The 287939-nt window shown below is 41.1% G+C and overlaps 2 protein-coding genes, 1 long non-coding RNA gene and 1 pseudogene across 6 annotated transcripts; 2 read left to right on the plus strand and 2 right to left on the minus strand.

Moving 5' to 3' along the window:
- Positions 1-82325: 82325 nt before the first annotated feature.
- Positions 82326-110896, plus strand: API5 (apoptosis inhibitor 5). Of its 3 annotated transcripts, none has more exons than XM_047694012.1 (14): positions 82326-82536; positions 90553-90714; positions 91770-91863; positions 92353-92418; positions 93136-93287; positions 94864-95070; positions 95789-95893; positions 96778-96867; positions 98080-98261; positions 99679-99772; positions 100544-100600; positions 103610-103686; positions 104242-104378; positions 109040-110896. In XM_047694012.1, the coding sequence occupies exons 1-14, from the start codon at positions 82468-82470 to the stop codon at positions 109120-109122; spliced, it is 1575 nt and encodes a 524-aa protein (XP_047549968.1). In that variant the 5' UTR covers positions 82326-82467; the 3' UTR covers positions 109123-110896. The 3 variants fall into 3 exon arrangements, with proteins under 3 accessions (XP_047549968.1, XP_047549969.1, XP_047549970.1); XM_047694013.1 differs by having other exon boundaries at positions 109045-110896; XM_047694014.1 differs by lacking the exon at positions 109040-110896 and adding an exon at positions 106453-107409.
- Positions 110897-120436: 9540 nt separating this feature from the next.
- On the plus strand, positions 120437-243205 carry TTC17 (tetratricopeptide repeat domain 17). Of its 2 annotated transcripts, XM_047694010.1 has the most exons (25): positions 120437-120624; positions 140561-140650; positions 145435-145604; positions 146251-146362; positions 146621-146752; positions 152075-152184; positions 152774-152918; positions 153627-153766; positions 155438-155598; positions 156879-156991; positions 159241-159387; positions 161300-161415; positions 161572-161737; positions 162871-162948; positions 163085-163309; positions 173814-174000; positions 197449-197619; positions 208315-208574; positions 210280-210433; positions 215288-215408; positions 217820-217979; positions 219100-219183; positions 238626-238745; positions 240328-240471; positions 242023-243205. In XM_047694010.1, exons 1-25 carry the CDS (start codon positions 120466-120468, stop codon positions 242152-242154), a joined length of 3597 nt encoding a protein of 1198 aa, XP_047549966.1. In that variant the 5' UTR covers positions 120437-120465; the 3' UTR covers positions 242155-243205. The 2 variants fall into 2 exon arrangements, with proteins under 2 accessions (XP_047549966.1, XP_047549967.1); XM_047694011.1 differs by lacking the exon at positions 197449-197619.
- LOC125080152 (uncharacterized) lies at positions 123131-144746 on the minus strand. Its single transcript, XR_007121223.1, has 4 exons — positions 144678-144746; positions 142947-143014; positions 131965-132065; positions 123131-124426 (listed from the first exon to the last, which is right to left on the minus strand). It is a non-coding gene; the product is annotated as an uncharacterized LOC125080152 (long non-coding RNA).
- Positions 129571-130338, minus strand: LOC125080151 (60S ribosomal protein L17-like; annotated as a pseudogene).
- Positions 243206-287939: the final 44734 nt, after the last annotated feature.

Consider the following 287939-nt stretch of genomic DNA (forward strand, 5'->3'; position numbering starts at 1 on the left):
ATCACCCGTGACCATGAGGATACAAACAGAAGGAAAATGAACCAATTCTTTTAGGACGATGGGAAAATCTTGGGTCTTTAATACTATGAATGAGCCACTGAATATTCCTTCACAATTTTTATTAAATAATGTACATTATGATTTAAGTTCCTGTTATTTGTGTATTTCTTACAGCGAATTGCATTGCTATTCGATACACTGCTGTCATGCAAGTTTTCTATCTGTAGAGAAGGCAGACAAATCATTAGAAAAGGGCTGTGCAGTTAAATAATTGCTATAATGTAGGCAGAGATAATTATTTCTGTTTTACCTAGCTGACAGATTGCTGTAAGGACAAAGAAGAAAACAGGTATGAAAATCCCAAGGAAAAAAGCATGAAGCCCAATGTAAGAGATAAACTGGTATTAAAATATGAATTGCATCCAATTGTCTACAAATGCCAAAATCCTGTGAAAGAGGTATAATAATAATAATGATCACAGCTAGCTCTTTTATTTAGAGGATATTTGTATGTATTTGCTACAACAAAAATAATGAGTTGGAGTTAAATAATCAGAATTTTTGAAAATGCTTCATAGAAATTATTTTCCCTCTGTGATGGAGGATATTAACATTGGTTTTTCTAATAGCCTTTTTTAAAAGTAAGTGCATTTAATGGATGCCTCATTCTTACTCTATTTGACATACAGGGTTTGGGATAAGCGTGTGTGTATGTGTGTGTGTGTGTGTGTGTGCACCTCTGTGTATATTAAGAACATTTAACGTGGTGGGGGGCGCAGGGCGTAGTGCCTGGGTGCCTTGGTCGGTTAAACGTCCAACTCTTGAATTCAGCTCAGGTCATGATCTCAGGGTCCTGGGATCCAGCCCTGCGTCAGGCTATGCACTCAGTAGGGGGTCTGTTGGAGATTGATTCCCAGCTCTGCCGATTCACAGCTTGCCCTTTCTCTCTCTCTCTCTCTTTCTCTCACCCTCTGCTCCTCCCCCGCTTATACATGCTCTCTCTCTCTTTCTCTCTCTCACTCTCTTAAATAAATAAGTAAATCTTTTTTAAAAAATCAACACTTAACATGGGACCTATCCTCTTAACAATTTTAAGTACGTACTACGTTATTGCTGACTATAGATACAATGTTGTACAGCAAATCTCCAGAGCTTAATTGTCTTCCTTAACTGAAACTTTATGCCTCCCCATTGCCTTCACGCTCAGGTAACTGCCATTCTCGTCTTTGACTTTATAAGTTTACAATTTTAGATACTTCACTTAAGTGGAATCATATAGTGCCAGTCTTTCTGTATCTGGCTTATTTCACTTACGTAGTCCGTTGTATGCATACGCCACACCATCCATTTGTCTGTTAGTGAACATTTAGGTTGTTTCTACATCTTAGCTATTGTAGCTATTTGTGCCGTAATGAACATGGGAGGGCTATTATCCTTTGAGATCCTGATTTCAATTCTTTTGGATATATACCAGAAGTAGGCTTGTGGATCAAATGGTATTTCTATTTTTAATCTTTTGAGGAACCTCATACCATTGCCACAGTGGCTGCACTGTTTTGCATTCCCCCCCCCCCCACATTGTACAAGACTTCTAACACTTGATCCTCACAACTAATTCTTGCAGGCCCTGATCTAAGGTCTCCACATATTCATTTAATCTTCCAAACAACCCCATGAGACTAACATTATGATTATGTCCATTTTATAGTGGAGGACAGTGACACACAGGCAGCAAAAGTTGCACAGAGAGTCAATTGCTGGTATTTGAACCCAGGCAGTCACGCAGAAGTGATGGACTCAGCCACCACTCTCCACTCCCAATTTGCAAAGCTGTTCTTTAAAAACAAAACAAAACAAAAAAAAACCTATTTCTTCTTCTTCTTCTTTTTATAAAACAACAAGAATTAACTTCTAACTCTAAGAATAGCTAACTCCTTCCAGAGATAGTTAATATCAGAGAATTGTAGTCCCCATTATGTACTGATAAAATGGCTTTGGATAAAACGGTTAAGTGTGAATTATCCTGCGCGTTATAAAGCAGCAAAGAATCCACTGGCACACATTTCATAAAGGAGTAATTAACTCGAAGAGAACTAATCAAATGCGTATAAACCATGTGCCCTGTTCTCCCAAGCTATCTGTGCAAAGTTCCTAACCTGTTCTGAAGGTCACTGGCATGTAGGGCTGTCACAGAGCCACACAGCCCTGGGGGCTGCCATTCACAGTGTAGCTTCTGTGATGGCACAGCCTGGAGCTATGGAGTGTAGCAGCCCTGCTGACATCCCCCTTGCTCAATCTTGTTTTAGTCCTCAGACTTTACTGGTACTTTGAAAATAACTGAAGTGCTCAGCCAAGTACTTTGGAAGCAAAATAAATCTACACATATTTATGCATAATGTACACCCATATGCGTGCGCGCGCGCACACACACACGCGCGCGCGCGCGCGCGACCACAATGGCACACCATGTTTAGGCCTTTCCCCACTTATAAATGGAAACTCAGTCTATCTACATAAGAAATGGACCAAAGGCCATCTTCAGTGACATTACCATTCGGATTCAGCCCTCCAGAAAGGAGGCATTAAAATACTTAGATTAGAATCTCAATGTTATTCTGGTTTCTTAGCCAGTTAGGACAAGTTCAGAATGTTCCTCAAGAACATAGAGTCACACAAAGCAGTAAGAGCTTCGAATCAGGCTTGCAGCCAATAAACACGATAGCTCAATTGCCAAGTACACTTGCCACTTTACTAAATGTTGATTCCGTCACAGGTACTGTGCTGGGTGCTGCACATATATTATTTCACTTAATATTCCCTGGGCAAGTGACATATGCACACGATACTGTTGCTAGGGAGTTGCAGCAAATGCTGTTGGCTGTCTACCCCTTCTTTTCTAACAGAGAGCCAGTTCTGGTCAGGTATCCTCTCCTCTCTCATATTATTCAGGGTGACCCAAATCTCAAGCTCCCAAAGAAATCTGTTTTAGTTTGAGTTAATCATTATAATTTCATTCCCCTTGCATGACTGGTTTAAAAATGGACATGTAAGTATGCCAACCTTTTCTGTCCAATGATAAGTGGGGAGATATTTGCTATGGAGCTTTCCAGAAAGGTTGTTCACTCCTACAGAAGAGACACAGAAATAAACTAGTCTCCCTTATTCCTCTGGAGATGCCCATGCCTAGCTATGGGACCCAGAACTGCTGCTGCCATCTTTGTACCTAAATGAAGTTAAGCCAACTGCCTGGGAAGGGCAGAACCAAGAGAATCACAAAGAAATGGAGCCAGAGCCCTGACATAGTAGGCCTACAGCCTATCTTGCCTCAATATTTCTCAATATATAAGACAATAAATAGGCTTACCCTAAAATCCATGTCCAATGCTGAAGCCTTTACCATGACACACTATTTCCTGCGAGTCTGGGGCATAGCCATCACGTTTCCTCCTATCTCTCCCAACCAACCACACACATAACACACGCTTTTGTCCAAGCCTATGAGACCCAGGCTTTGATTTGTCTTCTTCTTCCCAAGCAAGCACTCATATTCCCAACTACTTGAGCTCATTCAGAAATTAGCCTGTTTTGTAGAGCCAGAAACTGATTTAGCTTCAAAGTACAAGCCCCACCTCGACTCTCTCAGTCACTAGAATGGCTACCTCTTAGAACTACCACCAATACCACCACCAAGGACTGATCATCACCATCTCAGATGGACTTACATTTTTTAGCCTATGCGTGCATGGATCATTCAGCCTGTACCTGCCACCATTGTCTGAATGTCCTGCTAGTTCCTATATTGTCCCTTACTCAGATAATCTAGATCTTTTTCCCAAATAAAATATTTAGCTCCACTACTACATACTTTCTTTAAAGATTGATTGATTGATTGATTGATTGATTGATTTGACAGAGAGAAAAAGAGTACATGTGCACAAGCGGGGGAGCGGAAGAGGGAGAAACAGGCTCCCCACTGAGCAGGGAACCCAACGTGGGACTTGATCCCAGGACCCTAGGATCATGACCTGAGCTGAAAGCAGCTGCTTAACTAACTGAGCCACCCAGGTGCCCTGCACACTTTCTTTAGAAAACCCAAATATCAAGTCTTAGAGCTGCTGTCACTTGAAACAATATCAGGAAGAAGTAATAGAGGAAAAGAACTTGGGCTTCTAACCTTGTCATCAAGAATTACATATGTTAAAAATAGAGCCACTCTATGACCCAGCAATTGCACTACTAGGTATTTACCCCAAAGATACAGATGTAGTGAAAAGAAGGGTCATATGCACCCCAATATTCATAGCAGCAATGCCCACAATAGCCGAACTGTGGAAGGAGCTGAGATGCCCTTCAACAGATGAATGGATAAAGAAGATGTGGTCCATAAATAAAATGGAATAGTACTCAGCCAGTCAGAAAGGATGAATACCCACCATTTGCACTGACATGGATGGAACTGGAGGGGATTATGCTGAGTCAAATAAGTCAAGCAGAGAAAGACAACTATCATCATATGGTTTCACTCATAATTGGAACATAAGGAATAGCCTGGAAGACCATATGGGAAGGGAGGGAAAACTGAAGGGGAAGAAATCAGAGAGGGAGATAAACCATGAAAGACTCTGGACTCCAGGAAAAAAAAAATTGAGGGTTTCAGAGGGGAGGCAGGTGTGGGGATCGGGTAGCTGGGCGATGGGTATTAAGGAGGGCACGTGTCGTGATGAGCACTGGGTATTATATGCAACTAATGAATCACTGAACACTACATCAGCAATGAATGATGTGCTATATGGTTGCTAACCGAACATGATAAAACAAATAAATTAAATAATAAAATCAATAAAATAATTGACTAAATACAAGAAAAAAAAAGAATTATCAATGTCCCTCTTTAGCATTAAGACAGCACCCACTGCTGTTCAAATAAGGAAAGGAAACTAGCATTAATTGAACATCTGTGCCAGGCTCTGTGTTAAACTTTTTATGTAATCTCACATTATACAATTATCCTATAACACAGTTATTGCTAGTCCTTCAGTTGACAGATGAGGAAACAGAAGTAATGCTAAGTAACAGCCTTTAGGCAATACAACTAGTAAATGTAGCGTGAGAATTGGAACCCATGTCCAGCTGAGGTTAATGTCTGCAGAGAAGGCGGCGATCCAGGAGTACTCTGAACTGCTCCAGCGTCCTCCTCTGATTAAATAAGTACACTTGCTGAGTCTTAGCTCTAGACTTTGATGTTATATTTTAGCCAGCCACAGTGCCTGTGTTCTTTCTGCCAGACACACTGCCCAGTGTGTTGGTAAGGGGGGGAAGCATAATAAGAAATTAGATATAACTATTATAAAAGGTTTAATAATAGTCATGACTGCAGAGAAAGAAGTAATCTGCGTCATTTTCTACCTTAAAAGAAAGTGTGGGTCAGGAAATAGCTAAGGTTAAACTAAGTCTGGGGCTCATCATAATTCAGCACCATAGGCAGCAAAAGAGGGGCAATAAAACTGAAATATGAGACAGACAAGAGATAAAGGGAGAAGAAAGAAAATGCTTAACTTCCAGTTTCCTCCAAAGGAATTTCAAACTGTTGAGGGTTTTATTCACCCTTTCATTCAGGGCCATTTATCTCCCTTATGCCATCTGAGCTCCTTCCTGCAGAAAAGCCATTCTCTCTCATACCTGAGAGTGCAAATTACTTCCTCCAAGGGGCCCAAACCAGTTTGTTCAACTGGTTCAGCTGTGGCTTTGCTGACACAGGTATCAAGGACCCTTCTAGGAAGCATGTCGGAGAGCATGAAATGGGGGCTGACCACTTTCTCTTCTGGTAAGAGGTCAAGCAACACCTAAGACCAGGCAGGGTGTGGCACCAGATTTATCTGTATCAGTTATGCAAGCACAAATTGTTTCCATGTCACTAATTCCACAGGGAGCACTTTAAACCTAAGGAAGTGGAGACTCTGGTAAGAAGCTGGTTGTGACTCTACATTCTTCCCTAAACTATAGAAACATCCCTGGAGTAGTCATTGGGCTTGAGGAAGGGTTGTTGGGAACAAAACGGAGTGAAATAGGAGTATGTTATAAAGACAGGCAGTGATGAGGTTGCCCAGGAATACACACTAAAGACAAAGACGAAATTTCTGGAATAGAATAGTACATTATATGAATTCACCAAACACATTCAACCTATTGTTAAGCGAAGCTGAACTTAAAGAGTTCCCTAGTGTTCATATGATAATGGATCCCCAACTCCACCATGACCAGCCCCATTCTATGACCTTTATTGGACCATCCTGCCCTGTGTTTATACTATTCTCTGATAATTATACTATTATTAAACTATAATTATACTACTATCATATGATACCATTATATATATACTATTATGATATATATGTCATATTATACTATTCCTTGATCTGCATGATGTAAGGGTACCACAACTTTCACACCCCTAACAAGCATATGCACAAACATCAGAATCAAAGTTTCCCTCAAAATGAGCCTAATTTCATGTTTGGATTTTAGTACGAAAAGAGAACTACTTTTATACTCTTCTGCTTGAGAAAGTTGTCCTCCTCAGTGAGGTAGAAAGAACAGAATATCTACCAATGTCGTCAGACCAGCCAAACCAACCAAATCAACCACTGTGTTAGTTATCCACAGAGTAACAGATGTAACAAGCTGACATACATCCTCATTCCCAGAATTAAATCCCAAATTGATTTATAAGAGTCAGAAGAACTTATATTCAACAGTCTGAAACAAAAGAGCTGCTTTCTATAGCAGGATGCTAACTGGTATTACAGAAAGGGGTTCAAAAGTCAACTAGGTTTGGGAAAATGTCGAGTTAAAGAAATAAAAAACAATTTTTTACCAAAGCACTTCCCAGAGACTTTAACCTGTTCAGCTACATTGTAGTTTTCCCAGATGGGTGGTATATTATGCAGAATTATAAAAATAAAAAGTCCCCATTTGGGGGGCACCTGGGTGACTCAGTCATTAAGCATCTGCCTTAGGTTCAGGTCATGATCCCAGAGTCCTGGGATCAAGCCCCATGTTGGGCTCTCTGCTCAGGAGGAAGCCTGTGTCTCCTTCTCCCACTCCCCCTGCTTGTATTCCCTCTCTTGTCATCTCTTTCTCTGTCAAAAAAATAAGTAAAATCTTTGAAAAAAAAAAAAAAAGTCCCCATTTGGAAATTCTTTTAAAATGGAACAAATTTCTAGACTATGTCCTACACTGGGAAATGACTGTACATGATCCAGAGAAAATATTATTGTCCTGAAGTTTGCACTTAACCATAGATAAAATAACCAGATTACAAAGGTATCTTCAGGGCGCCTGGGTGGCTCAGTGGGTTAAGCTGCTGCCTTCGGCTCGGGTCATGATCTCGGGGTCCTGGGATCGAGTCCCACATCGGGCTCTCTGCTCAGCAGGGAGCCTGCTTTGCTTCCCTTCCTCTCTCTCTGCCTGCCTCTCTGCCTACTTGTGATCTCTCTCTGTCAAATAAATAAATAAAATCTTAAAAAAAAAAAAAAAAGGTATATTCATTGAGAAAACAAACAAACCAAGACAGGGGAGCAAAGAGGCTTTCATACCTATGATTTCTGTGACTCTCATAATGTTTGTTGTTGTGTCAAGTGGAGATATGATCATATTTAAACAGAAGACTGTGACTATAATGTGAAATTAAAGGAGATTGATAAAAAGAGACAATGACAGCCCTTACTACAAATGAGGAACAGTAATTTCCTTTTGTAAAACTCACTAGAATAAAGGCCTCTTTAAGGAGATACTACTGCATGTAGTCCCATAATCAGACAAAAGAGATGATTTATCATAAAGTTACTTTTATACAAATTATCCTTCTGAAAAAAAATCATATCCTAATTCCTACTTTTCATCCCTAAAATTTCAAAATTCTCCTTCTAAATTGGTGTTATAAAATTATGTCTGGTTCAACACATGTACATAACCAACACCGTGCCAATTTAGTACCATCACTAGCAGAAAATAACCAAGTATTCAAGACAGTCACACTCAAATTAGTTGTCTTTTAGAAAAAAAGCAGCCAATCATATGGCACAAATATGTATACATACCATTCCTCCAAATATTTATCTGTTGCAAAACTTTCCCCAAAAACCAATTTGGATCAAATCATGCAACAGATATAAATCACTAGGAATCCAAAAGAAACATTACGTTTTCTTCAATGAGAATCCCTCTGTAGAAGTATATCAGTTCTAATTTAGCTTCTCTGTAACACACCCCCTCTCTGCTATACCCAACTCCCTCCAGAAAAGATAGTGATTCTGCCACTACATGCTAGAGAAGTTGTGAACACCTGAGCACTTCATTTATAAAATGACACAATAAAGCATCTAATGTCTTCAGACTTAGAATGGGCTTTCAGAACAGCCCACAATCTCATTCCTGTTATGCCCAGGATGAAACAGTTAGGTGAGAGAAAATGAATCAATGTAGCCTCAGGTCTCTTCACTTATGAACTCCAAAGTAGGAAAAACACACATATCTCTTCACATGTCACTCTTTAAACATAACTAGTGGCAAAAACCAAACAAACAAACAAACATAACCAGCGGCTAACATTAAGTTCTTCATCTTGTGTTTTGCTTCTGTTTTGAAAAGCATTTCTGCCTTACTGGAGATTAAATCTTCTTTGTAGTCTGAAAGCAGCAAAAAGGTAGAGTTTTACTCACTACCATTTCTGCTAACTTAGATCTCTAAATCTGTCTGTAATTATAACCACCCTTAGAGGCCACCCTGACTTCTCAACAGTTATCACACATTGTAATTACTATTTAGCAGTGCCTTACACAATGCCCAGCACATGGTAGGTACTCAACATATGAGTATGTTGAAGGACAATATGAATATGAAGGACAATACCATACATGGGGATAGTTTTACCAAAACTAACTAGAATGACACCAACATCTCATCCACTCTTTCATTTATTCATTTAAGAAATATTTGTTCATCATGGCACTGGGTTAGGCACTAAAAAGAGAGCACTAAATAAAATTACTCTCTACCACCCTGGAATCTTCAAAGGATTAAAACAAAGCAAGGGTTTCTGGACTGCAGAGATTAGAGAGAAGTACACAGAAGCCATATTATTAGAGAGGTTACAAGGTCATGCTGTAACCTTCTCTCTCTTGCCTGAGAATAAAAAAGAAACCCACTGAGCAGCCTTAAATAGGTGAGAGAATTAGATAGGATTTGTAGTTTTAAAAATTCCATCTGACACATGGTGAAATGGATTGGTAGAAGGCAAGAGAGGAGGCAAAATTCCAATCATTACTAGATTTTTCTCTCTTTTGTTTTGGAGAAAGCTTTTATTCTATTTTTTATTTAAATTCAATTAGCCAACATATAGTACATCATTAGTTTCAGATGTAATGTTCAATAATTCATCAGTTGCGTATAACACCCGGTGTCCATCACATCACATACCCTCCTTAACATTACTATAATTTTCTACAGATGATGAGCTCAAAAAGTTCTATGTCATAACTGAACAGGCTCTTAGCAGGCCCACTGGATGATTTCATGAGCAGCAACATAATCCTCTTGCCCAAAAAACCTCCTAATCTGTAGCTCCTGTGATCATATTAAACATAAAAAGGACTTTCATTCTACAATTTAAGGAAAACTTTCAAACTCAAAACATTCCTGGGAGGGCTGGTTTGATAAAGGAGAGGGAAGGGAAGTGAGGAAGGTAACAGTGCTCCACAGGAGAGGGGGAGGAGAAGGTGAATAAACAAGAGGAAATAAACACACTTCTACGACTTCCCTTTTTTTTTAAAGATTTTATTTATTTATTCGACAGAGAGAGATCACAAGTAGGCAGAGAGGCAGGCAGAGAGAGAGAGGAGGAAGCAGGCTCCCCACCAAGGAGAGAGCGCGATGCGGGGCTCAATCCCAGGACCCCGGGATCATGACCTGAGCCGAAGGCAGAGGCTTTAACCCTCTGAGCCACCCAGGCGCCCCACAACTTCCCATTTTTAACTAAGACCCACCCTGGTGCTTTTAACCATTTACATGTCTCTGTCTTAGAACAGAATTGCACCAACAGTGGTCTCAGAACCAAAATCAAGCACCTTGACATACCAAATCCCTCATCCCTTCGAAGGCTCAGAATATGTCTTCTCTGATCCCATTTCCATTTGCTCCCTTTTATGAGTTAAGAAACTTTAACTGCTTCTGAAATTACATTGTTCTAAACACAATAAAATACATCTCTACATGAAGGGAAGATTAATAAGCTAACTTTCATGTAAGTTAATTTCTTATTTTTCCTTTGGCTTTTCAATGTTTCTACTGCATTCATAAAAATAATGTAGAGAGCCCTCCAAAGGATAATTAAATAAATTAGTTTTTACTCGGTGACTAGGCAGCCTACAAAATAATTTCTCTTTAGTAGCTTGTGAATTATACCGATCTGTTCACAACATATATGGAGTATTACGGATAGTCTCTCTTGCAAGTCTTAAACTACAAAAACATCCTCTCAATACAGGATGATCTATTTGATACAGGCTCAATTAAACCTGGAATTTGTTTTAAATGAGCTACAAGCACTTCAGGCAATTGATCATTCCGTTTTGTTACAGTTCAGCAAGTGGCTTCTGCTCTCGGCAGCAGAACAAGACTGTTTCAGTACCATGGATAGAGCCTAGAGCCTAGCTCCCACCTTTGGCTGTAAATCTGTACTTAAAACTTCCTTAGACCTCCACAATTCCTAGCAATAAATACAGAAACTCAATGCTAAGTGTGAGAATAATAATGTTTAAGTGTAAGAAGTGAAGAATCAGGAAAGTCGTTGATTTGCCTTTTTAAATAATAAATGTAACTTTTCTAGAAAAGAGACCAAAAGCTGAGCCTAGCATGTTACAGTCCTGGATAGACTGTACTTTCTTGAAAAGATGTCCAATTGAAGTATCTTCATAGAGGCTAAGAATCTATTAAATTTCACTCTTCCATCTACTGTCATACAATCATTAACATTCATGCATATTTCTTGAGATTTCAACTCTTCTCAACAGGTATTTATTAAGTGACTACTAGAGCTTATGAGAAAGGATCTCTTTTAGATCAGCCAAACTAAAGCAGAATGTGGAATGTTTTTTTATCTTACTGTAAGTCCCACTGGGTTCTAAGTCTTAGGGTCTTTGTCAAGTCTGAACTCTAAGGTAGTTATGAGGTCATAATCATAAATCTTAGTTCAGACAATATGAAAATATCCCTTCAAAAAAAAACAGAAAAAAAATCCTAAAGATCATTTTATCAAAATGACCACAGGCAATATTAACTAGAATAAGCCAATAACAAAAAGTTTTTTTCATGTCCATTCACTCTGAAACCAGGAAAGAACTATAGGTCTAAAATCTTTTATCAGAAATCCTTGGGGCCATGTTAAATTTCAGAATTCAGGAACTTCCACATTTTAGAAAGTTAGTCAATTGTATATTGTGTAATTCCTATACAAGGGTCTGAAACAGCACAAGCACTCAAACACTTATATTTATGCAGCAAAATCCTACAAATATTCACATGGAATCAGATAAAGACCATAAAAAACCTCACATGATCGGGTAAAACTTATCTGCCAAGGAAAATCAGAACAGACAGTTGAAGTTTTGCTACCAAGAGGGTTTCAAGGAAACAATATTAACAACTTTTGCATTTTAAAATTTTGAATATGAGACTCTGGACCTGGATTTGTTGAGCATTAGGTATTACTGATACATTAAAATGTAATATTTACTCAGCATAATCTCTTCCAGTCCCGTCCATGTTGCTACAAAAGTTGGGTATTAATCTTTTCTGATGGAGGCATAATACTCCATAGTGTATATGGACCACATCTTCCTTATCCATTCGTGCGTTGAAGGGCATCTTGGTTCTTTCCATAGTTTGGCAACCGTGGGGGGGGGGGGTGGGAGGTTGGGGGAGCCAGGTGGTGGGTATTAGAGAGGGCACAGATTGCATGGAGCACTGGGTGTGGTACAAAAAACAATGAATACTGTTATGCTGAAAATAAATTTAAAATTTTTTAAAAATGTAATATTTACAATGAACCTCTGAGGAACATTCTATTTATTTCTATTTTATAGGTGAGAAAACATAGGCTCAAAGAAATTAAACAACATGACTAAACTCACACATCACTAAGAGGAGTAACCAAGAATCAAAAGAAGTCTTTACAGGGCTTATACTGAATTTAATTATGACTAAAAGGAAAAGTAAACCAATATTTACCAAGAAAACTAAACGTGATGATGTATTTATCTAGCATCATCTGAAAGTGTAATTCCTGGAAGGAAGGAAGGAAAGAAGGAAGGGTCAGTCCCTGTCAGCATGGGTAAGGTTTAGGGAACTACAAGGAAAGGGGGAGGTGACCTATGACCTCCCCGGCCAAAGAGTATGCAAAAAATTTACAAATACGCATATAATATGAGAGCACAGTCATAAAGCTAGACATGACCTTAAGGATCCCTAGCTATTCCTTCAAAGAAGCCAATTTATCATGTACAGACACCAGTTCATTTGCATCACTGGCCTTTCCAGTTACATTTGCTATCATGAGGATGTTACTATCCCCAAAACTAACTACATATTTGGCCAAGAAAAGTCCCATACTGTTAACCTGTTAGAGACAGATGGACCTGAGCTGAGATGTGTCAGTACATTAAATAATAATGAAGTTGACCCTGTGTGTGGTCAGTCAACATAGGGTAATGGTGTCATACAAAACTGGTTGAGATTCCCAAGGGAGACTGAGCCTTGATTCTGCCACTTATCAGATCAGCATGACCAATTTACTTATCTATCTTCAAAATTCTGCATATTGATTATGTGTTACTTTCATAATAATAAAATAATATGTTTACTGGGAAAAAAAGATGCCTTTATCATCTATGGTAAATTATGCCTCACACACATATATACAGCACCCAAAGGTCAGGCAAAACAATCAAACCAATATATAGAAGAAAACTGTTACAGAAGAGCTTGAATTAACACTACCCTTTACAAAGTTATCATTACTGTGCATTTCATCTTCCTCATATCTGCTCATCAGCCTATCTGTCTAGCTGCATTGCTAAGATTTTAAAATCTAACCTTATACCTAGTGCATAGTATATGCTCAAAAAATGATAGCTATCATTTTTATAATGCATATAATGCCTACATATTTTCTTTAAACTCAACCCAAATAAGTTCACAAAGATCATTAAGACTAGTATTTTCTTTTTGTCCTATTTATGGGTTTATTTTTCTGAACACATTAAACCCCTAACTCTCTCCTCCTGTAGGGAACACAGTCTGTTAATTTTGGATCCAATTGAATTGAAACAGCCTGTATCCAGGATATTTACGCAGGAGGAACCCAGACACCGAGGAAAGCCCAATCTGGTGCTTGGGAATAATTTGGCAGGCAATACAGAAAGGGAGGAAAAGAATCACTTGGCAGGCGATACTACACAGGGAAGAAGAGAACTACGGACAAAAGGAGCAGAGTATCCAGCTGTAGGGGGAAGCCACTGAAGGAATGGAGGCAAGAATTAGATGAGGATGATAGTGGTAGTGATGATAAGAAAACTGAATCACAAAGCAGTTAAAAGAAATACTCAAACTTATACAGCACATAAGGGGTAGAATTTAAATTCAAATCTTAGAAATCTGGCTCCAAAGCTCTTGCTCTTAGGCCCCAAACAATGCTCTAAATAGAATTCCTGGCTCACACAAACTGAAAGAGCAGCCCACTCTCACTGTTTTGGGAGCAGGTCCAAATGTTTCCATCACAAACCTGCCCCTTGTCTCCCACTCGGTACTTAGCCTTCACACTTGACCATAATTTCTCACTCCAAACCTTTTTTTCTGATCCTACACAAAGTAACTAACCCTGATTGAAATGATTCAGTAAAGCATTTCCTAGAGGTAGGATGGCCTGGCAAGTCCGTCTTTATCACCATATTCCTAAACTTTAGTCAAACATTAAAAGGGGACTATAAACCAGGCCTGGTTTTATTTCAGTGATAATCACTTGTTGTGAAGTGATTAGGTGGAAAATAACCTTGGCTGGTTCCCAGTATAATTACAGCCCACAGTTCTGATGAAACAGAATCTGAGAAACTAAAGAAGTTTTCCTTAACCAGAGATGAGGAATATGTATGTGCATGTGATCACATAAATGCCCAAGATCTGATGGGTATGTCTGTTTGTGCATGTAAAAAGATAGAGGAGGAAAAGGATCTTTGAAGATATGCCATTGAAAAGTAGAACTGGGTCACTGCTTGCCTCCAGATTTCCACTGTGTAAATTTAAAAAGGCACCACTTTGGGGTGATTGCAGCCACAAGAGAACATGGCTTAACTAACAGATTGCTTCTGGATAACTTAGAAAGGGATACCTCTTTTTTCAAATGGGTACTGCTCCGTGACAAGGTACACAGCTTGGCAAGGAAACCACAGGTGAAATTTAGCTCCTATTTGCATCCTTGATGAAGTGCCTTGTATTTGACACAATCTACACGGCATACATGGTGATCCCAACTGGGGACATCTAATCCTGGAGACATGAGGAAGAAAGACCACTAAGCGAATGACATGACACCCTAGGGAACCAATGGAGACTTTCAGACGATGAGGGTTGACAAACAGACCATAAGAAATATAAGCACCACATAGAACAAAGAATTTTGCCAGCCCTAAATACCTTACCTTGGTGCCAGAGACATAATCACCTAGAGTTCATGAAGAAAAGGCTAGAGATTCAGAAGTCAATATATCACATGAGAAATATTAGAAGCCACTACCGGTTCTCTCTGACTTCTTCCACTAACCTAGAGAGACCTCCTCAGTTATACTTCTAACATTTTATCATGAAGGTTAATTCATAAGGACCTAGGATCATTATTAGACCAAAGAACCAAATAATGTGCAGACCCAACACAAATTCGAAGGTCCAAAGAGTCATTGCTGATGGAAGCCAAGTTAACAGTTAGAAGAATAATTTTGCAAAAAATAATAAAAAAATTAAAATGAATCCTTGTGATGTTTGTTTTTCTCTCTCAATGATGTTCAAATGCCTTCTGGATACTATCATGTCCTGGAAGTCTTCTACTTCTTTACAATATATCAATTCATTGGCTATCACCTGCCAGATAGCAGAGCCTTCACATTTGGGTTTTCTGTTTTTGTTCTCATTTGTTTTTTGTTTTCTGTTTTTCTAGAAAGGGAGGGAGGTGAGGAGCAGAGGGAGAGAGAGAGAGAAAGAGAGAGAGAGAGAGAACCTTAAGCAGGGTCCATGCCCAGCACAAAGCCCAACTCAAGGAGCTATCTGAAGACCCTGAAATCATGACCTGAGTTGAAATCAAGAGTTAGACACTGAACTGACTGAACCACCCAGGCACCCAGACACTTTACCTCTGTATGGAATTACTCAAAACCCGTCTCCCAGGTTGGTCTTTCCCACTGGTGTGCTGGCAGTGATTTACAGTCTGATCTGTAGGACTCCAAGAAGGTCTTTGCACCAAAACCATTTCCTTGTCATCTAAAATGTCATTAGTAACTTTTTATTTCCTTGAGTTGAACATTTCCCTCTCCCAGGTACTCTAACAAAGATAATAGAATACACTTCCCCAGCTACATATCCAGCTCTCCTTTACCTCCCGATCATTGTTCGAACATCAGTGCTATCTTCCCCGATGACCCTACTTAAAATTCAGTTCCCTGGTAGTGGTATTAAGGAGGGCACGTATTGCATGGAGCACTGAGTGTGATGCATAAACAATGAATCTTGGAACGCTGAAAAAAATAAAGTTAAAAAAAAATTCAACTCCACTACCACCCACCCCTTTCTTGCTTTATTTTTTTCTGTAGCATGTACCACCATCTGACATGGGTACCTTATTTTTTTATTTATTTTCTAACTCCTCCCTCCCCTTCCCACTTGAATATAAATTCTATGGAAGAAGAATTTTTTATATATTTTGTTTATGCCTGTATATCCAAAGCTAGAACAGTACTTACAAGACAGTAAATGTTCAATGAGTCTTTGCTGAATGAATAAACTAATCATCTATCAGTGAATAAATAAGCAAATGATGTATTCGGTATAAATTGGTCTGAGAACTTTTTTTAATAGGAAAGACCAGGCAGGATAGGAGTCGGCAAACTTGGGAGAAGTAATCTGAGAAAGAATTTGAAAAATAGAAAAGAAAACTAAAAGCCCTACTCTCATCTTTTGTGAGGTTTTTCCCCCCAAGATTTTATAGGACCACCCAAAAAAAAAACAAAAACAAAAAAACACAACACTTTCTCTACGTCAGGAGAAAGACAGGACTATCTTCAAAAGACATGACCCATTACAACTGAATTGTCTCCCATCAAGTATGGGCCCTAATGGATGTTATTTTAACACTGTTTCCTTCAGTGATACAAGTATTAATCATTTTATCTCCCTACTACTTCCTCTATAATTGTATGTGTGACTGTGAATGTGTCCCTTGCTCATTTAACGTTGCATTTTCATTTCTTCCCTCTACCTTCCTGTCTTCCCTTCAACCTCTCCAGCCAAAGCCACCTATCCAGACCTAAAGTTAAGGAGTTTCTACAGAGAGCACAAACAGAAGTGCCCATAAATAAAAGAAATCTGTGTATTCTATTCATAGACTTTTGAGAGGAGGGTCTGTTAGAAGTATAAGAACTCTTTAATTCAAGACATTATTCTCAGCAAAACTGTCACTATTTTTACATGTGTGGGTCCCAAATTACATTTAAAAGCACTGAATACTAAGTATGGTTTTATGTAAGTTAACATTATTTAGGTCAATTTTCAAGATTTGAAATACTAATTAATATATTCCCCTTATGTGTGTCTTCTAAAGCTTTCCATGTTATTTATTGTGATTTTATTACCCCTTAGAGTCATAGGTTTCCCACAGGTGTTCCAGGGCCAAGCTCAGTCCTCTTCTCTTTATTTGTACTTGAGAGCATCCCACAGCATTAGAAAACATCTATATGCTAACAAAGGCTGGAATGGTGGCTATATGGGGCGAAGAGGGAAGGGAAAATGGGGAGTTATTAATCAACAGGGATAAAGTTTCAGTTGAGTAAGATGAGTAAGATCTAGAAATCTGCTGTATAACATTGCACCTATAGTCAATAAGAATGTACACTTAATGTTTTTTAAGAGGATAGGTCCCATTTTATCACTGTAAGTTTTTTTTTTAAGATTTTATTTATTTATTTGACAGACCACTAAGTAGGCAGAGAGGCAGGCAGAGAGAGGAAGCGAGGCAGGCTCTGTGCTGAGAAGAGAGCCTGATGTGGGGGCTCCATCCCAGGACCCTGGGATTGTGACCTGAGCAGAAGGCAGAGGCTTTAACCCACTGAGCCACCCAGGCGTCCTGTAAGTTTCTTTAAAGAGATGATATCCATAGCTGATTAATTCCGTAACATTTATCTCTAAATCTAATCTCTCCTCCTGAGTGCCTGGCTCATATCTACTTGCTCCCTTGGACATCTACCCTCAGATATATAATAAACAACTTAAATGTAACAGATCCAAAATGGAGCTCTTGATTTCTGTCCAGCATTAAGCAGTTAAGTGGGTATGTTAAATGCAGTATTTTTTCTGAACTTTTCATAAACTAGAGTGTGTTGTTAATTTCTGAGCGTTTCCCAGACTTGGGAATGTATTTAGGAAATGGTGTTCCACAACACTCCCAAGAGATGCTGTTCGGGAACCAAACAGCTTTGAAGGAAAACCTATGGTTTTCCACTAGAACCAAACCACTGAAGCCAAATACACAGCCCTGGAGTGGAAGTAATCCACGAAGAAGGAGGCTGAACTACCTACACGGGGCTGATGATGTGATTTACAGGAACAGCTGTGATGAAATCTAACTTCAGTTTACAACAATAATTAACAATAATAATAATAATGAGAGGTGTTAGGAAGAGGAAATTGGAATCTGACGCAATGCCGTCATTTGTGAACATCACCAAGGATTTAGAAGACCATCAAGATCTAATTCTGGGTCAAGAGAGAAGAGGCTAGCAGCCTTGCCACCACTCTATAGAGTTTTTTACAAAAACACTGATAATGATAAACCTTATAGTAATGTGCATTGCTACACCTTGAATTTCAGGTTTAAGATATATCAGTGTCTTTCCCCTAGGTTTGTGAAAGGTCTACAATTCCAATCTCATGTGAGTTTTTAAAAAACTACTTCTATCTTATAGTTATGCCACGAAGTCATAAAGATGGGGAGAGAATCAATTCCCCCACCTTTTTCAAAAAAAAGTAAGACCATTCCCACAAAGTGATGGTAGCAATGCCTCAGTAGTCAGAGGTCATTATCATACGAAGGATCCCACTGTAGTATAAAAAGAACGGGTTCTAGAATCAGGCTGACCTTGGTCCCATACCAGCTTAGCAACAAACTGATTCTGTGGTCTTCTAAGTAAGTTACTTAATTGCTCTGAGCCTTAGTTTCCTCACATATGAAATAAGGATGACAAAACCTACATGCAAGAGGTGAGAAGTATTTACGTATGTATTTAAAGTGCCCATGCAGTATGTCTCATAGTAGGCTCTTATTGGTAGAAGATTAACTTTTAAATTTCACAGTGTACTTTTGAAGCTTTACCGTCTTGATATTTACTACGTTTTGGGGACTGCAAGAGGCTGCCTTCAAACAGCAGAAGAAAAGATTTATAATCTGAATAGATTATCGTTCCATAAAGCACAATGAAGCATGTAGGAGACTCTATCCAAAACCATAAATAAGCCACGTGCTTGGACTATGCAGTCAATTCCCAGTTTTTCACGTAAGGAAGGAAACAGATGGGGACAGTCCAAAAGAGTGAGTAATCTAAAAAAAACTCTGAGGTTTGTCTGGACATTTGCATTGAATTCAGTTGTATGTGATAACCAGGGAAAGGGATTTTTAAAATGTATCTTCCATATAAAAATTGTGGACTCTGGACAATCAGCCTGACCATGGCCCTTTCATACACCACCTCCCACACGAAGCAGACCTAGCAGACCTGCAATGAAGCTGATCCAAAAAGAGCACTGTAAGCCAAACTTCACTCATTCAAACTCTCCCAACAACAGAGATAGCTTCATGACTTGGGTAATATCGACATGCATGAACGGTACAAATGGAATGAATATGAAAATATCAACAGAGCAACTGAGTGGATCACCTCAGATAAATCAAAACATGAGTAATTAAAACATAGAGAGTGAAGATTTGAGGATGTTGTCCTTTGGTGGTAATTCATAGTATTGGTTTTGCAATGACAAAAGGTCTAGCAACAGAAATGACGATAGTATGTATGGTCTAAGAACCAAGGAGAATATCCCTGAGAATACAGTCCCACAAAATACTTGTGTTGTGGAATGCATTGATAATCGGAGATAAAGAGGGCATTTGAGTCAATCCCATGGAGATCTCTAAATCTTAGGCTTATATTCTGAAATTCCTAAAAAATTCAGCCTAAACTGAGAGTTGCTGGAGGGGTGTGGGTGGGGATATAGATGGGGTAACTGGGTGATGGGTATTAAGGAGGGCACTTGATGTAATGAACACTGGGTATTATATGTAATTGATGAATCACTAAACTCTACCTCTGAAACTAATAATACATTATATGTTAATTAACTGATTTAAAAAAAATTTTTTAATGCAGTCTAATGTTTTCCTCAGGCTTGCAGAAACTAAGACTCCATTGACCAAAAAATCTATCCCAAATAAAACACAAAACTTCGTCACACTACAGAATATTGTTTCTAAAATATGGTCTCAATTATTCCCTTCTCCATATTCACATTTCTTGCAATGTGACTTTGTAGATCCTCCCATCAAAGGGTGTAATTTATTTCCTCACCCTCCAATCAGGAATGCCCTTGTGACTTGCTTTGAGCAAAAGAAAGTGGCAGAAGAGACTACATATAAGTTCCAGAACTTAAACCATAAGAAGCCTTGCAGCTTCCACACAGTCTCAAAATCTTGCCCACTGGCCATGTGAACAAGCCTGGGCTAGCCTGCTGTACGATGACAATCCACATGGAGTGGAGATAACCTAACCCCACTGAGGCCAAGCTAATTAATCAGCCACAGAACAGTCTAGAAGTTAGTTAAGATAAATGAGTGAGCCCAGCAGGGAAGAGACCCAGGCCACATTTCCAACCAAAAAGAATGATGAGGCAAATAAATGGTTGTTGTTTTAAGCCACTATGTCTTGGGGTGATTTGTTACACAGCAAAAACTAACCAATACCAATCCCAGGAATAGCTGTTTGAAAAACAAGCTTCAACATGTAACTTGGATGACCCTGGGTCTGGAAGAGGGTTTCTGGGCAAAGGACTGACCCTTGATATAGGGAGTTCTGAAGGTGGGATAAGTAACACCAAAGCCTGGCATCACCTTTGAGCCTCCGTGTAGCACTTCACCTCATAACATAATCATCACAGGGGGTCAGATTTTTACAGTTTTCCTACAATCATTAAATGGCTACAGTGAACAACTATTATGCTTTTACCAAGAGATAAATTCCAAATTCTGTGATCTCCAGCAAAGTGGCTTCTCCCAATTCAAAATACTTCATAGGATTGTAGAAATTGCCAGAGAAAGACCTGACTGGTCCACAGCAAACAACACACTCAATGGTGAAAAACTGACAGCTTTCTCCCTAAGACCTGGAACAAGACAAGAATGTCTACTCTCTCCACTTTTATTCAAAATAGTACTAGAAGTCCTAGCCAGAATGGTTGGACAAAAGGAAGTAAAAGGCATCCAAATTGGTAAGGAAGAAGTAAAGATGCAGGTGATGTGATACCAAATATAGAAGCCTAAAAACTCTACCAAAAAAAACTACTAGAGCTGGTAAATGAATTCAGTAAGGTCACAGGATACAAAATCAATGTACAAGAGCATTTCTATATACTAATAATAAAGCAACAGAGAGACAAATTAAGAAAGCAATCCCATTGACAACTGCACCAAAAATAAGAAAATACCTAGGAATAAACTTAACCAAGGAGGTGAAAGACCAGTACTCTGAACTTACTGATGAAAGAAATTAAAGATGACACAAACAAATGGAAAGACATTCCATGCTCATGGATTAGAAGAACAACTATGTTAAAATGTCCATTCTACCCAAAGCAATCTACAGAGTCAATACAATCCCTATCAAAATACCAACAATATTTTTCACAGAGCTAGAAAAAACAAACCTAAACTTTGTAGGGAATCACAAAAGACCCTGAATAGTCCAAACAATTTAGAAAAATAAAAGCAAAACTGGGGTATGACAATTTCAGATTTCAAATTACATTACAAGGCTGATCAAAACAGAATGATACTGGCACAAAATAGATACACAGATCAATAGAAGAGAAGAGAAAACCCAGAAATGAACCCACAACTTAATGATCAATTCATCTTCGACAAAGCAGGAAAGAACATCTGATGGGAAAAAGACATCCTCTTCAACAAAAGGTGTTGAGAGAACTGGACAGCAACATGCAAAAGAATGAAATTGTGCCACTTCTTTACACCATACACAAAAATAAATTCAAAATGGATTAAAGATCTAAATGTGAGACCTGAAACCACAGAAATCCTAGAAGAGAACACAGGCAGTAACTTCTTTGACATGAGCTATAGTAACTTCTTTCTAGATGTCTCTTGAGGCAAGGGAAACAAAAACAAAAATAAACTATTGGGGCTACATCAAAGCAGAAAGCTTCTGCACAGTGAAGGAAACACTCAACAACAAAAGTTTAAAAAGCAATCTATGGAATGGGAGAAGATATTTACAAATGACATATCTGATAAAGGATTAGTATCCAAAATATACAAAGAACTTACACAACTCAACACACACAAAAAAATAATAATAATCTAACTTAAAAATGGGCAGAAGACATGAACAGACATGAACAGACATACAGATGACCAACAGACACATGAAAAGATAATCAACATCACTCATCATCAGGGAAATACAAATCAAAACTACAATGAGGTATCACCTCAAACCTGTCAGAATGGCTAAAATCAACAGCACAAGAAACAACAAGTATTGGAGAGGATGTAGAGAAAAAGGAACAGTTGTGCACTGTTGGTGGGAATGCAAAATGGTGCAGCCACTCTGGAAAACAGTATGGAGGTTCCTCAAAAAGTAAAATAGAACTACGTTATGAGTCAGTAATTGCACTACTGGGTATTTACCCAAAAAATACAAAAACACAGGGGTGCCTGGGTGGCTCAGCAGTTAAGCGTCTGCCTTCAGCTCAGGTCATGATCCCAGGGTCCTGGGATTGAGCCCCGCATCAGGCTCCCTGCTCGGCAGAGAGTCTGCTTCTCCCTCTCCCTCTGCCTGCTGCTCTTCCTACTTCTGTGCTCTCTCTGTCTCTGTCAAATAAATAAATAAAATCTTTAAAAAATAATAAAAATTAAAATTAAAAAATACAAAAACACTAATTCAAAAGGGTATATGCACACCTATGTTTTATTGCAATGTATTTATTATATCTAAATTATGGAAACAGACCAAGTGTTCATAGATAGATGAATGAATAAAGAAGTGGTATGTGTGTGTGTGTATATATATATACACACACAATGGATTATGTATATATTGTACGTATATGTATATATGTGTGTATATATGTATAATATACACACATAATGGAATATTATTCAGCCATAAAAAGAATGAAATCTTGCCATTTGCAACAACATGAGCTAGAGAGTATTATTTTAAGTGAAGTCAGTCAGGGAAAGACAAACACCGTATGATTTTGCTCATATGTAGAATTTAAGAAATGAAACAAATGATCAAAGAGAAAAAAACATGAGGCACAAAGCAAGAAACAGATTCTTAAATACAGAGAATAAACTCATGGTCAACAGAGGGGAGGTGGGTGGGGAGAATGGGGAAATGGGTGAAGGGGACTAAGAACAAACTTACCATGATGAGCACAGGGTAATACCTACAATTGCTGAATTGTATGTTAACTACACTGGAATTAAAATTAAAATTTAATAAAATTTAAAAAAAAAAACAACCCTGAGGGGCTTTGCGTCTGTCTCACATCAGTCTCTCTCACACTAGGAGTAATTTCCTCACTCTTTAGATTCAAGGGCAACAGCTGCAGGAACTATGAGAAGACCCAGGATTACCTTTAGGAATTAATCTGAAATGACCAAATTGCTTTCATCTTTACTTAAATCCTCATCTGTAGATTCCCTCAAGGAGATGAAACTGAGTTTGACAGTAGTGGCATTCTACAAAACCCTCTGTTAGAGCAATTTATGTGTCTTATAAGTTCCAATTAAAAAAGAACCATCAGAGGCCAGCATAAGCCTTCACCACATGGAAGTACAGGACATGGTTTCTGTTTCTTTAAAGAGCAAATTACTCTGTATCCATAGAGAATGTGGGATTTAATATGCAGTATCAGAGGACCAGGGCAACAATGAGCTGATGCCTGCAATGGGGTACCAGTTAGCAGAGTCCTGGGACAAAAGAGGATTTACTCTGGTTTAGAAGTGATCCTCAGTGGGGAGAAGGGGAGACATAAGTTTGGGGGAAAGTACTGACTATAGCAACTACCCAAGAAGATCAGCTTAGGGAAGAGAAAGAGAACATAGGAACATGTAGGATGAAGGCTCAATTCTGGGAACAAAATTCAGTTCAGCCAGAAGCTCTGGATTGGTCATTTCTGGTCTCCAGATTAATAAGCAGATAAAGAAAACAAAAATGGACAGCTGAAGGAACAAGTAAAACCCTTACTCTTTCAGTCCTTAAAAAAAAGGGCCCCATACCCCTTTCCCCTCACCTATGACAGCAGTTAGAGCTTTGATCCCCTCTCTCTGGTCCTTACACTCCAGAGGCAATAAACACCAAAGCCACCATTTCCAAGGGCACCTGCGACCTCCAGCCCACTGTGGTCCTGGCCCCACCTGGAGAGAAAGAGCATAAGGCTAATGGTTCTTGGATAAAAGCAGTTTGATGGGAAGAGGGAAACAGCAAAGGAGCTGTGTCATCAGTATCAGGCTCCCAGAGACACAGGGACCAAGAGTAATTAACCTTTGGGGAGGCTGCCCCACAGCACCTCCCTCGTCCGCACCAGGTCTCACCTGCTCTCTCAGAGTTAATCAGAGCAGCTCTATGCTCAGGAAAGACAGAATGACAACAGTCCTCTCCTCTCGATAGCAGTTCTCTCTACCTTGTGCTCTTCTGTCCATTTTCTCTCCTCTGCTGCTCCTTCTGAGGCACTAGAGTTTCATTTTTAGGGCCTGAAGGGAGAAACTGGCATTTTATGGGAATACCAACAAAGAACCCCAGGGCAATACAACACATACCATGACCAGTTAACTCAGCTGATTAGTTTAGCTCCATGGTTAGACCCCAGGAATAATGAGGCCAAGAGATAGAGGGTGGTCCTCCAGAAAGGCTCTCACACACAATCACCCCAGCACTCACCTCAGTGGACTCAGCGCTCCCCCAGCCTAATGGTGAGGAAATGAATCAAGCAACATGTCCCAGGGACAGCAAGCCAGGTGTGTTATCTACTTAAAGAACAGTTTGCTATTACACACTACCATATTCTCTCCTCACTCAAAAATCATACCCTTCTCCACCCCCGAGAAACTCAAAAGACTTTACCCAATTGGAGTCCTGGTTTCCTTCTACCTATTATTTTCTGGAAAATGCCCCCAGAAACCTTGAGAATTTGTCACCACAAAACAGCAAACTTTCAGAACAGCAAAACTGGTCTCGCCTGAAATTTTTTCTGAATCCCACATGAGAGGCCCGTGGAAACAGGCCTCCTCAGGGATATTCTCTCAGAAATGAAGTTGAAGAAGCTGCCTCAGCCAGCTGCCTTCCATTGTAAGCCACATGGGTAGGATAATAGCACTAAGTGCCCAGGTGTGGGTGTGGATATGTACTTGGAGCTCTTTTTTAAAATCCACAGTTCTAGATCCACTGGCTACTTAACTTTTCCCCCTGTGATTTTATATTGTCAAAGTCAGCCCCAATTTTCTGTCCTTTGCGTATTACCAGACCTCCCTGATGCTCCATCCATCCATCTAACATCCATCTAACATCTAGCTCCCATCATGCAGCACCTACTGTATATCTGGTAGTGCATGAAGGCTTTATTTGTAGTATCTCGCTTAATCCACAAATCATTATAATCCACATAACAATACACTTTTCACAAAAGAGCTCAGAAAGGGTAAGTGGCTCGCCTAAGGTTTTAAGAAAAAGAAATAACAGAGATTAGGACTCAAAACCTCGTCAACTGGGACGCCTGGGTGGCTCAGTTGGTTAAGCAGCTGCCTTCGGCTCAGGTCATGATCCCAGCGTCCTGGGATCGAGTCCCGCATCGGGCTCCATGTTCGTCAGGGAGCCTGCTTCTCCCTCTGCCTCTGCCTGCCATTCTGTCTGCCTGTGCTCGCTCTCTCTCCCTCTCTCTCTCTGACAAATAAATAAATAAATAATCTTAAAAAAATAAAAAATAAATTAAAAAAAAAAAAAACCTCGTCAACTGGATCCAGAGCCAAGTTCTCAATGACTGTGTTCTATCATCCTTTAAGTCATTCACCTGCTAATTGAATCTACCACATCCCTAAAGGCTTCCAGAGCCCACGGCCTGCTTCCGTCCAGACTGGCTCCTGTCATCCCAGGAAATCATGATGGCAGCACTTGAAAGGTATGACTTCTTGCCCGAAGTCCAATGTTGAAAGCTACTCTGGCCCTGATGTCTGGGAATAGAATTCAAAGGTGTCCAATCTTCCTAACGTCCAAGACTCTCCTATGAGACCACTACCAATGGGTGCTCCCGTTGGAATCTGGATTGTTTAGTGGTCAGGTGTGCCTATCCGGGGCCAGTCTCCTCTGGGTTAGCATAGCAATGCCACCACATATTCATGCAGCTTGGGGCAGGCTCCTTTTATCTCACCGCTCTCAGACTCCTCCCATGGAAAGGGAACAAACACGTTGCTTCATCTTCTGAAAGGACCACTTGGGTGGTTAAAGGAAATGACAGAGATGAAGTGCTTAGTTGAGACAGCACCGAACTTTGGTAGATGGAGCTCAGGTATTCTTGCATTGGAGATATGGGGCAATATTTTTACATAGAGCAAATCAGACGTACAGGGGAAAAAAAATTTGTTTGCTTTCCCTTATTGGATATTAAGTAGCCTCATCTCAGGTAACCCCAGGCCATTAATGATTGAGGAGGTAACACTGCAGGAGTGTCTGTCATCTCTGCTTTCTCCTCTTTTAAGCTCTAGAAGGGCTTCCATTTCTTGGGCAGAAATTACCTCTATATCATACCTTCCTTTATCCTTACTTTGAGGACATTGCTCTTCTAAGTACTTCTCTTCGCTCATGTGACATCAACTCATATGGCTTAGCCTAAATGGCAAGCAAGATAGGATGTAGGGAAAAAAGACTTACTGATAAGGCTATCAAGATCAAAGGGCACTTCATAAGCAACCTCCTTCATTTAAGAAATTTCATATAGAACAGAAATAAAATCCATTTCATATTTGTCAGATTTGGAAAATTTCAAAGTCTCGGTTAACACCACCATGGTGGAAGATGTAGGAAAATGGAAACCCCTTACATGGCTGAAAAAAGTATACATTGGTATAATCACCTTGAAGAGTAACCCCCTCCCCCTGCCCCATGATTTCAACCTATCTCTTCCCACAACTGTTTGAGAATCACTTATCTTCAACATTTAGAAGGTACCTGGAGCTCTTGTATAATCCTGTGTGTACTGGATTACCATCTGATGATCCCAACTTTAATCCAAAATTGGATTACAAATGTAGTCTAAAATTACATTTAACTTTTAAACCTTAGTTCCTTAGCAGTTTGATGTTTAATTTCTAAACCTAAGAATGATTAACATTTTAGAAATAACTTCTAATACATATTAACAAAGATTCTAATAGACAAACTAATTTTTCAATACGATGCCTACATTTTCTCATAAAATTGTATACCATTGTCTGTAAAGAGACTCTAGACATTTGATCAAGTTCCCAAATAACCCTCTGTTTTGGTTCTTTGTTGAAAATTAGTGTTATACACAGAGGAGTAACTTTGATACAGTCATGACTTGCTGTATTTTGTAAAACAGAGTTGATAAAAGTGGATGCTGGCAGAAGAAATAGTCTTTCACCATCCTCTCCCAGACTCAGGGGATCTGAGCAGCAAAGTTATCATTTAATATAAAATGACAAAATGATGGGCACCTGAGTGGCTCAGTCGGTTAAGGGGCTGCCTTCCACTCAGGTCATGATCCCAGGATCCTGGGACGGAACCCTCCATCAGGCTCCCTGCTCAGCAGGAAGCCTGCTTCTCCTTTTCCTACTCCCCCTGCTTGGGCTCCCACTCTTGCTGTGTCTCTCTCTGTCAAATGAAAAAATAAAATCTTAAGAAAATAAAATTTTAAAAAAAGACAAAATGAGCAATATTAAATATACTTTTTCTCCCAGACAGTATAGCATAATGTTTAAGAGTCCAAGCTCTGGAGTGAGGAAGCCTAAGTACAAATGCTAACTACATCTATTACTTGCTGTGTGACCCTAGGTAAATTACTTAATGTCCCTGTGCTTCAGTATCTCAAAATAAAGATATTAATGGTACCTGCCTCACAGGATCTTTAAGGATTAATCAGGATAACCATGAAAAGCACTTAGGGCAGTGGCCTATTCTCAATAAAGGGTAGCTATTTTTACTATCATACCTTCCTCCTAGTATTTTTCTGAGGAGATGAGCTACTTATGAAGCAGGCTGGCCTCAAATCACACCCCACAAAAGTAAAAGAAATATTTGCTTAAGAAAAGTTTCAGGAAATATAAGCTGCATTTAAGTGGACACATTGAGTCATTTGAATAATTTCATTGATATATACAATGGACTTTAACATACTGGCTATTGACGTCTAGAAAAGGCAAAATTCTAGGCAAGTGGTTCCAAGACACTACATGTGGCCAGAGTAGGAACGCCTGGGTGGCTCAGTCAATTAAGCGTCTGCCTTCAGCTCAAGTCATGATCCCAGGGTCCTGGAATTGGGCCCAGATCGGGCTCCTTGCTCAGTGGGGAGCCTACTTCTCCCTCTACCTGCTTCTCCCTGCTTGTGCTTGCTCTTTCTCTCTCTCTCTCTAACAAATAAATAAATAAAATCTTTTTAAAAAATAACAAATGTGGTCAAAGTAGAAAGAATACTGGACTAAGAGTTCAAAGACCAATATTCTTATTCTAGTTCCATTACCTTCTTCATACCCTTGAATAAACTTCTTTACCACCTATAATCTCAGCTGTCTCATCTAGGACATGAAAATAATAATAATCCAAGTACTATATACTGCGTATCTACATACATGTATGTATAACTTTGTTGTGCAGATAAAAGGAGTATTGTGTAAAAAGCTTAGTATATTGTAAAATGTTATGCAAATTTGAGTTACTCATTATTATTACTATTAGAATCTTTCTTTGCCTGTATAGTCCCCTTTAAAAGTCTAAAGCAAAGGCTTATTATGTGTGCATGGTTTACTTGAAAAGATTACCCCTGGGAACACGAAGAGATAATGGATAGGGGAAGTGAAGTTAAATAAAAAGGAAGACCAACATAAGGTTGTGTTACTGAGTTGGCCACCACTATGGGCAACTGGTTACTGGAACCACCAGCACCTTCCTGGACACCTACCAAAGTAGATCTCAGAAACATCCACCAGAAAAATAGAGAGGGAGCATTTTATTTATTCATTTCTGTCTCCCACTCTTCATGGGAACTGCCAGAGGGCACTGACTACTCCACATTTGCCGGCTGCATCTTTTTTGATTGGTGGCCACTGTCATGATGTCAGAGAGGACCACGGCAAGAAGTGAAAGGTGAGAGCGCTTGAGTTGCCCCTACCTAAACTGGTCTGAGCCTGCACAGAACTTGCTGACATGCAGTGGCTGGAAGAAAAGACCTGGGATGATTTTAAGTGTTTAGTACACAGGGGATGTCCTGTAGCGCCCCACTGAAAGATAGTGGCCGTTATTATCCCTCTCTTGGGATAACAAAGAAAGGCAAGTGTAGTCATTACAATGGAGGACAGAGTTCTAGATTACATTTCTTTCCTGTCTTTTTTTTTTCTTTAAAGATTTTACTTATTTATTTGACAGAAAGAGAGAGAGATCACAAGTAGGCAGAGAGGCAGGCAGAGAGAGGAGGAAGCAGGCTCACCGCTGAGCAGAGAGCCTGATGCGGGGCTCGATCCCAGGACCCTGAGATCACGACCAGAGCCAAAGGCAGAGGCTTAACCCACTGAGCCACCCAGGCGCCCCTCTTTCCTGTCTTGAGGTCAGAGAGATGGCTGCCTGAACCCATTTCACCAAATCTCTGCTGACTTCCCTCACTTCTTTCTCTTCCCATTACTCCCCCCTAAACCTTGATGTAAAATCCACAGTTCAAACATTTTTCAAGAGAGCTCAAAGCTGGCTGGCTGGTGTGTGTGTGTGTGTGTGTGTGTGTGTGTGTGTGTGTGTGTAATTAAATGAAAAATGTAACTGGAAGGCTCAGTGGTGGCATGGGTACAATTTCTTGTCTTCCCAACTGTGGCAGGGAGATAATTCAGCCATTTTGAACTGCCATTCTGATGTAGTCAGTCCTGAATGGTAATCAGGTAAGTGATACACAAATTAGAATTTGGATGGCTTTATTAGCCATATTTAAAAAAAAATTCTAAGGGACAGTATCATACAGAGGAACAGAGTGTCAAATGCCTTTGATGTCAGGTACACAAAGACTCCTTTTCTTGCTCCGACACAAGCAGCCAAGTGATCTTAATCTTGTTAAGCCTGTATTTTCTCATCTGTAAAAAGGGAGTATTGACATTTATGCCCAGAGTCCTAGTGAAGATTAGAAAAGAAAGATGATGTGTGTTCTTACCTAGAACCATGCCTAGAAAACAGGAAACATTCAATATGTGGCTGTTATTATCAATTCCATTACTATTATTCATCTTTAAATTTCTGATACTTCTTATGGAAATGTCCCAGCTCCAACTTTGAGAGCAGTGGCATGCTAGAGGGAAAACTCCTATCTACCAAAGAGACCCTCCAGCCCAGCGCTGTGTCTGCCAGGCACGGGAACTCAATCCATTCAAGAAATGTTTACTGAGCACCTACTCTGTGCCAGGCACTGTGCTAAGTGCTGTGGACAATATAGATATGGCTAAGGCTCACATTTGGTGAGCAGACACCCCTACTATTATTAACTTAATTTTTTTTCTTTCAATTTACCCTCTTTTGCTTTCTGTTTTAGCTACATGCTAAGAAATGCTAATCATGAAATTACAAGTTTGATATGATAGCTATATACTTTTCTAACACATTTAACATGCTGTTAATAAATAGTGTGCAGCTTTGTGCTGTGTTAAAAAGAAAGACAGTTTCCAAAAAACACATATTTGGAAACATGAACCTCGTACACTGCCAAGCACACAGATTTGCCAACTGGAAATCAGGTGAATAAATAAATGAATAAATCAATCCATCAAGTCTGAGCTTAACTCTACTAAGAACCCAGCTCTGAGATGAAGGGTCTCAGATTGGCTGCTGAAATTCCTTCCTGAGCTAATTAATTATTGTTCATTAAATGAATCAATCAATCAGTCCCATACCGGCATCTAGATCAAGCTGAAAGAAAAGGATGGAACCAGCTTCTGAAATTCCTGAGGTGGTCACGTGGACAAACTGCTTTAAAAGAAAGAGAACCTGTAATCCCCAGGCTGCAGTTTCCTCTTTGGCTGCATCTAGAGTTGGCAGGAACGTCCTTCCCCTCATGGCCCTTTAGATTCCAGGGAACAGGATAGAGTCTGGCAACTGCCTTTCACTTGATCTTTGCATCCCTTCAAGGAAGGAAAGTTTTTTTGTTTTTTTTTAAGATTGATTTATTTATTTTATTTGACAGAGAGAGACCACAAGTAGGCAGAGAGGCAGGCGGGGTGGGGGAGCGGGGAGCAAGCTCCCTGCTGAGCAAAGAGCCCGACTAATTCCAGTTTCTAATGGAACTGGAATCCATTTCTGCTTTGGTCATTTTAATTAGTACCCCTTATGAAATTCTCTCAAATCCAACCACTGCCTGAGCTGTGGGCTAAGCATTCACATAGGAGGAGGGGATGCACACTTATTTTCTCCTGCACAGCACAGTCCATGTCATGTAAACTGTCAGTCTCAGCGTTAAACTTAAATGGCTTTTTTTCCCCTTTTGTTCACAGTGTGTGTTTATTAGTTAGGGCAAGATCTAAAAGCTACATGCTCTGACATGGTGGAAATATCAGGACTGCTAGAATCAGAAAAAAACAAACAAACAAACAAAATTTAATCCACATTTGCCACTCACTCCTTGTGGGATCTTGTGTAAACAATGAACCTGAGTGAGCTTTGATTTCACTTCCATAAAAGGAGCACAGCAGGATATGATCACCCAACCCATTTCAATGGGATGCTCACAGTTGTGCATGAAATTAGGAGAAAATGTATGTGTTTCCTGTTGGGGGATGGTGGGGACTTGGAGGGAGGTAAGAAAGGGAACACATTGGATGGTGTGTGTTGGGTGTGGTGCAGTGGGTGGTTTGCTGGGACCAGATCTGATACTGGAGGTTTTCTAAAAAGCCTCTCTCATGCATTCCCACGACCTATCCCAATGCACAAACAAGGGGTATGGTCTGAGAGCCCAGGAGCCATGCTGGACTGCATATTTGCCAGCTAACTGCCTCACTCTCACTCAACAAAGAGTTTCTCATTATATGCACCTGAGTCCTACCATTAAAGCTAGCCTCTAAAGAGAAGAAACTTTGTTCCATCCTCTAGCAGCCCCTTGCCTGGTGACCACCCAACAGGAATGACGGATGACCATTTCCACCAGAATTTCTTCTATAGGCATCCACATATTCTCTGCAGGTAGATGGCTCCCACAAAGTTTTAGTAGAGCCGAGTGTATTAAGAAGAAACCTCACCTGGGTTATGAGAATGGTTAGAAAACATTTTTGCAATGTGATAATGCCAAATGCCTCACAAGGTCTTATTAAAATTTAAATTAGCTATTTGGACAAAGTGTACAAGATCTGTTTGATGGTTCTATCTTTCTTTTTATCTGCCCATTATCTACCCTGAGTTTTTCCATGGCCAAAGAAACTCTAAAATTCAACAGATCTACCCCCTACAACAGTAAGTGATGTCATCTATAAATAAACCAATACCTGGAGAAAAAAACAATGAGGACAATGAGGTAATCTCAGGAATGAAATTCTAGCATAGTTTGTTTACAAAGTTAAAAGTAAAGTATGTCCAAGAAATTTTTTTCATTTTTCAAATCACTAGAATATATTAACACCACTTGAAACTGTGTTGGTGTTAGCACTGAGAGCATCTTTAAGGAGGAAAAACTGGAGCTATGTTTAAATATTCATTGAAATCTTCCCAACCTACTCTTGACTTTCTTCATTATGAAGGGGTGGGAGAAGTGTAGGAGTATGGGGGATGGCTCAAATGAGCAAAAATGCACAGTGGACTCTGAATATTCCTGGATTTAATAGGGCAATACAGAAGATCCTGAGTGTGAAATAACTCTTATGGCCCTTCAGGTAGAATTTGAATCATGGGTCACAAAGCTGGTATCTAGACCAAGTCACTCAGTGGAGCAGCTTAATTGCTCATCTAGCCTCTGCATCTAAAGGTCACCATTTCTTTCCTGTATTCAGTGACTCTGATGGAGTTAAAAAAAGAAAAAGTATTGTTTGGTGGCAAGAAAGCCAACTACTAGTGTTGATGTTGGAAATACAGAGGCCAAAGAAAGCAATGAATGAACCAAAATAGAACCTGTGAACAACTTTATAAATAGAGAAAGCTGGTATCAGTTGTAAATCAGAAAGTCAGGTGTGCTAGGAATGTGATTTTAGAACGTAATTTCTATTTCAGTGCCCCATTCCAGTTAGTGGTAAAATTTTAAGCTCATATTTTTTATATATTGGGTTAAATAAAAATATATTAAAATTCATTTCACCTGTTTCTTTTTATATTCTTTAAAGTGACTATTGGAAAACTAAAAATTATACATGTGGTTTAGATTATATTTCTTTGGATAGTGCTGGTCTATATTTTTTGGAGTTCTTTGTTGTTGGCATACTCAAATGAATTATTCAGTGAGTTTTAAAATGTAAGATGTTTTAGTAAGTTTCAAAGTTAAGGGGAAAAAAAAAGAAGAAGAACTTTAACCCCAACTAGTTTGGGATCTGCTCCTCCACACTAATCTTCTTTTCTAGAGATTACATCTAGGTTCTAGAAAGTTTTCATAGTGCCAAGGTTTTGGAACAAGAGGACATCCAGTCTTTGGTTATCATGCATCATATAGGCATGCACTATAACTGTCTCTTATTCCATGAGATCCTCAGCCCTTAAACCAGTGTGTCATTGCTGGGTTATAACCATCTGACACCCTTTCAGGTCCATCTCTTTGTGTTACATCTATGCCACGGCCCACAGGAAATATCCTCATGGGATGTGAGTAAAGTGTGTGACTAGTTAAAGCCCAGTTATCTTCTAGACAAGTAATATACCTATTTGCTCCCATGAGATGCTGAGGTCTTGACCTCTCTTTGGGCTCTACTCAGAAAAGACAATGGCCAATTGTACATTTGGCTTAGTTCTTCATAACTCTCTCTAGTTATACCTTTTGCAGTTCTTCCAGTAAGCTATATTTCTCTGCCACTTGATGATGATTTGGTCACAGGACTTTTCTTAAATAATTAAATGAGATAAAAGGGACATTGTGCCAAGTCCAAGGGTAGACTTTCAGAGGCTTTGCATGTTTCCAGTTGCTCCCTTACACCTCTACTATAGTCCTAGGAATATACCCAGGATAGACCACTAGCCTGAGGAGGAAGAGAAACATGTGGAGCAGAGCCAAGCTTCTCCAATTATCTGAGCCCAGGTTAGATCATCTGATCCCAGCCAACACCCAAACATGTGAGTAAACAAGCCCCCCTGAGATCAGCAGAACGATTTCAGCCACTTCCCAGACAACACACAGATGCAAGAGCTAGGTACATCCTCATTATTTGTGGTACTTTGTCACAACATTAGTTAACAAATATAATACCAGATTTCCTCTCTCCAGACAGACCTCTAAACTACCTATAAGTTTTAGGGGTTTTCTGGGGGGTTTTTTTGCCCCACGACTCAGAAAACGGTGGACAAGGTGCAGAGACCCCCAAAATGCCATTTTCTAAATTTTCTTCTTCTCTCCAACCCTCTTCCTCTCCACTTACAGAGGTCTTGTCTAGGCTGTGGCTTTAAGTTTTGCCTTCACTCATTATTTAGTCCCCTCAAGACCTAGATTCTTTGTTTTAACTGCATTTTGTTGGGTCAGTCCTTCACTAAAGCAGTAAGCATAAAATACCTTATCTGAATGCGTGGGGCGGGTTGGGGGGGGCAGGCACCTAGGGATATAAGAAATGAGGGATGAGGGGCGCCTGGGTGGCTCAGTGGGTTAAGCCGCTGCCTTCGGCTCAGGTCATGATCTCAGGGTCCTGGGATCGAGCCCCGCATCGGGCTCTCTGCTCAGCAGGGAGCCTGCTTCCCCCTCTCTCTCTATCTGTCTGCCTCTCTGCCTGCTTGTTCTCTCTCTCTGTCAAATAAAAAAAAAAAATCTTTAAAAAAAAAGAAATGAGGGATGAAAGGGGAACTCTCCCTTAATATGTCAAAATAGTGCCAAATCACATTCGCTATGGTAGAATTTGCCAGTTTGGGACTTTTACAGTGGCTCAGAGCTCTCAAAGTGTCTGTGCATACTGAACTTCTGAGAAGACTGCCCCCTCTTTCACACCAGGCAAATCTGGAGGGTCTCTCGTTTTAAAAGTACCTCCCCTGCCAGGCAGAAAAGGGATAGCAGACAGAGCTTAACTTGAGCGATATTGGAAGTCTCCTTAGTCCAGAAATGTCTTCCTACTTGCTATATTTAAAACCTAAAATTTCTTGAGTATACCTTCATTCTTTTATGTCCCTATTATATTTTTCTCCAAGAGTCTCAGGATCATGATAATGTCTCAAGCCTTTAGCGGAGATTAATTCCCACCACAGTACTGGACAGAGCACTGTCTAAGGCCAAAAGACCCAGTTGTGGGTCTGTGACTGACCAGCTGGGCAATATACTTGGAGTCAGTTCATTTTGGGGTCTCAGATTCCCCGTCTATAAAATGAAGGGTATGGACTGCTGATCGTTATAACTCTAAACACCACCGAGTCTCAAAACACTGTGACTTAAAAAACAACTAAAGAGCAATGCCTTTGAGAGAAATAAATAGGGTAGACTGAAAAGAGGATGGGGATGGAGTGAGTATGGGGCAAGAGAAGGCAGGATTGAGGAAGGCTTTGTGAAAAGGGGGCCAGATGGCTCCACCGTCATGCTTTGTCTATTTCATGATTTTGTCCCTAGCTGCTTCCCCTCTCCTCTATCTGTCCCACCTCTAGCTGCAAAAACAGGTGCGCCCGCAGAGAGTCAGATGGATAGGTTTACACATGCCCCCTATTCTAATGGCAGCTCCAACTCCCCTGCACCCGCCTTTTCACTGCACCCTGGCCACTCTCATATCCTTTGTGGCCTGTATATCATCTTTATAGGCTCAGGCACTAAAAACCAAGAAGTTATTAAAGCCCAGGTCTGGCAATTCCACTGAACTTGACAGATCATTAAAAAGATTCATTCTAAATACATTCAGATCAGCCCTGGCATCTTCCTGAGGCCTGAAAGATAGGCTATAGTCACACAGGTCAGAGGAAAGCTAGCTTTGTCATATCTTCCCACTTCGCCTCTAAGATTGTCAGGGACTCCCGTTGGGTTTCTGTGGCATACAATGCCCAGAGCAAGAACTGGAACTGTAAATCCTGGTAGCCAGCCCTCTCATCATGGGGCATCTCTTTTGCAAAAGAGTGCTTTGAGGTATGTGTATTTGCATATGGCTTGTTTATTTCTTGCAAACGGACATTAATTTGTTGTCAACTCTTTGGCACTTCTCAAATTGATGTTCCAGTACTATTTTTCCTTTGAGGGTGTGTCTTGATTTTATCTCTTATATAAATGCCTTTACATCAAATCTAACAAGCAAAAGTCAAGATGATGAGCAAAGCTAATAGGTTTTAAAAAAACACCTATTTCAGTGATGTTCTGCCTGATATATGTATAAGGGCACTCAATATTTTTTGAATGAATGAATGAACAAATGGGCAAACATTCACTCTAAGTGAGATCTCACCTAGACATTCATATCAATTACTACTGCATTATAGGCAACCACAAACATATCAGTGTCATGAAATTAAGCATTTATTATTAACATGTGTCTCACTCCAGGGACCTGGCCGGAAGAGCAGCAGCTGCCTGGGGCATATTCTTCCTGTGGCTGACTTTGAAAGCTCCCAGTGGGATGAGTAGAAAGAGCAGTGCCTCACCTTAGCTCAGAAATGACACCTTGTTACTTGTACTCACATCTGATTGGTCAAAGTAAATCACACAGTCAAGCTCAACCTTAATGTGTGGGTAGGTCTTCTCCTCGCCCGGAGGCAGAAAGAGAGTGGGAATGAATACTTACCCACCCCACCCACCAAATCATCTAAGCTATCAGAGACTCCAAATATAAAATAGGAGCAACTGTGGCTACCCTAGTTGATGGTTGGGACAGGTCAGCCCATATCTTCTCTCTACCTGGGGTCTCTCTCCTGCCTTCCATGGTGGTTCCTGGGGCAATTCATCAGGACTTAGGACTCTAAAGGACACAGTTTTAAAATAAAAGCAAGTACTTTATATTTACCCAGGAAACGATACCAAAGTACCAGGTTCATAAGTGGAAAGAGAATTCTAGACTGAGACAAGAGGATAAACAAAAGACAGCTACTGAGGGGTGTGTGTGTATGTTTTAACATTTGTCCCTAGTACCAATTACCAATCTTAGCCCATGGCCGGTGTTTACTAATGAATGTTTGACAAAAATGAATAAAAATCATAGTGAAGACACAGAGTCAACCTAGCTAACAGAAAAGTGTGTAAAATTTTCAGCTGGGTTTCAACTTAAATTCAGCATCAAACACCCTTCGTACTTCACCCCACAGGCTGTCAGTGGAGTCTGGGTAAGCAGGAGTCTCAAGATACAGGTGGATTAAATCTTACACAGGAACCATGACCTGGAAGGCAAGAACCTCACACCTAGTCCACCAGGAAGAGCAGAGCTGGTTTCCGGGGTTCTGAAATGCACTGAAAATTTGCTAAAGGGATGTTGAGGCACAAGTAAAAAGCATAAACATACCTGTTGTCGATTTCATGAAGCAATGAATCCAGATCCAAAATCTTAATCCCTACCATTCTGCCATTCCAGATAATGCCTTTTGACCTCAGAGCCCCTGGGCTGGCTGACCCACTTTCTAAACTATTTAGCAACTGCTCAGGAAAGCGTTCTTGCAAGCAGACCAAAGAGCCATAAACACCATGATCAGCCCATTCTTCCCAGGTATAATAATTACTAGCAGTGAGGCTGACTATATTTACCATGACCGAGATATTTCCAGGTAGGAGAAGCCATTGCTATACCACTTCCCTCCCAGTTGCACCGGTGCAGCTTTTAAAATCTGGATTGTTTCCCTGCATCCAAATGGGGCCACTTACAGTTTATCATCCGCTGATAGGAAAAGTTATCTGCACAGCTGTGGATCCACATTAGTTATGCTCTGAGCAGGACAACACTGTAAATTATTTGCAATATGCTGGAACTCAACACAGACTGAGTTTATAAATATGATATTAAACTCTTAAGAGGGAGTTGCAGACCTTTTATAAAGCCATTAATTTTTCAAGTGGTTTAGAAGTCCAAATTAGCAGCCAGGGGTGAATACCAGCTTCCAAAAACAGATGGCACTGGCTTTTCTAAAAGCAACAACAAGATCCCGAGATCAAACAGGAAGATCAGGACTGGGATGCCTTTTGGAAATCTATTTCAAAGTCCTGAATAATGAGTAAAATTCAAATCCTTTTCCTGGAGGCTTCCCTGACTGCCCCCAGTCCAGTCTCAAGTTTCTTCTGAATGTCTATCATGCTTTGCCGCATGCTGACTTATTTTAAAACGAATCACACACAACATTGCATTATAGATAGTATTTCATTTCTCTTATTTGTATCTTATTATATTCCCTGACTGAACACCAAAATGCCAAATGGGGGCACCTGGGTGGCTCAGTGGGTTAGAGCCTCTGCCTTCGGCTCAGGTCATGATCCCAAGGCCCTGGGATGGAGCCCCATATAGGGCTCTCTCTTCCCCTTCTCTCTCTGCCTGCCTCTCGCCTACGTGTGATCTCTGTCTGTCAAATAAAATAAATAACTAAATAAAATACCAAATGACTATAATACTTCTGCTTACTATAAAATCTTCTAGAAATATATTACACAGAAAGTAAAGCCCCCATCATTTGACCTCACAAAGGTAACCGCTGTTCACCACTTGGTACAGAGTTCTTCTGATATTATTTTTGATCCACGTACTGACATACATGTATTTTTAAACAGAAATAGTAACATTTACACTATATTACAATTTTTTTAAATTTCTTCTGTGTTTTAAATATTTTATTTATTTGTCAGAGAGAGAGCGCACGCACGAGAAGGGAGAACAACAAGCAGAGGAAGAAGCAGGCTCCCTGCTGCGTAGGGGACCCAACGTGGGATTTGATCCCAGGACGCTGGAATCACGACCTGAGGCAGAGGCAGGCACTTAACCGACTGAGCCAGCGAGGTGTGCCCACAACTTTCTTTTTTCAATTTCCCCACCATACGTTGGAAACTCCTTGAAGGCAGGGACCAGTTAGTTATTTATGCCATACTTATTAAATATCTACTATATTTAGGGGCTACTACAGATATAAAAAGGAGTAAAGCAAAAATCCTCAAATTGAAGGTGATTACCTAACTGGCAAAAAAAGGAAAAGAAAAGGCATGAAAAGTAATTACTATAAAACAATGTAACATGGGCTGTAATGCAGGTTCTTATAAGTGCCATGAAGAAGGCTTTCGGTCAGCCTGCAGAAGAAAGGACACACACCTGTCTAATTCAACCAGCTCCACAGAGACCTGTTTGGATCTGGACTCACCTGTGGACTCTCCTCTCCACACACGCAAACTGGAAAGATCAGCTCTAAATAACTTCTCGGAAGCAGTGGGTGTGCAGTGCATTAAAAACCCTTCTCTTGCCCTCTTAGCGGACCACGTTAACGCGGAAGTGTAAGATGTTGCTACGCACCTGAATCTAACTTTGTGGGATTCCAGGATTCTGGAAGTGAATGTGTTTCTACAAGAGGAAAATCACTGAAACCACATTTGGCATTTTCCTGCCTCCAGTCCCACCGTCCAATCCTTCCTGGACATGCGATCTGGTCAAGTTACTTCAACTCTCCAAGCTTCAGGTTCCTCCCTATAAAGTACGAATAATGCCACTTCAAACACTAAGAGAATAATAGCTGCTCTCCTTAAACTTGATGGTTAAATGAGGGAATATCTATGACAGTTCCCAGCTTTTATAGGGGCTGCTCAGTAACTGCTAAAGTAATGGGCATATAAAATAGGCAGGACCCAGGGAATGCAATCAGCAACTTTATTTTTAATTTTTCATTCCAATACCCCTTTAGAAAGCTCCGGATAAAATTTCAAGTAGATCCCAAGACATTTCTGCTCGCTCCAGGGAGTCCTAGGGCTACATTAAGCTGTAAACACGGTCTCGACTCAGTAATTCTAAAGTGGAATATTCCAAACTCCAAAACCAACGTAACAATAAATCTCCCTTCCTCCGCGGGAGCTGGCTGTAAACTACCCACTCTCCATGAAAAGAGGGTTGTGGTCTTTCTTATCACCTTCTCCACCTGCAACTTCCATCCTATTTCCTCTTCGTGACCATCGAGGTTTCTGACGTCTCCCACAGTGGTGCTGAGGGGGTTGGGAGCTGGAGGGGAGAAGCAGGGAAGCTGGAGATGTTAGGGGATTAGGAATGTTTTCGTGTGACTGGCATGTTCTAGATGGCTCTGTGCTCTCAGACCCTGACACGTGTTTAAACCTGGCTTTCTCTCATAGGTGCTTTTGCTCATTCTTCAGAGAACCCTGCAATATCACCTCAATCTAAGCCAGAGTTCTCAATCTTAGCACTACTGACATTTGGGTCTGAGTAATTCTTTGCTGTGGAAAGCTTTTCCCTGCATCAAAGGATGTTTCGCTGCTTCCCTGCCCTCTACGATCTCGAAGCCAGTAGCTTCTCCCCCTAGCTGTAACTAAGGATGTCTCTAGACATTGCTAAATGTCTGCTGGAGAGCCAAATCGCCCCTGGTTGAGAATCACCGACCTGGGCAAATGTATTCTATTCCAGCAGTCTGAAATACTCCCTGTGCTATCCCACGAATCCAGCAACCACTGCCAGCTTCCTTTCCACCAAGGTAGAGTTGCCCTTGAGGGAGCCTGCTTTCGCTAGATCTAAGCTGACTCTTATACTGCCTCTCTTGCATACAAGATCCACATTCAGTCCATGGGTTAGATGCTCCCACATGGTTTTACCTTGAAAGCTTTGGGATTAGATGCCAGTCACAAAACACAGCAAGTTTCCAAAATACATTATCAAAGCACTTACCACTTAACCTCTTGTTCTCTGGATTTCTTGGGTAAGACTGAAGCAGACTAATCCACTGTGCCCTCCAACTGCAGAGAACACATATCAAGGTCTCCAAATAGTCCAGCTGAAGTCTCTTGCACCAGATCAGAGGGAAGAAGCAGACACTCCCCTGTAGCCTCTATTTTGGAGAACATGCTCCAAGAATGCAATCCTTGGAAACTAGTTCCCATCTTTATTCAATATCCTTTTACGCCCTCAATCTGGTGATCTCTAAATAATCTTCTAGGACCTCTACCTTGAACTTTTACTGTTTGGTCTATAATACAACCTATTTTGGTGACAGAAGGTTATCTTATCTCATTACTTCAATCAAAACTTCCAGTTTAACATCCTTGTATATTGGTATCATGCCTTTTATCTTTCCTTTCTAATCAATCCCAGAGGCTACATGATGATAGTAAGAAAATATCTAGAACTGTATCAGTTATCTCCTGCTGAGACAACAAACTACCCAAAACCCAGTGGCTAAAAACAATAAGCATTTATTATTGCTCAAGGGTCTACTGGTCAGCTGTGGAGCTCTTTTGGCCCCAGCTGGACACACTAATGGCATCCATGGATAGCTATGGGCTGGGTATCCAGTTGTGCGGATCTTGGCTTGGATTTCTCACACATTTCGGAGTCAACCAGCTATCAGAACTTGTCAAGGATGACTTTGGTTGTAGAGACAGAGGTCCAGGAGAACACACAGCTCTCTTGAAGCCCAGGCTTGGACTGACAAACTGTCACTTCTACCATATTCTATTGACTAAAGCAAAGCACAAGCCCAGTCCAAATTCAAGGGATGGGAAAACAGACTCCATCTCTTGACGAAAGGAGCTTTAATGTCTCATCCCACAGAGTGTGGATATAGGGAGATGTGAAGAATTGGAGCCATTTGGCCCTCAATCTACCACACTGGGTATGGTGGAGATCTTAGCTATCCATCAAAATCCACTCTCCATTCTTCCATAGTAATGGAACAGCAGCCAGCCATACAGATTCTATTTCACGGTCTCCTTTGCAGCTAGATGTACCATGGGTGACAAAGTTCTTACCGTAGACTGAGTTTTCACCAATGCCGTGCAAGCAGAAGTGATGTGTGCTACTTAAGACATCTGGGAATGTCTGCTGGGAGGCTCTATCCTACCTTCTCACCCGCTGGAATCCCAATGTAGCAACAACCTAGCATCATTTATGCAGCTGAAAACAATGTCTCAGGGGAGAAAGCAGTAATGACTGCCAAGGAACTTGGGCTCCCAAATGATTGAGAGAAGCAGAACTTTCTCCCTGACCTGAATTGTTCACATCAGGATTGTTGTATGAAGGAGAAACAGACTTTTCTGGTTCTTGTAATTGCTCTCCTGCTGGATCTCTTTGTCACAGCAGCCTACCCTCTCCTAATCAACATGCTGGGACAACTGAAAGTACAGTCACCATTCATTTAGAAAACTGGGTCAACAGACACTTCACTCTGGTATTTTGTAGAAAGAACCCAAAGTCAGTCCTATGACCTTCCATGACCCAAGGAGTAAGGAAAAAAAATAAAACTGATCTTAGTATTTTTTAGGTGGATTTGGGTTAGGAGGGCAACAAGGGGGAAATACCTCTAACAAAACTTTATAAATACATCCATTCATATAGAATCTTTCTATATCTTTCTCATATAATGAATCCATAACATGGATCTTTAACCTTTGCCTGAAGTATTTTTTATTATGATTGCCAGGGCTTCATAGCTCTGGAGCACTGAAATTCTGACATCATAAATCACCAGTCCGGGGTCTGCCATTCACTATACCTTTCTCCCCGCTGGAATCTCAGAAACTGACTTGAAGAGCAATCAAATAGAGCTTCCCAATTAAGAGGTACATCATTATTGAGCTTGAAGGGAGCCTGGCAACTAAAGAGTAGGATCATATTGTTTCTTTATTTTTTAAATCTTCAAATAACTCCTAATGTAAAATCTTGAACAAGGGCTACCAGGCCCTGAGCGAGCTGGCTGTTTGCTATCACACAGCATCATCTCATCCATCCGCTCCCTTTCCTGCCTTTGTTCCTGCCTCACTGGCATTTTCCCTGTTCGTTGTACTAAATTTCCTTCTAGATTTTTCTGTGCCTGAATGGTCTTCTCTAATTCTCTGCCTAAGTCCTGTTCATACTTCAGATCAAAGCTGCAATGTCCATTCCTCAGGGAAATTTTTCTTGAACCCTGAAACTAGGATAGAGACCTCATTTTCCACTTTCATGGGACCCTTCATAGCACTACCACAATTATAACTGAACAAGTATTTTGTTAATGTTGAATACTAAATAAACAGTCCCTAGAGGGCAGGAAATGCATCTACTTTCTCTACTGCTACATCCCAGCACCTTACACAGTATAGCAGACCCTCAGTAAATATTGAATAGATGAAGACATAAATAAATGAATGATGGGGCAGTGGTGGGAAGAGAAGGAAAGAAGGAAAACAGACATGGAAAAAGGACAGGGCGGGCAGAGAGGATCAGCTTTCGCAAGTGATTCGCATGCCAATAAGATTTGGGGTGGGGGGAGCACACCCTCCGCTCCCAGTTCCCAGAAGAGTCACATAACACGTCCTCTCCATGTCCAACTAGTAATTTCAGATGTCAGGCAACTCAATTCATTCTCTGTGGAGAGACACAGCCCTGATGAATTGGAATATACCTCACCGCACATTCCCTGGTAATAGCAAACACAGTGAATTGAATCAGCAGCCTGGGCTTAGGGACAAATTGCATTTGGAAATTGTATTTATGTATCAAAAAACTAATTACTGCCAAGTTCCACCTCAATAGTACTTGATGATTTCATTATTGGATCTAATTGTACTTCTATTCGGGATAACAGTTTACTGTCTTTTAATTGATAATGGAAATTGAAGATCCAAAAATGTGAATGGCTGCAAGGCCCCTTTCTTTAGCTGGTTCCTGGCCCATGGAAAACAAAATAGCCTTTCCCACTTTCAGGCCTAAACTATAAATATTTATTTTCTGTTTATCCATGTCTGGTGGTCTTCTGGGGTCTGAGGGCCATGAAAGATCAGACCTCACAGTTTGTACCCACATTTAGGAATACACATAAACGACATAAGCTTTCAAATCTGAGGTCCTCATTTCCACAAAACCACAAACGCCGTATTCCTACAAAGAGCCACCATTCTTCCTCTGATACAAGAAGAGAGGCGATGGTGGATACAGCTCCTCATAACCATTTCGAGAGCAGGTTGGTGGCCTGCCCCCAGCCTCAGGGCTGCTCTGTCTCCAGCCGGGATGGAAGACAACGCTGTCTACTAGTTTCATGGGGTCCCCATCAGGACATCAGGGGCAGGACAACGTACCCGCTCACCAAACCTGGCAGCAAGAACATCTCCTGTGTCCCATTTGGTCCCACCACACTTTAATTAAGGAAAGCACTACATTTTTCCCTGCTTACATTACCTCTGATTTGCCATGTTATTGAGTAGCAAAGAAGCCAATCAGTTAGTAGCTGAAGCAGAAGAAAGAACGTGAACTTCCAAAATTTAACGGGACTATCCATCCTCATCTCAACCTACACCCAGAAAGAAGGAATTTCTCTGCCTCATCATGGGTTTTGATTAAAAAGAAAAGAAGACCCAAGGCAACATCATGTAAGACCCTGAAGGATATTTTCAAGGTGGCGGCCTTCCTGTCACTTCCAACCGAGAAGCAAATGCTTGCTGGGGTGTGTGTGTGTCTCTATTATAACCAAGGCCCTAGTTTCCTGGCTTCTCACATCCTTTTACCTCTTAGGAGGGCCTCTATTTGGTTTGTGTCTCTTTAGCCTGAGGGGTATGCAGCCAGTCAGCTGGAGAATGGGAGTGTAACCACAGTGTGCAGAGACCCGAGGCCCACAGGCAGCTGGAGGACAAGGGCACGCTCCCCGTTAGGAAGTGACATTTTGCAGGCCCCCACTCTTTAGATAGGTGCTTAATAATATGCTGTACTTCCTGGTTCCACCACACACTTCTCTCAGCAGAGCAACTAGCACGCTCTGACTCTCTCTGTGTCTCTGTGTCTATCTCGGTCTTGGTTGTTTTCTGTTCTAAATGTCTTTCTTATTCTCATTCTCCCTCCCTCCGTCTCTCCCTCTCTCTGCTCTTTCTCTTTCTCTCTCTTCGTCTGTGAGTTGCCCATCTCTCTTCCTCTCTCCATCCCTCTTTGTGTCTCTATTTTCCTCTCCCACACTTCTCTTAAGCACTGGAAATCAAAGCCCTCAACCTGCTGCCTCTTCCTGCTGAGCTGCTTCCCTGGCCCCTGACATCTCCACAATTTAATGCATGCTGGCCCCTCCTCCTCCTTTTCCCTAGAAATCTCCCAAAACCAGCCCCCCTCTTCCTTGTGCCCCCACCACCCTTGCTCCATGGCTTTCTAGCTTTATATAATGACTGCCCCTACGACCTTGATCCGCCCCTCCTGATGGCTCAGGCTTCCTCCATTCCTGCCCCTCCAGAACCACTCCGCCATTCCCTTCTTCACCCACTTCACAGAGTAACCCACCTGGGCACCCAAGGCTTAGCCTTTCTCAAAAAGCCTGAGCAAGACACAGTGTTAAATCATTCCGGTGCCAAGCAAATATGTGCCCATCTGACCTCCACCTTTACGAAGATTGCTCCATTGCTCCTGGCCAATTCAAATAAGGAAATGCCAAAAGCCATACCCAGGGAGAAAAGGAGATTATGCTACACAATCCCAGTAGTTTCTACTGGAAAATATGTCCCCTGCACTTCTGTGAAAGGATGTACTCATTCATCCTACAGACTTTTACCGAAAGCTTATTACATGCTTCTATACTGTACCATTGACATAAAAATGGAAAGCCATGGTCCCTGACCTCAACAGGCCATGATCCATTACACCCACTCTTTGTTTAATGACTCCAATTCACTCCTGAAAATTCTGCACTACATGAAGAATCATTAAATAAAACAATATTTTTATTCATTTTAATGGGAAAAAAACTGAATTGACTTCATTCTGACCAATGATACCCAAACAAACACAGATTGAATAATATATTAAAATCGTAAATTGGTCCATCTTTGCCAATAAATGTGACGCTGGAAGATGCCTCCTTAAATCATCTGTTAGTGTGTTTTGAGGTTTAAAATAAGAGTCATGGGGCATCTGGGTGGCTCAGTCGGTTATGTGGCTGCCTTCGGCTCAGGTCATAATCCCAGGGTCCTGGGATCGAACCCTGCATCGGGCTCCCTGCTCAGCAAAGAGCCTGCTTCTCCCTCTCCCTCTGCCTGCTGCTCTGCCTACATGTGATCTCTCTCTGTGTCAAATAAATAAATAAAATCTTAAATAAATAAATATAAATAAATAAAATAAGAGTCATTATACCAAAAACAAGAATCAGTGTTCAAAAAAGTAGAATAACTTTTCAAGAGCTGTTGTGGCAAGTAGTCTGTAGCTGAACAGCTTCCCTGTGATGCGGAACTGAAGGTTAGTAGCTCAGAGGCAAGATCAAGGGTAGCTGAACGGAAAGGAGGGGACAACTCAGCCTACAATTTACCTCAAAAACAGGCTCATGTGCTTCACAATGGCAACTAACGCAAATTGCTCCACAAGACAGAAACACCATTAGCTCCCGAAAGCTGAACACCAAACCACAGAGAGAGCGAGACCTTCTGCCCGTGAGAGACCTCTCTGTCTGCCACACTCAACTATTACATTTAACCTACCCATCATAGTGAGCTGTAGCCCGACTCCTACACAATTATCTATCAAGTGCAAACTGTCAGCCATGAGCAAGTGTGAACAACACTGGAAAGCTGTTTCTACTAAAATAAATGGCATCGCATCCTTGCATAAGATAAAATAAGGTGCCTGATTGTTCTCAAGAGTTAGGTATTTACCCCAGGAATGAGGACCACTGGTAGCTCATGAGGTGCTTTGGGGCAATTTTGAGAAAAGTGTCCAGTTTGGGAAAATCATTTTGATGCAGCACAAAGGCCCACTTCAGGGCTTAGCAAGTAGAGCCTACTGTGGATTTCAGCCATCACTTACCTCTTAGCCTAGGTGCTTTTGTGCAGTGTACAACATGCATCCATACGCATGCAGCAGCCCCAACAGAAAACTACATAATGGAAGAATAGCAAGCTCAGCCTACAGGCTATTTATTTCAAGGAATATTCAAGTCACTTTTTTTTTTTTTTTTTTTTTTTTTAGAGAGGGATGGGGAGAGGGGCAGAGTGAGAGGGAGAGAGAGAGAATTCCAAGGAGGTTCCACGCCCAGCACATGGGGCTTGATCTCCCAGCCCCTAGATCATGACCTGACCTGAAATCAAGAGTCAGATGCTTAACCAACTGAGCCACCCAGGCGCGCCATGTCACTTTTATCTAAATCCCAGGACACGGAAGATTGTGGAGCCAAGAAATCAGGATTGTATGCATGGCTAAACTATAATAGAATGTATAATCCTGAGAAAGTCACTTCTCTTCTTTGTCTGATCTCAATTTTCTCATCTGCAAATAAAGGAATTTGAATTCACTGATCTCTAAAGCTATTTCCAGCTCTGGTCTTTGGGTTTCTGAAATGGACTCATACAAAAAGCATGCAGGGTAGCATTATTTGCAATGACAACAACAATTTTTAAAAACCATTAAAAAAATGACCACCAACCAAATGTTCACTGATAAGAAATGGAAATAATGGGGGCGCCTGGTTGCCTCAGTAGGTTAAACATCTGCCTTCAGCTCAGGTCATGATCCCAGGGTCCTGGGATAGAGCCCTGCATCAGGCTCCCTGCTGAGCAGAGAGCCTGCTTCTCCCTCTCCTCCCTGCTTGTGCTCTCTCTCACTATCTTTGTAGCTATCTCTCTCTCTCAAATAAATAAGTAAAATCTTTAAAGAATAAACAATAAAAAAAGAGGGGTGCCTGGGTAGCTCAGTTGATTAAGTGTCAGCCTTCTTCTCGGGTTATGATCCCAGGGTTCGGCTCAGCAGGAAGTCTGCTTCTCCCCTTCCCTCTGTCTCTCTCCCTGGCTTGTGGCTCACTCTCTCCCCGCCTCTTTCTAAAATAAATAAATAAAATCTTAAAAAAGAGAGAGAGAGAGAAAGAAAGATATGGAAATAATGGTGCATCCATGCATAGCAACAATTTGCAATAACTTTTTAATAAACAAAGCAAATCCATTGTGAATGATATAGAACAATGCCCAAGATACAGCTGTGGAAATACAGCACAAGCATGACTCACGCACACATAAATATCTCCTTGTGTTTATTTAAAATGTTCTTGGATGGGTAATACAAGAAATCGTTTATAGTTGTTAGTCCTAAAGGGTGTGATAGAAGGTTAAGGGGGAGGGAAGGAGTCTCCTGTTTCATATCTCATCTAACTGTTTGAATTTTATCAGAAGCACTGATTACTTTTAGGATAAAAAGGAGAGCAAAAACTCTGAATTCAGATCAAAACATAGAGGAAATATGTTAAAACTGAAAATTCCATGCCCTTCTCTGGATTTTTGGTTATTCCAATAACTTTATAATAACTACTCACAGCAGTGCTGCACGCCATCCCACTGGGGTCGCTCTTCCACTTTGGATTTTCCTGAAGTGCTCTCTCCTCCAGGTTCTGGCCTTGCCTGTCTTCTGGTGGAAGGGGCATCCCACTTTACCCTCTCTGTGAAATCACTTGAAGGGTTTTCCAAAGTAATGGCTCTCTCCTTCGATTTTAATTAACTAAGAAGCTCTGTTGTAATTTCACTATCGTAATGCCTAAACAGAAAAGCCAAATTTCTCTGATTTTAGAGACCAATAAAAGCCTCTCTGAGGAGACTTACCATAAGCAAAGAAAATTCATCTGGAAAGGTGAGGCCCATCCGTCAGAAGGAAACGCCAAACCCCACAGCCGGTACAGGTCAGCTGACGACCCCCGCTGTAATAAATTCTGTTTCTGTTTAAAGGTGAACTAAAATCCATCAGCTGGGTTCTCAGGACCTCAGTTCACAGCAGTGACCCGTGCAGATGCCCTCCCAAGGTAAATCTGGTTTTTCATCATCCCCCTCACCCCGACCCAACCCATGCCAGTGTCCCCATCTCTGAAGCGGGGGTGCCTATTCTTGCCTCTGCTGCCTCTAGGATGAGAAGAAATCGATCAAAGATGACCGAGACACTATGTGTCTGCACAGTACAACAAAGTGATCCCAGCTATTACAAACTGAAAACCCACAGGGGCCTCCACATCATTCCTTTTATAAGTGAACACAAATCGCAACAGCTGATGCGCTCCCCTAAATTTTAGATCAGATCACTGCCAAATCCAAATGCCAAAGGAATTTTTAAAATAAGACCATTTTTAGCGTTATCATACATTTGGGTCTCTTCGCTTCACAGTAGTTCGGTTTTTCCTTCCAAGACCTCGGTCTTCCCTGAGGATATTAATTCAGGTCAACTTCACAATTGATTGGTCTTTAAAATGTGTACATCACACATACACACAATCAGAAGGCCCTTTCCAAATACTGAAAAGAACTGGATGTGGCTTATCATGTAGGAAAGAAAAGAGGAGTTTTTAGAAATTAACCAAACTAGAGATCTACTTCTGAAAAAGTTGATGAAATAGACCAGAAAGCAAAGGACCGCCCTCACGTGCAAGTATGTGTAGCCTAGCTCCAACTGCATCCCAGCAATATTTATCAGCCACCTTCTGGAAGGTGCAGAAAGAGCACGGGCATTGGCCAAAGAATGAACTGGGTTCTACTCCTTGTTAGTTCGTCAGCTTTGGGCAAATTGCTTCATCTCTCATCCTTAGTTTCATCTTCTATTAAATGGGGATTTTAATATCTCCTTTAGAGTGCTGTTTGGAGAATTAATAATAAAATATATGTAAAGTGCTTAGCACAGTCCCTGGCATAAGGGAGACAGTCAGGACATGTTAACTATTCTCATTCTCTGTCCCCTGCAATGGTGAGAGAAGAATGGAGACAGTCCTGGCCCTCAGGGGGGCTCACAACCTATAAAAGAAACTTCCTCCCCAATCCTTTCTCACTGAGGAAAATACTAAGTCACACCTAAATTGGGCACATTAGCATCTCATCTGCTTCTAGATCATCAACACAGCCGAATATCACTCTCTCTCTCTCTCTCTCTCTCTCTCTCACACACACACACACACACACACACACACGGGGGAGGATCAGAAGACAAAAAAAGCTTTTCTGAGGAAAACTGAGGCCAGCCCCGAAAGGCAAAACTGTGTTACACCAATTATTCCTGATCCAGGCTGAGGTGTCTGGGCGCAAGGGATAATTAGAGGCTGCCCCAGTCTTTGCACTGACATGACTGGTGCTATTTAATGTAATTACATTACAGTAAAATGATGAGTTTTCCCATAATTGGTAGTTACAGCATAATTGTGACTACACAGAGTATTAACACTCTAATTGCCAGAGACTTCCAAAAATGTGAGCTAAGTAAATGTTTCCCTTCTCTCCAGGCAGCGAACGGAGAGAACTGGTACTCTGTAGGATAGCTTATCACATCTGCCCTGTGGTTTCTTCCTACACCAGTCCCCTCAGACCCTTCAAGGGATCCCACCTCTTCTCCAGCAAGGAGGCAATGTCATATACCTTCCACCTTCCTTCTCTATTAAAATCTGCTCTGCCAGCTGGCAAACATCTCACAGATTCATTTCATTAACAAGTATGACAGCGAGCACTAAACTCTTCCATCGTGAGACAGGCCTGGTTCAAATTCTGGCTCGCCCACCTATTTCCCTGTGACTCTGGCAATTACATACCCTAGCTAAGTCTTAGTTTCCTCACGTATAAAATGGAGACTGTATCACCACTTCACAGTACTCCTGTATCAAGTGAATAAGCTAGAGCATACAACAGACACTTAAGAAATATTTGTTGAATTTGAGGGTAATTTACTAAATCAAAATTAATAGTATATTGTTCCAGGATTATTTCTACTTTTTACGGTAAAATAGATACTTTAAATTAAATCGATCAGTCATTTATTCAACAGGTAGGTAAAGTATTTGAGGAAGAAGAACAGTTTTTTCCAAAACTTCTTAAATCCCATAATAGTGTCTGGCCACGTAAGAAATGGAATAGCATGATAATACATTATATGTTAATAAGAAATGGAATAGCATGATGCTTTAATGCACATACCACAAACCCAGATGGCCTGGGTTCAAATCCCAACTCTGCCAATTTCTAGCTGTGTGACCACAGGCAAGTGACTTAACTTACCTGTGCTACTATATTATCTCCACCTACAAAGGAGGAATATTAATTGTACTAAACTCCTGGGGTTGTTTTGAGGATCAGATGTGTTAAAACATGTAAAAAATAACAGTAGCTGGCACCTTGTAAGCACGCAATAGGTACTGAAGTTATTATGATTATTATTCTATTGACTGCTGATCTAATCGTGCATCCTTTAATGAAGGGATAAAATAATCACAGGAATCAGAAGAATATCCCCTTGCATCAGGAAAGCTACAAATGTAAACCTGGGGAAGGTATGGAAAGTTCAGAGTTTCACAGTAACAGTAACTCATATTCACTTTATGAAACACACTGTACTCCCGGAGTTGTTATGAGAAGAAGAAAAAAGGAGCTTTCTAAAATCCCACCAGTGTTGTAAAGGTGTTAGTATCACTTTGAGACCTCTGAGTCCTCTAGGACAGACTGATGGGAGACTCACAACCATAACTGGGTGCAATGGGCACAAATGAACAAACTCAACAGTAAAGAATATATTGTTATTTTTAAGTGCAAGGATTGGATTCATTAGGCTGAGCAGGGCACACATTTACACTTCTCCTTTTCAAATTTGACCAGTCCAATGAGATGCTTTTTATTGGAATTTTTTTGTGTGTGTGCCATATATTTTTGTCAATTTCTACTGTCTTGTATTCGGTAAGGTGGTGGGAAATACTGGAAGAACAGAAATTTGCCTTATGTCATCTCAGAGTCGACACTAAGGGGAGGATCCATGTGAAATGGGGTTCATTCAACAAGAAGAGACAGGCTTAGCCCTGATGGTAAGATTACTGTCATGTTGTCTACCCGGCCCCTGCTTCCTGGTGGAAATGCCATTCCCTGCCTACCCTCCCCACATGAAACTCCAACCATGAGGTTTATATGGGAGTAGCCACATTCGTACAGATCCCAACACCATGAGCACTAATATTGGTCCTAGGTGAGGCCCTGACCCAAGCACAGCCAATAATAGTACCTCATTCACTTGGCTACAACTGATTGGCTCAGGGAAGGCCACCTGAGTCTCCTATCACCACCCGCCTCAACCAAACAGATGCTTTCCAAAAATTGAGAGGACAGAGATTGTGTGATTACATCTTCTCCAGTGGTAAGAGCTATAAGACACAACACAGAGCTATTAATAACAATGGTTTCCCTCCATGTAGGGGGGTAAAAAAGAGGACAAAGAAGCAGTCTCCAGGAAAGAATGCAGGAGTCGCCAAAACAAACAATGAAAGGGCTAGTGATGTTCTAGTCCTTTCCCTGTCCCAAATATCCATGACAACCCCCCTTAGATTCCGCGGGCTACTGATCTCTCCTTTCTAACAAGTTGTACTTCTGTCTCTTGCACCCAAAAGAGTTCTGACAGACATACCCCTAAGTCCTGGGAAAAAGCATATTGGTATATTGAAAAATCATAAGTCAGTGAGCTTTTTGACACCTTCACCAAAAACCTTCTCGGGGCACCTGGGTGGCTCAGTGGCTTAAGCCTCTGCCTTCGGCTCGGGTCATGGTCTCAGGGTCCTGGGATTGAGCCCCGCATCGGGCTCTCTGCTTAGCAGGGAGCCTGCTTCCCCCTCTCTCTCTGCCTGCCTCTCTGCCTACTTGTGATCTCTCTGTCAAATAAATAAAATCTTTAAAGAAAAACAAACAAACAAACAAAAAACCCTTCTCAATTCCTTTCACAAAGGGAAAGATGAGACAGGCTGTGTGATTTAGTGAATAAAACAAGACAGGAAGAGTCACAGGCTTAGAGACCTTTCTCTACCATTCTCTAGTCACTTGGGCTGGCCCTTTAGCCTTTTTTAAGTCGGAGTTGCCTGCTTATAAAACAAGAGGGTTGGATTACAAGACTTCAAAGCCCCATCCAAACCCCCAAATCTGAGTTTTCTGTTTTGTTTCTCTAAGTTAATTACATCTAAGCTGTCAGGATTTACTGGTGTTTGTCTAGCAGAAGATGTTTTTCAAAACTTCTCCTTCCCAGGGCACCTGGGTGGCTCAGTGGGTTAAGCCTCTGCCTTCCGCTCAGGTCATGATCTCAAGGTCCCGGGATTGAGCCCCGCATCGGGCTCTCTGCTCAGCAGGGAGCCCGCTTTCCCCTCTCTCTCTGCCTGCCTCTCTGCCTACTTGTGATCTCTCTCTCTCTCTCTCTCTCTCTCTATCTGTCAAATAAATAAATAAAGAAATAAATAAAATCTTTAAAAAAAAAAAACCACACTTTTCCTTCCCATTTTCCTTTTGTTAGTCTAGAAGCTGATGTTATCATTTGGGCCACTACATGTCTCCCTCTCATCCTATCTTCTGTGAAATCCAGCACTTTTTGGAACCAGGCTGGAAGGCTACAGCTTGGATAGTAGGGAAAGAGGACTGGCAATAGCTGCTCATTGGCATGATAAGACTAATGAAAGAAACAGTGGCATGATAAGATTAAAGAAAGAAGCAGTGATCATTTCTCTGGAGAGCAATTTGACCTTGGGGAGGCTGGTACCAAAGGTGACTGAAGACACCTGTCCATTTGAGAAAGGGTTGCAGGAATTAGCCTAGGGTTGCACTCACTGAGAGAGCCTTAAGTAAAGGCACTGGGAATCTGTTCAGTCCAATCTGCGGGGAGCAGATGTCACCAGGAACTGAGCCAAGGTCAGAGAAGAAGTCCGAAAACCCTACCTAGTGGCAGATCTGTGGAGCCAGCAGCCATGTCTGTTAAAAGGACAGGACGCTTCCTTCCTCCCTTCGCTGCCTGCTCTGCCATATCGGAGAAGAGTTGGAAGTTAGACGAACAGATGAAAAGCACCTGGCATGCAGCTAGCAGCCCTGCCTAGCGCACCTGAGATGGCGTGTTTAGTCACTGTAGCCCACTTTCTCGAGCCTCCTAATGACAGAAGGAAGTTCCTAATGAAGTTACTGCTCTGCTGACTGAATTAATGATTTCCAGTTCCAGTGCTTGTAAACACACTGCGCTGAAAGTGCTCACATGTGAACTGAGGCAGCACTTCGGAGACCCTGACTCCCCAGTAAACTCACCACAGGTAGCAAAATGTTGGGAGAAAACAGGGCTAACCATGGGGAACCCGCTGTGGTTGCCAGAACACTCTAAACCTGGAAAGTATTTCTAACTGGGAAAAGAGGGGGAGGGAGGAAAGAGATGTGAACTCCAACTAAAGACAGGAAGGAAGACACTAGGGGACAAATAAAGCCATCCACATCCCCAGTAGGCAGCCCCTTCCATCTCCTACATCCAACAAGGCTGTACCCACCTCGAGTCCAGCCCTGACAAAGCAAAAGCTGGCACCTTGCACCCCCTCTCCACCCGCTCGCCTGCCCTCGGTAGTATGTGTGACATTCCTCAGCCACCCCTGGCTGCCCTAAAAGAAAAACAAATAGTTAACTTGCAGAGATCACAATCCTGCAAGACAGGAGTCTCCCTTGGTTTACAAATGTCCTCGAGATTTAACAACAGTCCAATTTCCAGAGGCAAATAACTCAGTTCCCCAAGCCCTAATGTCGCCCTCCCCACCATAAAACTGAAGGAGGTTGAGGCAGAAGGAAATGTAAATAAAGTTTAATTTCTTCTAAACCTAAATCTCACTAACAAGGACGCTTGATAGGAGAAATGTGAAACTTTATCTCTAAACCTCCAAGATAGTGTCAGCGATCATTCCCAAGCATATGACCCACTGATATACATCTAAAGGGTCTCACGAGAAGATTTTTACTACTGGTAATAAATAACCTTTCTCCCAACAATAGCTAGCCCCTCTAGGTCCTGGAGACCTTGCTTCCAAAATTCCTTAGAGACTACCATCATCCCCTTTGTCCTCACCCACCGCCGAGTCCACCCCTACTCTGCCTTTAAAAACTCTGACTGTAGTCTGGTTCGGGGGTCCAAGTCCCTACTCCGCTGTGTGGGATATACTTGGGCCCAAGCTTAAGCTTGTCAAATAAACCCTCGTGTGATTGCATCAGTGTCGGCTCCTTGGTGGTCTCTAGGACATGAAAACTCGGGCATAACAACCATCATCCCTTCGACCACCTTCAGCTCCACTCCTTATCACAAATCCCAAATGTTCAAGTTATACTGAGTATGTCTGCCCAGTGGAGAGCCTCAAACTATGATAAAATATGTTGGAGAGAGGGGAAAAAAATTTTTTTTCCTGAATGTGTTTTTTTAAAGTCATCAGAGGGCATGCATCTTTAGAGGTGACAAGCTCACCTATGGCCTCACAAGGTCCACAGCGAGGATGACACACACTAACCAGTCTCAGAGATGACAGGCTGCATCCCACTTCCTGTGGCTGCGGTTGCTGCCATCTGCATCTGAGTTAGTCAGGGACTGAGCACGCTGCGGGTCCCTGAGCAGCCGCTGCCAAATCACAGAGCAAGGAGCACTTGGGGGTGGGGGGAGGAGGCAGGAGGAAGCTAACTAAGAGCTCGCAAGCATGTCTTCTGAAAAGCATGTTAACCAAACAAGCTGCCATCCCTTAATCCCTCCCACTCCTGCTTGAATGTACACTAATTGAAAATTAAGTTTTCAATTTGAAACCATTTTCTAATTCTGTCTCATTCAGGAGCAGTTAGAGTCCCGGTGTTTTGCTGAATTCCCAACGCGCTCTTCATGAGCTCCCTCAGGAAGCCGACAAAGGAGCCTTGTCAACATGCTACTGACAGCAGCGGGGCCGAAGGGTTTGTGTAGTAGCAGAGAGTCATTTTGGAAGCCAAAGAAAGCCAGGCCAGGGCCAGGCTAAAGATCTGGCAAAGCAGAAGACACTTTCTCCCGCCTTTCTCTTCTCCTTCCTACTGTTAAATTGTACTTGCAACCTGGCCAAGGGGATCCTCCCACTCATCACTGTCCTGTCCCCGGTGTGTTAGGAAAGCCTCCCCATAAGACCATAAGCTCTAAGAGGGCAAGTTCTCTGATCTCCAAGGGTAATTGACCTTGAGCTCCACAGAATGAAGCTACTTGTATAAAATAAGAGCAAAATGTCATAGTAAATAGCCAAAAAACAGCTCTGTCAGGGGCTCTCTGTTAAAAATTAAAAGTTGTGGGACGCCTGGTGGCTCAGTCAGTTAAGCAATTTCCTTCGGCTCAGGTCATGATCCTGGAGTCCCAGGATGGAGTCCCACATCGGGTTCCCCACTCAGTGGGGAGTCTGCTTCTCCCTCTGATCCTCCTCCCTCTCATGCTCTCTCTCTCCCTCTCATTCTCTGTCTCAAATAAATAAATAAAATCTTAAAAAAAAAATTGAAAGTTGTGGGGCACCTGGGTGGCTCAGTCATTAAGCATCTGCTTTCGGCTCAGGTCATGATCCCAGGGTCCTGGGATCAAGCCCCATGTCAGGCTCTCTGCTCAGTGGGAAGCCTGCTTCTCCCTCTCCCACTCTCCCTGCTTGTGTTCCCTCTCTCGCTGTTTCTCTCTCTGTCAAATAAATATATAAGTCTTTTCTAAAAAATTTTTTTAAGTTGAAAGTTGTAAAAATTGATTTATTTTTGCCTATGTTTAACAAAATTCAGGTCATTATTATTCCATAACAAAGAATAAATCATGTATTGATTCCATTTGCATAATTTTTCCACAAATTGTATGACTGCACAATAGTATATTCTTGATTTCATATTTAACTTGCACAGCAAGAGCAAAGAGAGACATTTTTGGAAGATATAAAGTGTTCCTCAGTTTTCCCAAGGGACTCTCTTAAGCATTTGATATTCTAAGCATTGTCTCTTGAAGAAGCTCAGGCATCCTTATCATCGTCGACTGCTTCAATTTTTAAGCATTCTTCCCAATCTTTTTTGCCAAACAGAATACATGTGATTCAGACAGCCTTCCAACACCAATTCCATTGACTTTGTGAAATCCTACACCCTTTGCAGTATTCCCAGTTTCACTTTGCAATTGATTTACATTGAATTGCAGTTATCAGATGTTTACCCTTCATAAATCATCAAGAGCCTGACAGCCGCCCACAAATATAAGGGGACAGAGGCTAGAGTTGATCAGGGAAGGATGTCTGACTGGGAACTGTTGTAAGTGGTGAGTTCTTTAGTGGATTTTTCCATGTGGAAAGCTTTCTCTATGTAATTTCATGGGACCCCCACGATTTCTTAAGAAACTCAGAAATCTGCCATAGATTTCTACAAAGTAATGATTTCAAAATAATCTAATTCTAACGAATGGCTGGGCTACCAGGAAGAAAGAAGGAGGCTTTGTTTCAGAGCTTAATCAATGAAATCTTCCCAAGGCATCGTTATAGGTAAATATGATAAATGACATGACTGGTATAGTCCCTTTTCAAAGTCTATGGCCAAGTTAAGAATTACATATGCCTTAACCCACAGAATGGGAGAATATATTTGCAAATGACACTACAGATAAAGGGCTGATATCCAAGATCTATAAAGAACTTCTCAAACTCAACACCCAAAAAACAAATAATCCAGTCAAAAAGAAGGCGTGAACAGACACTTCTCCAAAGAAGACATACAAATGGTGAACAGACACATGAAAAAAAAATGTTCAACATCATTAGCCACCAGAGAAATTCAAATCAAAACCACACTGAGATACCAGCTTAAACAAGTTAGAATGGCAAAAATTGACAAGGCAAGAAACATCAAATGTTGGAGTAGCTGTGGAGAAAGGGGAACCCTCCTCTTACACTGTTAGTGGGAATGCAAGCTGGTAGAGCCACTTTGGAAAACAGTGTGGAACTTCCTTAAAAAGTTAAAAATAGAGCTACCCTATGATCCAGCAATTGCACTACTGGGTATTTACCCCAAAGACACAGATACAGTGAAAAGAAGGGCTGCATACACCCCAATATTCATAGCAGCAATGTCCACAATAGCCAAACTGTGGAAAGAGCTGAGATGCCCTTCAACAGATGAATGGATAAAGTTGTGGTTCATATATACAATGGAATATTACTCAGCCATCAGAAAGGATGAATACCCACCATTCACATCAACATGGATGGAACTGGAGGAGATTATGCTAAGTGAAATAAGTCCGGCAGAGAGAGTCAATTACCACATGGTTTCACTTATTTGTGGAACATAGGGAATAGCATGGAGGACATTAGGAGAAGGAAGGGAAAAATGAAGAGGGAGGCGGGAATCAGAGGGGGTAATGAACCAACAGAGACTATGGACTCCAGGAAACAAACTAAGGGTTTGGGGGGAGGGGTAATTTACCCAGTGATGGGTATTAAGTAGGCACATAATGCATAGAGCACTGAGTGTTACACACAAACAATGAGTCATGGAACACTAACTACATCAGAAACTAATGATGTACTGTATAGTGACTAACATAACATTTTAAAAAAAAAAGAAGAAGATTACATATGCCTTTATTTAAATGTGGGTCTGAAATGCAAATTTTGTGATTAATTGGAACTGGAGAGATATAAATGGAATGCTGGAGAAGATGAAATCTTGGGGACAAAAGGAAATGGGTGAATAATATTCATGAATATGCAAGCCTGTGGCTTGAAGAATGGGGTTGGAACAGGGATGCTGGGGCAGAAGCCCAAAGCAGCATCAGATGGCAGATAGAAGTAAAAACTTAGGAAAAAACTTTAAGCCCAGACTGGAGAAAAAAGGAAAAGAACAATTCAAGGAGTTAAGATATCAATTCACCTTTTTAGGCAGGGAATAGGACCCCAGCTATTAAAAGTGCCACTCACAGGGAGAAAATCGGTGGTTTGTGGTTTGAGTGCTTTAGAGAATGGACTTTCTTTTTTTTTTAAGATTTTATTTACTTACTAGACAGACAGAGATCACAAGCAGGCAGAGAAGCAGGCAGAGAAAGAGAGAGAGGAGGAAGCAGGCTCCCCACGAAGCAGAGAGCCCGACGCGGGGCTCAATCCCAGAACCCTGAGACCATGACCTGAGCTGAAGGCAGAGGCCCCAACCACCGAGCCACCCAGGCGCCCCTAGAGAATGGGCTTTCAACAAGGAACTTGAGAGTTACACTGCCTCCCCACCAGATCATCCTGGTTGAGAGACTGACCTAACCAGTGCATGACCACAAGTAAGTGATGTAATCTCTGACCATCTGCACTTTGTTAGGAAAATGAGGATGTCACTCTCCCTTTCAAAGAGTTTTCAAGGGATAAAACTAATTTCCATGTTATTATATAGACTACATATGGTCTATCACACCTGCCACACCTTAATCTTTCACCAAGTATAGCTATTATGATGACAGTAATAGGGGCGGGGCTACGGTGTCTGCAACTGGGAACCGACAGGTAGAACTGTGCTAGGCTGACACAAAAACAGTTACTAATCCCTGATCCTGTTATAAAGCAGACTTGGCTCTCTATTCAAAGGACTGAGTAACAAGTGCTAAGAAATGGGCTCACTTCTCAGAAATGGACACTGTGAAGCAAGGAAGAGAATGTGGCAGTCTGGAGTGGAGGCAGGTTGAAGATTTCAGGGTCTGCACACACTCTGAGAGGTGGCCAGCAGCAGCGAAGGAGCTGGTTCCCCTGAGCAGCTCAACCCAGGAACCAGTCAGTGTGTATGGGGAAAACGTGACCATTCTTGACATTACAAGATTAATTGCAGGAAAAATAAGACCTAATGGCAGTACTAAGTCCCTGAAAAAATGCAGGAAGACTGGGAGGTAAATTCCTGGCTCCTTGAAAATAACATCAATCCAAAACATTCATCCTGGGCACTCATGTCAAATAGAGTCCCTGAAAAGCAGAACATGGGGCGGGGCTTCAGATCCATATGCTGGTTTAAGGCCATGCCCTTAGGAAGGACCGATAAGGTAGTAAACATTAGCAAAGAGCCGAGATCAAGTCTGAGATGAAGCGTAGCCTTGGTCAGTGAACCAGGCAGGAGAGATCAACGTCCCAGCCATCTCCAACAAGGTGGTCCTGTAGCTGAGGATCAGTCTCCATAGAAGGTCACTGGGGTAAGCTGTTAACAGTGGATGGGAATGGGGGCACCAGCTGGTAAAGAGGGACCTGGGAGGGACACCAGCATTTCTACTACAACATCATTCTAGGTGGGTGCTGAGGATGTATTAATGACACATATAATGACATATTCCCATGAGATTCTCCTGCTTGACAGAGAAGAAAAGTGAGGTTCGGTCTAAGTGATTTGTTCTAAGTCACCCAGCTTATGTGACAGAGCCAGGATTAGAACCCTGGCACTTTTGTTCTGGAACCCACATGCCTTAGGAGATGCTCTTACAGGTTAAATTGTGTTCCACTCTCCCAAAAAAAGATGTTTAAGTCCTGACCCCAGTGCCTTAGAATGTAACCTTATATGGAGAGAGGATCATTGCAGATGTACTTAGTTAAGATGAAATCATACTAGAGTAGGGTGGGCCCTTTATCCAATATCCTTTATTTATGACCCGTGCTTTTGTAAGAAGAGAAAACACAGACACATGTGGGCAGAATGCTTGGTGAAGACAGAAGCAGACATTGGAAATGTGCAGCTACAAACTGAGGAACGTCAAGGATTACCAGCAAACCACCAGAAGCAAGAAAAAGTGAAGAAGGATTCTTCCCTACAGGTCTCAGAGGGAGCAAAGCCCTGCTGATGCCGCAATTTTCTACTTCTAGCCTCCAGAACTGGGAGAAAACAAGTTTCTGTTGTTTTAAACCATCTAGTTTGTGGCACCTATGGCCACCACAGGAAATTAATAGAGATACCAAGAGAAGAGACTAAACACTGGGGAAGAAATGGTCCTGAATTATTAATAATTATTAATTTAAGCTTAAAAGTGATTTACTCAAAAGTATATTATAATTATAGGCAAATGTTTTAAAATGGCATACATACCAGAAATTCATACAACCCTCGGGGAGAACTTAAGCTGTAGTGGTTAAGCTCTCGGGCTTGGAGTCCTACTGGCTTGAGTTATAATTCTAGATCAGTCACACATTTAGCAGCGGCATGGCTTTGGACCAGTGTATTGACCTTTCCACTCTTTCCTTTGCTCATTTGTGAAATGGTGACAATAGTACCCTCTCCTTAGAATTGTAAGGAGGATTATATAAAATAATGCGTGTAACATAGCATAAGACCTGGTACATAGGACTGAGTGTCAGCTCTTATTTCTTTTTTTTTTTTTTAATTTGACAGCCAGATCACAAGAAGGCAGAGAGGCAGGTCGGGGGTGGGGCGGGAAGCAGGCTCCCTCTTGAACAGAGAGCCAGATGTGGGGCTGGATCCCAGGACCCTGAGACCATGACCTGAGCTGAAGGCAGAGGCTTAACCCACTGAGCCACCCAGGTGCCCCCAGCTCTTATTTCTATTAGAGTAGTCCCCTCTTATCCACCGAAGATACATCCCAAGACCCTCAGTGAACGCCTGAAACCGCAGATAGTCACAAACCCTATGTATACTGTGGTTTTTCCTACAATATACCTATGATATACATATATACATACATACATACCTGGGATAACGTTTTATAAATTAGGCACAGTAATAGATTAACAACAATGACTAATTTTTAAAAAGGACAATTATAACAATATACAGTTGGCCCTTGAACAAAGTGTGTGGGGGGGGGGGTTAGGGGCACCGACCCGCTGTGCAGTTGAAAATGCACATATAACTTCACTAGTAATAGCCTACTGCTGACCTTACCTTACCGATAGCACAGTCGTTCAGCACATCTGCTGTATGTTATCTGTATGATACACCGTAGTCTTACAGTAAAGTAAGCTAGAGAAGAGAAAATGGTAAGAAAATCATAAGGAAGAGAAAAAAACATTTGCAGGACCGGACTTACCAAAAAAAAAAAAAAAAAAAATCCGCACGCAAGTGGACCCGTGCAGTTGAAACTCGTGTTGTTCAGGGGCCAACTATACTGTAATAAAATTTATGGGAATACAGTCTCCGAATATCTTACTGTACTGTATTCACCCTTCCCGTGATGATAGGAGATGACAAGATGCCTACGTGATGAGAGGGAATGAGGGGAGGGGCGCAGCGTTGTGACGTCATGACGCAGCGTGGCGCTGCCGATAGCTCTCTGCGGATTGGGCAGAAGGAAGACCAGGTGCTCCAGACTGCGGTTTGACCTCCCGGCGGGAACGTGGGCAAAAGCGAAACCACAGATCAGACTCGGCTGCTTATCCTGCGCTCATCACACCTCAGTTCTACTCTTGGATTCGCCCAGCCCTCCAAGGCTCCTCTCCTCAGCTATAAATGGTGTTAAGCTGAGCTATTGTTTCGAGAAGTACAGCCATCAAATAGGACTCTCTCTATATATAGTCGTCCTTTGGGAGTAAAAACACCCCTTGTAGATATGACACCTGATGACAATGCTAGCTAATTATTTATTCTCGGCTGAGTTAAAGAACTAATTACGGCCTGGCAGGAGGAATCCTTTTCTTCGGAGATCCTATAAGCCTGAACTTCCCAAACTTGAATGAGTACAGGAGTCACCTCGGTTGCTTGTTAAAATGCAGATTCTGCTTGGACAGGTTTGGGATGAGGCCTGACATTCTGCATTTCTAAGAAACTCCCAGGTGCTGCCCGCGCTGTGAATCCAATATTCACTGAGACATTTAGATGCCTTGCGAGTAAGGTGGGGTTTACTTCTTAACCATTAGGACGGGGAGTCCGCTGGAAGATAATTTACCCTCTTTCTGGTAACAAAATAGAAGGTCTCTTGTTACAAATATAAATTTTGTATCTGTGGTTGCTGTGTTGGGCATAAAAATCTCCAGAAAAGCTCTAGGGAAGTCCCTCTGGGATGGAGATGAAGGCCTGTTTGTGCCCTGAGGGGTGCTTCATGTTTCCCTAAGGAGGCCTCTCAGTCTGAATTTGTTTCAACCCTTCCCAGTGGCCCCTTCCACAGCGCAGCCTGAACGAGGGCCAAAGAGAAAAAGCTGGTTAAAGAACAATGGTGGAGGCTTATTGCCACCTACTGGATTAGGGAAGAAAAGAATACAGCAAAATCCTTCCTTGATTACAGCTCTTTAATCTGCAAAGGGCCAAAAAGAGGGGTGGATTGTGGAACTGCAAAAGACCTTGGAGACTGTAGGTTCAACACTCTGATCACCGAGTCCAGCCCCAGAACATAAACCATGTAGCCCGGAGGCCCTGTCTTTCCTCCATCTCTCTGTCAGCTCCCAGAAGAAAAACAACCATAATTCAATGAGGGACATTCTTTGTAGTATCTCATTTAATCCTCACAGCAGCACTCAAGTTAAAGAGTATTATCATCCTCATCTGCAGAGGGGGAAACTGAGGCTTGGAGACATTGAGGAATTTGTTTAAAGTCTCCAGGTAAAACTAGGAGCCTGGTGTCAATCTGGGTCTATCTACCTCCAAAGCATGAACCTTAGCAGGTGTGTTAAGAGCAGGCGCAGAGCCAAGCAGCCGTCAGCCGTACTGCTCTTGTAAGAAAGATGAAGTCATTGAAGGAGGCAGTCAGGCTGCCTCTTCTATTTGTGTGCCTCTTCCCCTGCCATCCACAAGGCTTGTCCTCAATGTTAGCTCTTGGGAAGACTGAAAGGTTTAGGCTTCTTTGTGCTGATGAGCTGTTCTTGCCTGGTTCTGGAGCCTAGAGGTCTAAAATCAAGGCATCCGCAAGGCCATGATCCCTCTGAAACCTGTAGGGCAGCATTCTTCTCCCAGCAATCATTGCCATTTCTCTGCTCGCAGATCTGTCACCCAGATGTCTGCCTCCACCTTCACATATATCCCTGCGCATCTATGTGTCTCTTCTCCTCTCCTTACATAAAAGGACAGCAGTCACACTGCATGAAGGGCCCACCCTACTCCACTATAACCTCATCTTGACCAATACATCTGTAACAACCCTATTTCCAAAAAGATCACATTCTGGAGTTCTGGGAAGGACATAAATGGGAGGACACTCTTCAACTCCGTATTTCCACCCTGGTGGTTTTTGAGGGTGACCACTGAAGCCCAACTGCTTGGGTTCAAATCCTAGCTCCAGTCCTAACTACCTGTATAATTGGGGACATGCTACCTAACCTTGTTAAACCTCAGTTTCCTCACCTATAAAATGGGTCTGATAATTATAATCTCCATCTCACAGGGTTACTATGAAGATTAAGAGTCAACACACATATGGTAACTCTCAGAACCTGACAGTATTATATAATTTCTAGAGCCCAGTTGCCCAGGATTTAAACCTTGGCTTTGCTGCTTACTAGCTGTATAATCTTGGGCAAGTTATTCAACCCATCTATTCACAGTATCCTCGTTTGTAAATTGAGTGATGATGATGGTGGTGGTGATGATGATTGCACCTGCCCATGGAGAGTGAGGAGGTTATGAACATTTAAAGAGTTAGAATGTTTGGTACATAATAAATGCTCACTAAATGTGACCTAAGATCATCTCCCTCAGAGTTCTATTGAAGGATTAAATGATGTAATTCATTCATTTGGTATATGCTCAATGAATCATGATAATGACAATTATGAAAAATTTACACTAGGTCCACAGGAAAGAGGGAAGAGACTTCATAGGAAAATAGAAAGAGCCAATATTCTTCTCAGATCTCTGATTTTAACTCAAAAGTAGAGATTATGAATATAAGTGAGTTTACACCTAGTGGCCTAATTGAGCCTCCAGACTGTTAACTTCCTAGGGTGACATCTTTGTTCCCTTCCCTCTGACACAAACCCAAGAGCCCTGCCATCTTCCTGACTTCTGGTCTACCTCCTGGGCACTCTCTCTGTCTCTCTCTTCCTCTTGCTTGTGGAATGAGTGATAAAGTCTTTCCAGCTCCTACCTTTCTTGGGGTCCTTGCCATCAAGCCCAGTTTCCTTCCTACTTTAAGAGTTGATCCTAACCACTGAAGGGAAAATAAAATACAACAAACTGGGGTGGTGACAAGTGTTCCTTAACTTGCTACATTACTCCAGACATAGTCCGTGGTCTTTTGTTTCAAACTGACTTCCTCTCTGAGATGATGTCTACAAATCTGATTGTCTCCTCTTCTCCTTTCTCCACCACATCTCTGGCTAGCACAGACCCCGAGGCTTCCTACATGCATAACCCTACTGGTGCATTCATTCATTCGAAACATATTTATCCAGCCCTTTCCAAGGGCACATGCTATACAGGCTCTGAGGAGGCAGCTGTGAACACTGAACCATCTAGAGATCTCTCTCATAAAGTAGTCAATAACTACATTAGCTACTTCAATTTAAAGTAATTAAAATCAGGTAAAATTTAAAATTTAGTTCCTCAGTCTCGTAAGCCACATTTCAAGTACTCAAAAGCCACAAGTGACTCTTGGCTACCATACTGGACAGTACAGTTACAGAACATTTCCATCATTGCAAAAAGTTCTATTGGCAGATGCTGGACTAGAAAAGGAGAGAGACATGGAGATTGCTTCTCTCAGCATCTCCAGAAAAGGTGGCATCAACTTTAAATGGCCCCTGACCCACTTAAGAAAAGTTGTGCCCAGTGCTCCCCCTGGGCCTCCTTCAGCCATGGAGACTCTGAGAGAGAGGAGAAAGAGACACCTTTTCTTGAATGCCCTTTCCCTGCCTGGCCTGTGAGCTCACAGTAACACAACAGTACTGGGACCATAATTTCTGCATGTTGACAACCAAGGCAGCAAAAAAGGCAAAGAAGTCACACAGATCCAGAAAACAGTGAAGCCAAGATTTGAACCTAAATTTGACTCAAAGCCTGGACTGCCTCCCAGTAGAGTAAGCCCACTGAGAAGAGGTAGAAGGTACATACAGAAAGAATCTTGGGGTGACTCCGGAATCCAAGTCCTCTAATATTCTCATTTTTTGTGATCCCTCAGAGGGTAGACCTTCTTGGGATTCACAGCCTAGGAAACCTGAATTCTAATCTGGGTCCCTTCACTGATTAGCTGTATCTCGGCAATTAAATAGCCTTTCTATACCCCAATCTTCTCACTTTTCTTTTAATGTTTTTTTTAATGAGGTATAATTGATATATAACATTATATTAGTTACAGGTGTACAATGTAATAAATCAATACTTAATAGTCAATGGTATTATAACAGCATTGTATGGTGACAGATGGTAACTGCATAGCATAACATATAGACTTGTCAACTCACTGTGTTATACACCTGAAACTAACATAAACTTATGTATCAACTATACTTCAATAAAAGTGTATATATATATGTGGGACACCTGGGTGGCTCAGTCTGTTAAGTGTCCAATTCTTGATTTTGGCTCAGGTCATGATCTCAGGGTCCTGGGATCAAGCCCAGCAATTCCCCACTCAGCAGAGAGTCTGCTTGGGGATTCTTTCTCTCCCTTCCTCTCCCTCTGCCCCTCCTTCTCCACCAGGGCTTGCACATTCTCTCTCTCTAAAATAAATAAATAAATAATGAAATTTAAAAATAAGGGGTGCCTGGGTGACTCAGTGGGTTGGGTCTCTGCCTTCGGCTTGGGTCATGATGCCAGGGTCCTGGGATCAGGCCCTGCATCAGGCTCTCTGCTCAGCGGGGAGCCTGCTTCCCCCTCTCTCTTTGCCTACTTGTGATCTCTCTCTCTCTGCAAATAAAGAAATAAAATCTTTTTTTAAAAAGTAAAATATAAAAAAGGCATATCTATTTGTATATATTGAGAAATGATCACCATAATAAGTCTACTTAACATCTGTCACATACATGGTTACAAATTTTTTTCTTGTGATGAGAACATTTAAGATACACTCTCTTAGCAACTTCCAATATGCAATACTGTATTATTAACTGTAGTCACCATGTTGTATGTACATTACATCCCCGGGACTTATTTATTTCACAGCTGGAATTTCATACCTTCTGACCCTCTTTCTCTATTTCTCCCACTTTCTACCCCCTGCCTCTGACAGTCACCAATCTGTTACCCGTATCTGTGAGCTTTACTTTTTAGATTTCACATATAAGTGAAATCATATGATTTTGTCTTTCATTGTCTTGGATTTTAAATGAGGGAGAATGGTAGTGCTCTTCTCACAAGGTCCTATGGAATTCTTTTAATCTGGGTTGTAATTGACAAGATATTTAAAGCATATGATAAGATCATTTGTACACATACATATTGTGAAAGGATTGTCCCCAACAAGTTCATTAACACATCCATCACCTCACATAATTTTGTGTCTGTGGGTGTGAGGAGAGAGAGAGACAGAGACAGAAAATTTTGAGTTTTAAATGAAGCGGACTTTACAAACCACTTAGCACACTGTGGCACACAGTAAACACTCGGTTGTCATGATTATATAATGACCGGGGAGCTAGTAGGAGATGGAGGTCAGAGTTCTAAGTCAGACAACCTGATTTCAGTCGCTGGCTCACCCACCGGCAAGCACCAGCTTGTTACCAGTAAAGTCGCTTATCCTTGTTTGTCAATTAGGAATAACAATACCTACTTGAAAGGGTTATGGTAAGTACTAAACGAGATAATTTATGTAAAGAACTTAGCAGAGTAACTTACTGGGCACACAGTAACTTCCCAATAACTATTTGCTATTAATACTGTTAATAAGGACAGGAAAGAAGGGAGGGAGGGGACCAAGCCCCTCTGGCAACGGAAACCTCCGGAATGGAGGGTGAGCGCCATCTAGTGGCTTCCCACTGAAAACCGGCACAGCAAACTGCACAGCCAAAAGCGCCAGACTTCACTGGTAATTTCAATATTCCCAGGTATAAGACTTCTAGCGTCTCCCCACCACCTCCTCCTCAAAGTTGTGGCCGGGTCCTAGGGGCTGATACAGGAGTAGAGGGGGGAGAAGGGAGGAGCAAAACAAAAAGGTGGTTTCCTAAAGCCTTCTCAGCAGCCCTAATGAAATGCTCAAGGACCATATACTGTCGCTGTCAGGAAGCATCTGAAAACCTTTGAAGCAGCAAGGGATGAAGTTAACAGAGTTCAAGAGAACTTGTGCTGCATCTCAGCTGCCTTTTCCCCACTATGTCATGGCCTTGCTCCCTTTTCCCGATATACAACTTTCTCATTCCTCCAGAGCAGCCTGGTACCTGATAGAGAGCACCCCACAGACCTGAGTTCAAGCCCCAAGTCTGCCCTCGACTATCTCTGAACTTGAGGAAAGTCATTCAGTCTCACTCACTATCAAGTTCCTCATCTGGAAAATGGGTCAGTGCTGCCCACTGGGACAGGTGCCAGCTGATATGAAACAGAGCTGGGTTTGTGTACTGAGCACTAACTTGGCTTTTCTGAACTCCCAATTTTCTCTTCTGAACTTTATCTGCCACTAGATGCACAAAACAATTCCAACCTTGATGAGCTGTTAAAAAAATTACATGAACTATGAGCTTGAAAACCTCCAGACATAAGAGGCATGAAGCGTATCATAGCTGCCTTCGTGAGTTATTCCGCATGTTTTTTGTAAGGTTTGAATAAAGTGATGGACACGATGGTCCATAGCACTCTGCCTAGCACACAGTAGAAGGTATATGTTGTGGACATTGATGTGTCAGAGACCCAGATCACCCCAAAATCTTCAGCACAGAGGGGCGACAGCTGAAAGCTCACAGTTGAGTCTGTCCTGAAACCTGTTCTCAACCAAAGACGACAGCATGGCCCCAGGTCACAGTCCTTACTGGAGGTGGCCTACATCCCGTGACTGGTCAGTTGGTGGGACAACCAAGACTTTTGTTGCATCGGAATCACATTCCAACTCTTCCCTCCGCCTGCTCCGGCTTCCTTCCCTTCCACACAGCTGTCGACCCAAAGAGAACTTTCCAGTGACTTGTTTCATGGAAATCTTCTCAGTATGCTTCTTGGGAAATTGTCCTGCAACACCTAAATGATAATTATTTCTTGTGCCTGCACACCCCTGCCTTTCTTCCAGACCTGTAAACTTAGGATAGGGAACAAGGATGGGGACAAAGATACTTGTCTCTTACCACTTCTCTGGGCAAGAATAAAGATAACTGGGACAATAGAAGAATATGTAACACCTCAAACTTACTTACCTCCCCCTTAAGTTGAGATTGTTACTGAACTACCTAGTCCCCAATTTTTTTAAGGCAAATAAATGAGTTAGGGAGGTGAGAGCACTTGAGGAAATAAAATAAATATTCTATAAAAATCTACAGAATTCAGAAACTGCTGCACTGACTGACAGTGGGTTAATAATTATAAAAGCAGGGGCCCCTGGGTGGCTCAGTGGGTTAAGCCTCTGCCTTCAGCTTGGGTCGTGATGGTCCTGGGATGGAGCCCCCACTCGGGCTCTCTGCTCGGCAGGGAGCCTGCTTCCCCCTCTCTCTCTCTGCCTACTTCTCTGCCTACTTGTGATCACTGTCAAAGAAATAAATAAAATCTTTTTTAAAAAATTATAAAAGCAGCTACCATTTCCTGAATATTTAGTATATGCCAGGCACTGTGACAAATATTTTACATGGATGATATCATTTAATCATCACAAAAATCATAAAGGTAAATGCTATTATTATCACCATTTTGTAACTGAGTTAACTTGGGCTTAGAGTATTAAATGATTTGCCCAAGGTCATGTAGTCATTAAGTGAATGGGAGGCAGGATTTGCTTCTAGGCAGCCTGAATCCAGAATCAGCACTCTTATCCCCAGATATACTGCCAAACTAGAACAGAAATAATAACAGGGCAGCTTCTCGATTTCCTTGATGATTAACCCTTCCCTATGCAATAATTCTGATTTTTGAATATCATTACTTAGAGTTCTAGAAATTCTGGTAGAAATGCCAGGAAATCTGAGGGCTTCTGATCAATCTGCGGATTGTGGGTCAGAAGCCACCATTTTAAGGGGACAGCTGAGTCTTTCTAATGACATAACGAGACCATCAGGCTAGGACACTTCCATTACACTAACTTCAACTGCCTCTTATGCAGCTTGAAGTCATTTTGCTCAGACCTCATGGAGCCTGGGGGCCCCAGGGCAGGAAGAGAGTCTCCTCCACTCATTTGGAACTTAGGACCTGGCACCTTCCCCAACCATTTCCTCTAAGCCCCCTTAGAACCTTTCAACAGGAAAGCTAAAAACACACGCTGCTGAATTTCTAATTTTCCTAGGGCCAGGCCTGAGAAATGAGGGCATTCCACCCCAGGGAGTCATCAGGAATGAAGTCATAGCAGTGGAATGTTCCCAGGAAGGAGGACACCTGGGAGAAGAAGAAGATGGCAGGTTATTTCCGGTATTTACCACAGCAAAACAAACTGTCCCAAACTTAGCGGCCTAAAACAGGACCAGTAAACTCTGGTCCATGGGCCAAATTCAGCTTGCCATGTGGTTTTGGGAATAAAGTTTTCTTGGAAGATGGCCATATCTATTTCTTTATATATCTCCGTTGGCTGCTTTCAGGCTGTAATGGCAGAGTTGAGTCACCACAAGAGAAACTGTATGAAAGCCTCAAATATTTACTATCTGGCTCTTTTTCCGGGAAAGTCTTGCTGACCACTGACCTATGCTAAGAATTTTCTCCATCTCACAATGCTATGGTTTCTGTCATTCTGCTGCCGTTCTCCTGGGATAACTCATCTCGAGGATGAACTGGGGGGTGGATTCAGCTGGGATGGTCTTGATAACTGAGCTGCTCTCTCCCTGTGGTCTTTCATCCTCAAAAAGGCTGGACGACATCTCCCTCCATGCTGGTAACATCAGCCCCAGTGCACAAGTGTTTATCAAGCCTCTGTTTGCATCGTCTTCACTGAAGTTCCCTCAGACAGAACAAGACACATGAGCGAGCCCAAGGTTGAATGTGCAAGGTCATTACCTATGGTATGAATACTGGGAAGGATGTTCCCCTGGGAGCCCCCAAGGTAATCATCTATCACATTGGCATTCAATATTTGTTGTTGAATGAATATGTGCAACAGGGCTTGTGGGAGAATAGAGTTTATTCATCTACTCATTGCACAAAGATTTAATGGAACCCAACCGTTGGTCACGCCTGATCTGAGTGATTGCATTTGCCTGATAATTCGTCTCAAAGTCAGCTGCTGATAATATTTTGCACAAAAGCCAAACTTGTGTCAATTCTCTTGTTGTGAAAATATATTGAACGTTGATGTTTTACATGACATGGAGGCATTTTACTGTACCCTATGAATATTTAGCTCAAGGTGGATGAAATGTTCCCCCAAAAAGGAACTCAGAATCATTATACCTTCATTGTGTCCAGTTTACGAAATGAAACCACACTGAAGGTGGGAGTTTCTTTGCTTGCTTCCATGTGGCGTAGTCTGGGTGGAGTTGATCTCAGAACACAAGCTCTCCATAGGTATTTAGTTTCCCTTCTGGTAGTGCTGTCTCCCGGGGGAAGGGTCCCTAAATGGACGGCCAGAGTTCTAGATTCTGATCCTGCTCTGCCAGCCCTTCACTTTGTCTCAAGGTAATGAAGTCCAGATTGCCTTTTTACCAGACATGAACATGGTTCACCATGTCCGATTTCCCTCTACTTTGGGGCACAAGCAAGGCTTGTACTTGTCTGCACCTCATCGTTAGATAGAGACATACACCTTGCTCTCGCCAATGAAATACCAGAGGAAGTGAGTGTCATTTCAGAGTGGAGGTATTAAATTGGCAGGGCTCAATTCCACTACACTCTTACCCTGCTGCAAGGACTTATGGCAGCACACGTAGATAAGGAGTGCAACACTGAGCATTATCTGCAGGGGTCTGCCCTAAAAAGTCACCAAAACCCCCATCTTAGATGATATAGCCAATGACATTCTAATAGTGTTGCATGCTGAAACATGGTACCTACACACGGCATAATGTATAGAGATGGGAAATCACTACATTGTATACCTGAAACTAATGTAACATTGTGAGTCAGCTACACCCAAAAGAAAAAAAAAAAAATCACCCAAACCCACAAAAGACAACAGGATGGGGAAAAAAATCAATCTTTCTTGTTTTAAGCCACTGAGATCTCAGAGATCTTTGTTACAACAGCTTAGCAAAACCGAGACTAACAAAACTAGGTTTCTTAGTAACAGCACCATCTCTGTTCAGGAAAAATATTGTTCTGGGTGCACAGAAGGAGCATTTATGCCATGCTCAAGCCACAGAAAGAAGCTAAACTCTATGCATGAGATGGGAAAAGAAAGTCTTGCTCTAGAGAGGGAGACACGGGAAAGGAGGAGGAAACTCACAAGACGATGGACCTCTGCGGGCTAATGGCACTCCCCTTTGTGATCTCCAAGTCTTCAGTAAAGTGGACTTTAAACATTGATGAATGAAGGTGCTTGTGTGGCTCAGTTAGTTAAGCATCTTCGTTTGGCTCAGGTCATGACCCCAGGGTCCTGAGATCAAGTCCCACATCAGTCTCCCTGCTCAGCGGGGAGTCTGCTTCTTCTTCTGACCCTCCTCTCTCTGGAGCTCTCTCTCTCTTTCAAATAAATAAAATCTTTAAAAAACATTTATGAATGCTTCAGAAGAATGAAATTGTTTTTATCATTTATTAATATGCTTTTGCTTATTGTTCATTTGTTTGCTTATAAGGCTTTTTTTGTTGTTTTTTTTTTTTAAGATTTTATTTATTTGTCAGAGAGAAAGAGAGAGTACAGGCAAGCAGAGAGGCAGGCAGGCAGAGAGAGGGGTGGGGGGAAGCAGGCTCCCCATGGAGAAAGGAGCCCGATGCGGGACTCGATCCCAGGACCCTGGGATCATGACCTGAGCTGAAGGCAGCCGCTTAACCGACTGAGCCACCCAGGCATCCCGATTTGTTTGTTTTGATGAAAGCCAGTGAAGGGCTGAGTTTCAAGACACAGGTTGAGAGAGGGAGGAACACAGATAGCTTGTGCCACCAATGACCCAGGAACTAGAGTCAGAGAGAGCCATCAAGGAAAAATGCAAGTCCCTGGGAATTCAAAGAACCCTCTGGCACCACAGCAATGATAGCTAACACTTACGAAGTCCTTATCACATGCCAGGCAGTGATGTGAGCATTTTACATTGAGTTCATTAAATCTTTATAATCTTACCTTTAAGTTCTGTACTACCATTATCCTCATTTTACAGATGAAGAAAATGAGGCACTGAAAAGTCAAGTAAGTTAGCCATACTAATACCTCCCCCTCTGGACCGCTCTCCAAGCAACTGGCTCCTTCTCATCCTCTAGGCTTATGGCAACTGCTTTGTCCTCACAGAGACTATCCCCTAGCCCCACGTCCACCTATGTCATTCTGTGTCACAGCACCTGTCACGATCTATGGCAATTTTTTTTTGTATTTTTAATTTATGAATTGTTTCCCTCCCTTCACCTCTTTTCACCCTGTAGGCCTGTTTTGATTAATGAATGGGGAGCGTGGAGGGAATAGAGATGCACAGTCTCTGCTCCTTCTCTATGAAAAGAAAGCAAACGGAGGGAAGAGGTTTTCTAGTCAGCTTCAGTCAGTTTCTGCAATGGCAAAAAGTGGAGAAGACACAAAACTGCAGAATCTAAGAGCTCAGCCTCTGAAGTCAGATGGACCTGAGTTCAAATCCCATCTCTGTCACCAATCAAACTGAGCCAGCTTGGAAATTCATGTCACTCCTGACTTCTTTGATATGGCACAGAATTAAGCCTATACTTCCCAAACCAGAAGGGAAAAAGGAAGGGGCACATGCACAGAGAAAATACTCTATACATGGAGTGTCACTTTTGTGATGGCGATGACCATGAATACAGGCAGCAAACGCTGCATCGTCTCAGCTACTCTCCCTCCCTCTCTCACATGCTGTCCACCCTCTGAGACCCTGCAGGGCTGGCAGGCAATCCAAGCGAGGAAGGTGGGACCAGCCCCAGGCTCCACTATGCCTTCATCACTGTTAACTCACAAACTGGTAAGTGTCTTGATGATCAAGAGTAAAAATGCCGTATGATCCAGTAATTCCACTATTGGGTATTTACCCAAAGAAAATGAAAACATTAATTCAAAAGGTATCTGTACCATTATGTTTATTACAGCATTATTTGCAAGGGTCAAGATATAGAAGCAGCCCAAGTGTGTGTGTGTGTGTGTATATATATATATATATATATGAATGAATACTCAGCTGTAAAAAATATATACACACATATGTGTATATACGTATACGTATATGTATATATATATGAGCTCTTGCCATTTGTGACAACATGGATGGACCTGGAGGGTATTGTACTTAGTGAAGCAAGTCAGACTGAGAAAGGCAAATGTTATGTGATTTCACTAATATGTGAAATCTAAAAAAACAAAACAAAGGAATAAACAGCAGAATCAAACCTATAGCTTCAAAGAACAAACTGATGGTTGCTGAAGGGAAATGGTGGGGTGATGAGCGAAGTGGGTGAAAGGGAGTCAGAGACACAGGCCTCTAGTTATGGAATGAAGAAGGTGTGGGAATAAAGGGCACAACATAGCGACTATGGTCCATGATACTGTGATAGCATTATAGGGTGACAGATGGTAACTCTGCATGTGGTGAGTGCGTACTGTAGAGAGTTGTTGAATTACTAGATTGTACACCTGCAAGTAATGTAACATTATGTGCCAACCATACTCAAATGAAAAAAACAGTTTTTAAAAAAAACAAAAAAGAGACAATAGTGATGAAACATTTTACCCAGTATAAAGTACATACAAAGCCTTTTATGGAAGGTGCCATGCTTCAGACAAAATGAACTTTTTTTTTTTAACATTTTATTTATTTATTCAACAGAGAGAGAGAGATCACAAGTAGGCGGGGCGGGGGTATGCAGGCTCCCTGCTGAGCAGAGAGCTCAATGTGGGGCTTAATCCCAGGACCCTAAGATCATAACCTGAGCTGAAGGCAGAGGCTCAACCCACTGAGCCACCCAGGCGCCCCCCCTTCTTTTTTTTTTTTTTTGAAGATTTTATCAAAATGAAATTTCTTTAGCTTAAGGAGGAATTCTCAATTGTTTCTTCGAATTTTACAAATGCCTTGTTTAAGAAACTTAGAACCAATTTCCAGAGCTTTTAGCACTTTGCAAAACAAAGTATTCAAATTTAAAGCTTTTTCAAAGGTATGAAATAAGTAATGCCAGCTGTTAATAACTGAGGCATGGGCCCAAATTCCTTAAAATAAAACAAGCAGCTCAACCTCAAAGTACTTTATATCCTTTCAATCTTTGCAACACATTAATGTAGGAATTATTCCTTCTGAAGATAGAAAAAGGAGGCTGAGTGAGTCAAATGAACTGAGTAACTGGCAAAGAAGAGTTAATAATACAAATTGCTTCTGTTAACCTCTCCTGGTCTTACTTAAGCCTCAGTCATTTTATCTGTAAATTGGGGATGCCTGGGGGCATGTCAAAACATGGTACCAGTTATTATTGTTATTAATTATGTTTAGGCCATCACTATGGGCCAGGCTCTGGGAAGCGTGCTCACATCTTAACCTTGCAGCAACCCTCTGACGTGGAATAATTTTGATTCCCCTTTCAAGATGGAAACACTAAGGTTTGGAACAGTTTAGTAACTTGCTGAAAATCACAACGGTGAAAATGTGATTGGCCTCCTCTTTCGGGTTTCCAGTCCACTGCTGTTAAGCACATGCAGTGTCTCCCTCTCAACTTCCCCTCTGTAGCAGGGAACGTCCTGCGTAACATAATATGTGGGCCTACTGTGCTCCAGTGGGTGGCAGACAGTGGGAGGCTATGAGCTAGCTGACCCTTGGTAGGTTGCTCATTTGGAACTTTTTTCCAGGTAAACAATTCAACTTTTCCTCCTGCTCTTGGTTAGTGCTAAGAACCGGGTCTGAGTTCCTGGGCTTTGTGATGCAATGGGTCCCCAACCAATATTTGCAGAATCAAATGGTTAAGCCCTGTGATGGTTAATTTCATGTGACCACTTGACTAGGCCAAGGGATGCCCAGATATTTGGTCAAACTTTATTCTCGGTGTATATGCTAGGGTGTTTTTGAATGAGAGTAACATTTTAACAGCAGAATAAGGCAAATTGCCCTCCACCACATGGGTGGGCCTCGTCTAATCAGTTAAAGGCCTGAACAGAACAACAACAACAACATTAAAAATCCTACCTCCAGTAGGAAACATTCTCTAGCAGACTGCCTTCAGACTGGAACTATACTGCCAGCCTTCCTGAGTCTCTGCCTGGCTGGCAAAACCTCAGAGGTAGATTTCCCAGCCTTCGTAACTGCATGAGCTGACTCCTCATAGCAAATGTCCTTCTATGTGTATGTATTGTGTATGTATTCTATTGTTCCTGTTTGTCTGGAGAACTCTGAGGAATGCAAGCTCACTGCTGTTTTAGGAAAAGGAAGTCAGCTTGGGTTGTCATCTTCCCCATGTTGGGATGGAGAGGAAAGGAACTGCTGATCCTTGATTTGGAGGAAGAAAAGACACTTGTATTGACCCTGCCCTAAAAAGCCTCTTACCCATGGAGCCTGCAGCAGAGCCTCAGTCAGGGCTGTCTGACTCCCAAGCATATGTTCTTTTTTTTTTTTTTTAAGATTTTATCTATTTATTTGACAGAGAGAAATCACAAGCAGGCAGAGAGGCAGGCAGAGAGAGAGGAGGAAGCAGGCTCCCCGCTGAGCAGAAAGCCCGATGCGGGGCTCGAACCCAGGACCTGGGATCATGACCTGAGCCGAAGGCAGCGGCTTAACCCACTGAGTCACCCAGGCGCCCCCCAAGCATATGTTCTTAACCCCTTACACTGATTGGGTAGAATGATGGTCCCTAAAATGACACATCCACTTCCTAACTCTCAGAACCTGTGCATGTCCCTCTGGTGAGCAACTTGTTGTGACCAAAGATCATTTGTTCTTGAAATATAAATGAATAAGATCTTGCAATGGTACAAGGGAAGGGTGCTTAAATTGACTGGGCACTCATGTGAGCCCAGAACAGTCAGTCTACTATTTCATTTACTCTTCTCCACAACCTTATAGAGTAGGATTCACTGATAAACATGTAAATCTCCCCTGGCTGGGCCCAAACTAGATTTGGAGTATTTGCCTTGATAAAGAACTGCAGGACCCTAGACATGACATAACCCATAGAAGAAATAAACACATTTAACCAGGAGGCAGTGAGGTATACTAGTTAGGGGTCCAGCCATCAGAGCCAGAGTGCCCAGGTGTGAACCCCAAAACCTCAACTCACCAGCTGTGTTATCCTGGGCAGGTATTTAACCTCTCTGTGCCTTGGTTTCTTCATATCTCTCTCTTTCTCTCTCTTTTAAGATTTTATTTCTTTATTTGAGAGAGAGAGAGAGAAAAGCAGACTTCCCACTGAGCAGGGAGCCCAACACGGGGCTCAATCCCAGGACTCTGGAATCATAGTCTGAGCTGAAGATGGATGCTTCACCGACCGAGCCACCCAGGCATCCGATAGCTCCGTCGCTTAAGTGAGCATATGCTGGAAGCTGCCTTACACAAGGTCATTGTAAGTGAAAGCACGCACAGCATTTAGGATGAAGCCTAGCAGGTTGTGGGCCCTCTGTAAGGTCGAGTTAGTTATTGCTGTAGCTCACGTGCTAGAAAGCAACAGTAAACGTTCAATGGATATTTTCTATTGTTATCATTAGTTCAATGAAGACCCAGCTAGGCCTTAATCTTTCTCTGATATTTCCAAGGAACCATGATCTTTTCTTCTGCTAGAATTAAAAAGACCTCCTTGGAAGACAGAAATTGGATTAAAATAAAAGCTCTCAGAATGTAGGCTCTCAGAAAGTACGAGGCACCTAAAGTAATGGCAGGGGAGGGGGGCGGTCCTTTAAGCCTTTCAACATACATTTAGTAGAGAATTAAACCCATTCTCAAAATTACAAAATAAGTAGATTCAAAGGTAGTCACAGCAGTGGAAATGTCACAATTTGTTAGGGCAAATGGCACTGATTGGTAGGTAGGTGAGGGAAGGGGAGGTAAGGAGACAGAGAAAACGGTTTGCCTAAAAATAAAAGAAAATCATAAACATAAAAGCAGAGTAAAAAATTCCTACTGCCAAGAAATCTATAGGAGCACGTGCCGTACTGTAATAAACTGGTCAGGAAAGTTTGAATTCATTTGTTTATTCCTTAGCTCGTTCCTTCATGTATTGAATGTTTATTGCTCAATAATAAATAGTTCCAGATTTTATTAGCTCATGATGGTGCATACAAACAACTGCAAACCAGGTTCGAAAGAACTGAGTGTTGTAGAGGAACAATAAAAGGAAAGAAACGTTCACCACAAATTTCTGGGGTAAGTGGTAAATCTGACAGCTGTCCGGAGCTCTTTGTGTCCCTGCGAAGCTCATTTCAGACGGGGTCATCAGTCACATACCATAGCGTCAACCTATGAGAACTTTCGCTTGGCTGTTCGTACTGGATATTGATGTTATTGCTTTGTTGTAAACCAAATACATTGTATTTGAGTATTTTGTTTATCGTTTCTCTCCTTCTACCAGAATGTAAGCTTCATGCCTGCTTGGCCTCGTTGCCTCCTAAAACAGTACCTAGCTCACCGGAGGTGTTCAAAAAATACTTGTGGAACGGTAAGCCAAAAAACAAAAAAACAAAACAAGGCAAAAAAAAAAAAAAAAACAAAACAAACCCACAACCTCTACTCAACCAGGCAATTTGGTAGAATGGAATCCAAATGGCCTTGAAGCATTCTCATTGGTAGAGGATGCAGTAGCAACTCTCCCAAAAGGAGATCAACACCCTTCTCATCTCTCCCTTCTCTGGCCCAACCTCCCCCATCTGTAACATGGGCCCCTGGAAGTTGTGTTTCCTTTGTATGATGTCGCATTCTTGGTCTTAACGGACTGGACCAAAGCAGATATATGACCTCAGCTGAGCCAATTCCATTCTCTTTGCTGGGACTTAATTTTGCCTTTGTAAGAAGAGAGGGAATTCTACAAAATGACCTCTGAACCCATTCATAGAGCCAATGGCAAAAAGAGAGAACATATGTAAAAATATATAAAACTACAAAACCTGGGGCACCTGGGTGGCTCAGTGGGTTAAAGCCTCTGCCTTCGGCTCAGGTCATGATCCCAGGGGACTGGGATTGAGCCCCGCATTGGACTCTCTGCTCAGCAAGGAACCTGCTTTCTGCTGTCGCTCTCTCTCTCTCTCTCTCTTCCTCTCTGCCTACTTGTGATCTCTCTCTCTCTCTCTGTCAAATAAATAAATAAATAAATAAAATCTTTTTTAAAAAAGCTACAAAACCTCTTTTGGAAAAGCTGGACAAGATAGAAAAGCACAAAGAAAGAAATAAAAATCATCCCTTTATCAGTTTGTAATAATGAAAAATGGGAAACAACCTACATGCCCCAAAAGAAATAGATAAACTATGGTCCATCAGTGCTACGTACCACTGTCATGGAAAGATCTACAAAACATATGCTGAGTAACCAAAACAAGGCAAAGAACAAAACATGTGATATGCCACTATTTACATATATTTATTTAAAATGATATATTGTATATAAAGATCTATAAGAATATAAACCATCCTGGTCGCCATAGTCATCTCTGGGGAAGAGAGATATGAGCAAGAATTTTTGGATTTTATGTGAAATATTTTTGTAGTATTTGAATGTATTATGACAGTACCCTATTCTTATATGACCTTATTTAATTAAAGGGAAAATCTCCAGGGCACCCAGGTGGCTCAGTCTGTTAAGTGTGTGCCTTTGGCTCAGGTCATGAGCCCAGAGTCCTGAGACTGAGTCCCATGTCAGCCTCCCTGCTCAGCAGGTAGTCTACCTTTCTGTCCTTCCCCTGACTGTGCACTCATGCACTCTCTCTCTCTCCCTCTAATAAATAAATAAAATTCTTAAAAGAGGAAAAGATACTCAGTAAGTAGAGTCAACTGAGTCTGGACACAAGGACACCTTTCAAGAAGCTGTGACCATCACTCAAACGTGAGGCAGTGGGGCCTGAACTGGGGCAGAAAGAAAGGTGAGAAAGAGATAAACATGTGATCAATTTCAGGTGTAGAGTCGAGACTTGTGATTGACTGACTGTAGTGGGATGGAAGGGTCCTGGTTCGGGGATGAGAGACAATATCCTTTCATAGTAAAGAGCATGGGCTTTGGAATTCACCTGCCAAGACTCAAAGCCCAACTGAGCCATTTACCAGCTAAGGGACATTGGGCAACTTAGTTCATATCTCAGTGTTTCAGTTTGCCTGTTTATAAATGGAGGGGATATTATTTCCTAGCTCATAGAGCTTTTGTGAATCAGTTCATGTAAGAGCTTAGAACATCATCATTGCTCAGTCTATGTTGGTTAGTATTAGAATGACTTCGGTTACTACCACCACTGCCAGCATTATCATCAACATTATCATCATCCGGGCCAGTCCTAGGCCTTAGCTTAGGTGACTAGCTGGAAATAGAGAGAAATAGAAAATGATTTAAAGCATTCTCCAAGAGTGAGAGTCGCAGAAGAATAAGGAAACAAGAAGAGTTCACAGGCCTGATGACGATGGCTTACTAATTAATAGATGGCACCAGAAAGTGAAGGACATGGTGCTGAGTTAAACTCCCTGGAACATTAGATAAGATTAGGTTGGAAGGAGCTTGTCTGATTAACTTACATTTTACAACGGAGGAACACGATTGAATCTTTTTCCTTTTTAAATTTCTGTTTAAAATTTTTGATATGTAAATTATATGGAGACATACAAACACATAGGATGTATATATTAGCATACTCCTGTCATAATGAATTAAAACATGAACACACACAGACTCACTTCTGCCCCTGATCCCTTTCTCTACGTTTACACACACACACCTGACACTACATTGAATACCTAACTTGGGGGACATCATCAAGATACATTTTTATTATTGTCTTCCATGATCTCTTTAAAATTTATTCAGATGGAGTAATCTTATTCTGGCTCTAGGCAGAAATTCTGGCAGATCCACGACTTTTCTGCTCACTTTTAGTTAAAAGACAATCCTCAGTTCAGTTCAGAAATTGAAATGTCCATTCCAACACGTGAACCCAAATTGCAAATTTGATTTGCAATTAGATCGCCTCTGCTCCAGCTGGGGCCTCCTTCCCATCTTGCCCTTCTGCTTCTCATCCCTGACTAAATTTGGAAGGCAGTTTCTGAGCCCTCCCAGGCATAAGGGGAGCAAGAAGAGGGAAGAAATTAGTACATAAGAAGGGTCTTGAACTGTGCAGTCCTCCAGACATTGTCTGGTCTGGTAGAGACCAAGTCTTTCACGTGAGTCACACTGTGGGACGCCCTGAGATTCCAGTTTGCTGTTCTCAATGATCACGTAGTTCCTGCTGCTATTGACTCTTGTCATGGGGCTTTCTCTCTCTCAGGCAGAAAATCCCTGGAGTAAGGCTCTGAATGGATCTATCATCTTTCTCTCTGTTGCATGGTCCACCTCTGGCACAAGGAAATCACTCCAACACCTTTGCTCCAGCGAAATCTGGGAATGCAGGTAGGTCCCAACAGGGCCACCTCTGCTCTCCTGCCCCAGGAAACTCAAACTTCTTCAGCATTCATTAGACACCAGTCTTTTGTAGTCTCCCAATAGGCACCATATTTTGGACTCTGCAGAATGGACAGAAGCTTGAGGGCAGGAGATGGTGACTGCCCTATGCTACTCACATCTCTATGCACATTTCTCTCAGAAACAAAACAAAACCTCACCAATTCCTTTCCTTATGCTCCCTAATCCTTTTTAATATTCTTAATCTGACCAAGGAGTACAAAAGCCAGGGAACTGTTTTGTGACTATTGCCTGTACATATTCGGCATAAACTGATCTGACTTTGAAATTTATTATCTATAATAGCTTAACGTTTCAACCCTGAAACTCTTCCACCCCTCATTCTGTTTATCTCCGGTTAAGATCACTTTTCTAGACAATGGGAGGGGTTTTTTTCTTGTTATTGTTTGTTGTTTGTTGTTGTTGTTTTTAAGATTTTACTTATTTGACTGCGAGAGACAGCGAGAGAAGGAACACAAGTAGGGGGAGTGGGAGATGGGAGTAGCTGGCTTTCTACAGAGCAGAGAGAGCCCAAGGCGTGGGGCTCGATTCCACGACACCTGGGATGGACCTGAGCCGAAGGCGGACGCTTAACGACTGAGCCCCCCCAGGCGTCCCAATGGGAGATCTTTGAAGAGCAGAAACGCAGTCATTTTTGCAGTTTCCTCCACCCCCACCGAGAACTCCTTCCCAGACACAATCCTTCAAAGGAGCCTGAGAGAATTTAATCATCTTTGTAGCTTTTTGCACAGCCAAGCGTTAGAGGGCGCTAGAACCCCGGGGGGGGGTGCATGGGCTGTCAATGAAGGCCGCTCCCAACGCGCACGTCTTTACGTAAACGTTGGGGGCGGAGCCGCCCGGAGCGCGGTGACTGGCGGCGGCACTGGCGGCTGCTAGAGGCGTAATAGTGCGGATCGCGGGCTTGGAGAACTTTAGAGGCGGCGGTGGCGCCGGCGACGAAGACGACAGCAGGAGCGGGCCCTGGGCTTGTCGCTCACCATGCCGACCGTGGAGGAGCTTTATCGCAACTATGGCATCTTAGCCGATGCTACGGAGCAAGTGGGCCAGGTAAGTCCCCGAGCGGCCTGCAGGGCCCGGCGCTCCGCGGCCTCTCGAAAGCGCTCCCCGGGCCGTGCGGGGGCTGCTGCTTCGTCCTCCAGCGGGCTCCCAGCGTCCCCGGCTGTTTCGTCGGGGTGGGCTCCTCTCGGAGTGTAGACTCTGGCTTCACCAGGGAGAGCGCGGGTCCCGGTCCCAGGCTCCTCCGCCTCCCTTTTCTCACCGTGCGGTTTCCTAACTCAGCCTCGTCTGCCAACCCCCCCGCCTCCCCGCTAATTCTCATCCCGAGTCTTGCCCTGCAGATGGCTCTTAAGTCTTTCTCCTTTCCGCTGGACCTCAGCCCATCGGAAGATGAAACAGAGTTTTCAAGAGGTTAAAAATGTCTTTGTCGAGGCGAAAAATCTGCTATTAATTTAGGAAGAGTGTTTAGCTCGCAAAAGTTTGTGAAAAACAGAAGAGGGGCCCTTTTCCCAGATGTTAACTAGGGCCTACGATTTCATTTATTCAGTACGGTTTGGGACGCCTACTACACACAACGGGCGCTGTGCCGGGCCCTGAAGGTACAGGATAGAAAGTTACCCGTGCTCTCCCCGAATGTACTTTCGTGAGGGAAACTAGCGAGAAGTAAGAAAGCTGGGTACCCGCCTTGGAAAGCGTTGTGGAGAAAATATAACGGGACCGTGCCGTGGCAGGGGGGAGGGGGAGAGTGCAGCTTTAAATAGAGTTGTCTGGCAAGAGCTCTCCGCAGTGTTTGCCCCAAGACACACAGTTTCAGCAGTGTTGAGTTGCCATACCGGCTTCTTTGTGAGTTTTCAAGCCCTGGAGTACATTGAACTGGAGTATATTGGACTTAAGGAGTTGGGATGTGTGTGTATATGTTTCCTTGGGAGAAGAACCAGGCTCTCCCAGGTAATCTTGATCATTGTTGTTAGAAATTCTATGCCATATCGTTTCAGTGCTTAGAACTTTGTGTGATTCTTCTGCTTGTCTCTTGCATGGAGTAGGAAGTAGAAGATCTGTAGTTTGCTACTAACATTAGCAAGGCTGTGTGGCACTGTCCCCCTCAGCCCCTTTTTCTGGGGCTGTGTAATTCAGGTAAATTCTTGGAAAAACTGTGATCGGTCATATTTTGATTTTGTTACTGTTCCTAGAAAGATTTAGAAGTAAAGATATCCTTTTTTTTTTTTTAAGATTTTTTTTTAAAAGATTTTATTTGTTTATTTGACAGAGAGAGATCACAAGTAGACAGAGGCAGGCAGAGAAAGAGAGAGAGAGAAAGAGAGGGAAGCAGGCTCCCTGCTGAGCAGAGAGCCCGATGCGGGACTCCATCCCAGGACCCTGAGATCATGACCTGAGCTGAAGGCAGCGGCTTAACCCACTGAGCCACCCAGGCGCCCCTTAAGATTTTATTTATTTATTTGAAAGAGAGATCACAAGTAGGCAGAGAGGCAGGCAGAGAAGAGGGGGAAGCAGGATCCCTGCTGAGCAGAGAGCCCGATGCGGGGCTCGATCCCAGGACCCTGAGATCATGACCAGAGCCGAAAGCAGAGGCTTGACCCATTGAGCCACCCAGGTGGCCCAGAAGTGAAGATATTCTTATTCATTGTGACAGATTTGAGGAATATTGTAGCAGATTGTTCTACCTAAAATTGACTTTGTTGCAGAGCAGCAGAGGAGATGGGGTAGAAACCAGGAGAGTGATACTCAGTTTGTAGATGGTGCCCTCCCAAAGAGGTAGATCAGAAATTTTTTAGGAAAACTTAGAAACTGTGTGCCTAGTCATGTCCCATACCCCCACCCTCATTCTTTACTGGATAGCAAAAAGGTTGACAGCCACCTGCTTAGAGTCTGTTAGGGCAAATAGAATCCAGACTGGAATTTACATATATGTTGTGAAGAATTAAGAATTGCTCACATTTTCCTCTTAATGTCATCTTTAATCTTAAGTACCGGGTAAGGTTGAGAGTTCTCCCTCAAGAGGTCAAAAATGTCTTTGTCAAGGCAAAAAATCTGCTTTTAATTTGGAAAGAGCTCTTAGGAGACAGAAGTTTGTGAAAACAGAAGAGGAGCTTTTTCATTCAGGCTTCAGTGAGGGTTATGCAGTACATTTTTTGATTGCCTACCATGTGCCACACACTGTGCCAGTTGCTAAAATTTTAGCACAATTTCTTGACATGATGTGAGATCGATACCTTCATGACACTCTAATGACAGCTGGCAGGCAGCTCTCTGATGCAAAAAGACCTGTGCATAATGAAGTGCAGTGATTGTCTCAGGCTCAGTGAATTCTGGGAGGTCTGAAGCAGGACGAATCCACAATGGCTACTCATTCTGCTCTATTGTGTAATAACTTTTCCCCTTTTAGAGAAAGGTCCTGAAACTGCTTACCAAAAAAGATAGTAGGTTTCAAGATACTACATATGAATTTTAACTAAAAGCAGAAGCCAACTTACTGGAAGGAACACCACTGATGATTTTTAAAAAATTTTTATTTACTTATTTGACAGAGATCACAAGTAGGCAGAGAGGCAGGCAGAGAGAGAGGGAAGCAGGCTCCCTGCTGAGCAGAGAGCCCAATGCGGGGCTCGATCCCAGGACCCTGGGATCATGACCTGAGCTGACCTGAGGTGACGGCAGAGGCTCAACCCACTGAACCACCCAGGTGCCCAGCACTGACAATTTTTTTTTTAAGGAGAGAAAGTGTTTACATTCTTCATGTAGCAAAGCCTGATTTTCAGTTAACTTACAAGGTTTACATTCAAGGGTTTAGTTTCCTGGCAGGTACCTTTCTGGACATTTCTGAGACCATATTTGAGTTTTTAGTCTAGAACTTCCTTCTAACATTTATTTTTATTTTTATCTTTTGTCAAAGATCAGAGTACCACAGTTGTTCATGCTGCTGCTGTTGAGGGGAGCGCCCTCTTCACTACTGTCAGTACTTCTTTCAGAGTAATGCTCTCTGAATATATTAGGAAAAACACAAGTTCCCTGGGGTTTTTGGCTAATTTTCCTCAGAATTATTCCTCAGAAGATCCTCAGATCATGAGCACCTGGGTGGCTCAGTCAGTTCAGCATCTACCTTTGGCTCAGGTCATGATCCCAGGGTCATAGGATTGAGTCCTGCATCTGCTCCCTGCTCAGTGCGGAGCCTCCTTCTCCCTCTGCCTCTGCTCCTCCCCCTGCTTGTGATCTCTATCAAATAAATAAATAAAATCTTAAAAAAAAAAAAACTCAGACCAGATCTTTCTCTTGATGAACCTTCTTGGCACTGCGTATTCATTTATAGTATTCCACATTTATATTTTATTTCATGTGAGGACTTCTCTTATTCCCTTACCAAATTATAAAGTCTTGAGGTTAAGACTCTTCTTTGTTTCTCTCCTTGCACTGTGCCTTGCCCTTCAGTAGACATTTTTTCTTTACAGTTGAAGAAATACATTCAAAGAGCAGGTATAATTATATTAATAATAAGGTTATACAATTAATATGTTATATAATGATATATCCATGTAATTACTGTGTGTACATGTATATATATATGAATGAAGATGAGAACTTTATACTCTCACATCATATATTTAAACCATGAGTGTGTTTTCTAATAAGCAAACCTGTAGTAATAAATTCTAAGTAAAGCATTATTTAATGCCTCAAGACCCTCCAGTCTGTCACTATACTTCCTTAATAAAGTGTTAATTCAGTATTTCCTATAAACTAGATTATTGAGTGAAGAGGAAAGTAGTAATATAGCTTAGCCTATCCGTTTCCTTTTTATGTCATACTTGAGAAATATGTTTGTTGGAACTATATCGTTTCTTCTCTAAAATAAATGTTTTGGGGCGCTTGGGTGGTGCAGTTAAGCGGCTAACTCTTGGTTTTGGCTCTCGTTGTGATCTCGGAGTCATGAGATTGAGCCCTGTGTAGGACTCCATGCTCAGGCAGTCTGCTTGAGAGCCTTTCTCCCACTCTCTGCCCTTCCCGCTGCTGCTTTCTCTCTCTAAAATTAATAAATCTTAATAAATAAATAAAATTTAAAAATTGTTTATTTCCTAGAAGCTGCATCCTGATCTCAAACATGGCTTTACCTGGCATGTCACTGATCACTTAAATATATTGGTTGTGTTTTGACAATCACTATCACAAATTTCTTATTGTAGAAGAAAAGTGCTGAATGTGGATTTTATTGTAGCTTGACTTTTTACTTGAAAATATTTTAGTGATTTCTTTAGACTTTGCTTTTTTAATTACCTATTAAAAGCATACACAAATACATAGTTTCAGAAATGCATTAAAATATTTACAATTAAAACTTCTTGTTAGGGGGCGCCTGGGTGGCTCAGTGGGTTAAGCCTGCTGCCTTTGGCTCAGGTCATGATCTCAGGGTCCTGGGATCGAGTCCCGCATCGGGCTCTCTGCTCAGCAGGGAGCCTGCTTCCCTCCCTCTCTCTCTGCCTGCCTCTCTGTCTACTTGTGATCTCTCTCTGTCAAATAAATAAAAAATCTTTAAAAAAAAAAAAACTTCTTGTTAGGATCACAAATTTATTTATCTATCTGAAATATACGGTTGTGTTGGAAGAGGAAAAAAGCAGTGCCGTGTAGTATTTGGAATACTTTATAATGGTTACAGTCTACCTGCCACTAAATCACTGTGATCATTGAAAATATCACTTATATTTTGTTTCCTGCTTGGAAAACCAGAAGTAATAACTATTTTAGAGAGATTCTGTAAAAAGTCTAATCCCTATGCTACAGTTAGAAGAAAAAGAACTGGCAAAGAAGAGCATTTTATTTTGCATTATATAAAGGGTAATCAGTGTGAAGTCTGTTAGTAATGTTTATAGAAATTATTTGATAAAATTGATGCTTTGATTTCTAGTTTGAATACGTTAAAGTGCTTAACTTTTCAAAGGAATTGCTGTGTTTGGGATGCTATATCTCAGTGTACATGCCTGTGTAGAGCCTATATTTAGGACTCACATTTTCCCTTTGACAGTCCTAGATCTGGCAAGCTTGCTTTCTCTCTTCCTTTGTTAAGAAAGATTTCAGGACTTAAAGAGGCTCGGTATTAGGCACAGGTCTTGACTTTAGAGCCTGTCAGAACTGTGTTCATGGGGCACCTGGGTGGCTCAGTGGGTTAAAGCCTCTGCTTTTGGCTCAGGTGATGATCCCAGGGTCCTGGGATCGAGCCTGGCATCGGGCTCTCTGCTCAGCGGGGAGCCTGCTTCCTCCTCTCTGCCTGCCTCTCTGCCTACTTGTGATCTCTGTCTGTCAAAATCTTTAAAAAAAAAAAAAAATGTGTTCAGGTCTGCTATTTGTCTAGCTGTGTAGCTCTGGACAAATTATTTCACTTTCTGAGTCTTGGTTTTCTCATCTGAAAAATAGGGATGGGGTGCCTGGGTGGCTCAGTTGGTTAAGTGTCTGCTTCCGCTCAGATCATGATCCCGGAGTCCTGGGATCTAGCCCTGGATGGGGCCCCGTGCTCAGCGGGGAGTCTGCTTCTCCCTCGGCCCCTCACCCCATTTGTGCTCTATTTCTGTCACTCTCTGTCTCTCTCAAATTAAAAAATAAAATATTTTTTTAAATAATAAAATAAAAGATAGGGATAGTAGTAACACCTAACTCACAGGATTACTGTGAGGCATGTACATAAGGCATTACTCAGTCCTGGTAGCTAATGATTCCTTTTTATTCTATTCAGATTTTTTTTTTTTAAGATTTTATTTATTTATTTGACAGAGATCACAAGTAGGCAGAGGCAGACAGAGAGGGGGGGGGGGGGAGGAGGCTTTCCGCGGAGCAGAGAGCCCGATGTGGGGCTCGATCCCAGGACTCTGGGATCATGACCTGAGCCGAAGGCAGAGGCTTTAACCCACTGAGCCACCCAGGCGCCCCGTGTTTTTTTGTTTTTTAATTCAGATTTTTTTTTCTTGACAATGAATTGTTTGAGGTAGGGATTTTTCATTTAGTTTTAGGCACTGTAAGGAATTTCTTCAAAAGACTTTATAAGTAAAGCTTAGTTTGATTTAAAGGAAATTGGATTTGATACCCTGCAAAAAGTAAGGGTGTCAGAACTGTTTAAAACTTCGGTTTTTATGAAGCCTGTCTGGAAGACATGAGGCAAAACACAGGAATGCACAGTGGTAGAGAAGTTAGCCATAGTTTTTCAGACCTTTGCATTAAAAAGTATGTAATATGCTTTGGGGAGGTTTTTTGGGAAACTTTTTTTTTTTTTTTTAAGATTTTTATTTATTTGACAGAGAGAGAGATCACAAGTAGTCAGAGAGAGAAAGGGAGAAGCAGGCTCCCCACCAAGCAGAGAGCCCTTTGCGGACCCTGAGATCATGACCTGAGCTGAAGGCAGAGGCTTAACCCACGGAGCCACCCAGGCACCCAGTGTGTAATATACTTTCGAAGTAGTGACTCCTGAAGATTGATTTTGTGTCTGCACTGCATGAAGAAGCTAACCTAATTCAGAAACATTTTTCTTATTTAGGAGTTGGTGTTATGTTTCATATATTAAGAGGAGTTGTCAATCAGTTGGTGGAATTTTAGGTTTTTTCGAACTAACTTTTAGAATTTATGTGTTTTTAGGTAGGTTGGGAGTATTTGAATTTTCAGTCTAGTATTTTGCAGAATTTATTAAAATCTGTACCTTAAAAAGATTTAATTGTGACTAGCCTTTTTGATACTGGAACACTTTATTTCTGATATTAAAATCCTTCATTAAGATCCTACTGTACCGGGGCACCTGGGTGGCTCAATGGGTTAAAGCCTCTGCTTTCAGCTCAGGTCATGATCCCAGGGTCCTGGGAGTGAGCCCCGCATCGGGCTCTCTACTCAGCAGGGAGCCTGCTTCCTCTCCCTCTCCCTCTGTCTGCCTTTCTGCCTACTTGTGATCTCTGTCTGTCAAATAAATAAATAAAATCTTTAAAAAAAAAAAAAGATCCTACTGTACCTAAATAACTTCGTATTTTGCTTAATTTTTTCCACTTAACATAGTATCGTCCATGGAAAGAGTTATTATGAAACTGAAGTGTGGGCAGTTCTATAATCCACTGGATTTTTATTGGTTATTTTCCTTTTGGTGGCATCGACGTATCCAGAGCACGTATCTAAAGCAGAGCATTGCCTTGAACAGAGTAAACACTACGTTGTGTGCACATTTGGTACCATTATCATCATGTTTAATGTTTTCAGTAATTAGAAATTTTATCCATATGTCCAAACAGAACGTGTATCTACAGTCTGAGGATTTATCATTCCTGTTTGCTAGCTTGATCCTTGTCATTTAAGAAAAGGACTGGTTTGGAGGCAAAGGGTGTGAGTGGGAGTGGGGTCTTGTTCGCCCTTCACATTATGAGTATCTGAGGGAGATCACTTCTGAAAGATTTTTTATTTTTTGTTTTTTGTTTTTAAGGAAACAAATGAGGGGCTTCTAGGTGGCTCAGTCAGTTAAGCATCCACCTCTTGATTTCAGCTCAGGTCCTGATCTCAGGGTCATGAGGTCAAGCCCTGTGTTGGGCTCCGTACTGAGCATGGAGTCTGCTGGAGACTCCCTCTTTCCCTCCGTTTCCCCCTCTCCCCACCCCTCCACCTTGTGTGCTGTCTGTCTCTCAAAAATAAATAAGTGAAAGGAAACAAGTGAGCTTTGAATGTATTCTAATAAAAACTTAAATATGTGACATTAGAATCTATCTTAATCCAAAAGTTGACTATCTAGAAAGTATTCAAGGTCAGGGTCAGTAATCAACAGTACAAGGAAGCTTTGATGTGTCAACAGACTATTTGCTTTCTGCATTTAAAATTCAAGTCATCCTTCTCTCTTCCCCAACTGACAGATAATGCATGGGCATGGGGCATGCAAGGGAGAAGATGGTAGGAATATAGGTGTCCGATTTAAACGGTAAAACTCCAAACATAAGCCCTACTTTTTAGCCTATGTAAAACTTTCCTAATTTAACGCAGACTCGAGTTTGTTTAGCTTCCCATCCTTAAAATTCTTCTTTTCTGCTTTATTCTTTCTTTCAGCATAAAGATGCCTATCAAGTGATACTAGATGGTGTGAAAGGTGGTACAAAAGAAAAAAGATTAGCAGCCCAGTTTATTCCGAAATTCTTTAAACATTTTCCAGAATTGGCTGATTCTGCTATCAATGCACAGTTAGACCTCTGTGAGGATGAAGATGTATCAGTAAGTTTATGATTGATGCTTTCAACAAGCTTGCAGATGTCTCACTTGCCATACTTCCAGTGTGCAGCTAATGTAATTGAAACACCAGTTGTATCCATGCACAGTGAAATACTGCAGTGTCATTTGGCATGATGCCATACTGAGGCTTAAATGTGTTTGAGAAAATGTATTCTCTTTCACCACCTTTCAACTGTGAAAAATGCATGGAATTACAAAATACTTTGTTTTGCTTATCTGTTATCCAATGGTAAAAATGGGTTGTGGCTCACATTTTTTCATAGAGTGTTATATATTGTGCACATGAAATTAGACTAATGTTTTCAGTCAGTTTGTACTTGCTTAGATATTTAAAATATTGTTACATCTTATAGTTTCAACACCCCAAAATACTGTGTATAGCAAAAAAATAATTTGTCTATGTAATTATTACATGTGACTCTAGAAAAAGAAGAAATCGTTTTTCCTTGGAACAGAATTAACTGTCAGCATTCTGGCTTCTGATTCAGGTTCCTAAGAACTTTAAATTATCACCTCCTGGCTTTTCAAATAAAATTAGTGAATCACCAACATTTCATGCACAATTTGCTAGATATAAGTCCTATCCATTTTTATTTTAAACTAAATAAGCCAGGCCCACAAATTTGGAATTAAGTACACAATATATTCACAGATGTTATATTGAATAGTTAATACTGGAAATTCTAAAGTAAATATAGTTATTAGATAGGTCATTGCCACTCTAGCTGTTCTTAAGGGCTACTGCAGTATGTGCCCAAAGGTAGTAAAGACCCAACAGTTACATGTAATCAGTGTATAAATTGTTGTTAATGATCTCAAATCTGTCTACTCTGGTCAGTAATCGTATTTAACATCCCTTTCTACCACATATTTAATTATTCTGTAAGCTTGACTTTAATATTGGAGCAAATTATTTCTAAAACAGCTAGAAGTCTCATGTTTTATATTTTGGTGACTCATATGCCCCGAATTATGGTTTCTCTGAGGTTTTAGTTTTCCTTAACTTTGGTTAATTTTTTGTTTAAAATTGTATTCAGATTCGACGACAGGCAATTAAAGAGCTGCCTCAATTTGCCGCTGGAGAAAATCTTCCCCGAGTGGCAGATATACTAACCCAACTTCTGCAGACCGGTAAGGAATTTTATTATTACCCTTTTATCTAAATATAACTTCTCTTTGAAAAATTAACTCTGTTTTTCAGCTTTTTTTTTTTTCCTTTATGGCTGAAGGTACTACTTCCAATTGAAATTAAAATTCTTTTTTTTTCATTCAGTAGTTTGAAGCTTACTGGATTGTGATTATCTAATTCCTCATGTTTTGCTTTGTTTTTAATTGTTTATAAAGACATACTGATTCTTTTGGGAATTTTGATGTATCATGATTTCCCCCCAATTTGCTGTAGTTTTTTAATTGTACATCTTAATGCAAAAGCTTTCCTGCTATGCCAGATCAGGTTCTTTACCTTTATAGGGAAGGTGTATTTTCTTGGTACTTGAGAAGAATGCTTAGTTATGTCTGCTTTCAATATAGTCTCTGAGAAATTATGCTGAATTTTAGGTTTGAAAATGAAGCAAATATTTTCATTCATTTTATACATTGTACTACTTTTTCTCTATCCAGATGACTCTGCAGAGTTTAACTTAGTGAACAATGCCCTGTTAAGTATATTTAAGATGGATGCAAAAGGTAAGGCCTGCTTCTTGTTCTGAATTGTGCTTGATGTGTTAAACAAAAATTGGGCAGCTTGGCATTATTCATTAAGGATAAAGTCAGATTCACCCAGAAATCTATTTCATAAAAGTTCTAAGTGTTCTTTAAAAAAGCTGCTTAGCAGGGCTTCCCAGGTGGCTCAGTTGGTTAAGTATCTGCCTTTGTCTCTGGGCATGATCCCAGGGTCATGGGATTAAGCCCTGCATCAGGCTCCCCGCTCAGTGGGAAGCCTGTTTCTCCCTCTCCCTGCTGCTCTGCCTACTTGACCCCACCCCCTTCTCTCTCTCTGTCAAATAAATAAATAAAATCTTAAAAAAAAAGGCACAACCTATTAGTGATGCAAAAGAACAGCAGAAGTAATGGCAAAAACAAATCAAACTTTTCCATTAGTAATCTGTTGAAAGACTCTCCTTGCCACATAAAAGAAATTCTCCAAAATACCTGGGTTTATTTATTATTAATAATGATTAAAGGGGGAAAGTCATGCTCACATTGATTCTGAATCCATGAACAAAGCATGTGATTACTGTTATGGTTGGGGCTATAGAAATTTCAGACTAATTTAGCCAGAATCTATGATATTCAGGATGTTTATTAACTCACTGGAAAAGAAATATTGTTAAATGAGTTAAATGGAAAAACGTCATGAAGATATATAATTGACTTGCTACGTACAACTGTTTTGTTTTGCAGGGACTTTGGGTGGTTTGTTTAGCCAAATACTTCAAGGAGAGGACATTGTTAGAGAACGAGCAATCAAATTCCTTTCTACAAAACTTAAGACTTTACCAGATGAAGTCTTAACAAAGGAAGTAGAGGAACTTATACTAACTGAATCCAAAAAGGTAAGCTTTAGATCATTTAACAGGATTTCCCTACAGTAGAAGAACATATCTGAAATTAGCAGTATGTATGTGGTGCCTGCGTGGCTCAGTTAAGCTTCTGCCTTTGGCTCAGGTCATGATCCCAGGGTCATGGGATTGAACCCTGCATCAGGCTCTCCACTCAGCACAGAGTCTGCTTCTCCCTCTACCTCTCCCCATGGCTTGTGCTCTCTCTCCCTTGCTCGCTGTCTCTCCCAAATAAAATCTTAAGGGAAAAAAAAAAAAAAGATGAAATTAGCTGTGTATAAAATTATATATTCCATTAAAACCGCCATAGAAGTCATGCTTTTCTTATATGGTATTTTGCATTTTGGTTATCAGTAATGATGAATCAGCCTGTTAATTTAAAGGGATGTGACCACATTTAAATCTTTGTGGTGTTATCCTCAAAATTTATGTATTCTTCAGTACTCTGTGCAAATCATTTCCTTCAGGGAGATTTTTACCTAATTTCCACTCCTTTCCCCAGTTTTAGGATATTCTCCTTATAGTATTCTGGATCAATTCAAAATGACAAGGAAACAGATTGAAATGCCTCTTCCCCCCCCCCCCCCCCATCTTACCCAATATCATTCTAAGCTCAGGAGACCAAGCTTATCTGTGCTCCCAGCATCTAGCATAGCTAGGCATGCTAATATTTGCAACGTTTGTCACAGCTAACTTTTCACTCATAAAGTGCCAAAGTTGGAAGATCATTGCTTTGATATATATGTTCAGGAAAAATCAGAATTGTACTAACACCACTGACTTGTTTACTGAGGAGATTTCTTCAGTGAGAGCAAAAGGAGCAGCTCTCCAGCTGGGAATATCAACATATTTTACTTATGCCCCAGCTAATAACCTGGCGGAGTATGTCATAATTGCTTGTTTCTTCGATAGGTGACTAGAAAGGCTTAGGCCTACTCATGTGGACTTGTATGGTCTCCTATTTTGTATATAATTGCCTAATTAATGTGAATTAATAAACTAAATAATTTATTGTTGCTTTTATTTTTAAAGTTTTATTTTTTTTAAGTAATCTCTATACCTAATGCGGGCCTTGAATTTACAACCCCAAGATCAAGGGTCACATACTCTACTGACTGAGCCAGGCAGGCAGCCCAAGCTGCTTTTACATATAGGAAACTTAATCTGATTTGACAGTCGACTATAGAATTCTACTTTTTTTTGCTCTCACCACCCCTCCAAAGAGCCTTCTTAGTCTGTTTTTTCTTAGCTATTCTCCTGTGAAATTTTAATGCCACAGATACACTGTATCTGTTTATGCACTCTTTGTGTATCTGTACTTTATACATAAAAGAAGTACATTTCATAAGAACCAGGTTTTGCATCTTTGGAGACCATATCTCGCCCCACTGAGAATGCACGGTGTACTGTAAAGCTAAACTGACTGAAGCCATGTCCTCTCAACAGTGTTTCAGAAATACGAACAACAACCTGACTTTAATAAGGGAAATAACTTTGTTAACACCGTTTTAGTATTGCTCTTTTTCACTCAAGTGATAACAGTACTATAATTCTGAATTGTCTTTTCTAGGTCCTAGAAGATGTGACTGGTGAAGAATTTGTCCTGTTCATGAAGATACTCTCTGGGTTAAAAAGCTTGCAGACAGTGAGTGGAAGGCAGCAACTCGTAGAACTGGTGGCTGAACAGGCCGACCTGGAACAAACCTTCAATCCCTCGGATCCCGACTGTGTGGACAGGCTCTTACAATGCACTCGGCAGGCAGTACCCCTCTTCTCTGTGAGCTCTTTGTTTTATCTAGTTGCTATTTTGATTACTCTGTTGAAGCTTATATTTCTATAGATATTCACTTGAACATTCTCCTCAAGCTTTTGCATAAAATAGTAACACAGTGGAGTGAATATTACTTTATGGAACCCTTGGTGGTGGGGTTGATGAGAGCCCAAAGCAGCAAGAAATTTCTTTTTAAAGTCTTGCTTAGAGATTTTTTTTAAAGTCTAGAAAATTTTGCATCAACATTTTATGGTTTTGGCTGAATTTTTAAACCATTTGGTTCAGTAATTTAGCTTTTTTCTGTAAATTTTCTAGGAGATCGTTGTTTTAGGTAAATATACTCTTTTCCTCTGGCTTTGTGATTCCTCTGGCCATGAGTCTTCTTGGATTTGCATAGAATAGTTTGAAAAACACTGTGTAAAGGACTCCTCCCTTTTGAAAAATGTACAGAATTCAACGCTAAAATATCCCCAAAAGTTTGACATGAGATTTGAGGAAGAGTTTGAAAATTTATAGAGGTCCAGATGCTCCAGATTACTTTGCAAAAAAGTGTATATTGTCTACCAACGTTATTTCTGGGGTGCCTTGGGGTACGGACTGTGTTGTATTTATAGCCACAGTACTTGATATCATGCTCAGCATTTATTGGATGGCATTGTTATATTTGAAAGAATATATACCCCTCCCTTTTTTTGACAACTCACTGTTCTTTGGACTTTTACAGAAAAATGTGCATTCCACAAGGTTTGTGACTTACTTCTGTGAGCAGGTTCTCCCTAACCTCAGTTCCTTGACTACCCCAGTGGAGGGTCTCGATATACAGTTGGAGGTAAGACAAAAACATCTGCTTTTTAGTACTAAAAAGACATTCCCATATTTTAACATAAATAACATAGAGTTCTGATTTCTAAGAGAGTAAAGGTATGATGGCTAGCTAGTAATCTGTCCCAGAATTAACCACATAGGAATGCTTTTTGAATTTAATGAAAGTTTGCTGCAGTGGAAAAGCACTGCATATAGTGTTCATGATACTCTCTCTCTTGGTAGCCTTAATACTTCAAGGTGTTTAATTCATGACTGTTTCTTTCTCTATCCGTAATTGATAAGAGCCAGATTTAAACTGGGTTAATACAAAATATCCTTTATCCTTTTTCCAGTTTTCCACTCTCCTCTGTATCTCAGCTGTAATGTACACACACATTTTTTTCACAGCACTTGTAATATTTGTTTATCACTCCACATTTAATTGATTCCTCTCTAGATTCTCAGAATCTAGTGCTGAGCCTGATTCTGAAAGGCACTTAATAATGATTGTTGAATTGGGCTGAAATGTGGACATGTGTGTGCCATTTCCCTCATAGGTTTTTTGTGATAGAGAAGAGTCCTACTATGTACTGATGCTGTCATTTGCTTCAGATGTCCTGGGTTTGACTTACTAGACTGGGACTGAGTAAAGGAGAGTTGAACCTCGAGAATAGTAGCAACTACAAATACTTTGAGTTAGTGTCCAGAGACTAAATTTAATAGCAAATGAAGCCCATCTAAATGTTAATAAATAATTCTTTGCTGTTAAGAATTCTTCCTAAGTATCTCTTCGTAGTACAGTATTAAGCTATAGCAGAAAGCAGCCTTAAAAGTTACCTAGAATCATTCTTATTTTACAGCCCTCACCTATTCAAAAAAAAATTAATAACCGTGAATTATTTGTTTTAGGTATTGAAACTATTGGCAGAGATGAGTTCATTTTGTGGTGACATGGAAAAGCTAGAAACAAATTTAAGGAAACTATTTGACAAGTTACTGGTAAGAACTTTTTTCTTTTCTTAATGGCATAGTCAGTATGTAATCCCAAAGTCAAATAGTGTGGTGTAATTTGTAGAGAACCAACTTTAGAAATCCAAATTAGATAGAATAATTCTAGCAAGTATTTTTAGTTCAGGCCACATGTTGTCTACTTTTAAAAGAAAATCTTTGGCATTTCTTCTGTTTTTGATGGTTTGCATAAAAGATAATACAGGATCTTTATAGTAAGTTTTTCTGCTATTCCTTTATCAAAATACTTTTCACATTTGCTCCAGGTCACCTTCCAGGTTGCTGCCTAAGGCCAAGTAGTAGCTAGAGCAGCCAGCAAATAAAATCATTTTAAGTCATAATTGGGAGAAAGTAGGCCATCTGATAAAATCATTATCAGCATCACCAAGTGCTTTTCTTGTTGGATGTAAACACTTGTGTAACTGACACAGTGCGTGATAAGCACTAGACCTGTAGTATGAATTGAATCATGTAATATCTGGAGCTCATCCAGACCTGTACACCTTCCCCGGGGTGTGATAGCACTCATACTGAATGCCTTTGGAAGTACTTGGACTGTAAGGAGAGTCAAACAGTGTGGGAAAATGTTCAGAAAAGATTTTTGGATTAGCATAATAAATGATTAAAAGCATCAGCTTTTGATGGCAAACCAAGATTGAATCCTGATTCTTCATCATGGACTTTTTCACCATAGAAAAATTACCTCAGATTTTCGTTCCTTCATTTGTATAAGTGTACCTAATAAATGTTACTAGCAAGGCGCTTAGGTGGCTCAGTGGGTTAAAGCCTCTGCCTTCGGCTCAGGTCATGATCCCAGGGTCCTGGGATCGAGCCCCGCATCGGGCTCTCTGCTCAGCAGGGAGCCTGCTTCCCTTCCCTTTTAATCTCTGTCTGTCAAATAAATAAACAAAATCTTTAAAAAAAATTTAAAAATAAAAAATAAATGTTACTAGCTTCTTCACTGTCAGGAGGAGTAGTAGCAGTGGTGGAGGTAGCAGCAGCTACAACAGAGGTTAATATAGAGGGGTTGACAGGCTGGGTCATTGATCTGATGGGTAAAAGGGATATCTTACCTAAATTTCTGATTTTGGTAGTTTTTAATGCTTCATGCCCTAAAAGCCTGCTCTGTAGTCACTTCACTGTTTGTTTATAATTAGAGCATTTATGGCAGATGGCAAATATCTCTATATTTTAATCTTTTAGGAATATATGCCTCTTCCTCCAGAAGAAGCAGAAAATGGGGAGAATGCCGGTAATGAAGAACCCAAGTTGCAGTTCAGCTACGTGGAATGTTTGTTGTACAGCTTTCACCAGTTGGGCCGAAAACTTCCAGATTTCTTAACGGCCAAACTGAATGCCGAAAAACTGAAAGATTTTAAAATTAGGTGATGTATGATTGAAGGTCCAATCCTTGACAAAGATGATGGCTATCTTGATACGCCCTTGATTTTCTTCTCCTTTTACAAGAGCTGTGTCCCCACCCTGCCTTACCTGGTGGGTTAAAATGGAAGATCCACAAAACAGGAATGTATATAAAAGTGTGGCATAAAAACCCATGTGGGGGAGAGAACTTTTTCAAAAACAAACTCACTCTTCCCACTTGTTTTATGATCTTGAGCAGGTTCCCAACCTCTCTACTAACCCCCTGATTTTCCTCAGCAGTTACTTTAAATGAGAACAGCAGCTGCCTCATAGAGTTGTGAGAATTAGACAGTGAATAGAAAGCTTTGAGCACTGTGCCTGGCACATAATGGGTACTCTGTAAATTGGAGTTGCTGTTGTTAAGGTCTTAGAGTATTCTAGGGGAGCAGCACTGGAGAAATCATAAGTTGTTTTCACGAACACACTTGTATGGAATCATTTTATTAACAACTACACACCTTAAAATTTGAAATGCTTAGCCACTGTATCATCTGTTACTGTCCTCTATTGTTTGGTAAGGCAGTGGTTTAATACTTGGTGAAACATTTGATCGGAAGCAACAAGTTAAGGGCATCTGGGTGGCTCACTGGATTGAGCCTCTGCTTTCGGCTCCGGTTGTGATCTCAGAGTCCTGGGATCAAGCCCCGCATCGGGCTCTCTGCCCGGTGGAGAGCCTGTTTCTCCCTCTCTGCCTGCTTGTGTTCTCTCTCTCTGTCAAATTAATAAATAAAATCTTTAAAAAAAAAAAAAAAAAAGCAACAAGTTAAATTCCTGCAAAAATTAAAAAATGATGCCAGGTTATTAAGCAGAGTTCTAGAAGTCAGCAGGATGGGGCTATATACTGCCTTTCTTTCGTATATTATCTGGGAACAAACTTGAAAGGGGTATTTCTTTGAACCCTTAGAGATTTATATGCATTTATAGTACATTCTCAGATCAGCAGTTTTATTTTTAACTAGACCTTGACCATCAAACACTGTCCATTGTCAGCAGATAAATATGTAGAGGTTACGTGATTTGTGTAAGGTCACTTGACCTTCAGTTGGTCATTGAAAGAGAAGAACTGAGGCCATCGATTCTGATCTGTGGTTCCTGAATGGTTCACTCTGACTGCGCCTTACAGGTTAACATATCAAGCACAGTGTTACAGATCTTACCCTTGCCAGATTTAGTATGGACTTATTCCCGTTTTTGGTAAAGGAAAACTTTTTATTTTGCTTATTTATGTATCTCTTGGGATCATATATTGATAATAAAAAAAGTTCCTCAAAAAAATGACCTTTATTAGTTAAGAACTTTTAGCTATAGTAGAAGATTCTCTGAATTTAAAAACAAAATTGAAGTGGTGATTTGCTAACCAACCAATACTTCTTTATTTAGGCTGCAGTACTTTGCACGGGGACTGCAGGTTTATATCCGACAACTTCGCTTGGCTCTGCAGGGAAAAACAGGCGAAGCCTTAAAAACAGAAGAGGTAAGAATACTGGGTCACATCTTGTAAGGAAATTTTTTATAATAGCCAACATGTACTGCAAATTCAGTCTCAATTCGTATGTCGAAATGTAACATTTGACTTCATTTGAACTGGTAATACAAGTCTGTGTTGAAGATACCATATGATATTAGAAGATTGCCTAGTTATTTGCTAAATTATATTTTTATCCTCGTTGAAATATCTCGAATATGTCCAAGTTTGTGAGCAGTGTTACAAACTTAGATACATACCAGTCTTTCACTAGGGTCTCATTAGCACATTTTGTTCAAATATTTGATTGATGATGTGATATTTTAATTTTTACCTTTTGGAAAAATAGCAATTTACATTGAAAAAAGGATTAAATTGCCAATTCTAAACCAAACTGTATGTGTGTTTGTGTTGGGATTTTTGGATTTCTCTCATCTCAGCTATTGTGATCAATCTTCATCACACTTCTCATGAAATATTTTAAGTTTTCATTATGTCTTCCTATAACTTAAGCTAATGAGTTTTAAAACAACTCATATATACGTAAGACCAGTCTTTCACTCATTTTTTCAGATAAGTGGTAGATAACACTTTAATATTCTAACCTGTCAAGAGAACATAAAGATTATTTGCTTTCTTTGCCATTTCTACACTGGTTTAGAGTCAAGAAGTGGGAATAAGCAGAAATGACTCTGAAAGAAAAGTATAATTATTCCAGTTCTATATGGGAATGGGATATGCATCATAAAAGTTATTGGCACTTTTGTTTTCCTTTTGCAGAACAAGATTAAAGTTGTTGCACTGAAAATAACAAATAATATTAATGTTTTAATCAAGGTAAGTGTTCTTTCTTACCCAGTCCTTCCAGCTAGCTAGAAAGTTTGTGCAAGAGGTTATCCATGTGTCTTTAGATCTGTAATGATACCATTGTATTCCAGGCATTCGGCCTTTTAAGGCTTTATGCTTTCTGTAATACCAAGTGCCATTTCTTTAGCTATCATAAAGTCATTTAAAAGTTATTGCAGAAGGTACTGCAGTCAAAGGGAGGCATGGAGATTTTCTCTGACCCAAAGCATTGGAACAAATACATTTAGACTCAGAAATTTCACGGACTTAAGTTCTGCTGGTCTGTTGGGTCCTTTCAAATGGCCAGTAAAACCCCACTTTGCTTACATTAAGGATGAACAAGCCTGTGTGGCCCTTGAAATGTTTCCCTATAGTCTCTTCTGTTAACTTGTCTATATAATAAATTTAGAGCTTTCTGTACTGTAGGCTAAGATGTACCTTACCATCAAACCATAAATACACATAAATACACAGTTCTCTTTACCCTCCCCAGGTAAACATTAATCTGAACAGAAGACAATCTGAGAGGGGAAAAACAAAAAGAATCACAACAAAGTAACCATCACTTATTTCTATAAGTCAACAGTATTATAGCCAGGTGGAAAAAGCAATGAGTTTTCTAAAACCTAGAGCACAAAGCCTGATAATAACAAAATTAGGACTGGTGGTATACTCCTAACTCTAATCTGGTAACTTTCCCATGGAATCATTACTTTTTATCAGAAGAGAGGGAAACTTTTCAGAGAAAGCAACAGTGAGACATTAAGGAATGAGTATCATGGAAAGAGAAGAGGTGCGAGTACTCCCATCTCCTAAGAAAATCTTATAATTTTACTCCTTTTATTTATTTATTTTTTAATTTAAATTCAAGTCAGTTAATGTAAGTGTAGTCGTGGCTTTAGGAGTAGAATTTAGTGACCCATCACTTACATATAACAGCCAGTGCTCATCCCAGCAAATGCCTTCTTTATACCCATCACCCATTTAACCCATTCCCCACCCACCTCTCCTCCAGCACCCCTCTGTATGGCCTCCCTCTGTTTTTATCTTTTTTCTTTTTTTAAGATTTTATTTATTTATTTATTTAGAGAGAAAGTATGAGAGGGGAGAAGGTCAGAGGGAGAAGCAGACTCCCCACTGAGCAGGGATCCCGATGTGGGACTTGATCCCGGAACTCCGGGATCATGACCCAAGCCGAAGGCAGTCGTCTAACCAACTGAGCCACCCAAACGCCCCCTCTGTTTTTATCTTATTTTTCTTTCCCTTCTCCTGTGTTCCATCTGTTTTGTTTCTTAAATTCCACGTATGAGTGAAATCATGATCGTTCTTTGTCTTACTTATTTCACTTAGCTTAATACACTTCTGTTCCATCCCCATTGTTACAAATGGCCAGCTTTCATTCTTTTTGATGGCTGAGTAATATTCTAATATATATGTATGTATAAACATGCACACCCACAAACACACGCCACATTTTTTTTATCCATTCATTGGTCAATGGACATTTGGGCTCTTTCCATAAGTTTAGCCACTACTTATTTCAAACCTTAAAAATAATAATTTCAAACAGTGAATTCATATATCAAAATGTGATTTTTTTGAGAAATAATTTATACATATCATTGTTATCAGTTTAAAGTATATACGATTAACATACATATACGATGAAATTATTACTACTACAAATAGATTCAGCCAACATCCATTTTCTCATATATAGATAGAGTAAAATTCCTTTCTTTAATAACATTATCATATGTTAAATGAGTCTAGTTAGAAACCTCAAGCATTTTTGATCCAAAGGACTTTACCGCTAATTCCCTGCATTTATCTGGCACAGTAGACTTGTTTCATATCATGATGGTTTTTATTAATGTTTAACTGTAGAAAGAACAGTTTAATCAAATTTTACTGATATATAAAAATCAGAGTGGGCTGCCTTAGTGTCTTAGTCGGTTGGGTGTCTTACTCTTGGTTTCAGCTCAGGTCATAATCTCACAGTCCTGGGATTGAGCCCCATTTTTGGCTCTGCACCAATATAGAGTCTGCTTCATATTCTTTCCCCCCATCTGTCCCACACACTCTTTCTCTAATAGATACATGAAATCTTTTTTAAAAATCAAAGTTAAAGCTGATAAGAAATGTTAGGTAAAAAACTAATAATAAATATGTTTAGAAATCCATCTAAATTTTGAGGATATCATGAGGTTAGATTATTTTAGTTACTTTAACATTTAAATTCAGCAAACATTTGCATTACCATATACTAATAACTTGGTATTTAAGTCTTGTGGGTTTTTCCTTTATTGGTAACTTATAGATATTTGAGAAGAAGAAAAATATTAACCAGGCCTTTAGTTTTCTAGTTTTGTTCTAATTTTGAAACACTTAAAAATTTGCAAAAGCAAATATAGTTTGCACCATTATTTTTCCCTTAAGGCACCTCAGTGACTGCATCTGTGCAAAAGAAATATTTAAGACTTCATTTTATTACAGTTGATATATTTTATCCTGGAATTCTAAACGATCATTTAGAAAAAAGTTAGCTAGGGATGCCTGGGTGGCTCATTTGGTTAAGCATCTGCCTTTGGCTTAGGTCATGATCCCAGGGTCCTGGGGTCAAGCCCCATGTCAGGCTTCTTCCTCAGTGAGTCGGGGTCTGCTTCTCCCTCTCCCTTTGCCCCACACCTCGTGCTGGAGCTCATGTGCTCTCTTTCTCTCTCTCTCAAATAAATGAATAAAACAAAACAAAAAAAAAAACTTTGCTACAGTTTCTGAAGTGATACATACAAAATGACATTAATGAAGTGTAATAGATATAATTTGTAAACAAAATCGTCTGTTTATTTTTTCTCATGCAACTTTTTTTTAGGTGAACAAGGATAGATAAGAACTTATTCTCTCCTAAACTTTAAGATGTCTCCATGTTTCTTACCCTCAACCACCATTCTCCATACCACCAGATATATTAGAAATCTTGTCTTCATTTTGTCTTTTTAGGATCTCTTCCACATTCCTCCTTCTTATAAAAGCACAGTAACATTATCCTGGAAACCTGTACAGAAGGTTGAAATTGGGTAAGATATATTTAAAAGAATTGTAAGTGTTCTAATAGTTATGATTTATAAATATGAAAATCTGAATTTAGATGTTATATTTATTATACAGAAGAGTATCTTACCAGTTAAATTGTCTTTTTTTTTTTACTTTTTTTTTATCCAGTTAAATAGTCTTAATAAGATGTTAAAATATGAGTATTAGAAGCATGACTTAAAATATAAAGTCTAATTGCAGTGTATATCAAATAAATAGGTACAGAATAACCCTGGCATTTTCAGGGTTGTCTGTACTTCTGTGGCATAGACTTTTGACAAATTTTACAAACTAAGTCATTTGCCCTTAAAATTTTGTAATCACATATTCCAGAGTATTTTCAAGCCTTGTAAATCCCCTCTGGCATTGTGTGGATTACAAAGGCACAGTTAATTTGATGACCTCAGAATGTTATTTCCTTTTTTCTGATGTAACTATCATCTTTGGGATGTCTTTTGTAACTGATACGCTAAATCACAAGGGTTTTAATGGCCTCTGGTAATAGAATTTTTTTATTGCCATTCTTCTTACCATTATAGGCAGAAGAGAGCCAATGAAGATACAACTTCTGGTTCACCACCCAAGAAATCTTCAGCCGGACCAAAAAGGGATGCCAGGCAGATATATAATCCTCCTAGTGGGAAATATAGCAGCAATTTGAGCAACTTTAATTATGGTGAGCGTTTCCGTTTGGGTACAAGCAATATGAGAAATTAGGCAGAAATTGTGTAACAGTTTATTTTAATTATTAATTATATATAGTCACATATATAATGCCTTTTTCCACTGACTTCTGAGGTAGCTTGGGAAATGAGAGCTATTGGGGAAACCAGTTACCCCATTTCTTTCTAACGTTCCTTATGGGCTCACTAAATAGAGCATGCGGTACTTAGGAAAGAACTTAGAGAAGATAATATGCCTCTTGTATTCAGAGGAAGGAACAAAACGAAGGAAGTTGGCATGAACCACCCATTCCTGGTTTTCCCTGTTGTAACTTCAAGGCAAGACATCCTGTGCATTCTCCCTCAGGAGTAGTTACAGCTTCTGGCAGATGTGAGGATATCAGTAATCTTCTTGGACCTTTTCTGCCTCCTGCTTGTCTTCCATCTTCTTAACTATTTGAAAAGGAAAAGTCCTAGAAGTGGAGTCAGATGTTTAAAGTATCATCTGGCAAGGAAAGTGTGTCCCATTGCAGTCTGTCTCCACTGCCCAGAGTGCAGTCTCCCTGTCAGTGTTAACCATTGGTGCCAGAAGAGCTTCCCACTAGTCCATTGTCTCCCAGTGCTGTGAAGAAGTGAAGTTTATTTCATTTGACTTAGAGTCTGATGGATTCTTTCAAAGAAGAAAGGATGAAATATCACTGAATCAGCTCCTTAATCTTGCTTAAGAAGACAAAGCTTAGGGGAGTCTGGGGGGCTCAGTTGTTAGGCGGCTGCCTTTGGCTCAGGTCATGATCCCAGGGTGGTGGGATAGAGCCCCGAGTCAGGCTCCCTGCCCAGAGGGAAGCCTGCTTCTCCCTCTCCCACTACCCCTGCTTGTGTTCCCTCTCTCGCTGTGTCTTTCTCTGTCAAATAAATAAATAAGATCTTTAAAGAGAAGAAAAAGATAAATTTAGTAATATTTGCAACTGAAAATACTTATTATGACTGGTCTTATTTACTGGTCTGAACTAATTCTTCAGTAATTATTCTTAAAACACATTCTGAAACATAGACTGTCTATAATCATTTCCAGGGTGAGGTAATCGTGACATTAAAGTCATCCTACAATAGCTAGATTCCTTTAATATCTGAGCAAACATTGTAGAAAAGCAGTTTTTAGATTATGAAATGACCCCTCTACTCCAGTCAAGTTTGGAAGCAAATTAGTGTAGGAAAGATCACTGGAATCATTTCCTTAATATGTAAATATACATTTCTTAGCCTCTTTTCTTAACTTGAAAAATAGGGACAACATAGCACTCTTAAAAATTTCAAATAAGGGGGAAAAAACAGTATTTGTGAAAACATTTTATAAATCGAAAGGATTCTGCTACCTCGTTGCAACAAAGATAGTCTTCTGTCACTTGTATCATGTAATGTGTCTATGAGAATTATTCTTAAAATCCAATTATTATCTCAAATACTATCTTCATTTTGCTTAAATGAAAAGTAATTGAAAGCAATGACAATGCATAGAGAATTGTATTCCTTGTCACTTGGGCAAGTGAGTTACTCCTGAGTTTCCAGGAGGATTCTGCCGTGTGAACTCACTGGCTGCCTGATGGTGAGAATCAGATGATACAATGCATGTGGAAAAGAGATGTGAAAAATACAAAGCCTTAGTGGTGATTGTTTTTCACTGTCGGTAGAAAATCTGAGTCCCTTATAACTACAGTTGTTTATAGTCCTCAAAGTAACAAAGGCAGAACAAGCTTGCCTGTTAATTGTTTTTTGTGTGTCTGATATTACAGTACTTTAATATTCCTAAAGGGGTCAACCTTGTCCTTGGGGTGCTAGTCATAAACAGAATTACAAAGCAAACTAAACTCTGACTCTTTTTATTGGAAAGTGGCAGCAAAATTTCTGCTAGCATTTTACATTTTGGAGTTGAATGTTAACAGGTCATAGGTATTCTCACAGTAGCAATTTTAAGAGTTCTTGGCTTTCTTTTACACATTCCGTTGAAAACAGTTCTTGATACTACAGATGGGATTTGGAAGACCTATCTACATCAAGTTTTTCTCCACCTTTTTTGTGTCCTTTCCTTAGGGAACTGACAGTGTGTCCAGAAGAAAGAAGCACGTTGCTTTTTTTTTTTCCTGGGATATCAGTGTTGCCTCAAAATTGGAGAGGAGAACATGTTTTAATGTCACTTAGTAGATAGATTTTCTTAACCACATTTGGCAAAATCATTGTAATTCCACTTTTCTTTGTCAGTCAAGCTCACGTTTTATTTTATCTTTCCAAAAACTGGTTGGATTTTTTTTTTAAAGATCATGTATGCTGAGGGGTTAGGAAATTGACTCTTTTTGGTTATTAGAGAATCAGGTAGTATTAATGTACAGTCTTATTACAGTGAAATAAATAGACTGTTCCAGTTTCATAGGCTGGAACTTATTCATCATAGAAGAGCCAGATTTGTGATTGTTTTTTGAATCCAGGCAGGCTTATGTAGACTTTTTTTTTTCCTTATCCAAGTTTATCACTTTACTTTCCAAGGTCTTTTATTTGCTTTATATATATGTAGTCAGTTCAGCTTCCTGGTACATTTTCAGTTGAAGTATTTACAAACACCTGCTCAGGTTTGGTTTTCCTTCCTGCATACAGAATTGCCCAGTAATCCAGAAATACTGAACATGCTATATGTTGTGACTTGTATCCTTCATCTTTTACCTTTTTAGACTGTAAAAATAAAGTATAATTTTAACTGGGAGCAGTGGTTTTTCAAGTTAGTAATGTAAGCTTGAAACCACTGAAAAGATCCAAAAGTGCAGACTGGTCCCTCAGGATGGAGCCCTTCAAAGAAAGAAAATTTGGAGACTTCCAGAACTGTAGAAATGGCTACATCCATTGTAGAGCAAAAAGAAATAGCCAGTATAGGAAAGATAACCATATCGAACAATATCTTCATACAGTGTATGTAATATACTCATTGATATAGTTGAACAGTTGAGGGGTGCCTGGGTAGCTGAATCTAAGTGTCTGCCTTCAGCTCAGGTCATGATCCCAGAGTCCTGGGATGGAGCCTCAAATTGGACTCCCTGCTCAGCAGGGAGCCTGCTTCTCCCTCTGCCTCTACCCTCCCCTCCAGCTTGTGTGTGTGTGTGTGTGTGTGTGTACATGTACGTGTGTGTATATACACGCACTCTCACTCTCTCATGAGTAAATAAAATCTTAAAAACAATTGAAAGGGTGTATTTTAGTAGTCACTTAGCTAATAGGTAATAATGATTCCTATGAAGATGTTAATTTGTTTTAAAAAAAGATGTTAATTTGTTAAGTGTGTTGTTAACTGGAAAATGGAAGGTTTTATAATGAGTACAGTAGGGGGGAAATGTGCTGACATCTGCATAGATAAGGCCAGGTCTTAAACAGTCAAAAATGCAAGAGTTACAGCCTACATAAGGGTTGCTATGCTCCCTGTTACAGTCACTGCAAAATTACGGGGAGCATCTTACCTTTAGACCACCTCTGATTTTCTGAGAATGTTCAAGGGGTAATAAACATGGTGGTGTCATTTAAAAGGCTTTCAAACGGATCAACTTAGAAAAATGTTCCATGACATGAACGATGACTTTGAATCAGATCCCATTCTATTAAACATAAATATTGGCTAAGTTGGGGAAAGGTCGAGTTAGTTTTCTAACTCATGGTTGCTGGGCTGGGGGGGGTGGGGAGGTGGTAAAAACATTACCCAAATAAAGTAATTATATTTCTAGCCATAATGTCAAAAAAAGGGTTGCAATATGGACTTAATAGGAATTTTTCAAACATTCAACATTACGGATCCAAAACAGCAACGCCAGGTGGTTTTTATTGCTCCTAACAGGATTGTTGCAATGAGGAAGTTTAAAAGTTCAATGAAGAGATTTTACCTCTGGAATTAGAAGTTTGAGGCTTTTATTTATGTATGATGAAAAGTCCAACCTGTCTGATAACGTCAATCAGTTTTCTTCACCGGAAAGACTCCTTAAAGGAATATTTCTCTGGAGCAATAAAAGAGAGTAACCAGTGAATGAATCAAAGACTCATTCTACTGTATGACACAAGTGCCTTGACTTTTCAGCAAAAGATATACTTACTGTACATCAGTAATCTAAGCACTCTGTACATAATCACCTTTTTGGCAGTGCTCTGAGCAGCTCATGTAGCTGATAAAGCAGTGAGAAAAGCTGTTGGCATTTATACCCACATTTTTGTGAGTCCAGGTGCTTGAAATATTGTGACCAAAACAGATTGCCTATTCACTGCATTTGAAAGGTATGCTTTTCAGTCTAGCATAATTTTTCAAAATTGATCAGTGATAATTCAAGATATTTTGCATTCATGGCACTAGCTTTTGAAGGCCAGTGGCTTTTTGTTAATTCCATATCAAGTATAGAAATTTTTATAGTGTAAATATCTTGTGTGTTTTAATTGAGTACCTACTCTGAATATATTTGACATCTTGCCATATGTGCTTTAGTGTATGTGTTGCCCTGGTTTTATGTACAGATTGAGTTTACAGACTAACAGAATGCTAGCGCTGCTTTCATAGAACCTGCTGCTACACACTCAAAGCTACGAGTTACGCTTCTGTGTTTGCTGTACCGTGAAGTCCTGAGCAAGACCTAAACCCTTGTTCGCTTTTTCGTAGAGCAGAGAGGAGCCTTCAGGGGAAGTAGAGGTGGCCGAGGTTGGGGAGCACGAGGAAATCGTAGTCGGGGAAGACTCTACTGAGTAAGACATCACATTCTTCAGCATTGTCATGAGCTTAATAATACTTAAATTCTACTACTCATTGGATTGCCGGGGATGTCCCTTTAAAAGGACTGCTGCCTTCAGCTAAAAACTTAATGTTCTTTATACCTTTGTATGTATGATCTACTTTTGTAACAGACCATGGTTGTGTCCAAGGTAAAAACCACAGTGATATTTTTGGATGCTTTGTCCACAATCTTGACTTGTTTTTGCAATATCATCATTATTCAGACTTCATATTGTGAATCTTTTACTTTTAAACATCTTGGTAATTTGTTATTGAAAGCTATTCGAGTCTAAAATTAATGAAATTCAGTCTATTTCTGATAAATGGTAAAGATGAAAGTTGAAAGGTTATTGATTTCCTCTACCCTCTCTTTCCCCCCCCAATATATGGAGAAGAGTAATGGTCGATCTTTACATTTTATTTTCATTATTTTTAATAAAGCTGCTAGGCATTTCCTACCTAGTGTTCTAAAAGCAAAATACTTACCAGCTTTCTTAAAATGTAGAAATTACATTTTTAGGAGGAAGTAAGCTGCTTTGCACCCTTTACTTAACTCTTCTCCATATGTTGTGATATAAACTTTTGACTATGGGATCTTACTATTTGAATAGAAATGTGTATGTATAATATACATGCATACATAAGCATATATGTGTGTGTGTGTATATATGCGTGCTGTGAAACTTGACTACACAACATAAATCATTTTTTTTTTAAATTCCTGGAACGGGTAGTCTTTGACACGGTGATGATCCTTTTTGAGGCTGAATCCATTAACTTGTTACCTAGGTTTTCCTCCCAGTAGTGAGGGATTTTGAGTCAGTTGCACTTACATGATTATTGTTATTTAAAACTAAAAATAAACCAAGGCTGCGTTTTCAAAGATAAATTTGGAGATCCCTGCTGGAGAAATACAGCCAAAATATTGAATCTGATGTACATATAGGTTTCTACAGGATGCGCTAGATTAATTTAGAATTTGGGGATTTAATAACCAGGGCAACCCAGGAAAAGTGACTTGAAAACATTGTGTACCAATAAGCAAGGGATGCTCTCTTGGTTTGCTTTTGCCACTTTCAAGATTTTAACTTCTCAGGTTATTAATCAAAATTATTGTATAAGTTAGCTGATAGAATCTTTAGGTTAAAACAACAGATGGGGGGGTTTGTGGAGTGTTTAATGTCATGGGCATTTTTAGTAGCATAGGCCCTTTTGCTCTGCCTTTTGAATGTTTCATATGTTTTTGTTCCACAGTTAATCTTCCCTCCCCAAGTTTGCTATTCAAATTCAATGCCTGAATGACATTTTCTAGTAGTTTGACATATTTTTCGAGGAATAGTTTGTGATTCTAATGCAGGTGTCTACATTACTGTTACCTCTACATTGGGGAAAAAGCGAAACCCCTTTGTTAGAATTACTGCACATGTTTATGGGAAAAATATTTTTAAAGACCAGAATGATACAAGTGAGCAAAAGAAATTGGTCAGCTTGACTATGGAGTGGTGGCAATAATCTCTAAAACATTCCAAAAGAGTATGAGCTGAACCTAAGCTCCCTTGGAATCCGAAAAGACATAGGAATATGGAATTGCCATTTGAAAACTGTGACCAGATAGTCTGGACCTCAGAGGCATCAGCTGGTGGCCTAAAGCCATTTCAAGTACAGCAACTGTATTGGAACTACAGTTATATAAATTTGAACATAAATGTAACTTTTCCTCTTTTTCTTTTTTAAAGCATATTTGTAGAAAAAAAAATGCTGAGCAGAAGTGACTTAACTTTCTCAAGTTTGATTCTGAGTTGACTGTGTTCCTTCCTTTACCACCTCATCGTTCCCCTTACCTTTCCAAAGGCAACAGTACACATCTTAGGTTATTTTTGCTTCAAAAATTTGAAAGAAAAACTTCATGCCATGATTTTTTTTTTTCCTTTTGCAAGACACCTGTTATCACCTTGTTCAAATGTAAATGTTCCCTTATGCTTTTGAAATAAATTTCCTTTTGTAATTTTGTTTTGTGTCTTGATGTGTTATGATTATGATAACTTAAGATTCCTGGATATCCATTAAACAATATTGGTTGTTTCTGTTGTGCCAAACATGAAAATATAAAGATAGGCAAGTTATCTTTAATTTTCATTTTTGGAGATTTATTTTTTTTTTAAGTTAATACACTTCTGAAAAAAAAAATGATTTGGTTTTTTTTTATTGAAACAAAATATCAGATACATACTTGCCAAATTGTTATGAAATAATTTCCATCTTCAGGTTAATATGTAAAGGAAGTTGGAACTTCTTAATTTGGCTACCAGCCTTTATTAAAAGTCTTCCTGAAGTAGCACCTAGAATGGTTAGGAGTGTTCTAAAGCCAAATTTAAATGGAATGGAACGAGATAACTGCATTCCCCTGGTGATCACATCCAGGCCTACAGCTTTAATGCCACCTATATTCTGAGGACTGTCAAATTTCTATGTCCATCATTTCAGCCTTCTAATGGATCTCCCTCCTGTTACACTTGACTCATTTATAGCCTGTTCTAAACAGGACAGCAGAGATCCACTCCTACTTAAAGCTATTCAGTGGCTCATTTCAGAGTATAAATCAGAAACATTGCCATGGCTTCCATCCCTGACCTCAGCTGCTATCCTTCCTCTCCATCACTCTGCCCCAGTCTGCTAGCTTCATGCGGCCTAGGCAAAGACACTCCTGCCGTAGGGATTTTGCACTGGCTGTTCCCTCCAGGCACTCTTTCTCTTATATCTCTTGTCTAACTCCATCTCCATGTCCTTCAAATCTTCCAAGATTACCTTCTCAAGGAAAATTAAAGATGCCCAATCCCACTTACCCTACCACATGCTCCCTAGAGCGTTTGCCGACTTCTAACATACTGTATACTCTACTTGTGCATTGTTTTGTCTGCTTCTCCCTGACAGAATGTAATCTGGCTAAAATGCCACAAAGGTAAGGATTTTTGTATTTTACTCCCTGATAATTGCAACTAAAACGGTGCTTGGTACATATTAAGTTTTCAATTAAAAAAAGGCAGTGTTTCAGGCTCTGGGAATATAGTGGTGAGCAACAGAGGCAAACTCTTGGGAGCTCACATTCTATTACACAGGCCTCATAAGCTGATTTCAGAGATTAGTTTTAAAACACATGCATTCTGATGTGACAGCACAGAAAGAACAGTTAGGAAAAGTCAATTAATTTGAGCTGAGAACTGGATGATGATTTGGAGCCAGCCTAGTGAAGATGTCAGGGAAAAGCATTTGATACGGAGGCAACAAAACCTACATAACACTTGACTTTTTTTTTTTAAGATTTATTTGCCAGAGAGCGATCACAAGAGGCAGAGCACCAGAGAGAGAGAGGGAAGCAGGCTCCCTGCTGAGCAGAGAGCCCAATGTGGGGCTCGATCCCAGGACCCTGAGACCATGACCTGAACCAAAGGCAGAGGTTTAACCCACTGAGCCACCCAGGTGCCCCTAACACTTGGCTTTAAGAGCACCAGGCTGTGCTAAAACAAAACAAAAATGGGGGGGGCCGCTATCCCAAAACTTGTAGATTCCTAGTTTCAACCCCTGCGCTCCTGAATTCCTCATCTATGATAAGGAACTGCTTTCAATAACTCAGAGGGCACTGCACTTTCTGACACTGAGGCATGTTTCCTCTGCCCAGAAAATCATTACCCCCTATTCTCCACCCCCATTCATCCAGCTAATTTAGGATTCATCCTTCAGGTCACACTAGATTTCACTCTCCCTGGGAAGCCTTTCCTCCCAAGTTGGGTACAGGACCAACCACTTGTGTGCTCCCTTAGCACATGATCATTTTCCCATGTTAGAAACCATAGAAAAAACTCAAAGCAGTTCTGGGCAGGTAGAAAACAGCAAATGAGATTCAAGTCTAACAAGCGTGATGGAAACTAAAATTTAGACTAATGAAACCTAATTTGTCAAAAACCTAAGAAATCGTAAATTCATTCCTAGAAGTTGTACATTTACTCCCTAAAACTAATGCAATCACAAATAAGAGATTCTGGTCATAAAGAGTTGATATTATAAACAAGATCTGAGACAAGGCCTTAGATAGATGAAATACCACATACAGCTCCAGTTGGTATTTCTCAAGAAATACTTAAGTAGAAAAGGACCAAAGAGAGAAAAAAAAAAAAAAGGAAATGGTATTCCTATGAGGAAAAACTAAAATTTAGCTTGCTATAAGGTGATGAGGTAAAAAAGCACAAACTAAAAAGATTTGAATAGAATGAATTGGATTCATCATAAAATGAAGATCCTGATACCTGAGTGTATGTGGGAGTAAAAGCTGGGGATGGGAGCAGGTATGACCATTAGCTTCTTACAGAATGAACAGTCACAATAAAATTACTCCCCCAATAAAACTGTCCTCCCCAAATACAGTAACACCTGCAAGACTTTCAATAAATTAATGTCTAGTAAGTCTGTATCAGGAAAATTCTTTTTTGAGGCTGACCATCATGCTACCCTCAGAGCAGCCCTAGTATCACTGTGAGCTGGAATCTTGGGCTGACTGGACATTTGGTCTCACCCGTAGTAGTCCTCATGCTTCAAAGTGCTTGATTTATTTGGCAAACTGCTTCTAAGTGAAATCACTATATTTAGGTATCCTCTGTCTCCTCTTTGAAAATCCTACCCACTCTGCATAAAGCTGTTGGGGAGATATACCTCCACAACCCTTCCAGCCATAACTAGCCTCCTTTCTTAACCACCTTATCAACATCTATCAGTTCAAATTCCCTCTAAAGGAATGAACTATATGCAGAGTAGGCTGCCAGTTACTTCCTCCATTTCCGTTTAAACATGGCTGCTTCACTTATGATGATGAATCTATTTCCTTTTCCCTTTGAATCTGAGCTATCCTTATTCCCTTCTTTGACCAGTAGAATGCAGAAGTGACACTGCCAGTTCTGGGGCGGGCCCTCAAGGAGCCTGGCAGCTTCTACCATGTAAGAAGCCTCTATAACTGCCCCGAGAGACGGCACAGCTACCCCTGTTCATTTCAGCCACTCCAGCAAATGTACTAGATGTGTGTGGAGACATTTCACGACATTCCGGCCCCAGCTGAGGTCCCAGCCCTATGAGTGACCCAAGCCAACAGCAAGAGAACCACCCAGCTGAGTCCAGCCAATAAACGATGAAATATAATAAATTATGTTTTTTTTTTAAGATTTTATTTATTTATTTGACAGACAGAGATCACAAGTAGGCAGAGAGAGAGAGAAGGGGAAGCAGGCTCCCCGCTGCCCAGAGAGCCGGACGCGGGGCTCAATCCCAGGACCCTGGGATCATGACCCGAGCTGAAGGCAGAGGCTTTAACCCACTGAGCCACCCAGGCGCCCCAATAAATTATGTTTTAAAATTAAACATTTAAGTCACTAAAATTTAAGTTGGTTTACCATGAAGCAAAAGATAATTAATAGAATTAAAACAGAATGTTAACTCTCAGATACATTTATATCTTATATTTTCTCTAAGGAATAAATAGTATGGAGATTCTCTGCAACTTTCAGATAAAATGGCTCAAAGGAGGAAACAATCCAGAAAGTCCGTTTTATCACTGTCCAATTCCTAGCTTCAAAAATTCTATACTTTATAGAGATAGTAAGGAAAAGTCAAACTAACCAAGCTTTCTGGAAGATAAAAGTATATTTGTATAGGAAATGCTTCCTGCCATCAGACACTAACAATGTATAACTAATTGAAAAAAAGAATTACTCGGGCACCTGGGTAGCTCAGTGGGTTAAGGCTCTGCCTTCGGCTCAGGTCATAATCTCAGGGTCCTGGGATGAGTCCCCCAATGGGCTCTCCACTCAGCAGGGAGCCTGCTTCCTCCTTTCTCTCTGCCTGCCTCTCTGCCTACTTGTGATCTCTGTCAAATAAATAAATAAAATCTTAAAAAAAAAAAGAAAAGAAAAAAAGAATAACATAAGGTACTACCAGAACTAACTACCAAAATACAGGCCAATATCTCTGATGAACAAAGAAGAAAAAAATCCTCAACAAAACATTAGCAAGCTGCATTCAACAATATATTAAAAGGATCATTCACCACAATCAAATGGGATTTATTCCAGGGATGCCAGGACGGTTCAGTATTTGCAAACCAATCAATGTGATACTCCACACTGACAGAACAAAAGATAAAAATCATATGATCATCTCAATAAAAACAGAAAAATTTGACAAAATTTGATATCTGTTCATGATAAAAACTCTCACAATCACCAAAGTGGGTTTAGAGGTGAAATATACCTCAACATAATGAAGGCCATATTCTGAAAAACCCACAGTTAACATCATACTCAACGGTGAAAAATCAAGTGTTTCCTCTAGGGGGCGCCTGGATGGCTCAGTGGGTTAAAGCCTTTGCCTTCAGCTCAGGTCATGACCCTGGAGTCCTAGGATCGAGCCCCGCATCGGGCTCTCTGCTCGGCAGGGACCCTGCTTCCCTTCCTCTCTCTCTGTCTGCTTGTGATCTCTGTCTGTCAAATAAATAAATAAAATCTTAAAAAAAAAAATTCTCTGCCCTTAAAAAAAATTGTTTCCTCTTTAGATCAGAAACAAGAATATCCACTCTTAACACCTTTATTCAACAAAGTACTGGAAGTCCTAGTCACAGCAATCAGACAAGAAAAAGAAATGGCATCCAAATCAGAAAGGAACAAGTTAGGGCGCCTGGGTGGCTCAGTGGGTTAAAGCCTCTGCTTTCGGCTCAGGTCATGATCCCAGGGTCCTGGGATCGAGACCCGCATCAGACTCTCTGCTCAGCGGGGAGCCTGCTTCCCCTCTCTCTCTGCCTACTTGCGATCTCTCTCTCTCTCTCTGTCAAATAAATAAATAAATAAAATCTTAAAAAAAAAATAATCTGCAACAGAGAGGCAAGAATATACAATGGGAAAAGACAGTCTCTTCAATAATTGGTTCTGGGGAAAATAGACAGCTATAGGCAAAAGACTGAAGCAGGACCCTTTTCTTATACCATACACAGAAACAAACTCAGATTGAATGAAAGGCCTAAATGTGAGACCTGAAACTATAAAATTTCTAGAAGAAAATATAGGCAGTAATATCTTGGACACTGGCCTTAGCAGCATTTTTCTAGATATGTATGTCTCCTAAAGCAAGGACAATAAAGGAAAAATAAAGTATTGGGACTACACCAAAACAAAACAAAAACAAAAACAAAAACCAAAAAAATTTAAAAAACCTTTTGCACAGCCAAGGAAACCATCAACAAAAGGGCAGCCTACTGAATGAGAGAAGATATTTGCAAATGCAAATCTGCTAATGCATTAATGCCCAAAATATATAAATAACTTAAAACCAAAAAATAGGGCGCCTGGGTGGCTCAGTGGGTTAAGCCACTGCCTTCGGCTCAGGTCATGATCTCAGGGTCCTGGGATCGAGGCCCGCATCGGGCTCTCTGCTCGGCAGGGAGCCTGCTTCCCTCTCTCTCTCTCTCTGCCTGCCTCTCTGTCTACTTGTGATCTCTCTCTGTCAAATAAATAAATAAAATCTTTAAAAAAAAAAAAATAAAAAATAAACAATAAATAATCTGATTTTAAAATGGGCAGAGGAGGATGCCTGGGTGGCTCAGTCATTTGAGTGTGACTCTTGGTTTCCGCTCAGGTCAGAATCTCAGGGTTGTGGGATGCACTGAGCTCTGCTCTCAGCAGAGTCCGCTTCACCTCTCCCTCTCCCCCTCTCCCCTCCACTCGCACGCACACTCTCTCTCAAATAAATAAATAAATCATTTTTTTAAAAAAGTGGGCAGAGGACCTGAGTAGACAGTTAAAAACAAACAAACAAATTGGGATGCCTGGGTGGCTCAGTCATTTGAGTATCTACCTTTGGCTCAGGTCATGATCCCAGGGTCCTGGGATCAAGTCTCCTGGAATCAAGTCCCCTTGCTTAGCGGGGAGCCTGCTTCTCCCTCTGTCTGCTGCTCCTCCTGCTTGTGCACTCTCTCTCTCTCTCTCTAACAACAACAACAACAACAAAAGACATGCTGATGACCAAAAGACACATAAAAAGATGCTCAACATCACTAATCAGCAGGCAAGTTCAAATCAAAACCATGATGAGGGGGCGCCTGGGTGGCTCAGTGGGTTAAAGCCTCTGCCTTCGGCTCAGGTCATGGTCTCAGGGTCCTGGGATCAAGCCCCACATCGGGCTCTCTGCTCAGGGGGGAGCCTGCTTCCTCCTCTCTCTCTGCCTACTTGTGATCTCTGTCTGTCAAATAAATAAATAAATAAAATCTTTAAAACAAAACCAAACCACGATGTGAATCACCTTACACCTGTTGGAAGACTAGAATCGAAAAGACAGGTAACAAGTGTTGACAAGGATACGGAGCAAAAGGAACACTTATGCACTGTTGTTAGGGATGTAAACTGGTGCAGCCATGCAGGGAGGTTCCTCAAAAAATTAAAAATAGAAATATCATACAATCCAGTAATTCCACTATTGGGGAATTACCCAAAGAAAATAAAAACATTAATTTGAAAATATAGATTGCACTGTCCTGTCTCTTGCAGTATCATTTACAGGAGCCAAGATATGGAAGCAATCCAAATGTGCACTGACAAATTACAAATCAACCAAATTAGTTGATTTGGGGCTAATCAAGAGAGATTATTCAGACAGACCTTATCTAACCACATGAGCCCTTTAAATCTGGGTCGAGCCATCAGAAATGGAGGAAGTCAGAAACTGAGGCAGTGGAGATTTTCCCCATTTCCCTTGAAGGAATAATTGCCATGCTGAGAAGGCCATGGTAGCAGGGAATGGTGGGGGGAGCTGAAAATGGCCATAGTCAGCAGCCAGCAAGAAAACGGACTACAACGGCAAAGGGCTGAATTCTGCCAAGAATTTGAAAGAGGCCCCCAAACCCTGGAGAAAGAAAGCAGCCTTCTATCACCCATGTGAGACACTGAGAACACAGCCATGCCACGCCAGACTCTTGACCCGTGAAAACAGTGAGATTGCAGGTATGTGTTAAGCTGCTAAATTTATGGTAATTTATTACACAACAACAGAAAACTAATACAGGATCTCCAAGGACGTGGGTTATCATCTAGAGAAAGCAGAGGCCTGTGGTACATTAAAGCTACAGAAGCTATGATTCTGCCCTTTTATAGGTTAACTTACGAGTGTGAAAGAAATTGCTGATGGCCAAAATAGGTGATGTTGGGGCTGCTCTCAAATTCCTCACCATCCTTCAGCCATGCTCAGGCTCTAGAGTCAGGTAGATCTGAGTCCAAATCTGACGTCTGCCACTTATTAGCTATATGATCTTGGCCAAATTACTTAACTAGTCTATGCCCGGTAAGTCAGCAAAGATGACTATGTGAGTACTAGTGCCAGCATGTATTAAAACACTTAACAAATGTTAGATGATGATGACTGCCATTACTTAGCAACCTTTATACAGCGGTAAGAGGATTGATGTCTGTGCCTTAAAATAAAATGCTGAGAACGGGGAGACTCGTTTTCCACTTTTTCATTTCAAAATTGTGGAACACTTCCTATTGTCTGTGTTTAAACTTTTCGGTATGACATACAAGAACCCCTTACAACCTGACAGTTTTCACGTTTTTTCATGTATTGCTTATTCTGCTTGAATCAGCACCTTTGCTTAAAGCCTTTCACCTGGTTGGTTGCTCTCTCTTCTACACATGTACCGTTATACACCCCCATTATCCTGTATTTCAATTGTTAACCTGCCAATATTCCACTGAATTGCACATTGCTCGGTGGTCAGATTTCCATACCTGCTGTCTAGCAGAGTACTAGGCAAAAAAGTGGGTAAGTCATTCATTTTTAGCGAGATGAATGTTCATTACTTCAATCCTCTAAGAAAAGCTACTTTCGAAAGGAACTAAAAACCAGTGCTGTGGTCGTTGCTCCCAGAGTAGGAAGAGATGTTTAAACACTTGGCAATTATTTTTGTTTTCTGACAATATGCCAGCATAGGAAGGCGGTCAGGCAAAATTCTCAACCTCCTCTTCCCAAAGAGAAAACCAAAAGCATAATGAACCTAAACACAAAATGACACACAAAGCCAGAAGGCAGCAGTGAAATACCTAAAACATTATCTTACTAGAAGCCAGGCTAGTCCCTTGGCCTCCCTACATGATGGTTCACTAGAGAGAAGAGTTCTTGATGTACATACCAGTCACCTGGGACTCTTGCCAAAAGTCAGGATCTGGTGGGGTCGGGTAAGAGAGCCAAGAAGGTGCATTTCTAATAAACTGCCAGGTGATGCCGATGCTATGGGTCTCCTGATCTAGACCTCCAGCCTAGACCCGTGCTGCCCTGTAAGGTAGCCACTAGGCACATATGGCTCTTAAGCCCTGAAATCCAGCCAGTCTGAATTTATTTTTTAACTTTTAAAATTTTAAAAATATTTTATGTATATATTTGCAGAGAGAGAGAAAGCGAGAGAGGGAACACAAGCAGGGGGAGTGGGAGAGGAAGAAGCAGGCTTCCCGCCAAGCAGAGAGCCTGATGCGGGGCTTAATCCCAGGACTCTGGGATCATGACCCCAGCGGAAAGCAGACCCTTAACGACTGAGCCACCCAGGCGCACCCCTAGCCAGTCTCAATTTAGACGAGCTGGAAGCCTAAAAGACTTAGTACTAAAAATAAAATAGCTCAGTCATTTGTACAGATTTTATGTTGAACTAATACTGTGTTGTATACAATGGGTTAAATCAAATGCGTTATTTCGCTCTTTTAAAACACTTCTCCGTGGCTCGAGCCTCACATCCTTCTACGGGACAGCGCTGCCCTAGACGGACAATGCGCCCAACTCTGAAGCTTCCACTACTGCGAGGCTTTAAGAACAAAAGAGAATCCATCTCTTCCCTTAAGTCTTTCGAAAGCATACCTTTTATTTCAAAACTATATGACACAACCAGAAATAAAAATGAAATAAAATGAAAACCAAGGTTTTATTAAATACATATATATGTAAATATATACACAGAGTCCTCTCATATCCGCTCAGGCGCCACCTAGAAGACTCCTTCTATCTCCCTCTGGTTCCCATGCCACGAGATCGAACTGCCTACAGGAAAACAGTAACAAAAAAGCTGTCTCCGACCTGAAGCCAAACCCGGCTGTCCGCGCCGCCCAAACCGAGGCTGAGAAAGTCGGTCGTCAGCGGGCAGCGCCTCCGGGGCTCCACCTCCTCCAGCGCCGACCTCCCCAAGATGGCGGACGGCGGGGGCCGGCTTCCGCTTCCGGTGTGAACAGTAGGGCCGGGGGGGCAAGATGGCGGCGGCAGTAGGGGTCCGCGGCCGGTGCGAGCTGCCTCCTTGCTCCGGCCCAGGCTGGCTCCTTAGCCTTTCCGCCTTGCTGAGTGTGGCGGCTCGAGAGGCCTTCGCCACCACGCACTGGGTCGTCACGGAGGACGGGAAGATCCAGCAGCAGGTAGCGACCAGGGCGTCCCTCTCCGCCCGCGCCCGCCCTCGCCCCGGGGGATTCCCAGGTCCGGCCCCTGGCTGTTTGGCTCCGCGGGGTCCCGCCCCCAGCCTACCTTCCCACGGTCCCGGCGCTGCGGCCGGAGCGACCCCAGTACTCAGAGCTGGCGTCGCTCCCTCCCCGTTTGTCCTCTGGCCCTCGCCTCAGCCTCCTGCAAGTTCTCAGCCTTCCACCCCTGAGGCAGCGTGCCGCGTGGGAAGTGTCGCCCGGCCGTGGGGGCGGGGGGGGGGTCGGGCTCTGGGGACATTTTGTTGTGCTTGGGCTTTAGAAACCGCAGATTCATTATCCTTGCCTCCGTTCCTCTCGGGCCCACCACGCGTCACCAGCCCTCCCCGAAGAAGTAGAAAGCAGGTGGCAATGCCGTGGTGTGCGCGAGTCCCACGGCGGTGACAGCTTCGGCACCCCTAGGCAGTGGGTCATCTAATGCTTCTTCCCCAGTCTCCTCTTCTATGTGCTGGAATTCGTATCGGGGTTTGGTGGTTTCAGCTTGTACCGTTACCCAGGTCAACAGGGGTTCTTTAGAGGCAACACACACTTTCCTTCTTAAGGAATGCTTGAAGATGCCTCTGGCGGCGTTGCCTGCATCTTCTAGCTGTAACTGCCCTCGTTTCCCAGTGTACTTTGCATTGTTTCTTTACCTAGTTCCTGTGACCCAGCCCCGCAAGGAGGATACGCGATTTCCTGGATTCTTGTATGCCCGAACTAATTGCTCAGAGGAGAGATTGCTTTCCTTACATAACTTTATGATTGCCTACATTTCGTGAATGCTGCTGATCCCGAAGCAGTACATGTGTGTGCTCTGCTGTTGGTAAACTTAATGACTTCCAGCACTTGAGAGCAATCCTGAAAAGTCCAGCAAACATTTAGGTAGTGAATTGTGTGCCCCATGCAGTTTCGCTCACTGATCTCAAATGTATGAATCATTATTGTGTGGAACTATGGACCTTTGGGTTGTGTGTAATGAATGATGATAGGAACATAATGCAAGGTTTACTTTTGTATAAAGTGAAGTTCACCTGATGGCGAATTTTCCCTCAAGTATAATGAGTGAGTTAAATAGTTTAAAAATCGGGTTGGTATTGGTGAGTGGTTTTCACTGTGTGTGAGAAAAGAGATTGGCTTCTTATTGGATGGCATTTTCTATCTACCTTACTTTAGAAGAAATTTCCTCTTCGTGGCCATACCATTTGAGGTTTAAAAGATAGATGCGTGTTTCAGAAACCCTAGAAAACACTGCTACTTCTTTCCTTAACAAAAGGTTAGAAATCTTATGTGAGTCCTGGCTGCTTCCCCCACCCTCTTTCTTTTGTTTCCTGATGATAGTTTTCCCTGAGGCCCTCATGAAGGGATACAGGGAATTAAGTCACTTGCTGCAATTTGGGGAGCCCTTCTCTTATTGGCTCTTCTGTAATATTGTTTTTGGCCACAGCTATTTATACACTCTGACATTGACTTCTCCTTCCCATTTTGGTGTCCTGCCACTCAGCCCAGGAAGTAGCCCATCTAAAAAGTGAAAGCTGGTGGAATTGTATTATTTGCTGAATGTTGCAATGGGAAAGCAGAACCTGATTTGTTTGAAAAACAAAACCAAGCCAAAAACAAATTCTTTTGTCCCGCGTCCCCCCCCCTCCCCCGCCACACTGGATACTTATGTTTTAGTGGGGGAAAGGTAGGGGTTACTGGTAACTTGCCTCAGAAAGGGAGAAATCTGAAAAATCTTTTGGAAGTCTGCCAAGTCACCCCTGCAGTAAGTAGTTAGGCTTAAAGTTAGGAAAGAAAGATTTCTTTACTACAAGCTTTTAACAGTTAACTTTTTCAGTGAATTTTCTAGTACTTTGCTATGTAGCATTTACAATGTTAAGTTCAGAGAACCACAGAATTTTATTTCAGAAGAAATAAAGTTGGTGTCTACAACGTAACAAGAGTCTGGGGGGTGCCTGGATGGCTTAGTTGGTTAAGCAGGCCACTCTTGTTTTTGGCTCAGATCATGATCTCTGAGCTTAGCATGAAGTCACTTGTTCCTCTCCCTCTGCCCATCCCACCCACCTCCCCTATGCCTGTGTGTGCACTCTCTCTCTCCCTCAAGTAAATAAAATAAAAACAAAAACAAAACAAGAGGAGGCCAGGAAGGAAAGTTGGATTTAATCTGAGGGAAAAGCAACATTTATAAAGAGAGTTGAATACGTGATCAGCTTCTGAGTGCCACTGTGATAGTTGTACATACATTTACCCACGCCGCCCTTCCTGACAATAATTTGAACTCAGGCAGGATCCAAACCTCAGTTTTGATTGTGATTATCACATTTATATATGTCTATTAAAGAATTGAAAGATCCCTTTAGTATATGGATTTGGGTATACTGCAGATCTATTCATACGTTCAGAATCAATTAATTAAAAGCTATATATTATATAGGAGATATATATATGGTGTATTGTATATATATAAATGATAACTGACATACCATATGCCTTGCTACTTGTTAATAATATCTGAATGAAAACAGAAGGTTGATTTTAGTTTTAAAGTGCTCTAATGTCAGGGAGAGGGCTAACGGCAAACTGAAATGGCAATCTTAGAATATCAGAGTGGCAAATACCTTTGCCTGATACTTAAACCTGTCCAAATTAGATCTAATAGGTAATTGTTTTCCATAGTGAACTTGGAGAAGTACTTATGAATTAAAAATCCGAATTGCCCAAAATACAGACTTACACAGGGATAGTTAACATCACTATAAAGTTTTAAGTACATTAAGCAGTTCTTCCCAGGAGAAGAACTGGTTTGGCTTTATGCTTGGTTTTTCTATTTCAGGCCTTAGCGAATGATAAAGATAGGTACCCACAAGTTACGGACTTCAGGCTTGTGACCATGGAAATGCGTCGGAAGACCTAGATCTTTGAGGGGGTTGATATGGGGCTTCAGTCAGAGCAGGAAGCGGCCATTCCTCCAGGCAGCCTCCTCACTGTCAGAGCTGTGGTTGCTTCTGCCAGTAGCAAGCAGTGAGCACTGGCCATGGCAGCTCAGGGAATTGTTCCTTTCCACAGTCCCTGCCTGAGCTAGAAAGCATGTTTTTAGGTCCCGTCTTTACTGAGCTGCCACTGAACTCCCCAGAGCAGTGGCCAGGGAACCCTGGAGCTGGGAAGTGAAGAGAATACTCTGGTCACTAAGTTCCTGTCCCACTGGAGTCAGGGGACAACTAAGAAAAGGTGCTCCTCTTCGGCTTTATGCTTTTCTCCCAGCTTTGGGCTTTGGCATACCTCTGATCGCCTCATGCCCCCTGTGCCTTAAATAAAGCCAGGATCCTTGGGGTCCATGGACCTAAGTAATGAGCCATTATAATGTGGACACTAGGAGGATCTGTGTGTCATCAGGTCAATGGATTAGGTGGTTGGCTTCATTGTGAAGAGCAGGCTTTAAGATAATTTTGTGGTTTCTTTCGTTTCCTTTTTCTCTTTTTTCCTTTATTACTAGTATGGCAACATTTATTTTCCATTTTTACCAAAACAGTCTGGAGAGTCACTTGAGTGGAAGGTTGAATGAACTTTTGTGAATTAGCCTAAAGGCTAACCATTATGTATCACTTCACTTCTGTGGAAAAAATGTTCCATGTTCTAAATTAGCAGCTAACAGATGAATTCCTGAAATGTTACCAGTTTGTCTTGGACTTCTTGAATTCAAAAGTAGTACTTCTAGTCCTGGGTTCATTTCCTCCGGATAGTCTGTCTCTTCCTAAGTGGAGGTCTAAAACTTGAAGTAAATAAAGAGTATAATTGTTATCAACTCTGTCACAACATAGTATTTATTTACTTGGCTACTGTTTCCCTCTTCTCTAATCTTAGAACCGTAGAACTTTAGATTTGGAAACAATTCTTAAAGGGTATGTATAGTACAACTCAAAGGCGAGCAAGTCGTCCAAAGTCACACAAGTAGTGAGTGGCAGTTAGTGATAGCAGTAAATAAAACTCTGCAGTAGCATGCAGGCAAGCACCTTGTACTCAGATTGAAATGCTTTCCCCCTCTTTCGTAGTACCTACCAATGAAAGAAGAGAAAGAAAAGGAAAAAGGGAAAATGGGAATAGTGAAGTAAAAGTCTTCTCTTGTCCAATTTGCTTTACCTCTGCAGAATATTTTGTGGTGACTTTTAAGTTGGGAGTGGGTCGGGGAGGGTCAGAAATAGGTGTGAATTAATTTGGGGTTATTTAATCATTTTGCCTTCTCTAAAGCAAATGTGTTAAGAGTACAGATCCTTTGAACTGCTTAGAACAAATGAGGTTTCTAAAAAAACCAATGCTCTGGAGCCTAGCAGCCTTGGCATAAAAGTGTTCGATAGGCTGTTAGTTCAGCAACTGTGATTTGAGCAAGAGCTATCAGATTTAGTTGGATACACAGGCTAAATCGTTATCTCTTGGCCTTTAATAGTTTATAAGTGAAGGAGTGGTTTAATTTGGGTCTGATATTAAGTAACTGCTTCATCTGGGAGAGGGCATCCAGATGACACTATGAAGCTGACAGCTTTCTCTCAGTGCTTTTCAAAACAGCTTCTCGGGGCGCCTGGGTGGCTCAGTGGGTTAAAGCCTCTGCCTTCGGCTTGGGTCGTGATCCCAGGGTCCTGTGATTGAGCCCCTCATCGGGCTCGCTGCTCAGCGGGGAGCCTGCTTCCTCCTCTCTCTCTGCCTGCCTCTCTGCCTACTTGTGATCTCTGTCTGTCAAATAAATAAATAAATAAAATCTTTTTTTTAAAAAGTTTATTAAAAAAAAACAAAACTGAGCTTCTTTTTTTTTTTTTTTTTAAAGATTTTACTTATTTATTTGACAGATAGAGATCACAAGTAGGCAGAGAGGGAGACAGAGAGAGAGGGGGAAGCAGGCTCCCTGCCGAGCAGAGAGCCCAATGCGGAACTTGATCTCAGGACTCTGGGCTCATGACCTGAGCCAAAGGCAGAGGCTTTAACCCACTGAGCCACCCAGGCGCCCCAAAACTGAGCTTCTTTTGTCATAAAGTGTTGTTTCTATGTTTATACACTTGAGGGATTTACTTGGTCCTGAGAGGTCATGGTGATTTAATCACTAACTTGCTAAACCTATGCAATTTGTCCTGGACGTTGGCATCAAAACGATTATCATTCGATCCATTTTTTTCAGACTTCCCACTATTATCTTTTTTCTTATAAATCACCCAGGTGTTAACTTTGTTTATACTTACAGTAGTTAATAGGAGCTTCTAAGTATACAGAGGTAAATTATAACATTAAATACTTCTTCCAGTTATTTATTGAACAAATATTTATTGACTGCTTATTTTTCACCAGCCCACTGTGCTTTGATGAATATGCACTTTTCCAGTGGCTACTGTGACACGAAATTCTCATTTTTCCTTGAGGGTGAGCAGAGCACAAGTCCTTTTTAACTCCCCCCCCCCCTTTTTTTTCTTTTCCCTGGCTCTTCCTCCATTCATCTTCTAGATGCACAAAAATAATCTGGGGTGCTTGCTTAAAATACAGATTCCCAGGCCACTAGAGTGTGTGATTCAGTAGGTTGGTGGTAAAGCCAAGAATTCTACATTTTTATCAAACCCCTCGGGAGATTATGATACAGATGGGTCTCAGATCATTCTGAGAAATTCAGTTTTATATACTGCTCTGCCTCCAACTTCTGTTCCAGCCTTCTGCTTTTACTCTTTACATATACCTGGGCAATCTCCTCTTTTCTCAGACTTAAATTACCATATATATGCAGAGAATAATCACACTTCTATAACGCACATTTTTTTCTCCAGGGTTATAGATTCAGGACTTCTATAAACTTTTAATTCCACGTGAATGTCCTCTAGATACTTAAACCTTAATATGACCAACTCTAAACTCATTTTTACCCTACCTATATCTGTGTCATGCCCTGTTTTCCCAAATTGAATGGAAGAGCCCACCACTCCCCATCCACCCATTTGCCCAAGTCAGAAATCTAGTTGTCTCCCTTATTCCTTACCAAGATCTTTCCGTCTTACTTTCTAATTACATCTTCTTGCCATTGCCACAACCGTCACTCTAATTCAGGCCACCTGATTCTTGTCACGGCTTCCTAATTGCTCTCCCTGCCCAGGTCTTGTCCTGCTTCCAATCTGTTGTCCTCAGTGCAGTTAGACTACTTTTACAAATTTGAATTACAGAAGCAGTGTGCGGCATTGTAAAAACAAGTGCCTAATGTTATGGGAGTACTTAAAGTAATAAAGCGAAGTCCTTCCACCTCTCCCCATTCTTACTCCCCAAGGAAAACTACCTTGCACAGTTAGTTTGGTGCATATCTCAGGATATGGTCCTTTAACAGTTCTTGTGATCTGGCTCTTCCTTCTCTTTAGCTTTATCTTTGCTCATTCTTGAGGGCCCACCCTCACCTCAGAATACACACATATACACCTTACCTATATTTAACATAGTTAGTGTCACCATAGTCCATGTCCCCAGATATGCCGTGTTCTCACTTGCCTCTGGGCCTTTGCACATGTTCTTCCCCCAAAATGTCCCAACCTGACTAACTTATTACTCTTCACAACTTAAACATCACTTTCAGAGATGCTTCTAATGCCCAAGTTTGAATAAGCTGTTCTTTCTATGCGCTTTCATGGTATCCTGTATTCCCTTAAAAAAGACATTTACCATGCCATATTGTGTCAATTTACTTATGTAAATGCCCTCCTAGACTACTACATGCTCCATGAAGGGAGAGGCCGTATCCATGTTCTCTGCACCTCCTGCATCTTTCGTGCTTAATCCCGTAGGCTGCAGTAGTTATCTGTTGAATGGATGATACAGAGAAATGTGGGAAGCACTTCCTGCCATTCGGGGATTTACCATTGTGTGAGGTGCAGTACTCACTAATGTGACAGTCATCCTGGAGGCTAGCCTACAGGAGGCCTCAGACTCCTGGAAGATCTGTAAAGTTCCAAGTAACTCCTCGTGAGTCAGCCATTAGGCCTTCATAAAAGGTGCAGTATGCATGCGAGAAGAGCCGTACTTTCAGGGATAGCTCCTGGACTAGCTAATGTGGTCAGATTGTGCACGCAAAGGAAGTCATCCTTTGTCACTGAGGATATATCTAAAAGGTCGTCTTTATTGCTCAGGCATTGAAACATATGAAGAGGAGACAAGAGATAAGGGAAAAAAAAGAAAAAAAAAAAGAAGAAGAAAAAAAACCCATCAGAAAAGGCAGAGGCAAGATGGATGAGAAATGGCAGCTGCATTGTTGAGGGGGGATTAGGATCAGCTGTGGGGTTCAGCAGTTGTTGCAAGTTCAGAAGCAACATTGGTGGAAATGAACAGAAGGTTCTCTGACAGTGAGAAATTAAGAGGGCTTGCCAGCAGGTCAGGTCAAAAATTAGAACAGCTTTGCACTCCAGAGTGTGGAGAGCGGGGTGAACCCTTACCTTCATCTCAGTTAGACTCCGTGGTGGCCAAAGCAAGGGGAATTCCTCTATTGGGTGGCTCTTGACAGCCAGGCACCTCAAGAGAGTTGTTTGTGCTCATGGGCTCTCTTCCCTCTCTTTGTATAATCTCTTTTAAAGCCACTCCAGTCAGTCCTTCATCCGTAGATCCTCTGTGCGACTCTTGTCAAGACATCCCAGGGCTGGCCTTATTGCCAGATTCCGTGCTCTGCTCTCAGTTCTCTCTCTTAACCTCTTAGCTCCCCAGCCAGCACTTGTCCTCAGACCTTATTGAACTATTTTCTTCCATGGCTTCTGAGACATACACTCCTAGCTTTCTTCAGTATCCCTGGTCATGACTTTTCATTCTCTTCTGCTGAATTCCTCTTTTCTTGGTGAAACTTACATACTGATGTGCTCTCCAGGTACATACCTTTGATGATATGCTCAAAGAACTTGGAGATTGTGGCATTATTTAAATTATTGAATATTATATAAATAAACTGTCGAATACTTTATAGGTAAGTCATTTAACATTAATATAAACATGTACATAGAAACATTTTTTAATAAATTTTTAATAAGTCTGTACTGTCATGACAGTTTTACATAAGCTAAAGTACACATTTGTTTTCAGTACCTACTACGAGAAATTTACACTGGACAGATCAGATTATGCTTTCCATATTTATTTACTTAATGAGTATGACTTTTGAAAAGAACTCATTTATGTATTTTTTACTAACATCTTACTTAGTCTTCACTTACCAGTGAGGCACTTTTAAGTTGAAATCAGGGGACGGACAAGAGAGAGTGCTCGCTCTCTCTCTCTCTCTCTCTCTCTCTCTCACACACACACACACACACACACACACACACACACATCCTGCCCCTCCACCCAGCAGCCCTTTCTACCTTGAGTCTAATTGCTTGGTAGGGAGTTGAGATGGGTAGTAATCTTTAGTAAAACTCAAGAGAATGATACTTGCCAGACGTGGTCCGATGGAGGCAGGAGCGTTTTTATTTGGGGAAGTATTTGCTGGGAGCTTTTTGTGCGCGGTTACATTTGGCAGGCTTAGCTAGCTCATTAAACACATACTGGAATGCTTTCTGTGTTGGGTAGGTGGAATACAGCTGTGAGGGAGATACAGTCCCTGCCTTCACAGAGTTTGCATTTTATACAGTCACACATGGAGGGCGCTCTAATTTAGGATAAAGTAAACTTTTTTCCTGTTTTTATTTTTATTTTTTAAGATTTTATTTATTTATTTGACAGAGAGAGATCACAAGCAGGCAGAGAGGCAGGCAGAGAGAGAGGAGGAGGCAGGCTCCCCGCTGAGCAGAGAGCCCGATGCGGGGCTCGATCCCAGGACTCTGAGATCATGACCTGAGCCGAAGGCAGCGGCTTAACCCACTGAGCCACCCAGGCGCCCCGCCTGTTTTTATTTTTATTTGCATTTTTTCTATGCAGAATTTACTCCCATGCCATAAGTTTTTATTTCTTCAGTTTCTTCTGGGATATTTTTTTCTTCTGTGCCACCTCCTCTTCTGTCTTAGGAACAATTTGCTCTTTTGCAGTGAGGATCATCTCACTGTGGCGGGGAGAGCTCATGTGTGGGTTAATCCGACCACGAGCCCTGTACTAGTTCTACACCGCGTCTTGGGGCCTTTGTTCACCTGGATTTTCTCAGTGACCAGAGGATCTACATCTAAACCCTCAGGTTTAGCATTACTCTCTGCATTTTTAAGCACGTGCAGTAACAATTCAGCACTCTTCTTGAGCCACTGACCCTGTGTGCAGTCCCAGTGTTTGGCCTGAGCACACCTACCATCTCCACCATTGTAGCGACAGAATGGCACACATTGTTTCTGCGAAGTGACCTCTTGCAGATACTTGGTGGCTTTTCGGATATGCATACCCTTGATGGCCTGGACAGTTTCATGTGTGTTCTTAAAAGTGAACATGGGGGCGCCTGGGTGGCTCAGTCAGTTAAGCAGCTGCCTTCGGCTCGGGTCATTATCCCAGGCTTCTGGGATCGAGCCCCACATCAGGCTCACCGCTCAGCTGGAAGCCGGCTTATCTCTCTCCCAATCCTCCTGCTTCTGTTCCCTCTCTCGATGTGCCTCTCTGTGTCAAATAAATAAATAATCTTAAAAAAAAAAAAAAGTGAACATGAAGATTTGAACCTCTTGATTTGCATGATTTTGTAGGCTTTTCTGGGTCAAACAAATAGCGAACCATTTTCAGAGGCCACCTCAGGCCACTTAGGGGAAGAGAACGGGTAACTTTTATAGGAATAAAATTTTATGTCTATTTCACTGAACACTTTACTAAGTGTTTTCATATTCATATCTCATTGTCCTATAGACTCAGTATGATGTGGATATTGATCTCTCTCTTAAATCCAGAAATTTAGGCTAAGTATGGTTAAACTCCTTGCCCAAGGCCATGAAGGTAGGAAATGGCATTGTGTACACTTAAGTTCAGATCCCATTCTAAGCTCTGTTCTCTGTACTGCTAAGCATTACTACTAGTATAAAGAAAAATATTTCTATAGTTTTATCTATAAGACACCGATGTATTTTTTAATTTTATAGTTGAATTTAAAACTAAAATGTGTGATCATAGTTCAAAACATTTTTTTCAAGCTACTTATGATATAAAATGAAAAGTGAAAGTTTCATAACCACTCACAGTCCTTCCTGGAAGTAATCACATAATTATTTGTGTATTCTTCCAAAAAGTTCCCATGCATTTGCAAATCCTCATATAGATTTTTAATTTTTTTTTTTTTAAGATTTTACTTATTTGAGAGAGTGTGTGCACAAGAAGTGGAAACTGCAGAGGGAGAGGGAGAGGGAGAAGCAGGCTCCCTGCCAAGCAGGGAACCCAGTGCAGGGCTCTATCCCAGGACCCCATGATCATGACCTGAGCCGAAGGCAGTCGCTTAACCAATTTAGCCACCCAGACGGCCCCTCATACAGATTTTTTAAAAACCACAACTGGGAACATTTTGTCTCATGACTAGTTTTTATTTACTTAATAAGAGGTAAACGTCTATCAGAAATGAAAAGCTACTTTCTTTACCCTTAAAAATGCATAGTATTTGGTTATATGGCTATTCTATAATTTATTTAACCAATTCCCTAATGATAGCCATTTAGATGGTTTCCAGGCTTTTCCTATCAAACAATATTGCTGTGAGTGAACGTGCTCCTTCATAGGTCTCTGTGTCCTTCTGTGAGTGTATTTGTAAGATGAATCGAATCCTTTGAGATGGAATTCCCTGGTTTGAGGAATGCATATTTAATTTTCTTAGATATTGCCGAATCCTCCTTTTAAAGGACCGCATCAGGAGTGTTTGAAAATGCCCAACAATGTTTGGGATGTGTCAGATCTTTGCTTATATAATCTGATTCTAGTGAAAGACCCCTTATCCCATCCATTGCCCTAGTGAAACAGTGTGTGCCCATCTGTGGAAGTATGAACAAAAAGGAACCTTCAGTTTGGTTTGGTTATCTTCATAGAAAATTGAACCTTTGTCATTAATACTTACTTCACACTTGTTGGGATTGCAGTAAAAGAAATTAGTCAAGCTGACCTCCCCATGTTAATACTACTGTTTGATGAATAATCAAGTTGAACTTTATTCAGTAGTGTCTTACAGCAATGATTTCTAGCATGAATAGCAAAGTAATTTCCTGATTTGAGTTTGCTATCACCTGGGTAATGATAAAATTAAGGTTCAATTTCTGGCACTCATTTTAGTGTCCCTTTTCCAATATTTGATTAACAAATCTTAGTTTGGCTGTCTTAGCAAAATCCTATAAACTGAGTGACTTAAGCAACAGAAGTTTATTTTCTTACAGTTTTGGAGTCCAGAAGTCCAAGATCAGAGTGCCAGAGTGATCAGGTTCTGGTGAGACTTTTCTTTCTAACTTGCAGACCAGCTGCATTCTTGCTGTGTTCTCATGTGGCAGAGAGAAAGAGAAGGCTAGCTTTAATGTCTCCTCTTCTAAGGGCACCAGTCTTGTCATAAGGCCTAACCTCATGACCTCATCTAAACCTAATTACCTTCAAAAGGTCCAGTCTCCAGTTACTGTCACATTGGAGGTTACAGCTTCAACATATGATTTTGAGGAGACACAGTTCAATCCATAGTATCCATCTAAGAATTTGCAAGCTTACACATGTTTTATTTATCATATTAAGACTGGCATTAAGCCAGAACTTAGTGGGTGCTTGTATTAATTTTCTATTTGCTGCTGTTAAAAATTACCACAGAGTTAGTGGCTTAAAACAACACAAATCTATCATCTTACAGTTCTGTAGGTTAGAAGTCCAACCCATGTTTCCTTGGGCTAAAATCAAGGGGACGGGGTGCCTGGGTGGCTCAGTGGGTTGGAGCCTCTGCTTTTGGCTCAGCTCATGATCTCAGGGTCCTGGGATCAGGCCCTTCGTCAGGCTCTCTGCTCAGCGGGGCGCCTGTTCCTCCTCTCTCTCTGCCTGCTTATCTGCCTACTTGTGATCTCCTTCTGTCAAATAAATAAAATCTTTAAAGAAAAAACAAAAACAAAACAAACAAAGATAAATAAAATAAAATCAAGGGGACAGTATGCTGCCTGTCTTTCAGGAGGCTCTAGGGGAGTGTCCATTTCCTTACCTTTTCTAGTTTCCAGAAACCACCCACATTCCTTGGCTCTTGGCCCCCTTCTTTGACCTTTCTTCCTTATCCACGTCTCTCTTTCACCTGCCTATTTCACTTTTAAGGACCCTGGTGATTACATTGTGCCCACCTGGATAATCAGGTTCTACTCTTTGTCTTAATTAAAGTAATCTGAATAGCAATCTTAACTCTATCTGCTACTTTAACTTCTGCCATGCATCCTAACTAGCCCCAGGTTCTGAGATTAGGACAGGGACATCTTTGCTGGGCCCTTATTCTGTGTTTGATAAGCTTTGGCTGCTGAAATGAGAGTCACTTCTGAGTTCAATATAAAATAGCTCTAACTGCAGTGAAATTTTTCTGTATACGTTTATAAGAATATCATAAATACACAAATGAGAAGTATCTGTGACTCTTGAGTCCTGATCCAGCATTTCATTTTCTTTCCTTGTAAAGTTGTGAATTGTCTACTTGTTTCATTTTGTTATTTGTATGTTTCCTGGTGACACAAATCGAAACATGTAGACTGGTAGCACTTTTTAAAAGAAGTTCTTCATTTGTTGTTCATGTTGAAAATGGTTATTAACTTGCTTTCTGTTAGGACATGGTGATTTTGTGATATGAATGTTCTCATAAAATCGGCTGCAACAGGGACGCCTGGGTGGGTCAGTCGGTTTAGTGTCCTTGATTTTGGCTCAGGTAATGATCTCAGGGTGGTGAGATTGAGCCTCATGTTAGGCTCCATGCTCAGCGTGGAATCTGGTTGAAATTCCCTCTCTTCTCTCTCCCACTTGTGCTCGTTCACTTGCTCACTCTCTCTCTCTCCCCCTCCGTCCCTCTAAATAAATAAATAAATGGTGTTTAAAAAATTGGCTGCAACACTGTACATGGTCCAATCTAGATTATAGCTATATAATATACTTCAGATACCTAGGTTGTTTTAAGTGCACTTAAGCATTTACAACTTTGTCTTCCAAGAACGGTGAAAATGAGAAGAAGGTAAAATCTGAGGGTAAAACTTCAGAAAGTAGAGATATAAGGCTGTAAAAATTCATGTGCTGGCCAAGATTCAGTGTTTTTGTTTCTTTAAAGTTTATATTAGTTTCGATAACCTGATTTCTGATGCAAAATTGAGGCATGTTCTAAAATGTTTTTATTAAAATTCCATATTGTACAAGTACCTAATGGCAAAAAAAAGTCATCTTTAACAAAAATATTTCCCAATCCTGACAGTTCATAATGATAGTGTTTTATTGATCTGATAGTATATCTAGTAAAATATCTGCTCCTGTATTAAAGTTTTAAAAATCATAGCCAGGAACCCGTGTAAGTCCCTCTCAAGAGGCGAGGCTAGACTGGTATTGTGTTTGTGAGCTTGCATTTCTCTGAACCTGGAGGAAGGTACAGGTCTGTGATGGTTAGACTTGGATCCTGAAGAAAAAATTGCATGACAAGTCAGGCAACAGACTTTTGTCTCCCTCATTCCATCCCTCTAAACTCATCTTGCTTGCCCCTGTATTCACCTGACAGGGGTCATAAAGGTGAGGGTTCTTTGGGCAATCATTTGAAAATGGTAGTGAACTAGATTTGAAATAAGGATAAAAGTCTGAGGAGAGTAAGGTAAGGAACAAGAAAATACCAAAGATGTTAACTTTTTGAAGTGTTTTGGTTGGCCCCACGTATGCAAGAGGAACTTTTTCTCTATGAATATAAAAGGAAAAGCTACGAGACTATTCCTCAGAACTAAGCTTATTTGTCATTACAGTTGTTTTCTCTTTAAAATACATGTTGCATAGCACTCTAAAATTTCATTTTAACAAGATGGGTAGATATCAGTTAAAAAGGAAGAAATAGGTGTTTGTTTTAGAAAAAGTCAGAAACAAGAAGGTAATCATCTAGAGTAATCATCTAGAAAACAGCAGTTGTAAAATTGTGATGTAAACTGTCAGATGGATTTAAAGTGAGGCAATGAGGAAGCTTTTTTTTGGTAAGTACACAAAAGAAGAAATACATATGGCCAACAAAGAGATTAAAATGTATTCACCCTTTCCCTGTGTTCTTCGGAGTGTGTAGAACCTCAGTGACTGTTGTTAGCAATTTAAGTTGATTCAGGTATTCTGGAGAAAAGCTGGCAAAAAATAGACATTTAAAAATGCAGTCCTCTTAACCTAGCAATTCTATTTTTAGGAAGAAAATAATTAGGCAGCAATCAAAAAAATTTATAAGTATTCATTCAATATTGTTAAAAAGGGAGAATAACTCAAATTTTAATTAGTAGGAAACTGGATAAATTAATATAATATTAACTAAATAGGATGATGTAGATCTATATTCCTGAGGAAGAAATCTGATAAACTTTAGGAAAGAGTGGAGAAGGGAAGGATACAATATGGTAAATATGATCCTGTTTTTGTAAAAATATTCATCTACATAGCCGTATGTGTGTGTGCGCACACAGGCACATGCATGCAGACACAGGTGCAGAAGCCTGAAAAGTGATCCTGACATAGTTACCTCGAAAGGTGACATTTTAAGTAATTTTAATTTTCTTCTTTATATTATCCATAATGTGTTTGTTTTTACAGTAACATACGTATTTAGCTTATGCTCAGAAGAGATTTTTTTTTTTTAATTGAACTTTGTTGGAATTAAGTGGCATAAGGACTGGGAGAGCTAATTTTGCCCATGATACAATGAGCGGCCTAATTGCTCAAAAATAAATAGCCACTGCTAATTGGAACCTTAGTTTAATTTGACAAACTGACAGTTTGAAAAGAAGCTTTTTAGCTGCAGCTTTGGAGTGTCCCCACCTAGAGTGCGTACAGATTTATCTGGGCTAATTGGAAGAATGATCATTTCATTCATTCGAACATTGTATTACTTCAGTGGTGCATGAGACTTGTAAAAATGTGATGCTTTTATGGTAGTGTTAAGTGTTTTATGAAGGTAGGATATGAAGAGTATAAGGAACTTTGGAAGTCATCGTGCTGGGTCCCCCCAAGTTTATAGATGAGGAAATGGAAGCCTGTGCAGGGAAGGTGATTTGCTTTAGGTCATACAGCTAGTCATAGACCTGTCAAGGACTTATTTTGTCATGATTCCTGGAGGCCTAACCACTTTACCTCCTTTACAGATGGTCAGTCATCACTGAATGATAATGCTGACAGAGATTCTCTAACAGAAGTGACATCAGATAACTTCATCAAGTAATGAACAGTATATTAGGTGTCTGACATATACCTGAAAGCCTATGAAGTACTGAAAGTAGAAAGGAGAATACAAAAAAAAAATTTTTTGGAGAGACAGACATATAATAATTAAACAATGTAATAAACACTATTAGAGCAGCATGTAGGTACATCTGGGTGGCTCAGTGGGTTAAGCCTCTGCCTTCAGCTCAGGTCATGATCTCAGTGGCCTGGATCGAGCCCCATGTCGGGCTCTCTGCTCAGCAGGGAGCCTGCTTCCTCCTCTCTCTCTCTCTGCCTGCCTCTCAGCCTACTTGAGATCTCTGTCAAATAAATAAAATCTTAAAAAAAAAATGTGTACAGCATGATACAAGATTTCAATAATGCTACTCTCACGTACTCATTTGAATACCATTAAGAAATAAGAGGTAAGAATATTTAGCATATGTGAAGAATTAAGTTGCATGTGAGAGCTGGAGTTAATATTATAATGGAAATGGTCAATTTCCTGTCAAAAAGGACCATTGGAAAGTGATGGACTCACTCATGCTCTTGTAGAACTCAAAAATGTTTAAATATGTAGACTGGTTATTTTAAGTTTAAATTGTTCACCCTTTATTTGATTTGGCAGTGAAGTAATTATCCTTTTACAGTGACATTTCCCTCTGTTACCATGTGAAGTTACTGAATTCACAGAGGTAGGGCTCCAGATGAGAAATGTAGGTATTAACGATAGAGACAGCAGCAAATTTTTGAAATATATGAAAAGGAACTTGATATGAGTAAAATATTTACTGCTGTTATATAAAATTGGACACATGTGCTTACATAATGTATTCAAAGGAAAATGAAAGTGAATTGAGAACTCTTAGAGAAGGAATCATTCTATATAATATAAGTCCAGATAGCTAATTTCCAAATATTTGGTCAATTTTTCCCTGTAGTATAAGCTTTGCTTTTAAATATATTTCATATTTTTTCACCATCTTAAGTAGAACAAATTGAAAATCATTCCTTTTACTTTATGATTCAGGTCATTACAAGCATCATTTATTATGCTGTGAAGTAACAGACATTTGTAGGGGTGCTTGTCCCTTGTGAAAAAGCTGTAAGGTACTTTGAGGTCTTATGTATGCGTCGTGTCCTTTTTAACCTACGTCTCTAATTCTTGTCACTTTTTGCTCCTGGGCTGATAGCAGCCTCTTCTAAATGCTAAAGATTTTGAAGGCATTCATGTTGTATATAAAATTGGAGTACATAGGCTTCAAATATTGACATAGTGGGCCTGGTTTGTAGAGGCTTAATAAACCTTTATTGATTGAATGGATGTTGTAGTCTTTACAGGCATTACTCTCTTTTGTAACTTAAGGAGGGGAGGTATTCAAAAGGAGAGAAATTCAAGTCAATTGGCATTTGCCAAAGATAATTAGAAATTTTAAGAACTTGAGGTTACCTCAAATATATATGTCAGGCTATAAATCTGCAACCAACCCTTATCTGGCAAAGATCCATGCCATTTGCTGCCATGTCAAAAAGAGCACAGCTGTCAGTGAGCTCACTTCGTTCCTTCTGCTAATAATTTTATCTTTATACCTCTTCTAGCTCTTGTATATTTGTTGAACATAAAGCTTTAAGGAAATGAAAAGTACTTCCTCACAACTGAATGTTGGCCAATCCCATGCTGTTCAAATATGGTAAAGCCCTGATTAGCTAGTATCCTTTTAATCTAAAACTAAGAATGTGCTTCAGTATTTCTTCAGTGTAAATCTTCATTCATCGCATTGTTTCATTTCTCTTGCAATTCTCCAAATATCAGGTGAACGGATTGCTTAGGTATTTTGGAATTGGAATGTCATACTCCAACATTCCTTCCCCACCTCCTATTTTATTTTTTTATAAAATCCTCATTTAAAAATCCTTATAGAGTCATGTACTAAATAGCTATCTCTTGAAGTTCTGGACAGAGTAGCAAAGTAAGCAGACTTTCTTTGGCCTCCTTATGGAAAGTTCTTTAGCACTCTGACCACTGGCTGTAGCTTTTACATTTTCTTCTATAAAAATTATGGAAAAAAAAACTATGGTGTGCTGTAATTTATTACATTGTAAAATAGATCATTGGGTTTTGGAGTTGAATCAGTTCAGATTCAATTCATTATAGTAGCTTTCCCTCCCTACGTGAATTTGACTGTTGGGCATATGTTCAAATACTATGAAAAGACAAGTGAAATTCTCTGTTCTGTATTGAGATAAACATAGCATTTTGCTTGTAGGCTTTTGCTAGCTTTGATTGTTTGATAGAAGAGATTTATAGCTCAGGTTGTCGAGTATTATAGGCCTTGCTATATTGTACTTTTAGTGCCTTTTAAATTCAGAGTCCAATTTTGGTATAGATTCCAATATAGTGGAAAGGCCAGGGGGAGCAATGAAGGGCTCTCATCTTAAAAGCAAGACCATGGGCTATGATAATTATCACAATGATACAATAATAATTATATCGTCCAGATCATTGCAGTGGAAGTATGGAAGTTACTCTGGACTAGCATCTCTTTTTCCTCCGGTGTCTCTGAGATGGTAGGATCAGCAAAGGCAGATGAATTTTATCTGTAGTCACCTAACATTGTGCAATAGAATGCATATTATTAAAGCAGTCATCCAACTTTATTTCATGTTGTTATTATTCCCATTTTTTTTAATCTTTTTTTAAATAGACTCTTATATCACCAACATCTACGCAAGCCTATCTTCTGCACTTAAAAAGCTAGCTGTAGGGTCACGTGTGTGGCTCAGTCGGTTTAGCCGGGTCATGATCCCAGGCTTCTGAGATTGAGCCCTGGGTCAGGCTCTGTGATCAGCGCAGAGTCTGCTGGAGATTCTCTCTCTCCCTCTGCCCACCCCCCAACTCGCTCACCTGCACGTGCTCTTGCTCTCAAATAAATAAATAAAATCTTTTTTTTTAAAGCTACCTCTAAATTCGATTAGTTGAGCTGATACCAGTTTCTTAGAGGTTACAAAAAGATACTTTTTCCTCAAAGTCGAACTTCCTGAAGGACTGATATATAATTTGACAGCTCCAATCTCGCATCATAGGGTAGCAGGAACTTTAGCTCATCCCTTAGGTACCAAGGCCACTGTCAGATTTTTCTGGTATTCAAACATCATGTGTGTGTGTGTGCACATGTGTTTTTTTTTATTATAAATGTATTATGTCTTCATTATATACAGTTTAAAAATAACACAAGTATATAGACATGAGTGTGCCTCTCTTCTTGATCCCACTTCCCCAAAGGAGCCACTGTAAAGTTACTTAGTTTTGTGCATATAGAGACATGTATACATCTTTAAGTATTTGTATGTAATTTCTCAAAAATATCATAGTATGCTTATTATTCTTTTAGTTAAATTATGAGGTGTGACTATCCTTCTATGACAGTAGGTCTAGTCTTCTGTATCCCATTTTATTTTATTTTATTTATTTTTTAAAGATTTTATTTATTTATTTGACAGAGATCACAAGTAGGCAGAGAAGCAGGCAGAGAGAGAGGGGGAAGCAGGCTCCCCACTGAGCAGAGAGCCTGATGTGGGGCTCGATCCCAGGACGCTGGGATCATGACCTGAACCGAAGGCAGAGGCTTTAACCCCCTGAGCCACCCAGGCGCCCCTGTATCCCATTTTAGACAATGGATTTCCCTATTCCCTTATTTTTTGTTTTTAAGTAGGTTCCATGCCCAGTGTAGAGCCCAATGCAGGTCTTGAACTCATGACCCTGAGATTGTGACTGTGAGCTGAGAATAAGAGTCGCACACTTAACCAACTGAGCCACCCAAGTGCCCCTCCCTATTCCCTTATTGATGGACTTAGGTTCTAATTTTTTTGCAGTTTAAAGTGTCGTAGTAAGCATCCTTGTGTTTATTTTTGCCTGTTTAAGAATAGTTTCCTAGAGTTAATATTGCCAGATCAGAAGGGATACACTTTTAACATTTTGATACATGTTATCAAATGACCCTCCAGACAACAAGAACAAATTTATAAGCCTGCTACTAGCATATGAGGGTTCATTTTTACTACATCTTCAACAACAAAGTTACCCATTTATGATCCAGAGAAAACGAGTTGTAAATAATAAATCTCAAGATTATTTTATATTGACTTTGATTTATGGCTTCTACAAATAGCCTTCAAAAATAGGTGTTTTAGAATTTTCCTTTTATCATTCCAAACCTGTTCAGATATGAAATGTTCGGTCAAGACAAGACAATTCCTTTTTTATTATTACAGGTGTGAATTATCTTTTTAAGGAATTTACTTTTTTATTTGTTGCCAAATACTTCTCCTCTTGAATATTCCTTATGTGACTGACCCAAGTTAGAATATTCACCTCAAAAGCTTACTCTTTAATGTTGGAATTCAGGGAGCAGCTATTGAATATGTAATTCTCTTTGCTGAAATTTTTGTGCAATCACTTTTGAAATACACCTTGAGTTTTACTGAACACCTAATTTTGGTTGTAATGGTGGTTGAACAGTAATTTAAAGCATATTAAGGGAAACTTTATGAATTCAAACAAATGTTGATGAAGTCTGAGCTTTGTTTATTGCTTGCTTGCTTACAGGTGGATTCACCAATGAACTTGAAGCATCCCCATGACTTAGTCATATTAATGAGACAAGAAACAACAGTTAACTACCTCAAAGAATTGGAGGTGAGGCAGTGGAAATGTGATATGCAGTTGAAACTTGTTGCATTTCACAGGAGCTCCTGTAATTTAAAAAAAAAAAAAAGTGTATTATTTCTTAAGCCCAGTTCTTCTCAGTTTCATATATACTTTTAATCACATTTTTTAAAGTAACATCTAATTAGAACGACATTTGAGTGATAGTAAGAGAAACAGACTAACCCGAGTTTTGCCCGATTCTTGACTAATATATCATTGACCAGGGATTCCATGTGTAAGTTTTTCCATCAAGTATGAAAAGGGATGATCTCTGTGCATACACTTGAAAGGAGAGTTTGGGTAAAATACAAAAAGAATGATTTCATTACTTATAAAAATGTATTTTTTATTAATTCCCAAGTAGAGTCTTGTTATTGTGTGTTTTTATGGTGAGTTGAAAGCATTAATGACCTTGCATTTTGAAAACTTTGAAATCTGTTAGTACTAATAAAGTCTGACCTTTTTGTTTCTATCATTGATTTCCATAAACTGATTTTGCTTTATAACAAACAATATTTGTTATTTGAAAAAGTAGGAATAAGACAATAGGTATATTTATACAGCATTGTGCTTGGAAGCTTTATCTGTTTTTATTAAAAACAGTGTTCTAAAAATGCAGTGGTACAGAAAGTAGTTTTTATTTTCAGATGCATATACACATTGTATATGTTTATTGCCATTCTCTTGTTAAGTGGCAGTAAATGAGGCTATATGAAGGGAGAAAATGGCATTTACCATGTCAATGAAAATGAAGAATGTTGACTCCATCCATTTTTGATTAAGGTAGTAGGGATTGTGGGGTAAAGGTACAGTCTAGAGATATAAATTTGTTAGTCATTGAAATACATACTTAAAGTCATGAAACTAAATAATAGCATGTGTCTACAAAGTGGTGACAGTGAGATGGACTTCTTAAAGTGCCAGAAGACAGTGGAGGAATAGCCTTACAGTGCTAAGGGAAAATCATTCAAACTAGAATTTTATGTTCTTTTAAGCCATCATTCAAGAGTGAGGGCAAAGCAAAGATGTTTTCTGACAGAGTTTACTTACCGCGGACTCGCTTTTTAAAAAAGTCAAAGACCTACTTCTACAAGAAGAAAAATAAACCTAAGAGATATGCAAAGGATGTATAATGATGAGTACAAATACTGATGAAGTTGCTAAACTTATTTAATTTTTTATTTTTTTGCCCTCTGAAAGGTAAAGCTAGGTAAAAATAATACATAGTTGGGTTGAAGCCTGTTCAGTGATTAGTTAAAGCCTGTTAGACTCTTCTGTCATGTTTAAGAGAAGGTAGAACTAACTGAACAAATTAAAATCCTGTTGGAAAATTTATGGGCAAACATACTGATATCTTAAGAGTATTGCTACCTAATAAGTATTTTTGCCAAAAGAAATGTGAATCTAATCCACTTATTTTCCAGTGTCATTTTCAGTATAACTGGTTTCCTTTCTCATTCTATATATGTTATTTTATGTATTTAAAAGAGGACTCTGAGAAGGGATCTACAGCTTTCATCAAACTGCCAAAGAAGTCTGTGACACAAAAGAGTTAAGAATCCCTGGATCCTGCTGTCAATATTCAGGAAATACAGAGGACAAAGAAAGGGACATGTTAAATGAACCAAGGAGATGCAGTCAGCAAAATCCTGTAGAGTGGCAGACTCCGCAGAACAAATGACTCAGCATGTTTAACAAATAAATTACAAGGATTAAAACTATAGATTACATTTCTGTTATTCTAGTGCTTGCCTTACCTTTTTACTTTATTGGGTTTTTTTTTTATCAGTAAATATTTTATTTATGACATTAGGATAGGAAGGATTCCTTAAATGACATAGAAATCACAATTAAGAAAACAGCTGATAGTTTTGACCATCTTAAGACTAAAAGTTTCTCTTTAGCAAGTGACACCATGAACAAAATTAAAACATAAGCTGTAAACTGGGAGAAGATATTTGTAGTACATATGACTGATAAAGACTGAGTTTACAAAATCAGTCTTCTAAATTTCTGCAAATCAATTAAAAAAAAACTGGAGAAAAATAGGCAGATTTGGAAAGTCAAGTTATAAAATACAAACATATGAAAATATGTTCAATCACATTAATGATTGCATTAGTTAAGATAGGCTCCATTTTGCAGCATATGACAACTTTTGCAACAGATAGTCCCAAAGATCTCAGTGTTATTTCATGGAGGAAGCTAGAGGTTCACGGAAGAGTAACCAAACATACGAGCCTGTTTAAAGTTTCTACTTAGAAGTGACGTCATTTCTACTCACATTCCATCGTCTAGATCAAGTCACATGGACAAGCCTGAAGTCATAGGGCACTGTCTAGTACAGCCTACCTACAGGGAAAGAGTCGGGAGGGAATGAGTAAGTAGAAACAGATCATTTAGTAACATCCCAATAATCTTCATGGCTTAAAACAATGAGGTCGTGTTAAATGTCACTCTGGTCCAAATGCCAGAACCCAGGCTGACAGCACAGCCGCTGTCTGGCATACTGCCATTCTCAGTACTGGAAGGAAAAGAAAGAACATAGTAGGGGCGTGTGGATGGCTCAGTGGGTTAAGCCTCTGCCTTTGGCTCAGGTCATGATCTCAGGGTCCTGGGATCGAGCCCTACATCGGGCTCTCTGCTCGGCAGGGAGCCTGATTCCTCTCTCTTTCTGACTGCCTCTCTGCCTACTTGTGCTCTCTCTCTCTCTCGGTCAAATAAATAAATAAATCTTAAAAAAAAAGAACATAGTAAAGCATACACTGGTTCTAAACATGTTTCTCTTCAGAGGATTCATTGCACATCTCATGTTATATGTGTCAAGGTGAGTCATACTGGCCACATCTGAGTTCAGCAGAACAGTGATGTGTAGGCTCCTTTGTAAGGAGTTGCAGCAGATTCATTAAGAATAATACAGTCTACACCAATAATCATAACATTTAATGCCCATCAAGTTGACAGAAATTAAAAATGTGATGTTGGTAAGTTTGTGGGGATATGGGTATTGTTATTATCTGTTGGTAGAATTCTAGTGGTTATACCAACTTTGAAAGGCAGAAAGTACCTAAATCAGAAAATGTGGATCCCATATGACCTCTGCATCCCATATTTTTACCCCTTCTGGGTCTTTTACACATGTGCACCAGGAGGCTTTTATAAGAATATCACAGCATTTATAGTAGCAAAAAGATAAAGAAGCAACCTAAAGGTTTACAGAAAAGTGGATAAAAACATTTTTATATGTTTGTTAAAATGAAAAATTTAGAACTATACTGATCACTGTAGATAAATCCTAAAAACATGAAGTTAAAAAAATAAGTTGTAGAATGATATGGGATGATCCTGTTAACATAAAGGTTTTAAAGGTGGAAATCAATGTTAGATGTTGATTTGGGACATATATATGGATATATATGCATAATATTTTAAGAGAATAAGTGTAATAAAGTAATATTTTATAAAGATACACACAGAAATGATACGTCAAACAAATTCAGCATAGTGGTAACTTAGGGAAGGGAGAGAGGGATTTTGAAGGCAGTAAAGAATGGTTTCAACTACCTTATTTTTCCTTTTTAAAAAATCTGAAATGAGTATGGCAAATGTTATCATATGGTAGATGTGGGTGGTGGAAACATAGGTTTTTATGTAATAATTCTATATGTTTAAAAAAAATTGTGAGTAGCAGGAATTTACCTGGAGTACAGGACATTAGGGGAAATTATTCCAGTCCACATTATCAACATGCTGGATATCTTGAAGGACTGAAATACGATGTATGGACAATTCAAAGTAGTTTTAATTTCTGAGCCATTTTGTTCCAGGGAAGTTAAATTGATAGATGCAGCTTTATAGGTAGTCAGAGATCTATTATGAAGGTATTCAGCTGCCATTATTATAAATGTCATATCATATTACTTTCTATATATGGACACCTGTTTAGAGAAGCTTATTTATATCAGCAAATTAATTCCCCCTTATCCACAGTTTTGTGTTCTGTGGTTTCAGTTACCCATGGGTCAGCCTTGGTCCAGAAGCAGATGATCCTCCTTCTGACCTATCCTCAGAAGGTCAATAATAGTCTAACATTGTGTCACAATGCCTGCATCATCCACCTTATTTCATCTTATCATGTAGGCATTTTATTATCTCATATTACCCCAAGACGGATGAGTACAGTACAATAAGATGCTTTGAGAGAAAGACCACATCACCTTTTATTACAGTATAACGTTGTAATTGTTCTATTTTATTATTAGTTATTGTTAATCTCTTACTGTGCTTAATTTATAAATTAAACTTCATTATAGATATATATGTATAGCAAAAAATACAGTATAGGGATGCCTGGGTGGCTCAGTTGGTTAAGCGGCTGCCTTCGACTTAGGTCATGATCCCAGCGTCCTGGGATCAAGTCCCGCATCGGGCTCCTTGCTTGGCGGGGAGCCTGCTTCTCCCTCTGCCTCTGCCTGCCACTCTGTCTGCCTGTGCTTGCTCTCGCTTCTCTCTCTCTGACAAATAAATAAATAAAATCTTTTTTAAAAAAATACAGTATATATAGGTTTTGTTACTATCTGTGGTTTTGGGTCTCCACTGGGAGTCTTAGAATATACCCCTACAGGTAAGGGGGGACTTCTGTGTTCAGAATCCTTATCTTCCTTCATAGAGGATTTTTCTGACTTCAACACATTAAATTCTCCCTTCTCTTATGTGTTGTCTAGACTGAAATATTAGAAAAATCCATTGTGTTTTCATTGTCTTCTCAACAGAAGCAATTAGTTGCTCAAAAAATTCATATAGAAGAGAATGAGGACAGAGATACTGGACTGGAACAGAGACATAATAAAGAGGATCCAGACTGCATCAAAGCCAAGGTACCCTTAGGGGACCTGGATCTGTATGATGGCACATACATAACTTTGGAAAGCAAAGACATCAGGTAAAGAAATTCTCTTTCCAGAAATAAAATTAATGTTTTCCTGAATAGACCTTTCTCAGATCGGTAAGAAATTATTTATCAAAGTGGATAAGCTTCAGTCACAGATGAGTTTATTGAAATTTGGAAGTTTAAAATACATGTAGGACTTTTAAATATCAATTAAAAATACTTAATACCACAGAAGATTGAACAATTTATAGGAAAAGAAATACAAATGGCCAACAAACATGTGGAAGATCTGTCTCTCAGTAACGATCAAGTAAGTACAAAATAAACCATTTAGATAGTTTTCACCTCTCAAATTGGAAAAAATATTTAAAAATCAGTAACTAGTAAAAATGTGGAGAGGCTGTCAACAGAAGTGTAAATCAGTTTAACATTTCTGGGAAGAATATTGAAAAACTTTTAAAAAAGTTCATAATCCTGACATTCCTTGGTCTACCTGCTGTTTTCTCTCTTTTGATTTATCTCCTTTAAGTGAAACTCCTAAAATACTGCCTCCCAAGAGTTGCTGTGAGAGAAAGGTTGAATGTGGACTAATACTGGTTGTAAAGATGAGATGCTAGGAGAGTATAGTTCAGTCAGGGAAAAACTAGACATTTTTTCACCTTTCATTGATTTATTGCCCCTGGCTTCTTGATTTTAGCCCTGAAGATTATATAGACACAGAATCTCCTGTCCCTCCAGACCCTGAGCAACCTGATTGTACCAAAATTCTAGAACTTCCATATAGTATACATGCTTTTCAACATCTGCGAGTAAGTAGAGAGATTTGGGATTTTTTTTTTTAATATTTTTTTCTGTAATTTAGTCTCCTGCTTATAAATATTTTTTCTTTCTTCTCCCCTTCCAAACAGATTTATAATTTTACAAACATCTCCTATTTCTTAAAACTCCTTTAAAATAAGTGCTATAAGATACTGAGTTACTTGTGAGCTTTCGTCTTATGATTTCCTTTTTCTGGGTGTGTGGTTTTTGTTTTGTTTTTTTTTTTTCATTTTTTTCCTTCTCTTCAGGGTGTACAAGAGAGAGTTAATCTTTCTGCACCTCTATTACCTAAAGAAGATCCAATCTTCACATATTTATCTAAACGACTAGGAAGAAGTATAGATGACATAGGTCACCTCATTCATGAAGGGCTGCAGAAGGTAAGTCATCAGTGATTGAAAGGGCCAGAGACTCTGTGTGCAGACGGTCTTTTTTCCTCAGAAAATAATCTGCCTAGATTATTTTTGTCTAGAGAGTGATTTTAAATATGGTTACATTAATATAAACTATATGGTTCAAAGCTAGGGAGAAACATTGGTAGTCTAGTCCCCTCTACCAGGAAGGGATGCCAAAAGGTTTATTTAAACTAATTCATGAAAAAGCAAATTATAAGCCAACATAAGCAACAGGGCTTATAGGCTAGATTATATATTTTGAATGTGAAAGAAAATCTAACATTAGCGTCTTTGAAATATTTACCCAGTACATAGATCATCACTGTTCTCTGGACAGAAAACAATCACTACCAACAATAAAGTCTTCTGATAATTTTCTTTTAAGGAACCCTCTACTTTTAAAAACATGAAATAGAGAATTAAATTACATAACAGCATGCAAGAAATTAAATGTGTCATTCAGCATGACGTGTGGGAATTTAGAAAGCAGATTTTTTTTTAACTCTTCTCTGTGTCTGAGTTGTATCATAAAATGTAGGCTAGTGTCTTCCCTCCCTCCATCCCTCTCTCCCTTTCTTTCTTTCCTTTCTTAAAAAAAAAATTATTCATTTATTCAAAAAAGAGTAAGCGAGGGACACCAGGGTGGCTCAGTCAATTAAGCCGCCTTCAGCCCAGGGATGGAGTCCTGCATCGGGTTCCTTGCTCAGTGGGGAGCCTGCTTCTCTCTCTGCCTTTGCCTGCCACTCTGCCGACTTGTGGGCTCTCTCTCTCTCTCTCTCTCTCCCCCCAGCCCCGATAGATAAATAAATAAATAAATAGGTTTTTTTTGTTGTTGTTGTTTTGTTTTTTTAAAGAGAGAGAGAGCAAGCACACGAGAGCCGGGGTAACGGGCAGAGGAGGAGGGAGAGAAAGAAAATCTGAAACAGGCTCCACACCCAGTGTGGCACCTGACGCAGGGCTCAATCCCATGATCCCGAGATCACAACTGGAGCCAAAACCAAGAGCAGAATGCTTAATCGACTGAGCCACCCCGGTGCCCCAAAATGGAGGCTAGTTTTTAAGCAGTATTATAATGGTACTAGGTAAAATGTGAACGGGCAACATTTATATAGAGTTTATTATATGTTTATATGTTTATTCAAATACTACATATATATATATTTTGATGATTTTACAGCCAAGTTACTGTCTTCGTCTTGTTTTTCTGAAGGTAATGTAAAACAGTGCATCCCCAGAACTTGATGAGTAATAAAAACTACCTAGGAAAACTGGCCTAGGATTTAAAATACCTTCAGAGGATGGTTAGTTGAAAGTAGATCATAGTGGTAAGTTCTCTATAGAAAATTAAGGTAGAGGGTAATTGTGTGGCTACTTTAGATTGAACAGTTAGGGTCATCCTCTCTCTAAAGGTGAAATTTAAGCTAATACCTGAATGACAAGAAGGAACCAAAAGTCAGCAGTCGAGGAAGAGCATTCTAAGCCAAGGCAAAGGCTCTGAAGACTTTATGAGCTCAGTAGTGTAGGAGTCTGCTCAGGCTGCCATCATAAAATACCACAGACTGGGTGGCTTAAACAACAGAAACTTCTTTCTCATAGTTGTGAACGTTGGGGAGTCCAGGATAAGGTGCTGGCTGATTCATTCCTGCTGAGGACTTTCTTCCTGCCTTGCAGATGACCACCTTCTCACTGTGTCCTCACATGTCCCCTTCTCTGTGTGTGTGTGGGGGAGAGATCTGGTATGTTTTCCTCTTCTTATGAAGGAACTGGCCTTATTGGATTAGGGCCCTACTCTTAGGATCTCATTTAACCTTTAGCACCTCTTCCTAGGCCCTGTCTTCATGTACAGTCACACTGGGGGTTAGGGCTTCCACATGTAAATTGACAGGGTCGGGGGTCAGGGAGAGACACCAAAATTCAGTCTTTAACAGGTGAAGCTCCCTAAGGTTGGAGCCTAGTGAGGAAAGGAGAGGAAAGGAGCCAAAGATGTAGACCAGGTCCAGACTAAGCAGGCCTCTGAAAACTAGAGTAAGACTCTGTGCGCTGAGACCTGAGTGCTGGGAGGCTAGAGCGGAGGAATGACATAATTCAATTAATTTTTTTTTAAAGATTTTATTTATTTATTTATTTGACAGAGACACACACAGTGAGAGAGGGAACACAAGCAGGAGGAGTGGGAGAGGGAGAAGCAGGCTTCCCGCAGGGCAGGGAGCCCGATGTGGGACTGGACCCCAGTACCCTGGGATCATGACCTGAGCCGAAGGCAAACGCTTAACGACTGAGCCACCCAGGTGCCCCGCAATTACTATTTTTAAAAATATACTCTTAAACTTAGTTGGAGAAATGACTGAAGGAACCCAAACTGAAAACAGAGAGACTAGTTCTAAGGCTGTGGGCAGTAATTCATGAGAGAGATGACATAGCTTGGACTAGAATGGTCAGTATTGGAAATGGAGGGACTTAAACTGTTTCAGGAAGTGTTTAGAAGTTTAGAAGCTGATGAGTTAGATGTGGGGAATGAAGGGAATAGAGGAATTGAGAATAATTCCTGAAGTCTTGGCATGAACAACTTGAAGGAAGAGCAGTGTTGGGGTAGAGGGACAGAAGATAGAGTCTGCTTTGGTCACATTAAATTTTGAAATACCTGGGGCGCTTGGGTGGCTCAGTGGGTTAAAGCCTCTGCCTTCAGCTCAGGTCATGATCCCAGGGTCCTGGGATCGAGCCCTGCCTGGGGCTCTCTTCTCAGCAGGGAGTCTGTGTCTGCTTCTTCCTCTGACCCTCCCACTGTTTGTGCTTGCCCGGGCGCACGTGCTCGCTCGCTTGCTCGCTCGCGCTCTCTCTCTCTCAAATAAATAAATAAATAAATAAATAAATATTTTTTAAAAAAAGAAAATGAATCAGGCAGGTACTCAGCCTGCTTCCCCCTCTCTCTCTGCCTGCCTCTCTGCCTACTCGTGATCTCTGTCAAATAAATAAATAAAATCTTAAAAAAAAAAAAAATACCTAGAAGAGACTTGAGCTCCAGGTGGTTCAGAGCTGGATAGATAGACAAAGGATAGTTAAGTAGGAGTGTTTGTAGCCATGGGACTGGATGAGCTCATCTAGAGGAGAGGGAAGTTTGAGAAGAGGCCACTCTGAGTCCCTGGTCCTTCCATAGTTAGCTGTCAAGCATAGGGGGAGAGTTCAGCAAAAGAGATCCAAAAGGGTATCCAGAAGAATGCGGTCTCCTAAAAGCCAAGGGAAAAGGTGTCCAAGAGAAGGAGAAAGTATTGACGGTGAAATTTTATGAGAAATCTTACAGAAAAATTTCTCCTTTAAAGATGTGTTTTTCTCTTACTTCCAATATATTGTGATTTCTCTTACTTCCAATATATTCCAATATATACTTCATACACACACACACATACATACATACATACAAACACATGTATAGACCATCATAGTCTACTTATCACAGTGTTTTCACTTATTCCTATAGAATTTGTAATCGATTTTTTGGTCCCAATTCACAAAGTCTGAACGTAAGAGATAAAAATCAAAGCATTTGTTAATTTGAAAAAAACTTTCTCAAAGGGCTGTCAAAACAGACTGAAACCTAAGTCTTAAGTCAGATCTGAAAGAATGTGGCACATATCCCTTAACAACATACACAAGGGTTATACCCTTATTTGCGTCACTTGCAAATTCCATACATTTCTTGAAGAGGGAATACTTAAAGCTGATTAATGCAGAATTGTACTTAGTTTTAATATTAAAAATAACTGTTTTTGAAGAAAACAATTTGTCCTTGTGGAAAAAATTCAGACTACATAAATCTATAAAAGAGAAAATTTTAAAAAATTCAGACATCATTACTATCTTACAATGTAATCTTTTTATTTTTATTTTTACACATCTTTATAGTTAAAAGTTATTTTCATAAGTTTTTGTTTTTTTTTTTTAAGAGAGCGAGAACACAGGGGCGGTAGGCAGGTGATGGGCAGAGAGAGGGGTTGTGAGATTCTTTAAGCAGGTTCTGCGCTCCGATCCTGATGCAGGGCTTCGTCTCATTTTCCTAAGATCATGACCTGAGCCGAATCAAGAGCTGGGCGCTTAACTCACTGAGCCACCCAGGTGCCCCTAAAATTTTAATAGTGGAATTGTGGGCGTCAAAGTGTAATCATATTTTAAGGCTTTTTACATAATGTTGCAAACTGTCCCCCAGAAATGTTGCATTCACCTAACATTTCTACGGTTAATATCTGAAGTTAATATACTTACAACTCAAAGTATAGCCCACAATGAGTGGGCATTCTTTTTAATCTTTGCGAATTTATAAAAGGAAAATTTGTATCTTTTTTCTTTATATTCTTAAGTTTTACATCATTTTCCTGCTAATTGCCCATTGTTTTGAACTTTTGAATTTGTCTCTGCATGTTTTTGACCCATATTCTCTTGTATTTTGTCTTGTATTCTTGTCTTTCTTTTTTAGAGCTCTTTATGTATTAAAGATAGTAAACAGTAGTTGTCATATATACTTTACCCAGTTTATCTTAAATTTTATAACTTTTTTTTTAACTTCATATGACTTCTTTTTGCCATGCCAAATTTGAATTTTCTCTACATGGGCTTAAACGATTTACACTGAGTTTTTGTCATGGTCCAGTTCAGTGTTTAGACCTCTGTGTGGTTGAAATTAGTATATGTTATGAATCCAAGCCACAGAAGAAGCATACCTATCTCAATTTCTGTTTAACTTCACTAAATAATACACTTACTACTCTATACTAAAGACATAATTTTTAACAGTGAAGGTTTGGATTGTGAACACAGATGAAAGAAGAACAAATAAAAATTCATTGTTTACAAAAGGATAAGCCTGCCTTTTGCTTACATATGTACCTTCATTCAGATATTTAAATAAATAGGAAACTTTGTTAACTTGAGGAATTTCATGTTGGAACAACTGGCATTTCTAAGTAGGTTAGGTCCTAACTTCTAAAGTCCTGAAATAGGAATCAACAAGTTAGGGTCACTTGGTGGGCTTTTCAGCTTAATTTCCCTCTTGGAGCAAGAGCTTGAATTTGAGTGGTCTCTCCATGGAGATGACACCTGAAGGCACTTACTTGCTCTGCTGGTGATCAGGAGGCTCCTTTGACAGATGTAGTTTCTTGGTACTTTGTCCCCTGCTTATTCATTGGTGTAATGTCTTGTTCTTCAGCTTATATTTCAGAAGAGGCAGAATAGTGAAGGTGCTGATTTTGAACATTCTGAGTCGAAGAAAGTGTGATGAGTTGTGTTGGATTGTTCTCTTATTTGTTTAATCTCTAGAATTCTTCCTCATGGGTACTGTATAACATGGCTTCATTTTATTGGAGAATAAAGAATGAGCCATATCAAGTAGTGGAATGTGCCATGCGAGCACTTCACTTCTCTTCCAGGTGAGTTTTCTCCCTTTCTGGATTTCCTGACTCTCCATATAAATCAAGAGTGGTAAAGAAGCAGCACATAAGAAAGCAATATGAAGAAGCATTGTGTTGTACTTAACACTCTCCTCTGTACATGTTCAAAGAATTTAGTCCCATCACAAAAAAATGACAGATGTCAAAGAGTTTCGTTGTTAATAGCACAGTATCTTTCTGATTTCCATTAAGGAAAAAATATATAATGTAGAGGCCCTCTGGTTCACTTGAAACTTGACTATAAGGACCTTGCCTGGAGGAATTAGCATAAATTAAATTTTTCTCAAAGCAAATAATGAGCCCTAAATACATTTTACAGCCATAAAGTATCTGCCCAACCTTATTTCTATGGCAAAATTCATAGCTGTCAGATTGAATAAGCACCATCAGTTATATAAAAATGGAACAGTAGGATTTTCTTCAATTATTTTTTCTATCAGTACACTCAAAGTTATTTTTCTAAGTTCAATAACTTCGAATGTAATGTTCTCTTGTCAAATAGTTACACGGAGTCACGGAGCACACACGTCTCTCCTAACACCGAATTGCACCTCTCCTTCTCTTGTAGGCACAATAAAGACATTGCCCTGGTCAACTTGGCAAATGTGCTGCACAGAGCACACTTCTCTGCAGATGCTGCAGTGGTGGTCCATGCAGCCCTGGATGACAGTGACTTCTTCACCAGCTATTACACTTTGGGAAATATATATGCAGTAAATACAACTTTGTGTTTTCATGAGCTAAACCAGTTGCTATTTCCTTTTCTTTTTAAAAAAATTTTATTTTCAACTAAAAAATTACCTTTTTTCCCCTTCCTCTTTTGGTCTGAACGAGGAAAAGGGAATGGAAATGAAGAAATTAGGGGGAAAATACCTCAACATAATAATGTATCCTAATGGTCCTAGCCTCTTGACAAAAAAGAAAAATAATTAAATTGATAAGAGTCTTAAATTCCTGCAGAGTACCCCTCTGAAGATAGCACTACTTTCTAGTTAAGCAATCTTACAGCATATCTTATGTTGTGGATTTGGTCACTGATCAAAAATAGTGTTCACCAGGGGCACCTGGGTGGCTCAGATGGTTAAGCGTCTGCTTCGGCTCAAATCATGATCTCCAGGACCCGGGATCAAGCCCCACCTTGGGCTGCTACCTTAGTGGGGAGTCTGCTGCTCCCTCTCCCTCTGCCTCTCCCCTGTCCCTCCCCCTGCTAGTGCTCTGTCTCTCTGTCTCTCTCAAATGAATAAATAAATAAAACAAAACAAAATTATTAAAAATAATGTTTGCTGTAGAGTGAGATGTAAGTGTGATCTTGTAAGTCGTTAGGGGGTTTGGGCAGGTCCAACCATGCCGTGACTAATGTTTTCCTTCTGTGTGTGTATATGTGTGTGTGTGTGTGTGTGTGTGTGTTTTTGTCTCTTCAGATGCTGGGGGAGTATAACCACTCAGTGCTCTGTTATGACCATGCTTTGCAGGCCAAACCTGGCTTTGAGCAAGCTATAAAGAGGAAGCATGCTGTCCTTTGTCAGCAAAAACTCGAGCAGAAATTGGAAGCTCAACATAGGTAATTGGGAGAGAAAATGTTACTGAAGCTGTAACACTCTAGAACCATAAGCTAGACCCGTGTAGGGTAATGCCCGTGTTAATTTGTTCATAAGAATTAAAAACACCTCTTCACTGCTGCTAGTCCTATCCCTTTTCTTCAGATCCAGTGTGGGTTAGCACAACTCAGAGTTTGTGTAGAGGAATCTTTAATAGTATGAGTTCCAGGAACTAGAGAATATTTGCAGTAAATTCTGTCATTTAGGTCTTTATACTTTGACCATCAGTTACTTTTATGATGGAGTAGGGGCACTGCCAGATAATTAGAAATTCAGTTATGTTTTAGTTTCCACAGAATACATTGTCAGAAAAATAACTTGCACATGCTGTATTTGCTCTTTCTCCCCGTTAGATGCTAGGATTGGGCTAATGTTACATTAGTTAAGTGACACTGAGAAACATTATTTGGCCCATATTTTAATCCAATTTCTGTAAATTGTGCAGTGATGAAGTGCTGTTGTACTTGGTCCTTGCAATATACTCAATAAAAATGTATTTGATTCCATAAATAGTAGGGCCAGTTAGGAAACTTCACATAACTTGAAATGAATTATTCTTACGGAATTAGCCTCCATGTTTTGAGGCAGTTTTTGATTATTAGAGAATTAAATGGAGATTTGGAACTCATTAAACTATTGCATTTGCTTATTTTCCAATCATTTTAAAGCATAATGTGGTGAAAAGGAAGGAATGACCACTTACTTGTTTATACTGACTTCTGTTACACCTGATCAGAACTTGTCCTGGCTGAGCAAATTGGTTCTCCCATACACAATCTGTACAGCTCGTAAATCTCCATGTGTTACGATGTAGTAGGTAAAAATGATTCTGTGACTGAATATAATCAGGCAGCTGATTTATTGATACCAGATGGTACACAAAATATCTTTCTAAGCCGGGTTTCTGTGTTTTTTTTCCAAAAATCCACAAACACAAGGAGCTAGAGTTTAAGAGCAAGGTACTGTTGGCCCTTTCTCTTAACCTTGTCTTTATGTAGAATCAAAAGAAAAGATGAAAAGGTGGCAGTAGAACTAACACGGACTTTGTGGGGGGAAGTAGAATAGTTGTTGAATATGTCAATATGTATGAATATGAAATAGAATAGTTGTTGAATATGTCAAGATTTATAGTGTGTTGCTATATCTCTTGGGTACCTGAACAGTCCAACACACCATTTAATGTCAAAAGAGCCCTTTGTAAGGGAAGAACTTTGCATCCATCTTTTTGCCACTAACTTTTAATAAAATAATAGATTTATTTTGCCCCCATTATTTTTAAATTTGTGGTGCAGTGGTTGTATGTTAAAAGGAAAAAACTAGCAATTATTGCTGAGGACCAGAAAAAAATCTATACAGTATGTGAGTTTAAAAATTCAGTTTTAGGAGCACCTGGGTGGCTCAGTGGGTTAAGCCTCTGCCTTCAACTCAGGTCATGATCTTAGGGTCCTGGGATTGAGCCCCACACCAGGCTCTCTGCTCAGCAGGGAGCCTGCTTCCCCCTCTCTGCCTGCCTCTCTGCCTACTTGTAATCTCTGTCTGTCAAATAAATAAATAAATAAATAATTTTTTTAAGAAGTTCTAAAAATTCCATTTTAAAGCTCTGTAACTTTTTCCTGGTGTTAAAAAATGTTAAGATCCCTCCAGCGAACACTGAATGAGTTGAAAGAATATCAAAAACAGCATGACCACTACCTGAGACAGCAGGAGATCCTAGAAAAACATAAGCTGATTCAGGAAGAGCAAATCTTAAGAAATATCATCCACGAGACACAGATGGCAAAAGAGGCACAGTTAGGTGAGTATTGATTCCAAATAAAGACAGTTTAGGAAGTTTACTTCTAGCATGTTCTACTTTCGTAACTTTTGTGTAGCCCTAAAACAGTATAAAGTTGTGCTTATGACTTCCCTCAGTCTTAAAATCGAGTCATCATCAAGTTTTTTTTTTAATTCACATTTTAAAGTAAAAATTAAATCTTTTCAATCTTAGAAGTCTTAACAACAGTTGTTTGATTTAGTAAGTCTCTTGGAGACCTTGTTAAAATACAGATTCTTCTGAGGTAGGACCTGAGATTCTGAATTTCTAGCAAGCTCCTATTTGATGTCTGTTTTTGTTGGTCTGAAAACACAACGTGAGTAACATGGCCTTATACCAAGTAAACACAAGCCACACACACCCTTGAAACAAACCATCTACTGTCAAGCCAACACTGGCAATAAGGCTGTCTTATTTTTCTTCCTCCCTTAAAAACAAATATTTTAGGCTAGAATTTGTCTCAAGCAGGAACTCTTAACTTTGGTCAATGGATTAATTTCAGGGGATTCTGAAATCCTCCCCCAAAATATATGCTGTAATATGTATGTGCACAATTTTTTTTCTGGGAAGAAGGCATATAGCTTTTATTAAAATCTCTCAGAGTCCATGACCCAGAAGTTAGAACTACTGTCTAAGGACACTTGGGGTGACAGGATATCAGCGACTTGGTTATATCCAGAATGTTTCACTTCTAATAAAACCCTAAGGGAGCAGATCTAACAACTGACACCAAAGAATAAATTAATGGAGTATTGATATGGAAGGTCTCTTAAATCTTTGAACCTTAGCTGTGACCATTTAAAGTCCATTTTACAATCCACGTACTAGGTTTTCTTTGCTATTTTGAGTATAAAGAATATGTTCAGTTCTTTGGGTTATTTACTGCTTGCTCTATATTACAATGTAACCAGAGCTCTTGTAATAATTTTGAAACAGAATTATGAAGTATATAAAGCAGATTGTCTCCAGAGAGATGGCAAAAGTCTCTTAAAACAATGTAATTGATAGATTTTACTGTCACAGAATGTAATTACTAGAAGATATTTTGGTGATTTAGTGGAACCCCTTTGTTTTTTATAGTTAGAGAAACTGAGACTTCTTTAGAACGATTTAATTTAGCTAACTATTAATGACTGTTTCCGTGTATGGTACCCCCTGTGTAAGTACTTTGCCAGGCTCTGGAATGAAGTGACTCAGACCAAAGAAACCGTGTTGGCGTTGCTGATGTTTCTCAAAAATTGTAATTTCTTTTCTTATTCCAGGAAATCATCAGATATGCCGTCTGGTCAACCAGCAGCATAGTTTACATTGCCAGTGGGACCAACCTGTGCGCTACCATCGTGGAGATATTTTTGAAAATGTGGACTATGTTCAGGTCTTTTTCTTGCTGTCTTCTAGTTCTTATAACTTTGCATATCTAAGAGTAATACTGCTTAATATCGCTTTTCCCCCTTGATTCCTTGTATATTTGATCCCCAAATTTGTTACTAATTTAAGATTTTGAGTATGTTTATGAAGTCAGATTTTATAGATAGTACTCAGTTACTTCTTGCATGACATTTCCAGTCCCCCCAAGGACTAGCTGTATATGTCTTTGTTTCTTTTCTCCTTTACCATGAGAGCTAGATTGGGCTGTATTTAACTCAAAGCCTTCATCTCCCTTTTAACTTGCTGGAGTAAGACCAGTAATTTAAAATTTGGGAAAGAGTAGCCATGCTCTTTCCTCGAGTCATCAGTCCAGTTATGTTGCTTCAACTAAAAACATTAACAAAATGATCATTATCAACAGAAAATTTTTATTAAGCACTGTTGCTACATGGCATGGGTATTTTCTCTCTCTTTCTTTCTCTGTGAGTATCCATACATAGACATGTGTGTATACACACACACACACACACACACACATGCATGAAGTCATATACATACAATCCTAGGCTAACTAGTTGGGAAGAAATAATACATATATTTAATGATACCAGAGGGCATCTAATTGGACTGATAGCAGATAGTAAGCACAACCAGAGTTCCAAATATCATCCAAAAGGATGTTGGAAATAAAGTGAAGTTTATCATATCCTATTGAAACCTATCATATCTTTAATCATAGATACAGGAATTTCCAGAGATGAGCAGTTAAGATAATTAATAGATCAGAACAGCTTCTATAGGAGGACAAACGATGAAGAATTAGTACTCTTTAGTCTGAAAAAACCCAGAACTCATTGAGAAAAAGAAGCAAAAATTAAGAGGCTGTTTAGGGGAGTATTAGTAATGAAGACCAAATGCCTCCCATGATTTTTGTCAACTAGTTCCTAACAGTATCCCATGTTTAGTTTTCAAACACAGTAAAGGGAGATCACACTTACACAGCTGATATTATAGCTGTCTTTTTTTTGTTTTAAGATTATATTTCTTTATTTATGAGAGAGGGCCAGAGAGCACGAACAGGGGGAGCAGCAGAGGGAGAGGAAGAAACAGGCTCCCCATGGAGCAGGGAGCCTGATGCAAGGGTCAGTCCCAGGACCTTGGGATCATGACCTGACCCGAAGGCAGATGCTTAAGTGACTAAGTCACCCAGCTGCCCCTATAGATCCCTGTCTTAAATCCAAACATTATTTTAAGGGGGAAAAAGGGAATAATACTTACAGATGACACAGACTGAAACCAAGGTGACTTTTGGTTATCATGATGGTCTCAAGAAGACCATTTGGAAGACTCCCCTATACTAGTGTAGCTTCAGTATTATATATCCATAAGTTGCATCTCTGTTATATAGTGAATGAATCCATTCTTTTCTACTCCCTCCCATCCTGGTCCCATTCCCTTATCTAACAATGTTTTAGAAATAAACAGGAATTGGGGTATCCCCTAAGAATATCAAGCATTGATTTACCTTGGTTTGGAGGGAGGCTATATTTCTATTGGGAGTTGATTGTATAATGGTTATAATGCCTAAGTCATAGCTATATTAAACTCCTGAGAGCCCTTTTTCAAGTTCCTTGCTTCTCACATAGCACACTAATTCTACAGAGTACCGATCATTTTAGTCTAGACAGGGGAGGGCAATAATGAGCCAAACATCTTAGATAATCAGCTCATGTTTAAACTTAAAAGAGACTAAATCACAGAAGGGAAGTAAAGGGACAGTAAAGAAAGAAAGAATCCATGCCATTTTTCTCATACTCCAATAAAATAGTTGATTAAAAGTTGCTAAACTGTGCATTTTCTGAGAGAATAGTGTTGGAGCCTAGTTCTAAAAATGTAAAGCTCTGATTATTACTGACCTACTTTCAGATTTCCTTCTGGGTTTGAGTATTCACTGAGGTTTTGAGTTGGATTAAATCTTTTTTTTTTTTTAAAGATTTTATTTATTTATTTGACAGAGAGAGATCACAAGTAGATGGAGAGGCAGGCAGAGAGAGAGAAAGAGAGAGGGAAGCAGGATCTCTGCAGAGCAGAGAACCTGATGCGGGACTCGATCCCAGGACCCCGAGATCATGACCTGAGCCGAAGGCAGCGGCTTAACCCACTGAGCCACCCAGGCGCCCCTTGAGTTGGATTAAATCTTAATCACAACTTCTTTTCTGCTTCTAGTTTGATTCAACTTTTCTTTTCATTTTCTAGTTTGGTGAGGATTCATCAACCTCCAGTATGATGTCTGTGAACTTTGATGTTCAGGCAAATCAGAGTGATATCAGTGATTTGGTCAAGTCTTCTCCTGTAGCCCATTCCATTCTCTGGATCTGGGGCAGGGATTCTGATGCATATAGGGTGAGTGAATAAAGGATGATGAAGCATTTTTCTCAAACAAGATTTCTGAAAGCAGTGATGGTCCTTATCACTGTTGAGCTTAGCTCAGCAAACACTTAGTCAACTTCTATTAAACACAAGGCATTCTTCTAAGTAGTAGATTAGCAAGACACAGGGTTTGCCTTGAGTTCTTCTTCCCAATCAAGTGAGGCATATAGACACTCCAATTTTGGTTCAAAACTTTGGGCTCTGAGTATAATTACCAACCCTCAAAAGTTTCTAAACTTGACCTAAGTATATGCTTCTATATACAGTTGACCCTTGAACAACATGGGGGCTAGAGGGGCCGACCCCCCCATACACAGTCAGAAATCTGCGTATAACTTTTTTGATTCCCCAAAAACTTAACTACTAATAGCCTACTATTGACCGAAGCCTGACTGAGAACATAAACAGTAGATTAACACTTTTTTTTATGTTGTAGGTATTATATATTGTATTCTTACAATAAAGTAAGCTAGAGAAAAGAAAATGTTACTAAGAAAGTCATGAGGAAGAAAAAATACATATATAGTACTGCACTGTATTTATAAAAAAAAAAAATCCACGTGTAAATGGACCTGCATTGCTTGAAAAGCTGTGCTTTTCAAGGGCCAGCTATATTTCACTTTTTAATCAGCATTCTTTTATTGAGCTCCTATTTGTGCGTCAGGCTGGTACTGTGGATATGGTATGCGAGCTCTTTGCTGGACCTTGTATTCTATCAGATGATACAGATAATAAGTTAATAAGTATGTATTTTTTGTTTTTAAGATTTTATTTATTTATTTGAGAGAGAGAGACAGCTCAGGCAGGGGGAGTTGGGGGGAGTAGCAGAGGAACAGGGAGAAGAAACAAGTTTCCCACTGAGCAGGGCACCCGAAGTGGGACTTGATCCCAGGGCTGTGGCACTGTGACCTGAGCCAAAGGCAAATGTTTAACCGACTGAGCAACGCAAGCGCCCCAATAAATATGTATTTCTGACTAGCTAAGAAATAATTGTATGTTAGCCCATGGGGATACCAAGGTATGAGGACAGACACTATGTATTTTTTATTCAGTATTAAATTTTTAGAATTTAGTCCAGTTTATATTCTATCAGAATTAATATAGCCACTTAGATTTAATTCTGTGTAAAATAAATTCCCAAAAGTTTGATAACTCCAAGATTTAAGTTTAATAAGCCTCTGATGTATCTTATTTATATTTAGAAAAATGAACATTTTACATATCAAAACAATTGTTAAATTTTGGCATTGGAAAAGAAACCATCTTAGTTCAGGGAAAAGTAGTTTTCTGTGCCTGTTTTTTAAGCTCATATATGTTTTCAGGTACAAATCATAAACTCTACTTTAAACTGGCTTAAAAGAAAATATGCCTTATATTACAGAAAGTCCAGAGATGAGAGCAAGCTTTGGGTTTGGTTGATTAAATGGGCCAGTGATATCATCAGGGACCCGTTTCTTTCCTTTTTTTTAATTTGCCATCCCCGGTTTGGGTTTCATCTTAATGCTTGTCTTCCTCATGGTCATGAGGTAACAGCCTGCAGCAACTTGGAGCAACGTGTTCTTTGTTCCTATGTGGCAAAGGAGACAAAGACTGGCTTTTCTTTTTCAGAAGCCCCAAGCAAGCCTCTCCTTGTATCGCATGGGGCTCAGCCGACTTAGGCCTGCCAACCCTGAACCAGTCTATGGTAAAGCAGGTAGAATTACTAACATAGACTAATAGTCTTCGGTAGAAGGAACATGATAGAGTCTACAACAGTGTCTACAGGTTTTTTTAAATACGAAATTGTTCAGTTATCTTAATATATTTATATTCTTTTAAAAGTTTATTTAGCATGTTGAAATATTGAATGCAAGGAAATTTATGAGAAATTTTTTCTGTTTATTAGGACAAACAGCATATTCTTTGGCCTAAAAGAGCAGATTGTGCAGAAAGCTATCCTAGAGTCCCTCTTGGCGGGGAATTACCAACGTATTTTCTGCCACCGGAAAACAAAGGACTCAGGCAAGTGCTGATGGATTTGGCAAAGCACTTGATTCTGCATGATTGTCATCTGGCAGTTCTTTGAGAGCACCAGCCTTGGACTTGAAAGGTTAAGTCTTTATCTTGAAATCACCCAAACTTTGAAAATAAGAATCTTGTTCCTTTTTCTTGTGCCAGGATCCACGAACTCAACAGTGATGATTATTCTTCAGAAGAAGAGGCCCAAACCCCTGACTGTTCCATAACTGACTTCAGAAAAAGCCAGACTCTGTCCTACTTAGTCAAAGAATTAGAGGTCCGCATGGATCTGAAAGCCAAAATGCCAGATGACCATGCACGAAAAGTAAGGCTCACTTAGGCTGGTGTTCATTGCCGTCCATTCTGGGTGACTTCACAAGCCTCTTAGGTGGAACGAAAACTTGATAGAAGGCAGTTATTGAACGTGAAGTTTTTTTAAAACTGTTAAAGCATTGGTGAAATCATTAAGAAGACTTTCATGCTATTGAAGGAGTGTCAGGGAAATGTGCTTCAGGGCTGCTCATGCAGACCACATGAGCATTCTCTCAAATAAGAGTGCCGCAAAGATGAGCAACACAGAACTCTCTGTTTACTTGATGGGGCTCATCTACTGGGAGCCATTCTGACCCCTTCAGTTTAGCTTTGCATCCTCCAAGTCTCCAGGAGTCTGTATAAACTGAAAGCTTGAAGATTCTCTTTGTGGCCTTTTCAACCCTGTGGCCTTATGTAAGGTCCTTGGAAGTTTGTATGAATTTACAGATAATATAGATAAATTCCATTATGCATTGTACCTTAATTCCTGCTAGTTATGTATAACTAAGAGTGTTGTATTACTGACTAGAAATTCTACATTAGATACCATTCCAGAGATACAAATGAAAGATTAGATTTTTGCAGAGAAAACAGACCATCACAATAACCTTTTTAAAACTTAATTTTAAAACTGTGAACAGTTACTACTGACGGTCAACAAACATTTACTGAGGCGGAAAACATTATGTACCAGGCACTGTTTGGATTGCTAGGAAAGATAAATAGACCATGATCCCCACCTTAGAGTTACTCACAGTTACACACGTGTTGCAAGAACATAGCATAGTTGCAGATCTAGTGGTTTTCCAGCTAGGAAAGATAGAAGGTTTTTGTTGCCATTGGGTATTACATGCTGTTGTCTTTTGAATAATTTCTCTTTTGATTTTGGATACTTAGGTTGACTTTAAGGGGTATGTGTATGTGGTATACATCTTGTAACATGTTTTAGAGGAAATTACGGCTTTCATGTAAGCAGGTCAACACCTGTTGGTGATGACCTCATGTTTTATATATATAAATATATGATTATAAATGTCTATTCAAATTAGCTGTTCCTGAGGAGCTCAAGACTGCTATCTATAGAATTTTCTCAAATGTCTTCCCTCTTATTTTCAATTGAGTCAGTCTTCCTTTTGATGTTTTCAGATTTTGCTTTCCCGTATTAATAACTATACTATCCCAGAAGAAGAAATTGGGTCATTCTTATTTCACGCTATTAATAAGGTAAGTCTCCTGCTTTAGACAGTTGAAATTTAAATGCTTAGTATTTGTAATTAAAAATTAAAATGCATGCATTAAAAATCCTTGTTGGAACTAGTACTGTATTCTTTCAGCAACTGAGGTATTTTGGGTTTTTCAGCCAAATGCCCCTGTCTGGCTGATACTCAATGAAGCTGGACTCTACTGGAGAGCAGTAGGAAACAGCACTTTTGCTATTGCCTGTCTTCAGAGAGCTTTGAATTTGGCTCCACTTCAATACCAGGACATTCCTCTTGTGAACTTGGCCAACCTTTTGATTCACTATGGTCTCCATCTTGATGCCACTAAACTGCTCCTTCAAGCTTTGGCCATCAATAGCTCTGAGGTGAGGTTTTATGTTTCTCTGTAGCTCCATATACTATGTGGGAGTAACTCAAATTCAGGGTACAATTTGTATTTTTCTGGGGAAGGCATAAAAAAAAAGTCTCACGTTTTTATCAGAGTACAGTTTGCATACTTTAGGATGACATAAAACAAATTTTGTTTTGTCTTATTTTTGATGTTTTTTTGTATTGATTTATTTTGTACAAATGTAAAATTGTGCTAATCACATTTTTCTGTATCTTCTTGTTTTTATTCCCAGATATATCTTAGATATATTTAATTTATTTTCTTTAATTTTCATTCCACTTTAGCTAACATACAGTGTTATATTAGTCTCGTGTACAATGCAGTGATTCAACGCTTCCATACATCCCTGGGTGCTCATCACAAGTGCCCTCCTTCATCCCTATCTCCTGTTTCAGGTGCCTCTGCCTTCTGCCCACCTCTGCTCTGGTAACCATCAGTTTGTTCTCTGTAACTAAGAATCTGTTTCTTGGTTTATCTCTCTCTCTCTCTCTTTTTTTTTTTCCTTTGCTGCTTTTGTTTCTTAAATTCCATGTATGAGTGAAATCATAAGGTATTTGTCTTTCTGTGTCTTATTTCACTTAGTACTATACTCTCTAGCTCCCTCCATGTCATTGCAAATGACACGATTTCATTCTTTTTTATGGCTGAATAATACTTCATTGTGTGTGTGTGTGTGTGTGTATACACACCACATCTTTTTTATCCATTCATCTATCGATGAACCATAGAGCTTCTTCTGCATCTTGGCTATTGTAAATAATGCTGCTATAAACAAAGGGGTGCATTTATCCTTCTGAATTAGTGTTTTTGTCTTCTTTGGATAAATACCCAGTAGTGTGTTTGCTGGATCATAGGGTAGTTCTTTTTTTTTTTTTTTTTAAGTTTTATTTCTTTATTTGAGAGAGAGAGCATGAGTGGGAGGGGCAGAGGGAAAAGGAGAGAGAGAATCTCAAGCCAACTCTGTGCTGAGCGTGGAGCCTGATGCAGAGCTCGATCTCACTACCCTGAGATCACAACCTGAGCTGAAACCAAAAGTCAGTCACTTAACCAGACTGCCACTCAGGCGCCCCAGGAGTTCTATTTTTAATGTTTTTTTTTTCCAAATTTTTATTTAAGTTCTAATTAGTTAACATACAGTGTAATACTAGTTTTAGGAATAGAATTTAATCACATTCAACACAATAGGTATTAAGCCCTCCTTAATACCTATCACCCATTTAGCCCATTCCCCGCCTACCGCCCCTCCATCAATCCTCAGTTTGTTCTCTGTAGTCTCTTTTATGGTTTGCTTCCCTCTCTTTTTTCCCCTTCCCATATGTCATCTGTTTTCTCTCTTTAATTCCACATATGAGTGAAATCATACGGTTTTTTTTCTTTCTCTGACTAACTTCACTTAGCGTAATACACTCTAGCTTCATCCATGTCCTTGCAAATGGCAAGACTTCTTTTTGATGGCTGAGTAATATTCCACTGTATTTATGAATTCATCTTCTTTATCCACTTATCAGTCAGTGGACATTTGGGTTCTTTCCTTAATTTGCCTGTCGTTGATAATGCTGCTGTAAACGTCAGGGAGCATGTGCCCCTTCAAGTCAGTATGTTTGTAGCCTTTGGGTAAGTAGCTAGTAGTACAGTTGCTGGGTTATAGGGTAGTTCTATTTTTACCTTTTTGAGAACTTCCATACTGTTTTCCAGAGTGGCTGCACTATTTTGCTTTCCCGCCAACAGAGTGAGGGGTTCCCCTTTCTTTGTATCCTTGCCAGCATCTGTTGTCTCCCGTGCTGTTAATTTTAGCCATTCTGACAAGCGTGAGATGGTATCTCATCATGGTTTTGATTTGTATTTCCCTGATGATGAGTGATGTTGAACATCTTTTCATGTGTCTGTTGGCCATCTAGATGTCTTATTTGGAAAAATAGCTGTTCATGTCTTCTGCCTATTTTGTAATTGTATTTTTTTTTAGTATTGAGTTGTATAGGTTCTTTATATATTTTGAATATTAACCCTTTATCAGATATGTCATGTGCAAATACCTTCTCCCATTCCATAGGTTGACTTTTAATTTTGTTGATTATTTCCTTCACTATACAGAAGCTTTTTATTTTGATGTAGTCCCAGTAGTTTATTTTTGTTTTTAATTCCCTTTGTCCCAGGAGACCTATCTATAAAAACATTGCTATGGCTGATGTCAGAGAAATTACTGCCTTGTTCTCTTCTAGGAATTTTATGTTTTCAGGTCTCACATTTAGGTCTTTAATCCATTTTCAGTTTATTTTTATGTGTGGTGTAAGAAAGTAGTCCAGTTTTATTACTATTTACTGACCAGTTTTTCCAACACCATTTGTTGAAAACTATCTTTTTTCGATTAGATATATTCTGTCCTGATTTAATAAGATTAACCATATAATTGTAGGTTAATTTTTGGGTTTTCTGTTCTGTTCCATTGATCTGTATATCTGTTTTTGTGCCGGTACCATTCTGTTTTGATTACTACAGTTTTATACTGTAACTTGACATCCAGAATTGTCATACTTCCAGCTTTGCTTTTCTTTTTCAAAGTTGCTTTGGCTATTCAAGGTCTTTTGTGGTTCCATATTAATCTTGGGATTTTTTTGTTCTAGTTCTGCAAAAAATGCTGTTGGTGTTTTGATAAAGATTTTATTCAATGTGTAGATTGCTTTGGGTAGTGTAGACATTTTAACAATGTTTTTTCTTCCAACTCATGAATGTGGGATTTCTTTCCATTTGTTTGTGTTCTCTTCAATTTCTTTCATCAGTGTTTTACAGTTTTCAGAGTATAATTCTTTCACCTCTTTGGTTAGGTTTATTCATAGGTCTTATTTTTGGTACGGCTGTAAATGGGATTGTTTTTTCAATTTCTCTTTTTGCTCCTTCATTATTAGTATGTACAAATGCAACAAATTTCTGCACATTGATTTTATATCCTATGATTTTACTCAATTCACTTAACAGTTTTAGTAATTTTTTGGAGTCTTTAGGCTTTTCTATATATGGTATCACATCATCTGCAAATAGTAAAACATTTTACTTCTTCCTTACCGATTTGGATTCCTTGTATTTCTTTTTGTCTGATTGCTGAGACTAAGACTTCCAGTACTATGTTGAATAAAAGTGGTGAGAGTGGACATCCTGTCTTGTTCCTGATGTTAGGGGAAAAGCTCTGTTTTTCCCCATTGAGGGTGATGTTTATTGTGGGTTTTTCATATATGCCCTTCATTATGTTGAGGTGTGTTCCCTCTAGACCTACTTTGTTGAGGACTTTTATCATGAATGGATGTTGTACTTTTGTCAAATGCTTTTTCTGTATTTACTGAAATGATCATAAAATTTTTATCCTTTCTCTTAACTGATGTGATGTATCACATTGATTGATATGTGAATATTGAATCACCATTGTATCCTGGGAGTAAATCACATTTGATTGTGATGAATGATTTTTGTTAATTTATTGTTGGATTCAGTTTGTTAGTATTTTGTCCAGGATATTTGCACCTATGTTCATCAGAAATACTGGCCTATAGTTCTCTTGTGTCATTTCTTTATTTTAAATGAGTGAAATTTATAATTATGTGCTTAATTTATTTTTAGGAACTTAATGTTTAAATAAGAATGACACAGCTGCTAAAAATATACTGCCACTTTTTTATGTCAGTCTGAAACATCTGGTTCTTTATCCTACTCATCACAGTATGCCTGCTGCTTAATATTATATTGTTTTACAACTTTAACTTATAGATATCTTTTTTTTTTAAAGATTTTATTTATTTATTTGACAGAGATCACAAGTAGATGGAGAGGCAGGCAGAGAGAGAGAGAGAGAGAGAGAATCAGGCTCCCCGCTGAGCAGAGAGCCTGACGCGGGACTCGATCCCAGGACCCCGAGATCATGACCTGAGCCGAAGGCAGCGGCTTAACCCACTGAGCCACCCAGGCGCCCCGATTTATAGATATCTTTATATCAACCAAGCCAGAGCATAATTTAAAGGTCGCATTGATAAGAATAGATAGATGGGTTAATATTCATGCCCTGAACCTCCCACATGCAGCCCATGGAGTTAATCACTGCTGTGTAGTTAATTACTCTAGTTCATAATTTCTGAGATGCAGCTTCTCTGAAATAAGGATGCGTGTTACAATTGATGACAACCTAGGTTTGATGAAATACAGTTATAGTAAATATACAATTAAATTGCTCTTATACCTATATTTAAATGTTCATAAGTTTTATATCCAAAAAAAATTTATTTATTTTAAAAGATTTTATTTATTTACTTGAGCAAGAGCACAAGCAGGGGGAGAAGCAGAGGCAGAGGGAGAAGGCTCCCCACTGAGAGGGGAGCCCCATGCAGGGCTCCATCCCAGTACCCTGAGATCATGAAGTGAACTAAAGTCAGATGCCCAATGGACTAAGCCACCCAGGTACCCATCCAAAAAAAAACTTTTAAAAGAAGTGTGCATGAGTGCTTTAGGTTTGTTTGTGATATTTCAGAACTAATTTTTTAAGTATGAGAAGAAAACATTGCCTGTTGAGAGTTTCCCTTGAAATACACAAATTCACAAGTAGATTTAAGCCAAACTTTACAGTTGCTATACTGTACAACAGGCCTGGTGCCAAAAAAGTATATCAGATATTTACCAAATGTTTTTTTGTGGGCCAAAAGCTGGGGGGGCAGGTGCAGGTACAGTGGGAACAGATGCTATATATGGGATGTGATGATTGGGCCCCCAAAGGCTCACCTCAGCTGTGTTCCCCTGATACTTATTTCACTTCCTGTTGTCACCAGCAAAGGCAATGAGGCAGTATTCCTCTGAAGAAAAAAGAGCTCCTTTAGAGATTAACTGCCTTTCTATATTTGAAAATTACAATAAAATTTCAGTTGTTAAATACTATGGTGCTACAGTAATAGTCAAAAGAGAAATCAGTGGATCAGAACAGATACCACAAAAATGCACCTTAATCAGCAAGCACCCTTCCCTCAACTATCAACATTTGGAAAGTCCTGTAAGTTTTTCTTCTCTTCAAATATTTCGTAGTGTTGCAACACTGTTGCACAGGCGATCTTCAAAAGTTACTATATAAAAAAGTTTTATTACCACATAGTTTTTACTAGCCATCATTAATGGCTGCTTTTGAATTTGTATATCACAGCGTACTTCCTCAGTTGGTGAATGTTTAGGTTGCTGACAGTGCTTACCTATTACCAATAATGGTTTTCTGCATAAGGTTTTTTCTGCATTCCACGTAATTTTCTTAGGAAAGATGGCTAGCAGTGGAATTACTAAATCAATGAGTATTTTGATGGCTTTGATACAAAATGCCAAACATCTACCAAAAGATTTGGGCCAATTACATTGCCATCATCAAGGTGGGAAAGTATTCATTTCATCTGTAGCTTCCCCAGAATTTGGCAATTGAACTAATTGCTAACTTTTGTTATTGTTTACTAAAGCCAGGCACCATACTGATCCCTTTACATGTGATGACTCATTTAATCCTCACAATAACCCTGCGAGATAGAATTTGCCCATTTGATAGATAAACGGGCAAAAGGGATTTACCAGAAGTCTCAAAGTTGGATTTATTTGAACTCCGGGAGATTGGCCACAGCACTCACACCCTTTGGCCATGCCACACAGCCTCTGACTTAACATTTGTAAAACAAGTGTACTTTACAAAATATCTCTCCTGTGTTGGAACATAAATTTCTTTATCCTTTAATTGCGTTTTTATTTTCTTATTTTAATTTTTTCTGAAGATTTTATTTATTATTTTTTTAAGTAATCTCTACACTGAAGGTGGGGTTTGAACCTATAATCCTGAGATAGAGCCACACGCTCCACAGACTGAGCCCGCCACGCAACCCTTTAATCGTATTTTTAAAATAAAAGTTTTTGTGTGCACTTTGCCCATTTTCGAATTTAGATTTTTTTATTTTATACAAACTCTTTATAGAAAATCTTTAACTCCATCATACATGAAAAATTTTTTCTCTTTTTTTGTTTGTCTTCTCTCTCTCTCTTTTTTTAAGATTTTATTTATTTATTTGACATACAGAGATCACACATAGGTGGGGGAGGGTGGGAACAGGCTCTCCGCTGTGCAGAGAGCCCACTGTGGGGCTCGATCCCAGGACCCTGGGATCATGACCTGAGCCAAGGGCTTTAAACCAAAGGCTTTAACCCACTGAGCCACCCAGGTACCCCGCTTTTGTCTTCTCTTTTAAAAATACCCTTCAATTTGCCCATCTTTTCTCTTTTGATTTTTATTGTTAGATTTAAGGTATCCTCACAAGAAATTTGAAAGCAATTAGTTCTATTTTGTCTTTGCTGTCTATTACTTGTCTTTAAATAGCTGACTCAAATACAGTAAAATATTTTCCTATGTTGTCTTTGAGACCATTTGAAGTTTTAGGTTTTACATTTAGGTTTGTGAACCATTTCAAGTTAAATTGTTTTTGTAATACAAAGTGGAGATCAAAGTTCATTCATCAAAGTTCATATCGCATAGACATCCAGTTGTTCCAGCACCACATCTTGAGAACCCTATCATTTCCGTCTTGAGTCACCTGTCAGGTTGCTCTGAACTGCAGATCCTTTATCCAGCAGCTTACTTGACCGCCATTGGATGTCTAAAACACACTTTAGAACTAAAGGCCAAAACTAAGCTCCTTTACATTGTTCCAGTCTTTTCTTCTCTATCTTTCCCATTTCAGGAAACAGTAAAGCTAGTAGTTCAGGATAAAAACTTGGAGCCGTCCTTCACACCTTTTTTCCTCTCTCAGGGTAAATTCAGTGTAGTAACTTACCTTGCTGATATTTTCAAAATATACCCAGAATTGCAGTTTATCTCCACTGCTGTCTGATCCAATATACCATTATCTATTCTGAATTATTTCATTAGTCTCCGGCCTCACTTCTCTGCTTTTGGCATTTGTCCCCCTGTAGTCTATTCATAGCAATCAGTAAGATCCTTATGAAAGGTCATATGTTGTCATTTGTTCAAATCGCCGCAATGGTTCTCCACGTAACTCATAGTAAAAGACAAGAATTTATAATAGTGTAGAAGGGCTTACATGACTTTGTTATTTTTCTGACCTCATCCCCATGAAATCATTCCTTTGCTCATTCTGTTCTAGCCTCACTTACCTCTGCATTTCCTTGAACACAGTAGGTATGCTCCCACCTCAGCCTCTTTGAACCTTCTATTTTCTCTGTTTGGATACTTCACTCCACCAAGATTCTTCATAGCTTGCCTCGTCTCCTTGAAATCCTTCAAAATATTAACTACTCAGTAGGTCTTTCCCTTCCTCCAGTATTTAAAATGGCATTCTGTTCCCCACTTTGGTCTATTTAATGTTTCTTCCCAGCTATACTCTTCTCCATCACATTCTTCTCATACTTGTGTGATACCCTCATGTTTTTATGACACTTGACTAAAACATCTACAAAGACAGGGACTTAGCTTTCTTATTTTCTGCTGTATCCCCAGTATATAAAACAGTAGTAAAAACTCAGTTATTTTCTGGATGCACTGATGAAAATTCATTTTTTTCCTAAAATACTAATGAGTATAAGATATTTGCACAACCATCATTCTGGTCATAGGAATAAACATTTTGTTTCCTTATGTGAAAATATAAAGACACTTTGAAATCCAAATATGGGATTTAATTGCATCTGGGTATGAACCACAAAGTAAGATTTTAAATGTAATCTGAGAGCTACTTAGATTATGCCTCTGTGATATGGAATATTTTGTATACCTTGGTTTGGTTATAATGAGATATTGTGGATGACCTAACAGCCTGAATCAGGGGCGCCTGGGTGGCTCCATTGTTAAGCATCTGCCTTCGGCTCAGGTCATGATCCCGGGGTCCTGGCATCGAGCCCTGCATCAGGCTCCCTGCTCAGCAGGAAGCCTGCTTCTCCCTCTCCGACTTCCCCTTCTTGTATTCCCTCTCTTGCTGTCTCTCTCTCTCTATGTCAAATAAATCAATAAAATCTTTAAAAAATAAATAAATAAATAACAGCCTGAATCAAAAGCAAGTAGTTAGAAGGGGAAAAAAAAAAAAGCAAGTAGTTGCATAAATCATAGGTATTGCTTTTCATAGGGATATACTGTACAGTTTGAAAAATAAAACGTTCTTAGATCCTTTAAAATATTTTTAATGATAAAATAAGTGTAGAAAAAATGGTTTGTACACAAGCAAATACAAATTAACAAGCAAAGGTGTATTTCAACTAAAAGGACCTAAACTGAATACGTAGGGCTGCTTATAAAAACAGTCTCAACAAACAATTGGAAAATAGAATACAAAAACTATTTATAATAACAAGCAAGATATCTAGAAATAAATTTAAAGAAAGATATAAGAGTTTTATACTGGATTGCAAAATATTGCTAAGACAAAGTAGACCTAAATAGGTGAAGAGACATTATACTCATGCATTGGAGGGTTTCAATATTGTTAAGATGTAAGTTCTCTCCAGAATTGGTTTATAGATTTAACCCTGAACTCCCGGTGATTGCATGTATGTGTGTGTGTAAATGGATAAATTGATTCTAAAATCTACACAGAAATGGATCTAGAATAGCCAGAAAATTTACGGGTGAGGGGAAGAAAAAAACAGTGGGAAGGCTTCTATTACTATATTTCAGGACTTGCTGTAATTAGGTCAGTGTGGTATTGGCACAAGGATACTCAAACATATCAATAAAACATAAGAGAAAAATTAGAAGTACCCCCCGTATATATGGTTACTTGATTTATGACAAAGGTATACCAGTAGTTCAGGGCAATAGGGACACCTGGTGGTTTTTCAGTAAGTAATGCTGGAATACTTGGATATCCCTGTGGAAAAAGAAATGAACCTTGACTCCTCCCTCACTTCATACACAGAATTATGTTGAGGTGGATCATGTACCAGAATGTGAAACATGAAATAATAAAGCTTGATGAAAAAATAAGGGATGGTCTTCATGATGTTATAGTAGGCAAACTTTTAAAAAAGCTCTAACTGTAAAATATATATTGGTATAAATATATATTTTACATATACATATTCATGTATATATTTGTAAACAGAAATTCATCAAAAGTAAGAATGTCTTTTTATCAGAGATACTAGTCAAAGAATAAAAGGCAAACCCCAGACTGGGAGAAGATATTTGCAATAAATATTTCCAACAAAGGACCCATATCTGGTACATACATAAAGAGTTCCTTCAAATCAGTAAGGAAAAGACAACCTGTGGTTGGTTTTTTGTTTTTTTTTAATGGGGAAAACAACAGGCACTTCAGAAATGAGGATCAACAAATAGCCATAAGCACATGACAAAATATTCAACACCAGTACTAATCAAGGAAATACAAACTGAAACCACATTGAGATGCTACTTCATTATTTCTCTAAAACAGCTAAATTTAAAGGACTGACAGTACTAGTAGATTCTCATACTTCCTGGTAAGAGTGTAAATTTGTACATCCCAGGAGTTAGAAAACTCCTTGGTTGTGGGACGCCTCAGTGGCACAGTCAGTTAAGCACCCAACTCTTGGTTTTGGCTCAGGTTGTGATCTCGGGGTTGTGGAACTGAGCCCCACCTCAGAGCCCACACTCAGTTCAGAGTCTTTTTGTCCCTCTCCCTCCCCCTTGCACCTACCCCCATTCATACTCTCTGTCTCAAATAAATAAATAAAAATCTTAAAAAAAATGGTTTTATCTTATAAAACTAAATATATGCCTGCCCTAAGACCCACTGCTGAGTATATATCCAAGGAAAATGAGCAAATATGTCTATCAAAAGGTAGTTGCAAGAATGTTCATAGTAGCTTTATTCATCATAGCCCAAAACTGGAAACAGTCCAAATGCTTATTAGTAGGAGAATGAACAAACTATGTATTCACATGGTAGACATTACACATCAATTAAAAAAATAATAATAAACTACTAACACAAAAACATTCAGTTTTACTGTAAACCTTAGATATTGTATTGAGTAAAAGAATCTACAAAAGCATACAGATTACATATACATGGAAGGGAACATGCTGTTTGATTGCATTTATATGAGGTTTCAGGACAGGCAGAGCTAATGTATGGTGCTAGAACGTAACGACACTGGTTGCATCTGGGATTTGGGTTGGGTTGCCCAAGGGAATCCTTTGGAGTCTTAGAAACATTCTAAATGTTTTATATCTTGGAATGAGAGGTTGTTACAGGGATATATACACATATAAAAATTCACTGATCTATATACTTTAGTGTATATTACACTTTATTTTTTATTTTAGTAAAAGGGTAAAATTGTAGAATTGGCTGATTTAAATAAAATGGACAGTTAGCCATTAACTATTATGGGATAACCTAAAAGAAGCCAAAAGACGTATACTTCAAAAGTTTTGTAACTCTCAGAAAATATTAATTCACTAACATTTTTCTAATTTTTTTTTTCAGCCCCTGACCTTTTTGAGCCTGGGAAATGCTTACCTTGCTCTGAAGAATATCAGTGGGGCACTTGAGGCGTTTAGACAGGCTTTGAAACTAACGACCAAATGCCCAGAATGTGAAAACAACCTGAAGTTGATACGCTGTATGCAGTTTTATCCTTTTCTGTACAACATCACCTCTTCTGTTTGCAGTGGTAAGCAGCTGTTAAATGCTGGCAAAATACTGAGCTCGACCAGGGTTCCTGTTCTGATCAGCAGAACACAGAAAATGATTTTCTCTGTTTTTCCCAGGGATTTTACATCACTAGCATAATTCTACATACATCAGAAGGAAATTAATTCATTACTTACATATATATGCCTTAGGGTATTGTGTCTAATTCTGTCCTAGAACCCGTTGAAAAAGGCTGACTAAAGTGTATTCAACTGAGATTGATAGATGTGAGAGTTTTTTCTCTCCCCAGAATCTATGATGTTTCTTAATGACTGATATTCATGATAAGGGATATATTTTATATATATATATATATATGTATCTCCATATAGACAACCTGCAATAAGATTTAAAGATCTGATCCTCATTCACTGAAATAACCCCCTTGCTTTTCAGTGAAGATGATCCAGATCTTGACTGCACTTTAAAGTAGTCCCCTGACACTGAGGGGTATCGTCTTGCATACTTCCACTTTCTCCAACAGCCACCAGTATGTATATACACACATATACATATACATATACATATACATACACATACACATACACACATACACACCTGTGCAGAAGTGTATTCATCTGGGTAAAAAATTATTTGTTGAGTCAATAGCTATCTGAACTATTGTAAATTCATCAGTTAGAACTCCTTAAGGAATCCATTATGTTTACTTACTTGTTTAATTTTCACTATAAGAATAAAAAAACCTTTGGCTTGAGCTAGGAGAGGTGAGGTTTACATCTATGTGGACCCTCAGGACCTTGCTGTTGTAGAAAACACCATGGGTGCTTTGTTAATGCTCAGATCAGATTGTAATATTCAAGCAGAGCATTATCAGTCCATCTGCTTCACTGAAGGAAAATATACATCCTGCAAATGATTTTCCATTCACTGTACTGCCTTGGGATCTTATTGAAATGATAGGCAGTAAGTAGTGTACATTTTTAAGTATCAGAGCCCAATTTTTTAGTGAGGAAACTAAAAATCTAGTAGCAGCAAAACTCCGTTGCTCAGTTGTCAATAAGAACTGAGCACAATCTGGAGTTGCTTGCATCAGTGCGGAAGGCCTAAGTGTGTCAGCAACGCAACCGTGCGTAGCTGAGCGATGCAACAGAGTCCTGCAGACTCATGTCTGAGCCTTAGCTTTGCCATTACGATGTTTCTGATCCCTGTAAAGTAGCTTCCATCCTCATCTATAAAATGAAAGGGAAAATCTATGCCATAGACCTGTTGGTAGGATTAAATAAGATCCTTATCACATGATAGGTATTGGGTAAAAGTAAGCCATTAGAAATTCATAATAAGTACAAAATAGTTCCACCTTAAGGGTGCGAGTTATGGATCTTTATCTTCTTACTTAATTCCAGAAAATATGTTGTGGTCTCTTAAATTCCCTAGATTACCAAATAGCCTTGTAAACAGAATTTCACTTTTTTCAATGAGCTGCTTTTATTAATAGTCTCTCATATTTTTTTACCTGCTTTCATCTCCCTTGTCCCTCTTGATGTCTTTGTTATTGGAAAGAAGAGTTTTGTGTATATATATAGTGACCCTCTTCTAAAAAGCCTTTTTGCTAATATTACTTTACATGCTTTTGTTTAGGATTTCAGTTTCTTGAAATTTATTATTTTATGTCAGTCATGTCAAGAGAAGGAATTCAGTTGTCTCAAACTTCTTCCCCAGAGCATAATTTCAACTAGCCCAGGAAATTAATAACCTGAAACCAATCTACGAAGTTGTAGTATCTTAATATTTAGTTGTCCAGGTATCCCACAGATATTATTACTTGATCTAATACAATAAAAGAAAATAATTTGACTTGGGAAGAGGGAATATTTTTTTAGTTGTTTCAGAGAGAGCTCTTGAACAAATTTTTTTTTTTTGGGGGGGGTATTCATCCTTTCTTTTTTCTTTTCTTTTTTTTTTTTTTACAGCTTTATAAACATATATTTTAATCCCCAGGGGTACAGGTCTGCGAATCGCCAGGTTTACACACTTCACAGCACTCACCATAGCACATACCCTCCCCAATATCCATAACCCCACCCCCCTCTCCCAACCCCCTCCCCCCATCAACCCTCAGTTTGTTTTGTGAGATTAAGAGTCACTTATGGTTTGTCTCCCTCCCAATCCCATCTTGTTTCATTTACTCTTCTCCTACCCCCTCAACCCCCCATGTTGCATCTCCTCTCCCTCATATCAGGGAGATCATATGATAGTTGTCTTTCTCCGATTGACTTATTTCACTAAGCATGATACCCTCTAGTTCCATCCACGTCGTCACAAATGGCAAGATTTCATTTCTTTTGATGGCTGCATAGTATTCCATTGTGTATATATACCACATCTTCTTTATCCATTCGTCTGTAGATGGACATCTAGGTTCTTTCCATAGTTTGGCTATTGTAGACATTGCTGCTATAAACATTCGGGTGCACGTGCCCCTTCGGATCACTACGTTTGTATCTTTAGGGTAAATACCCAGCAGTGCAATTGCAGGGTCATAGGGTAGTTCTATTTTCAACATTTTGAGGAACCTCCATGCTGTTTTCCAGAATGGTTGCACCAGCTTGCATTCCCACCAACAGTGTAGGAGGGTTCCCCTTTCTCCGCATCCTCGCCAGCATCTGTCATTTCCTGACTTGTTAATTTTAGCCATTCTGACTGGTGTGAGGTGATATCTCATGGTGGTTTTGATTTGTATTTCCCTGATGCCGAGTGATATGGAGCACTTTTTCATGTGTCTGTTGGCCATCTGGATGTCTTCTTTGCAGAAATGTCTGTTCATGTCCTCTGCCCATTTCTTGATTGGATTATTTGTTCTTTGGGTGTTGAGTTTGCTAAGTTCTTTATAGATTTTGGACACTAGCCCTTTATCTGATATGTCATTTGCAAATATCTTCTCCCATTCTGTCAGTTGTCTTTTGGTTTTGTTCACTGTTTCCTTTGCTGTGCAAAAGCTTTTGATCTTGATAAAATCCCAAAAGTTCATTTTTGCCCTTGCTTCCCTTGCCTTTGGTGATATTCCTAGGAAGATGTTGCTGCGGCTGACGTCGAAGAGGTTGCTGCCTGTGTTCTCCTCGAGGATTTTGATGGATTCCTTTCTCACATTGAGATCCTTCATCCATTTTGAGTCTGTTTTCGTGTGTGGTGTAAGGAAATGATCCAATTTCATTTTTCTGCATGTGGCTGTCCAGTTTTCCCAACACCATTTATTGAAGAGGCTGTCTTTTTTCCATTGGACATTCTTTCCTGCTTTGTCGAAGATGAGTTGACCATAGAGTTGAGGGTCCATTTCTGGGCTCTCTATTCTGTTCCATTGATCTATGTGTCTGTTTTTGTGCCAGTACCATGCTGTCTTGATGATGACAGCTTTGTAATAGAGCTTGAAGTCCGGAATTGTGATGCCACCAACTTTGGCTTTCTTTTTCAATATTCCTTTGGCTATTCGAGATCTTTTCTGGTTCCATATAAATTTTAGGATTATTTGTTCCATTTCTTTGAAAAAAATGGACGGTACTTTGATAGGAATTGCATTAAATGTGTAGATTGCTTTAGGTAGCATAGACATTTTCACAATATTTATTCTTCCAATCCAGGAGCATGGAACATTTTTCCATTTCTTTGTGTCTTCCTCAGTTTCTTTCATGAGTACTTTATAATTTTCTGAGTATAGATTCTTAGTCTCTTTGGTTAGGTTTATTCCTAGGTATCTTATAGTTTTGGGTGCAATTGTAAATGGGATGGACTCCTTAATTTCTCTTTCTTCTGTCTTGTTGTTGGTGTAGAGAAATGCAACTGATTTCTGTGCATTGATTTTATATCCTGACACTTTACTGAATTCCTGTACAAGTTCTAGCAGTTTTGGAGTGGAGTCTTTTGGGTTTTCCACATATAGTATCATATCATCTGCGAAGAGTGATAGTTTGACTTCTTCTTTGCCGATTTGGATGCCTTTGATTTCCTTTTGTTGTCTGATTGCTGAGGCTAGGACTTCTAGTACTATGTTGAATAGCAGTGGTGATAACGGACATCCCTGCCGTGTTCCTGACCTTAGCGGAAAAGCTTTCAGTTTTTCTCCATTGAGAATGATATTTGCGGTGGGTTTTTCATAGATGGCTTTGATAATATTGAGGTATGTGCCGTCTATCCCTACACTTTGAAGAGTTTTGATCAGGAAGGGATGCTGTACTTTGTCAGATGCTTTTTCAGCATCTATGGAGAGTATCATATGGTTCTTGTTCTTTCTTTTATTAATGTGTTGTATCACATTGATTGATTTGCTGATGTTGAACCAACCTTGCAGCCCTGGAATAAATCCCACTTGGTCGTGGTGAATAATCCTTTTAATGTACTGTTGAATCCTATTGGCTAGTATTTTGGCGAGAATTTTTGCATCTGTGTTCATCAAGGATATTGGTCTGTAGTTCTTTTTTTTTTTTTTTTAAAGATTTTATTTATTTATTTGACACACAGAGATCACAAGCAGGCAGAGAGGAAGGCAGAGAGAGAGGAGGAAGCAGGCTCCCTGCTGAGCAGAGAGCCTGATGCGGGGCTCGATCCCAGGACTCTGAGATCATGACCTGAGCTGAAGGCAGAGGCTTAACCCACTGAGCCACCCAGGCGCCCCTGTAGTTCTCTTTTTTGTTGGGATCCTTGTCTGGTTTTGGGATCAAGGTGATGCTGGCCTCATAAAATGAGTTTGGAAGTTTTCCTTCTATTTCTATTTTTTGGAACAGTTTCAGGAGAATAGGAATTAGTTCTTCTTTAAATGTTTGGTAGAATTCCCCCGGGAAGCCGTCTGGCCCTGAGCTTTTGTTTGTTTGGAGATTTTTGATGACTGTTTCAATCTCCTTACTGGTTATGGGTCTGTTCAGGCTTTCTATTTCTTCCTGGTTCAGTTGTGGTAGTTTATATGTCTCTAGGAATGCATCCATTTCTTCCAGATTGTCAAATTTGTTGGCGTAGAGTTGCTCATAGTATGTTCTTATAATTGTCTATATTTCTTTGGTGTTCGTTGTGATCTCTCCTCTTTCATTCATGATTTTATTGATTTGGGTCCTTTCTCTTTTCTTTTTGATAAGTCTGGCCAGGGGTTTATCAATCTTTTTAATTCTTTCAAAGAACCAGCTCCTAGTTTCGTTGATTTGTTCTATTGTTTTTTTGGTTTCTATTTCATTGATTTCTGCTCTAATCTTTATGATTTCTCTTCTCCTGCTGGGTTTAGGGTTTCTTTCTTGTTCTTTCTCCAGCTCCTTTAGGTGTAGGGTTAGGTTGTGTACCTGAGACCTTTCTTGTTTCTTGAGAAAGGCTTGTACCACTATATATTTTCCTCTCAGGACTGCCTTTGTTGTGTCCCACAGATTCTGAACCGTTGTGTTTTCATTATCATTTGTTTCCATAAATTTTTTCAATTCTTCTTTAATTTCCTGGTTGACCCATTCATTCTTTAGAAGGATGCTGTTTAGTCTCCATGTATTTGGGTTCTTTCCAAATTTCCTCTTGTGATTGAGTTCTAGCTTTAGAGCATTGTGGTCTGAAAATATGCAGGGAATGATCCCAATCTTTTGATACCGGTTGAGACTTGATTTAGGACCAAGAATGTGATCTATTCTGGAGAATGTTCCATGTGCACTAGAGAAGAATGTGTATTCTGTTGCTTTGGGATGAAATGTTCTGAATATATCTGTGATGCCCATCTGGTCCAGTGTGTCATTTAAGGCCTTGATTTCCTTGTTGATCTTTTGCTTGGATGATCTGTCCATTTCAGTGAGGGGAGTGTTAAAATCCCCTACTATTATTGTATTCTTGTCGATGTGTTTCTTTGATTTTGTTATTAATTGGTTTATATAGTTGGCTGCTCCCACGTTAGGGGCATAGATATTTAAAATTGTTAGATCTTCTTGTTGGACAGTTCCTTTGAGTATGATATAGTGTCCTTCCTCATCTCTTATTATAGTCTTTGGCTTAAAATCTAATTGATCTGATATAAGGATTGCCACTCCTGCTTTCTTCTGATGTCCATTAGCATGGTAAATTCTTTTCCACCCCCTCACTTTAAACCTGGAGGTGTCTTCGGGTTTAAGATGAGTTTCTTGTAGGCAACATATAGATGGGTTTTGTTTTTTTATCCATTCTGATACCCTGTGTCTTTTGATTGGGGCATTTAGCCCATTAACATTCAGGGTAAGTATTGAGAGATATGAATTTAGTGCCATTGTATTGCCTGTAAGGTGACTGTTATTGTATATTGTCTCTGTTTCTTTCTGATCTACTACTTTGAGGATCTCTCTTTGCTTAGAGGACCCCTTTCAATATTTCCTGTAGAGCTGGTTTGGTATTTGCAAATTCTTTCAGTTTTTGTTTGTCCTGGAAGCTTTTAATCTCTCCTATTTTCAATGATAGCCTAGCTGGATATAGTATTCTTGGCTGCTGTTTTTCTCATTTAGTACTCTGAATATATCATGCCAGCTCTTTCTGGCCTGCCAGGTCTCTGTGGATAAGTCTGCTGCCAATCTAATATTTTTACCATTGTACATTACAGACTTCTTTTCCCAGGCTGCTTTCAGGATCTTTTCTTTGTCACTAAGACTTGTAAATTTTACTATTAGGTGACGGGGTGTGGACCTATTCTTATTGATTTTGAGGGGGGTTCTCTGAACCTCCTGAATTTTGATGCTTGTTCCCTTTGCCATATTGGGGAAATTCTCTCCAATAATTCTCTCCAATATACCTTCTGCTCCCCTCTCCGTTTCCTCTTCTTCTGGAATCCCAATTATTCTAATGTTGTTTCGTCTTATGGTGTCACTTATCTCTCGAATTCTCCCCTCGTGGTCCAGTAGCTGTTTGTCCCTCTTTTGCTCAGCTTCTTTATTCTCTGTCATTTGGTCTTCTATATCGCTAATTCTTTCTTCTGCCTCATTTATCCTAGCAGTGAGAGCCTCCATTTTTGATTGCACCTCATTAATAGCTTTTTTGATTTCAACTTGGTTAGATTTTAGTTTTCTTATTTCTCCAGAAAGGGCTTTTATATCTCCCGAGAGGGTTGCTTTAATATCTTCCATGCCTTTTTCAAGCCCGGCTAGAACCTTGAGAATCGTCATTCTGAACTCTAGATCTGACATATTACCAATGTCTGTATTGATTAGGTCCCTAGCCTTTGGTACTGCCTCTTGTTCTTTTTTTTGTTGTGAATTTTTCCGCCTTATCATTTTGTCCAGATAAGAGTTTATGAAGGAGCAAGTAAAATACTAAAAGGGTGGCAACAACCCTAGGAAAATATGCTTTAGCCAAATCAGAAGAGATCCCAAATCGTGAGGGGGGAGAAAGGGGATAAAAAGGGATTCAGAAAGAAAAAAAAAAAGAAAAAAAAAGAAAGCCGATAAAGAAAAAATATAAAAAGAGGAAAAAAAATATATATATTAGATAAACTATTTTAAAAAACGTTAAAAAAGAAAACGGTAAAAGTTAAAAAATTTAGCAGAAGAAGAGAAAAAGAAAAAAAAATTGAAAAAGAAAAAAAATTAAATTAACTGCAAGGCTAAAAAATCATGGGGAGAAAGCCATGAGTTCCGTGCTTTGCTTTCTTCTCCCTTGGAATTCCGCCGCTCTCCTTGGTATTGAAACTGCCCTCCTTGGTAGGTGAACTTGGTCCTGGCTGGGTTTCCCGTTGATCTTCTGGGGGAGGGGCCTGTTGTAGTGATTCTCAAGCGTCTTTGCCCCAGGCGGAGTTGCACCGCCCTTACCTGGGCCGGGCTGAGTAATCCGCTCAGGTTTGCTTTCGGGAGCTTTTGTTCCCTGAGCGCTTTCCGTAGAGTTCCGGAGGACGGGAGTGAAGATGGCGGCCTCCTGGTGTCCGGCCCGGAGGAGCCGAGAGCCCAGGGCCCCAGTCTTCAGTGCGCCATCGGAGAACAGCGCCCAATGACTCCCGCCACCCTGGCCTCCGGCCGCGCTCCGAGCTGACCGAGCCTGCGACCGGTTCAAGGCAACCCCGAGCTGAGAGTCACTCGTCGGCTCTGTCTCTGTAGCCGGCTCCCCCGTTCTAATACCTGTGAGCTCTGCGACACTCAGACACCCCCGATCCTTCTGCGACCCTGCGGGACCTGAGGCCGCGCTGACCCCGCCTGGGCTTCACCCCAGTTAAGCCTCTGGAGCGATGTCCCTCAGCGGAACAGACTTTTAAAAGTCCTGATTTTGTGCTCCGTTGCTCCGCCGCTCGCCGGGAGCTGGCCCCTCCCCCCGCGGTCTATCTTCCCGTCGCTTTGGATTCACTTCTCCGCCAGTCCTACCTTTCAGATAGTGGTTGATTTTCTGTTTCTAGAATTGCTGTTCTTCTTCTCTTCAATCTCCCGTTGGATTTGTAGGTGTTTGCAATCTTTAGATAAGCTATTTAGCTGATCTCCCGCAACCCGAAGTAGTCTCAGCCTGCTACTTCTCCGCCATCTTGACTCCTCCCTCCTTATCTCTTTTTATAATTTGGTTCATTACCTATAGTTTTAGTCTATGTTCTTCAACCTAAATTTCTGTAGATTTATAACTTGTGGCTTAAAGCAATTTTACCTGGAGTTTAGATTTTGAAGAAAAAGAAATCTTGCATTTTGCTGCCCTCCTGTGGACTACCCAGAATATGCTACCTGCAATTAAGACTTTGCTTTATGATATTCTTCATAAAAATTAATGAAGATGTCTGCTTTAAAAAAACAAGATAAAGTCTTAAAGTTCCAGTTTTTACAGCATTTTTAATATGCTACTAGTTAGCTTCCCTCCATTTATTTCCATAAGAAGAAATAAAACTTTGGTTTAATATGCTACAGATTTCAAAATCCTTAAATGTAAGCATATCCTGCAACAAAGCCGAATGTAACTCCTTATGTTTTTAAGATTTTCATGTTTCTTTACTAAAAAGGGCTATAATTATTTGGTTTAGAAATTATCCTTTGACAAGTATCTATGTGGTAGAGGGGGAATAGGTAAAGGCCCCTTTTGATGAGTTTAGAAGCAAAGATTATGAGTTACTCAAGTCAAGTGTCACTCAGTGGTAGAGCCGAGATTGAAATCTGAGTCCTCTGCCTTCCAAGGCCACTGTGGTTCCTGTGCATAATTCTGTTACTCCCAATGAGTAATAACTTATTCCACTGCTATGATTGAAATAATTCATTCTTGAGACATTTTTTGTGAAGGTGGTATAATCACTGACTTTTTATGTCATCACTGAAGAGTTACTTCCCTGTATAAAGTGTGAACCGGAACTAGATTCTGGGGGCAGTCATAACCCTAAAGGCCCATCTTAAACAGTCCCTTTCGGTGTAGCTTGTCACCTCTGTCCCTTCTGAATTGATTATACACAGATCTGGCGGCTGTACTTGCTTTTTTTTTTTTTTTTTTAATCTTTTGGGATTCCCAGCATTTAGCTTTCATGAACAAAGTGTTTACCTTTGGTTTTCATAAGAGCTTAGGACAGTAAGTCAAATTCTGATAGCCAGTTGTTTTACACGGCACCCTCTGAAAGACATTAAATATAAAATTATTCGTTTTAGTTTTCAAATACATTCTGGTTTTTGATGTGAACTTTTGAAATTTTTTTTCTTTTGAGGAATGAGCCTGTTGGCCCCTGCCTAAGATCTTTCCACAGTTCTCCTCCAGTTATTATAGATTGTTAACCTGGCCAAATAATATTTAAGGAAAAGTGAAATTTGATATGGATACAACCTTCTAAAGCAACAGAATGTTTTCTTTTAACTAAAGGAAACCGAGTGAAAAACTGCTTAGTTTATTCATTCATCCAGTAGTGTCTGCCAGGCACTATTCTAGGAACTGGAAACCAAACAGAAAAAAAATTACAGGTCTTATGGAGCTTCATTCTACTGGAGAGAAACAGGGAGCAGATGATAGATTAATTTATTTTATTATAATAAAAAATAAACTCTTCTAACATCCTTTAGAAGATAGTGATAAGGAGAAATAGAGCAGGAGGTCAGCTGAGATTCAAACTGGATTGTTCAAAGAGGCCCCACTGAGAAAGTGATATTTGAGCAAAGTCTTGAAGGAGGTAAGCGTTTAGGCCACGCAGACATACAGCATACGAGAGAGAGTAGTTGTTGCAAAGGCTTTTGCTAGGAATAGCAAGAAGGCCTGTATGGTTGCAGTGGACCTACAAGAGATGAAAACAGAGGTGAATGGGAGGAGGATATAACCGTGTTTTTACTGCCTTGCAGACCATTCTAATAATTTGGGCTTTTATTCCAAGAAAAAGATGTATGATTTGGAAGGTTTTGAGCAGATAAGAAAAATGGTCTGATTTACATATTAGCAGGTTTCCTCTAGCTGCTCTATTGAAAATAGATTGTGATAGGGTAAGGGCACAAGCAGGAAGACCAATTAGGTTGCTGTTGCAAAAATACAGGTGAAAGATAGTATTGGCTTGAACCAGCCAGGTGGAGGGGGAGAAGGTGAAAAGTCATCATTGTATTTGGGTTGCATATTTGAAAACAGAACCAACAAGACACTACCAGAGGGAATGTTGGAAACGAAGGAAAAAGAGGTAGTGGATAACTCCTAAATTTGGGACCTGAGCAACTAGTGCTATTTGGTAAGATTTGTAATCACCATTGGTGCTGTTAAATGAGATAGTAAAGTCTGAGGAAGGAGCAATTTTAGGGAGACAAACAAGTTTGGCTTTGTAAATGTTAAGATTGATTTGCTTATTAAATGTTTCAGTGCAAGTGTTAGGGAGGCAGTTAGATATATGAGTGTCATAATCGTCAGGGAAGAGCCCCAGACTAGAGATGAAAATTTGTGAGCCATGGGCTTAGGCATGGTGTTTTAAATCATGAGCTTGGATGAAGTTACCTCAGTGGTTTGTATAAAAAGGATAGTAGGTCAACAGTGAATTACTAGGATATTCCAGTCAACATTAGGAGGTTGAGAAGAGAAAGAACACTAAAGGAATAGCCAGCTAGACAGTAGGAACGTCAGGCAAGTATTTTGTCCCAGAAATGAAGAAAATGTTTTTGAGAAGTAGTCTGTTGTATCATTATTGTTGCACCACACGGATGCATCCTGAGAGGTGAGTTGGATGAGGACAGAGAATAAGTCATTGAGTTTAGGAACATGGAGGTCGTTGGCAGTCTTAAAAGTTTGTATGAAATGGGTTGTGAAGGGGGTTTTTGGAGATGGCTAGCAACTCTTTCAAGGAGTTTTGCTAAAATGAGAAGAAGAAAATGAGATGGAAGTTAGAAAGGGATGAGGGATTAAGGATAAATTTGGTTTGGATTTTATTCTAAAAATAGAACATTTTGCAATATGTTTGTATAGGACTGATCCAGTAAGGAAGGAGAAATTAAAGAAGAAGATCCAGTAAAGAAGGAGAAATTAAGGATGCAAAAAAAGAGAGAAGCTAATTGTAGAAGCAAAGTTCTTGAATAGATGGGGGGATGGCATCTGAGGCATAAACGTAGGGTAGGGTTTGTCGTGAAATAGGAGTCGGACAATATATAGGTATACTTGTGGATTTTTTATTGCTTCTCGGTGAAATGAGAGGCCAGTTGTCAGAGGCAGAGGATGTTGTGGGTAATGTTGAGGTGGGAAAGGCTGAAAACAGTGGACTCAGAATGAGAGTGACCAGAGAAGTTTCTGACTTTGGTATTTGCATAAATGTCAGTGTCATTAATTAAGAGAGAGTATATGGAAAAGAAATAATTTCTGCATTGATATAAGGCTGGAGAATAAGTTCCGCAATAGACATGTTCTTTTAGAGATGCCTCTGGCTCCCTCAGAGAGAATGTGAAAGGTGAGAAGAAAAGGCCAAGGGTGGAATCCTAGAAAATACTGCCATTTAAGGAGCAGAGCCAGTGAAGGAGTAGAGGAGTATTGGGAAGTCAAGGGGGAGCTATGTCCTCAAGATCAGAAGAACAGAGGGTTTGAGAAGGAAAAAGAAATCAGTAGTAGTCTGTTCCGTGTTAGTTCCCCAAGTATGGGACAGATACCACTAGAGGCACACCAGCTTTCAGGTGTTATTTAGGTTAACATTTTAAAATGGTTTTAGGGGGCGCCTGGGTGGCTCAGTGGGTTAAAGCCTTTGCCTTCAGCTCAGGTCATGATCTCAGGGTCCTGGGATCGAGCCCTGCATCGGGCTCTCTGCTCAGCGGGAAGCCTGCTTCCTCCTCTCTCTCTGTCTGCCTGTCTACTTGTGATTTCTGTCTGTCAAATAAATAAAATAAAATCTTTAAAAAAAAATAAAATAGTTTTAGCTCTTTCCACAGTTTGGCGACTATGGCCTTTGCTGCAAAATAGATAAATAAATAGTTTTAGTATTAAAATTTTTTTTAAATAATTTTAGTATTTATGGGTTTTTTTGATGGACACTAGGAAAAATGTATAGCACATCAAACCTGTGATTTATGAATAGTGGTACTGATTTCTCATTTTAACATGATCTAAGATTATACAGTGAATCCGTTTAAAGAAAAACATTACATAAACAGTGGTGCCAGTACCTATGGAAAAATCATGGCGGTAGTTGGCAGATGAAGAGTGTGGAACACCCTGGGTTTAACAGTTTAAGAAGTCATTGGTGACTTCATTTTATCAAAAGTATTTTCTGTAAAATGAGGAGATATCTACACTAAAACAACAAGAATAAAGCTTAGGATAATAGAAGTGTTAAAATGAGCTCTTACTTTTAGAGCTATTGCCATAGTTTCTAAATTATAACTCATGTTTCAGCCTGTCACTCAGTGATTAAAATAACTTTAAAGCAAGTAGATAATGATACCGAGAAATATTCTTTAGAAACATATTAATAGGATACACATAAGGAAGATTTTTTAAATTCACCTGTTAGAAATATTGAAAAAGTAACTATGTTTGAAATAAAACAGAAAATTTTGCCAGGGGAGTGAAACAAGGGGGCATTTATCAGGAGAGCGTTCAGACCTCAGCATGTAATATCACAGAGCATGTGATTTTCTCTGCTCCCAGTGGTCTGTCGGAACTGAATCAGCGCTGCCTTGTCTGTGATGCTCCAGGAGGACCGAGACTGAGGGTAGCAACTGAGCTGTCAGTGTAGACGTTTCCGTAGCACTGCTTGACGTCAGTGGAGGTTGTTACTCGGTTATGGAATACTTTTATTCACTGATCTAAAAATAAATTTATAATATCTCTGAATTGCTGAGCTTAACACTTGAGGTGTGCAAATGGTCTCCACCAGTATTAGGGTTACTATCTTGAGTCCCATATTTTTGGGTACTAAAGTAAGTTTAGAACACAGTTCTGCCTCCTTTCTGCTCTTTGTATAGTTTGAGGATACCCACTGGATGGCATCATTAATCCTATTTTATGATCACTTACCTACAAATAGGGTTGGGAAGTTCTACTTGGACATCTTTCTTTGTATGTAGACTCCATTGTACATCAGGAGCTCACTGTAATTTCCTACACTCAGATCACTATGGACAAAGAGATTGTACACCTACGAGAAGATAGTAAGGATGAGCAAGATGGGGTCTGTTTAATCTAGCCCTTAGTAATGATTGAACAAGGTACTTTTTTTTTTTTTTAAGATTTTATTTATTTGTCAGAGAGAGAGGAGAGCGAGCGAGCACAGGCAGACAGAATGGCAGGCAGAGGCAGAGGGACAAGCAGGCTCCCCGCCAAGCAAGGAGCCCGATGTGGGACTCGATCCCAGGACGCTGGGATCATGACCTGAGCCGAAGGCAGCTGCTTAACCAACTGAGCCACCCAGGCGTCCCTGAACAAGGTACTTTTAATATGGTTTGTGACTGCAGTTGTAGATCAGTTTCCTGATAAGAACTGAAGGCAGCTAATTCTGTAAGTTAGGCAAGTTCATTGGTTGCTGTCTTTCTTTTTAAATTTCAGCTTCCATTCATTGTTGGTGATGTTTTTAGAGCTATTTTGCCATCCTATATAGGAAGCATTTGCACGACTCTTCCCCTTCAAAAAGATTATTCTGATTCAGAACTTGTGCACCCACACACGTGCGTTTGCGCACACACATACACACACACTGGAAGTCCATTCCGCGTTGGTGGAATGAGTTCTTTTTTTTTTTTAAGTGATTTGTGCCTCTGTAAGTTCTTTATATGTGCTGTGAGCCAGCCATTTGAAGTGAATTCCCAGCTTTGAAATTTTTAACACTATTAGCACTAAGTCCTTAAACCCTTTTACAAATTTAATCATTGAATGATTTCTACTCAGTTTCATGGCCTGATGGAAATAAAGCAGTTAAACCTGATAATCACTACAAAAGAACATTAGTTAGTTTTAAAATACGTATGACTGAGGCTCTCTGGCATGTATATGTGTATGTGGAATGCTGGCTTTGATTTTTTTTCCGCCTTTTTTCTTCCAGTGTTGTAATTACTAGTAGTCAGATAGTATTTCATACTAAACTACCATGCTCTTTGACCAAGAAAATTTCAGTAATCTCTTAACTTTTTTTTTTTTTTTATATTTTATTTATTTGTTAGAGAGAGAGAGTACAAGCAGTGAGAGCAGCAGGCAGGAGGAGAAGCAGGCTTTCTCCTGAGCAGGGAGCCCGATGCAGGACTTGATCCCAGGACTCCCGGGATCACGACCCAAGCCGAAGGCAGATGCTTAACTGACTGAGCCACCGAGGCATCCCATCTCTTAACTTTTTCTTAGCAAGGTTTATTTGGTTATGATCTTGAAAATGCAGGAGAAATTTAAATTTCGTAGCTTTGGATTTATCTTCTCATTTAATTGCTTTTTATAATAACAAGCCTATATTTGCCATTTGAAATTTACCAAACCCAAAGCAATTTAAACCTTTTTAGCTATCAGGCACAGGTTAACAACCCAGTCAGATCTCATATCCAAAGTGATTATTATAAAAAAAATTACAAGCATATCAAATTTCAGGAAAAAGAGCTGGAGGTCCGTGGCAGTTGATAGTGTACCATTTGTTGATCAGATGTTCCTATTCCCGCCACAGGTCTAATAACATAGCCAGGTTTCCCTTGGCAGTGTGAAATATAGCTAGGGAAAAACCTAACATGAACAAAAAAATTAAACAATTCCCTACCTCTTTCACTGCCTAAAAAGCATAAATCTTAAAAATTGGAAAAGTGTAAGGTCTTAGAAACCATGTTATTATGTGCAAAGTGGCCACCAAGGTGAATGCCTTTTGGTGACATAAAGGAAAAGGAAAAAGTGTGATAGCACCATTTATTTCTCCATGTTTTTTACTTGATTTAGTACATTGGTTATATATATATATACTTAGATATGCTCTAATCAAAGTGCTTGTCTTAATCTGATACCCACGAAGTGGTGTCTGCCGTCAGGCAACTAAGAAACTTTGTTTCTTGAAATCCACAAGGCCCTCCTTAAAATATTCCATGGTGGAGGGACTTAAGTGGCCTTTTAAATAAAACGAAACCAAAAAACCCTTGGTTTAAATATACTCACTACCCATACCAATGAAAAGGACAATTGCTAATGCTCTTCGTTTTCACATATGAGTCCTATGAGATATTACTAGGTTCAAGTCCTTATCGATTCTAGAATAACTAGGGTCTTGAGTTCTCATTTAAAGACATCATTATGATTCACTTACCCTGAGGAATAAAAAAAGACCAAGTAGCCTTTGAGATTTATTAGGCTTGACCTGGCCTAATACCCTTGCAATAGGAAAAAGGGCAATCCTGATATGCCCAACAAGTAAGTGCTTCTGATGGTAGGTCCCTTCCCAACTGTGCTCTCTCTCTGGCTCCATTTGTATTTTGAGGAAGAGAACCAGAGTTAAGGTCTGTTGATTTTCCTGCTAGTTTCCTTTCCTCAACACCATAGGTGACCATTCACTTGCAGCAGGAGAAGGGAGAGGCAAATGATAAACCCTGAAGGTTGTGGGTAGCTAGGAAATCTAAGCCCTTCCCCCTACCACCTATTTGTAGGCTTATTCTGACTATTAAGAATTGAGTGAAATCAACTCAAGTATGTGTGGTTGCCGCGAATAGATGTGCTGGATTTAAGCTCACTGACCACATAAATACTTTAATATCTTTCTGCTTCTGGCAAAGTCAATAGAAATTGTAACCGTAATATAGGAGGATAATACTGTGGATAGCCTGTTTCCTTTACTACACACATCCCACTTCCCTGGATCCAGGGAATCCATGTTTGCTCATGTTTTCTGCAGCTCCTCCTCCTCACCCTCCATCATGTCCTTCCCCTCTACAAAAATCCTAATCTTACCCATCCTTCAAGGTCCAGCTCTGCCATATGCCTTACCCAAGCCCTTAGTTATAAGTATTCTGTAACTAATCATTCTACCTGATCCTCTCCTAAAGCTCCTGTGTCTTGCCATTATAGTTATTTGTGTATGAGACACAACTCTCCTACAAGGCTTCTTAAACTCATTGAGAGCAGGGACCAGTCCTTTTTTCATTTTCATACTCTGGCCCACCATACATTCTGCGCCCCGCCCCCTATTGATTAGCACATAAAATTTACTTAAATGACAAAGTAGCTGGTGATATTTCAAGTTTGAACTACTGAGAATACCTAGTAATAAAGAGTAATTAACTTCTGTCCACCCACCATTTACCCAGAATGCTTTACACCAAACCCCCACTCAATATACATATATAGATACAGATCTTCTTTTAAAGTCTGCGGCTCCCACACCATAGGAGGGAGAAGACGAAAGGAATCATACTGTCTCTCTTGTCCACTGGGAGCTGACATGTCCTAGAGCCTGCTTTCTCACTCCCTGTATGCACTGTTTTCAATGAAAGTTACAAACCTATGTCCTTGTTGACCCTCATGGAAAAACTATCATTTACGGGTAGATCAGTAAATCAGAGAAAACCTGTTGGGTTTAGAAACTCAGCACACTTGCTTGAAACAAGTTTGCCTCAGCTGAACTAACCCAGAGATTTAAATACTGTGACTAAGACTACTACTAAGATCACGACGACGACGATGACTAGCAGCTGTGGCAGTTAACTAGCTTTCTTCTTCAATGTACTCTCTGCATGGGAAAATCTTTCATAGTAAACTTTTGGTGAATGTTTAAATTCCCTTGTTTTAGAGATCGAACCTGATTCTTCCCATTTCTAAAGAAAACAGTAGCTACCAAGAGTTTGGATTCCATCACTGGAGTTATTTCCACAGACCACAGGTTATGGTGTCTGTGTCTCAACTGGCTGCCTTTGCCCTCTATGCCGCAGTCACTTAAGAGATGGCCACATGGGAAGACAGGCCAGATTTACACCCAGCTCTCATTTTTCTCCTCTAAAGGGAGGTTGGGAGTTTAAGTCTACAGAAAGCAGCGCAGACTTGAATCCCTAGGCAAAGCAGACTGCCCTCCCTTATGTGGACCAAGTGGTCCCCAGCATAGACTTCAGACCTGTAATGTGGAGTAAAAGGAAAACGCACATACACATACATACACCCTCCCACACACACACACACACACACACACACACACTTGTATTTGAGGTCACAGCCTTTCCTTAGTTTTTCTTTTTTGAACTCGTTTCTGACTCATTCACCTCACCAGGAGGGAAAGCGTGTATAATTCCGAGGTTGCTAATTTCAAGTCTTTAATATGGTTTGTTTTCTATCTGGCATTGCACTTTTAAGGTCAGTCAGTACATAACCATTACTTTAAACCTCCTGCAAAGAATTTCCTTTGGCAGTAATTGCTGAAAGAGAACAAGTCTGAGGAGCCAGTACTTCTGTCGAAATGATTTCTCTTGTCTTAAGTAGAGGGCAGCACAGGGCAAAGGAGGTGAGGCAGCCTCACTGTTGTCTCCAGCGTGGTCATCAGCAAGCTAGGTCTCACCCAGACCCAGGGAGCTCCGAGGCCCCTCTTCCTGGCGGTTTCACTAGTGCTGTGTCCCAGGAGTGCTCTCATTTCAGATAAAGAACCTAGATACAGAAGTAAGTTGATCGGCTCAAGTGTGTACAGAAAGGCTGCCGCTAAGACCAGATTTGAATTATACTGTGGAATGCTCTTCTAGGAACCAGGTCTACAGGACCTCTGTCACAACCTCTGGAAGTGGAAATCTTAAAGATACCTGTTCCCAGAAAGGTTTCTTTCTTCATCAGATAGGCTTGTTACTTTGTATGGTACCAAGCCCCACCTAACACCCACAGTTAACATTTCCTGCTAGTATTTTTAAAGTAACTTTGCATAGCATGGTGAGCAACTGAAAGATAGACTTCTGTTCACTTCGTGATTTATTTTACTACCTTTTCTAAAAGATTATCTTACTAGGGAAATATGAAGCTTTGAGTTATCTAAAATTATAATAAAACTTTCACGGTGTTACCTATATACGAAAAAAAATGTTACATAGCTGCATAATTTGAGTGGAATTGAGTAGAAAGATAAGGAGAAAGATAAATACTATAAAATACTCATGTCTATTAAGGGGACAACCCGGGTATTTTCTACCTGGGTACCTTATATTTAGTTGAATGTACCAGAATGCCTCCTGTAAGGTGACTTTTCTTATAGGCATAAGAAAGGAGACCTTAGAGTATAATATAATCTGGTTAGAACAGGGATAGTAAGGATATCTTTAGAATATTCCACTGTTCAGAAAGGCCATTTTTCTAACATCTGTTACTTTGCCTTTAGCAACATAAAATTCAAATTCAAATTCTAGTTCCTATTATAAATCAGTTTGTTATTTATGCCTTAGAAAAAAGTCATTATATAATAGGAAGCATAGGAGTATTACATTATTTGTTGCATGGGGGAAAGTATGTTCAAGCAAGAAAAATTTGGAAGAAGACTGGCGCCAACCTTTAATATGTCACAATATAACACATTGTGGGGTGCAGAGAGGTAAGTGTTGATTTAACTGAACAGCAGATCTGTGGTCTCTTTTCATATTGTAAGGCTATGAATTCAGAGAACATAGAGCAGACTGAGGCAAATTTCTAAATGTGCTAAGTATTTTAGGATTCAGATATGCCAACAGTTGAATCTGAATTAGTTGCTGTTTTCTTCTAAAAGCCCAGTAGAAGTGAACTCTGTACTGCCTTCATCATCTCTTACACACACACCCACGCGCACACACGCACACACATACATTGGCACTGAAATGAGGCAGATCCCCTGATGACTTCTAGAGCCAGTGGCTCATACAGAGATTGAGTTGGGCTATAGCTGGAAGGCCTTGGTGGAAGAGATGACGTTGGGATAATTTATTCCTTTGCACCTTTTCAGAGAGAACAGTAATAGCTCACCATGTGCTAGGCCATGGTCTCACTTCTTAAATTGAATCTTAGCAACTCTGTGAGGTGGGCACTACCATGAAGCTCCGTTTGCAGATGAAGAAACTGATACACAAAAAGAGTAAAAGTAACTTGCCCTGCTGTGTGCAGCTCGAAAGTAGTAGAAACAGGATTGGAACTCGTTTAGGCTGGCTCATCTGAGCTCTTAGCCACGATGCTCTAGGCTAACAGAACTACATGAGCCTTTATTAGTTCTTCTCGACTAGCTCTAGTTATGTGGCTCTTTCAAAGCTGATTCCTCTCGATTTATTTGTGGCATTTCTTTGTTATAACTAATCCTAAAGGGTCCTAAAAGTACCCAGCCAGGAATGGCTTGCCAACTTAAAAGATTCAAAAGGTAAGCATGTTTTTTAAAGAGTAAGTGGTTACCCAATTCTAGAAAATAAGTATTCTTCTGGGCCCTCTGTAAACAGAATTATGAGAAGATAGAAGATTTCCTCAGCCTTAGTAATGATAGGTGTTCCTGAGAACTTAGTTTACTCTGAAAACCTGTTTAGCCATAGGATAAATTGTGCCTTTGCCTTAGGAGACTTAATGCTTTGACACGATATATTAAATATTTAGTTGTTTTCCAGAACATCCTTGTAGGATAGGTTACTATTAATAATTCAGTTTATGCAGACGATACTCTAGCCACAGAAAAGGATGTTGATATGTCTAAGATCGCATAGCTATTCCAGAATCAGAAATATCCTACCTGGAGTTTTATGCTTAGTTGGTATTGCTGTGTAGTTGCCTACTTCCAAGAAAAACTGAACTGTCAGGATTTGAATTAGATGCTGAATGCTTTGCAAGCAAGTATATAGCACAGCAGTATAGCACAGAAAAGTGCTTCCTTTTTCACTTGGGACCTTGTTATCCAAAGCATTTCATTTAAATCATGTAGTTACTTAGAAAAAAAGAAAGCTAGAAAGAAATCCTACCTCACAAAGTTAGTCTAAGACACAAAATCTCATTTCTGCATCAGCAAAAAATAATAGTCATATGCATGGAAGATGACTTGTTACTTTTTAGGTATCTTTCCATTTTTCTTTCACCAACATTTTCCTGTGTTTCTTTAATGAGGACATCATCTCCACCTCTGCTGGGAAGACAAGTGACAATTTTTCCATATAGGCAACTTTGTTTAGTTCCCCTTTGAGCTAGAGTAGAACTATACTGCAGCCCAAAGAATAGAAACTTTACTTCTTTCTGAAGTGTTTCAGTTCTCCTTCAGACAACCGGAAGGAGCAATTTAAAAAATAGGCAATTTGGCTTTTTATTATTAGCCTAGATAATTATGTAAATCACAACAGAACACTGAACCAGTCTGTCTTTAACTGTCAGCCTAAGGAAATTAATATTAACAGTTCTAACTTGAAAAAGTGAATCCTTAAAGCATATAGCTTTTACCTGATCATTTTGGATCTGCCTACTTGGAACAAATACTATAACATAAACTTCTTATTCCTTTTTATTCCCAATTCTCCCTAATCCCCTCTTCTGCCCTCCCTCTCGGAGATGTTGGCCCCAATTTCCTGAGTTGGAGGACAAGACATTCTTAGAATGCACAAGGCTTCCTTCAAGAAGGCGTCTGGGTTTGAGGTCATGCAGGACTAATTTTAGCTTCAGGATCTTATGCACATCATATCTTATAAATTACCTATGAGGCATTTTTAAATATTGCAGACATTTAAAAAGATGAAACCAATTAAATTTTCATAATGGGAAGAGAGTGGGAGATAAAAATCAGAGAGGCAGAGGTTGGAGGAGGAAGTCAATTGCAGAAAACACAGAATTTTACGGGGTCCCAGTGTTAAAGGTTTGTCCTCTGCTTTTGTAACATTGTTTCTCTCAGCCTGTGTCCAGGTGCAGAATGCTTTAGAGACAAACTCACCAAAGCTGAAAGCAGAGAACAGTCACTAGGAATAACCTATGTTTGAAAATCATCAACATCATTGTCATCATTATTTTCTATGTGTCTTTAATCGTCATGCTTATTTATATCCCAGTTAAGAGTTGTCACTAGGAATTGTGATGTTCTTCATAGTCAATTTTAGTTAGTTGGGTGTGTACAATTGTTTCTTGTCACTATTTTAATGCTCTTATGCTTAGCTTCCCCATACTTACTTGCACATACTCGATGGTAAAGACAGAAGCAGAAACTGATCCTCTACTTCTGTTCTCTCACAGAGGAATTTGAAGAAAGAATGACTGTCATTGATCATGGCATCTTTCCTGTCAACCTTTGATGGGCGCACACACAGCCCACCACACAACCTTCCATCTCTCAAACTGGTTCTCATCGTTTCCCAAACACAAATGAGAACTCCTGCGCCTGTTGCTTTGCTCAACACATAATTCCTTCCTGCGTACGGTGCCACCTTCTCATTTCTTCTAAAGAGGTGGCATTGACTATTGGAAAGCCAAGAGGCCTTCTAGTAGGATAGAACTGATTGAAATCTCAGATCTACCACTTAATTGCTTCACCTTAGGCAAGTTACTTGATTTCACTGAGACTCAGTTTCCTTATCTGTACAATGAAAATCAGTTAATTCACAAGGCATTTTTGAGGGGTAAGTAGAAGAAAAAATACAAAAAGCACTCAGGAGATCCTGGCTCCCTTCCTTGTAATTCCCTGTTTTTAAGTCCTATACTACCTTTTCCTCAAAATTAGGGTTTACCTGCTCAAAGCTTAGTCTCTGAAGCACCTAGTTGGCACAGTATGCTACCTCATTATTGTTTGTTGTCTTGTATTTACTGTCTTCCCAAGTTGCTTGTGAGCTTCTTAAGCGCTAAAGCTCCTCTGAAACAAAAAAATTCCATTTCTGACGTAACCTTATTAGATATGGTAGCCTCAGATGTGTGAGTGTAGAACTGGAAAATAAAAGTGACTCCTTAAGCGTGCAGTTCCCTTACTGCAAACTCCATAAGTTGGGAAAGGTTTTGAGTCCATTATGTTTTCCTGGCACAATAACAGAAATGGCATGAGAAGTGCTTTCCTCAATTATGAAATCTTAAAGGGAATCTTCAAATCCAGAAAGAGACTTCTTGTACTTCCATTGCTGCAGAGAGAGCTTAATTGGCTACATACATCTCTTTAGGACAATTTTTTATTTAAAATGAACCTGTAGAGCATGTTTGAAGGTTCTGGTAAAGGAAGGAAGTTACTTAGATACTCTTACTGGAAGAATTGTCCGATGAGAGGAGAGATGTGTAGGCTTCCACTGTACATACATGGTTCGTGACAGTGCACATCAAATGTAAGAGGAAGAGGAGTCCTCAGCTGGCAGATCACTGCCACATCAGACACACCAACCTAGTAACACATTCCCCCACCCAGAGAATGGCCATCAGGTGGAGCGGGGCAGTGGCTCTTTATCCACATGAACACACAATCCCTAAGAGGGTCAAGGCTCTTCAACGCAATGGCAAAACTATAATAAGAGGTCAGGCTCCCTGTGCATAGCAGAAAGTAACAGAGAATGCAACAGTTACATTCCAGATGTGACATTTTACACTAAAGTAAATCTTTACATGAACAGAATTCGTTTTCCAAAAGAATAATGCTCATCTTTGTGATGTCGCGGTCTTAAACATGGATTCTCGGCCACCACCATCCCTCTTTAAGTCCTTGGTTTTTAATTTATAATCCTTTGCCTTTTGATGTATCTTTCATTTTGAGGCCTCGAGAATGGGTATTGTATTTTGTGACTTGAGAATGGATATTATATTTCTCTGCTATAGTTCATCCATCTCCAGACTTATTCAGGTACTAATTGGTCATTTCTCGCCCTTGAGAGACAAACAGAAGGAAACTTACTTTTTTGTGATGTTTCTGACTTTCAAAGAAATATTTCACAGTCATTCATTGTAAATGCAGTGAGATCTTGGGAATTGATCTTTGTTGTCATAATTTTCCCCCCAAACACTTGGTTCTTATGCTGGTCTAGCAGGTGAAACTTGAACTTCAGTGCAAAATCTTGAGTCACAATAAAGATCTGGTTCGTGGTGCTCCAGCTCACTGATTTTTGAATGCCCTGCGGGAGAAAAACTGACACCATCATCTTTTTGCTCTTCCTGCTGCTTGAAGACCTTGAGCCTTGGGACTACCTAAAAGAGATGTTTCTAATATGCTGTCTCTGTGTCTCTTGTCCTTGAGGTAATTGTCCTGAGAAAACCCTGGACAACAGCCATGGCAAACAGAAATATTTTGACAACTCACAGTCACTGGATGCTGCCGAAGAAGAGCCCTCTGAGACAGGAACAGAGGAGGAGCCTGTACTCTCTGTTGAGAATTCAGGGAGGGACTCAGATGCCCTTAGACTTGAAAGTAAGTTGATTTGACCTGAGCTGTGCTTCTGGGGTAAAATCAACTCTCAAGCTTTGAGTTTAGGCTTTTCTTTACTCTAAATAGTTTCCTTCTTTTAATAGCCACTCATTATATTTGTAGAATCACAAGGGTGACCCTCAGGTGTGAGGTAGAAGACAGGCTAGCATGTGAAAAAGCTCTTCACACTTCTTTTTTTTTCTCTTTCACCTCCATGTCTTATTTTGCTAGGACAAATTTGATTCATTTATATACGAGTCTTTCTTCTTAATATCAGTAGTCTACTCAGCCAGCCATTGAAAAAAAGCAAGATAACTTATATTTACACTAACCCAGTAATATTTAAAGATTTGGGATAATAGATGTACGTACCAGGCCCTCTCCTAAAGGTCCATTCCATGACCACATTTTGAGCCTTGTTGTACTGAACAGTTCTTGACATTATCAGTCAATGCACAATTGCTAAAATGAATGATTTTGTAGTACTCATCCTTCTTAACCACTTTGCTGTGTTTGGATCTATGCACAACTCCCCTCCCCTTGAAACTTTTTTCTTCTCCTTTCAGCTTCTGGGGTATCACTTGTTCTTGGCTCTCTTCCTGTCTTCAGGACAGCTTTTTCCATTTCTTTCACTTATTCTTTACTTTGCCTCTTACTTGTTGGGTTACCCAGGATCTTGACCTTGGTCTTTTTTTCCCTAACCCTCTTGTTTAACACTCTGTGTTTTATCTCTTTGTGTCTCAAATACTTTTTAGTATAAGAGTGACTCCAAATCTCTCTTTTCAGCTAGCACATTGTCTACAACACTAGATCTTATTTCCACTTTTCTAGTGGTCTCTATCTCGGTGTGCCATAGGCACCTCAAATCTCACATATCCAAAATTGAACTTGTCCTCATTTTGACTTCATTTTACTTGACCTGCTTCTAATTCCTATGTCCCTGCTGTTTGTTAATGGCATCACAACTCCCCCAGTCACCACTGCAGTATCCAAGGCCTGTTGCATCCGTTCATCTCTTCATCTGTTTCCTTCTGCCACCGCCTGAATTCAGACTTTCTTCATTTCTGCTTGGGGAATTGTAGTAGCTTCATAATTGAATTCCCAATATCCAGTCCTTTACTTCTGTGTGTATGGGAAGAGGGAGAGAGAGAGTGTGTGTGTGTGTTTGCAGGAGAGAGATAATACATGTAATACGTACAAAATTTTAAAAGCAGAAGTAACCCCTATTACCAGTATATTTTGTGTCTGAAGAGTTGTTTCTAAAATCAGATCTGATCAGGCAGGTTGCCTATGTTTAAAACTTTCCATAGCTCTCTATTACCTATAGGAAGAATCCAGTATCATAGTATAGGATATGTGGCAGTTTGGCCCTTAGTTTTGTCTCCAAGTGCACCATCTACCAGTACTCTACATAGTAGAATGTATAAACCTTGCACCATTTCCCTCCATGCCATGCTGTTGGAGCCTCCATGTCTGCACAGGCTGGGAATGGCCCCTGCGTACTTTTTGCTTTATGTGGACAACTCTTACCCACCTCCAAGCTTAAATGTCACCTCCTCTGTGAGGGAGTCACAAAGGTCTCCAGGCATTTAGTTGCTCCATACACTGTCTTGTCAATACAAGTTGCTCCATACACTTTTTGTCAAAGCACATTTCATACAATGGGAATGCTTATAAGTCTTATTTCCCATCAGACTGTGAACTTCTTATATATCATGTCCTATATAACTTCATTTCTGTGTACAGTAAATATTCGTTAAAAGTAATGAATTGTGGCATTTGTCTTCCTGTGTGGGTTGGATTAGCATATTTAGCAATTACAAAATCTGTGTTTCCTTCTAAGTAGTAGTGTATATTAAAAAATGATGTCCAAGAGAAGCAAGCTAGGCCTCAGAGGGGAAGTTTTGACCTTCACCTTTGCAGGTTTAGAAAATTAGTTTCATCAGTTCTGTCAGAAATCATTGGGCTTTTTTTTTTTTTTTTTTAATTTTTTTTAAAAGATTTTATTTATTTATTTGAGAGAGAGACAGTGAGAGAGAGCATGAGTGAGGAGAAGGTCAGAGAGAGAAGCAGACTCCCCGTGGAGCTGGGAGCCCGATGCGGGACTCGATCCCAGGACTCCAGGATTATGACCTGAGCCGAAGGCAGTCGTCCAACCAACTGAGCCACCCAGGCGTCCCAAGAAATCATTGGGCTTTAAGAAAACTAATTTCCGGGGCACCTGGGTGGCTCAGTCATTAAGTGTCTGCCTTCAGCTCAGGTCATGATCCCAGGGTCCTGGGTTCAAGCCCCACATCGGGCTCCCTGCTCAGTGGGAAGCCAGCTTCTCCCTCCCCACTCCACCTACTTATGTTCCCTCTCTCGCTGTCTCTCTGTCAAATAAATAAATAAAATAAAATAAAAAGAAAGAAAGAAAACTAATTTCCATTTACCATTTCAAAAGAGATGGATTCTTAAACTGGATAGGCAGTTTATTCATTTACGAGGGAGCTACTCCTCTCTAATGCCTGGCAGCCTCTTGTCTCTACCTGGTATCAGGTACCCACACAACCAAGTGGACATCATGAGGTTGCTTGATAAACTCAGAATCACCACAAATGAAACTGAGTAATGATAAGGGGTGTTTCATTCAGTTTATACAAACTGTTCCTATTCCAATATAATACAGCTCCCTCATGACCAGAATACTTATGACTACCAAATTAGATGTTTTTTTCTTCTGACAATTCAGATAAAACCCAACCAGAATCTTGATGTTTGTCTCATTTTCCAAATAATATACCATTGTTTGAGATAGATTATAACCTAGTGACTAAGTTAAGTTTCTTTTGTCCCATGTTTCCCATGGAGTTCCATCCATCCCTGTACTGGAAAGGCAATATGGTTGCCTTGGCTGAGATGGGGTCTTTTCTCCAGGTCCCTTCAGCATCATGCAGACTGTCTCTTAGGGTGGATTCCTTTACAGATTGCTAATTCAATCCATAGTATAATGATGACTCTGACTGGTTTCTCTCTCAAGTAATAACTTTTCTTTGCCATATGTTGAATTCTGGGAGCACCTTCTTCTTTTCCCTAGATACAAACAAGTCCACAGGGACAACATTCATGATATGTTAGTATGTTCATAGCAGGAGGCTTCCTGCGGTATGGTTATCAGAGTGAGAAAAACTCCATTTTTAAAATGTAAATAGTGTGTTATAATAAAAATGTGTTATAATAAAAGCCAAGTATAGATATTAAAGAATTTTTGAAAATTCTATTTTTGGAGGAAAATTTAAAGAAATACAAATAGTTAAGCCCTTTCCAGTAACCAATAACTTATGATAATCACTACCTTTCTATGATACTTTACAATTTACAAACATATGTTCACTTCAGTAACATATATATTTTACGAACTTATGAATTATGTGTTAACCATATGAAATAGATACTAGTATCAAGCCCATCTTAGAGATGAGAAAATTGAGACTCAGAGAAGTTGGGTTCCTTGCCTGAGATCATCAGTAGGTAGCAGAGCTAAAATTCATCCCATGCATTGTGCCCTTCGGCTCCAGGTCTCAGAAATAGAGACTTTGATGGATTAGAACTTTATTTCTTAATTAGTAAGGTTATTTTTAAAGAAAACTAGCATCTGCTGTTACCATTATTTTATAAAAGCAAAGAAAATTTTAATGTCAAAAAGTACAAAGACAATCTCACAATAAAGGTCAAGTCTTTTTCAAGAAATGGACAGTCAGCAACCTTACTCCAAAAATTTGTATCTGGATGTGTGTGTGTGTTGTATGTGTGTATTATAATTTTATATGCATATCTTTTTTATGTTTTTCATTTTGCTAAGGATTGGTACAAATTGTGTCACTAATTAACATATGAAAACCACTGCTTTAATACCTCATCATCTAGTACAAAAATCCTCCCCAGTAAATCTTAGATGTAGAAGGAAGAACATAGGCTTTGTAGTTAGAGATCTTGCTACCATGTCCTTTCACCAACACCAACTAGTTGTTAAATCTTGGGCAAGTTACTTATTCTTTCTGAGCTTCCCTTACTTCATTAACTTAAAAACAAACAAACAAAATCCTTCAAGTGATTAGTATTTAAATGAAACATTTCTTTTAGAGCTGGGTACACAGTTGGAGCTCAGTGTTCACTTCTGCACACATGGGCACGACTCTACTGCTTCCAGATTTAGAGGCTGCTTGTGAGCCAAAGTCCTCACAAATACATACACACAGTATCTGCTCAATAAACATCTGTTCAGTTAAAGGGAACCTTGACATTTCCACAAGAGTTAGAGGAAAGATTACCTGTTTGCTTTTCTGGGTTATCTTCTTGAAAGTCCGTTTTCTCCTGCTGTACTGACCTAGCTAAAACACCAATGGTGCAAATGAAAATTTGATGATTTGTTGTTTTTTTTTTTTTCTGAAAAGTCAGTTTCCCTACCTACCTTAGTCTGACTTTTCATTTAAGCCTTTTGTGCTTTGCAATTACTGGCTTTAAATATTATGCCATTGTTCACTCATGAAATCTTAAGGAAGTCTACTTGACTTCAAAACCCGATCACTGCCTTTTAAAGTAAATACTAGAACTCAAGACAGAATTGCCAAAGGTCCTATGGGATAGAGTCTTTGTATGAAACCAAATTTGTCTAATTCCACAGTATATTCTTTCTTTTTATTTTACGAGCCAGAGGGAGATATATCTCTGTAGTATCATCCTCAGAGGTAGAATGTGCCTTGCTTGCCTTCAGAAACCGTATTCTAGTACTCAAGCCTATTGGTATTAATCGTGTAAGACTTTCTGGAGATGTCTTGAGTCAAATTTTGAAGGAAGGTCTTTTTTTTGCTGGTCATCTCTTCAAATGTGTGATCTTTACCTCTTTTTGCTGTCAGTCTGCTCTGTTTTGAAGGTAGAAGTCACCTTTTATTTCATTCTCTGCTTCCTAAAACTCTTCTTGATAAAATCTCTCTTCCAAGATTATTAATACCGTTTCTTACCCAATAGAGTCACTTTCTTTTACTCATCTTCCGGTGTCCCACTCCCTCTCAGGAGCATCCTCAATAAGTCATTGTGTGGCTTTGGCTTCTGCTCCAGGCCAGGGAGCTCAGTCTCCCTTGGTAGCTCATTCCATTTTCTGACCGTTTAAAAGTCTTCCCTTATATTGAGCTAAAGTGTGACTTCTTATCTCCGGTCCTGCCCTCTGAAGCTAACAAAGTCAGTCTTGTCTCTCATTAATATCACATTTGAAGATGAAACTTCTCCCACCTACCCTACCCCCTATGGTTTTGCTTCCTTAGCTAAATGTCCTTGTTTCCTTGAACAACTCCAGTTACGGCTCTTAGTACCTTCACCAATCTCGAAGTAATCTTTCTAGAATTAAAAAAAAAATCTTTCCGGGCTCCTGGGTAGCTTGGTCAGTTAAGCGTGTGACTCTTGATTTCTGCTCAGGTCATGATCTCGGGGCCCCAATCTCAGGGTTGTGAGATTGAGCCCCACATCAGGCTCCACACTCAGCCTGGAGTCTGCTTGGAACTCTCTCCGTCTTTCTCTGCCCCTCCCCCCACACTCACACACTCTCTCGCTCTCTCACTCTCTGTCAAAAAATAAAATGTTTTAAAAAAGAAGAAAAAAATATTTCTAGCAAGATATGTTTTAAGCCTGATTTTCGTGTGTGTGTACTATGTCAGCTACTGTTCCTTCCATGGGGTCACTTTGGTTTCCTCAGTCCTTCATTTAATGTGGTTTTGGGCACTTTCACCAAGTCATGTTTCTATCAGTGTGTTCTGTTTTGAAAATCCCTTAAACTTCGGTGCCCAGACTTACCAAAGAATCTCCAGGTGTGTCTGGAACATGGCAAGATTATGCAGGACTTCTTTTTCTTTTCCTTCCTCCTCCCCTTCTTCTCTTTTCCTTTCTTTCTTTCTTTCTTTTTTTTTTTTTCTTTTTGAGGACAACCTATACTTCTCTTGGTCTCTCAACACTTCTCCTAGTTCTTGTGATTTTTTTTTTAAGATTTTATTTATTTATTTATTTATTTGTTTGTTTGTTTGTTTGAGAGAGACCGTGCGTGCGCAAGCACAAGCAGGGGGAGAGGGGCAGAGGGAGAAGGAGAAGCAGGCTCCCGGCTGGGCAGGGTCCTTGATCCCAGGACCTTGAAATTATGACCTGAGTTGAAGGTAGACTCTTAACCGACTGAGCCACCCAGGCGCCCCTAGTCCCTGTGATTCTTGACAGACTACCTGACGTGGCTCAAACTCATCTATAAGTTTTCCTAGTACCTGAGATAGGATTCATCCAAGTGAAAAAACATGAACTCATCTAAACCTCACTGTGGGTGCTCACAGTCTCTTTCACTTCATAATATTTATTTTCCTTTTTCCAGTGTGAAAATGGTACATGTTAAAGAAGATAAAATAATAGAGATACGGATCTTAGTTTATCTATTTTTAGTTTATGTTATACCATTGGTCCCACAAGTAGCAATCCTAATATTTTACTTTTTCTTCTTGCTTCAAGTGTAATTTAAAACCTTCTGTGATCCAGACCTCTCCAAATCTGAATTCTGTATTTCCAGAATTAGAAAGTGCCTGGAGATATGTTCTTCTATCCATCCTAACCTAGACCGTAAGCTCCATGTGTGGTTCTTTTATGAGAGCCCTCAGCACATTTTTGGACACGGGCAACAAATGCTTAAATAAATTAATGAGTAAGTGTCTGAAATCCCAACATGATAAGTCCTATTGCCCTCTCCTAATTCCATAATCCTTGTACATAGCATTGTTTTCACTTTCACAGATTCTAAAACTTCATATATTCCCTGTTTCACATTAGGCTTTGAAATCTTGAAATTATCTTTGAACTTACCCTATTCTTTGTCATTTTATCCATTTAACCACCAAATTTTATTTTTGTCCACTGAAATTTCTTCACGTGCCTTTTTCTCCTCCCTTTTCAGAATTTCCCTTTTGCAATCTTCACCCTAGGCCAGCTTCTCTTTAAAGAACTGTAGAGAGACTGTTGAAATACCTTTCTAACTGGTCTCTGTCCTCCATCTTCCTTCTCCACCTCTCAGTATGCCAGCTGGTTTACCACTCTGGCCTGCACAGGCCACATTATGGCTCTCGTCTTGTTATTCTTCTGTTTAGGAAACAGGAGGCTCCCTTGACAATGAATCTTGCTCCCGACTTTCCCAGACATCCTCAGTGTCACCCACCTTCCCTAAGAATCTTATTTGCTGATATCATCTGTATGCATTCTTTGTTCTAGTTCACGTGAAATGAGCAGTGCCTTCACATACTGCCTTCCCTATGTCTACATCAGTGTGTATACATGTGGCTGTGAGAGTATATACTTTCAAGCTCCTCCCTTTCGGCCCTCCCTGGCCGTCTGCCTGTCCAAACCCTGCCTCAGGAGTCTGCCTTCCTCTAGGGAGCATGTTGTGACCACACTCAATTATGCTTTTCCTCTAGGGAAAAAAAGTATCTAAATGTAATTATGCTCTGATTATTTTATGTATATAGTTTAGTGTCTCCAACCTGACTATATAGTCGAACCTTGAACAATACAGGTTTGAACTGCATACATCCACCTATGTGCATATTTTTTTGATAAATATCATATAGTACTTTATCTTCTCTTATTATGTTCTTAACAATGCATTTTAGCTTCCTTTATTCTAAGAGTACAGTATATAATACCTATAACATACAAAATACATGTTAATCGACTGTTTATGTTATCGGTAAGGCTTCCAGTGAGCCAGAGGCTATTAGTAGCTAAGTTTTTGGAGGAACAAAAGCTCTATGTGGATTTTCAACTGTGTGGGGGTCAGTGCCCCTAACCCCCATGCTGTTGAACTGTAATTCCTCAGTTTCTTTTTGTTCCCACCTATATGGCTCATAGCATGAAATAGGCACATAGTAGGTTCTAAATAAATAAAGATTGGTTTATTGTTTCTAACTCATAGCACATTAATGATCTCCCCATTCCTCACCTTTATTTAGTGTTGTTCTTTAGGAATTGCTTCTACCCCCACCCCTACAGTCTTTGAAAGGACTAGTGGTTGCCAGCAGCAAAAGCCTGCAGCAAGTTCCATAGTCTCTCTTGACTGGAATACCAGTTTCCGTCCATGAAAGGCCCTTTCTCTCAGAACTTTTCAGTAATGATACATATATTTCCATATGGTCTGGGCATAGGGGAGCATTAACCTTTGGAACTGGGCTTGCAGAACTCTTTGCAACTGAACAGCTTTATTTATTTAGAATAGTTGTAGTTACTGAATAGAAATAAGGTTTCCAAACACCACATCCATATGCATGCGGCTCTAACTATACCCTGGGGAATTAGTTACCTGCAGTCTACCTTTGGCCAAAAGCCACTTTTCTTTAAGCCCAAACTCTTGGCTGCCACAAATATATCAAAACCTCTTTCCTGTCTCAGGACTAGGTGCAGGAAATCCCATGGTGCCCATAGGAGAAGGAAGGACAGGAAGCTAAAATAACATGAAAAATACTTAGAACTCTGGGGCACCTGGGTGGCTCAGTGGGTTAAGCCTCTGCCTTCGGATCAGGTCATGATCTCAGGGTCCTGGGATAGAGCCCCGCATTGGGCTCTCTGCTCGGCGGGGAGCCTACTTCCCCCTCCCCCTTGGCCTGTCTCTCTGCCTGCTTGTGACCTCTCTCTCTGTGTCAAATATATAAAATCTTAAAAAAAAAAAAAAAAACAACTTAGAACTGTGTTGCTACAAGTCAGATGGCAGATAGTTCTTCTAATTAAGTTGCTTTTTGGGGTCCCCCATAGCAACACTGTCCAGGTATTTTCCTTGAGTTAGCTACTGAAAAATTAGTAAGTCATATAGTATGCCAGACATTATGTTAAGGACATGATGCTTGCTTTTAACACATGACAACCTTAGAGTTTATAAAGTCTTGAATCACCAGCAGGACAAGGCAACGGCTGGAGCAGCAGATCCTCAAGAACCTCACAAACCAAAATATTCCCCAGTTCCATTAACTCATCCTACAACCGAGCCTCTTACGTGTCACATACAATGTTAGACATCCAGGATATAGTAGTCAACAAGATAGAAATTGAAAATTAGATATACTATTTGCCACATAATTTAGGCAATAACCATCGTTATCTGAATATTCTAAAGAAAATGCCCTTGTAAACCCCTATTTTACTTTATGCTTATCTCAGAACTTCATTAGTGATAATGATAATAATAAGCAAAAAAAACCCCAGCAGACTGGTTCAAAAAACCTAAAAGAAATTTACTTGAAAGGACCACAGTACATTTCAAAGTCACTTGTTATCAAATGAAGGAGCCTTATAGTTATTTCAAGAAAGAATAACAGACTTCTAACGGTACTCCCAGCCTGACAACAGACCTTCCCACTTTCTGGAATAGAAAGTGGGATGGAAGATAGAGATGCCACCAGAGCCGAGAGAGATACTCTGGTTGTGGGGATCAAAGCTTTATGTTGCCTTTAGCCTTGGTGGTCAGCCACTTTTCTCACCCATGCCTCCCCAGAGACTAATACTGTGCATTTCTAAAGTGAGTTCATACTTACTATGGTTATGGGTCTGGTCAATATGGAAGTGAGATTCCTGACCTTGGCCTTATTAGTACCATGTTTTAAATCACTGAACAAACCAGAATTACCAACTGAAGGCTATTGGGATGACTTAACTAGGATAATGTAGACTGGCATTTTCTGAGCTCTCAGGTTGTCCAGTAGATATAGTACAAAAGGAGGTATTCCATTTTATTTGTTTTTGTACCCTATCTACATCTGGAAAGTATTGGAGATGACTTTCATGAACACACACTATAAGATTCAGCCGTTAATTCAAAATAGCAAAAGTTAAGTAATAAAGTTTTTTTTTTTAAGGAAGGAAAGCATTCTATTAAGAAACTCAGACAAATTTTTGCCCTAAATGTTCTAGTCATCTAGGCATAGAAGGGAAAGTGTAAGGTTATATAACCTTTAATGTATAACAGTAGAAACACTGACTTCTCAAGAGAAAGAATTTTTCTAGGCCATTGTACTGGGAAACATCCATGGAAGTCTTTACATAAGAAACTTGATCAACATAACAAATACTGTCTTGATAACCATTTTAGGAAAATATTACACTACTCCATCACTATTTCTTTTACACTGGCCATTAGTGAAAATAAGAGCCTGAATGTAGAATTAGGATAATTATCCATTAAACAAGTCGTTGTTCAGGTAAGGCAGTTAGACTGTATGGCCTGGACATGCAGCCATGATATTTCATTTGCTATTTGAATAAAACTTCAAGGATCTCACATATTTAATAAATAACATCATAATAAATTTCACCTTTGCCATCCGTGTCTTATATTTAAAGCAAGTGGGTCTTTTTTTTTTTTTTCAGTAATAAGTCTATAAAATAGCCATCCCCCTGCTCACTAGTGATACAGTAATCAGTGCCTGCCTGCCACCTTGCTGCTACTGTTGTCCTTATCCAAGTTTTTGACAAAGCTACACAGCAAAGAGGACGTTTTATTGTGCATTTTGAGGATGATGAGTGGCATTTTTATGGGTGGTTATCGAATTTGCTCCAAGCAGAGCCAAAGCTGCTCAGACAGCAAGATCGGAGTCATTCAAGTACTGGAGTGAGTACTACGAAATCTTTAATGATATGCGGGCGCTCAAATTTCAGGTACAGTGGTTGAGGAGAGCAATGGTTCCGATGAGATGGAGAATTCAGATGAAACAAAAATGTCTGAAGAGATACTGGCTTTGGTGGACGAATTTCAACAGGCATGGCCCCTGGAAGGCTTTGGGGGAGCCCTGGAGATGAAAGGGCGACGTCTGGACTTGCAGGGGATACGAGTGCTGAAGAAGGGTCCCCAGGATGGAGTGGCCAGAAGCTCTTGCTACGGAGACTGCAGAAGTGAAGATGATGAAGCCACAGAATGGGTGAGAGTTTGCCAAGTCCGTTCACACCAAACCATAGCCCAGGTCTTGGTGGGGGTGGGGGCTTCCAAGATCGCAGAGTGTGACATCTCTCTTGGGGGTGTGGCACCACTTTACTCCACCTTCCAGTCAGCCTTTGAATGGGCCTTGTACTGAGGAACATTTCCCTTTACTTCCATCTGTATCGCTAGCTCTTCCAGGAGGCAGACGAAGGGGGAGGCTGTCCAGCCTGCATGCCTGCAACTGCCCAGCTCAGACATCTTCATTTTCAGTTTCCTCTATACACCCTTCAGGGCTAGGCTATTTGTTCATTTTACTAAACGTTTTTCATTTAGACCTGTAAGAATGAAACAGAACTCTAGAATAGGACTGGTTACTCTTTTGTTTTTAGAAAAAGAGAGCTCAAGTCGGGGGTGGGGTGGGAAGGAGGTGGAGAGGGACAGAGGGAGGGAGGGAATCTTAAGCAGGTTCTTTGCTCAGTGTAAAGCCCAGTGCAGGACTCAATCTCACAGCCCTGAGATTCTGTCAGACACTTAACCAGCTGAGCCACCCAGGCACTCCTACCACTGGTTACCCTTTTGTTGTTGTTTCAGGGGTACAGGTCTGTGAATCATCAGTCTTACACAACTCAAAGCACTCACCATAGCACGTACCCTTCTCAGTGTCCATAACCCTGCCACCCCATCCCTCCCACCACTTCTCTTCTCCAGCAACCCTCAGTTTCTCTCTGGAGACCAAGAGTCTTTTAAGGTTTGTCTCCCTCCCTGGTTTCATTTTTCCCTCCCTTCCCCTATTATCCTCTGTCTTATTTCTCAAATTCCTCAAATCATTAAGATCATATGATAATTATCCCTCTCTGGTGGACTTCTTTTTTTTTTTTTTTTTTTTTTTTTTAATTTTATTTATTTATTTGACAGATCACAAGTAGGCAGAGCAGGAGGTGGGGAGGGTGGGGGGAAGCAGGCTCCCCACTGAGCAGAGAGCCGGATGCGGGGCTCTATCCCAGGACCCTGAGATCATGACCTGGGCTGAAGACAGAGGCTCAACCCACTGAGCCACCCTGGTGCCCCGACTTCTTTTGCTTAGCATAGTAACCTCTAGTTCCATCCATGTCATTGCAAATGGCAAGATTCCGGGGGTTTGATGGCTGCATAGTATTCCATTGTGTATATCTATATACCACATCTTCTTTATTCATTCCTCTGTTGATAGACATCTAGGCTCTTTCCGTAGTTTGGCTATGGTGGACATTGCTGCTATAAACATTGGGGTGCACATGCCCCTTCGGATCACTACATTTGTATCTTTAGGGTAAATACCCAGTAGTTGGATTGCTGGGTCGGAGGGTAGTTCTATTTTCAACTTTTTGAGGAAACTCCATTCTGTTTTCTAGAGTGGCTGCACCAGTTTGCATTCCCACCAACAGTGTAGGAGGGTTCCCCCTTCTCCACATCCTCGCCAACACCTGTCATTTCCTGACTTGTTAATTTTAGTCATTCTGCCTAGTATGAGGTGGTATCTCACTGTGGTTTTGATTTGTATTTTCGTGATGCTGAGTGATGTTGAGCACTTTTTCATTTGTCTCTTGGCCATTTGGATGTTTTCTTTGTAGAATTAGGACCGGTTACTCTTAAAACCACCAATATCCACAGCCTTTACAGATTTGATAATTGGTCTAATTTGTCCCTAACATATTTCCATTTTCCAGATCACATTCCAGGTCAAACGTGTAAAGAAACCCAAAGGAGATCATAAGAAAACTCCTGGGAAAAAGGTAGAACAGAATCAAGCAGAAAATGTACATCGTTACCAAGCAAACTTGGAGATCACTGGCCCAAAGGTGGCATCTCCTGGGCCACAAGGTAAATTTGAATGTTTAATATGCCAGTTTTTTTTTTCAGATTGCACTGTCTCATTTCTTACTAAGGATGAGTTTGTGACTTGAAGGAGATCAGATGAGAGGGTAATGGGGTTTAGTGAATGAGGAAACAGTCGCTGGTATAAAAAGTTTGTTTTGATATTACTTGACTTCTTTACCATTGCCTGTCGGGCTTATATTTTTATCATCGTGAGCTTGAAGTCCTATTAATTCTCGATAGTCTAGTTTAATAGGATCCATGTGTCTTATAGGATGGTTGTGAGAACTATAAGAATTATACATGTGAAGTACTTTAAAGGAACTGGCCACATAGGACTCAATAAATATTAACACTTAATATTTCATGTGTCGGATATCTCTTTAAGTATTGGATATATGCTTTAGAACTGTGCCCAGGAAAAATGCATACACATCAGAATTTGTCATGTACTTTTAGTGTTCATAGTTGTCCTGAAGTGCTTCTTGGGACTCCAGGTTCAGGGCCATTGCCATGGGCCCAGTTGACTTTCTTTTCTAGCAATGAAATAGTGGTGATCAAATTTCTTTTATAAAGAATCTTTTTTTTTTTTTAAAGGATATTTTTCAGGGGTGCCTGGGTGGCTCAGTGGGTTACAGCATCTGCCTTCGGCTCAGGTCATGATCCCAGGGTTCTGGGATCAAGCCCCGCATTGGGCTCTCTGCTCAGCAGGGAGCCTGCTTCCCTTCCTCTCTCTCTGCCTGCCTCTCTGCCTACTTGTGATCTATCTGTCAAATCAATAAATAAATAATCTTAAAAAGAAAAGAAAGAAAGAAAGGATATTTTCATTATCCTAGACTTCAAAAATTAACTTCATGAAAAGATGTCTTATTTAATTTGGTATACTTAAAGCTGAAAGCAGGAGGCACATAATAAAATATAAAGAATGGGGTCAGTTTCGCTAAATCCCAGAGTGAACTGTTACTTGGGAAAAATACAAAGGACACCAAAAAGGACATTTTGTCATGACCAGAGTTGACGGCATGTAGTAGCTGTACTATTTAAGGGTGACATCGTGTGTTAACAGGTTACAGAAAGAAAACAGCACTTCCTTTACTCGGTCTGTCTTCTATAGCTAGGGAAAGGGTGTTCAAAATGTAAAACATCATTATGGAAATGAAAATTCCATTAAATAGTAAATGTAATAAAATCATAAAAGTAGAAAATTTAGATGAATATTTATATAGTTTTCCAATGGAAAAGGACTTTCTAAGGCAGAGAGAAAAAGAAAAAAAATAATTATGGCATCAGAAGACACCATAAAATAGGCAGAGCACTGAAACAAAGTATTTTTGCAGAATATTTATATTTTTACAGACTCGGTGATAAGCACAAAATATCAGTATCATTTAAAGAACACCTACAAGGGCTACAGGGCAACCTGGCTGGCTTAAGTCAGTTGAGCACCTGACGTCGGCTCAAGTCATGATCTCAGGGTCCTGGGATCGAGCCCCCGCTTAGGCTCCCTGATCAGTGAGGAGTCTGCTTCTCCCACTCCCGCTGCCCCTCCCTGCTTGTGTGCTCTTCTCTCCTTCTCTCTCTCATATAAACAGATAAAATCTTTTAAAAAAATAAAATAACACCTACAAATCAGTATGAAAACACAGCATTTCAGTGAGTTGTGTCCAAGTACAGAGACAGTCCCCCAAATAACACACATACAGTTGGCCACTGAACATGTGATGAAATGTTCAGCCTCACTAGCAATCAAAGAGACATAAACACAAACAGCGACATGCCTTCTTTGCTCCTCAAACTGTCTTTAAATGTACAATACACAGAGTTAATGAGATCAGTTTGGGGATCATTTGACCATATAGATCAGAAAATTTAAAAATATACCAATAATTTTACTTCCAATAATTTACCCTAAGTAAATCATTTTATAGATGCCAGACAGAAGTGGCAAGATTGATCATGGGGCTGCTTATCATAATAAAAAATTATAAACCACCTAAATGCTGGTAATTGCCCAAATAAATTACAGAACATCCATGCCATGTACTGTGCAGCCAAGATGCTTGTAATCTAGTAAGTGAACCAAAGTGGTTTATAAAATAGCAGATAGAACCCTTCAGTTTTTGTAAGGTAGTAGATATACTGTATTATGACTACACTTGTTCACATTTCTGTATCTGCAGCTGAGGTGTATCTTACAGCTGATGATATTTTAAATAATAATTGGCTGTCTTTTTCTTTCTTATACCATATAAAATAATGTTTATGACCTCTTAGATTTGATAAAAGAAGCTAAAATAAACAAGTACGTAGAAACAAGTATAGAAGAGAATATACCAAAATGTAAGTGGTCATTTCTGGGTACTGATAGAGATATGGGTAATTTTTAATTTTCTTTTACATGCTTTTCCATTTTCTAAATATTTTATAATAAGCCTATATTGTTTTTACAAACAAAAAACTAAAAATTTCTTGTAAAAGTGAAAATTAAAGCTTGGTGTGGTTGAGATGACAGGAAAGCACTTAAGTGGTTTTAAATGTATTCAAGTGGGTGGGCCCACATAGGGCATTGAGTGTACTTGGCCAATGACATCAGGGAACCTGCTTACTCTCAGTAACATGAAAAGTTCTAAGGCTTGGAAGAGATGACAGGTAGCCAGAGAGGTACAGTATCCTGGGTTTTCAAATAAATCTGCATTCTCTTCACTACTAGGAGATAAGGTTCATGATAAATCCTGACAAAGTTTTAAAACAAATCCTAAAAAAGATAGTTTGTGAGGCCATGGGGAAGAGTGGAGATCAATGAGGGCCACTGTAAATTTACTAAGAACTAGTAAAACTAATAATGCATAACTAATTTCACTTCCTTTTTTGAAGAGAGCTACCAGACTGGAAGACCAGGGAAATGCTGTAAATACAATGTAACTAGATTTCAGCAAAGCATTTAACAAAGTCTTTTAGGGGGCACCTGGGTGGCTCAGTCATCTACCTTTGGCTCAGGTCAGGTCATGGTCCCAGGGTCCTGGGATTGAGCCCCACACAGGCTCCCTGCTCAGTGGGAAGCCCGCTTCTCCCTCTGCCTCTGCCATTCCCCCTGTTTGTGTTCCTTCTCTTGCTGTCTTTCTGTCAAATAAATAAAATCTTTAAAAAATAAGTAAATAAATAAATAGAGTCTGTTAGGATATTCCAGTGAACAAGATGGGGAAATCTGGGCTAAGAGGCTCCCCATTGCCTATAGAATGAAGTCCAAACCTCCTCGTGTGGTGTACAAGCATCCAGACTGTCTGTCCTTCATACAGTTATTTTTCTGAACCAACCATGCTCTTATTTTACCCCCTCACCTTTGCATATGCTGCCCCCTCTGCCTGGCCTGCCCTCCTGCCACATCAGCAGTGCTAAAATATCACTCATCCTTAAACTTCAGATGCCACGTGCCTTCCCTTCCTTGGTACCTTCAGGCAGAATTAGTTGCTCTCACCTCCGTGCCGTTGTCCTGTACTTTCACTCTGGCAGTCATCCTTTCATATCCTAGGATTTGTTCATGTTTACCTTCCTCACTAGACTGGGAACTCAGGGGCAGGCCCCTTCTGTATTATTCCCCTGACTATTCCTAGTGCCTCAACACAGTTCCCATTTCTTTATGATAGATGCTCAATAAATACTTTTCAAGTGAATTTCTTAAACATAACAGAAAAATAAGCTTTATTGTGAAACTTACGGTTTAATTCCTTTAGTTATTCATTTAAACAGGGCTCATTTGAAACTCTTCCAAACTCTTCCATTTTACTTAAATCTAAAGCCCTGCTTATACCTCAGTTTTCTGTTATTGGCAAATTCCCACATTATAAGAAAAAGTTACACAGAACCAAAGATCTCCTTCCTGTCCATTCATTCTATTGTAAGTCTTCCAGAAGTCCCCCATCCCAGACAAGACTTAGTTGGGGACTCAATCTAAGTCAAGGGCCTGTACACAAAAGGTAGTACCTGTGAAAGGTGTCAATTAACAGAGCTTTAAAAGCCCAGTATAGCTTTAAATAGCATGCTGATTGGAAGCTTACATGTTGGACTCAGACCAACCTGGATCTGGATCCTAGCTCCACCGTCCATTAGCCAGGTAACCTTGGGCAAGTCACCTGATCTCTCTGTGCCTCCATTTTCCCACCTGAGAAATAAGCTGTGGATATAAGGCACTTAGCACAGGACCTGAGCACACAGTAAGTGCTCTGGAAATAAATGATACCCTATCATTATCACCATTATTCCCCATCTGCTGCTTTTCTCTGCAACAGTGGTTCTCTACCAGGAGTGATTTTGTCTTCCCACGGCACATTTTGGTTGTCCCATCTGTGTGTGTGTGGCGGGGGGGGGATGGGGGGTGCTACTGGTTCTATAGGGTAGAAGCCAGGGATGCTCCTAGACATCCTCCAGTACACAGGAGAGCCCCACACAATGCACCCCCCAGCCACAGTCAGTCCTGCGAGAATGGGAAACCATGCTTTCGCTGTACATGCTCCTCCTAAGTTGGAGCTGTCTTTATAAAATCAAGATATAGAGGGGTAAAAATGAAACTTGGTAAGATGTTAACATCGAAGAATATCTTAGCTCTTATCTTCCGTTGATCAGTCTTAAATCCAGTGGACTCATTTATTTTTACTTCATCATCTGTCTTTGAGCCCGAGACTTCACTCAGATAATCTTATTTCCTTTGCTGTGAATGACAAGATTCTAATTCTCTAAATGGTAAAAATCCTAAAGACTAGAAGAATGACTGGCACCTCCAAACATACTAGCCTGGGTTAAGTAAGACACTGTGGGTTCTGTTCCTTTGCAGTCGTGTGCATTGATGTCATACTTTCCTTCTAGGAAAAAAGCGTGACTACCAGAGTCTGGGATGGCCCAGCCCAGACGAGTGCCTCAAACTCCGCTGGGTAGAGCTGACTGCCATCGTGAGTACCTGGCTTGCAGTTTCTTCAAAAAACATTGAGTGAGTATCTTAAACCCCTCGCTCCTTCGTGGCATTTATGTACCAGCGAACCTGTTGGGCCTCTGTTGACTTCAGGGATGCCCTTCTTTGTCAGTGGCTGTTAGAGGAGTCGTCCTTTTTAGGCTTAGAGGTTCTGAGGATGACCATCGCTGACCACAGGCCACAGGTAGACGCAGTCCATTGTACTGAAGCAGTGAATGTGCCCTCCCTTCTCAGGGCCTTCCCCCACACTTTGTAAGGTCTGCAGAAGTATGGAACTTACTAAGTTTGAGTTAAAGACTGGATCCCTCTTTATGGAAAAACCTGTGTTTCTGACATTGTGTACTTAAAAAGGGAGCCAGAGCACATCTAGATTTACAAACACCTACCAAGACTCAGGCTGAGCCAAGTTGCCCCTCCGGTAACTGCGTTTTCCTCCTTGGATACTCATTCTCTTTTGCTGGCTCCTTCTCTGCCCTTTAAATGTTGGTGTTCCCCAAGATTTACCTCTAAGCCTTCTTACCTTAGAATCACTCCGAGTCAGACTGATGTACTCCCAGAACTTCTGTCACCACCAATATATTGACAGCTCTTGAATTTGAATCTCCATACCAGATTTTTCTTCAAATCATCTGTCCAATTACCGACTTGGCCTCTCTGCCTAGATACCTCTGAGACCCCTCAACCTCAGGAAAACCAAACTCATTGTTTCCTTGTCCACTCACCTTCCAAAAAATCATTGTTCTGTGTGTTTTCTGTTTCTTATTCTTAGTAGATCGCTCCAGCAGTCCTTAGGCCAGAAACCTGGGAGTCGTCCTTAATGACCCCTTTCCCTTCACCCTCAGATCTGGTCTATTACCCATTCTTTTTTTTTTTTTTTTTTTTTTTAAAGATTTTTATTTATTTATTTGACAGACAGAGATCACAAGTAGGCAGAGAGGCAGGCAGAGAGAGAGGTGGAGGCAGGCTCCCTGCAGAGCAGAGAGCCCAATGCGGGGCTCAATCCCAGGACCCTGGGATCATGACCTGAGCTGAAAGCAGAGGCTTAACCCACTGAGCCGCCCAGGCACCCCTCTATTACCCATTCTTACTATTTCCACCCTCTGAGTGTTTTTCTAAGCCGTCAGCTTTTCTCCATCTCCATTGCTGACCCTTAAACCGGATCACCATCATCTCCACTTCACTCCACTCAGTAGGCGCCTAGCCGGGCCGCATGCTTTATTCACTCTATTCTGCCCCTTATCCCTACAATACTCAGACTCCTTCCTCAAATACAAGTCAAATAATTCTTAAAATGCTCTAATACCTTTTTACTGCTCTTTACCGTGGTCCACAAAGCCCTTTGTGATCTACTGCCATGTGTCTTTCCATCCTCGCCACCCTCCCTCCTGTCGGGTCCTTCACAGTGGTGTTCCTTTGCGTGGGGTGATGTTCTCACCACCTTCTTCCCACCTGGTTCATTCACACCCTGGTCTTGACTTAAATCTTGGTTCCTTAGGGAATCCTTCACTAGTCACCTCCTTCCTCCATCAGCATAGGGGGAAATACATACCTCCTCGTAGTGTACTGACACTGTACCTTGTTTTTGTCTTTTATAACATCTGTAATAACCGAGCCACTCACAAGACCACGAGCACCATAACAGCAAGGATTGCCGATGTCTTGTTAATTATTGTACCTCTGGTGTGTGACACGTAGTAGGCTCTAAATAAATAATGAATGAATGTTTGCCTAATACATATTAGCTTTAAATAGCTAGAAATAAAATTTGGCCATGCCAGTTTGCCATTTCAGCATATATGAGAGTGTATAACATTTAGCTGCAGATAGCAGGAAAATGACCACTTTGGGTCTACAAAAGGGAGTTACGTCTTATGCATGGATAGATTGAACAGCTGCATCTGTTTAAAATGTACTGTCTAAACTTTGGGTCATTTTTTCTGTGGGGTGGGCTTCTGTGCATAAAGGGAAAATAAAAGATAGGAACCACTTGCGGGTATTTATCACTGAAAAGGGAATTTTACCCTAAAAACAGAAATCCTAGACTAAAGCCCGCCAGGTTCAAAACTTCCCCAGTGAGAAAAAATGGCCAATGGCAGTGACCACACCAGACCCCATGGTGCATAGAAAGGAGGCAGCTTGAGTGGACCGGGAAATCACTGAGTTCAGGACTCTGATTCCAGCGCTGCTCCTTTGACCAGGGCTACGATCTCTGCTCATACGTTCAGCAAACAGTTATGCCAGGCACTGGGTTCTCGCACCTATAAAACGAGAGAGCAGACTAGATCACCTCTGCTGTCTCTTCAGTCTGTGAGTCGTGGTTCCAGACAGTCCTGGTAACATCGCAAAGTTACGATCAGCCGATTATTAATACTCTTGCTCCCCACCCACTCGGGTTTCTCATGGCTAACGTGGCAATCTCCATTTTCCAGCATCACAGAACACATCGACTTTGCCACTCCAATACAGCAGCCGGCGATGGAGCCGCTTTGCAACGGCAATTTGCCCACGAGCATGCACACCCTGGACCACCTGCACGGGGTCTCCAACCGGGCCAGCCTGCACTACACGGGCGAGAGTCAGCTGACAGAGGTGAGTGCCCAGCCGTCTTCAGCGCGGCTGTACTTGCTAGCGCCGCAGTGGTGCCGCAGCTGACAGCAGGAAGCCCGGGGGCCGGGCCACATTTCAGAGGGCCTAAATCTAGGTGGCTTTAGGCCAGGCCTGATTTATTTCAGGCCCTGGGATTGAGTTTATGCTTTTCTTTTAAGGGCCAGGAAATTTGAATTCTGATTCACTCCTCAAGGTAGGTAGCACTCTGCTTGCCAGCGGACAGAGGCTCTTGTCAGGATTACTTGAGGCAGCTTATTCTCCTGTTGGCATTCTTAAGAAGGCAAGGAAGGTGAGCAGACCCAGCATATGCCTAGCAAACAGTGTACCGAGAAGGACAATTGAGAAACCACCACAAATGTCCAAGAATAGAGGATTTGTTAAATAAATGTTGTACAGATAGAGGATGGTATACAGTGGAGCCCTCAAGAAAGATGTAGTAGAGGGCGCCTGGGTGGCTCAGTGGGTTAAGCCGCTGCCTTCGGCTCAGGTCATGATCTCAGAATCCTGGGATCGAGCCCCACATCAGGCTCTCTGCTCAGCAGGGAGCCTGCGTCCCTCTCTCTCTCTGCCTGACTCTCTGCCTACTTGTGATCTCTCTCTGTCAAATAAATAAATAAAACCTTTATTTAAAAAAAAAAGAAAGATGTAGAAATACATTTATTGGCATGAAGAAATCTTCATGTTATGTGAAAATATAGGTGACAATATGTAGTGTGATCCCATATTCTGTGAGAGAGGCAGTATGTGTGTACACATGCTATTTCAGAAAAATCCCTGAAATATCCGTAGTGTAAAGATACTAACACTGGTTGCATCTGGGTGACAGGAATACAGATAGTTTTAATTTTCTTTATTTACTCTCTTTTCTAATGTTGCTGTAATGAATATGTTTTACATGTCTGTAGTTTTTGTCAAGTGGGAGGGTATGGAAGGGATGCTAGGTTTCCATACGTCTTCCCCAAAGTGCCTGACCAGCAGGACCACAGCACATACCCCAGAGCAGCTGCTGGCTTTTGGACCCTAGTGTCCAGCTCAGCGTCAGCAGCGTCACCTAGATCCTGCTCCTTTCCTTGCTCTCACCTGCCGTCTTTCCCTACACCAGGTACTGCAAAATCTTGGCAAAGACCAGTATCCACAGCAGTCACTCGAACAAATCGGCACACGAATTGCCAAAGTTTTGGAAAAGGTGAGTCACCCTGTAGGAAAGCTGGAAACTACCGTCTGTCTACCTTCTGACTTTCCCAGATTATTTGCCACTAAGTGGCTCTAACCTCTATGTGAGTTACGCAGCGCTTAGTAGCTAAAGGGAAGATGTGAAATAACCCACCACTGAGTTTCCATCACTTTTCCATTGCTTTTTCCATTACTCAGTTAGTACTCTTTTTGGCTGCTCTGTGTACCTTCTATGGTGGAACCTACCTTGTCAGTTTTGTCTTTTTTTTTTTTTTTTTTTTTTTTTTACACCACACACATTGGAGCCTGTGGCCTTTATTTGTGTGTGCCCCACCCCTCAGTGTTGTCTTCTCCTGCGTGGAGGTGGGGCTCCTGGCAACCAGGGAATCTCAGTGTATGACGTAGTGGGTGTTCTTCTGGTGGTGAAGAGTAGTTGGTATTTCAGGTTGTGGATGGGAAACACAACTTTAAATACCTTCTTCTCTTAAAATAATGAAACAAAATATCTGCAAAACTGCGTTTTTGTTCTCTAGAAGCCTAGAGAACATATCACAGAGTTTCTAAGACTGTTCATCTGTTTCTGTGTGATCTTTATGTAAAGAGGGGGTTTTGTAAAACTAAAATTAGTTACTTTATGGTTAAGTATCTCTCCACTTTATTAATATATAATGTTAAAGCAGTACTATAACCTAATGAGAATCTACTGGGCTTCCGGCACGACATGACAGTGTGGCAGGAATAGGGAAGTCATGGTAGTTTTAAACACAGGAAGTGGGAAAGACATAGCAATCTCCATTCTGTGTCGATTCTGAACCCCATCTGGCCCGTATGTCGCCACTTCCCCTGATGACTTGCTTTACAAGGAATATTCCTTGATTATGGTCCATTTTGGTTTCCTGGGCTTGGTTCCCTAATCTGTTTCTCCACTCTTGACCCTTCTCTCTGAGTGGTCTTTCCTTTTCTGGAAGAAAGGCCTGTGTTTGCAGTTGAAAAGCTCACTCGTCTTGCTTCCCACCTTTCTCTCCCTTTTAGTCCAAACTGGCACAACTCCTTTAAAAGACTTTGTAGAGGGCGCCTGGGTGGCTCAGTGGGTTGGGCCTCTGACTTCAGCTCAGGTCATGATCTCAGGGTCCTGGGATCGGGTCCTGCATCGGGCTCTGTGCTTAGGGGGTAGCCTGCTTCCCCCTCTCTCTCTACCTGCCTTTCTGCCTGCTTGTGATCTCTCTCTCTCTGTCAAATAAATAAATAAAATCTTAAAAAAAAAAAAAGACTTTGTAGACTTTCAAATGATAAGTCACTGCAGACAGAACCCACATCTCAAATCTCTTCAAGAAGGTCCCTGTCTACCTTGAATGTGAGTCCAGGGTGTAAATACCCTTAAGATTTTTAGGCACTTTTTGTCTGTGAAAGCCTTATGAGGCTTACATCTATATCCTTCTGAGGCAGGAGTAACAAAAGGTCCTATTGCCGTGTTTCTGATTTGAGCTTGACCCCAAGGCCATAGTTTTACTGGTAACTTTCTGGAATTTTTTTTTTTTTTTTACTTTAAAACCTCATGCTGATTGGAGAAGCTGACAATTGAGAAAGTTTCATTTTCTAACCCTGCAAGTCCCAACTTGAAAGCAGTTTTTCTAAACCCTGCCCGAAAACTGTAGTTTCTAAAGTGCTCTCTCTTTTTTAATAGCTTTTCAAAAACCCTTTTCACTTTCAGCATTCTTCTTGGAAGTCTTCCTAGCCAGATCTACAACTTAGGTATTTTTGCTGTATTCTAAGATACAGCCTCACTGTTTTACCAATAGATAAGTCCGCCCCTTCTCCAGCCTCCCGTCCTGATTTCCTCCGTGCTCGTCCAGCCTCCGTGAAGAGTCTCAGTGCTGCTCAGCAGTTGTAGTCGACCCAGTCCTAGAGCTAACACCACAGGTTCTAAGTGTCTGGTATGGCCGCACTCTATTCTGGACACCAAACACTATTTCAGTTCTCCATTTCTGCCTCAGAAGCCACTCCAGAATTTACTGGCTTCAAACAAAACCGTGATTTGCTCAAGACTGTGCAGTCTGAGCCAGACTCAGCTGGACATTCTTCTGGTCTCCCTTGGAGTCATTCATGCCACGGAAGACGTGTAGAGACTCATCTGGGACTGGCCACCGAAGAAGGTTTCACTCACGTGTCTGAACCTCCGGTGGAGAGGGTGGAATAGCTGGGCACAGCTGGGAAGCCCTGCCTTGGTTGTCTCTCAGCAGGGTAGCTGGAACTTTCTCCATGACGGCTCGGAGCTCCACAAGGTGAGAGCAGAAGCACGCAGGCCTCCGAGAGCCTGTGCGTAGCCAGAACTGCCACGGCACCACTCTGTCCAAGCGGAGAGTGCTGGTGCCTGCTCGGAATCAAAGCCCGGGGAAACGTCCTCCATCTGCTAGCAGTGACAAAGAATGCGTGGCCCATCTTTAACACATCGCGGGTCCCTCCAGAGGAGCCACGAGACTGACGGCATCTCAACAGAGATGATAGAAACCAGAGGCCAGGGGCACCTGGGTGGCTCAGTGGGTTAAGCCGCTGCCTTCGGCTCAGGTCATGATCTCAGGGTCCTGGGATCGAGTCCCGCATTGGGCTCTCTGCTCGGCAGGGAGCCTGCTTCCCTCACTTCTCTCTCTCTCTGCCTGCCTCTCTGTCTACTTGTGATCTCTCTCTGTCAAATAAATAAATAAAATCTTAAAAAAAAAAAAAAAAAAGAAAAAGAGAAGAAACCAGAGGCCAGTGTAACAACATCTTTCAAGCTGGAAGAGAAAAACTGCAAGCCTAGAATTTTATACCAGCAAACATGTCCTACAGATATTAAGGTGAAATAAAGATGGGTTCAGAGAAACGAAAATTCAGAGAATCTGGCACCAGAGGGCCTGCACTGAAATAACAAAAAACGTTCTCAGGAAAACATCCCAGATAGAGATACCGACATGCAAGAGGGAATGAAGAACACCGCGAAGACAAATGTAAATGAACAGTAGCCATACTGTTGAGTCAAAGCTGCAGGGCCCTGAAGTGCCGCGCTTTTACGTGTCACTAAAGTGCACGGTAACAATAACAGGTGATGGGAGGGAAGTAAATGGAACTGAAAAGTTCTGAGGTTTAATTGGTATCAGCCAAGTACTAAAGTAATAATTTGCATAGGACTGTGATAAGTAAGAATACAGTTTTAAGCTCTAGGCTAACTACAAACAATGGTTTTAAAATGTAATTGAACAGAAGGAAAATGGAATAATGTAAAACATTTGATTAAAGAAAGTCAGGCAAGAGAAAGGGTGCATAAAAATAAAATGCAAATGGTAAAATAGGAAGTAGAAATTCCAAGCGTATCAGCAGTTAGGTAAAAAAGATTATGTAATTTGAGCATTTAGTATGGAATAGATTTTTTAAATCGAACTATATGCTGCTTATAAGAGAAACACTTTAGGGCGCCTGGGTGGCTCAGTGGGTTAAGCCTCTGCCTTCGGCTCAGGTCATGATCTCAGGGTCCTGGGATCGAGTCCCGCATCGGGCTCTCTGCTCAGCAGGGAGCCTGCTTCCTCCTCTCTCTCTACCTGCCTCTCTGCCTACTGTGATCTCTGTCTGTCAAATAAATAAATAAAATCTTTAAAAAAAAAAAAAGAGAAACACTTTAAATATCAGGTACAGAAGTGTCGAGAATATGAAGATGGAAAACAATATATACCATGCAAACAGTTAAAAAAAGAGAGCAACGTTGTCATCAGAAAAAAATAGACTTTGAAGCAGGAAGCACTCCTAGCACTAGAAGAGCTAAAATGAAAAAAATCAATAATGGCAAATGTGGGAGATGCTTCAGAGCTACCAGAACTCTCATGTTGGGAGTTGCCAGTTGGGAGTATAACCGTACAGACATTTTGGAGAAGTTTGGTTGTCTATTAAGCATATATGATCCAGGAATTTTAGTGCTAGAATTTATCAAAGAGGCGTGAAAATACATGTCCACAAAATACTTTATGTTCACAGCAGATTTATTCATAATAGCCAGAAAAACATTGAGGTGCTCATCAATAGAAGAATGGAAGAACAATGGTGTGTTTACATGGTGGATACTAATTATACTAATGGATTCAGCAAGAAAGGTCCAACATCCATATTGATGAATCTCAAAAATACTACACTAATAAAAGAGGTTGGACACAAAAAAGTACCTAGTATGTGAGTTCCAACTATATGAAATTCTAGAACAGGCAAAACTCACCTGTGGTGTTAGAATTCTGATCACTTGTTGCTTTGTGGGGAAAGGGTTGACTGGACAGCAGCCTGAAAGGACTTTGTAGAGTGTTAGAAATGTTGTGTATTTAGTAGTAGTCAAAAGTGAATGTTTTACTTAAGATCTGAGCATTTCTGTATAAATTATACCTATTTTCAAAAATGAGGGTTTAAGGATCTTAGACCACCAGAAACTGAAACAGACTTGAACTAAAAATCACTAAAGGAATTTCTTCAGGCAGAACAAAAACTATCCCAGATGGAAACGGAAAAAAGCAGAGAGCAACAGAAAGGGTAAATATTAAATATAAATGAGTGTGACCATACAAAGTAATGACAGTAGTAGCTTCTGATGGGAAAGTGTAATAGCATCAGGTGTGTCCCTCCAGAGGGAGTCCTTGCTTAGCCCAGCAACCCTTCTCTGCCTGCTGCCCTTTGCTGCTAGGCCACAGTTCAAGTGCAAGGGAACAAGTCAAATGATGTATTATGGGAACTATCCTGGTTTAGATGTTCCAAGTTCCATATAAAAACCATTATCTTTTGTGATAGCTCCTTGAGTCCTGGAAAGAGCCTCGCTCTTTATAAGAACCACGGCACTCCGAAACTTGGAACTGGCTTTTCATGAGGTGTTCATAGTTTATTTCCAGTTCTCCTAGTCTAGTTACAGTTACCAACTGAGGTCATTTTTACTATAAGCTATCTTGCCTGATATGAGAACATTCACCCTTTATTAGGTTTTCAGGAAAATAGAGCTAGAAGGTTAATCTAGTAACCATGTCCATTGTGGGCTCACAGACGAACCTCCATGACCTTGAGTTACTAACTTTAATACAACTCCTCCCAGACTTTAGGGTCCACCAGAATCACCTGGCGCACTTATTAGACTCCACAGTTTGCTGGGCTTCTTGAGTTAGTAGGACTAGGGCTGGGCTTGAGAATGGACATTTCTTGTAAGCTGTTGGCTGATACTGATGGTAAGAAGATCACATTTTGAAACCGATGCCTTAGAAAATGACAGTGATGACAAATAAAGCACCCCTTTCTCATTTATCACTCACAGAAGAACAAGCATGTCCATATCCTCTTTGCTTCCAGCTTTTAAAATAGTCATTATCATTTGTCATTTCTTGGAAAGCCCAAGGAGTATGTAGTTTGCCTTGCCATTCATTATCTCCTTAAGTGTCCGTAGATGACACTGATTAGTCCCCATGTGAAGGTTAAACCCTCAGGATGCCGCCCCAGGTTGCAGCTGAAGTTGCTCCCACATAAGCTGCTCAGACAGCGCTGCCTCCCCAGACGTGCAGCTCACCACAGCCATTGCCATGCAGCCAGTTTGTGTGCCAGCTTGCCGCCTAGCCCTCTTCGACCTGTGTGCTGGTGCAGAGTGGTTCTTCTACTTCTGTCCCCTGCTCCCCCTGCTTGGGGCTCGTGGGCACCACTCCATGCTGAGTAGATCCATGGCCAACCCAGTTTCGGTTCAAACCGACCCAGCTGCTCCACCTCTTTTCTAGTCCAGTCCCACTCACAAACATGGAGTCAAGCTCGAGTCTCTTCCACGCCCCCTGCCAGGCATCAGGGCCCCGTTTGACCCAAATGCATCAGCTACCCCAAGGCAATTGTCATTCTTCCAGCCAGCCCACTTACAGCTGTGCTTCTGGTCAGTTCCATTTCATGGACAGTGGGGAAGGGAGGAGTGGGCAGTTGCTCTCGGCACAAGTTTGTCTTCAGCTTTCATCTAGGCCCACAACGGGAAGATTTATCCTCTGTCACACAATGTCAAACTTCTGCCATCAGACCCCGAGAAAGTTGGCCCCGCACTGAGACTTTAGTTTCTTCTGCGTCTCCCTGGGCATTCTTTTATGTCACAGTGCCTTGGCCACATTGAACCAAGGCTATGAAAGTCCATTCTGCTGCTGCTACCACTCTGTGGTATCCACTGCCAGAGGATTTAGGGCCAGCTAGATAAATATTTTATACTCACACAACTCAGTAGGGCACTTGTGGTCTTGCCTTCACTCAGAAGGATAGAGTAGGAAACCCAGTAAACCAGCCATGCAGCTTCTCATGAGTTTTTCCAAGAATTGCCCTAACAGTCTGGGAGCAGGCCCAGGGAGAGTTATCTGCCCCTTTCCCCAAGTGACAGTTCAGCGATGAGGGATCAAGTCCACATGAGCTGAGTATGGGAACAACCCTAGTTCAGAAGTCGCAAGTTCCATGTAGGAACCAATAACTTTTACAAGAGTCCACTGGGCTAGAGCGCAAGAGTTCCAGCAAGGGACAAGAAATGTCACACTCGGGAATGGTCACAGTCCTCCCCGTCCACTGCAGTTTCGTCAGGTCGTCTTTACTCTAAGTATGTTGGCTGATAACATGGCTGGCATTCTACCTTTATTAGGTTTCCAAGGTAACACAGCTGAAAGATTAACATGAGATTAATTTTCCCACGAATGCACATGGGCAGGGTGTTAGGTATTAGCATTATCAGGGAAGTAGCAAAATTAAAGTAATTTGTATTTTTAGTCTGGAATAATTTAAAGGTGCATATTGTCGTTTCTAGGCTCATGATTAAAAGAACAATTGAAGAATGTATAGTTAAGGAAAAATGGAATAATAAAAAAAATTTGATCAATTCAGTAAAGCAAGAAAGGAAGACAAAAGGAATATAAAATAGAAATATATATGTAAAATATAAAAATGGGTAAAATAAAATACAAATAGTAAAGTGTTAGAGATAAGTACAATACATCATTAATGACAGTAAATACAAAAGGACTAAGTATTCCAATTAGATTACCAACATTATCAGACTGGGTTAAAATACTGAACCCACTTACGTGCTGTTCACAAGTAACACACTTTACTATAAGATATTAAGTGGTTGAAATTAAACAAATGGGAAGAAGATATACAAACACTTGTCAAAAGAAAGCTGGTTTAACTCTACCAACATCAGACAATGTGGAATTTAAGGGAAGAAGCATTACTACAAAAAAGACGATTAATAATAATAGAGTGGTCAGTCCACCAAGAATATACAAAATTGTAAATCTGTTTGATGAAACCAATAAGATAATTTCAAATTATATATGACAAGCATTAAACATTGGTAGATCTAAACAGAGAAATGAATCTACAATCATAATAGACGTCAGCCTCTCTCAGTAAGTGGTAGATCTAAACAGACAAAAAAAGTATAGACCATCTTGCTAAAAAACAAATTTGACTTCACATATTTATATAATGTTTCATTAAACTGTGACATAATTCTCATTTTTAAGAAAGCATATGGCTCAGTCAGTAGAGCATGCAACTCTTGATCTTGGGGTTATGAGTTCGAGCCCCATGTTAAAATGGAGCCCACTTAAAATAATTTTTTAAAAAATGCACGTGGACCATTTACCATGTTGATCATAAACTGAGTCATAAAATTTAAAATACTGAAATAATTTATAGAGTATTATTTTCTGACCACAGTAGAATTAAATTTAAAAAAATAAAGATCAGAAGCAGGAGGATAGATGGAAAATCCTCAGCAATTTTGGTGGCATTAAACAGTACACCTCTGTGTAACCCATGGGCCAGTGAGGAAAGCCCAAGCAAAATGAGAAAGTATTTTGAGGGGTGCCTGGGTGGCCCAGTCAGTTAACCAACTTCCTTCAGCTCAGGTCATGATCCCAGGGTCCTGGGATCGAGCCCTGCATCAGGCTCCCCGCTCAGCAGGAAGCCTGTTTTTCCCTTTCTCCCTGCCACTCCCCATGCTTCCTCTCTCTCTCTCTCTCTGTCAAATAAATAAATAAATAAAATCTTTTTTAAAAATAGAAAATATTTTGAAATGAATGATAACAAAGATAAAGCAGGTCAAAACTTGCAGGATGCAGCTAAAGCCGTGCTTGAGGGAAGTTTATAGCCCTTAAATGGATATATTAGTTTAAAAAAAAAAGACCAAAAATCTGTGATCTATGCTTTTATCTCAAAAAGCTGGAAAAAGAACAAATCAAAACTACAGTGAGTTATTTCTTGCCAGTGACATTGGCAGAAATCCAGAATTTGTATAGGCTCAGTGAGGCTGTTGGGAAATTGGTGCTACCATTCATACATCCTGGTGGAAAGGCAAAGTAGAATAACCTTTGTGGAGAGAAAATTGACTCTATCTAATAAAATTATATATTCATTTACTCATGTAACCAGCTTTCAGGAATCTTTTCTAAAAATACAAAATTAATACAAAAATACCTATGAATAAGGCTGTTGATGGTAGCCTCACTTGAAATAGCAGACTGGAAACAACCCATATGCCCAACAGAAAAAGACTGAGTAAATAAAAAGTCCTCCATGGGTGTTTATTTGGTGTGAACATCCTCACAATGGAATCTTTTACAGCTGTCAAAAAGAATGAAGACAATTTCTATAAACTTCTATGAAATAATCTCAATGATATAGGCAGTGAAAAAAGGAAAAGGAAAGTGGGAAAAAAATCATCTCTCTGATTACAATATTTTGCTTTTTAAAGATTTTGTTTATTTATTTATTTGACAGAGATTACAAGTAGACGGAGAGGCAGGCAGAGAGAGAGGAGGAAGCAGGCTCCCTGCTGAGCAGAGAGCCCGATGTGGGGCTCGATCCCAGGACCCTGGGATCATGACCTGAGCCGAAGGCAGAGGCTTTAACCCACTGAGCCACCCAGGCGCCCCAATATTTTGCTTTTTAAACAATGACAAGGTTGGGGATGTGTGTAGAGAGAAACAGATATTTCTTTTTAAAGATTTTATTTATTTATTTGACAGAGATCAGAAGTAGGCAGAGAGTGAGGAGGAAGCAAGCTCCCCGCAGAGCAGAGAAACTGATGTGGGGCTTGATCCCAGGCCCCTGGTATCATGACCTGAGCCGAAGGCAGAGGCTTAACCCACTGAGCCACCCAGGCGCCCCGAGAAACAGATATTTTAAAATGGAAGAATAACTTTTAAAAATACTTTTAAATGGTTTTCCGTGGAGGGAAGAAAGAAATTGGTTGGGAAAGATCGGGCATGAAGCTAGATTTTCTTGACTTTATATTATCTTTTGTTTGATTTTGAAAATTAATATTTTGTTTAATATCAAAACAAATTTTAATAAGGCAGTTCCTAATTAAAAGTAAAATTAAGTGAGCCCGACCACATACTCAGTTGGTAGTAAAACCATACCAAGAGGAACTATTCCAAGTGACTTTAAAAGACCATTATTTGACTACCTCCCTGATGGGGTTTACCCTACGCACAAAAGAAAACCTTACTCGTTTTCAGTAATACTATTGTTAGTAATATTGATATTGTCCTGAGATTGTAGGTGTATGCAATGCAAAATAAATGAATAATTTTGTTGGTGATGTTGCAAACTAGAGTTTGGTTATGGGTAAAGGACATAAAAGTGTGAGAATGATGATGTTAAGTAAACGTCTGTAGTTGTGAATTAAAAATACTAGCAAAACTTTCTCATATATTTACACATTTCCTAACTTTATTTGCCGAAAAGATTAATATCAGTGAGTAACCCAGTATTGATAAGCACACTTTATGCCTAGATATTGATCCTTAGATACTATTTTCCACTAAAAGGAGCCAGAATTCCTTGGAGAAATGGCTTCTACCAAGTCCAGGCAAGCAAAGAGACTCCCAAACTCTACAAAGGTTGTGTCAGAAGAACTCAGAGCCAACTGGAATATGTTCCCATTGGCCAAAGATGGAACACTTTGAAGCAACTGAGTGGGTAGATCACATCACATATATTAAACGATATTTAGACTCCCAAATTCACACTGAGGATTTGGTTTTGGAAGATGCATGGGAACAAACTTGGGTTTTTGTTTTTGTTTTGTTTTGTTTTTCCTAATATGAAAAGAAAATAACCAGCATGTTTCCTTTCTTTCTAAATGAACTGTACTTTAGGGTAAATGATTCAATGATGAGAAAAAGTCTCTCTATAGGAGTATTCCAACTAGTAAACTAGAAATAATAAAATTAGAATATTACAGTTTCGCTGCTCCTAATTAATTTATGGCAGTGATCATCACTCGCTACTAACCTCACAAATACACTCAGCACGTGGGTACCATTGGACATTCACGTTACCGCCTGTGAAGCATTTGGCCACCCTGCCTCCTCAGTAAGTCAAATAAATCTGAGGCCAGTCAAGCCTCTGACTACCAACCAGTGGGAAATACAGGGGCAAAGGAGCGTGTTAAATGACTCCTGGGATACCATCAGCAGAGTCCAGACAGTGGAAAACTACAGGATAAATAACCCCATTTCTTCCACCAGGAATGTTAAAAAGTAGATGAAGATGAACCCTCGGTATCAAAAGACGCTTAAGGAACACATTAACCAATGGCAACATGCAGACTTTATTTAGATTATGATTCAAATTATAAAAGCAAAATGAACTTGCATAAGACAGCCAGGGGAAACAGGACTATTGATGATACTAAAAAATAATTTTCAATATTTTAAGCAAGCTTTATTAACCTTGTTTTAAATGTGAGTTCTTATCTTTTAGAGGTACACACATGGAAAACTTACTGATGAAATTATGTGAAGTCTGGGATTTGCTTCACATTAATATGGATGAGGGGTTAGAGGAAATCATAAGTGGCCATGAGTTGATAAGTGTTGAAGCTCGTCAATGAGTGCATGGAAGTTCTTATACTGTTGTCTTCTTTTGTATATATTTGAAATTTCTCATTATAAAATATTTTTTAAAATGTTATCTCAAAGGTGAGCAAACAAATACCATACCAGAAATGAGGAAGTTAAAAAAAACAAATTGTCATCTCTTAAACTAAAATTATATTTATTTAAGTCAAATACTCATTGGGTGAATTAGACACAATTAAATAGTGAATGCAAGCTTTGTGTAAAAAATTACCTAAAATATTATAGAGACAAGACGGTAAGTGAATCGACCAATTCAGGAAGCATGCTGTATTCCAAGCTGGATAAGTAAAAAGAAATCCATGCCTGGCTACGTCATAGTAAATCAGCAAAAACAAAGGTATCTTAAGAGCATCTGTTTCAGTTGGGGCACTGTCAGGAAAACAGAAACGACATTAGGTAATTCAGAAGAGCAAATTGAAGGTAGAGAATTGATTACATTGTTGTGGGAGGGTGAAAAAGGAAACACCTGACTCCAGTAAGCTAGAAATACCAACTGCTGGGCCTGGGACCCAAGCCTAGGGATGAGAGAAACAGGCAGGCAGTGGGGTTTTCAAAATCTCAGCGTTCACAGGAATTCTGGCAAGTGGGAGTTCTGGCTTCTGAAGAGGGAGCATATCCTGGCTGCCGAAGGGATGCAGTGAGGCTGGGTCTGGGAGTGCAAAATGCCGTTGCTCAAATGACACTGACAGGTGCCACACGCAAACAGGAAGAAAAAAGTCCCTTCTCCCTCGTACCTGTCAGTCTCCTAGGTTGCACAGTTTGCAGACCCTGACAAGAAGCCTGCTAACAAAAGAGAAATATGATTTGCAGAGTTCTAGCCACAGTCCCACAGAGCAAATTATAGAATTTTGGATTTGCATCTGACCACTTGATAAAGACCACAACGTGCATATGCATGAATTTACTCACAAACAAATATGTAGCAGAGGCTTAGTGTGTACCAAAGACTTTTTAAGTGCTTGGGATAAATCAGTGAGGAAAAATTTAGACAAAGACTTCTGCCCTTAGGAAGGACAGAAGGGACAGATTACCTACAGAGGAATGATGGTAAAAAATGACAGCCTGTTTCTCAAAACACTTAAGTCAGGTGATAGTTTTGAAAACACAGTGGGCCCTCCTAGAATTGTGTACCTTACAGTGAGAGAAGAGTAAACACATTTAAAGATAACTGGAAAAAGTTTACTACCAGGAGTTCTACCTAAACGAATTTTTCTATATGAAAGCCAAAGAAGGATTGTCTGAGACTGAAGATTTGCTAAGCAAATAAAGTGATACATGCATGCAAACCCAAGCAAATATGTCTGTAGAAAACAATAATTTGTGGGATTTTTAAGAGAAATGACTAAACAGAAATACTGTGGGAAACAATACACATTTGAGTGTGGGATGATCAGAGTTAAAAGTGTTCAAAAGGCCTCAATATTTAGGAGGAATGAGTTAACATATTGCTTGGACTTAGGTTCAATATTGAGTAAAGATTTAAGGTTGACCATTAGAAAGAATGCAGATCCCAATCCTTTGAAGATAAAATAATGAAGTTAGGAAGGGGAGGATCAAAAAAAAAAAAAAATTAATGCAAGAAGTGGCAAAAAAAAAAAAAAAGGAAAAAAGAGCATTTAAGGGTCAGAACAACAGCAACAAAAAGTGGTAAGAACAAATAGAAGCCCAGAAGTAGACAATCTTAGAAACAATCTGTAATAAGGGGCACCTGGTGAGCATCTGCCTTCAGCTCATGTTGTAATCCCAGGGCCCTGGGGTGGAGCCTCTGGTCAGGCTCCCCACTCAGCAGGGAGTCTGCTTCTCCCTCTGCCCCTTCCCCCACTTGTGCTTTGGCGCTCTCTCTCACTCTCTCAAATCATTTATTTGTTTGTTTGTTTGTTTGTTTGTTTGACAGAGAGAGTGCACAAGTAGGGAGAGCAGCAGGCAGAGAGGGAGGGAGAAGTAGGTTCTCTGCTGAGCAGGGATCCTAGTGTGGGCCTTGATCCCAGAACCCTAGGTTCATGACCTGAGCAAAAGGCAGCCACTTAACCAATTGAGCCACCCAGTACCCTCAAATAAAATCTTTAAAAAAAAAAAATTCTGTGATGTAGCAGTCAAAATAATGTCAAATCGGAAATTTTTTAAAGATTTAATGAGTCAAGGGGCGCCTGAATGGCTCAGTGGGTTAAAGCCTCTGCCTTCGGTTCAGGTCATGATCCCAGGGTCATGGGATCGAGCCCCGCATCGGGCTCTTCGCTCAGTGGGGAGCCTGCTTCCTCCTCTCTCTCTCTGCCTGCCTCTCTGCTTACTTGTGATCTCTGTCTGTCAAATAAATAAATAAAATCTTAAAAAAAAAAAAAGATTTAATGAGTCATCCCTGAAACATAATACAAACATTGAAAAAAATGGGAAAGAAGATATACCAGATATTTGGTAATCAAAAGAAAGGTATAGTTATTAATTACCTGAAAAATATATTTCAAAACAAAAAAATTATTAGGGGCAGAGAAAATGACTATGTAATGATAAAAGATATAATTCACAGGATACACCAATTCTAAACTTACACATACCCAATAAAGTAATCTCAAAAATATAAAGCAAAAATGATCCACTGGAAGAAATAAAAAATACCAACATAAATACCATTCCCCACTGTTGATAAGCCAATCAGTGTCTGAATCTATATTCATGAAGTGTGTTAGTCTGTGGTTTTCCGTGCTTGTAATGCTTTGTCCAGTTTTGTTATTAGGTTAATAATAAATGACTTTGTATAATGAGTTAAATGTTCCTTCCACCTTATTTTTCCAGAAGACTATATACAGAAGTGGTATTATTTCTTCCTTAAATATTTGATAGAATTAAGCAGTGAAGCCATCTGGGCCAGGATTCTTCTTTCTGAGAGATTTCTAACAACAAATTCAATTTCTTTAGTAAATATTCCAATTATCTCTCTTCTTGAGTGAGTTTTGGTAGTTGTATCTTTAAAGAAATTTGTCTACTTCATCCAAGTTGTTGAATTTATTAGCATAAAATTGTTCATAATTCTTTTTTTTTTTTTCCTAATTCTGATAACATCTGTGGGATCTGTAGTAACATATACTCTTGTAATTCTGATGTTGGTACTTTATATCTTTTCTCTTTTTTTTTTTTTTTTCCTGATCAGACTGACAGAAGTTTATCCATTTTATTGATTTTCTCAAAGAACCGAGAACCCAAGGTTTTGAATCCATTGATTTTTCCCTGTTGTTTTTATTTTCTCTGTCATTGGTGTCTGCTCTTATCTTTACTATTTCCTGTCTTCTGCTTCTTAGGATTTAATTTGTTGGGGTTTTTTTAGTTTCTTTATGTGTAGGTTTAGGTTATTTATTTGATCCCTTGCTTTTCTAAGGCAGGTGTTTAATGTTAAAAGTTCCCTCTAAATTCTATTTTAGCTTCATATCACAAATTTTGTCATATTTTCATTCAGTTTAAAATAGTTTATAATTTTCCTCCTAATTTCTCTTTTGATCTGTAAGTTATTTAGAAGTATGTTATTTGGGTTTCCAACTATTGGGCATTTTCCAGATCTCTTTCTTTAATTGACTTATAATTTTATTGTAGTAAATGAACATAGTTCATGTGACTTAAGTCCTTTTAAACTTATTCAGACTTGTTTTATGATCCAGAATATGATCTGTCTTGGTAAATGTTCCATGTACCTCAGAAAAGAATACTTTTACTGTTAGAGTATTCTAGAAATGTCATTTAGGTCAAGTGGTTTGATAATATTGTCCATGTCTTCTTTATCTTTACTGACTTTTTTGTGTATTTCTTCTGTCCATCATTGAGAAGCATGTTGAAATCTACAGCTGTAACTCTGAATTTGTATATATTTTATTTTCTATCAGTTTTTGATTCTTGCATTTTTAAGTTCTGTTATTAAGTGCAGAAATCAGTGAAACCAAAGGATGGAGATCCACAATCTAAAAGTTGTTTCTTTGAAGCACTGTTCAGGCAAAATTAATCAAGAAGAAATAAAGTACAAATAACCAATATTGAGGGAAAAGGGAAGCAGAACTACAGCTAAAGAGATAAGAAAATGATACAATTAACAATTTTATGCCAATAAATTTCAAAATAATTGTAAAGAAGACAAATTTCTAGAAAAATGTAGTTATCCAAATTGATTTGGTAATAAAACTCAAATAAATTGCAGCAGTACGTTAAAAAAATCTCCTCACAAAGGATACAAGGCCTATTGATTTTACAAGTGAATTCTACCAGACTTTTAAGAAGTACACCACCTCAATATAAATAGACTCTTCTGGACAGCGGAAAAGGGAACAACTTCCCAATTAATTGCTTGAGACAAGACCAGTGTCTTGAAAACAAAACTAGACAAAGACATGAGAAAAAAATAATACTGTAAGCTCACTCACAAACATAGGTATCAAAATCATAAGCCAAATTTTAACAGACAAAATCCGGCAGGATATATTTTTCTTTTACAAGATGCACTTTGATCAAGTTGGGTTTATCCCAAAAAATACAAAAATGGTCTAAGTCTAGGAAAACCCTGTATTTCATCAACCAAATTAAAGGATTAATATTATGAAATTATTTCAGTAGATTATATTTGATAAAATGCAGTACCATTCATTAAAACTAATGCAAATTGAGAATAGACAAAGACTTCCTTAATCTGATGAGAAGAATCAACAAAATATTTCAGCAAAGATGATTCTTAATGGGGAATATTTAAAATAATTCTTTGAAGTCAGGAAAGAGAATGCCCACCATCACCACTTTTCCAGATTTGTTCCAAAAGCGTAGCAAGTACAGTAAACCAAAAAAAAAAAAAGAAAAAAAGAAAGGAAGGAAGAAAGAAATGGCGTATTAGGAAGAAAAAAACCAAAGTATTATTTAGAAATGATGTGATCATCTATATAGCAAACCCAAAAGAATCTACAAATTTTTAGAAATAATAACATTTTTATCAAGATGGCTGCCTGTAAAGTCAATAAAAATAAGTTGCATTTCTATACAGCAACAGAAAGTATTAGAAAACATGATTTTCAAAGTATTTCCATTGCTACAAAAATATCAGTTTCCCAATAATAAATCTAACAAAAAATTTGTAAGCCCTGACTGCACAAAGTGATACAACTTTATTGAAAGGCATTTTAAGACCTAAATAAACCAAGATATATAATGTTCATGGATAAGACAACACACATCATAAACATGTCAGTTTTCCCTAATTTGATTTATAGAGTCAATGCTACTATAAACAAAATACCAACAAGTTTTTCTTTTCTTCCTTTTTTTTTTTTTAATGGTACTTGAAAAGCAGACCTTTATATGGAAGGGTAAGGAATAGACATGACACTCTTGAAAAAAAATAAGGTGAGAATTGCCTTACTTTTATGAAAAATTATAAAACAGGCCATAGTGCCCTGTGCTTAAGGATAAACAGAAATAATGACAAGGGGGACTACATAGAAAGCCCCGAAACATACTGACATACATTGGACTGTGGAAGATCAACAGGGAGAGGGGATTTTTGCTGGAAGCTGTGCTGGGGCAATTGCTGAGCTCATTAATCCTCACCTCACAGCTTATACAAAAAAGGAATTCCATGTGAATTAAGGACTGGAGTATGAAAAACAAAGCCTTAAAAATTGGAATAAAATGTAGGAGGTGATCTTTCTGCCCTTGGAATAGAAAATGATTTCTTAAGATATTAAAGTACTAACTAGAAGAGAAAATGTGACTAAGTTCACCTACATTAAAGTTTAAACTTTTTTTTAATTAAATAGATTTTTTAAATGAAAGAGAGGTAAGCCAGACAAAGTGAGAGAAAGTATGTGTGACACATTCAACCTGCAAGGACTGATACGCAGAACATAGAAACAAATCAGTGAGAAAGATAAATAATAAAATCAAAAGATACATAAAGATTAACATCAGACGTTTCACTGAAAGAAGATATGTGTGGCCAATAAGCTCAAGAAACAGTATCAGTCTCACTAATGATCAGGAAATGCAAACTAAGACCACAGTAAGATGCTGTTGTACCGCCACTGATGACACCAAGAATTAGAAAGGCTAGAAAGCAAGAAGCACTTCTAAACATTGCTGATGGAATTGTGGATTGTCACAGCACCTCTAGGGAACAAGTCGCCATTCTCTTGTTGTGTTGGACATTTACATGTCTTGCGAACCAGCAAGCCTACCCATAGGTACCTACTCTAGACTAGAGAAACTCTACGCATTTATTTGCAACAGAAAACTTAAAAACAGGAAATATTTCAGAGCCCCCATCTACAGAAAAGGGAAAAATGCATTGTAATAGATTCACTTAATGGACATTTCATTGTGCAGCAAGGAAATTGAATGAGCTAAAGCTACACACAACATGGATGAATTTTAGAAATAGAGTGTTGAGTAAAGAGTTCAAGTCCGGGGCGCCTGGGTAGCTCCGTGGGTTCAGCCTCTGCCTTCAGCTCTGGTCATGATCTCAGGGTCCTGAGTTCGAGCCCTGCATCGGGCTCTCTGCTTGTCGGGGAACCTGCTTCCCCTTTCTCTCTGCCTGCTGCTCTGCCTACTTTTGATCTCTCATTTTCAAATAAATAAAATCTTTTAAAAAAAAAGAAAAAGTTCAAGTCCCAGAAAACTCCTTACCACATTAGACCACTTTTATAATGCATAAGAAGTACACTAAGTATTTTATTGTTGAAACAAATGTGTGTGTGTGTGTGTGTGTGTGTGTGTGTGTGTGTGTGTGAGACAGAACACTTTGAAAAAGCGATGGGATAAGAAACACAGCATTTAGGATAGTGTGTGCCTGTGGAGAAAAGGCAAGAGGCTGGAATTGTTTAAGAACACATAGATGACTGGCTGCAAGTTCATTCTAGACCAGGGTGGCAGTGTGTGGGATATTCATTATGTTTTATAGCATAGGGGTATATTTTTTCATATAATTATTATGTATATATAATTACCTAAACATGTTCTTTTGTATGTGTGAAATATTGGCATTAAAGAAAGATAAATTTGAGTTTTAAAAAAAGAATCCTTTTGAGAAACCAATCAAAAGGACCAAGTCACTAAGTCACTGAGAAGGGAGAATAAATCAGGCAGTCTCAGGTTTCTCTGCAGCAGCCAACCGTGCCAGCAGGCGATGGAACAATGCCAACGCATTATTCAAGGAAAGAAAGAATGAGCCATGGTTTTATATCCAGCCAGCTGTCCTTCAGGTATGAAGGCTGAAGACAGAAAGTTTTGAACTCACATGATTATATCGGTTTGGTAGGGTTACCGTAACAAAGCACCACAGCCTAGGGACCTTAAACGGTAGAAATTTGTTTTCTCACATTTCTGGAGCCTCCAGGTCCAGGATCTGGGTGCCGACGGGACAGGTTTCCTCTGAGGCCTCCCTCCTCAGGCTGCTGGTGGCCAGACTCTTGCTTCCCTCCACAGGGCCTTCCCTCTGCACACAGGACCCTGACGTGGCTCTTCCTCTTCTATAAATCCTTCGTATAAATCCAGTCTTACTGGATTAAGGGCTCACGCTGAGGGCCTCATTTTAATTTAATTACCTCCTTTAAGACCTTATCTCCAAATACAGTTACATTCTGAGGTACTAGAGGCCGAGATGTGTCTTGGAGAAGCACAATTCAGCCCATAACAACAGTCTCAAAGAATATTGTGCCCACCAACAGTACTGGGCTGAACCTCGGTCAACCACAACATGATTGGGGAAACCACACAAAAGTCATGTCAGTGGTCAATGAATGTGTTTAAGTGCAAAATCAATATAAAAAACAAACCTTGGGGAATAGGGTGATAGAACAATATAAATACTATATGCCCTGACAATGAAGAATAATAAAATTACCGAAGAATTGTATTGGAAGAAAGAAATAAGATAGAAAGCAAAAATCAGGGCAGGTTTTCTGTGATGGTTGGGAGTTAGAGACCATCTGTCTGCTTAGTGATGGTCGGGAATTAGAGACCATCCACTGAAAGGGGCAAATGAAATAGACAGGAAAATCCAAAATTAGATCTAAATTAATTACTGAAATTTTGTATATGGTAAAGGTAGCATCTCACTGGGTGAAGAGAGATGAATTATTTGTTAAATCTTATTGGGACAACTTAGTAACCATTTAAGGTGGAGCCATATTTTTTATACCAAGTTAAATTTCAAATGGATCAAAGATTTAAATGTGAAAAAATGAAACTAGAAAAGTTCGACGGGGGGGTAGTTCTGGGGGGAAAATGTAAAAATTTCTTGATAACCTTCAAGTAAGCAAGACCTTGTCAGCTACAACTAAAAATCCAGAAGCCATCTAAATTAATAAACTGAACTATGTAGAAATCAAAGCCTGCATTGAAAAAAAAAAAACAAAAACAAAAAACAAAAAACACCAGAGGTCCAAAAGCAAACATCAGAGAACTGAGGGAATGTATCTGTAATTCGTATCACAGGCAAGGAGTCCTTTGCTATATATATATATTTAAGAGACACCAGCCTCAACTAACCATTCCTTTGTAGAACCAGACCTCCTGGGTCCTTTCCAGCATGGCAGCCCTCTACTGGAGAGTGAAAGGCCAGGGAAAGAAGGCGATCGACTGCCTCCGCCAGGCCCTCCACTACGCTCCACACCAGATGAAGGTGAGTGGGACTCAGAGGTGCAAATTTCTGTCTCCCGGTCTTTTCCTGTTATGAGGTTTCAACGAGCCTTCCTCGTGCATAGCCAGTAAAGTAGTGGCAAGAGGCGAGCACAGGGTGGAAGAACCTTCTGACCCCACTGATGGTGCTGCAGGCCTGGGAGTGAGACGTACTCCCTCGCCTTCCCTGCCTCCACAAATGGGAACAAGGGAAAGTCTTCAAGATTCCATCATTTAATGCCCCTTCCACTGTGTGCAGAGCCACCCAATGTACAACAAATAGGTAGGCCATCACCCTGCAAGTCCTTCTGGGATTAGCCAACACCCAGGGACCTGGAGGCCTGTGACACTTGTTTCATGTGTACTGCTGATCTGAGCTTGTTTTCGGACCCTGAAACTGAAGCAGTTTCCATCTCTTCTTACATATGGGCCAGTTCCTGGTCTCTGTCTGACTTCGCTTTTTCCACAAAAACAGAAAGCCCTGCTAACTCAGTGTCACATCAGTCTTTTCAAAAATGCCAGTTATTGCTGTGATGATGGAGAACGTTCAGCTTTTCAGCAGCACAGTGGTGTCCACACGGCTGAGTTCTGTGTTCGCCTCCACATCTCAGACTTTCTGAAGACACAGCTTGGGTCTTGTTTGCTCGTAAGGGCAGCATTTGGAATGGTGGCAGGAGCTCTGCCTCTTGCTGGCTTTGTGACCTTAGGCAAGTTATAAAGCTCTGTGACCTCATATAATGATCTCACTCTGTGAGTGTCCGGTAAGGACAAAGGTGGGTCCTTTTACCCTAGGGCTTCTGTATCTCCTGGAGAACCCTGTACAGTGTGATACTGGTGGTGCTTGCTGGGTGCACACTTAGAGGACTAAGTCTTTGTGCTGGTAACAGTGTTGCTATTTGTTCAGTCCACCATTCTGTGTGCTGTACTTTCAGCCAGAGGACACTCTAGGTCAGGGGTCAGGAAACCTTTCCTGTAAAGGGCTACACAGTAAGACATTGAGGCTGTGCGGGCCAGACAGCCTCTGTTGGAGTCAAGTCCATTCTGCCATGCTGGCCTGAAACAGCCGCAGAAATATGTAAAGGAACAGGAATGGTCACATTCCAATCAAACCTTAAAATACAGGCAACAGGCTAGACTCGGCCTGTAGGCCAGAGTTTGCCGGCCCCTGCTTCAAGCAGATGATGCCATGGGCCTTGCAGAAGACACTTGGACTCTCCAACAGCAGGACTCCAAGTGTGGTCTGTGAACTGGCCATGAGCTGTTCATTACCAGTCACAACGAGTCGGGAACCTGCCCCAGCAGTAAACCAGCAATTTCACTAAGCAGACTGTTTACTCAGTTGACTCCTCTGCTTTGTGTTTTGAGACCAGACTTTCCTAAGGAAACAAGTAATGCATTGGTTTATGTCTTCATGCATCTCCCCATGGGTCATGGGCCAGTAGCAAACAGAAGACCGGCGGGTTAGGTTGCATTACTCAGTCACTCGCCAGGAGAAACTTACTGCATTATTTATGGTCAGGACCACAAGGAACCAAAGCCCAAAAATCAGTATCCTTTCCTTCTCAGCCTTCTCCTTCCTTTCCCAGGACGTGCCCCTGATCAGCCTGGCTAACATCTTGCACAACGCCAAGCTCTGGAACGATGCAGTCATAGTAGCCACCATGGCCGTGGAGATCGCGCCACACTTTGCCGTGAACCACTTCACGCTGGGCAACGTCTACGTGGCGATGGTGAGGTCGCTGGCATGAGCGGAGCAGATCACCTCCGCCGCTGCCTCTCCCCGGCACACCTGTGCCTTCAAACTCCCTTGACGGTGTCAGTGTCCTCCAGTTTCCTGTACGCTTTGCGCCTCTCATTGCTAGCCCCACCAAAGGCATATTTTATGGCTAAGGAATTTGTGCATTAAAAAAAACACAGTACATGAAACCCATCTAAGTACTTGCAACTGTGTGGCCCCTCCCCATGAGTTTCACACTGACAGTGGCGTCAGATTGGCCTACAATTTTCTGGAGACTTCACCCGTTCCAGAAAACCTGGGTGGACAAACTCACCTGTGCTCCCTTGTTTTCAGCTGGGGCTAGGTGCCTATTATCACTGCACTCATGACGCCCTGTACATGTCTCTGTTTTCACCTTGTTTTAGAATTTTTTAAGTATCTGTCCCTCCCCCAGGCGGTGCGCTTCCTTGGGAAGAGATTCCTCTTCGTCTTTCTGTCCCTAGCACTTCACAGTGTCTGGCAAACACCAGGTGCTCATCACGTGTTCCCTGATGGCGGCACGCCACTAGTTTCATAGGGTACCATTTCCAGAGAAAATGGCGAAGCCATCATCCAGAACCCTCATTCTGGTCAGAAACAAGGACTGATTTCAGAACTTGAAATCCCAGGGGTCCTCTAGAAGCTGTCATAGCTGAATTTAATATGAGAATCGTGCCATGCGTTTTCATCTCTAGCTTGAGGCCCCACACGGGGCGATTCCCAAGGTGCTCTCAGTAAAGGTTAATAGAATGAGCAGCTTGAGGCTGGGGTTTATGTCAGCCTTGACTTGAAACGCAGCGAGTATAATTCGGCCAGGTAGGTATTGCTGAATGTGCAGATTTCCTTCTCTGCTTCTTAGAATCAAAGAATCTATTTTTGTCCCCAGTAAATGTGAAATTTGCTACTATGAATGAGGAATTCTGCCTTTCATTTGCCTAGAAGGCGTCACTTAACCATTTGGTTTGGGCTCTTCTTTGAGAGTATTGGTCTAAGTAGAAGATAAACGCCTTTAGTATGACAGCGACCATTTCCAAACAATGTTCATATTTTTAAATGCTAGGGAGAACAAAAGAGTTTCAAAATTTATAGCAACTGACTTTGAGACACTTAACTGCCATCTTTCTAGCTATAGTAGAAAATTCAGGCAGAGGCATAAGGAGCATTTGCCTGGCACAGTTCTAGAAATTTCTGTGAGAATTAAATGGAGGGTTTTCATAAAGCACCCGGCACAGTGCCTGGCTTGTGGCTGGTATTCAGCAATATTGGTCCTCACTGTTGGGTCAGACCTTTGTAAAGTCAACCTCCCCTTCCCCTTTGGCTCTTGGGCTCTGCCTTCCTTTTCTTTGTGCCTTGGGGGTGATGTTCCCTTGCAGACCTTGGAGTTTTCCTCAGAGATGTCAACCCATTGAGAAAACACTGCAGGATGCTCCTAGCACAGAATTGCTTCTCGGGGAGAAAGAAGTCACGGTACACACTTGGCCAGGGGGTGGTGTCCCACTCATGTCTGTCCCTTTGCCCCTCACAGGAGGAGTTTGAGAAAGCTCTCGTGTGGTATGAATCGACGCTGAAGCTGCAGCCTGAGTTCGTTCCGGCCAAGAACCGAATCCAGACCATCCAGTGTCACTTAATGCTAAAGAAGGGACGGCGCTCGCCTTAGTGCACCCTCCTCCCTCCCTCTCTCTCTCTCTCTCTCATTTCTCTCTCTTCTCACACTCTTAAAAAAAAAAAGAATAAGAAAAGAAACCAATCATTGTCAGTATCTACTTTTAATGATGTGTGTGAAAATAACTGAGTAGGACTTACAACAGGACTTTTACATATGTGGGAATCGGTTTGTCTTTGTTTTGAAGTCCTCTCTTTCCCCCCAGCCAATCTCAGAAACACAAATTTCTCAAAAGGAGAATGCAGCGGAAAGATACCGTGTAAATACTGAGCCAAGACGTTTCTGGAGCTGTGCTCTGTCTCCAAAACCTCGATGCCTTTAGGGCTTTTCTCAGTGGTCCAGCCGGCCGCCGCCACCTCCTTCTCCTCATTGGCAGAGGACAAAGCGGCGCTGCGCATCCTCTGCTTCCTGTCGTAGCCTCTGTTGTCAGTGGAAATGCAGAAGCCCGCCCCGGTGCCAGTGAGAAGCAACGTCGTGCGCTCTCGCCATTAGATCCATGCCGCCCCCCCGTCGTGTCTGTTCCATGCTGCTATGTCACAAACCCTCAGAGGTAGTTTGCAGGGGAGGAAGGGGAAATGATTTTTTAAAAAAACAAAATATTTACAACAACAAAAACTCTTAGGATCACCTGACCTTTGTCATGTTATTTATGTTGGGGAGGGAGGGGGGTGCTGAGAAGGGGAAATCAGCAGTGTACAACATCTATATCATTTGTGCTTTAATTACAAATCACAAGGAAACCAATAAGTTGAAATCCTATATAACAGGTTTATATATATAGAATATGTATATTTGAAGCCCTCTACGCTGAATCTATGTTTTACTAATTCTTTGTTCACTGTGTTACCCATCTCGGAATAAGGTGTGTCTGCTCCCTCTCTCTGAGGCCTTCAAACTTAGCTCCTCGGGAGAGAGCGAGGCGCCAAGGTTGAGTGTTTCCGTACAATGCTTTTACCTCTGGTCCCAGGAGAATCAGAAACTCCAGACATTTTGGAATCTTCAAGGGCACATACTGAGAACAAAAATAAAAGTTGTTTATGAGCAACATAGGTCTGGAGTGTTTTTGTTTTTTTTTTTCTTTAAAACCAGACTAATGTGGACAGCTCAGAAGCTGACGGTAACTCTGGATCTGATTCTCTCAAGTCTTGGGTCGTCTTCATCTTTCTTCCTTTCCACAACGGCACGGTGAGGGGAGAAACAATCCATCACTAGGCTTTATGGGTGATGAACTTATTAGCATGATACATTTGACCGGGAAAGGTACATGATCAGCAAGTGTTCAGAGGTGGGTATATAATTGACCTTCCCGGAAAGGAATAATCTACAGCGCAAAGTCACTTCCCCTCAGGTGAGCACCAATCCTGAGGTTCACCCCGGGGAAGCTTCGTGGAGAGCCTTGGCGAGCATCCTGCAGAGACAGGCATACACTACGGAGCCAGCCAGTGTTAGCTCCCCTCGGCGGAGGTCTTCAATCCAGTCGTCACATCTTCCCAATTCTAGAAATAAATTACCTTTTCCTCCATGTTAAAGAGTTTTGTTCCATTTCTGGACCCTGATTCAAAAGTTTGACCGCTTCGAACAGTGATTGCTAGCCTGGAAGGTAAGGAGCTTGCCCCATGAGCGCTTTTAATAGAAATGCCACCTGAAGACATTTTTTATCTGTTTTCACTTCAGTGGATTTCTTCCATTCTGTCTTCCAATTCAGTAACTTTTCAGCTATGTCTAGTCTGCTGCTTATCCATTGAGATTTCTTGTTGCAGGAATGATATTTTTCATTCATAGGGTTTTTGGGTGGTTCTTATTCATCATATCTGCCTGTTCATGTTTCATGATCTCTCCTTGTTTTGTGGATGCTAGTCTTTCTTTTACCGCCTTGAACATTTTCAGCATTCTTACTTTTCAAATCACTCAATTATTCCTTACTCATCTGGAATAAATTCTACTTGTTGGGCCTGTGGACTATTGACCCCATAATGTTGGAATTCCCTGGTTCTCAGTCTTCAAATCTCTGCTTTTTGTATTCTCTCACGTCCTTAGTGATCTCATCTGATTATGTGGTTTCTGATCCTCTCTCCATACTTACACCTCCACAATCACACCTCCTGCACAGATAGCCTCTTTTAGCCCTCAATTCATCATCTGTCTACCCCTTATCTTCACATCGTCCAAAATTGAATTCCTTATCCTTCTCAGAGATGCTTGTCTAACTTTGGTCTTCCCATCTGAGTTCCCTGCTTCCAGTTAATTGGGTCAAAAAATCCTAGAGCAATCCTAACTCCTGTTAAAACGTAAGTCAAATTGTGTCATTTCTCTGCTTAAAAACCAGGCAGTTGCAATGCCATAAAGACTTACCCCCCCCCCAAAAAAAATCTGGCTCACCTCTCTGGCTTCATCTATTATTTTCCCTCTTAGTCCTCTTCAGCTGCGCTGGCCTCGTGACTATGTTTTAAAACTTCCAGCACGCTCCTGCCTCAGGGCATCTGCATTTGCTCTTCCCCAAAAATCCACTTGACTCCACTCATCATGTCTGTGGGCCTTCCCTGATCATGATATTTGTAATATTGTGGCATCTGTCTCCACTATGTCCTAATCCCCTTTCCTGCTTTGCTTCTCTCTCTAACTTCAATCATCAGTGAGTACAATGCGTATTTAATGTCTGTCACTCCCAACCTAAAAGTCAGCTCTAACTGCAAAGTTTTTGTTTTGTTTTTGTTTTTGTTTTGTAATTTAAATTCAAGCGAGTTAACATACAGTGTAGTAAGTTTTTAACTTTGTGCCCTGATGTATCTCTAACCCCTGATACACAAAAGATACCCGGAGAAAACTGCTGAGTTAATTAATTATTGAGTGGTGCTGGACTTCCTCATATATTTTATATTCATTGTCCTTATTCAGTAGGAGTTAACATTTGAGGTAATCCCACAAGTACCTGGGGTTGAGGACACCTCCCTTATACAGGAAGTTTTTGAGGCAGTCTCACATGGGATCTCTACAAGGTCACACATGTTTTCATGTCCTTTTCTATGAGGTTTCCACACTGTATGGAGAATCAACTAGGGTCCCACCTTCCTACAGGTAGAAGGCTAAAGGTTCTAATATTTTACCTAGTGGACTGGGTCTCATTCCTGGCTCCTGTCCTTACACAGAGCCCAGTTGCAAAATCTCAGTTGTCCATGAGTTGTCCTAATTCCTGGCCTTGTATGGAGCCTGAGACCAGAGTTCCTCAGCCTGTCGAGATTTTCTCAGGCCTTGTGCATTGTTGCAGTGCTGCTGGTACCGTGATCTATCCTTCTTGACTTTGCATTAGCTCAATATTTAAAATACTATATATGGCCATTGTGTGTGCTGAAGTTGAGGGTAGGGGATGTGAGCGTGTGTGCTCCACATTGCTTTCATGACTGGAAGTTTGAAAAGACCAGTTCTATACTACATACGACCTTTCCCTCAAGAAATCTAGAACCTCCCGTTGGGGAACATGAGCCCTTATGTGAGAAGCACTGCTACTGATAAACATGAATTATGTTCTCCATAAGGGCTCAAATGGAAAAAAAAGGCTTCAGACCCACTGACTTCAGAGCAGACATCCATTATCTGCAGTTGAGTTTCCTCCAGAGTTAGGCCATACCCTTCAACCCCAAAATCTTTGCAGGAGCCTATTACAGAAAGCCCAGCTATTCTGGAAATGTCGGGAGGTACTTCATACCATTTGGAAACAAGCCCTGACCCCTTTTGAATCAGGAAGGCCCAACCAGACCCTTACCACGTGTTACCTCCATAAAAAAGGCAGGTGAGATCCCGGGGCTTCTCCAGTAAGGCATCTCCCTAGAGTTTTGATAATATGTCCAGAATCATTCTCAGCAGCCAGTCTCTCTACAGTCGAGTGTCTCTGGGCAAAGCTAGTGAAGACCAGGGGCCCCAGGGATAAGGGACCAGGCCAACTTCTGCCCATTACTCTCCAAATCCTGCAGGTGGCAGCTGGACACCAGGCTGAGCTTCTGAGGACCAAACTTGGTAACTAAGAGACAGACCACATGGCATTCCAGGTGCAGAGATGCTCACAATCCAGGGAGCTCCCCGCCGCCAGAGGATGAAGAGGCAGAAGGGAGGTGAAGGGAGTTCACAGACCTGCACTGGTCGGTGTGGTAGCCTCTAACCCATCCGCCTACTGATACTGCCATTTAGGCATTGAAGTGGAATGCAATTTCAAATTCAATTTTTCGTGTTAGGGAATGTCGTCAAAATGAGGTGACCACTGACTGACCCATGAACCGGATTGGGGCACTCTGAGGGTCCTCACCCCCTCCCCTGTTCTTGGAACATGGGTTCTGTTTGCCTGTCCTACTTCCAGAGACTCTTCTGGGACCAGGGACATAGCCCAGAACATTCTTCTTGTGGCAATGGCAGAAGCCTTAGAGAACAATCACATGAGCACTTTAAAATACCCTGCTTATGTGGCCTGTGCTATTATCCATGATCCTGGGACAGGAATTACAACTTGCATTCAGTGAGAGAGTGCTGAGAAGTCCCATGGCAATGGACACAGACACAGGGAGGAATGAGGACCCAAAACCATTAAGGTCATCAACCACAGCCTTCTTCCAAGTTTTGCCTTCCCCAGCCCCTTGTCTGGTCTCTTCTGTGACACTTTGATCACATTCTCCCTTTTGTGTATTTATACTTATCTCTCCTACTAGACTTTAAGCCTCTTAGGAGATTTTACTTGCCATAGCACTTTGAACATGGTGAGTGGTAGGTGCTCAGTAATATTTATTGCATGATGAGTGAATTTCCTTTATGACCATTGCTAGTCCTTCCACATATCTACACAAGGGGAAATGTGCTGAAATCTCTAGTAAAGGACTTTTGTATCCCTAGTTCACGGGCATTAGCACACATGGCACAAACAGGGCCTCTCTCCTTTATCCACTGTGAGCTCCTGTCCTATTTGCCTGGGGTCCAGAGTGGACATGGAGAAATGTCTCTTGAATGCCTTATGAATGAATTATGGCCCATTCTTGGCCACCACAACTCGTGCATTCTCTGACTGCCTCTATACATTCCTTGAACCTTTATCTCACCTTCTGGGCCTTCCTAGTTTTCCATTATGCTTACAATTGATCATTACTGAGTTACATCAGTGAGTTTTTACTGATCTAGCAGACCTTTAAAGTAGTCATCTCCAAAGACTATATACCTTTATATACTCTTTTCCCACTCAGAGTTCTGAAGAAGTTTCAGGAACTCCTGCGGCAATCCTGTCATGTTCACTTGAATACTCTTGAGGGTGACAAATCTTTGCCTTGTTAAGGTGGATGGCACTTTTGGAAACGGCTGACAGTCATTTGGATCCAAAGCTGATGACTAAGGTGGGTGATGAAGCTGGGTCATTCTGGGGACAAAAGCCAGATGTGGCCAGGGAGAAATGAGACTGACATCCCTCCATCGTTGGAAAGCTACCCTGAGGACAGCCGGAGGGAACCCCAGATGGAAGCAGACAGCATCATTTGAGCACATCTGCCTCCGGACAGGGTGGCCATTTTGAGGCCCATACCGCATCAGATGAGAACGTTCGGGTCTCATCTCCTTTCATTGTGGTTCTGGTTCTTCTAAATCCTTCAAGAAGCTGGTGAAAACTCTGGACCCTCTCTAGGAAAATGCTCCTGAGCCCGTGTTTTGCATATAATTTGAGGGGTTCACAGGCCCCCTGAGGCTGCTCCAAGTGTCCCAAGTAACTTCTGTCTGGAATGAACACACTAACCAGGGTGAGGGCACTAGAGAGCCACAAGTGTGTTTTTCTTAGTTTCTTCATTTCTGCCTACACACCCCACGAGCCCAGCCCAGGACTCTGACATAACAGACTCCCCAGAATTAGTATGTGCACTCTTGTCCGGTCATCTTGGATCTGAGACCGCCTTTGTGGGTGAGATCCCTGCAGCCAGCCTGTCTGCTCAGCAGCCCCCCTCATCCATCAGGACCGCAGTGTGGTGAGCCCTCTCAGAAAGGCTGCCTTTCAGTCTCCACAAGGTTCTCCCTTGGGAAGAAGCAAGGAAGAACCTTGCTTCTTCAGTCCGACTCGGAGAGCCAGGCCAGGTGTGATCTGGACTTTGGGTACACCAGAGCCAGGCCAGACCAGGTCCGGAGTCCTTGGTGTGCCTCCCTTCAGACACCTGTCTGAGCCACAGCCGAGGGTACTGGGGTGGCAAACGGCTGCCATGAGGCCTTGTGGCCACAAGAGGGACCCATTTGTTCTGAAAGGACTAGGCATTGGCTGACATCGTGACTCCAGACTTCATCCCCCAACACCCACGCAGGCTCCCGGGTCCTGTGGGGTGCTGACTGCAGAGGGGGACAGAGCAGGTTGTGCACGGCCAAGCCTCCGCTCTGGGTCCTCTTGTTCAGGTGGCCACCAGCTGAGGCAGGCTCCCCTCAGCCACCTGCTTCTCTTCAGGCAAGTGCAGTGGGCCCCAGGCCCAGGACACACTCAGGGCCCAGCCTGGCCACCTCCCGCGCCTCTGAGTACTGGGGCCTTTTATAAGGTGTGTTTCATCTCCCCTTACAATTTTCTTTATAGCAAGAGCAACCCACGTCCAAAGGGGGAAAAGGAGAAAATTCAAGAAAGGCAAGAAACACCTGTAACTGGCCATTCTCAAAGACTGCTCTGGTCACCACCACAAGGTTATGTCCTGCCCAGGACCCTCACGGACTGTGCTCCTTGGGAGGCTCATGAGAGCAGGAGAGCCTTTTGGGGAGAATGGGGATATGTTTGTGTTGAGGGAGCATCGCCACAGTTTGGGTAGAACTGAGGCGACCCCTCCAGGGTTCCCAGCCACAGGTGCGGCCCAGGGAGGGAAGGGAGGGGAAGCTACCCCACAGTGGGCCCCTTTGCCCCTCATGGTGCCTCCCAGGGGCCGTCTCCTCTATGCCATCCCAACACGCCAAGGCCGGTGTCAGTCCTGCTTTTCAGCTGGGGAAACCTGGCCTCCGACACAACCGGCTCCTCGGGCTCCTGCAGCGGGTCGGGGCTGCAGCCAAGCTGCAGCCAGGACGGCCCTGTTCCAGAAGCTGTCACCTTCACAAACCCCGGGACCCCTCAGGACACGTGTCCGCCGTCAGGCTGGAGAATGTGGCCCTGCCCCTCCCACCTCACCTGTACCCACTGCAGCCTCGCACACCCCAGAGTTTGCAGGACGGCCCCGAGGTGGGGGGACCCCTTGCGCCGCTGACCCTGGGCCCTGATTCCGCCCCTAAAGCAGCCCTCGGGAGGCCGGAGGGGAGGAGGAGTGGGTAGCAGTGGAGAGTGGACGTCACACGCCGCGGGGAAGCGACCCCCACCCACTCCACCGAGGCTCCACTCCGCCCGCCCCGGACTGCGCTCAGCCGCTCTCCTCCGACGCCCTGGGGAACCGTCCGCAGAGACGCGGCTCATCCTCCTGGAAGGCGGCCCCTGGCCCTTCTTTGGGGGACAGGCGGCTCTGAGAACAGGCACTCCCCTCCCCTGGTCCCAGCCTCCCTTTCTTAGGACACCTCTTCCCAGACTCGGCTTTGAGCCCCAGGGAGAGGCCGCCCCTGGTTGCCAGGGCAACGGCTCCATTGTTCCCGGCGCAGAGTGCAGCGGCCAGGCCCCCTCAGTTTCTGGACCCGCTCTCCCTGCCGGTCTGCAGCCCGCCGAGCCCGCAGGGCCCCATTCTACTCCTCAGGGCCTCTTTGTCGTCGGGATGCAGAGGAGGGGGAGACAGGCTGACTGGTCACCATGCCAACATCGCGCTACCCAGATCACTGGGGGAAGGGGAGGGGCTGGGGCAGTGGGACATTCAGCAGTCCAGGGAGCGGTTCGTCTGTCTCTTGGGTCACCTGCCCAAGGGCCCCTGCCGCTGGCTCAAGGTCCACTTTGGGGGAGGACTTCACCTGCGCTCTGCTTTGTCGCCCAATTTGTGCCATTTTTGCTTGGTTAAGCAAAGCTTGAGGCTTAGGCTTTCTTGTACCCATCCTGAGTTTTCAGCCAGCAGGTGGACTCTGGCTATGGGAGTGGAGCCAAACTGTGCCTGACCACCTAGCCTAAGTGGGGCGATCACCGCTCATTCATTCATTCATTCATTTATTCATTCACCCATTACATCTCATCATTCAACAACATTCACTGAGGCTGACTCAGGACCATCCTGCAAGTAGATATTCTTCAAACCACTTTACAGAAGGAGAAACTCTTTACTCCAAAAGGTAAATGGCTCAAGGTTTCCAAAATATCAAACGTTGTAGGCAGGATTCAATCTCAGTTCTGCCTGGCTCCAATGTTCCTTCTTTAAAGTCAAGAAGAGATTACATTCTCCCCACCACGGACAGTATCTGAACTACTCTGTACACAATAAGCAGATTGATTGTTGACTAAAAACAAACCACTAACCACTACAAGGAAGTTAGGGACAAGGTGTCTTGCACAGGGTAGATGCTTAGTAAGTATGTGGCGGGTGGCCGGATGGGTGAAGGAACATATTCAGGGTAACTCCTCCGAGTACTAAGGACAACAACCTGGAAGATAACCATTCAGTCATTTATTCCTTGATTGGTACATTTATTCAGTAAATATGTACTGAGGACTTCTGTATTCCAGGCACCTTGCTGGGCACTGGGGACATAACGAAAACAAGACAGGTGCATGGTTTCACATGTGATGAGAGAGGCAGACAGGCAGACTGCGCATCGCAGTGCTGGGATGACAGCTCCAACGGGGGAGTCCAGGTGCTGGGAAAGACAGACAGGCTGACCTCGACAGCTTGTCTCACGTTCCAAATCGCCAAGTCACAGACCCTCTGAGCTCAAACCGATGCTTCATCTCCAATGCGCTTCAGCCAACCAGACGTAAAAACCACGCCAGCAGCTCGGTGTGGGACAGTGATTCGGAAAGAGACCATTTGAGACCATTTGACTCTGGTCTCAAAATTCAAAACGGTGATATTTAGGAAAACCCAGTTCAGTGTGAAGACCGTGAACCCCATCAGTCCACCAGGCTTCTCTCACTAGTAGGAACACCCCCTCCTGCCTTACCTAAGGAGACTGGTCCTGCCTTGTTTGAAGACTAGGACTGTCCCTCACTCCACAACCTCCCATGTACCCCAGAGCCATGGCTAAAAGACAATCTCCACGTGCCCAAGGAGTCAGTTATAAAGGTGAATCTAGCAAATGCTTACACACCAAAACGCGCACATTTATATATCAATGAAAACCTGAGACATAGTCATAAGAATAGGTCCCACTCCTTCCAGAACAGGGAGAAACGAATGTAGTTGGAAACACAGCTTAATTTTTCAGGATGGCTGTGCTTACCAGAGATTCTGAGGCTGGCGTACCAGCTTGAGAAAGTGATAGAAGTTCTAGTGTTACTTCTCTTGGCAAACTGAAGTCTGGCTTCAACAAGAGCCGAGTGAAACTGACATGCCAGCGAATTCTTAGGTATAATGTGGGAGAAAGCCAGTGACTTAGGGAGCTAGGTATGTTGAAATGGGTTTACCACCCATGACTGGCTTATCCACACTTTATATGCCCTGAGAGGGACCGAAAGACTTTCCCTTCACCCCGACAGAGAGAAACATCTGAAACAGTCCTGGGGCTGATGATGGAAGATACTGCCATTGAAACGTGTTCGTGGGTTTTAATGGGAATCATGAGATCCCAGCATGGGCGATGCAGTGACACTTAGTGACCAGGGGCAAAGTGGACACAGAAGGCAGCAGGACCAGAATGTCAGTCAGAATAGACACAAGAGGGGGTGAGGGTCGTCTCTGGTGGTGGCCAATCGATCTGGGTACCAAGGGCTAAAACACGTGAAGCATTGCACATTCAGTTAAAAAACACACAAACTAGAGATCTGACAGGCAAAATCTCAGGACGTCAGGAGATTTATAGGTTTTCACCAAATCCCCAACCTAAGTCGGGTAAATAGAAAAACTTCATATTCTGTACCATATAACACTGCACATTTATAGTATGCACCTGCCACCCAGATTTTTCTGTGGCCATTAAGTAGAGTGAGTGTGCCCTGATCAAAGAGAAATCCCAGACTTTTCAGGACTTCTTACTGGCTCTGAGTTAACGCTAATTCCAGGTGATGGGTTGAGTGAGAATTAACGGAAGTCAGGAAATAAATGGAGTTTGGGCCCAAATTATTTCATAGTGAGTCCAACAAATTCATATCATTGTTTCTTAAGGTCCTGAATGTAGAGCTGGAAAATACAAATATACTTAGCAACAGGCAAAATCGCCTGCCTGACCTCTGGAGTAAGGACTGGCATGAGAGGAAGGACCAAGTGAAAACTCTCGTCAGGCCTTTCCTAACAAAATAGTAACAAAAAGGGAGATCAAAACTGGTACGACATTTCTAGGAGAATCAGAGAGAGCAGTGCCACCACAGAAGACTTGAAAAAAATGCAAGGTTGGTGACCCAGTGGCGTGCTGGAATCAGCTCATACACACCTGTGAGAATGTGTTAACATTATTCTCATTTATTCATAAGAATTGTGAAGATTGTGAACATTACTTCCCAACTTCATCTGCAGTGACGTCACTTTGGGAGCTTGGAATTGGCCGAGTTGGGACTATTTAAACCATCGAAACCGGCAAACACTACAAATCAGGATTTTTTTATTTTCTTTTCTGAAAGCCAGTTTACCACCAAGCTACTGGTGATCCTCATCTCCTCATGGAGCCTGTCTGTTTCCCCAGACATGTGTTGGAGTTGGAGAATAACGGCAGATTATGTAACAGAAATCGCACTGTGATTTCCATTGCAGCTGCTGTTCTCGATCTGATCTGTCTACTGTACTGTATCAGACCAGCTCCTGATGCCGACCATGGTTAGGGGGTGGATGGATGAATGGACAGACGCAAAATGAAAGTGTATTATTCACAACAGCTAAGATACGGAAACAATCTAAATGTCTGACAAGGAATGAAGGGTTAAAGAAAACGTGGTACACACAACGGAATATTATTCAGCCACAAATAGAATGAGATCCTGTCATCTATGACACTGTGGATGAACCTGGAGGGCATCGTGCTAAGTGAGATAAGACAGACACAGAAAGACAAATACTATGATTTCAATTATACGTGGAATCTAAAATAGTCAAAATCATAGCAGCAGAAAGTAGAGTTGGTGGTTGCCAGGAGCTGGGGGGAGAAGGATAGAGGAAGACAGGGGTCAAAGGGTACAAAGTTTTAACTATACCGGATAAATAAGTTTTGGAGATGTAAAGTTCAGCATGGTGACTGTACTTAACAAGTACCGTGTACTTGAAATCTGCTAAGAGCGCAGATCTGAAGTATGCTCACAAAAGAAGAAAATTATAGTTATGTGAGGTGATGGATACACTAATTAGCTTGATTATGGTGATCATTTTATAATATATATATGTCAAAACATCAGATCGAACACCTTAAATATATACAATTCTTTCTTGTCACCTATACCTCAATAAAGCTGAAAAAAAGGAAATTATTAGCAAGGCTAAGGTAGTCGCTTCCAGTCTCTTCTAGACAGATTAGTACACTGCCCAACGGGACTCAACTGACCCCCCAACCTGTATTGTTCCTCACACAAGTATTATTACTGAATGTAATACACAACCTCTTTCTCTTTGATGGACTGTAAATGTATTTGAATACTAGAGAAATTTGAAGTTAATATAAATACAACTAAAATTTGTATGATACTGCACCAATTGAGACTTACATCAGTTATAAAATGAAAACAGTAGTCCCCATGTATATCCAGTTCACCAAATGATGTGATAATCAAATGAGGTCGTGTATGGGAAAGAGGATAGTAAACTTTACAAGGGACAAGGTAAATAGCTACTAGGCTGTTTCTGTATCTGGCTAAAATGGAGATTCTTGGCAATTATCTATTATTCAAGGATGAAAGTCTGTGGCTATTAATGAGGCTTGTCAAAATCTGTAGTTACATATTAGGCAAAAATGTGATTTCAACTAAAAAAATGGATGGGTGGTTGGATGGATGGATGGATGAATTGTTTATATGAAAGGATGGTTTTATCAGGTGGGAGCATGATGTTTTTGCTATTGTTATTTTATAATTTAAAGTGTGAGAATAAAACTCTGCATCCCTATACTGCAGGGAATGAAAAATCAAAAACTTCCCAGAATCCTTCGCACTTTTAGATTTTGGTTTAAATTATGACTTAGGTCCTGCCAATGAGAAACACTCAGTGAATCTTGAATTTGCAACCTTGGCCCTGTATCCTAAGTTGCATCTCGACGTCCTGATTCCTTTATCACAGCTGAAGAGTGCGTTCCTGGATTCCACATTTGTAGCAGTGGCTTCCAGACTCCTCAATTTCTTGACTGTGTTGGAGGTGGCAAGTCCTCTGGAAGGTCAATGGTGAGATGCCTTGGATTCATTCCTGGAGTCTTAGATTAGAGTTCGGCCTTCCAGTCCTTCCAACGATGTTGTAAGCACCCAATTCACATTATTAAATCTCTTTCTCTTTCAGATAGCTAGGATGGATTTTTTTTTAGCTGCAGCTGAACTCTGGCTGATATGCCCCCCCCTTTTTGATATGTTTCCTTACAAGTTTTTCTTCCCTTCATCAATTTTTATCTCTACTCTTCAACCACTTCCCATCTCATTTCCCAGAAATGAAGCACCTCTTATATGTCAAGGAAGAAAAACATAGACAACATTATTGAGGAATTCCTCAACTTCCTGCCTATCCATCTGAAGTTGCTGGACCCACTACCATCTCCATGATATCTTTCCTGCAAGGATAACTTGTTCACTTTTGCTCTGGATCCCATCCTTTTCATCTCCAAAAATCCCTTTCCCTATTGTGTCTTTGACTTCTCCCTCTCCTTATTCTATTCATTCATTATAGACACTACCAACACTTTCTCATGGAGAAAAATCCTCAACAACTCCCAATCTTCTCTGCCCCTCTAGGTAAGGTCTCTCTCCCCACACTTCCAAGCTTTCTGAGAGAATCATCTACACTATTCACCTCCATTCTCTCCCCTTTTGTTCACTCCTCTATCCAAGCAACTTAGCCTTTATTGTATTCACTCTACTGAAACTGACCTCAGTGAAGTAACCAATGGCCACAGAATAGCCTAATCCAATAGATCCCTTTCATTTTTTTTTTCCTCATCTTATCTTCCAGGGGCATCTGCCAATGTTAACTCTGTTCCCTATAATATTGTGACAACACATTTGCTACACCCTTCTCCAGGATCATCTGGCTGGTCTTTCACAATCTCCTTTGGAGGCTCGTTATTTTAAACACATGTGGAATGCTCTTTTCCTCAAGTTTTTGTCTGTGAGCCCTATATTATTTTTCCACTCTAAGAGTTCATACTAGGTAACTTTATCCAAGTGCACGACTTCAACTACTGACAATTCCCAAGAAATTATCTCAAACCCAAACCTCTTCCTTGACTTCCAGATTGTATGTACAATAACTTTCTATTTCATATTTCTACCTGACTCTCACAGACATCTCAATCTCAGCACGTCCAAACAGAACTAATCTCCAATATCCATTCTTCCTCCTAAAGTCCCTGTCCTATGAATGGACACCATAGTCCACTTATACCCTCAAACTTGATATCTGGGAGCCATCCTAAATTCCCTGTTCCCTTGTCCCTCACAATTAAATTGTCATTAACAGATTTTAATCCCACCCTAGTACTCTGTGTGATGGTTTCTCCCCTCTCCATCTCTACTGCCCTGGTCCGGCCCTCTGCAATCTCAATCTCGCTCTCCATCTGTCTCTTTCTCACTCTCACTCTCATTTGCTCTTCCTCTCACATTTCTGTTTCTCTGCCTAATCACTACTCTTTCTGACTCCTTCACAACTGCCTCAATCCATTCTCCACACAAAAGCCAAATCTAATCTTATCGCTCCCTTCCTTAAATCCCCTAGATGTTGTCCACCCCCCGCCAACACACACACACGGCACCGTTTTCAGGATAAAGTTCACATTCTTTATCCTAGACCTAAGACCCTTCATTATCCGATTTCTCTAACCTCATCTCCTTCCACAGACCGTGAAGCTATGCTCTCATGCTCACACTGCATTCACTCACTCCATGAATTTCCCTCTGTGTGGAACTCACTTCCATGTCACCTAGGCTATGCCTTTGTCATCCTTGGTGACTAAGCTCATATTACCTCCTACAAGAAGCTTTTCCTGACCCCGTTGAGTAGAGCTGACCATCCATTGTATACTTTGCTTTGTGTACCCTGTGCTTACCTCTAATTTTACATTAAACTGTATCATATAACAGTGTATCACAGAAATAAATATATTTATCATAACATTTGCTAACCTATCTGATATGCTTTTGTATACCCGTATCCTACCACAAGACCAAGTGTTCCTTGGGGGCCATTCTTGGCCATTATCTTACTTAGCAGTGAACAAGACCTTACTTAGCAAGTAAGCAAACCTTACCTAGTAGTGTAGCTGGTACAGAATAAGCTCCCGAATCATGTTTGATAGATGAATTAGTTTAAGTTCTGCTTGAATTTTACCAGGTAATTGTTATGGATTGAATTATGCCTCCTAAAAACAGATATGTTGAAATCCTAAAACTCATTACTCCTGAATGTGACCTTATTTGGAGAGAGGGTCTTTATAGAAATAGGCTGAAATGAGTTTATCAAGGTGGGCCCTAATCCAATAGGACAGGTGTCCTTATAAAAAGGGAAAATTTGGATCCAGGGACAGATATGAATTGAAGGAAGACAATGTGAAGAGACAAGGGCAAAAGATGGCCAACCACAAGCCAAGCAGGGAGGCCTGGGACAGATTCTCTCTCACGGCCCTCAGAAGAAACTAACTCTGCCGACCCCTTGATTTTGAACTTCTGCCCTCCACAACTGTGAGACAATAAATTTCCATTGTTTAAGCCACCAGTCGGTGGTACTTCATTACGGTAAGCCCAGCAAACTAACACAGTTGTGCTTCCTGTACCTTTTAAGCCTTTACTTCTTTGAATCTCTAGCCATAAGCTCTTCTCTTTCTGAAGTCTATAAGGTTTGCTCTTCTAGCATATCTCTTTGTCTCTTTCACTCGTCTTTATCTCTCTGTCTCTGTCTCTCACACACACACATACACTTATACCATGAAATCACATGTCTTGTTCTCTCAAGAACTTCTTCTGTTCCTCCAGACACTTCCACCTTATCCACAAGCTCTGCCTTGCGGGTCAGAATTAGGTCCCAAGTGAGAGCTCTCCCCTCATTGCTGTCTCATCTCTCTGAAAGAGAAAATCAGATCAAGAATGTTATCCATGGCAACGTTTATGACAGAACAGAGCCCCCAATTGTTATGCCCATGAGCTCAGTTGGCCTCTTGCCCCCCTTGCTAGATATAGAATTCCCTAGACAAGGAAAGCATCACAACACTGTTAACCCAACCAGGGGTCTGGACTTCCCACAGCAACATCACTTGATTTTCCTTTCATCCCCACCTGTGCTCCCCACGGTACTACCACCAAGCTTCTATGACATCAAATCATGATATTCTCTTGCTCTAAACTCCCTAAAGCCTCCCCGTTGCACTTAAAGCCAATTTCAGCTTGCTGTAGAGGGTTTCCTAGATTTACCGAACATCTGTAAAACCCTTCCAGCCTCAGAATCTTTGAACATGTTCTTCCTTCTGCTTACACTGCTTTTCTCTCCCTCTCTTGGCCTGTGCCTGGCTAAGCTTACTGTCACTTCCACAAAGGAGGTTACTCCTTGTTAGCCTGCTATTAGATGCCCTCAAAGACACTTGGAGTTATCTTGCTAAGGATTTGCCCTAGTTTCTACCTATATGTTTATATTTGTGGCTATGTGATTAATGTTTTTCTCCCCCCCTACACTGAAAACACCATGAGAGCTTGTCATTTGCCCATCACTGAGTCCCCAATTCCTAATGTACTGAATAGCATACAGCAGTTACTCAACAAATATTTCTTTAAATAAATGAATGAACTGAGTCCTATTCCTTGGCTCATTGCAATGAGTCCAGTTGATTTGAATGAAGGCCATCCTTAATATCATAGACCCCATGTCATAAACTTCATCCGGTAGAGTCTTGGTGATGGCTTTGGCTTTGAGCGTATAATAACCTCATGTTACAATTTCAACTTGAAGTCATTTATCAGATTTTTGTCTTTGTCGGGATCCTGGTAGGAAGTGCCTGGCGCTCTCCAGTGGGGCAACTGAGAGTTTAAGAAAGAGGCTGATGAAGTATTGTGGGCAACGTTAAGGGAAACCAGCAAAGAATGGAGCTAGTAACTGTGGGTATCTGTTACCATTCCAAGCTCTGGAAGGGCAAAAGGAGGGGTGGATACCAGAATCTGAAGAGAGCTGCTATAACAGATTACCACCTGACAAGAATGGTGGTCCTCCGAGAGGGATGCAGCCAGCACATGGAGTCACAAAATAAATCCAACTTGACTCTCTCCTCCCACTTTCCAGTCTCCTGCTAGTTGACTCCTTTTTTTTAAAAAATTTTTGAAGTACTGAAGTATAATGGACACACTCCTCCTGGTTGACCTTAGGTTGGCTGAACCAAACAGAAGTCCACATCTGAGATCACTTAAACGTCATTCCTTCACTGAGAACTTCTTCATTTTTCTATTTTTCACCAATGCCAGGCTTATTCTCCACAATTTCCAGTTTTCATTGCAGACAGATATTTTCCCTCCCTCTTTCTCTCAAATTTCAGCTTTATGTTGATTGGGTGGTGGACCTTCCCACCAGGCACCATGGTCATGGTCGCATTCAGATGTGGTCTGTCCTTGGTAGAAAGCCCATTTTTATCACGTAAGTCTTGGTTCAGGAAACCCAGTTCTGATTTTTAACACCAGCTCACCATTTCCTGGGGCCTGATTTCTCTGTCAGCGCTACTATATGCAAGACTAAGAAAGATGCAGATGTTATTTGGTCTTGCCTCTCCAGCCACTTCCTCGGCTCCTTGTAATTCTTGCAGCTCCCCAGGGCTTCCAAGCTACAAGGTTCCATTGAGAAGTAGCTACTATCCCTTCCCTAGTCATCTCTCTAGGGCCCTAAATAAGCAAGCCGACTGGATGCTTCCATCTCAAGCATGTGGGCCAACACCATTCTTCCTCTGGGGAGCAGGTCCCCCTAGTTAAATACCTTCCTACCTCCCTTCCATCTCTGGGATTCTGGAGTTAATAGCTCTGTCTCTTCATTTCTGCCTCAATTTCTGGCTCCATAGTGCCACACCCAGGCCACCTTACCTTTCTCTCACTCAACCTTGGCGCTCAGCACCCTTCGCCTCACGTGAAGCCTGCTGGCTTTGGAAAATTCTAATCCATATTGTCATAGGCTGAACACGCCCTCCCTACCCAAGTTTTAACATTTTCTCTTATGAATATCACATAAGCTCCCAGGTCTAAGAAGCTCTAAAGTATTATTGAGCGACCTATTCCACTTCTTCCATCATTTCTGGAACCTGATCTCCATTTTCTCTTCGTTCACATTCAGGGAGAGTGTGCCCTTCTCCTTCATGCCCTTTCCCCACCGGGTCAGCAGAGGAGGAAGGATAAGGATGCCTGACTGAACCGTGGGATCACCTGGGCTCCCAGGCCGGCAGAAGCTCAAACTGTCTGTGAGGAGCGCCCATGGGATGGGGTGGGGGTCCCTGTTAATCAAAGCTGTCCTCAAAGCCGACTAGTGGAAGGTGGGTCGTCAAATCTGGAAGCCCCTCCGCCCAGGTGGAGGTCTTTTTGGCTCTGTGGAATGCCCTTCCTCTGAACCAGGAGTCCCGATGGCCCCTCCCCACCCCCACCCCGTCCCTCTGGGCTTCCGGTCCATTCACTGGGATGAATTTTTTTCTCCTAAATATTTTAAATATTCAAAAGAAACAGCCAAATCCAGAAATCCAAACACAATGGAAAGCAAAGGCAAAAGGAAAGATAACAAGGGATAACAGTTCTCAATCCGGAGCCCGCTCCCAGGTCTTCGGGAGCCCCCAGGGGTTAACCCTCTGTTGCCCGGGGGGCCGCCCGCCCATTTCCAGCCGAGGGAGGGGGCGCTCTGGGGGCCTCCCGTCCGGCTATAGGGAAATGCATTGGGTTCCCTATTTTTGGCCAAACCTGCGCGAGCTCACCTCCACCCCCCCCCCCCCACCAAACCTTTTGTCTCGGCATCTCCCTCCTAAAGAGTCTAAGAAATTTCCCCGGTGAAACTGAACCGCAAGCCTGACTGTTCTGGGGGCCTGAAATGGATGCCTTGCGCGTGCTTCTCCCCGGCACTCGCCTTCTTCCTTACCCAGCCTCTCCCCATTAGCGAGACACGGTCGCGAGCGCCTCGTGCCTCCCATCACTGTGCTGTTAATGACAGCTTTTGTTGTCGGGTAGGCAGGAAGCAGTGGACAAAGGGCCCCAGATGATGTCCGCCACACCCCTTCCCTCCTCCGAGAGCCCGAGTGGTGCTGCTCCGACGCGGAGGGAGCAGGGAATCCTTTCGGAGCCCTCATTTTCTAAAGCAAATGCCAAGCCGGCCGTGCGGTTTCCCGAGAGCAGCTTTCCACCACTCCATTAAGATTACTTTTGTCTCCGTTTCTAAACAAAAGGGAATTTGGGTTGAGGTTCCCGAACCCCAGGAGCGCACTGGAGGACAGGCAGACCTGCCAGCAGGCAGCAGCAGCCTAGAGATTCCCTGACAAAATCTGCCTCAAAGTCGTCCGAACCCCCCTCATCCCCCCGCCAGAGGCAGCCCCCCGCCCCCGCCCGTGGGTCCTGTTCGCCAGCCAGAAGCCGGTTGCTCCCGGGATTGCAGCGGACTCAGGGGCGGGGCTCAAATGGAACCCCACACGGGATGGGAGCAAAGACGGACTCCTGGGACTGTGACCAGAAGCGCTTTGGAAAGCCGCCTTTTCCCGGCTGGACTGACACTGGAGTTGTCATCACTTGAGTCAACTGCAAGTTGGGGGACCGGCTTGTCTGTCCAAGTCCCTCGCGTGGAGGAGTGTCTAACAGGGAGACCGGGAAAAGGAGAATAAGTGTCCCAGACACCGGGAACTTGTTCTAGAAGCTCTGTTAGAGTGAAAAGCACAAAAACCATTCACTTATTCTTTCAAAACACGTTGAATGCATCCTAGTCACTTGTCCTGGGGATGCGTCAGTGATAACAGACATAGCCCTGGTCCTTGGGAATGTTACTCTGGTGTGACGACCCAACAAAGACTGAGTTTCCCATTCTGGTTTCCAGCCCTGAGTTCAGCTCAGTTTCTGCATCTGTAAAACGGAAGGACCAGGATTTTTTTTTTTTTAATTATTGCCTTATGGAACAATGAGAAGAAAGAGCTGGAAGTTTATTGTTTAATTTGAATTAAAATTTAACAGGACCACATGCACCCCCAAAGAATTGAAAACAGGGACTCCACAGATATGACTGCACCAATGTTCACAGCAACATTATTCACCACAGCCAAAAGGTGGAGGCAACCCAAGTGTCCATCCACAGATGAGTGAATAAGCCAAATGTACCTAAGTACAGTGAAGTAGTATTTAGCTCTAAGAAGGAATAAAATTCTGATACATGCTACGCCATGGATGAACTCTGAAGACATCCTGCTAAGTGAAATAATCCAACATGAAAGGACGAATATAGTATGATTCCTCTTACGTGAAGTTCCTAGAATAGAATATTCATAGAAACAGAAAGTAGCATGGCAGATTACTAGGGGCTGAAGGGATGGAGGAAATGCAGTTATTTCTTGATGGGTATGGCTTTTGTTTGGTATGAAAAAGTTTTGGAAATGGATGGTGGTGATGATCGCACACGACATTGTAAATGTTCTTAATGTCCCTGAATTGTACGCTTAAACATGGTAAAAATGAGAAATCTTATGTGTTTTTACCACAAAAAGAATCAAATATATGTGTGACATTGTGATTTGTAATAGATCGATATTTGGACTTTCGGCACAGAGCTTCTAGAACCTTTGGAGTTCCCTAAGGGATGAAAAGAATACGTGTAAAAGGAATATTGTTATTCATAATAGGCCCCTTTCAGCCACCCCGGGGAAGTTGTTAATGAGGTGACTTGGGCAAAGCCCCTGGAACAGAGGGCTGATTGCCAGCAGAACCAGCTGTGTATTCAGAGGGTTGAAGCTTTCAGTCCCTGACTTGTCTTCTGAGGACTTTAGAGGGGCTGGATTTGAGTTAATCACCTGTGGCCAATGATTCAATCCACCATGCCTGTGTGATGAAGTCGCCATTAAAAAAAAAAAAAAAAAATCCCTGGGGTTCCAGGAGCTTCCAGGTTGCTGACCACAAGGAAATGCTGGGAGGGTAGCACACCCACACTTTGCCCCATGCATCTCTTCCATCTGGCTGTTTCTACAGCATCTATCCTTTTATAACCAATTATCTGGTAAGGATACTGCTTTTCTGAGCTCTGTGAGCCATTCTAGCAAATAATCAATGAGAGGGGAGGGTTGTGGGAATTTCTGATGTTTAGCTGGAAGACCAGAAGTTCAAGGTGACAACCTGGACTTGCAGCTGGCGTCTGAAAGGGGCTGGGCAGTCTTGTGGGGCTGAGCCCTTCACCTGCGGGATCAGTGCTAAACACAGGCAGTCAGTATCAGAATGGAGCTGAATTGTAGGACACCCAGTTGGCATCCACAGAGTTGGAGAACTGCTTGCTGGGGAAAACCCCACACACATTTGGTGTAGGAAGTATTCAGTGAATAGTGAGTAAAGGAAACAAATGTTCTCCTTTCAATATTTAATCTAGGACCCCTTGAAGTCTAGTGTAGTATTCTAGAGTGCCAGGATCAGTCACTGGGCATAGCAAGGAGTAGGTGTGCAGGACCCGTTTGGTGAATGGTGTTGTGCTAGGGGTCAGACCTGTGTCCCAGAATACAAGTACAGGCTCTCAGAATTAGGAGGGAGTTCATGTGGGATCAGGTCATCCTGAAGGTGATATGGCTTGATCGAGCCTCCTCCTAGGCAAACCTTCTGCCACAGGTGTTTTAAATTCAGAATAACATAGGAGCCAAGTGAGTCCCATAAATAAGAGGAGAGATCCTAGAAGGCATAAGACATACATATACAGGGGCACCTGGGTGGCTCAGTGGTTAAGCCTCTGCCTTCAGCTCAGGTTATGATCTCAGGGTCCTGGGATCGAGTCCCGCATCGGGCTCTCTGCTCTACAGGGAGCCTGCCAGAGAGCCTGCTTCCTCCTCTCTCTCTCTCTGCTTGCCTCTCTGCCCACTTGTGATCTCTCTCTGTCAAATAAATAAAATCTTTAAAAAGAAAAAAAAAGACATACATAAAATGGGCTCTGTCTTAAGGGAGTAGCCACAGCTCAGCTCCATGACTGACATACAACATTGTAGACTCAGTGTTGTCAGATCTTCCAACTCTGAGAAAAAAAAAAAATCTATATTGTTTAGCAAAAAACCTCTTAATTTGTTGGCAACTCATTTCACTTCTAAAAAATACATTGCAGCCCAAATAAAACACCTTTGCAGTGAGATCCAGTCCATGAACAAACCATTTGCAAAGTCTGTTCTTCAAATTCTAGAGAATTTCATTTACCATCCATCTGGATGGGTATTCAGGATTTGCCTGACTGTTTCCGATGACAGAGGATCCCATTGTTTAACTAATTTTTTGATAAATTCTAGTTGTTAGGAAGATGTTACCTTAAATAAAAATCTACCTCCTTGTAACCTCCTCTCTCTGTGTTCCTACAACTACCCATATCCCCTCACCGTCTTCGTCAAGAGAACAGCTATCCTCCAGTGCCTCAGTGTGGTCAGTGCCATTTCCCTCCCTGGGGTCTGGGTTCTTTGAGGACAATGGCTAGGTCTTACATCTATGTGAACATGTATGAACATGTATGTGCCAGATACTATTCTAAGCTCCTTACATACATGAACTCATTTATCCCTTAAGAGAACCTCTGTTTCTTAGGTACTATTGTAATCACATTTTACATACAAGGAGATTGTAAACAAGAGAGGCTGAATAAGTTGCCCAAGGCCACACACCTAGTAAGTAGAAGAACTGGAACTAGGACACAGACAGTCTGGCTCCAAAGGCAATGTTCAGGATATCGCAAGTTCTTATGGGGATGATCACACTCATTCTGTGATTCTTCGTTGATGTGAAATAAGAGAAAACAATACCAGTTCTTTCTTCTAGAAACACAAAACAAACAGGTCTCCATAAAACCAACATTACAGATGGCCTTCACCATATGCAAAGATGTGAAAGATGAGAAAGGAGAAAGGATGGCCTTTAACCATAGAGAATAAAGTTAGACACTAAGCAGAACTTCCTGGTGTTGGGCGCTTTGAGCCCCTGGAATAAAAAATATAAAGTTGTGCTTTCTTTCTTAGATAAATGTATATTTAAAAAAAAAAAGGATGGGGGAGACTAATGTTTCTAGAACCGTTCTTCCACCAGTAGCTGTCCAGAGGCAGAGAGAAGTGCTATTAAAAAAAAAAAAATGTGGGTGCTGAGAAACTTACATTCTTGCAATTTCTATTCCTCATAGTTTCCCCCAGGGAGGACAGAACAGTGGTCTTCTTGGTGTATGAGCCTACTGTGGTCCTACGCCCTGATGGATCCCAAATTGAAGACAAGGGAAACAAGGAGATCAAAGATTCACAGATCAAATCCTGTGTCCTAAAATCAACTACACAGGTCAGAAATTAACTTGGATACCCAGAATTTGAATATTGTAGAATGGGAAAGGGCTCAAGAAGTAATCTCTTCTTATCCAACTTCCACACACAACAAGAATGACTTCTACGATATTCAGACAGGTGGGCACTCACCTGTTCGGGATACACACCAACAATAGTTCTTGGATCATCCCTCACAATCTCAAAAACAGGTGAAACGAATCACAGACAGTTGTAGGAAAATCTGGAGGAAGCCTGAAGGCTGGGACCAGGGGAAAGGGAAGTTAGAGAGAAGGAAAACACTTGATATGTGATTTCCTCAGCAGAACCCTTTTATGCATGTTCACATGAACATGAGACGATTGTGAATAAGGCAATACAGATGGAATTTTGGAAATTTCGAGTACTCCTAATCCCATTGCTAATCTCAATTTTTGCAGCACTGAGAAAACCTGGATTTTTTTTTCTTCAGTATATTTCTCTGCCTCAGTGGTGTTGGACTTGGCCTTGTGACTTGTTTTGGCCGAAAGAATATTTAGGTGAAGCTAATAGCCTGCCAGTTCTGAGTCAAAGTCTAACTACTATGCAAGGTTTCATTAATAGTTCAGAAATCAATAACAGCATTTTTACTCTTGCTTAATAGCATTTGAGGGGCTGTTTGACACCAACATCTAGGCATCTTGGCCAAGAGGCGTCCTCTTTTAATTCCTAAAACAGGATAGAAAGTGCTAGACGAAGATGGGAATGAGGCCGTTACTGATCAGGCTTACCCGGAGAGAGAGGCTGCGTTGCTGACATCCAGGTGGCCCTGAAATTGTGTCCCATGAACACAGGCTGGAATCTTAGAAGACTTGACATCTGCAGTGGTGACTCTGGTAGCCCCCAGCTCCCATGTATACACATCAAGACCCACCACGTGCAGTCTTTAAGGTGTTAAGAACCACATGACAATCTGCTGATCTTTTTGTTTGTTTTCCAGTATTTGTGGAAGACAAGAGTCTTTTGGGGGGTAATCTGGGTCCATTTTTTTCTGGGAAGACATACAAAATCAATCAGCACCTTTCTCTAGTGACAATCCTTGAAACAGGGCTGGGGGCAAGCCCCTAAAAGGAGATTCACAGAAAGGAAGGGGGGGTGGATGAAGAATAATGCCCTATACTACGCAGATGTAGGAGGAAAGACCGCTGAATGAGGGGTGACTGGGTTGTCCTGAAGGCACCAGGAAGTTTTATAATTCTAAGACTGTGGCCCATGTGGCTGCAGAATATCTTCTCCTACCTTGTCTGCCTACCTGCCCCCGTTCTAATCTGCTTTTGCAATCAGCCTAGGCTGATTGGGAGGCTGTGGAGGATTGTAAGTTAGTCTATATATTCACTGCCCCTTCCCACTGGCCTCACCGTGCAGAAAGATTATACTTCTTGCTCCATTTACTGCCAACTTAAATCACATGATTTGCTTTGGCCAATGAAGTGTGAGTTGGGGACACGACACTTTGGAGCAGAAGCTATTCCTTGGCTCTGCCATATCTATTTTCCTTCTGCCATCGAGATCAGCCAGACCCACACAGAGACTATATACCTTTACCTTTGGTTCCAGAATGAAGAGAGCACAAGGCAGAACCAGGGGGGACCTCTAGTGGACCTTGATTGTTTTAAGCTACTTGAAATGTTTTGGTCACCGAGTACTGCAGCACCAGTAACTGGAGCTGACTGATGTATTTCCCCAGGGCAGATTACGACAGCTTTTGGCCTTACTGCATCTCACCCACAATCCAGTTGTATCAATGACCTCACTGTGGCATAACCATTCACAATCTTTCCAGTGGACGCCAAACTCCTCCCCATTAGAGCTCATTTCATTTTAACTAGGTTTTCCCAGTGCTTTGCACAAGGCATGTAGGGCTGAAGGGTAGGCTGCCTCAAAATGTGCCCCACTGGCATGCAGATTATTTCTAGCTGAAAACAATTAAGGTCTAAAAGACTCAGGAAGAAACTCTGACCTCACTCCAACTGCCTAAAAGAATTTAGGCAGAGGAGCTGCTCTAAGAAGAGAGCTATCACCATAGATAACTGCATTATAATATGAACTAGGAATGGTAGACAGGGAAGAACCTAGCAAGGTCTCTTTGATCAAAGTCTTGTCTATGTCCCATTATTTCTGACAGGTCTAGCAACCACTTGCTTACCAAACATTTACTCCTGGGAGTTGTATTCCTTCCCTTTGAGGTTCCAAACCCCCTACCCCCTTCTCCTTAGTTCAAGATGACATATATACCCCATTTTGCCTGTTTTTGGAATCTCAGGTCTGTATGGATTCCCTATATGTACAAAATTAAGTCTGATTTTCTCCTGTTCATCTGTCTCATGTCAACTTCTTAGAACAGATAGAAGAAACTTAAAAAGTAAAAGAAATTTTTTTCTCCCCCTACACATAGAACATAATGAGCTCTCAAAAATCATGAATAAATCAATAAGTGCTCAAAGGATTTGAAAGCTGGGCACTGTCATCTCGACCCCAAGCAGTGAAGCCCTCTCCTGAGGCCCTTTGCACATAAATCCCCACCTTCCAGCAGACATCAGGTAGTAAAATTAGCTCAAATCAAAGAGTAAGTTGCTGTGCTATCCAGAACAACAGGAAATCTGAGGAATATGGCGTGGACTGTAACAGCCTTTCTGAAAGATGGCCTCAAGTTTCCAAAGTTAAAGGCAATCAGATCCAAACATCCAGTAGCCTACAGCAGAGGAGGACCAAAGAAAACTGAACCTACTTCTTAGACTTCTTTTGAGGGGATGATAGAGCTTGTCTGCCTAGCAGTTTTAAAGAGCCTCTCCAGGTCAAGCTCTTAGATAGTCCTTATCCCTGGAAGCGGGAATTCTCAATGCCCAGATCAGAGGCCCAGCCCCACTGCCTCACTCCCCACTCCCCGTGAAATTTCAGCCCAGGCAACTGCCACTTGAAAGACAGGATCTCTTCTCTCAGGGCTGCATCCCAAATCAGCCTCTGGCTAGGCAAGGGGCGACATAGTTCTCACGCAGTCCTGCCTCCAAAAAGGAGTCCATCCCTTCCAGTGCACGGTGTTGCCAACTGTAGGGCACCAACTCTGATTTACCGAGTACGTCTTGCTTTTCATAATATTTATTTTCTCGCCCTACCCCTCTCTGTGTGTCCAACACACCACCTTATCTTGGACCCTACGTCAGAAGCACTGCATCCCAAAAGACAGAGCCCTGGGCAAGGCCTTGCTGCCCAGTTACCAGGGGCAGCGAGTGCGTCTTCTGGGTGCTGAGCGGAACCAAACCACAATATTTACCCCGGGGGCGGACACACGTCCTCAGTGATCAACACGTGGAGGGTGGAAACGAGCTGGTGTTTTGGTTCCATCTCCTCTTGCAGAGTTCCTGTTTGTTTTTCCACTGCTCTGTTCCGAGATCGTGTACATCGAAGGGGCTGCATGGGCAGCCTGTGTTGCCCCACTCCCCTCTGCTGCCAGCACCCATGTGGATACCGGAGGTGGGGTTATGAGTGCCCCAAAAAAGATGGGTGCCTTCTTTGCCCTTGGGATGGTGGTGGGGAACAAGGTACCGGATGGAGACAAAAGACTGTCCTGTGGAGTGGATGGGGACACAGGGGATGGGCCTGGGAATGACCTGTGTGAGGCCACCGTCTGGGGGGTGGGGGCAGGTAAGTGGGGTCCTTCGCAGGCCCCAAGGTGGGAACGCTCTAGGGGCAACGCTAGGAGACACCTCCCCCGCCCCGCCGCCCCCGCCCCCGCCCCCGCCCCCGCCCCCGTGTGCACGCTGCGGAATTCTGCCAGCACGAAGCAGAGTCACGAGCGGAGCCAGAGCAGCGGAGCGGGCAGGACATCATCAGCGTCGGGAGGGCGCGTGGGTGGATGGGGGGAAGGAGGGGTTCTCGCACCCGACTGCACCCCTCGCCTCCTCCAGCGCGCAGCTCTATCCCGCAGCCCGACTTCCCCGCGCCCCAAATCCCCCCAAAAACCCCAGAGCACCTCTGGAGGAGTGGGGGGAGGGTGCTTCCCGGGGAGGGGGCCGTCGCACAACCCCGGACCCCACTCCTCCAGTCCGCACGCCTCCCTCCTGCCTCCTCCTCGCCGGCTCCCGCCCCCCCGGCTCCGCGGCCCGCCCCCGCGCGGGAGCTCTCTAGGCGGAGGCGGCGCGCGCAGCGGCGCGGGGGTGGTGGCGCGGGGCGGGGCGGGGCGGGGCGGGGCGGCGCGGGGAGGGAGCGGGCGCGCGGGTGCAGGCGCGAGCCCGGGCGCGGGCGGGCTCCGGGCTCCTACGCAAGCAGCCGCGAGAGGGGATCCTGGGCGCAGGCTCCGCCCCCTCACGTGCCCGCGGCGCAGGGCCGCGTGCCGCCCGCGTGACCGTCCCGCCCAGCCCGGCCGCCGCCTCCGGCGCCGTGCGGCTTCCACGCGTGGGAGGGAGGCCGCGGCGGCGGCGGGGGCGGCCGGGCCTGGGGAGGCTGCGGGAAAGTCTGCGCTGTGTAGCCACCCCTTACTCCCGACCCTTCCCCCCGCCCCCGCCCCTGCACACCCGGCCTCCGGACCCCCGCCCTTCACTGCTCCGGAGTTGGGGGTTCGGGGGGTGCAGAGCTTTTTGGTGGCTTGGCTTTCGAGGAGGGAGTTGGAACTCGAGTGAAAGGAGGTCTCCCTTCCCCACCCCCCATCCACCTGAGTTTCAGGGAGGACTCTTACCCCCAAGTGAAGAGCGAAGAGCGGGTTCTAGATTTAAACCTAAGCTTGGTTTGCTGGAGGGAGGCAGGCAGAAAAGGTTTTGAAATGAGGAGATTCCCGCAGACCTCTTTAATCTCCATTACTGCGCCAGCGCCATGGCAGATCAGTGTGGGTTGGTCTTGACCACCAGACTCTGAGCTCAGTTGGGCGGGGTACCCTGGCTTATTGGAGCCCGGGCCAAGCACCAAGTTCAAGGCATGACCAAGAATCTGACAACTTCATCCTTACTGGGTCAGTGACCTCGCTGACAACCCCGGCCCCCAACCCCTCTCCAGGAAATGGCAGATGGAGCATCTGGGAAGAACCAGTAAGCAATGGAGGCCAAGGACAGGCCAAACGCCAATTTGAGTGTCCACAGCAACAGAGAAGGAAACCTGTCATCTGTGTCTTTGCAGTGTGTCCTTAAGTGACCCGTGTTCCTGCAAGGTGTCAGGTGCTGAGAGAGTTCACACGGCCCTGTTGCTATCTTGAAACTTGTGTCTCACTGGTTGCTATTTCCAATGGCTGGTGGAATGGGGAAGGGCAGTGCCCAGGGGAAATCACTCTGGAGTGGAAGGCCCTAAGGTAAGTAAACGGGCTCCATGAAATACTGTGGCACAGAGACTGGGAGGGAGGAGCCAGGACAACCACCTGTCCGCCAGCGAGGTGAGGTGGAGAGAGGCAGACATGAAATCTGATTCAGGCTCACTTCCCTCTCTTCCTGTGGGAAATCATCGGCATGGCTCTTTTCTGGAACATGTATTACGTTCCCTAGAGCAGGGGTAATTTCCCAGGAGAGTTGTTCTATGGGAGAAAACCTAAGTGTGTCCAGGTCTTAGTGGGTTCATTTCTAGGGTGGTGAGGAAATGAGAGGAGGAACGGAGCAGGGAGTTGGGTCCCCTCGGGCTGTGTGTCTAGATATCAGTATATATGGACAAGTGTCTTTCTGCCCTTAGCTCTTAAGAAGACTCCTTGGCTCTCAACACTCACTTTATTAGGTATGAGGGTGGTCAATATATTTAAATAGTTATTGAGTGCTGGACTCTGTGGAGAAAACAGAAGGAGTACCAGGTAAGATCTCTGACCGAAAGGAATTTATATCTCATAAGGGAAGTCCTACATTCTAGAAATACATACTTAAGGAAATGTAAGCAGGTGTATGAGGTTACACGCCAACATGAGTGGTGTAGACAAGAGCTTTGGTAGAAGGGAGAGAGCAGTAGACGCCAGGGAGCCAGAAAAGGTTGGGGGGTGTGGATTTGAGTAAGTGAACAGGAGCCAGAGAAGACACCCTAGGTGCTGAGAACTACATGAACAAAGGCAGAGGCAAGGGTTGGGTTGTGGCCACCCGATTGGTCATGGAGAAGGCCCTTTTAGATCTAGTGAAAGGATCTAATAAAGGATCTAATAAAAGGATCAGAGGAAGTCAAAGATCTCCTTAATGAGTGAATCTATCAAGACCCAAAGCAGAAGCTTCCGGGTTCCCCTGCAGTCCTCTGGTTGCACAATATTCTCCAAATTTCAGCTCTGATCATATAAAACCCTTCTTAGGAAGGTGCAGCAGCTCTCCATTGCCCAAACTCAATTATGGCAAGGCAGGCGCTTTATGATTTATCCCAAACCTACCTTGTCAGTCCTGCCCTCTATCTACCCTTTCACGCCTACCATAATCCACAGAATTACTCTTGGTAATTCTGCCTTCTGTTTTCCCTCTTTGGTGCCTTCACTTGTAAGCTTTCCCTTTCTTTGGAATGTCCTCTCCTCCCGCACCATTTCTGCCCACTCATCCTTGAAGACACAGCTCAAGTGCCAGCTCATCCCACAGCCAGATGTAATTTTCATCTGAGTTCCCACAACATCGTGTACTCTATCTTGGCACCTCACGTTCTCCGTTGTATTCCAGATACGTAGAGACATCAGCTTTCAAAGTAGGTACTGCTAATCCAGCTACTTCTTTCCACCTCCATAACTGGCATCCTCATCCTAGCTACTGTCATCTCTTGCCTGGACTGAGTTAGCCTCCCGACCAGTCCCATTGCTTCCCTCTTGCCCTTTCCGGTCAGCCCTCCAAGTAGCAACAGAATGATCTTTTAAAAACATATACCAGATCATGTCACTCTCCTGCTCAAAACCCTACAATGGTTTTCCATCACATTCAGATGTAACACAAGATTTATCTCAACATTTAGGATCCTGTGTCATCTGGCCCCATCTAGCTCTCCTGTGTTCACTAAGGTCTAGCCACACTGGCTTTCTTTCTGTTTCTAGAACATTTCATGTCTTCCTCAGAAGCTTTACCCTTGTTGGCCCTCTTAACGGAGTGCATATCTCTTAGAAATTATAGGGCTCACTCCTGCATTTCACCTCTCTGGTCAAATACCTTCTTAGAGATGTGTTCCCTGACTAGCTTTTCTAGAATTGGTTTTCCTACCCATCACTCTCCCATTTCCTTGCTTTTTCTTTTTTTTTTTTTTTTTAAAGATTTTTTATTTATTTATTTGACAGAGAGATCACAAGTAGGCAGAGAGGCAGGCAGAGAGAGAGGAGGAAGCAGGCTCCCTGCCGAGCAGAGAGCCCGATGCGGGGCTCGATCCCAGGACTCTGAGATCATGACCTGAGCCGAAGGCAGTGGCTTAACCCACTGAGCCACCCAGGCGCCCCTCCTTGCTTTTTCTTAAAGCCCGTTACCACTATCTAAGCCTTATTACATTTATTCTGTTATTTATTTGTTCATTGTCTCACACCATCATGAGAAGGTTAAGCTTCATGAAGTCAGGAATTTCTGCCTTGTTCACTGATGTAGAACAAAGCTTTCTCACAGGTGGCAGGTGCGCAGTTTGTTAAACGAATTCATCTTAACTCTCTTCCTCAACCAGAACATCCTTGAGAGCAAGCACCATGTGGATCCATTTGGGTCCCCTTCCCTGTCTCCTAGTCTCTTATGCAGAAGACCATTCAAGTGATGTTTGAGTGAATTTCTCATTCTGTACAGAGTATCTCCAACCAATTTTTCCCCCATAACGTGAATACACCTGTTTAGAAGATAACGGGAAATGATCTTTATCTATTTGGTCACCTGAAAAGGTGTCTTCATTACATAGATCACTACATAGATTCCTGGAAGGTCCACTAGATCACTGTCTTCCCCTTAATTGGGTGTGACCTGAGCTGGTTTTTTTTTTTTTCTTTGATGAAATAGAACAAATAAAATAGCAAAGTGCATTGGAAGTTGTAAGGCCAAGTATTGTCTTTCAGTTTGTGTGTGTGTTTGTGTGTGTGTCTTCAGGTCATGGTATAAAATATCTTATTGTTGGCTCTGGCTCAAAAACTTTGAAAGTTCTAGATGTCCCATGGATGGCTATTTATAGAATGCTTATTTATTCTCTTAGTAAATCATTGACTTTTACTGTGCATTAAACGAGGTACTATATTATACATTTTCACATAGATTATTTCATACAGTTCTTGTAACACCTCCAAGAGTAGAGTACTGTTTTATTCCCACCTTACAGAGGGGCAAACTGAGGCTTAGAGAAATTAAGTAACTTGGGCAGATTCATGAAGCTGGTGGACAGCTAACTTGGTGGTCCACTTTGGGGTTCTCCTTAAACACTATTCTCCAGTATCTCCAGCAGCATCTAGTCTTTGATCTTGTAGAGTTCACTGCCAAAGCCCACCTTGCTTTATGCACATAAAACAAACACCACCCCTACAGCATTCTGATGGGCAATGGTTCTAGGCAACCAAGTAGGACCCAGTGAAGCATGTGGATTTGGGACCTCCTGCGATGCTGAAGAGTTCCACATGTGCAGAGAACTTGAGAATTCATGGCCTAGATGCATCCGTACACACACACCCCTTAGAGCTATAACTGTAGCTGTTCAAGAGAGCCACGTAACAGGAGCTGTGGCTTTTAGTAACGGGACATAGCCACAGACAGCCCATAACTTGAAAGGGAGGGACATAAGGGACTAAATCCCTTACTGCGTTCCCTTCTTGTCTTCCGTGTCCCTGTCAGGGACCCCCATTGGCTGAGCCACAGATCAAGAGTCTATTAATGTAGACCACAGAGGTCAGCCTCTGGGCAGGGCACAGAGCAGAGAGGAGAGAGGGCCGGGTGGCTCAGGAGGGGCCGATGAGCATCCCCAGCTCCCCCATTCTTGGTGTGCAGACCAACAAGAATCTCTGAGACCTGGAAACGCCAAGGCTTGGCTCTGGCAGTATTTGACAGCTCTCCACGACGCTTACCTCTCCCCAAAGGACAAGATCTGAACCAGCCAACTGGGGCACTGCACAGCCTTGGGGCACACTGCAAGCCCCTCCCTTGGCCCTCTTTTTATTCTCTGGGCTGCCAAGGGAGGAAAATCAGGCCAGAAAAAGAGCTGGCCCCCCTCAGCCACCTAGGCATTTGCAGCTCTGCCAACACTTGGGCATCTCATCCATGATTTAATCACGGATGAGGTCAGTGGGTCTTGATGCAGGCTGGGGATTCCACCATCTCAATGGCAGAAATTTATTCCTGCCAGGATTTTGCACACTTCAGAGTTGAACACCACCCCTCCCCCCGGGAAAAGAAGCAGCAAGCAAACTGTAGCGTGTCTACGTGTGTGTAGGAGGGGAGGGGTAGAATGAAACCTTATAAAGGCGTATTCTCGCGTGTACACTTGCCCAGGCTTTCAGGCAAATGCATGGCTGGTGTTGTGGCTAAAATATGAATGAATGTGGTTGTGTGCAGGTGCATGAATGACTGTATGTGTCTGTGAATGAATGCATTTGAGATGAAGTGTGTATGGGAGCCCTTGCAAGCTGGGGTAGTGGTTTGCAGGTGCTTGGCGTCTGGAATCCTCCACCAATCAGCGTCTAGACCACAGTCTGTAAGTGCTGGGTTGGGGGAGAGGGGGAACACTCGATTTGCTCAGAGCACCTCCCTTTTTCTGCTGCTGCTGTGGCAGCTTGAACCATTGGCAATTGCCTTGTCTTCCCTGAACCCTCAGGAAAGAAAGGCAGGGAAAGACAAAGGAAACCACGTGGTCAGTCTGTTATTAGTTCAAGGTTCCTCCAAACACCAGAAATTGTCCTTAGATAAACTCTAGCCCCACAGCCTCCTGATTTGCCCTCAGTGCTCCTCCTTGGGGCTGAGCAAGGGGCAGATGAGTGGCTGGGGTATGATTTATCTCTGACCTCCGCTTCCCTGACGTACTAGCCCATCATGGTAGAATTTATGCACATTGTGTCCTTGTCTGAAAACGTTGAGGTCCACAACATGTTACCCCCTTCTCTCTCAGCTAGATTTCAGGGCTTGAAAGAAAGGTCCTCATTCTTATAGGAAATCATGATAAGCACAGATGATTGGGTAATTATCAAATGGCAATCTGACATTGTAGATGTACAAAAAAAAAAAAGTAAGGCCCATTTAATTTTAAGTCAAATGATTTAAATATATCTTGGGTTCTCCTTCTCCTCCACCCAAGGCCCCCCACATCCCTTGTCATCCAAGTAGCCTCCTAAGAGGGCCCTTGTACACAATGGCCTTAATTAGTCCCCTCATTAACAGTCTCAGCAGAGGCAAAAGACTGAATGGGTCAGAGAAACCAAATTCTTTTATCACTGAGAGGCACAGTGCTGCCCATTGGAGGAGAGTGGGTCAGACAGAGGGGTGGGGAGCAAGCAATGTGGGGAATGAAGGCTCTACAAAACTATGGTAAACCTCCGCCTCTGAGAATAGAAAAATCTAATAGCTACCCTCCCCCCGAGCTTTGAGAGTCACTCTGTATCACCCACCTCACTTCCGTTGGGGAGGCACCCTTTATATTCACGTATGTAATGCGTAGGTATGTATAAAACTGTATGGTTGTAAAACAGATGTTAGCTCTGTGAAAGGCGCAGTTGCTCCCCCAAAAAAGTAGATTTTTTAATAAGTGCAGCATCTAATAGTCCAATCTAATTATCAATCTGATTGCATACTGAAATCCCCCAGATTAATCCTAATCCTGTTTCGGTGGGCTGCTAGGTCTTTTCTGCCAAGCAGACATGAGAGGAAGGAACATCCCAGAGCCTTTGCTTATGAATGTACTGTCTCTGCTAAGTGTGAATGTGCTGGTGCTTTGTGTTTGTATGAATGGGGGTTGCATGTGCTGGTCAGAGGCCACGTGAGACACGTGGGGTGGGAATTATATCTTAAAAAGATGAATTGGAAAAAATGAAACAGGAAAGTGTGAATGGCATAAGTCTCTCCCATGGTGCCCCCTCTTCTCTGTTACCCACTGCCACCATAAGGCACACCTGCTCCATTAAAATTAATTCCTTGCTTTGCAAATAACAATAGATCAATATCTGTACTTGAGTTCCAGCCTTCTCTGGGACCACACTGCTAAAAACAGAGCCGCAATACAAAAGATACCGCAGTCAGCTCAAGCAAGGGGTTATTTTTAGATCAGAAAAAAAAAAAAAGAGGGGAAAGGGGGGAAAAAAAGCAGTTCTGGGTTTTGCAATCTAATTTCTTCCCTTTTCTTAAGGGAAAAAAAAAATCCCATCAATGGCATTTTCCATACAATCTGATTTCTGTTTGGCTCCTAGAAAAAGCAGAGATCTAGGGCTGAAAATTCTGGAGTTTTATGGCTGATTCCAGCTAGTAGCCTTTCTTCACCAGGCTCCAACTGAATTAATTTGATACTATTTTTGAAAGTCAGTGTTTCTAAGGGAGACCTAATGACGCACTGACGTCAATGCAGGTCAATAGCACACACTGCTGGAACTGGGCGTGCTACACCGAGCCAGAGCTGGAGCCTTTTCAAACAGCCCCAACTCTGCAAATATCCCAGATTTGTGGGGTGGGGGGGGCAGCCAGGGTTTTATTAGCATTGAGACCCCCACCATTCCCCCTCCCCGGACACCTTCATAATTGATGCATGTTTTCCTGATGCAAAAAAAAGAAAGAAGAAAATCCAAACAGATACAATCAGACGCACTGCAGTGCCAAAAAAAAAAAAAAAAATCATACCTGTCAAAGGAACTGTATGTAATCCGTGCACACACACATTTACGTGCAGAATGCAATGCATATTATTAGGGTCTGTCTATAAATAGATCCCGGGAGTGTGTGCATGGGGACTTAGTCCCCAAACCGGGTTTTTGAACGTGGGTGATGAGTTCTTGCTCTGATCAGTTACTCAGGAGGTGCCTGAATGTGTGGGGGTGGGAACATGGGAGGGGGGCTGCCTCCTCTCTCTCCTTTCCTCTGGCTCCCCCCCTCCTTTCTTCTCTTTTTCTCTCTCCCCCTCCCTCCTCGCTCACCTCCCCTCTCCTCTCCCTCTATCCCTCTCTCATTTCCTCTTTCTCTTCTCTCTCCTTCAGCCTTCCCCACCCTCTTTCTTTCTCTCCCCCTCCCTCTCTTCTCTCCTTTTCTCCCCCCTCCCTGTCTCCCCCTCCCTCTCTCTTCTCCCTCTCCCTCCAAGTCTGGCACTGAACGCGAACTGTTTTGCTTTGCTCCGGGAAGAGTGCAGACACATAACGTGAAATCCCGAGCTTTTTGCGTGGTGCATTTAAAATGCTTCCTTATTTATATTACCCTCATTCCCTCACCTCTCCCACCCCCTCACCAGTCCTTCCAAATTTCCCTAGAAATCTATGTAAAGCATGCGGAGGGGAAACATTTGCACAAAAAGTGAAGGAGCTCGCCAAGGTAGGTTATGCCATGCACTGTCTTGTGTTTGGTTTTTGCAAAGTTTATGATGTCAGTTGGTGGATGTTTGGAGGAGTAGATCTGGGTGACTGGCCATGATTACTGTCTTTTTCACTGAACAATTATATTTGTACAGATTGCCTAGACTTCTGAAGCAGGCTTTCCGTGGTTGTGTGTGTATGTGTGATTTTTGCAAGAGGCATGCCAGTTGGAAGAGGATCCTGTGGTGGTAAACTGGGTAGAGGGTGCCGTCTCGCCTCCCCCCACCCTAATGTTTTTTTTGGGGGGGGCGGTGGTGGGGGGCGCTTCTGTAGTGGGCAAATGCTTCTTCCACTTTGTCCTATTTTGGGTTGATTCTCATTCACTAAGTGTCTTCGTTCTTGTCATCATTTTGCACATGAAAATTTAGTTGCAAAAAGGCTTCATGAAGTCAGAGCAAAGTGAGGGAGTGTGGGGAGATAGAGAGTCAGGGCATGGTGGTGGTGATGGTGGTGGGGACATTTCTTGCATAGAGAATTTAATTTCTCACGACTTGGAGAAAATGCTCTTTAGTGGGTGCAATCAAAATAATTTTAAAAACCCTATTAGTGGTAAAATGAAATTAAAAAAAAAAAAAACTACATTTCCATTGCAAGAGGAAAAACTGCTACAGCTCACAACCACCTGTAGAGGGAAATCTTTATGCATGATTTCTTGGGGCCGGTTGTATAGAGGAAAACTGCCTGAAAAGGCGCCTGGCAAACTTTGCAGCATGAAGACAAGAGAGGCTGAACTCAGCAGGGTGGAGGGTTCCTGGCGGGGGCGGCAGAGGAGGGAAAGGCTGGCACCCAGCCAGGGTCTCTCAAGCCTGGGAAGCTGCAGAGTTGGCCTCTTTGCTCTGGGAGCCTGGTGTGGAGATGGGTCCAGCTTGAAGAGGAAAAGCTGCTAGGGGGCGAGGGCGTGCAGGGTGTATGTGTGCGGGGGTGTGTTCTGTGAGGTCAGGGGCTGTGCGGCGCCTGGTGCCTGCGGAGATGGGAGGTCAGAGGCCAGGTTTTCCAGCAGGGCCCTGGTTTCCCTGCTGCCCCGCAAAGTAGGGTGGTTATCAACAAGTGTTTCTTCTGAGAAGATTAGTTTTGACAGAGACTTCAAGAGCTTCTCTAATCTGGGTAAATCCACCAGAGCTTTATTGTGTGTGGCAAAGAGAGTCATTCTTTGTTAGGAAGGAGCTTGGGGAAGAGAGGTGGAGCGACAGAGAGGGGGGACTTTTTCGGCCATTTGACCTTGGGGGCCAGAGTTCAAATCCTCCGGAGAGTAGAAAAGGCTGAAAAGAAAGTGACCCCCTCTCCCGCCCCCCCTTTCATACTGAGCTTTATCTTTAATGGGAAAAATTCCATGCCTGGCGTTGGCCAAACCTCGTCAATGGGAATTCCATGTGTCTGAGAGCAGGATTTTTTTTTTTTTAATCTAGGGAAGTAAGCAGCACTCTCAGTGGTAGTACTGTATTTTTTTTTTTCCCTGCAAATGATCTTCTAGGAAAGCTGAATCACCTCCACTCTGAAAAGCAGCCACTTCTGGGAGGTGGAGTTCAAGTCTCTGGAGGGGGGAATACCCCCCCACACACACAGCCTTTAAATATAGATGTGGGGGCACCGTTTGAATGTGAAGTTAAAATGCACTTAGAGATATGGGGAAGGTGACAGGCAATGGTTTTTTGGACTGGGCTGGGCTGGTAGTAGTGAAGACCACCGTGTTGAGGATGGGATTGGCAAGCAGTGACTTAGTAGCTTTTTGATCCTGGGGGTGGGAGGGGGCTGGGTCACCAAATTAACAGGAGAAGTGAATCTCTTTCAGCAGGGGTGGGGGTGAGAGATTTAGGGAGGGTGCTTGGAAGTTAAAATCTGCAACGCTCGCTCGTGGTCACAGCAAGGCGCACCTCCAGAGCTAGAATAACCCAAAGGCATCGAGTCGAGACATAGAAACAGGATCAGAGTGACACAGACTGGACTGATCCAGCTCTTAGGGTGAAGCGTTGTCCAGCTAAAGAAAGCAGAGTGGATGGCAGTGCCATCTTTAGGGACCTGCCAGTGTGGAGTAAAACCAGGCCAACGTGCCTGACATCCACTGTCCACATCACTGGAAGTCCTAGTTCAGGGACCTGCCTCCCCACCCCATTTTTTATCCAGGGGTGGAGGAGGAATAGTCTTTCACAGCCTTGGAGGCAAGTAGGGTCACTTTCGTCGCCTCTTCTTAGAGGGAAATTATTTCTGTTCTTTACCTAAATCAGCAAGTGTCTGTCCCCTTTTGATATAAAGTTGGAAAGGAGAGTGGTTACAGGAAAAAATCTGGTCCTGGAAATATAGCTATGTGTCCTCCATAGTCCCCCGGATTCATTGGTATCACTCTCTACTCTGCTGTGGTGTCCTGAGGACCAAGTTCCAGAAGGACACCATTTTCACACTAGCCTTAAAGGTGTTTCATGTCTATCAGCTGGTCCCCAAAGATCCACATAAAGACCACCCGTCTCAAGTTCTCCCAGGTGCCCAAGCACACATCCCGTACAGATACACATGTACCGTGTACCTCACAAGTGTGCCAAGACCACAGCCCCGTGCGCAAGTATGTGTGTGTGTGTGCAGGGTCCTCTCCACAAATGAGCTCATGGGCGACACACACAGGAGCGGACCTGCTTCATCTTCTGTCACATCTGGTTCAGGGGTGGATCTGACGTCCCTGAGTGTATGTGGTGAACCTGAATTTGCCTTGGGTTTCCTCATACTCATTCAGGAGTGTTAGTTCCCCCTTCACTCGACGTTGGAGAACCTTACCACAAGCAGCTGTGTACCCACTCATGAGAAGAATGGAGTCCAACTTTTCCCTTCATCACTTTGGATGAGCCCTGGTGCTTCACTGCTATTTTCTTAAAAATAAGGGCAGGAGCAGGGCCAACCACATAATTTGTGGGGTCCGTATAGAATGACAATGTAGGGCTTCTTGTTCAAAAAGCAGGAAGAAAGTGCTATTAGAGGAACTGACACATAAAACTTTTTTCTTTGTTTCTCTCAATTTGTCGTGTTGTTTTCTATTTGCTGTTGAATTGCTAAATAAAAATTAAAATTTTAAATTATTAGCATGAATTTTACCATCCATCTTTATATTGTTCAGTGCTATAGGAGAGCATTTTATTTGCAGAATCACCAAAATTACACAATTCATATTTCCTCAGTCATACATGCATAGGTATTCTCTTCTTACCTGAATGATGGAAACCTCAAACAAAATGTACTCAACTGGTTTTATTTCACTTTTTAAAACCAAACATTCTACCAGCTCTCTCTGACGTCAGCTATCTGATAAGGAAGGAATGAAAGAAAAAAGAACTATGAGCTGTCCTATCCTTCCTTTTCCTCCTGTGTCATCATTTTCGGCATAGGTCGTTGTTAAATACAGGGAAGGAATGAGGATAAGAAACTCTATGGTAGGGTTCCTTGTTCATTAGTGTTTCAAAGAACCCCATTGCCTTCTTTTTGCCTTTGAGCAAGTTCTGGTCCAAACAGCACTACCTCTCAGTACTGTCAGTGCCCCCACTTACTCACAGAGTTGCCTTTCATTTGTGTTGAGTCTCACTGAGCTCCACTGGAATTCTGTACTCGAGGGACTGTCAACATGATGGGGTAGCAAGAGATGGTGAGCATGTCCATGGCACATATTTTCTATATTCACATATTCTCCCTGTCCCATAGACTTTGTTTACAAAACACAAGTTAGAAGGCAAAATTATGATGAATTTCAAGACAAGGGTATTAAGAGTATTAGAGTATTAAGTATTAGAGTATTAAGCCAAGCATGAAGCCCTGCTGAGCACAGGGCCATATATGACTATACAAGTTTACCCACCCAAGAAGCCTAGTCAGGAGGAGGTGAGAAGTAATCCAGATCCTAGACTGAGAACACGGTTGCTCATGCTCATCAAGCTAACAATACTATCTGCAGGGAAAAAAAAAATCTTCAGCAACCTCCATTTTTGATCAATGGGGGTGTTCTTCTCCTGTAACCAAGTCCCACTCTGTGAAAAATCCACAAGTTCATGGTGATCCTGTCACAGCTTTGAAGAGAGGAGTCATCTGCTCATCCTTCTGGGTCTGCTGAAGCCTTGGGTTAGAGACCAGGCCTGGAAATGAAGTATTATTCCAATCCTTACTCAATACTTCCGAGCTTGGACCCATCCAATAGACCCTTTGCCTGATAAGTACTTTGATTTCAGCATCTACAAATGAATAAAATAAAACAACTTGTTTCATGAATAATGGTGCTAGATATTTAATGGCAGGTTCTCAGAAAGACTTTGGCTGTAGGTTCAACTGATGTTGATACAGAAGAAGTAGGGCTTACGACTCAAAGAGTCAAGAGGAAGATAGTCCTCTATTATTCTGAGGGACCCCAGTGCAAAGGGAATTTTCCCTTCCTTCATCAACCACCTCCTTACCCTTTAAGGAGCAAAGTTAGCGGGCACTTCAGAAATGTGAGGTGGACTAGATTGGAAATCAGATGACATGAAAAATGCATCCAAACTAGAGAACAGAGACACTATTGACCCTCCATCATTGGTTGAGGGATTTTGAGAATTGTGTTTTCAGCCTTAATCTAGCTTTTCTTTCCTGCCTGGTCCTTTAGGTGACAGAACACCCTTTCATGAAACATGGGAGTTTAGACTAAGCTACTAAGAGTACCTAGAGAAAAGAGGGAAAGGAATTACTCTTATTCTTTTATGTAACCTTTGTTAGACTTGGAGGCTGCTGCAGCAGCAGCTCACTTAGTGGACTGGAAGACCAGTCGATGAGTAATTATTTACTGTTTGTGAAAGAGGCTAGCACAGTGCTTGACCCATTGTGGGTGTTTAATAAATGCTAGCTGACTCTGAGCATGTCTCGTTATTGTGGAATATGTGGTATAGGCTATAGTTGAAAGAGTCACGGATTTGGCTTCAAAAGACATAGATTCAAGCAACCAAGGAAATATAGGATCTTGGACAAATTATTTAGGTTCTTTGTGACCTGCTGACCTCACCTGAACAATGGGAGTATTCACATTATAAGACCTACCCCATTGAGAATAAAATGAGAAATTAGATGGCTTATCCAAAAGCACTCTAGCATATTCTGCATATGTGATATTTTTGTTGCACCTATATGTGTGCACGTAGGCACATGTTAAAAGTTTTTAAATCATGCTTACCTCTCTTTCCCATCCCAATTAGCAATAGGGGTAAACTAAGTCTCTGATAGGATGGACTCTCACAGGTTTCCTGAATACATTATCATGGCGGATGGTTCAGGGTTTGCACCCAAATCTGGGTTCTTGTATTTGGTTGGTTACATGAGTTATAACAAGTTATTTAAACTCTCCACACCTTGGTTTCTTGACAGTTAAAATTAGAGTAATAACAGTATCTACCTCAGAGATGTATGATGATGATTCATTGAGTTATTTGCAAAGGGCTTGGTACGGTGCCTGGAACATACTAAGTATTTGATATATTATCATTACATTTTTACTGTTACTTTTATTATCAGACCTCTGAAGCCAAGGAAACATCAGAAAAGTGGTGGGACTATCTTCTTATGGCATGTTGTGGGGTGGTATTTCCACCATGTGTCTTTCGTTCCTGGGTAGATTCTTCCTTCTCTGAAGATAGCGGGGCTGTTCTTAGACCTTCCCACATATGCTGGGACTCCTCTCGGGAGACACTGGGTAAAATATATCTTCCCACACCCTACCCTCTGATAGCCAAAGGAACTGTTCTCCACTGACCCTGCTAAGCCAGGGAGAGACCTGGGAAACTTTCCTGGACCTTTCATCTCAGCTCAGAGACCATAAGTTCTTTTCTCCCACTAGCCCTGAGTCCTGAAAGAGGAGGTATCCAGGTAAGGGGAAAGGGACTCAGTCTGTACTTAGCACAGGTCTGGACCTCAAGAGAATGGATGTGAGAAGATCATCTGTGTTTGACTCACTGGAGCCTAGATGCAAGATTCTAGTCCCCTCCTATCCACTCGGGCAAATTTCTAAGTCCTCCTTGGACACTGTGAGAGTCCCTCAGGGATTCCATGGAGGCAAGTATGACTATCTACTCTTCATCCAGATCCTGAGTTTCAGTGACTTCATTCCTAGTGGAGGACAGAAGAAAGTAATCCCTTACCCGGTCCTCCTGACCTTGTGAAAAATTGGGAACTCAGCAAAAATTTATGGAGGGTCCCCTAGATAGAGATCATATACTAGGTTCTGAAGATAGGTAATTAAGACATGCATCCTGCTTGCCATCATGGCAGTCATAGTCTAGAAGGTGAAAAGGGCCTTTAGCAACTTACATTCCTCCTTTGGTAAGACCCTTAGGAACTTAGGAACTTAGGAAGCTCTTGCTTGACCAATAATCCACTACAGCCTTCCTTTCCTTGTTCTAAACTTAGCTTTCCTGTGTCCTATTCTGTCAGGAATCCTTTGATCCATGAGTTTATATGAGCATATTAACTGATGTGGATCTATCATTTGAAAAAGAAGAAGTTCCATCCATTGAAGTCCAGATTTTTCGTTCTAGGGACTTGGTAATATTTGGGGAGGAAGCCAGGCTTTTGTGGCAATTCATCCTATCCAAAGCTCATGAGATGATTATGTTAGGTCTTATGGATCTCAGAATAGGACTTACCCTAACCAGTACATCTTGGGTATTAAAGAACTGCTGCGCCTGGGAAGATCTGCTTTCCAAGGAGTGGCCTCAACCTAGCTTCAGTCTGGGGCAGGAGTTAGGATCTCAATTCACTACAAGTGTTATTTACTCTACTTACTTTCCTATATTGAATTTACACAGATTTGGAAAACAAATCATTTGGGGAGGTGATTTATTTTTTTAAGGAAAAGTAAAATAGCCACTATCCCTCCATGAAAACTCCTTTGTTAGTCATCTCCACCAAGGCAAGAGGATTTCTCCCACTCTATATTAACCTGCTATTTATAAACTCTCACATTTTTTAAAGCATTACAACCTATACTGTGTTCAAGGAATCTGGTGAGCTGAATATTTGGGAACAGAAATCAATGAGCTCATTCCCTTGGCCTGTGATCTGGGGCAAGTTAACTTTCCCTCCAGGTTTTATTTCCCCTACACAGATTAAAGGAACACCTTCCTTCTCGCTCCCCACTCCCCCACCAAAAGGTAGGAGCTTCAGTACTAGTAGCCTGCCTCATCAGCAACCGCTATATTCTCTTATCTGTCCCCCAGTCTTCAGAGACCCTATGATTAGATAAATTGACTGAACCAGGTGTCAGCTGGGTTCTAGTCCTGGGTCTGCTGTCCTAACCTAGTGAACTTTGGTGATTCACTTGGCCTCTCTTTACCTCATCTCTAAAACAAAGGTCAGAGTCTACCAGACCGATAATTTATGTAATATCGTGAGTGTCGGTCAGAGCAAGTTGAGTAATTCCTGTCCTTAAGGAGCTCTTAAGGTGTTTGGGAGAGTGAGCATGTAGGAGTTGAATGTACTGTTGTTATCAGTCTTCTTTTCTGGTCATGGGATGGGGGGCTCAGTGGTTGCTCAGACCTCAGACAATAGGTTTTTCTGGGCCCATTAGTCCCCATGATGTCTGGCATTGCAGAGACCATCACAGCAAACACAACACAAGACTGACTATGGATTCTTTTTCAGCTGGGACCTATACATGCCCAGCCTCTGCCAGGACTTTGGAGATCTTTCCATAAAGAGGAGAGACTCTCACATGGGGCTCAGAGCACAAGTCGGGGAGCCTGCATGAAAATCCTGCCTACTTAAGTAGTTCAGAGAACTCAGACAAGTTCAGTAACCTGTTTCCTCACCTGTAAGATGGGAATAATAATAGTACCCACCTCCTATGGTTACAATGAGTAAATGAATACATACAAAGTGCTTAGGACATTGCCTGGTATATCAAAAGAGGTCAGTTGGATGCTTGTTGTTATTAGTGTTCCCTCCATTCATCAGGCGTCTCTGTCTCTAATATCCCGGCCCTTCAGGTCCCCCTTGGGAGATTTCTATGCACTTGAAGATTTCAAGGAAAACATAAATACTCTATAACTAGTTTGGCCCTGAAGGGCTCAAAGCAGGATGGACATGAAGCAGGTTGAAGCATAATGAAGGCTGGTTCCTGCTGAGGATTTGGCGCATCCTTATCAGGGCCTGGAAGTTAACCTGACCGTAAATCTCTAATCATAATAAGCCCTGCATGTGCAGGAGTCTGAGATCTAATCAAAACATTAGTAACTTGGGGCACCTGGGTGGCTCAGTGGGTTAAGCCTCTGCCTTCGGCTCAGGTCATGATCTCAGGGTTCTGGGATCGAGCCCCACATCGGGCTCTCTGCTCAGCAGTGAGCCTGCTTCCTCCTCTCTCTGACTGCCTCTCTGCCTACTTGTGATCTCTCTCTCTCTCTTTCTGTCAAATAATAATAATAATAAAAAAAAACAAACATTAGTAACTCTCCTGAGTTACAATGCTGACCAAAGTTGTGTTTTGATTTGCAACTTTACATATCATTTTAAACCAATCAGAACCTATATATTTGCTAATACTGGTGGCCCACAGCAGCAAGTTATTCCATGAGTCAAAATACTTGGTATCAGCCCTAGAGATGAGGAACCAAAAGGATAAGACAAGACTGGGCCTAAGTCCTCTCTTCTCCCTGTGGCCAGTGGTTCTCCGGCTCTTCAAGGCAGTAGCTCCTTCATTTTTTTCTCCTCCTTGTCATCAGTAGGCCTGCGTTCTCACTGGATAGCTTCCTTCTGTTGACTTTAAGAGGAGGATGAGTAGTAGCAGCCAAGCTCATGGGGTAATTGAAGTCTTTGTCACCGATGGGTATGAGGAGTACCTCCTGTGATGTTTGCTCTGCAGCCTGTACTTTCCCTGCTAGGTCCCAGCCCCTATGTCAAAGGAGCCAACATTGACCCTTAACCAGAGGTGGGTAAATAGAACTGCCAAAGTTACAGATCTGGGCAGATGGCGTCATGGTTTGAGAGTTGCTGATAGAGTCCATAGCTTACCCCTCTTCCCCATATTATTCTTTTTTTTTTTAGATTTTATTTATTTATTTGACAGAGAGAGAGAGAGAGATCACAGGTAGGTTGAGAGGCAGGCAGAGAGAGAAGGGGAAGCAGGCTCCCTGCTGAGCAGAGAGCCCAATGCGGGGCTCGATCCCAGGACTCTGGGATCGTGACCTGAGCCGAAGGCAGAGGCTTAACCCACCGAGCCACCCAGGTGCTCCTCCCAGATTATTCTTAATGGCAGTTCTCAAAGAGTCTTTTCTTTACAGGCATGAGCCCTAGAGGTTTCTATCCTTGAACTAAGTCCCCAGATATCAGTCATTCCATTCACCTCAAATTATAAAAGTCCAGTGCATTTGCCAAAGATGTAATGAGTCCATTTTGCTCTCCACGGTTTGGACCAGGGTCACACTCGCCCTGTAGAAATGAAACAATGGGATGAGAAGGAACATCAGATATTTCCATTGGTCCTGGTTAGAACTTAAGGTATGCTCTGGCTCTCCTTACTCGTGGAAACTTCTAGTACTAAAGGGAACTCCACTATTGTCTATTCTGGAAAACCCGGCTAGGGCTCAAAGAGGGGCTGCTCTGTATCTCAGACCAGCTGTTACACTTAATTGCTGTTTGACTTATGTAGCCCCTCTAAGTCCCAGCTTTTCAACTTTAAAATGGTAACGGTAGTAGGAACTGTTTCACTCAGTTGCTGTAAGGATTGAATAGGATGATACATACCTATTAGCGCAGTAGTTGAGATCAGTAAATAAACTATAAATATTGGTCATTGTTAGTCTTGGTATTGTGCAACAGAAGGAGGGAGAGGAGCTCCATATATTTTCAACCTTCCTATATGTCAAGTCTTTGCCTTATTCTGGGTGCTTCCTAAGCTATGTATCATCCTGTAAGTAAGTAAGGCACCGAGCCTCTTGGGTACCCTAAAAGAAATGAGGCCACTGCTAATCAAAATCGGGCTGTGAGCAAATGTTAATTGTAAGAAAGACTAGAAATATCTCCTACTATCTCTTGGGGCTCCTACTATTGTATTGATTAACTGTGAGCTAGAAAATAAGTGTGAGGAAGAAAGCTCTGTGCCCTGATAGTGGGCTACCTGGTTGACCTCAGGAATCTGAGCAGAGAAGGAACTGGAAAAACTCAGCTCAGACCCTCAGTAGAATCCACCCCACCACATTTTGGCAGCCATCTTAGGTATTTTATCTGAAAGACATGCCATGTCCATCATTCAGTTCCTCATATACTTCTGTTTAAAGACTCCTAACAGCAGACAGGACAATTTCCTTCACTCTGCTGTGAACAGCGGCCAGGCTTCATGACTGCCTTATAACAAATTTAAAATAAAGGTCCTTCAGTGACTATGAATCTAGATAACTATGGAGAGAGGGTGACTGGAAAACTAAACCACATTCAAGATTCTAAGGGCGAGAGACGTGTTAGCCTCAAAGTCTCAGCCCCAGATCTCCTTGGATCAGCCCCAACAGGAACTGTCCTTTCTATTCCAAGCGACACCTGGAGCCTAAGCGTTGAACCAGGCCATGGGACACAACATGTCTCTGACGTTCAAGAACTCCTGGATTCTCTGGAAGCAGGATTGGGTCTAGGTCTTTTGCTCAGCACTCCAGCTTGCTCTCAGTAAAAAGGTCTCTGGTAG

The sequence above is a fragment of the Lutra lutra genome, chromosome 10 (genome assembly GCF_902655055.1).
Source record: "Lutra lutra chromosome 10, mLutLut1.2, whole genome shotgun sequence".
Classification (NCBI taxonomy): Eukaryota; Metazoa; Chordata; class Mammalia; order Carnivora; family Mustelidae; genus Lutra; species Lutra lutra.

What these genes read in the sequence shown, in the direction of transcription:
- API5 (XM_047694012.1), top strand. Translation starts at nt 82,468, where the DNA reads ATGCCGACCGTGGAGGAGCTTTATCGCAACTATGGCATCTTAGCCGAT. An exon ending in CTACGGAGCAAGTGGGCCAG is followed by an intron (nt 82,537 to 90,552) that starts GTAAGTCCCCGA and finishes TCTTTCTTTCAG; the next exon opens with CATAAAGATGCCTATCAAGT. An exon ending in AAGCCTTAAAAACAGAAGAG is followed by an intron (nt 99,773 to 100,543) that starts GTAAGAATACTG and finishes TTCCTTTTGCAG; the next exon opens with AACAAGATTAAAGTTGTTGC.
- TTC17 (XM_047694010.1), top strand. Translation starts at nt 120,466, where the DNA reads ATGGCGGCGGCAGTAGGGGTCCGCGGCCGGTGCGAGCTGCCTCCTTGC. An exon ending in TATTTCACGCTATTAATAAG is followed by an intron (nt 162,949 to 163,084) that starts GTAAGTCTCCTG and finishes TGGGTTTTTCAG; the next exon opens with CCAAATGCCCCTGTCTGGCT. An exon ending in GTTTCTTCAAAAAACATTGA is followed by an intron (nt 215,409 to 217,819) that starts GTGAGTATCTTA and finishes TCCATTTTCCAG; the next exon opens with CATCACAGAACACATCGACT.